At 26.5% G+C, this 288,358-nt stretch overlaps 11 protein-coding genes across 24 annotated transcripts in view; 8 read left to right on the plus strand and 3 right to left on the minus strand.

Moving 5' to 3' along the window:
* Window positions 1-3,371: 3,371 nt before the first annotated feature.
* LOC123266195 (formin-like protein) lies at window positions 3,372-37,853 on the minus strand. 2 transcript variants are annotated; one of them, XM_044730262.1, is made up of 15 exons: window positions 36,957-37,853; window positions 22,748-22,831; window positions 17,833-17,919; window positions 14,127-14,206; window positions 13,717-13,856; window positions 13,428-13,606; window positions 11,632-12,024; window positions 11,437-11,553; window positions 9,239-9,769; window positions 8,874-9,141; window positions 8,558-8,685; window positions 6,155-6,874; window positions 5,413-5,526; window positions 4,991-5,092; window positions 3,635-3,660 (listed from the first exon to the last, which is right to left on the minus strand). In XM_044730262.1, the coding sequence occupies exons 1-14, from the start codon at window positions 37,212-37,214 to the stop codon at window positions 5,018-5,020; spliced, it is 3,174 nt and encodes a 1,057-aa protein (XP_044586197.1). In that variant the 5' UTR covers window positions 37,215-37,853; the 3' UTR covers window positions 3,635-3,660; window positions 4,991-5,017. The 2 variants fall into 2 exon arrangements, with proteins under 2 accessions (XP_044586196.1, XP_044586197.1); XM_044730261.1 differs by lacking the exon at window positions 4,991-5,092 and having other exon boundaries at window positions 3,372-3,660.
* A 2,143-nt stretch (window positions 37,854-39,996) lies between these two features.
* On the plus strand, window positions 39,997-43,530 carry LOC123265540. The gene is made up of 2 exons (XM_044729340.1): window positions 39,997-40,582; window positions 43,003-43,530. The coding sequence occupies exons 1-2, from the start codon at window positions 40,127-40,129 to the stop codon at window positions 43,330-43,332; spliced, it is 786 nt and encodes a 261-aa protein (XP_044585275.1). The 5' UTR covers window positions 39,997-40,126; the 3' UTR covers window positions 43,333-43,530.
* Window positions 43,531-59,855: 16,325 nt separating this feature from the next.
* On the minus strand, window positions 59,856-185,982 carry LOC123266314. 9 transcript variants are annotated; one of them, XM_044730507.1, is made up of 12 exons: window positions 185,896-185,982; window positions 114,938-115,290; window positions 112,534-112,675; window positions 107,668-107,685; window positions 107,152-107,286; window positions 102,553-102,698; window positions 94,492-94,592; window positions 92,236-92,448; window positions 77,642-77,791; window positions 66,526-66,905; window positions 60,965-61,108; window positions 59,857-60,735 (listed from the first exon to the last, which is right to left on the minus strand). In XM_044730507.1, exons 2-12 carry the CDS (start codon window positions 115,224-115,226, stop codon window positions 60,471-60,473), a joined length of 1,983 nt encoding a protein of 660 aa, XP_044586442.1. In that variant the 5' UTR covers window positions 115,227-115,290; window positions 185,896-185,982; the 3' UTR covers window positions 59,857-60,470. The 9 variants fall into 9 exon arrangements, with proteins under 9 accessions (XP_044586447.1, XP_044586442.1, XP_044586444.1 ...); XM_044730509.1 differs by lacking the exon at window positions 185,896-185,982 and adding an exon at window positions 131,115-131,542 and having other exon boundaries at window positions 102,553-102,692; XM_044730506.1 differs by lacking the exon at window positions 185,896-185,982 and adding an exon at window positions 131,115-131,542.
* LOC123266312 lies at window positions 139,697-164,093 on the plus strand. 2 transcript variants are annotated; one of them, XM_044730503.1, is made up of 11 exons: window positions 139,697-139,894; window positions 143,521-143,852; window positions 144,218-144,357; window positions 144,727-144,842; window positions 147,826-147,918; window positions 152,271-152,437; window positions 154,002-154,193; window positions 154,379-154,534; window positions 157,019-157,186; window positions 161,140-161,407; window positions 163,099-164,093. In XM_044730503.1, the coding sequence occupies exons 3-11, from the start codon at window positions 144,342-144,344 to the stop codon at window positions 164,041-164,043; spliced, it is 2,121 nt and encodes a 706-aa protein (XP_044586438.1). In that variant the 5' UTR covers window positions 139,697-139,894; window positions 143,521-143,852; window positions 144,218-144,341; the 3' UTR covers window positions 164,044-164,093. The 2 variants fall into 2 exon arrangements, with proteins under 2 accessions (XP_044586438.1, XP_044586437.1); XM_044730502.1 differs by lacking the exon at window positions 139,697-139,894 and having other exon boundaries at window positions 143,382-143,852.
* LOC123266316 (trichohyalin-like) lies at window positions 141,119-142,415 on the plus strand. The gene has a single exon (XM_044730515.1). It carries the CDS (start codon window positions 141,148-141,150, stop codon window positions 142,327-142,329), a length of 1,182 nt encoding a protein of 393 aa, XP_044586450.1. The 5' UTR covers window positions 141,119-141,147; the 3' UTR covers window positions 142,330-142,415.
* Window positions 165,852-176,254, plus strand: LOC123266313 (actin-binding protein IPP-like). Of its 2 annotated transcripts, XM_044730505.1 has the most exons (6): window positions 165,852-166,147; window positions 169,397-169,531; window positions 169,604-169,997; window positions 170,067-170,232; window positions 172,115-173,029; window positions 175,955-176,254. In XM_044730505.1, exons 1-6 carry the CDS (start codon window positions 166,078-166,080, stop codon window positions 176,189-176,191), a joined length of 1,917 nt encoding a protein of 638 aa, XP_044586440.1. In that variant the 5' UTR covers window positions 165,852-166,077; the 3' UTR covers window positions 176,192-176,254. The 2 variants fall into 2 exon arrangements, with proteins under 2 accessions (XP_044586440.1, XP_044586439.1); XM_044730504.1 differs by having other exon boundaries at window positions 169,397-169,997.
* Window positions 185,983-198,229: 12,247 nt separating the features above from the next.
* On the plus strand, window positions 198,230-237,022 carry LOC123265186. The gene is made up of 3 exons (XM_044728828.1): window positions 198,230-198,652; window positions 231,561-231,770; window positions 236,339-237,022. The coding sequence occupies exons 1-3, from the start codon at window positions 198,565-198,567 to the stop codon at window positions 236,671-236,673; spliced, it is 633 nt and encodes a 210-aa protein (XP_044584763.1). The 5' UTR covers window positions 198,230-198,564; the 3' UTR covers window positions 236,674-237,022.
* Window positions 237,023-248,232: 11,210 nt separating this feature from the next.
* LOC123265358 (mitochondrial E3 ubiquitin protein ligase 1-like) lies at window positions 248,233-252,509 on the plus strand. The gene is made up of 5 exons (XM_044729084.1): window positions 248,233-248,546; window positions 249,129-249,334; window positions 251,260-251,444; window positions 251,731-251,929; window positions 252,048-252,509. The coding sequence occupies exons 1-5, from the start codon at window positions 248,442-248,444 to the stop codon at window positions 252,373-252,375; spliced, it is 1,023 nt and encodes a 340-aa protein (XP_044585019.1). The 5' UTR covers window positions 248,233-248,441; the 3' UTR covers window positions 252,376-252,509.
* Window positions 252,510-255,180: 2,671 nt separating this feature from the next.
* Window positions 255,181-261,899, plus strand: LOC123265359 (cytoplasmic tRNA 2-thiolation protein 1). Its single transcript, XM_044729085.1, has 4 exons — window positions 255,181-255,318; window positions 259,498-259,729; window positions 259,906-260,213; window positions 261,464-261,899. The coding sequence occupies exons 1-4, from the start codon at window positions 255,271-255,273 to the stop codon at window positions 261,872-261,874; spliced, it is 999 nt and encodes a 332-aa protein (XP_044585020.1). The 5' UTR covers window positions 255,181-255,270; the 3' UTR covers window positions 261,875-261,899.
* A 3,009-nt stretch (window positions 261,900-264,908) lies between these two features.
* LOC123265357 (gastrula zinc finger protein XlCGF8.2DB-like) lies at window positions 264,909-273,164 on the minus strand. 3 transcript variants are annotated; one of them, XM_044729082.1, is made up of 5 exons: window positions 272,907-273,164; window positions 272,689-272,827; window positions 272,201-272,462; window positions 268,708-268,837; window positions 264,909-265,894 (listed from the first exon to the last, which is right to left on the minus strand). In XM_044729082.1, exons 3-5 carry the CDS (start codon window positions 272,456-272,458, stop codon window positions 264,963-264,965), a joined length of 1,320 nt encoding a protein of 439 aa, XP_044585017.1. In that variant the 5' UTR covers window positions 272,459-272,462; window positions 272,689-272,827; window positions 272,907-273,164; the 3' UTR covers window positions 264,909-264,962. The 3 variants fall into 3 exon arrangements, with proteins under 3 accessions (XP_044585017.1, XP_044585016.1, XP_044585018.1); XM_044729081.1 differs by having other exon boundaries at window positions 272,689-273,164; XM_044729083.1 differs by lacking the exons at window positions 272,201-272,462; window positions 272,689-272,827; window positions 272,907-273,164 and adding an exon at window positions 269,040-269,577 and having other exon boundaries at window positions 264,911-265,894.
* Window positions 273,165-276,312: 3,148 nt separating this feature from the next.
* LOC123265360 (unconventional myosin ID) overlaps window positions 276,313-288,358 on the plus strand; it is a 17,533-nt gene continuing 5,487 nt past the window's right edge. Inside the window, exons 1-8 of the mRNA XM_044729086.1 lie at window positions 276,313-276,621; window positions 277,238-277,344; window positions 278,190-278,385; window positions 278,463-278,682; window positions 280,230-280,442; window positions 280,526-281,101; window positions 284,888-285,148; window positions 286,698-287,878. Of these exons, the coding sequence (XP_044585021.1) occupies window positions 276,533-276,621; window positions 277,238-277,344; window positions 278,190-278,385; window positions 278,463-278,682; window positions 280,230-280,442; window positions 280,526-281,101; window positions 284,888-285,148; window positions 286,698-287,878 (2,843 nt within the window). The 5' untranslated portion in view covers window positions 276,313-276,532. The remainder of the gene's footprint in view (window positions 276,622-277,237; window positions 277,345-278,189; window positions 278,386-278,462; window positions 278,683-280,229; window positions 280,443-280,525; window positions 281,102-284,887; window positions 285,149-286,697; window positions 287,879-288,358) is intronic.

A 288,358-nucleotide genomic window follows, 5' to 3' on the forward strand; every position in this document is an offset into this window, starting at 1 on the left:
TAAAAATTAATTACGTAGATGTTAAAAAAATTATTCGTCCAAATATTATCGTATTTTTGGAATATTTATTACATTCCTATGTAATTACAACGACGTAGATTTTTTATATGTATTTTTACTGCATAAAAATTGTTATAATTGTAAATTAAAAATTTTTGGAAGTTTTTCTGTGGAAAAAAAAATTGTTGGCAATGTATAAAATTTATTTTATACATTGCGCTTTTTTATACACAATTAGTAATTAGAAATTTAGTAATTTAATTTTTTTACATCTCAACGACTCAATAAATAGCTATAAGACGCTAGTGTTAAGAAAGTTAAGCTTTAATTATATAAAATATATAAATTAGATTTTTTAATTATAGATAATTATAATTAATAGAAGAATATGCATTGTGATTTGTATTTTAATCAGTTGATTTCTTCCTTACATGCAAAAATTTCTTTTTTATTAATTATTATTATTATATTTTTATTAAATATTTTTAACAATAATCCTTGTATATATGTATTTTTTATTAATTAAAGTTATTGTATATAAAGTATGTAGATATATTGTGCCTTTTATATAATGTATATAATTTATTATTATTGTATTAATTGTAGGATCTCAATAAAAGAAAAAAAAAAGAACATTTAGTTTTTAATCTATATTATTAATAAGAAAATCGGTTTTTATAGTAAAATTTAAACTCATCGAAAGGGTCTAGATATAATTAAGAAATGACCTTGTATCTTGAGAACTATTGATATTTTTGAAGATATAAGCTCATCCCGATGTTATACTCATCAAGACCTTTCATTTGTATACCCACATCAATTTTTCATATATTTTATATATTTATATATTTCACAAATAACATATATATAAAATATATGAAAAATACCATGAGGGTACTTAAATTAAAGGTCTTGATGAGGGTAACATCGAAATGAGTTCATTTTTTAAAAAATGTCAATAATTAAGAAATTACATTGTATCTTGTGAACTATTGACATTTTTAAAGATATAAGCTGATCCCGACATTACACTCATCGAGATCTTTCATTTGAGTACCCACATCAATTTTTCATATATTTTATATATATTTCTATATTTCACAAATACCATATATATAAAATATATGAAAAATGCCACATGGGTACTTAAATGAAAGGTCTCGATGAGTGTAACAAAGAAATGAGTTTATATCTTATAAAATGTCAATAATTAAGAAATCACATTGGATCTTGTGAACTATTGACATTTTTAAAGATATAAGCTGATCCCGACATTACACTCATCAAGATCTTTCATTTGAGTTCCAACATCAATTTTTTATATATTATATACATTTATATATTTCACAAATACTATATATATAAAATACATGAAAAATACCATGAGGGTACTTAAATGAAAGGTCTTGATGAAGTTAACATCGAAATGAGTTTATTTTTTTAAAAATGTCAATAGTTAAGAAATTACATTGTATCCTGTGAACTATTGATATTTTTAAAGATATAAGCTCATTTTGATGTTACATTCATTAAGACCTTTCATTTGAGTACCCACATCAATTTTTCATATATTATGTATATTTATATATTTCACAAATACCATATATATATATATATATATATATATAAAATATATGAAAAATACCATGTGGGTACTTAAATTAAAGGTCTCGATGAGTGTAACAAAGAAGTGAGTTTATATCTTATAAAATGTCAATAATTAAGAAATGACCTTGTATTTTGTCAACTATTGACTTTTTTAAATATATAAGCTCATCCCGACATTACACTCATCGAGATCTTTCATTTGAGTACCCACATCAATTTTTCATATATTATATATATTTATATATTTCACAAATACCATATATATAAAATATATGAAAAATGCCACGTGGGTACTTAAATGAAAGGTCTCGATGAGTGTAACAAAGAAATGAGTTTATATCTTATAAAATGTCAATAATTAAGAATTTACATTGTATTTTGTCAACTATTGACATTTTTAAAGATATAAGCTCATCCTGATGTTACACTCATCGAGACCTTTCATTTGTGTACCCACATCAATTTCTCATATATTTTATATATTTATATATATTATATATATGTACATATGAAAAATATATCAAAAATAGATGTGGGTACTTAAATGAAAGTTCTTGAAGAGTGTAACATCGGGATGAGCTTATATCTTCGAAAATGTCAATAGTTGAAAAATTACAATTTAACGACACTATATATAGTTTGGGTACTTTTTAAGGTCTCTCTTTCTTTGAATTTTTCTAAATTTAATAAAAAAATCTAATTTTTTCATATAAATACACTCAAGACATCATTTCCCTTATTCTTTTAATTATATAAATTATTTTTTCAGAGAATTGAAATAAAACACAATTAATATTTTATTATTTTTATTTATTAGATTACAAATTTAATAATAAAAAAGATTATTGATTTTCTTAATATATACTTTTAAATTAAAGTCAAATGAAATCTATCAACAAAAATATTTACATAGAAAAATTAATATAATTATTTGGAGTTTTTTCAATTACTTAACTATGCATCTAATATAAATTTACTACTTAATGAAATATTATATATTTATAATATAAAACCTGCCATTTTTAAAAGATAAATTTTAATAAACAATTTTTTCTAAAAAACTTTATAAAATCTGGAGTAATACAAATGGCACGTCAAATAAAAAATGGCAGTTTTTTAATAATCACATTTTTCGAATTAATAATTATGTGTATGGTAATTTTTTAACTTACAGTGCTTGAGCACAAGTGTAAATAATAATAATTAATTAATTAATATTTATATATAAATGTGTATACATATTTACACTTTTTTTTGTAATGGTTTTGTAGCAAATATTTGTATCAAAATGTACAAAATAATTTTAAATGCTGGATATGTTTTTCATATTAATTGACAGTAATTGTATTTTTGTCTATCTCTTTCTATTATTATTGTTATTTAATATTTACGTATAAAAATAATGGTAATAAATATCAGTATAAAAAAAAAGAGAGCCTGAGTTGCAAATACAAAAATACAATATAAAAAATTTTTTTTTAGCAGATATAAATTTTACAAAATATTTTTTTTTATTATTTAAGCTAATTTTGAAAAAATATATTGATTTATAATTGAAATCACGCATGTGCGCCAATGGTTCCGCGCATGCGCGGAACAGTTCACGCGCATGCGCGTCAATTGTTCTGCGCATGCGCGTGAACTGTTCCACGCATGCGCATAAATATTCAAAATAAAATTCATAATCTTATTTTAATTATAAATAAACTAGGTATTAAAATTTTATAAATTTGTCTTTTTAAAAATTTAATTTTTTAGAAAAAAAAAATATATATTTGAAAAAAAAATTTGTGCATCACACAATGGACGTTTACCTTTTTTAATAAGTAAAATAAAAAATTAAAATTCAAGTTCCTCAGCAGTACGCGATAATCTATGATTATCAATACGTCGACGTTGACTACGACGTACTGCATCAGCTCGACGATAAGGTTCTGATCTTAGACCAAGTAAAATATCTTCTAGCGCACCATTATACACTTCATCTTGTTGCAACAATTTTTTCTCATGTACTAAACGTGTTTTATTTTTCAATTCATTTATTACAGCATCCTTAAACAATAACAATCATATATATAATTACAATTAAAATCATAATTATAATAATAATAATAATAATATTAATCAATAAATTATTTACAACAAAGACATTAAATTCTCTGTAGCAACATCAATGCAAGCTACCGCATCGTGCCTTTTTATCTAGCAATTATTATTTTTATTTAATTATAACTAATCTATAAGGGTACGGATTAATTATTTATTACATTATGAATATGAATATGACAATGGTGATGAAAATTAATATTAATCTTTAAACAGTAATTGTATTTTTTTTTTAATCATTCAATTTTATTAATTGAGAATTTTACGCGCATGCGCGTAAATTGTTCCACGCTAGCGCATCAATTGGTCTGCGCATGCGCTAGAATTGTTCCATATATGCGAATCAATTGTTCCACACATGTTCTAGAATTGTACCACGCATGCGTATGGGTTGTTCCATGCGCGTGAACTGTTCCGCGCATGCGCTAGAATTGTTCCAAGTATACGCATTAGGGTGGCGCAAAAAAACCGACTATTTTTTTTTTTGAGTCTCGAGTGAAAAAATGTCAGTTTTTGATGTTTTAAGAGCTCTCTCCAAAGAACAGCTCAAAAAAAAATTTGTAAGAAGTCGCTCTAAATTTTTTTAAATTTCAAAAATCGTCAAGAATCGAAATTATTTTTTAAAATTTTTTTTCTCGTTACGTCATAATTTTATAGACCAAAAGAAAATAAGTTCCTTAAAGTTTCAATTCAAAATTTATATTATGAAAGGTCGCTCATAATTTTTTTTTAAATTTCAGAGTCAAAAAATGCTAATCCAATTAAATAGTCACTAATAAATTACAAAAAAAATTATGAGCGACCTTTCAAAATTCAAATTTTGAATTGAAACTTATTTTTTTTGGTCTATAAAATTGTGACGTAACGAGAAAAAAAATTAAAAAAAAAAAAATTCGATTTTTGACGATTTTTGAAATTTAAAAAAATTTGGTGCGACCTCTTAAAAATTTTTTTTAAGCTGTCCTTTGAAGAAAGCTCTCAAAACATTAAAAACTAACATTTTTTCACTCGGGACTCAAAAAAAAAAATAGTCGGTTTTTTCGCGCCACCCTAATACGCATGCGCGTGGAATGTTCCACGCATGCGCGTGACCTGTTCCACGCATGCGCGTGGATTGTTCCAAGTGATAAATTTAAGGCTTGGATTTTTTTTTATAATTCTAAGAAAATAATTCAACTTATTAACAAAATAACTTTTTTTTTTAAACATATAAAATTACTGTTTAAAAATTAAAAAAAAAGGAGGTGAAAGTCAAGTGAGAGAGAGAGGAACTTACATGATATTAATTGTTTTTTTCTACATATTACGTTCTGAGCTCCAGTTCATTGAGGTGACGATGTAACAATGTCTTGTTTGTGTTACAGCAAAATTTCGGTGCCTTATTAAACCCAAATAAATATGTAACAAATAAATAACAACACGTCGTTTAGCCGATCACGGATTTTATTTATTCTCAACACCACACAGCAAAATAATTTTAATCCGAAGTTTTATTAATTCGCGTAATAGAATATATAAATAAAATTATAGTCATGCATTTATTAACTAGTGATGGTCGTGCATTATTTATAAATAATAATTACGGATTGCATGCAATTAAAAGGCACTGATGATCACACAGAAAATTCAATATAAAAATAATAAACGTGCTTTTATTATTTAAATATTTATTAATTTAAGTTTTTTGAAAATTAATACCTGCTGTTTCTTTTGATTCAATTTGTTGCGCTTAGTTACTTCTTCAGAAGTACTGAGAGCTTCTGCGGCTGCTGCTTCTAGCCTGCGTCTCTGCTCATTTTCTTGATCTGCTGCCTGTATGTTGAATTAATTATTAAAAATTAAATTTTTTTAATTAAAAAAAATCAATAAAAATAAAAAATTTAATTTTTTAATTAAAAAAAAATCAGTAAAATTTAAAGTTAAATTTTTTAAATTAAAAAAAATCAATAAAAAATAAATATTACATTTTTAAATTAAAAAAAATCAATAAAAAATAAAAATTTAAGTTTTTAAATTAAAAAAATTCACAAAAAAAATTAAAAATTTAATTTCTTAATTTAAAAAAAAATAATCAAAAAAAATAAAAATTAAATTTTTTAAATTAAAAAAAATCAATAAAAAATAAAAATTACATTATTTAAATTAAAAAAAGTCAATAAAATTTAAAGTTTGATTTTTTAAATTAAATAAAATCTATAAAAATCAAAAATTTAATTTTTTTAATTAAAAAAATCAATAAAAATTAAAGTTTAATTTTTTTAATTAAAAAAATAATAAAAATAAAAATTAAATTTTTTAAATTAAAAAAAAAACAATAAAAATTAAAAATTAAATTTTTTAAATTAAAAAAAAAAAACAATAAAAATTAAAAATTAAATTTTTTAAATAAAAAAAAATTAAATTTTTTAAATTAAAAAAAAAACATTAAATAAAAAATTACCTTAAAGGCTCTTGCAAACCTAACAAGCAACGAAAAGAATGTGTTGGCATCAGCTTGTCTTGGACTTTCGCCGAAAAATTCAACACACTCACGGAATGCATCGCCTGCGATTCGTGCGTCTGATTTTAATCGTCTTAATTTTTCCTCTGAATTATTCAAAAAATCTCTTAAAACTGTATTATGCTTCTCCTTGCCCCTCAATTCAAATTCCTTGCGCACCTGATCCATTCCTTTCTCCAACTCATGCACGTCAGTCGTTATATTTTCCAGCGACACAGTAGCAGCCTTGTCAATATACATCAGCTCGGACTCGAAATTTATCAGCTCTGGAAATTTAAGTCTTATGGTAGCTACTATGTAGTGCAGCAAGCACATCCGCTTGTCAGTCGACTTGGTGTCCAAAAGCGTGTCTAAACTTTGAAGCTTGAATCCGTATGCAGGACCTCGCTTGCTGCTGTTCAGGTAGTTTCCAAATGCTAGAATTATTTCCAGGACAGCTCGCAATTTTTTTGAACATTTTACTGAACTTGAGGCAGATATCACAGCGTGTACTTGAGGCGTTATTAAATGTAAATTGTCGAAAAAATTTCCAATGTAATTCATTATTTGTAACTTTGTTGATATTCGCTCTACTTTTCCTAACTGCATCAAAAATTTGTCTTCTTCTGTTAATAAATTTACATTTTTCTTCTCGATTATATACTCTCGGTAAGCCTTTATCTAGAAATAATTATTTTTACATCAGTAATTATTTTAAAAATGCAATTAAAAAATAATAAGTACCAATTTTTTAAAGCATTTTTTAATTGTAATTGATTTGTTATTCAAATTAGGTTAATTAAAATCTTATAATTAAGAAATTAACTTGTATCTTGTGAACTATTGACATTTTTAAAGATATAAGCTCATCTTGATATTACACTCTTCGAGACCTTTCATTTGAGTACCCACATCTATTTTTCATATATTTTATATATTTATATATTTCACAAATACCATATATATAAAATATATAAAAAATGTCATGTGGGTACTCAAATGAAAGGTCTCGATGAGTGTAACATCGGGATGAGCTTATATCTTAAAGAATTTCAATAATTAAAAAATTACATAGTATCTTGTGAACTATTGACATTTTTAAAGATATAAGCTTACCCCGATGTTACATTTATCGAGACCTTTCATTTGAATACCCACATCAATTTTTCATATATTTCATATATTTATATATTTATATATATGTATATATGAAAAATATATGAAAATGCATGTGGGTACTCAAATGAAAGGTCTCAATGAGTGTAACATCGGGATGAGTTTATATTTTTAAAAATGTCAACAATTAATAAATTATATTGTATCTTGTGAACTATTGACATTTTTAAAGATATAAGGTCATTCCGATGTTACACTCATCAAGACCTTTCATTTGAGTACCCACATCAATTTTTCATATATTTTATATATTTCACAAATACCATATATATAAAATATATAAAAAATGCTATGTGGGTACTTAAATGAAAGGTCTCGATGAGTGTAACATCGAAATGAGCTTATATCTTAAAAAATGTCAATAATTAAAAAATTACATTGTATCTTGTGAACTATTGACATTTTTAAAGATATAAGCTTACCCTATGTTACATTTATCGAGGCCTTTCATTTGAATACCCACATCAATTTTTCATATATTTCCTATATTTATAAATGAAAAATATATGAAAATGCATGTGGGTACTCAAATGAAAGGTCTCAATGAGTGTAACATCGGGATGAGTTTATATTTTTAAAAATGTCAATAATTAAGAAATGACATTGTATCGTGTGAACTATTGACATTTTTAAAGATATAAGGTCATTCCGATGTTACACTTATTGAGACCTTTCATTTGAGTACCCACATCAATTTTTCATATATTTTATATATTATATATATATATATATATATATATATATATATATATATATATATATATATATATATATATATATATATATATATATATATATATATATATATATATATTATATATATATATATTTGAAAAATATATGAAAATGCATGTGGGTATTCAAATGAAAGGTCTCAATGAATGTAACATCGGGATGAGCTTATATCTTTAAAAATGTCAATAATGACTGCAAGATTACTAGTTATTATTTATTTAATAATTCATCGAAATTATTACACTTTAAAAATTTTTTCTAGTTTAAAAAAAGTCTCAAAGATGAGAATAAAAAAGTTTTTTTTTCTAATTTTCATATGTGGAATTTTTTTATTAAATTATTTTCATAATAATTTCATTGTTTTTTTTTCAATTTAAGCTTCTTTTTAAATTTTTAAGAATCTGATTTTCATTATTACGTACATTTTATTAATTGTAATTAAATAATACTTACTTCTTGTTCCGTAGGTACCATACGTTGTAATAATTCAACATTTTCCAGAGAAAGAATTTTTAAATCTAACGCATTCACTGCTGTTATTACTTTTTCAATTGGCATTTCCATTTTTCTTCTCGATATTGCTAAAAAAAATAAATTAAATAAATAAATTATCTAAAAATTATTTATTTATTTATTATTATAATTATTAGAATAAATTATATTAAACTTCTCGATTTTTCATTTTATAAAAAAAAATTGAATTTAATCAATAAATTTAGTCTAAATTTTATAATTAAAGTATCCTCGATTTAAAATACTATAAACTCACCAATATTTCGTAATCTAGTATGTTCAAGTAAAGACACATTTTCCGGTTTTTTAAATCGTTTACTAGGGAAACTTTGTAACCCATCAATTTCATTAGTACCATTGGCGACATGACCGCTCATACCAATTTTAAATCGTTCTTCAAAGTCCGTAAAATCAATATAATTGTGCAGCCGATCGTCGTCCAATTCATTGAAAATTGTACCGCGGACTTGATTAGGTTTCAAAGCAACCCAATTGAGCGTTGGTAATTTGTACTTCGTTTGTACCTAAGAAAAAAAATTATTTTAAACATTTATCTTAATAATTTTTTGATATTTAATTATTTTTTGACATTTAATTAAATAGATAAAATATAAAACAAACCTTTCGTTTGATAGTCATGGCACCGTCGGGAGCTTGCATCATGCCGGCGGGGGGAGGAGGAATAAAAGAGGAGCAAGAAATTTTATTATCACCCGGCGCCATGGGGACCATTGGCGGCGGCGGAGGTGGTGGAGGGCAGGGAGGCGGTGGCGGTGGCGGCGGAGCCGCCACTGGTGCCGGCCTGACAATATCTTCCGTCGGAGACATTGATACTGTCGACGAAACTACATTCTCGGAGGTCGGTGACGTGGCCGCTGATAACCCCGCGGTTCCATTAGATAGACTAGCAACTGTCGAGCCTTTGGTAAGTGTCCCCGTAAGGGTTTCAAGCTCTATTATCTTGCTCTCGAGAACGCTCTGTCGTCTCGCAGAATCTTGTTTTTGTCTTTTAAGAGCCGTCAGCTCTTCTTCTACTAATCGGCGAGCGTCGAGAGCGTCAACGTATTCTACTTTTATCGCACCCAGTTCAGTCTCTAGTTCTGCCAATTTTGATAGTGATTCTCTTTCCAATTCTGTCATCCTGTCGTGGGCCTTTAAGAGAAAAATTTTAATAGACATAATTACGATATGACCTTGTATCTTGTGAACTATTGACATTTTTTAAGATATAAGCTCATCCCGATGTTATACTCGTCGAGACCTTTTATTTGAGTGCCCACATCAATTTTTCATATATTTTATATATTTATATATTTCACAAATATCATATATATAAAATATATAAAAAATGCCATGTGGGTACTTAAATGAAAGGTTTCGATGATTGTAACGTCGAAATGAGTTTATATTTTAAAAACTGTCAATAATTAAGAAATTACATTGTATCTTGACAACTAATGATATTTTTAAAGATATAAGCTCATATTGATATTACACTCATCGAGACCTTTCATTTGAGTACCCACATCAATTTTTCATATATTTTAAATATTTATATATTTCACAAATACCATATATATGAAACATATGAAAAATATGAAAAATGCCTTGTGGGTATTTAAATGAAAGGGTCTTGATGAGTGTAACATCGAAATGAGTTTATATCTTAAAAAATGTCAATAATTAAAAAATGACATTGGATCTTGTCAACTATTGACATTTTTAAAAATATAAGTTGATCCCGACATTACACTCATTAAGACCTTTCATTTGAGTACCCACATCAATTTTTCATATATTTATATATATTATATATATGTATATATGAAAAATATATCAAAAATGCAAGTGGGTACTCAAATCAAAGGTCTCGATAAGTGTAACATCGAGATGTTTATATTTTTAAAAATGTCAATAATTAAGAAAGGACCTTGTATCTTGTGAACTAATGACATTTTTAAAGATATAAGCTTATCCTGATGTCACACTCATCAAGACCTTTCATTTGAGTACCCACATCAATTTTTCATATATTTCATCTATTTATATATGTATATATGAAAAATATATATAAAATACCATGTGGGTATTCAAATGAAAGGTCTCGATGAGTGTAATATCGAAATGAGTTTAAATCTTAAAAAATGTCAATAATTAAGAAATTATATTGTATTTTGTCAACTTAGAAAATTTTTAAAATATAAGCTCATCCAGATATTACACTCATCGAGACCTTTCATTTGAGTACCGACATCAATTTTTCATATATTTCATATATTTATATATATATATTATATATATGTATATATGAAAAATATATCAAAAAAGCATGTGGGAACTCAAATGAAAGCTCTTGATGAATATAACATCGGAATGAGCTTATATTTTTAGAATATATATTATATATATGTATATATGAAAAATATATCAAAAAAGCATGTGGGAACTCAAATGAAAGCTCTTGATGAATATAACATCGGAATGAGCTTATATCTTTAAAAATGTCAATAGTTAAAAAAGTACAGTGTAATTGAACAAGAGTCATTATCTAATTCTAGTTACTAATTTTTTTCAAATAAAAAATTTGACTAAATTATTTTTTTTTCTAAAAAATTTGTAAATTTTTTACATTTTTTTTAACTGTCTCAAAAATGTAATAATTATAAAACAAAAAAAAAATTTTCAATTTTTTTTAAATAAAAAAAAAATATTCATGTTAGTACATAAATATTTCTTGAAAAAAATAAACATATTTATATAGCACGACCAATTAAAGATTAGATAAATTAAAATGTATGAAAGAAAAAAAAAGAACTTACATGTCCAAGTTCGTCTTCTAGTTCAGCAACTTTTTCTAGCGCAGCCGTTTTAGTTTCGCTGTCTTCCATAAGAGCTGCTACGTCAAATACATTATCCAGATAAGCTGAGATTTGAACCTGAAAAAAGATAAAATAAATAAAGTAACATACCATAAAATAAATTAAATAAAAAAAGGAATCTTAGGGATTGCATACGTGCAAATCTTCACTTTCAGTGTGTCGTAATTTTTCCAGATACTCATCGAGGCCAAGATTGGTGAATTCGTACTGCAGGTGGACTCGAAAATTCATATCTTCGACCGAGTGGACGACAATATTTACAAACTGCATGCACGCTACCATAAACTCAATGTGGAAATTGTCGTACTGGGTGAAGTACGCCATCAGAGTTTCAAAGCGCTTTTTTTCCAAGCAAACTTCCTTGAAGTTATCAAACGCCGACAGAATAATCTCGTGGCCGCCTTTAACCAGACAAATAGCCGCTAGTAATTCTAGTACGAGGGCTTTTGTTCTCAAACTTTTGTGGATTAAGCTAAGTGCTATACAATTAATAGCTTCCCTGTGCTGGATGACCATGTTGAAGCCGTACTGCGGATTAAATTAGGGAGAATTTATTAATTAGGCGTTGAGGTAAGGGTCAGGGGATTATATTAATTAAATATAATTTATTATTATTATTGTTTTTATCATATTATTTTTTATCAGAGATTAATTTAATATTTAAAAAATTAAAAAAAATTATTAATATAATTTTTTTTAATATTTTTTTAATAATAATTCATTTATTAAGAGAATTATAAGTATTATAATAATTAAGAAATGACCTTGTATCTTGTGAAATATTGACATTTTTAAAGATATAAGCTCACCATGGTATTACACTAATCGAGACCTTTCATTTGAGTACCCACATCAATTTTTCATATATTTTATATATTTATATATTTCACAAATTCCACATATATATATATATATATATATATATATATATATATAAAATATATAAAAAATGCCATGAGGGTATTTAAATGAAAGGTCTCGATGAGTGTAACATCGAAATGAGTTTATATCTTAAAAAATGTCAATAATTAAGAAATTACATTGTATCTTGTCAACTATTGGCATTTTTCAAAATATAAGCTCATGCCAATATTACACTCATCGAGACCTTTCATTTGAGTACCCACGTCAATTTTTCATATATTTTATATATTTATATATTTCACAAATACCATACATATAAAATATATAAAAAGTGCCATGTTGGTACTCAAATGACAGGTCTCGATGAGTGTAATGTCGGGATGAGCTTATATCTTAAAAAATGTCAATAATTAAGAAATTACATTATATCTTGTGAACTATTGAGATTTGTCAAAATATAAGCTCATCCCGAGATTACACTCATCGAGACCTTTCATTTGAGTACCCACATCAATTTTTCATATATTTTATATATCTATATATATGTATATATGAAAAATATATCAAAAATGCATGTGGGTACTCAAATGAAAGCTCTTGATGAGTGTAACATCGGAATGAGCTTATATCTTAAAAATATATATTATATATATGTATATATGAAAAATATATCAAAACTGCATGTGGGTACTCAAATGAAAGCTCTTGATAATTGTAACATCGGGATAAGCTTATATCTTTAAAAACGTCAATATTTAAGAAAGTTCAGTGCAATTTAATAAAAGTCATTATTCAATAAAGCAAAATTATATTTTTTTATACTTCACAAGTCACGGCAGACACATAGTGGCTGCAAGGTTGCTAGTTATTATCATTACTACAACTATTGTTTTTGTTATATATTTTTTTTATTAAAGATTTATTTAACATTTCTTCTTTATTTAAAAAATTCAAATTTTTCTCAAAAAATAAATTATAAAAAAAATTATTAATTTCATTTTTTTTTATAATAATTTATTTGTGAGGTAAATTATTATTATTATTATTAAATAAAGTTTATAATATACCTTGTTATTCATAATAGCACGCATACAAAGTATACAAACATGAATGTCATCCTTAGCTTCACCCATGTTAAGTTTGGCTACATGTCTCGAACGTCGTTTAACACTTGGACTGTCTTTTAGCTCGTGTAGAGGTGGCCGTAGACAGCCATTATTAAGTGACACGTTCTCAATTACACCACCTACGGTCAAAGTAATTTAAAATTTAATATATCGGCTCATGTAGGTTTTTATTTATATTAAATTAGTTTGTTATTCAAATAAAATTAGGAGAAATTAAATTCTAACTTACTTGTTTGGATTTTCTCCTCCGACTCCGTTCGGATTTCCATCGCCCGCTGCTCGTGTCGCATCATCAGTAATCGGAAGCTCAAGTAATCTATCAGCGCATCTAGGCCTTGGTTTTCTTCGTCCAAAAATTCTCTGACCCATCTGAAAATAAAATTTTTATTAATTAATAAATAATTAGTGAAGAAATTAAAGATATAATTTTTTTTTAACTTCAATTTTTTGATTTATAACTTCTGTTAATTTTCAGTGATAAATTTAATTTACAATTTTAATCTTATCAATCTTTGAGTTGATAATTAATTGATTAAATTATTAAAAAATTTACAGTAATATTTTATGAGGAAGCTCAAGTAAATATTTAAAATAAGCGTATTGTTGAATTATTAATAAAAATAATAGAGATCAGCCTACTCGATATGATTTGTCCTTAGTGATATCTCCAGATCTCGAAGAACTTGAGTTGACGTTGATTCACCGACCATTTTTCTCTTCTGAAAAAAATATAATTAATAATTAACCAGAAAAAAAAATAACACAACTTAATTCATAAATTTAAATAAAAATAAATTATTTAATATTTTTTATTTTGAATCTAAATTTTAGAATTTTTTAATTTATTAAATTATAAATAAAAAATTATTTTTAAAAATTGTGTTAATAACTTTTTAAGTTTTTACAAATTAAAATTTTTTCTAATTTATTTATTACAAAATTATTTAAAAAAAATTGAATTTTTAATTTTTAATTTTTAATTGTCAATTTCTGTGCAATAATTTATTTGTTAAAAAAATTATTAAAAAAAATTGCATTTATAATTGTTTTAAATTTCTAATTGTCAATTTTTTTTTGCAATAATTTATTGGTTACAAAAATTATTAAAAAAATGACATTTTTACTTTTTTTTGTAATTTCTGATTGTCCATTTTTTCTCATAATTTATTTGTTACAAAAATTACTTTTGAAAATTTGATTTTTAATTTTTTTAAATTTCTAATTGTGAATTTTTTTTACAATAATTTATTTGTTAGAAAAATTATTTTTTAAAAATTTCTTTCTTAATTTTCAATTTTCAATTTTTTCTCATAATTTATTTGATACAAAAATTACTTTTGAAAATTTGATTTTTAATTTTTTTAAATTTCTAATTGTGAATTTTTTTTACAATAATTTATTTGTTAGAAAAATTATTTTTTAAAAATTTCTTTCTTAATTTTCAATTGTCAATTTTTTTCTCATAATTTATTTGTTACAAAAATTATTTTTAAAAAATTGAATTTTTAATTGTCAATTTCTGTGCAATAATTTATTTGTTAAAAAAATTATAAAAAAAAAATTGCATTTTTAATTGTTTTAAATTTCTAATTGTCAATTTTTTTTTGCAATAATTTATTTGTTACAGAAATTATTAAAAAAATTACATTTTTATTTTTTTTTTAATTCTAATTGTCCATTTTTGTGCAATAATTTCTGTTATAAAAATTATTTAAAAAAAATTACATTTTTAATTTTTTTAAATTTCTAATTGTCAATTTTTTTTTGCAATAATTAATTGGTTACAAAAATTATCAAAAAAATGACATTTTTACTTTTTTTTGTAATTTCTGATTGTCCATTTTTTCTCATAATTTATTTGATACAAAAATTATTTTTGAAAATTTGATTTTTTTAAATTTCTAATTGTCAATTTTTTGCCATAATTTATATATTTCTTACAAAAATTATTTAAAAAAAATTGTATTTTAAATTTTTTCAAATTACTAAATGTCAATATTTTTTATCTTTTTTTTTTTGCCATAATTTATTAGTCAAAAAAATTATTAAATTTCTTCCAAAATAATTATCATAAAATTAGCCAACGTTAAAAAATTTTTCTATTTTTTCTAACAATTAAATTGCAATTAAAAAAATCTCAAAAAAAAATTCAAAAATAATTTTTCAAATTTTCTACAAGTCAAATTTTTATAATAAAAACATTAAAAAAATTTTTTATATGTCACTTAACTTTATTATAACATTTTATTTTACTTAAAAAAATTTTGAACCCACGCAAGTATCAGTTTTAACTGGGAGGGTCGTTCGTTTTCTAGAATTAGAAATAGAAAAACTAATTTTGAAATAAAAATATTAATTAAATAATAAATCATGAATGCTTTAAAATAAATTAAATTCTCCTAAAAATCCATAAATTTCCTCAAACGCCTACTGCTTGTAAACATTTTATTGAACGCTTAAATATTTTATTACTCAGTTAAATAAATTCAGTTAGTAAGTACATAATAAAAAATTTGATCTCTTTAACTTGGATTTAGTAGTAAAAAATTTATACAGTGACTCGTTAGTTAACACATTTTTACTATCGGTCAATTTATGACTCAGAATCTCTGAATTTATTGTTCACAGGACTAAAAATTCTTTTTATCCTAAAAAACGGCCTTGAGAATGTGATTCATTGAAGATAAATCTAATTATTACTTTACGGATAAGTAAAATCACTGTTTTTTTAATGACTTCATAATTTGGTAATTTTTACCTAAAAGAAGAAAGAAATCAAGTGATTTATGGCGCTTAGCTGTATTATTGCTTCAGCTGCTAAGTTCTAAGCGCCCTCTATGTTCTATTATTAGAATTCAGGAGTATCACAGTTTTAATTTTATTAATAACTCGGAAAAATTTAAGCAATTATTAAAAAAAAAGGTTGAATTTATGATCTTGCTATTTTAAAGTTTGTAAAAAAATTTACTTTGTATATTTATTGAGTTTGAATTAAATAAAATTTGATTATTAAATCGCGAAGTGAGAGATGCGATTCAAAATGGCGGATTTTTGCCAAGAGGAAATTTTTGTAACTAATTTTTTAAATTATTAATTAAATATTAATAACATTTAATATCAATATTAAAAAAAATATTTTGCTAGATAAAAAATTTTTTTAAAATTACATTTTTATAAAAAAAATTTTAAATATATTTTTTATAATAAAAATTAATAGAAAATTTTTTTTTTAATTTTTACATACCAAATTTAAAAAAAAATTTTTTTGCTATTTTTTGATTAAATTATCATAAATTAATTTTAATTTTTTAAGTTTTGATAAAATTAGATTAAAAAAAAATTTTTTAATGAACTTTTTACAATAAAAAAAATATTTAAAAAAATTTTTAATGAATTTTTAATCTCAAAAATTAATAAATAAATTTTTTTTTTTCAATTTTTACTTGCCGAATTTAAAAAAAATTTTTTTGCTATCTTTTATCAAAAATGTGATAAATTAATTTTAATTTTTTAATTTTTGATAAAATTAAAATTAATAAAAAAATTTTTAATGAATTTTTTGTCTTAAAAATTAATAAATAAATTTTTTTTTTCAATTTTTGTATGCCGAATTTTCAAAATAATTTTTTTGCTGTCTTTTATTAAAAATATGATAAATTAATTTTAATTTTTTAATTTTTGATAAAATTAAAATTATAGAAAATTAATAAAAAAAATTTTTAACAAATTTTTGTAAAAAAAGAATAATTTAAAAAATTTTTAATGAATTTTTTATCTTAAAAATTAATAAATAAAATTTTTTTTTCCATTTTTGGATGCCGAATTAAAAAAAAAATTTTTTTGCTGTCTTTTATCAAAAATATTATAAATTAATTTTAATTTTTTAATTTTTGATAAAATTAAAATTAATAAAAAAATTTTTAATGAATTTTTTGTCTTAAAAATTAATAAATAAATTTTTTTTTTCAATTTTTGTATGCCGAATTTTCAAAATAATTTTTTTGCTGTCTTTTATTAAAAATATGATAAATTAATTTTAATTTTTGATAAAATTAAAATTATAGAAAATTAATAAAAAAAATTTTTAACAAATTTTTGTAAAAAAAGAATAATTTAAAAAATTTTTAATGAATTTTTTATCTTAAAAATTAATAAATAAAATTTTTTTTTCCATTTTTGGATGCCGAATTAAAAAAAAAATTTTTTTGCTGTCTTTTATCAAAAATATTATAAATTGATTTTAATTTTTTAATTTTTGATAAAATTAGAACTGTAAAAAATTAATAAAATTTTTTTAAAAATATTATAATTAAATAATAAAATTATTAAAAATTAATAAACATACTCGATGACTTCTAGATGCTTTAGGATCCAAATAAGTTCTCAATTTGGCAAGATAGTGTGAGGGTGGATCCTTAGCTTGAACTCTTTCCTGTAAATAAAAAAAAAAAAATTATTTAATTCCTTTATATATAATAAAAAAAATAAAATATATAAATACATAAATAATAAATAATAACAACACATAATTAAGCCCTTTAAGATAAAATTGTCAAAATAAATAAAAATAAATTAAAGCCATTTACGTTATTACAAAAATGCGTGTAAACAAATGTCTAATTAAATTTTCCATCCGTGTATTTAGTATCTCTTTCATGCCTACGCTGTGTCCACATTCACACGGACACAAATGAACTCAAATATACACCCAGACGATATATGTATGCACATAATTTGTGGGTTCTAAGAATAAACTTATTTTAAGCCACACAAGTATTAAAAAACTGTCTAAGCCGAGTTTCTCTTTTTTATTTTATATATATAAATTTTTTTTTTTTTTTTCATTTCTTCCGGTTGTAAATCCTAACTCGAAGGTCACATTATCTTTAAATAATTTAACGATTCATCAATTAAACATAAACACTTGAGTTATAAAATCAATTTCTTCTCATCTCGTATCAACGCAACAATAAAAATATTCACTGGTTTACATTTACTGCCGCAATAAATTTTTCTTTATTGACCGAGCAAATTTTAGATCAATAAATTATTATAAAAAATAAACGGTTTTAATTTAGAGCAGGATTTTTTTTAATGATTCAAAATCTTCAAGAAAAAATTATTTTAAAATTGAGCGCTTTCAGTTTTCAAAGGTTAAGGGCCCAACTTGAAGTTTTCTTATAATTTTACCATGCAAAGAGCTTCTTCTTTTAAAAATTTCCACATAGCTTAATTCTGAATTAATTAATGTGAATGTTTCCAAAGAAAAATATTTTTCTTGACTGATAAAAAAATTTTCTTGATTAAAGAGAAAAAATGTTGAGCCAATAAAATAATTTTGAAGAATTAGATTGTCTTGAATAAAATAAAAAAGTTGTTGAACTAAGAAACTTTAATTGGTTTGAGTGAATTTAGCTTAATTAAATAATTTTTGGTGGTGATTAAAGACGATGAAACTCTTTAAAATGATTCCCTTGGCTCAAAGAGTGTCTTTCTTGAATCAAGTTAATTTTTTTATCACTGTAGAAAAAAATGTTGGAACATTTTGCTCCTTCATTCACTAAAATAATTTCTCTTGAGAAATATTCTCCAGTAACATTTGGTAAACACATTTCTCTAACAGGATAACCTTTATAATTGATTCAGCTCTTTAAATTTCAAATCAAAGTTACTAAAATAATTATTTCTTCAATTATTTATAAAATTTTACTTTTTATTTCTGATATTTAAATTTATTTAAAATAATTCAATCATTTTAACGCTTTCATCAATTCATTTATACATTCTAATATTATTACTATAGAGAAAACAAGTAATTTAATACTTATAAAATCCAATTTCATTTTTAGTATCAATAACTTAAAACTTTTCATTTGAAAACTTCATTAAAATCACTTATAAAAATTAAATTCATCATTTTTTTGACAACCCACCTCAATAATAATTAATAAATTTAAATATTCGTAATTTCACCTTAAATTTTTCCAAGCTCTGATTATCGCTAGCAAAACTTTCATTGTCAATCTTTATCACCAATTAAAATCATTGTCTTAATTTAATAAAAAATTTTTTAATTAATTTCAATGAAGCATTAAAATTTCTCAATTAAATCTAAACCCAAACTAATTTCAATTCTTTAAATAATTTACAGTAAAAATTTTTCTTAACTTTACTTTCGAAATTGATCACAAAAAAGTCACTAAACTCATTTCTAAAAAACTTTTGTTTAATTTGTCGTTGAACGAAAGAACGAGTGAACAAGTAAATAACAAACCCGAATGAAAGAGAGAGTAAAGAAAAATATTCAGAGCGAGAAGAAAAAAAAGCAAGATTGAAATTTTTTTAATATTTCTTCCAAGACTGGACCCATAACCTTTAGAACTAAATTTTTTATTTTTAATCTAAGGTAAAAGCCCCAATTATTGACAGGGGTCTAAATATTGACACCCTAAATTATTTTTAAATATATTTAATCATTTGTAATAAGAATAACTATCATATAAATTTTTTTAAATTCTAATTAATTAAAAAATTGAAAAAAATTACTGTCAGTTCAAAATATTAAATATTAATTATTAAAAGAAAAATAAAATTACCATAAGTTCATCAAACCAGCTTACGAACGTTTATTTTCTTAACAACTTTCATTAGAAAAGCATTTTTTTAAATGCCGAGTTTAAATTCATTTCTTCATCTAATAAAATCATCTTTTTTTTTTTTTTAATTAACAATATATGAAAAATTTATAAAATTGAATAATCGAAATTAATTGCCAGCTTTATAATATTTAAATAATGGGTGTCAATAACTAGTTGATAATTTTTAAGTTGAAACTTATATTGACAGCCATTAGACAGCGCTATCACGCCTTTTTTTGAGTTTAATCTAAAAAATTAACTGTAAGAGTTTGAACTCTTCTGATTTAATGAATTATTTTAAAATAAATTTTTATATTTTTAAAAGTAATTAATCATTTATGGAAATTATTATTACTAAACTTTAATAAAATTGATTACTTAATAATAAGTTTGGATAAATAAGAATAAGCAGATGATTGTAGGCATGCGTAGTATAGGTGTCAATAATTGGGGTGAAGGTATGTCAATAATTAGATCAATCAGTTTTTAACCTGCCAATAATTGGTGTATCCGGATAATCTATTTAATTATGTAAAATTAATTAGTAAATATCAGTGATTATGATTTTAAAAAGAGAAATTGATTAGTAAAAACATTACTTGAGACATTACCACAAACAAAATTCAACGATATTGATATTTGATTGCTTAAAAAAAATCGAATTATAACTTTGTCTTTTATAGTGTCAATAATTGGGGCCCTTACCTTATAAATTGTTGAATAATAAAAAAAAAGTAACCTAGTTTGATTGAAATGAAAAATATTAGGTAAAAGCCCCGATTATTGACAGGGGTCTAAATATTGACACCCTAATTATTTTTAAATATATTTAATTATTTGTAATAAGAATAACTATCATATAAATTTTTTTAAATTCTAATTAATTAAAAAATTGAAAAAAATTACTGTCAGTTCAAAATATTAAATATTAATTATTAAAAGAAAAATAAAATTACCATAAGTTCATCAAACCAGCTTACGAACGTTTATTTTCTTAACAACTTTCATTAGAAAAGCATTTTTTTAAATGCCGAGTTTAAATTCATTTCTTCATCTAATAAAATCATCTTTTTTTTTTTTTTAATTAACAATATATGAAAAATTTATAAAATTGAATAATCGAAATTAATTGTATGCTTTATAATATTTAAATAATGGGTGTCAATAACTAGTTGATAATTTTTAAGTTGAAACTCATATTGACAGCCATTCGACAGCGCTATCACGCCTTTTTTTGACTTTAATCTAAAAAATTAACTGTAAGAGTTTGAACTCGTCTGATTCAATAGATTATTTTAAAATAAATTTTTATATTTTTAAAAGTAATTAATCATTTATGGAAATTATTATTACTAAACTTTAATAAAATTGATTACTTAATAATAAGTTTGGATAAATAAGAATAAGCAGATGATTGTAGGCATGCGTAGTATAGGTGTCAATAATTGGGGTGAAGGTATGTCAATAATTAGATCAATCAGTTTTTTAACCTGCCAATAATTGGTGTATCCGGATAATCTATTTAATTATTTAAAATTAATTAGTAAATATCAGTGATTATGATTTTAAAAAGAGAAATTGATTAGTAAAAACCTTACTTGAGACATTACCACAAACAAAATTCAACGATATTGATATTTGATTGCTTAAAAAAAATCAAATCATAACTTTATCTCTTATAATGTCAATAATTGGGGCTTTTACCTTATTTCTTCTTTTAGAATTTTGACTAAAGATATTTTTAACGCAATACTTAAAAGTATTTACCAAAAAAAAAATAAGAAAAGAAACTATCAGAAACATGTGTTAGTATTTTGCTGTTTTTTTCGGGTATAATAACACGGGTTGCATTACATCCGTCTCAAGTGAAGTATATATACTTAATATACTGTATCCTGAAGTAAAGACATGAGAGTAAAGGATCGGAGTGAATAACAATCCGGTCGTGTATAAATTTTGCCGATAAATAAATCCGTGCTATCAAATTTCGTGTTTCTTATTCGGTGTTGTGCCGATCGCGTGAAAACCAGAAGCTCGATCTCAAACGTAACAACATTTATCTTTTGCATAACATTTATCATGATTTACGGGCTCTACTTAACTCAATATCCGCCACTTAATAAATGTACACAAGTCGTCGTATAATAAAATCCCTCATTATTTATTATTTATTTAATATTGTAGATTTTAATCAATTGCAACGCTACCGAACGCAAGAATTATTTAAGAAAGAAAAATTTAATGCGTCTAAAGTCTGCGAAGAAATATAAATTTATAAATATATAAATATATAGATGGTAACAACATAAATTATTGTACGCGATAATTATTGCTAATGTTATATAATTTGTTACTTCGGCTTTCTATGCTACAATTACAATTGTAATTCATAACTATATAGATAAATATCGATTGGAATTAAAGTTGCAAACATTGTGCTAGCTTTTATTTTAGTTATAGAGATTGCGTGTCTTTCTTTATTATTATTATTATTATATTAAATATTTTTTTTCGACTCACAAATCAGCGTGTAAATGTATGTGAGTGTACGTGTGTAAGAGAATTGTTGTTGGGTGTATATTGACGGATAATAGGCTCGTACAATGAGTATGATGAACTTACTTGATCACATATGATATCCCACTTCTTTTCATTGTCGTATTGCTTCAAAAGCTTTGCTTTGTCGGGTGGTAAATCCATTGATGCCTGAAACATATGGACGGTTTTTTTTGTTAGTCACAATTATTGTACGGTTTTATTGATTCTTATTTATAATTTATAATTATCAATTATTGTTATGTATAGAAAATTTTTCAATTATATTTCGTGAACTATTGACATTTTTAAAGATATAAGCTCATCCCGATGTTATACACATCGAGACCTTTCATTTGAGTACCCACATCAATTTTTCATATATTTTATATACTTATATATTTCATAAATACTATATATATAAAATATATAAAAAATGCCATCTGGGTACTTAAATGAAAGGTCTTAATGAGTGTAACATCAATATGAGTTTATATCTTAAAAAATGTCAATAATTAAAAAATTATATTGTATCTTGTCAACTATTGACATTTTTAAAGATATAAGCTCATCCCGATGTTATACTCATCGAGACCTTTCATTTGAGTACCCACATCAATTTTTCATATATTTTATATACTTATATATTTCACAAATACCATATATATAAAATATATAAAAAATACCATGTAGGTACTTAAATGAAAGCTCTCGATGAGTGTAACATCGAAATGAGCTTATATCTTAAAAAATGTCAATAATTAAGAAATTACCTTGTATCTTGTGAAGTATTGACATTTTTAAAGATATAATCCCATCCTGATGCTACACTTATCGAGACCTTTCATTTGAGTACCCACATCAATTTTTCATATATTTTATATATTTATATATTTCACAAATACCATATATATAAAATATATAAAAAATACCATGTGGGTACTTAAATGAAAGCTCTCGATGAGTGTAACATCGAAATGAGCTTATATCTTAAAAAATGTCAATAACTAAGAAATGACATTGTATATTGTCAACTAATGACATTTTTAAAGATATAAGCTCATTTCGACGTTGCACTCATCGAGACCTTTCATTTGAGTACCCACATCAATTTTTCATATATTTTTATATATGATATATATGTATATATGAAAAATATATCAAAAATGCATGTGGGTACTCAAATGAAAGCTCTTGACGAGTGTAACATTAGGATGAGCTTACATCTTTAAAATATATGTTATATATATGTATATATGAAAAATATATCAAAAATGCATGTGGGTACTCAAATGAAAGCTTTTGATGAGTGTAACATCAGGATGAGCTTAGATCTTTAAAAACATTAATAGTTAAGAAACTACAGTGCAATTTAACAAAAGTCATTATTTAATAAACCAAAATTTTATTTATTTATATTTAATTATAATTATTATTATTAATTCGACTTTTCTGACTAGATAAAATAATAATAATAATAATAATATAGATAATATATATAAATAATTACAAATTCTCTGGTATAAAACCAGAATTAAAAAAATAAATTTCAATTTACAAAATCAAGAACTGTAACAATCAATCATAGTCATTGCAGATGTAAATGTACAATTAAGATTAATCTTCAAATTTATAAAACTGTGACTAACGTCCAAGCCATGCAATTAAAATTGATATAATTTTATAAAAAAAATTGACGGCTCTACAATATAAATTCAAAAATTTAATACAATATAATACTTATAAATATTAAAATGATTAAAATGACATTGCAAGTCATTCTTAAATTATTAAAAGATGAATACTTTCTATTCTACCCGACCAAAAAAAAGTGTTTTTTTATCTTCGGGAAGTATAATTCGTTAACATCCGCTCACTTGAATGTCACATTACGTATGTATGAGTCCATTCATCTATCAGCATATTTATTTTTATTTACATTTATTCACACCATAAAATAAAAAAAATATATTGTTTATCATAATTAAATAACCAATTAGATAAAATTTATCAAACAATAATTTTGAATCATTCAAAAGATAAAAAATATATTTATCTTACAGAATTTATTATTTATTTATTAATAAACAAATTAATAAATATTGACAAAGTTAATAATAATTTGTTTTAAATGTAGATGATATATATTAATATGATGAATATAGTGAATGAGTGAGCAAAGTCTAAAATTAAGTGACGCGTCATTCTCTTCGCGTTTAGTTCGTTCACCATCACATACTATTGTATTTTATATATTTTATATATGTACATATTAACCATGACATCATTGTGCGGAAACAATTGTAAATATTTAAATTATTATTTGTATAATTTAATATTAATCATTTTTTTAAATTTAGTATTTGTAAAAGAATAATTAAATTTTTTCTTATAATTTAAAATTAATTATTTGGATAAAAATGATTAAATAAAATTTTTTTATGATCAATAATTCTCTTTATTAGAAAAGAGTTAATAGTAATAATTATATGAGTAATAGACTGAAGCTAAATTTTAGTTCTGGGTATTTCGAGTTCGAACCCCGGTGTGGGTTATCTGAATTATTTTTTCGGTTACCTGTCAACTTTTATTGAAAAGGATCCCCTTTTTCTTTCGCCCTTTGTTCGACATTTACTTTTAGATTATTATGTCCCAATAAATTACAATTCTTAGAATATTATATTATTTGAATATATGTAAAATAAAGAAATTTAGTATAGTTTACAATATTTTTGACTTTTTATGACTATTACTAATTATGTTGGTTATTAATTTTTGGATATTATGCAAAAGACGGGAAATTTTTATTAAAATATTAATTTTTTCATTAAAAAATTAATTTTTATAAAGTTTATTAAATAACTAATTTTGTAAATTTTCATTAAAAAAAAATAATATAATTAATCCATCTCAAAAAATAATAAAAAAAAAAACATATTTTTAATTACAATTTTCAAATTTTTTGTTTTTTTTCGAGTGAAGCTCTAATTAAGGATAATTATCAATTATTTTAAAAATTTCTTCCCAATTTTTAATCAAATAAATTGATAAAAAATATCAATACTTTCAACTTTTCATGAATTTCAAAAATTTTTTCAAAATTAACTTAAATTTCACATTTAAATCAATAAATAATAATTAAAAAAATTTTTAATTATTATTTAACGTAAAAGCCCCAATTATTGACACTATAAGAGACAAAGTTATGATTTGATTTTTTTTAAGCAATCAAATATCAATACCATTGAACTTTGTTTGTGGTAATGTCTCAAGTAATCTTTTTACTAATCAATTTCTTTTTTTTAAAATCATAATCACTGATATTTACTAATTAATTTTAAATAATTAAATAGATTATTCGGATACACTAATTATTGTCAGGTTAAAAAACTGATTGATCTAATTATTGACATACCTTCACCCCAATTATTGACACCTATACTAAGCATGCCTACAATCATCAGCTTATTCTTATTTATCCAAACTTATTATTAAGTAATCAATTTTATTAAAGTTTAGTAATAATAATTTCCATAAATGATTAATTACTTTTAAAAATATAAAAATTTATTTTAAAATAATTTATTAAATCAGAAGAGTTCAAACTCTTACAGTTAATTTTTTAGATTAAAGTCAAAAAAAGGCGTGATAGCGCTGTCTAATGGCTGTCAATATGAGATTCAACTTAAAAATTATCAACTAGTTATTGACACCCATTATTTAAATATTATAAAGCATACAATTAATTTCGATTATTCAATTTTATAAATTTTTCATATATTGTTAATTAAAAAAAAAAAAAAGATGATATTATAAGAAGAAGAAATGAATTTAAACTCGGCATTTAAAAAAAATGCTTTTCTAATCAAAGTTGTTAAGAAAATAAACGTTCGTAAGCTGGTTTGATGAACTGGTGGTAACTTTATTTTTTTGTAATAATTAATATTTAATATTTAGAACTGACGGTAATTTTTTTAAATTTTTTAATTAATTAGAATTCAATAAAAATTTATATGATAGTTATTCTTATTACAGATGATTAAATATATTTAAAAATAATTTAGGGTGTCAATATTCAGACGCTTGTCAATAATTGGGGCTTTTACCTTATTAGGTAATCAATTTTATTAAAGTTTAGTAATAATAATTTCCATAAATGATTAATTACTTTTAAAAATATAAAAATTTATTTTAAAATAATTCATTAAATCAGAAGAGTTCAAACTCTTACAGTTAATTTTTTAGATTAAACTCAAAAAAAGGCGTGATAGCGCTGTCTAATGGCTGTCAATATAAGTTTCAACTTAAAAATTATCAACTAGTTATTGACACCCATTATTTAAATATTATAAAGCATACAATTAATTTCGATTATTCAATTTTATAAATTTTTCATATATTGTTAATTAAAAAAAAAAAAAAGATGATATTATAAGAAGAAGAAATGAATTTAAACTCGGCATTTAAAAAAAATGCTTTTCTAATCAAAGTTGTTAAGAAAATAAACGTTCGTAAGCTGGTTTGATGAACTGGTGGTAACTTTATTTTTTTTTTTAAATTAATATTTAATATTTAGAACTGACGGTAATTTTTTAAAATTTTTTAATTAATTAGAATTCAATAAAAATTTATATGATAGTTATTCTTATACAGATGATTAAATATATTTAAAAATAATTTAGGGTGTCAATATTCAGACCCCTGTCAATAATTGGGGCTTTTTTCTTATTAAGGAATCAATTATATTAAAGTTTGTTAATAATAATTTCCATAAATGATTAATTACTTTTAAAAATATAAAAATTTATTACACACCTAGGGAAGTAAAGTAAGAAATGTCTTAGATCACATGTAATTGTTGGCCGAGGCGAAGCCGAGGTCAACAGCATGTGATCTGAGGCTTTCTTATTTACTTCCCGTGGAGTGTATACTATTTTTGCTCGACGAAGGCAGGAAGCGGCACTTTCGTTTAGCGCAGCGAGCCGAAAGTTGACGCTTTCTGCCCGTCAGCAAAAAATTTATTTTAAAATAATTTATTAAATCAGAAGAGTTCAAACTCTTACAGTTAATTTTTTAGATTAAAGTCAAAAAAAGGCGTGATAGCGCTGTCTAATGGCTGTCAATATGAGATTCAACTTAAAAATTATCAACTAGTTATTGACATCCATTATTTAAATATTATAAATCATACAATTAATTTCGAATATTCAATTTTATAAATTTTTTATATATTGTTAATTAAAAAAAAAAAGATGATATTATAAGAAGAAGAAATGAATTTAAACTCGGCATTTAAAAAAAATGCTTTTCTAATCAAAGTTGTTAAGAAAATAAACGTTCGTAAGCTGGTTTGATGAACTGGTGGTAACTTTATTTTTTTTTTTAAATTAATATTTAATATTTAGAACTGACGGTAATTTTTTAAAATTTTTTAATTAATTAGAATTCAATAAAAATTTATATGATAGTTATTCTTATTACAGATGATTAAATATATTTAAAAATAATTTAGGGTCTCAATATTTATAGGGCTTTTACCTTATATAATGTCATACATATCAAAAAATCATCAAGCCAAATTTTTCTTATTCCTTTAATTAAATAAAAAAAGATAATGATAATATTAATCGTGTGCGTATTTATCCATAAACACATGAGTAAATAATAAACACGGAATAAAGTGTTTTCCAATTTGTCAAAGTAATTGTCAGAGTCATTAGCCCCAAGTAATGTTAAAGACAACGTGCAACGACCCATCACAAACAACACAACTCTCTATCTTCTCTTACACATACATACATCTCCTGTATCTTCTACTGTACTCCCTTTACTAAACTTGTCTATATTTTACACACGTTGTGTTGCTTTATAAACTATCTCTTTGGCTGGCAACTGTATTTATTCATCCATAACACGTGACTGTGCCTGGGTTTTACTCTACTATAACTGCTAAACTCCCTATACCTTTTACATCCATATATTATACACACAAACCGTGTATTTTCATATGTGGGAGGCTTACGAGTATTATACACCCGGACGCGTTTGACTACCGTTCACTATCGGTTCAAACCCAACAATATAACATATAACAATACAACAAATAAAAACCTAGTCGTCAATTCTTCCTGTTATGTATGACTCAACTTGCAATTTTAATTCTTTGTTTATATTATTTTATTTGCCATTTCCTGAGATTGTTAATTGTTTAATTTGGAAAACTTTGAATGATTATTATTTAAGGGGGGAAATACGTGTACAGGCTTAAAACGATTCAATTTTTTTTTTTTTATAAATCGCTTGTTAAACTATTCAAAAATATAGATTGAAAATTTAAAGTCAAAATTTCCATTCGTTCAAAAGTTATAAGCGATTTATTAATTACTTTAATACTATTTTACATTAACTTTTTCTGTCACTTTTTTTTCAAACGCGTTTTTCTCGAAACGAGTTTTTTCAAAACTGTGTGCAGTCTAGCTCAAAGAGTTTTAAACCAATCATCTTGCGATATGGCTTATAATTTTCTTTATACAATTACCTTGAATATGAACCTCAATCGAAAGCGATATTTTTATTTAAACTATTTTTTTTTAATAGACAATGTATGAAAAAGTGGTAAAAAATCACGACTTAATTTCACAGCCCTGTAAAAAATGGAAATTTTTACTTTTTTTTTGTGGAATTGAGGTTCATATGGAAGATACGCATATAAATGAAGTAATTTTTCTGTGCCATTGATTTCAAATAAAAATTGTGGCTTCCATACTGCACACAGATTGCTAAATCGGATGACAACCTACGATGTGTATCAGCTGATATCTCCGCTATTTGTTAACTTATATTATTGTTTAATACGAAAAAATACTCATAAATATATGTATAAAATAACCTGATAGTTTCAATAAATAATATTAATTTCTTATACCTTAAAAAAATTAATGAAAATCAGCATGAAAACGGCCTTCTACACGTATTTCCCCCCTTAAGTTATTCATTTCTTCTTTTTTTGTAGGGATTACGAAATTGACTCGTGGAATTAGTAAAATGAAAATTTACAGTTATATTTCTTTATTTAAATTGTTTGGTAACTTTGAGAATAAAAGGAGGTCATTGTGCTTCAGTAAAGGAAGCTTAGTACCCCAAATTTGATAAATTTATCTATTTATTTTGTGGTATACTGAGAAGTTTTTAACAGACTAGAGAAAAAAATATTTCTAGAAATTGAAAATATTTTTAATTAAAAATTTAATTTTTTTAAACTAGAAAAATTACTTAGATTATAATAAGTACTAGGTCGAAAAAAATAATTTTTGAAGGATTTTTTTAAGTGATTAACATAAAAATTAATTTATTAAAAATTTTAAGTCTTACTAGCAGGCAGTCACGTAGTGACTGCCGAAAATTACGGATTATAAGTAAGAAAATTTAGGTTTAATGATTTTTTTATATTTATGACACTATATATAGTCTGGGTACTTTTTAAATAAATTTTGAAAATAATAGTGCTCTTACAGGATCAATTAAAAATAATTTAATGGACAAATGTGACGGAATAAATTTATAGAACCAACAAACTATTAAAAACTCCTCCAAAAACTTTAAATAAAAAATTTTCTAAAAAATATATAAAACCTAGTCACTAATTCTTATCTCGATCTTTCTGATAATACCAAATTAAACTACAAAAATTCCTTTAAAAATAATAATAAGCTCGTCAAAAAATTTTCCTTACTCTCTCAATTATTTAAATCATAAATTACTATCGCTGAAAAAATATCAAACACAATTTACGATAAAGATATACCCGTTAAAAATTTTTCTTAGTCTCTTAATTATATAAATTAATTTTTGACTTATAGCCACATTGACTTGTACAAAACAAAATAAATAAATAAACAAATTTTGTTTATCAAGAAATTCTTATCTATTTCTATCTACTTCAAAAACTTATCATAATAAATTAACAATTTTAGAAAAGCATTTGAAACATTGAAAGGGCACTAATTCAGGTCTCGACCTTTCTAATTCTTAAGAAGGGTTTACATTTTTTCTCTCTCTCGCCCTCTATTGGACAAACGAAAGTATCTCTGTCATACTTGTACAACTTATGGAATCTTAAAACGCATTTTATGCATAAATAAATGAAAATTTTCTAAAAAAGCGCTTCGCTCTTCGATAGATAATTTAATTATCTATTAAAGAACGAAGCGTTTTTTTTTTAATTTTATTATATTTATGTGCAAAACTCGTTTGAAAATCAACTATCAACCGCTCTTAAATTTAATTTAAAAAACTAATTTTATCATATAAATATTCTGAAGACAAAATTTTCTTTATTTTATGAACTAAAAACCTGCAGTCAGTATAAGACTTCCGAGATTAATGAATTATAAATAAGAAAATTTTGGCTTGATGATTTTTTGATATTTATGACACTATACATAGCCTGGGTACTTTTTAAATAAATTTTGAAAATAATAGTGCTATCACAGGATCAATTAAAAATAATTTAATGGACAAATGTGACGGAATAAATTTATAGAACCAACAAACTATTAAAAACTCCTCCAAAAACTTTAAATAGAAAATATATAAAACCTAGTCATTAATTCTTATCTCGATCTTTCTGATAATACCAAATTAAACTACAAAAATTCCTTTAAAAATAATAATAAGCTCGTCGAAAAATTTTCCTTACTCTCTCAATTATTTAAATCATAAATTACTATCGCTGAAAAAATATCAAACACAATTTACGATAAAGATATACCCGTTAAAAATTTTTCTTAGTCTCTTAATTATATAAATTAATTTTTGACTTATAGCCACATTGACTTGTACAAAACAAAATAAATAAATAAACAAATATTCCTAGTATGTATTATTTAATTATGTAATTTGCCAAACTATATTTAGCTAATAATAGACACCAGGACTAACTTAACTATCTAGATTTCTTGATTGCCATGGAGATGTTCGAGTTAATGTTAGTTGAGAAATAAAATGAAAGCGAGTTAATTGTCTACTAGTCGATTTTAGATTTCTTCTGTACTTGTATGAATATATATATGAAGAAGTAAATAAAGTTTTCTATATACTATACATTGGCTTACTATACGATTTAGTAAGCGGATAAATGAACAGTTTCTGTGCTCAAGATGCCCTGTAAAAAAGCTAAGTTGGGAAATGTAGAAACCGCGATTACAACGTGACACATTGCGGTGTCATATCAAGCTTCGTGGATGCACTCCAGGAATTTCAATCTTGCTTTTTTTTCTTCTCGCTCTGAATATTTTTCTTTACTCTCTCTTTCATTCGGGTTTGTTATTTACTTGTTCACTACTTCTTCCGTTCAACGACAAATTAAACAAAAGTTTTTTTAGAAATGAGTTTAGTGACTTTTTTGTGATCAATTTCGAAAGTAAAGTTAAGAAAAATTTTTACTGTAAATTATTTAAAGAATTGAAATTAGTTTGGGTTTAGATTTAATTGAGAAATTTTAATGCTTCATTGAAATTAATTAAAAAAATTTTTATTAAATTAAGACAATGATTTTAATTGGTGATAAAGATTGACAATGAAAGTTTTGCTAGCGATAATCAGAGCTTGGAAAAATTTAAGGTGAAATTACGAATATTTAAATTTATTAATTATTATTGAGGTGGGTTGTCAAAGAAATGATGAATTTAATTTTTATAAATGATTTTAATGAAGTTTTCAAATGAAAAGTTTTAAGTTATTGATACTAAAAATGAAATTGGATTTTATAAGTATTAAATTACTTGTTTTCTCTATAGTAATAATATTAGAATGTATAAATGAATTGATGAAAGCGTTAAAATGATTGAATTATTTTAAATAAATTTAAATATCAGAAATAAAAAGTAAAATTTTATAAATAATTGAAGAAATAATTATTTTAGTAACTTTGATTTGAAATTTAAAGAGCTGAATCAATTATAAAGGTTATCCTGTTAGAGAAATGTGTTTACCAAATGTTACTGGAGAATATTTCTCAAGAGAAATTATTTTAGTGAATGAAGGAGCAAAATGTTCCAACATTTTTTTCTACAGTGATAAAAAAATTAACTTGATTCAAGAAAGACACTCTTTGAGCGAAGGGAATCATTTTAAAGAGTTTCATCGTCTTTAATCACCACCAAAAATTATTTAATTAAGCTAAATTTACTCAAACCAATTAAAGTTTCTTAGTTCAACAACTTTTTTATTTTATTCAAGACAATCTAATTCTTCAAAATTATTTTATTGGCTCAACATTTTTTCTCTTTAATCAAGAAAATTTTTTTATCAGTCAAGAAAAATATTTTTCTTTGGAAACATTCACATTAATTAATTCAGAATTAAGCTATGTGGAAATTTTTAAAAGAAGAAGCTCTTTGCATGGTAAAATTATAAGAAAACTTCAAGTTGGGCCCTTAACCTTTGAAAACTGAAAGCGCTCAATTTTAAAATAATTTTTTCTTGAAGATTTTGAATCATTAAAAAAAAATCTTGCTCTAATTTTTTTATTATAATAATTAAAACATTGAGTATGAATTTTTAAATTGAGGTCTTAGTTATAAAAACTTAACAATTAAATCCCACCAATTACTCAATAAAATCCTTGTATCACAAACCAGAGATAAAACAATAAAAAATTTATTAATTTATTATTATATTATTGTTGCTCTATCTAAAAAAAAGGAAACTAAAGCGCAATTTAAATAAAATCCGTAATCTCGACATTGAAATCATGTGAGTGATTCATATCTTAAGGAAAAAAATGTAAAACAATAAACCAAGGTTACTTGAATTATATAACCGTGGCAAATAATCTCAAAATGACATCACTGTAATAACTAATAGTGATTTAATAATTCCCAAGTTCTCAAAATAAAAAAAAAAAAAATCCAACGGGCATTAATCATAAATCACAACTCCCAACAATAAATAACTAACATAAGTTGACAGGATAGAATAACATCATTAACATGTCGAAGTACTCTCGACTTGTACCCAGGAACACTTTCTATACTCACTGCTCGTCCTAAGATAATAAATAATCTATATTATTGAGAGAATAAGAAAAATTTTGTCTCCGGGATAGTCATATGATAAAATCGGTTTTTTTAAGTATTTAGGCTGTATTCGAAAATGTTCTCTAGATAAATAATTAAGAAATTACCTTGTATCTTGTGAACTATTGACATTTTTAAAGATATCAGCTCATCCTGATATTACACTCATCGAGACCTTTCATTTGAGTACCCACATCAATTTTTCATATATTTTATATATTTATATATTTCACGAATACCATATATATGAAAAATATATCAAAAATGCATGTGGGTACTCAAATGAAAGGTCTCGATGAGTGTAACATCGAAATGAGTTTATATCTTAAAAAATGTCAATAATTAAGAAATGACCTTGTATTTTGTCAACTATTGACATTTTTAAAGATATCAGCTCATCCTGATATTACACTCATCGAGACCTTTCATTAGAGTACCCACATCAATTTTTCATATATTTTATATATTTATATATTTCACAAATACCATATATATAAAATATATAAAAAATACCATGTGGGTACTTAAATGAAAGGTCTCGATGAATGTAACATCGAAATGGATTTATATCTTAGAAAATGTCAATAATTAAGAAATTACATTGTATCTTGTCAACTAATGACATTATTAAAGATATATAAGCTCATCCCGATGTTACACTTATCGAGTCCTTTTATTTGAATACCTACATCAATTTTTCATATATTTTACATATTTATATATTTCACAAATACCATATATATGAGAAATATATCAAAAATGCATGTGGGTACTCAAATGAAAGGTCATGATGAGTGTAACATCGAAATGAGTTTATTTCTTAAAAAATGTCAATGCTCAAGAAATGACCCTGTATATTTTGAACTATTGACATTTTTAAAGATATAATCTCATCTTGATGTTACACTCATCAAAACCTTTCATTTGAGTACCCACATCAATTTTTCTTATATTTTACATATTTATATATATGTATATATGAAAAATATATCAAAAATGCATGTGGGTATTCAAATGAAAGGTCTCGATGAGTGTAACATTGAAATGAGTTTATATCTTAAAAAATGTCAATAATTAAGAAATGACCTTGTATCTCGTGAACTATTGACATTTTTAAAGATATAAGTTCATCCCAATGTTACACTCATCGAGACCTTTCATTTGAGTACCCACATCAATTTTTCATATATTTTATATATTTATATATATTATATATATGTACTAGCTTGATACCCGCTTCGCTGGGCATACAATAAAATTTTTATGTTGTAACCTAGATGAAAAATATAAACAAAATGATTAATTTCAAAAGATAATTAATATAAATTTTGAATTAGAGAAAAGTGATTGTTTATGATAACCGGTGTTAGCGAGTATTAAATATATGAGAAAAGTATTTTATTATTAATAATCAATCAATCAATGGGTCAGTTAGTCAGTAAATCTGTCATTAGACAGATTTCCGCATCACCCATGACGTACTGTGTAATGAGATGCGTTCCCATTATAATAATGTTATCCTAAACATTTAGTCTAGACCGGATAGGTCAAATGGTAGAGTAGCTGAAATGTCAACGGAAGGTTATGGGTTCGACTCCCTGTCCGAGATATCTGAATTTTTTCTCGCATATTATGTAAACTCTTATTAAGAAGGTCCTTCCTATTTCTTTTCTCAATCTCTTCCTCCTCCAATTATTCTGTTACGTGAATGTTGGAACGATTCACGTAATAATTATCCGTAACTCCTATTCTTTTCCGCTTCATAGTATTATTTAATTTTAAAAAATGTCAATAATTTTTTTAATTTTAAAAAAATGTTAATAATAAAATACTTTTCTCATATATTTCATACTAGCTAACACCGGTCATCACAAACAATCACTATTCTCTAATTCAAAATTTATATTCATTATCTTTTGAAATTAACCATTTTGTTTATATTTTTCATCTAGGTTACACCATAAAAATTTATTGTATTCCTATCGAAGCGGGCGGGTATCAGCTAGTTATTAATAAATTCATAACAAATTAAGTGGTATTAAAAATATATTTATTATTACTCATTTTATTAGAAATTATCTTAAATCGACCGTTTTTTATAATAATTTAACGATATCGTTGTAAAATTTTAGAGAAGACGCATCAGACACAATTTACCATTTTAATTTTAATCATTAAAATCAGTATAATCATTTAACAATATCAACTTGATAATATTTATGTTTAATTTATCTGTGTTATGATATAATCGAGTTCATCCTTCATGATTATTCCAATACATATAAGTTATTTCAGTTATTAATGATTTAGCTATTCTTTCTTAAAAAACGTATGATTATGAATTCCTACTGTCCCAACAGTCAATCGATAAAATTTAAAATCAATCATTTTGACAGTTATTATAGCAACGGTAACCATGATAACGGTAACCATGGTAACGGCAACCATGGTAACGGTAACCATGGCAACGGTAACCACGGCAACGGTAACCATAGCAACGGTAACCATGGCAACGATAACCATGACAATGGTAACCATGGCAACGGTTGATTAGCGTGGGTGGTTGTAGGGGGGCTGAGTTCGCTAATTTACGGGCGCCACTGATGGTTTCTTAGATTAGAGGGTCAAAATGATATTTCGCTCCCAAAAGAGAGAGATATAGGGAGGGGGAAAGATAATAGGGGACGGGAGGGGGGAGGAATAAAGGGAGGGAGGGGAGGGGAGGGCATATGTGATGGTAGACGAAAAATTCATTTTGGCTAGAATTGCGTAAAATCCGTTCTTAGTGAGCGTCTACATCACGAATGGAGTAACTATGCTAAATTTCAAGTCAATCGGGCGAATAGTTTCAGAGATCTCGTGATGAGTGAGTGGTATTTCGCTTATATATATATGTATATATGAAAAATATATAAAAAATGTATGTGGGTACTCAAATGAAAGCTCTTGATGAGCTTTCCATCAGAATGAGCTTATATCTTAAAAATATTTGTTATATATATGCATATATGAAAAATATATCAAAAATGCATGTGGGTACTCAAATGAAAGCTCTTGATGAGCTTAACATCAGGATGAGCTTATATTTTTGACAACGTCAATATTTAAGAAACTACAGTGCAAATCATATAATGAATTTATTTATTTACTGCTAGTAAATAAAACAAACCAACAAAAGAACAAAATAATAACACAGCAGACTATGATAATAAACTTACAAGGACTTTAGTGAAACGTCTCTCGAGTTCAATGGTATCGGGCATGGGTTGTCTCGGAGTGGACCTAACACTCCCGCTCCTGGTGTGCGGAGGTGGTCCACCGAGACTCCCAGTGCCCAAAGTCGGCGTCTGACAGTATCGATACTGGTGCTGGTGATGACCGCTGCTCTTGATCCCGATGCCCAATCCGTCCCGCATTCCATCGTCAGAAGCCTCTCCGTTATCAGGATTAGCATCGCGACTCTGACCCAAACCCATTGTTGTCTTTCTATTTAATTTTTTATTTTTAATTTTAAATTAACTAAAAATAAATATAAATATTATTTATAATCTCAAGCATTTCTTCTAGATTTTTATTTTCCTCCTTGCTTTAATCTCTATCAGTTTATATTTAGTAATCTCCATATCCATACAATACTCCTCCATACTCTCTCCGCACAAGCTAAGTGAAAATGTCAGTCACGCTCCGGGGTTCATTGATGCTCTTGCTCATGTATAATATTAATTTTAAATTATTCATATTTAAAAATAAATATCGCCATTAGGGTTTAATTTTGTTTAAAAAATGTCCACGTGATTAATGCCGGGCATTTTTGTTTTTTATTTATTTTTTCTTCACTTTAAAAACAAAAACACTTTTATTTTTATATTTGTACTGTTGCTTTATTGTTGTAATTATTTTTTACTGGGAGGCTCTACTCACAGGACACACGCGCACACCCGGATTGTTTGTTAATGCACCATGCAATTATCGGGACACTGTAAACTGTACTGAACACTGAACACTCGACACTGGGCTGTGATGCGACTGGTAATAATAATACAAACGAAAGTGCTAGTGCTAGTTATGAAAACGGGTGCGGATCCAGACTGGAGGATGTTTCACTAGTTTATTGTCATCGACGCCAGCGACAGCAAGCGACTAATTTACGCAAAATTAAAAATTACGCGCATGCGCAATGGTTATGTTGCGCAGTCGGTAAGTTTTATTTATTTTAAATATTTAAAATATTTTTAGTTTTTTGTTAAAATTATTTTATGCGTATTTATTCTTTAAATTGTTTTTAGTTTTAATTAAAATTATTTAATGCATTTCTTCTTTTTAAAATTAAATTTTTAGTTTATTAAATTAGTAAGGATATTTTTTTTTTAAATGAAAAAAATGTTTTTAATCAATATTAAGAGAGTAGATAAATTTTGTTTCCAGGATATTTATATGTTAAAAAATATTTAGTGTCATTGCAAAGATCTTGAATTTGTACCTTTTCAAGGTTTCATTTCATTCTCACTGTTAGTTAATTTATTATAATAAATATTAAGGCTACTTTTGGAAATATCTCTAGATACATAGTTAAGAAATGACCTTGTATCTTGGGAACTATTGACATTTTTAAAGATATAAGCTCATCCTGATATTACACTCATCGAGACCTTTCATTTGAGTACCCACATCAATTTTCATATATTTATATATATTACATATATGTATTTATGAAAAATACATGTGGATACTTAAATGAAAGGTCTCGATGAGTGCAACATCGAAATGAGTTTATATCTTAAAAAATGTCAATAATTAAGAAATGACATTGTAATTTGTGAAATATTGACATTTTTTAAGATATAAGCTCATCTTGATGTTACACTTATCGAGACATTTCATTTGAATACCCACATCAATTTTTCATATATTTTATATATTTATATATTTCACGCATACCATATATATGAAATATATAAAAAATGTCATGTGGGCACTTAAATGAAAGGTCTCGATGAGTTTAACATCACAATAAGTTTATATCTTAAAAAATGACAATAATTAAGAAATGACCTTGTATATTGTCAAATATTGACATTTTTGAAGATATAAGCTCATCCCGATGTTACACTTATCGAGACCTTTCATTTGAGTACCCACATCAATTTTTCATATATTTTATATATTTATATATTTCAGAAATACCATATATATAAAATATATAAAAAATGCCATGTGGGTACTTAAATAAAAGGTCTCGATGAGTTTAACATCGAAATGAGTTTATATCTTAAAAAATGTCAATAATTAAGAAATTCTATTGTATCTTGTCAAATATTGACATTTTTGAAGATATAAGCTCATTCTAACGTTACACTCATCGAGACCTTTCAATTGAGTACCCACATCAATTTTTCATATATTTATATATTATATATATATTATATATATATATATATATATATATATATATATATATATATATATATATATATATATATATATATATATATATATATATATATATAATATATATAATATATTATATATATGAAAAATATATCAAAAATGCATGTAAGTACTCAAATGAAAGCTCTTGATGAGTGTAACATCAGGATGAGCTTATATATTTAAAATATATATTATATATATATATTTGTATAAATAAAAAATATATCAAAAATGCATGTGGGTACTGAAATGAAAGCTCTTAGAGATTATAACAGCGGGATGAGCTTATATCTTTAGAAACGTCAATATTTACAAAAGTACAGTGCAATTTAACAAAAGTCATTATTTAATAAACTAAAATTTTAAATTTTTATAGTTCACTAGTTACGGCAGTCACGTAGTGACTGCAAGGTTTCTAGTTTTTTTTAAATGACTTATAGTTTTTTTTTTAATGACAAAAATTTTTTATAATTTTATAACAATTAAATTATTTTAAAAACTAAACATAATTTAACACACTATAGTGTTTTTTAATTTTCTAAAAATTTAAAAAAAAAAAAAAAAGAAATAAAAATAAAAAAATTAATTTACCTTTAACATTTTATGAAAATTCAATAATATATTAATTTATCAAATTAATAAATAAATTTACAAAATTAATAAATTAATTTATTAATTTATAAATAAATAAATATAAAATTTATCAAAAAGTTTTTTTTATTACCAGAAGATAAATAAGTTCTTCTATGTTACCTGCCATTTTGTTCTATCCGCAGCGCATGCGCGCATGCGCGCATGCGCAAAAACATGAGACATCTTTAGCCAGTCAATAAAATCAAGGGTCAAACTGTATAAAATTCTACAATGTCTCCATATTTATTTATCACTTTGTTGTTTCCAATCTTAGTTTTTTTAAGTGGTGAAAAGAATTAAAATAATTAATTATAAATAATTAAACATGAATAAATCACCATTCAGTACACCACGTGGTCGTGGACAAAATGGACATCAAAAACCATACTACCGTAAGCAACGCGGCTACTGGGATAATAAAAATTCAAACCAAGTGTCTCCGACGAATAACAGTAGTCAAGAGGAGAAAAATTTAAACACCAGTGGATCCAGTGACGATTATATTCCTTTTAATAATAGCTTACCTTCGCCGTTCAACAAGAGCTTGCCTTCACCCTCGCTGGCATCTCCACCAGCAGTATCAACATCTTCGCCGTTTTTCCATGTGCAGAAGCAGGGTGGTCAGTTTTATGGCCAGCATCAGCGGTACTCGCTTGGGAATGAGAGTCCTAGTCATAGTCCACGTGGTCGGAGGAGTTTTAATCAATCTTTTTCTCCGGGTTATAATAATAAATCTTTTTCACCTGGTTTTAATAATAGAACTCCTAGAGGAAGGCATTCCGTAAGTGTTTATTTTTTTTTTATATAATATTAAAATCAGCTGACTTAAAAATTTTTTTTTTTATTTTTATCATCAATTAATTATTTTAAAATATTATACTAAAGTTAGCTCACGTATGTTTATTTTATGACATTAAAGTTAGCATTTTTTTAAATAAATAAATTTGCTCCGAAAAATTATTTCTAAAAAATAGAATTTTTTAATTTTCTAAATGTTAATTTTTTTTCTAATTATTTTTTACATTATTTATTTGTTAAAAATATTCTTAAGGTTATAAAATATCTACTAAATTAATTTTTATATTTATTTTTAAAAAATTGCATTGACAGTTTTTAGTTTTTCATAAATTAAATATCAATAAAAAAATTCTATAATATTAAAATTAACTGTCCACTTGGACCATTTTTTTAATTTTATTTAACAAAAAAATTTTTTTTTTAATTGCATTTTAATTTATTGAATTTTCTAAATGTTAATTTTTTTTCTAATTGCTTTACATTATTTATTTTTTAAAAAATTCTTACGGTTATAAAAATATCTACTAAGTTAATTTTGATATTTATTTCTAAAAATTGCATTTACAGTTTTTAGTTTTTCATAATTCAAATTTTTTCAATAAAAATTTAAAATTCTAAAAAAATTCTGTATTAAAATTAGCTGTCACTTGACCATTTTTTAATTTTATTTAACAAAAAAAATTTTTTTTTTAATTGCATTTTTAATTTATTGAATTTTCTAAATGTTAATTTTTTTTCTAATTATTTTTTACATTATTTATTTGTTAAAAATATTCTTAAGGTTATAAAATATCTACTAAATTAATTTTTATATTTATTTTTAAAAAATTGCATTGACAGTTTTTAGTTTTTCATAAATTAAATTTTTTTTCAATAAAAAAAATTCTATAATATTAAAATTAGCTGTCACTTGACCATTTTTTAATTTTATTTAACAAAAAAAATTTTTTTTTTAATTGCATTTTTAATTTATTGAATTTTCTAAATGTTAATTTTTTTTCTAATTATTTTTTACATTATTTATTTTTTAAAAAAATTCTTACGGTTATAAAATATCTACTAAGTTAATTTTTATATTTATTTTTAAAATTGCATTTACAGTTTTTAGTTTTCATAAATTAAATTTTTTCAATAAAAAAAGGTCTAACAATTCTATAATATTAAAATTAGCTGTCACTTGACCATTTTTTAATTTTATTTAACAAAAAATTTTTTTTTTTAATTGCATTTTTAATTTATTAAATTTTCTAAATGTCAATTTTTTTTTCTAATTATTTTTTATATAATTTATTTGTTAAAAAAATTCTTACGGTTATAAAATATCTACTAAATTAATTTTTGTATTTATTTTTAAAAAATTGCATTTACAGTTTTTAGTTTTTCATAAATTAAATTTTTTTTCAATAAAAAAAATTCTAAAAATTCTATAATATTAAAATTAGCTGTCACTTGACCATTTTTTAATTTTATTTAACAAAAAATTTTTTTTTTTAATTGCATTTTTAATTTATTAAATTTTCTAAATGTCAATTTTTTTTTCTAATTATTTTTTATATAATTTATTTGTTAAAAAAATTCTTACGGTTATAAAATACCTGCTAAATTAATTTTAATATTTATTTTTAAAAAATTGCATTGTTTTTAAAGTTTTTAACAAATAAAAATTTTTCTTAATAATTTTTTCAATAAATAAAAATTCTAAAAAGTTTTAAATGTCAGCTAGCTTAATTTTCATTACTGTAGCTGACAGCTGTCAATGTTTTTGATTTTTTATAAAAAATTAATTACAATGAAAAAAAATGTTTTAAAAAATTTCCCCTAATAATTTTTTTTTTTATTTTCACATGTGAAATTTTTTTATTAATTTTTTTTTTTTCATAATAAGGTAAAGACCCAATTATTGACACTGGCCTAGTTGTTTGACACTTGCAATTATATTTTAATTAAAAAAATTAAGTGTTTTTTTAAAATCTTTTTTTAATTTATAATTCAAAAATTATATTTATTAATTTATTAGAGTTGGTTTATTTTTTTTTTAATTAAAATAAAATTTCTATAAAATTTTAAAAAAATTATTAACTTCATTGTCTTTTAAAAAAATGTTTTTAAAAAGTTGCATTTATAATTTTTTATAGTTCCTAAAGATAAAATTTTTAAAATAAATTTTTCTTGCTATGATTTATTTATCAAAAAAAATTATAAAAATTATTGAAAGTATTACTAAATAATTCTTAATGAGATAATTTAGAAAGCTACTACTGAAAAAAAATATTAAATTTAATTATTTTTGTAGTAACTGAAAAAAAATTTCTTCTCTAAAATTTTTCTGAAATTTTCTTAGTAATAAAAAATAATTATTAAAAAATTGACGAGAATATTAATAAATAAATAATTTATTTTCAGAATCAATATCAAGGAAACAATCAGTACCAAGGAAGAAATCAATACCAAGGAAAAAAAGAGACTAGCATCCATAATTATATAGATCAATCCTTTTTCGAAGATCCTTGGGCCGAGCTCGTGACCGAGTTTGACAGTCTTAATCAAAGCTCTAGTACTGACAAGTTCGATGACAGTTTCATGTCCCAGAGCCTCTTGGAAGACAGTATGCTAAAAGACGAGGAAGATGACAAGGAAAGCGGGTCCGATTGCAAAGACGCGGATTCGCAGGACGAAATTTTTCCGATGTCGCAAAAGGATTCTGATCCTGTTGAAGAAAATTTTGGGAAATGACAACTTTAATTTATAATCTCTTCAATAAGACTTTAATAAGGCTGTGATGAGATTACGGTGTATATATTGCCAATACGTGCAATTATATCCAAATATGTACATATAAGATAAAGACGTTTATCGAGAATTATATCAGAAATACAAATATTTTTTGTAGTGGAAAATTGACTCTGGTATTTTGGCAATTTACTTTTTTTTTTTTAAAAAAAAAAAAGTATTTCTATTTAATAATTTCACCTCAAAATTTTTGATTCAATTATTTGGATAAAGTTCCTTTTTTATCAATGTGTAATTAATTTACTCAGCAATAAATGTAAATATTAGTGTGTAAGTTTATAAATAAATAACTAAGGTAAAAGACCCAATACCGGAACGATTTGATAATTATTATTTTATATTTTATCTCGTACTCAATCAAATTAAACAAACTTTTCTTTATTAGAAACCTCAATCTTTTTTTTACATAATAAAATATGAATGAAACTTTAAATTATATTGGAAATATTGAAAAAAAATGTTAATGATGTCAATAGTCTTAGATTTCTGACTTATCAAGGTCTCTTAATGGTTTTGCTAAGAAATCACTCGATGATCTTAAGCTCATAGAAACCTAATGGAAATACTTTTCACTAAAATTTTTTTTTTATGTATTAATGCAAATACTAAGAATTCGATGCAATTAATTGATAATACAAAATAGACCCTATTGTTATTTAAAATTTACTGTTCGTCTATTGGTACACCCGAAATGAGCTAATACCCAGTATCGGAACAGTCAGCCGTATTGATATTATTTATTGACATTTACGATATATACTGTGTTGATTGTTTACATCAAGCACAACAACAAAAGTTTTTGTGAAATAACATTTAATACAGAAAGTAATTTTATTATAAAAATTGTTTCAAATATTCGTAAATTTTAACTTGAAGAACAAAAGCAAATTTCTGTTTTGAAATTTTCTTTTTTACATAAGTGTCGTCAAGTATAATTTCGAATCGTTTATTTATTTTTTTTTTATTTTTAGTAAAAATTTATTTGATTTTTTAATATTAAATAATTATTGTTAGTCTCACTATGCATACATGTCATTTGAGTTCTGAATTAACTGCTTGATTTTTTATAGGTAGTAGTAGGATGCCGAAAGTTAAGTCGAAGATAACATTTTATAAATTAGTTTTATAAATTCAGAAAAATTCACTTAAAGTATTATGATTTGTTAATTAATTATTTAATTAATCCAGCTTACGAAAAGCGGACTCTTTAGATTAAAAAAATTAGTTTTATTTATCGTTCCGGTATTGGGTCAACCATATTCCGGTATTGGGACTAGGCATTTAAGGTGTTCCGATACTGGATCTTTTAGACTTTTTCAAAAAACATGTTTTTTAGTAGATTTCATAGAAATCTAACTATTGCATTGGTCCTCATGACGGAACTTTTGAAAAATTTTGCTATATTTCGACTCAGCTCGTCAAGCGGATTCAGAAAATGCATATGGTTCAAAAGTTTATATATGTATGTATTTATATATATATATATATATATATATAAAATATATTATTTTATATATAAATATATATATATATATATATATATATATATATACTAAAGCCGTTACCCGCCTCGCTTTCGCGTAACATAAACGTGTATTTGTATATCTATATTCACAAATATAGGTATACAAATACATAGAGTGATCATATAATGGTACATGATCATCTATTATGGCTTTTACCTTATATAAAAATTTTTAATTTTTTCTATATTTAATGCCTTCTTATTATCCTTTAGGAATTGAATTTTATAATTTTTTAATTAACGCCCACGCAAGGATTTGTGAGGGTGGCATTTCATAAAATTCATTCTTTACAGCTCAAAAACTCCAAAAAAATCCATCTGGCCCAGTTTCAATCCTTTAGCTGCTATAGATTAAAAGGTACAATTTCTTTTAATTTTACGCCCACGCACGGACATGTGGGGGTAGAATTTAATGAAATTTATTCTTAACAGCTCAAAAACGCCAAAAAAGCATTCTGGCCATGTTTCAAAGTATTAATAGCTATAGATTGAAATTTACGAATTTTTTCTTAATTTGACGCCCACGCACGGGCACGCCAGGGGGGTGGAATGTCACAGAATTCGTTTTTAAAAAATTTCTAAATGTAATTTGAAACATTCTGACCAAGTTTTGAACTATTAAAAGCCATAATTGAAAAATATGAATTTTTTTTCGTGAACACCCCCGCAACCCCCCTTGTGGGTGGAATTTCGTGAAATCCGTTCTTAGCTGACCTCTACTTGGCAAAAGGAATATTCCTGCCAAATTTCAAGTCTCTAGGTCTTATAGTTCCAGAGATATCGTGATAAGTTACTATCTATATCTACACTGATAAAAAAATTGACTTGACTCAAGAGCCAAACTCTTGAACCAAGAATTTCATTTCGAAGAAAATGATTTTCTTGAGTCAAGAGAATAAATTCTTGACTCAAGAAAAGTTTCTTAGACCAAGAATAATTTCTTAGCTCAAGAATTTATTCTCTTGACTCAAGAAAATCATTTTCTTCAAAATGGTATTCTTGGTTCAAGACTTTGGCTCTTGAGTCAAGTCAATTTTTTTATCAGTGTATAGAAAGTCTCCTATATATATATAGAAGATATACGATATAATCGGCATTGTCTCTTCTCTAACTCTCGTAATTCTATACGGATCTCAATAAAACGTAACATACTTATTCTTAGGGCAATTTCCGAGGTTAAGTTCTAAGATGAGCCAAATCTGTCGATTAGTTTAGAAGTGAGAGCAATTCAAAAATTTTCAAAAATCGCAAAAAATTTTCACTTTTACCTTATTTCCGTGCAATAACAATGGAACGCGACATCCTATCGGATTTCTGTAAATTGCATTTGAAACCTTATTTAATAAGCTTCAATTTGCGTACTTATTTATTTCTCCAAATTAAATAGTTTAAAAATAATAGCAATTCAAAAATTTTCAAAAATCGCAAAAATTTTCACTTTTACCGTATTTTGGTGCAATTACAATTGAACGCGATATCTTATCAAAATTCTATAAATGGTATCTGAAAGCTTATTAAATAAGCTTTAATTTGTGTACCTCATTATCAGTCTAGGCCAAAAATCACCTACTTTCTCTGACAGATATAATGAAATTTTACTTTTGCATTCGTTTTGACGTCATTGTTGTTTAATCAGACAGAAATTTATTTATTTTTTTTTTTCGTATGCAACCCTAGTAGTATTTTTATTATTCATCATGAAATCTACCTTTTTTTTTAATATTAAGGTAGTACCCTCGCCAGAGTCGTTTTCTTAGGATTTTTTTTTAACTTCGGCAGATTAATATTCATATAATTCTGCGTCGATTGGCGCAATTTGAAAATTTTTGACCATTTAGTTTCATAGATATTTAATTTCAAAGTTTGAGTTTTGAACGCTCTTTTACATTGCGGTATACGGGATATCGAAAAGTTTACCTACAAACATTTTTATATCTCAGAAACTTTTCTTAGGATTCTTTTAAAAAACTAGAGTAACGTTAACTAACAACTAAACAATTTTTTAAAAATAATTTCATCGATAATTACCACACAGTTTCAGAGATATTTATTAATAAGTAATGAAAAATTTACCAGACTTTAGCCGAGGAGGGGATACGTTAATAAAACTGTGGCAACAACGCAAGTTTTGTGAGCCGCGAAAAAAATATGAGACGCGCATGCGCTGAAAAATTTGAAAAGTTTAATTTACTTTAAGTGTAACATTATAGTTATTAATTTTATTTATTTAAAAAAAAAAGTAACAATGATTATTTTATGAAAATAAGTATTTTTCTATATTTATAAAAATTCAAAAAGTTAATAAGTTGAATATAATAATATATATTAATCTTTCATAAGTTATAAAAATAATAGTCAGATGAAATAATAAAAAAACTACTAAAATTTAAAATCCGTAAATACATCAACATAAAAAATTCAATTACTGATTTTTCTGAAAAAACAAAACAATATTGTCAATTATTTTTTTTCTATTTGTTATTTGCATATTTGCTAGTGATTTCTGTCGTTTTTCAAGGATTTTTTTTTATGAATCGTCCTTTATAAGTCAATTTTTCAGACATTGTAATTATATTTCCGAATAAATGTATGTAAATAAATAAATAAACGCATGTGTCAAAACAGAGGTTAATCTACAGTTAGTCCAAAACACTACAGTATCCTAATATAAAATTGAGATGAAATGTATGTGGCATCAAACTATTCGTAACGTGATTGGTCGAATATATCATAAGCATGAAAATTTCCTAATATAAAATTGAGATGAAATGTATGTGGCATCAAACTATTCGTAACGTGATTGGTCGAATATATCATAAGCATGAAAATATATGCAAATGCTATAGTCAGGCGCGCGCAAATTTGAATTCTAGTCCCATAATAAAATTGAGATGAATGTATGTGAAACCAATTTATTCGTGATGTGATTGGTTGAAAATATTTATTCTCATTCTGATTGGTTAAAAGTGAATATAATATACATAAATGACACATAAATATATCATGACCATAAATATGAGGCGCGCGCAAATGTGAATTCTAGTAACCACTATAAAATATCTTAACGCTCACGCAGTGTTGCCAGACTTTTCAAACGATCAGTTTCTCGTTTGTGATTGGCTAAAATAAGTACATAAACAGCAAAAAGTTTTAGGCTTGTCAATAATGACTCTAAAGTATATGTACCATACACTCTAGCACAAACTTTTGACGACGGAAGTCGCGAGGGTACTACCTTAATTAAATTCGACAAAATTGATAAATTTAATTATTTTTGTGTAACTACATGTTTATTCTACATGATTGGATGAATTATTATTACTAATGAACCATTTGAATATTTTCTAAATAATAAAAACCAGCCATGTACCCTTCGTCGTTCTGGTATTGGGTCTTTTACCTTACTTAAATTTTAAATCTTTATTTCTTCTTATAGTTTTAATTTATTTTATAGAAGAAAAATAAAATATTTTTGAAGTTAAAAATTTTCTTATTTTGGCCATTTACTTTTTTTTTTTTACAAAAAAAAAGTTTCTTCTTTTTAATAATTTCATCTAAAAAATTTTATTTCTTCTCGAAGCTTTAATTTTTTAAAAGAAGAAATATAAATGTTGTACTGAAAAATTAACTTTTTCGTATTTTGGCAATTTATTTTTTTTTAACACAAAAAAAATATTTCTTCTTTTTTAAAATTTCACCTCAAAATTTTTGATAAATTTTTTTATCAATGTGTAATTTACTCAGCAATGAAAACTTATAATCACATAATTACTTTAATTTTTAATTTTTATTTCTTCTTTAAGCTTTAATTTTTTTAAAGAAGAAATACAAATATTTTTTAAGTTAAAAATTAACTTTCTCGAATTTTGGCACTTAACTTTTATTGTATTTCTTCTTTTTAAAATTTTCACCTCAAAATTTTTGATTCAATTATTTGGATAGACTTTTTTTTATCAATGTGTAATTAATTTATTCAGCAATAAATGTAATATATTAGTTTGTAAGTTTATAAATAAATAAATTTTAAATATTTATATCTTCTTAAAGCTATAATTTATTCTTAAGAAGAAATACAAAATATTTTTTAAGTGAATAATTGACTTTCCCTTATTTTAGCAATTTAATTTTTTTTTCAAGGAAAAAATATTTCTTCTTTTTAATAATTTTATTTCTTCTTAAAGTTTTAATTTCTTTAAAGAAGAAATACAAATATTTTTGCAGTAAAAATTGATTTTTTCGCAGTGGAAATTAAATTTAAAAAAAAAAAAAAAGTATTTCTTCTTTTTAATAATTTGGCCTCAAAATTTTTGATAAATTTTTTTTATCAATGTGTAATTTACTTAAACAATGAAAGTAAATATTATTTTCTACACAAATAAATAATTACTTAAATTTTGAATTTAATTTCTTCTTAAAGCTTCAATTTTTTTAAAGAAGAAATACAAATATTTTTTTCATTAAAAATTAACTTTCCCGTACTTTAGCAATTGATTTCTTTTTTTACAAAAAAAAAGAATTTCTTTTTTTTTAAAATTCCACAAAATTTTTGATTCAATAATTTAGATAATTTTTTTTTTATCAATGTAATTTACTCAACTACAAATGTAAATATTAGTTTTTAAATTAATAAACAAATAATTACTTAAATTTCAATTTTTATTTCTCCTTTAAGCTTTAATTTTCTAAAGAAGAAATATAAATATTTTTTAAGTGAAAAATTTCTCGTATTTTGGCAATTTATTTTTTTTTTAAGAAAAAAAAAGTATTTCTTCTTTTTAAAAATTTCTATTTCTTTTTAAATCTTAAAATTTTTTAAAGAAGAAATATAATTATTTTCAGCAAAAAATTTATTTTTTCAAATTTTCGCCATTTATTTTTTTTTAACAAAAAAAAAAAATATTTCTTTTTAAAAATTTCTCAAAATTTTTATTTCTTCTCAAAGCTTAAATTTTTTTAAAGAAGAAATAAAAATATTTACTTTAAAAATTAAAATTCTCAAATTTTGGAAATTTATTTTTTTTTAACATAAAAAAATTATTTCTTCTTTTTAAAAATTTCATCAAAATTTTTGATTCAATAATTTTTTTTCCGTGTGATTTACTCAGCAATAAATATAAATATTACTATATAAGTTTATAAATAAATTACTTACATTTAAAATTTTAATTTCTTCTCTAATCTTTAATTTATTTTAAAGAAGAAATGAAAAAAATAAAAATTGTAATAAAAAAACACCACAAAGATTTGTTTTTATATTCTTCATTATAATATACATAAGTATATACATAAACTACATATTTTAAATATTTTTAAAAGTAAATTTAGTACATATAAGTACAAAAAATAGTGCTCCATCTATACGATTCATATATTGACGAAGGACATGAATTAATTTATTTAATTATAGTTATATTAATAGCTTGAAAATAAATTTCCATGTAAAATAGATAATTAATTATAAATTACGTATTATTGATTTATAATAATACATTTTTATTTTTAAAATTTAATCCTAGCATTAAGTATTTTTAAATAGATATGGAAGGTTATTTGGTAATTGGTACTTGGCAATTTTATGCCAAATCAATAATTTATTGATTCTCAAGATATTCACTATTTTATATCAGACGATCAGTTATAAGCTCTATTTATATTTAACTATTATTATCATCATTATAATTATTATTTATTCATTCATTTTTTTATATTATACTCCCTACAATGTCATTGAAACTCAATTAAGTCAAACATAACATATAACTTATAGGAATTTTTTCTTCTTTTATTTTATACATTTTTACATAAATTTATTTTATTCATTTTCGATATGTACTTACTGTTTAATAATTTATAATGCAAATAATTTATTAAATTTATTAATAAGGAAGATTAATTATTTTTTTTTAAGTTGTTCGTGTTTTTCCTTGTCTATTTTTTTACTTTCAAAAATATCTTCTTCTAGGTTGTATATTTTTATCTTTGGTCCCAATTATTTACAAAATCAAATTTTTATACCTTTCTTGTTTCTTCTTTGTGATTTTTTATTATTTAATCTTCATATTTATTTATTTAAAAAAAATTATTTTTGTTCCAAAAAAGGTTATGTTGGAAAATTTCATTTAAATTAGGTTAGAATTTTTTTTAACAAAGAAGAAATAATTTTTTTTTTTTTTAAGGGAAATTATGTGAATTTTTTAAAAAAAGTCAAATAATTTTATTAATAACATTTTAATAAATAATTTGTAAATTTAAATATTTCCAAGAAGAAATATTAAAATTAAAATTTTTAAATTTGGATATTTCACTAAAATTTTATTAATAAAATTTTAATAAATATTTTGTAAATTTTAATATTTCTAAGAAGAAATATTAAAATTAAAATTTTTAAATTTGGATAAAAAAATTTTATTAAAACAAATAAGTCTTAAAAAAAATATCAATTAATTTCATTAATAAATAATTTGTAAATTTTAAATATTTCCAAGAAGAAATATTAAAATTTTTTAATTTGGATGAAAAAATTGGTCTTGAAAAAAAAAATTAATTAATTCTAAAAAGAAATATTAAAATTAAAATTGAATAAAATTTTATTAATAAAATTTTAATAAATAATTTGTGAATTTTAATATTTCTAAGAAGAAATATTAAGATTAAAATTTTTAAATTCGGATAAAAATAATTTTATTTAGAAAAAATATTAATAAAATTTTAATAAATAATTTGTAAATTTAAATATTTCCAAGAAGAAATGGTGAAATTTTCAAATTTGGATGAAAAAATTTCACTAAAATTTTAATTAATAAAAATTGGTCTTCAAAAAAAATATTAATTAATTTTTTTAATAAATAATTTGTAAATTTTAATATTTCTAAGAAGAAATAAATATTAAAATTTTTTAATTTAGATAAAATTTCGCTAAAATTTTATAAATAAAATTTTGATAAATAATTTGTGAATTTTAATATTTCCAAGAAGAAATATCAATATTAAAATTTGTTAATTTGGATGAAAAAATTTTGTTAAAACAAATTGGTCTTGAAAAAAAATTTATTAAATTTTATTAATAAAATTTTAATAAATAATTTGTAAATTTTAATATTTCTAAGAAGAAATATTAAAATTAAAAGTTTTTAAATTCGGCTAAAATTTTATTAATAAAAATTGGTCTTAAAAAATATTAATTAAATTTTATTAATAAAATTTTAATAAATAATTTGTAAGGTAAAAGCCCCAATTATTGACAGGGGTCTAAATATTGACAACCTAAATTATTTTTAAATATATTTAATCATCTGTATAAGAATAACTATCATATAAATTTTTATTGAATTCTAATTAATTAAAAAATTTTAAAAAATTACTGTCAGTTAATATTAAATATTAATTATTAAAAATAAAAGTTAGCACCAGTTAAAACCAGCTTACGAACGTTTATTTTCTTAAAAACTTCAATTAGAAAAGCATTTTTTTTAAATGCCGAGTTGAAATTCATTTCTTCATCTAATAATATCATCTTTTTTTTTTTTTTAATTAACAATATATAAAAAATTTATAAAATTGAATAATCGAAATTAATTGTATGCTTTATAATATTTAAATAATGGGTGTCAATAACTAGATGATAATTTTTAAGTTGAATCTCATATTGACAGCCATTCGACAGCGCTATCACGCCTTTTTTTTACTTTAATCTAAAAAATTAACTGTAAGAGTTTGAACTTTTCTGATTAAATAAATTATTTTTAAATAAATTTTTATATTTTTAAAAGTAATTAATCATTTATGGAAATTATTATTAATAAACTTTAATATAATTGATTCCTTAATAAGAAAAAAGCCCCAATTATTGACAGGGGTCTAAATATTGACACCCTAAATTATTTTTAAATATATTTAATCATCTGTAATAAGAATAACTATCATATAAATTTTTATTAAATTCTAATTAATTAAAAAATTTAAAAAAATTACTGTCAGTTCAAAATTTTAAATATTAATTATTAAAAAAAAAAAAATCACCACCAGTTGATCAAACCAGCTTACGAACGTTTCATTTTCTTAACAACTTTGATTAGAAAAGCATTTTTTTTAAATGCCGAGTTTAATTTAAATTTAATTTTAATTTAAATTCATTTCTTCATCTAATAATATCATTTATTTTTTTTAATTAACAATATATAAAAAATTTATAAAATTGAATAATCGAAATTAATTGTATGCTTTATAATATTTAAATAATGGGTGTCAATAACTAGATGATAATTTTTAAGTTGAATCTCATATTGACAGCCATTCGACAGCGCTATCACACCTTTTTTTTACTTTAATCTAAAAAATTAACTGTAAGAGTTTGAACTCTTCTGATTCAATAAATTATTTTTAAATAAATTTTTATATTTTTAAAAATAATTGATCATTTATGAAAATTATTATTAATAAACTTTAATATAATTGATTTCTTAATAAGAAAAAAGCCCCAATTATTGACAGGGGTCTGAATATTGACACGCTAATTTATTTTTGAATATATTTAATCATCTGTATAAGAATAACTATCATATAAATTTTTATTGAATTATAATTAATTAAAAAATTGAAAAAAATTACTGTCAGTTCAAAATATTAAATATTAATTATTACAAAAAAAATAAAGTGAGCAAACAACTTAACAACTTAATAACTTTGATTAGAAAAGCATTTTTTTAAATGCCGAGTTTAAATTAATTTCTTCATCTAATAATATCATCTTTTTTTTTTTTTTAATTAACAATATATAAAAAATTTATAAAATTGAATAATCGAAATTAATTGTATGCTTTATAATATTTAAATAATGGGTGTCAATAACTAGTTGATAATTTTTAAGTTGAATCTCATATTGACAGCCATTCGACAGCGCTGTCACTCCTTTTTTTGACTTTAATCTAAAAAATTAACTGTAAGAGTTTGAACTCTTCTGATTAAATAAATTATTTTAAAATAAATTTTCATATTTTTAAAAGTAATTAATCATTTATGGAAATTATTATTAATAAACTTCAATAAAATTGATTACTTAATAATAAGTTTGGATAAATAAGAATAAGCAGATGATTGTAGGCATGCTTAGTATAGGTGTCAATAATTGGGGTGAAGGTATGTCAATAATTAGATCAATCAGTTTTTTAACCTGCCAATAATTGGTGTATCCGGATAATCTATTTAATTATTTAAAATTAATTAGTAAATATCAATGATTATAATTTTAAAAAATTTGATTAGTAAAAACATTACTTGAGACATTACCACAAACAAAATTCAACGATATTGATATTTGATTGCTTAAAAAAAAATCAAATCATAACTTTATCTGTAATAATGTCAATAATTAAGGCTTTTGCCTTAATTAATTTTATTAATAAAATTTTAATCAATAAATTAAAATATGAAGATTAAATTTTTTAAATTTAAATAAAAAAAAATTCACTAGAATATTTTTAATAAAAATTGGTCTTAAAAAAAATATTAAGGAAAAAACGACGAATTGTAATTAATGCCTTACTCTTATCTCATTAATCATAATTACAATACATTACAGTGGTCCATATATTAATTGCGCTAAATGTATAAATTTATTTGTGTGAGTGACAAGAAAAATCCTCTATATTTTTTATTTTTATTTTTTATATATATATATATATTTATATATTTATAGTATAATATATAATTATTCTAAAATAAGGGTTCATTTAAATAATGTAGATATGTATAAGTATTTACATCTCGAACATAAATATCCGTCTCTTTCCCAGCTGTAATAATTTACAATTATTATCGGTCTTTAGGGTCTATTAAATTAAATTTATTACAATATATATTATCTGGAAATAGATTTTAATCTTGTAGATAAGAATAAATTTCAAATTTTATTTTATTTTATTTAAATTGGTCTCATCTGAGAAGATGATTTAAAGCTATATTTAATTTTTTTAATTATTATTTTAGGCATTATAAATTTATTAGAATTTTTATAAATATTATTAATTTTTCTTCGGTAATTAAATTTTTTTTTTTATAAATAGACTCAGTAATTTAATTTAAATTGACTGTCATTTTTTGACGAGCGGATTTTTCGTTGTATTTTTAGAAATGAATTATAACTTTTTTTAATGCAGTATTTACATTTTTATATTAAATAATAATAATAACTTTTTTTTAAAAAAGAAATATTAAGTGAGCCTCTGATTAGAAAAAAAATAATAATCTATATTATTAAAAGAATAAGAAAAATTTTGTCTTCAAGTTATATAGATACATAATTAAGAAATGACCTTGTATCTTGTGAACTATTGACATTTTTAAAGATATAAGCTCATTCTGATGTTACACTAATTGAGACCTTTCATTTGAGTACCCACATCAATTTTTCATATATTTTATATATTTATATATTCCACAAATACCATATATATAAAATATATGAAAAATGTCATGTGGGTACTTAAATGAAAGGTCTCGATGAGTATAATATCGAAATGAGTTTATGTCTTAAAAAATGTCAATAATTAAGGAATTACATTATATTTTGTCAACTATTGACATTTTTAAAGATATAAGCTCATCCTGATGTTACACTAATTGAGACCTTTCATTTGAGTACCCACATCAATTTTTCATATATTTTATATATTTATATATTTCATAAATACCATATATATAAAATATATATGAAAAATGCCATATGGGTACTCAAATGAAAGGTCTCGATGAGTATAATATCGAAATGAGTTTATATCTTAAAAAATGTCAATAATTAAGGAATTACATTATATTTTGTCAACTATTGACATTTTTAAAGATATAAGCTCATCTTGACATTACACTCATCAAGACCTTTCATTTGAGTACCCACATCAATTTTTCATATATTTTATATATTTATATATTCCACAAATACCATATATATAAAATATATGAAAAATGTCATGTGCGTACTTAAATGAAAGCTCTTGATGAGTGTAACATCGAAATGAGTTTATATCTAAAAAAAAATGTCAATAATTAAGAAATGACCTTGTATCTTGTGAACTATTGACATTTTTAAAGATATAAGTTCATCCCATTGTTACACTCATCGAGACCTTTTATTTGAGTACCCACATCATTTTTTCATATATTTTATATATTTATATATATTATATATATAAATATATAAAAAATATATAAAAATGATGTGGGTATTCAAATGAAAGCTCTTGATGAGTGTAATATCAAAATGAGCTTATATTTTTAAAATACATATTATATATATGTATATATGAAAAATATATCAAAAATGCATGTGGGTACTCAAATGAAAGCTCTTGATGACTGTAACATCAGGATGAGCTTATATCGTTAAAGACGTTAATATTTAAGAAAGTACAATGTAGTTTAACAATAGTCATTATTTAATAATGCAAAATTTTATTTATTCATAGTTCACAAGTCACGGAAGTTACATAGTTGCTAGTAATAATAATAATAATTTTTTCCAAATTTATTATTATTATTATACGTCAAAAATGTCAAATTAATAATAATAAATATATCATTTAAGCAAGATCTATTAAGTAATAAGGAAAAAATGTGACATAATTATCATGATAAAATTATTAAGGGCGAATATTTAAACAAAAAATATATTGACTCAATAAAATTTTTTCATATTAATAATAATAATAGACAAGGACATATTAAATGATTAACAGCTTTTTTGTTGACTATTTGTATAATTGTTACTCTAAACATTTGTTTCTTGATAAGAGAACCCAATGATAAAGAAAATATTGACAAAACGTAGCTTTAATAATGGAAGAAATGTTTATATTATTCATATGTACCTTTCTATTATTTATATTATTGGATTATTAATCTGAAAGGACAATCAACTGAAGTATGATCAATAATGTCGGTCTTTTTTGTTTAAGTAAATGATTTCTTCTTTTGTGATTTTTAACAAAGAAAATATTAATTTAAAAAATCAAAACTTTAAAGAAAAACTCTTCAACAAATTTTTTTTATAATTTACAAAAATAATTAATTTAAAATTTAATTTTCTTTAAAAAAATTTAACTCAAAATTTTTTTTTTAAAAAATTTAATTAAAAATTTTTTTTCAAAAAATTTAACTCAAAATTTTTTTTTCAAAAAATTTAACTTATAATTTTTTTCTAACAATTTTTTGCAATAAAATTTAAATTTCCCTCAAATAAAAAAATCAGAAGCTCATTTTTTCTTTTTAAATAAAAAAAAATGACTAGTCAAAATAAAAAAAGATGTATCAGCTTGGAGGGATAGATTTATAGCAAAATCATGAATGAAATATAACTTGACAATATACAGATATATAAGAGTTATACATTACGATAGGACTTAAGGTTGCGATATTGATTTGGTCAGGGTAGGTCTTTAAGTCCGCATTGTCGTCGTTGGATTCAATACACACATACGTACAAATACACAACAATATATATCGACGTAAAATATATTAAAGAGGTAAGAGGGCACGAGGGATTACAACAAAGTGGCTCAAGGTACACTTCAATTACAATTAAACTACTATATTACTTAGACTTTACAATCGACCATAAAAGTGTTCTACAAACATCTAGATAAATCCTTTTTGTCTGCACTTCACTTCTTTAATTCACGCTTAAAAAATACTTTGAAGAATATAATTTGTTCTTTTTAAATATTTCTTCTTTTCTTCTTTTAATTTCAATTTTCGATCATTTTTTTTCGATAATGAGATCATATTTTTATATTAAATATATTTGATACCTTAATGCTTAAATTTTTCTTTTATTATTATTATTATTATTATTATTATTATTATTATTTCTATTATTAATAATAATAATAAAAAGAGATAGTTATTATTTTTAGCCGAGGTACCTGATCCAATTTTTGGTGAATTAATTTTTCATTAATATTATTATTATTATTTTTATTATTAATAATAATAATAAAAAAAGATAGTTATTACTTTCAGCCGAGGTACCTGATCCAATTTCTGAAGAAATAATTTAGTATTATTATTATTATTATTATATTATTATTTATAATATTAATAATCATAATAATAATAATAATAATAATAAGAGATAGTTATTATTTTCAGCCGAAGTACTTGATTTAATTTTTGAAGAATTATTATTATTATTATTATTATTATTATTATTATTATTATTATTATTATTGTTATTATTATTATTATTACTATTTTTTTTTTTATTAATCATAATAATGAAAAAAAATAGTTATTATTTTCAGCCGAGGTACCTGATCAAATTTTTGAAGAATTAATTTTTCATCATCATCATCATCATCATCATCATCATCATCATCATCATCATTATTATTATTATTATTATTATTATTATTATTATTATTATTATTATTATTATTATTATTATTATTATTATTATTATTATTTATTATTATTATTATTATTATTTTTATTATTTCTATTATTAATAATAATAATAAAAAGAGATAGTTATTATTTTTAGCCGAGGTACCTGATCCAATTTTTGGAGAATTAATTTTTCATTAATATTATTATTATTATTATTTTTATTATTAATAATAATAATAAAAAAAAATAGTTATTACTTTCAGCCGAGGTACCTGATCCAATTTCTGAAGAAATAATTTAGTATTATTATTATTATTATATTATTATTAATAATATTAATAATAATAATAATAATAATAATAATAAGAGATAGTTATTATTTTCAGCCGAAGTACTTGATTTAATTTTTGAAGAATTAATTTTATTATTATTATTATTATTATTATTATTATTTTTTTTTTTTTTTTATTAATCATAATAATGAAAAAAGATAGTTATTATTTTCAGCCGAGGTACCTGATCAAATTTTTGAAGAATTAATTTTTCATCATCATCATCATCATCATTATTATTATTATTATTAATAATAATAAAAAACGATAGTTATTATTTTCAGCCGAGGTACCTGATCCAATTTTTGAAGAATTAATTTTTCATCATCATCATCATCATCATTATTATTATTATTATTAATATTATTATTATTATTATTAATAAAAAAAGATAGTTATTATTTTCAGCCGAGGTACCTGATCCAATTTTTGAAGAATTAATTTTTCATTAATATTATTATTATTATTATTAATAATAATAAAAAAAAATAGTTATTATTTTCAGCTGAGGTACCTGATCCAATTTTTGAAGAAATAATTTATAATAATTATTATTATTTTTTATTATTAATCATAATAATAAAAAAGATAGTTATTATTTTCAGCTGAGGTACCTGATCCAATTTTTGAAAAATTAATTTTTCATTATTATTATTATTATTATTATTATTATTCTAAAATTGACATCGTTAATTGTTTTCAAGAATTTCTTTACCCTATTTTGCATTACACTTAAAAAGTTTCAATAACTTGTTACATAATTTAGATTATTGTGTGTAAAGACGAAAATTATTACGCATTAGCAATAAAAAGTTTGTTTTTTATTGTAATTATATTTTGTAAGAGTTACGATGAAGTTTTATAAACACTATGAGTTAGTATTTATGCATTATTACACTAGTATCGATGCAATAAAAGTTTTTGATTATTTAAAAATCGGAATAAACAATAAATGGATTTTATTAACCGGCGCCGGGAGTCGAACCCTGTCCTCCTTACGCAGTAAAAAATTAAAAAAACTAAAAGCTATATCAACATTTGATTGATAAGCTCTGGTTAGTTTATATTTTTCCATAATTTTCTGGTTAAAGTAAAATTTTAAAAAAGCGAGCTTAATTAGACCTTACATTACAATGAAGCATAGAAAAAAAAGTATGAAGAGTTTGTATAAATATTTAAGAATCAAAATAAAATATCGAGAGTGAAAATTAAATTTATTAACGTAATATAAATTAATAAGTGTTAAAGTACACAATAAATAGTATTTTTAAAATAAGTATTTTAAAAAGTTTGTTTTTTTAATAGCCTGCCTTTTCTTCAGAGAAACTCTACATCCTGGTAGAAGTATACTACCGCGCCACCTTCTGGTGATTTCGAACAATAGTCGAGAGTAAAATAGTACAAGTGTAATAAGCTCGGCTGTATTTACTCCTCAAATAAATTTAAACTGTAAGGCTGATCGACGGGTAGAAAATTCGGTCTAATTAAAGTCCGAAATATATGAATTATAATTAATCGAAACAATATTGAGGCAAGATTTTCAATAGATCTCTCCGTAGTGATCATACGAAGAGATAGAAACAAAAATCCGGGTAAATAATGGTGTTTTTCAAAAGTTATCGTGTTTACACCCCCAGTAACTCTTTTAAAATTCATCTAGTGACTCATTTTAATTAGTTATTTCATATAAAAATTTTAATTAATCAATTTTTTTATTAAAATATTTTTTTACTGCGTAAGATTGTAATAATTAAATAAATAAGAGGAAAAATTGAACATTAAGGTATCAGCAGTATAAAAAATTACACGAGGAGCTCTTTAAGAGAGAGGTCCTCGTCAAGCAAATCCTACAAATAGTCATCCAGACGGTTGTTCTTTTCATCTGGAGGACTGGGCTCGCTTACACTGAGGATAGGTAGACCAAAGTGCTGGATTTCAACGCTCGAAACGGAGGTTTGTCTTGACTGATCACTATCTGAGGACCGGTGATAAACGACGGGGTTCCCGTTACTGGTTGACGGCTTGTAGGGTAAGTGGTGGTGGTGGTGGTGATGGTGGTGGTACAGTGGAGACGGCCGAGGAAAATCTGGCTCACATGATCTTCTGAAGTATCTGCAATTTTATTTACAATAATAATAATATAAATAATAATAATAATTTATAGATATTTTCCTGACGTAAGTCATTGAAATTTTCAGTTTATTGGTTATTAGAAAAAATAAAATATTAATAATAATAATAATAATAATCTTCTCGGAATTTAAATGTGTAATTTTAGGATCATATGTTGCGTGCCGGAGGTAAAAGCGGAATTTTTTAGTGAGAAATATAAAATTTAAACCTGTCGTCGATGGAAGAGGGCTGTCTGATAGGGCATCTAACGTACTCATGACTTCCGCTGATTCGCCAACCGCTAAAGCGTCTTACTATTAGAGATGGGGATGGTATACTTGTGGTGGTTATCGTGCTCGATGAAATGTATTCCCTGCAATAAAAGGGATTTTTATTGCTAGGATAAAAATGTAAAGCGTGTATTTGTATTTTTATCATAAATATGAAGAAGGAATATTTTTTTTATTATTATTGTGGGCGATATAAAATTCAAGGTCGTAGGTTGTTTCATTCTGTCTATTTAAATAGTGATAAGAATAATAATAATAATTATAATAAATCAGACAGTTTTTTAAAATTTATTATTATTATTATTATTATTATTATTATTATTATTATTATTATTATTGAGTTTATAATTACAATAATAATAAAATTTGAAAATTAAGATTAAGTCTAGGAAAAAATTTTTTTACCAAAAATCTGGATAAATTTTAAAGACGAACTTGAATAAATATTGTTCCGAATTTTGTTTTAAACTTCTGTCCAAGTTTGTCGACAGTTAGGACAAATGATTTTCGTCAACTATCATTCGGCCAAAAAATTTTGTACAAAATTAATTGTACTAAGAATTCTACAGGAAAAAGGAAAATTGGAAGCGTAAAAAGAGGTCCCTCGTCTTACTTATTGTGAAGAAAAAAAATTAGGAAAACGGTTGACCCTGAAGGCCATCCCTGCAACTTCCCGCTAATTCCATTCCTGGGCGCTTAAAATTGTACTTATGACATTTTTGAGATTTTTGAGTTCAAAATATAATTTATGTTATATTTTGAGCTCGCTGAGTTCAAAGAAATAATATTTCTATGCATTTGAGCTCTCCCAGCTCAAAAGTCTGATAGAAGTTTCATAGAACACTATTTTTGGAATTTTCAAACCGCACTAACTTTTGAATGGATCAACAATTTTCACGCGGTTGGCGGCATTCGACGCAGTTTTATCATCCTCATCAGTTATTTTCAGATTTTAATTGAAGAGCATTAGGCCCCTCTCCTAGTGTGCAGAGATCCCTCACGCTAGCCAACGCTGACTAAAGTGGTCACCCATTCAAGTTGTTGCTTAAATGTGTGATCGCCCAAGTCAGACGTGTGCCGCCCGACTATATCTGCCACTTCCAGAGGCTGGCAACGTAACGTAACGCACATATTTTTAATTATAATCACTGAAAAATATTGGTGCGTGCTGGGATCGAACCCAGGTCCCACTCTTTCGAAAAGCGAGCAGCGAGCCGACCAGGCCATTGCCAGCCTAATGATTATAATATATTATATATATATATATATATATATATATATATATATATATATATATATATATATATATATATATATATATATATATATATATATATATATATATATATTATATTGAAACGGCAATTTTCTGTTTGAAACTGTAATTTTTAAGATGAGAGAGTCGTTATTTACTACACGGGAAAAAATTTCTGGGAAAATTTACGATACAGCTATTGTAAAGCTGGACTATACTTTTATTACTATTAACTGTCAAATATTTTAGAAGAAAAAATACTATTTATTCATGAAAAAATACGATATTACTATTGTAAAAAGTAAGAGATGAAAATTTCCAGTGCTGCCTCTGTATCTTTCCAATAGAACTATAGCAAATTTTACAATAGTTGAATTAGAATGTTTCTCAATTAGTGTGAGTGATGGCCGTGCACAGCGCTAGACTCCGAGTTTATGTATATGTTAAAGGATGTGGGTCTTAGTTTACCTCGGATAGCGTAGAGGGAGAGTCTCTGGCTGCCAACACAGAGTTCTGGGTTCGATTCCCAGATAGCACGAAAATCTCGGTTTCTTTTTTCGATTACTGTACAGGTACCAATTAGTCCAACCTTCTATCTCTCTCCCTCCCTAATATTTCTTTTAAAAAAACCAACTGTGAATTTTTACAATAGTTGAATTGTAAAGTTCACAAACACATATTGTATAATTTGCTCTATAGTATTCGACTTTTTAAGAGCGGTTGATAGTTGATTTTCAAACGAGTTTTGCTCATGAATAAGATAAAATTTTGAAAAAAACGCTTCGCTCTTCGATAGATAATTAAATTATCCATCGAAGAGCGAAGCGCTTTTTTGGAAAATTTTCATTTATTTATGTATAAAATCCGTTATAAGATTCCATAAGTTGTACAAGTATGACAGAGATACTCTCGTTTGTCCAATAGAGAGCGAGAGAGAGAAAAAATATGAACCCTTCTTAAGACTCTTGCTAGTCTTATTTGTTGGATAAAATTTACAATAGTAGATCGTAAAAATTACTTAATGAGAAATATAGTCCACCATTACTATTTTATTTAGTAAAAATTACAATAGTAAAATAGTAAAAACTCCTTCAATTTTCTTTCCGTGTATAGTGACAGCTACTAATCACATTATCGATATTAATTTGTAAATTGTGGCTTTTACACTTTCTACATTAAGTTTTGTAATATTTACATTTGTGCCACCCCGATGTCCACTGTACTGTTTGAAACTATAAAAATCAACCGGAATGCGAGTGAATTTTACAGTTTACTTTTTTCCGTGTAAGCACATTTTTAAAAATTTACAATCGGAAATAAAAAAAGTAATTACACCAGTAATTACACTTCGCTCCTGAAAGATAGAATCTCTAAAATTTGCAAAAACAATTTTGAACTTTAACATTTCGCGAGAATTAAAATAAATTATTCCGGTAATAATTTACCCTTAAAAACGAGACGAAGCTTTGTTTTAAACTTCTCGATAAAAAAATCGATGACGCCCTCATGTTTTATGACTCGCTTTTACACAAAAAGCGTGCTTGAAATGTCATATATTTAAAATTCAGTTCATACTTGAACTTGTACTTAACTTTAATACTTCCATGCAGCAGTCACCCTGTTCCCAAAGGGCCGACAGTAAAAAGTACATTATAAACCGATAAAAGTTTCTCTTTCGATCCTTTCTAGCCGCGAATCCAATAGACGCTCTTTTTCTCAGCAATTTATCATAATCATAATAAAATGAAAGTAAAAATAAAAGATGATGATAAACATTGTTGAACTTTTATTTACCGACTCCCTTTTGATGAATTTAAAAAAGTTTAAAACTTTTTTCCGTCAAATACTTCGCGCAAATTAAGTAATTAAAATTTTTATTAAAACATAAATTTTTTTTCTCTGAAGAAGAGAATTATGGAATCAAAATTTAATAAAGTCTAGTGGTCTGGTTTCGAATAAATTGATCTTAAATCAGGATATAGAGTCAAGGTCGAGCAATTTCCCTGATTCCTATCACCGCTATTAAAGCTTTTTTGCGTTTTAAATTTTTAAAATTTGTAAATTCAATCTACGTAGCCTAATAATTAATAAAAAAATTAAAAAACAGGTTTCCGGGATGTTTAATAAAATTAGGTTTGAAAATTGTAATTTTTACATGTAAAATAGAGATTCTACCAGCTGTGTATTTGGTTAAGAATTTAATGCAATTAACGATTTAAAAAAAATTTTATTTTCATTGAATTTGATTGAAAAAATAATAAGCTAAAGATTAAAACAATAAAAAAGTAGCTTTCCGAACGTATTACGGAGATATTTTATATTTTTTATGAAAAATCACTCGGAACTTGCGTTCTTTAAAGTCTTGTATTTGACTTGGCAACACCGCTTGCGCAGTTACTCAAAGCATAAGTAACCGCGGTTTTTTAAATGCTAGAAGATCTTAGTCATTTTAGTTAGACAGTAAACATAAATAAATTTGAAGGTTAGGTAACTCTTGCGGTGTTGTCAAGTGTATACCGGTAATTTAGAGTGCTATATTTTTTATTAGTCAATTAAATGTTAATAATTATTTAATGAGTAAATTTTTCGGAAATTTCCTTAAAAATGTTATTAATTAATTTAAAAATTAGTTTTAAGATGCATAACAAAAGTATTTCTACATTTAATTTTTTTATAGGCATTCTTTACACTAGGAGGGTACTTGAATCTCCTTAATTAAAAAAAAAAATAATTTTTTGAGTGATTTAAAAGTTACCTCGTTTGCAAATAATAAGAAAATGATTATAGTAGCTTCAAATTTCGAAGAAATCAAAGGTTAGTATCTTTATAACATAATTTTAGACCTGCGCATGCGCCGGAACGGTTCCAGCGCATGCGCGCGAAGCCCGCGCAATTTTAAACAAAGAATCTTAGGAATTAACACCTTTCTTTAATTTTTATCGCTTTTATATTAATATAAAAGTTTTATTTTTATTTTTTTTTTAATATTGTAAGCTTTAGAAAATTTAAATTGTTTTCCAAAAAAATTATATATTTAAAAAATTAGTCAATTAAATGTTTAAATATTAAAAAATCAAATAAATGTTTTAATAATTAAATAATTATTTAATGAGTGAATTTTTCGGAGATTTCCTCAAAAATGTTATTAATTAATTTTAAGATGCATAACAAAAGTATTTCTGCGTATTATTTTTTTATAGACATTCTTTACACTAGAAGAGTACTTGGATCTCCTTAAAGTATACAATCAGGAAGAAATTTTACAAATAAATTTGATATTTATAAAAAATGACGCTTTTGATTCTGTTTATAAACAGAATGTAATATATTACAAAAGAAACTTATTGAAAAAAGCAATTCTCCAACGCGAATTAGTCGGTGTGAGCGGAAGGATGGCTGTAAACATGATAGCGGCTAAGAAACTTATGGTAGCAACCCCAATTTTTTGAATTAGCTTGATAAATTTGGTGAGTGTTACGCCTATTGAATATCATCAGCCAAATCCGTGGAGTTTGTTTATAAAAATTATATTGGCTTAGATAAAATATGACGCTTGTGTATAAAAACATAACAACAGTACTCGATTTGTTAGGTGAGAGTGGCGGCGCCACTAGCTCGTTCAACGGTTATGCCCAATATTGTAAGGCCGGTGATTGTAGTCCAGGTGTCGCTGTACGTTAATTCTTTCTCGCGGACTTTTTAAATTAATTTTCCCTCTTTGATAGTTACTTTTTTATTTGTTTTATTTTTATCATAACTTTAATATTATTAATGTGATATGGTTTTTTAAAATTGAGATTCATTTTTAAAATCCTTATTTTACGTTAATTCATTATTTAAGTTACAAGTTTATTTTTAGTTTCTTGTTGTATTATAATGGAGAACAAAATTCGTAAAATTTCAAATTTTTCATTTAACTTTATATTGAATCAATTTTATATTTTAAAGTTTATAAAATTAACAATAATAATAATAATTTTATTAAAAAGAAGAAATATACTTTTTAAAATCACCTCTTATTTGTTAAAATATTTTAACTTTAACAAGACTTACTAACAAAAGCTCGAACTTAAAAAAAAAAGCTTAAATTTTTTGGTCCCAGGAAGAAATTTCTCAAAGTACAAAAGTGAGTCAGTGAAAACGCGAAAGTGTTAAAATCGCGTAGAATACAAAATTTTCCATCTTTTTCACTTAAAATTGATGTTTTAAACTATATAAACTAATCAATAGTAATAAAAAAATTACCTAGAGGGATATTGCTGCTGGGATGATTGATTGATAGAAATATCCGGCGCATTATTGTCCTTCAATAAACCTTCTGAATAATTAACTACGTGTTTTGATTCAAAATCATCAGTCTTGTCGTCTGGCTCGTCTCGATTCGTTTCCGTGTTCGTCGTAATTGTCATTGTTAATGGCAAGAACTCCCGATCCGTCTCGTTCCCGTCCTCCTGGGAAGGTATTGAGTTTCTGTTGCAATGGTCTTCCTCCTCCTCGTTTTCATCCTCGTTATCGTTGTTGTCGTTGTCTTGATGATTTGAAGATTCGGTTACCAGGGGAAGGTTATCTGCACTGCGTACTTTGCGACATAGTCGCGAAGTTGAACCATGGCGACGTAGAAATTCCTTAAAGTAAACGTAGTTGACTTTTAATTTATTTTTTATCAAAATTTTTCATAAAATAATAATAATAATAAGTTCAAAAAATCTCAGCATTATTATTCATATTATTAAGATAATAAGCAAAATTTTGTGGCCAGTGTATTTATATAATAAAATGAGTTTTTATGGTTTTATATTATTCTCATCAATAGTCAATTTATGATGATTAGTATTTAGGCTGCATTTGAAAATGCTCTATCTCTAGATACAAAATTAAGAAATGACCTTGTATCTCGTGAACTATTGACGTTTTTAAAGAAATAAACTCATCCTGATGTTACACTCATCAAGACCTTGCATTTGAATACCCACATCAATTTTTCATATATTTTATATATTTCACAAATACCATATATATATAAAATATATAAAAAATGCCATGTGGGTACTAAAATGAAAGGTCTCGATGAGTGTAACATCGAAATGAGTTTATATCTTAAAAATGTTAATGATTAAGAAATGACGTAGTATCTTGTCAACTACGGACATTTTTAAAGATATAAACTCACTCCAACATTACACGCATCGATACCTTTCATTTGAGTACCCACATCAATTTTTCATATATTTTATAAATTTATATATTTCACAAATACCATATATATAAAATATGTAAAAAAATGCCATGTGGGTACTTAAATGAAAAGTCTCGATGAGTGTAACATCGAAATGAGTTTATATCTTAAAAAATGACAATAATTAAGAAATGACATTTTATCTTGTGAACTATTGACATTTTTAAAGATATAAGCCTATCTCGACATTACACTCATCGAGACCTTTCATTTGAGTACCCACATCAATTTTTCATATATTTATATATATTATATTATATATATGTATATATGAAAAATATATCAAAAATGCATGTGGGTACTCAAATGATAGGTCTCGATGAGTGTAATGTCGAGATGAGCTTATATCTTAAAAAATGTCATAAGTTGACAAGATACAATGTAATTTCATAATTATTAACATTTTTTACAATATAAACTCATTTCAATGTTCTACTCATCAAAAGCTTTCATTTGAGTACCCACATCAATTTTTCATATTTTTATATATTTATATATTTCACAAATACCATATATATAAAATATATAAAAATGCTATGTGGGTACCTAAATGAAAGGTTTTGATGAGTGTAACATCGAAATGAGTTTATATCTTAAAAATGTTAATAATTAAGATATGACATTGTATCTTGTCAACTATTGAAATTTTTAAAGATATAAGCTCATCTCGACATTACACTCATCGAGACCTTTCATTTGAGTACACACATCAATTTTTATATATTTTATATATTTATATATTTCACAAATACCATATATATGAAATATATGAAAAATGCTATGTGGGTACTAAAATGAAAGGTCTCGATGAGTGTAACTATCGAAATGACTTTTATATCTTAAAAAATGTTAATAATTAGGAAATGACATTGTATCTTGTCAACTATTGACATTTTTAAAGATATAAGCTCATCTCGACATTACACTCATCGATATCTTTCATTTGAGTACCCACATCAATTTTTCATATATTTTACATATTCATATATATTCCACAAATATCATATATATAAAATATATAAAAAATGCAATGTGGGTACTCAAATGAAAGGTCTCGATGAGTGTAACATCGAAATGAGTTTATATCTTAAAAAATGTCAATAATTAAGAAATGACCTTGTATCTTGTGAACTATTCACATTTTTAAAGATATAAGATCATCCTGGCATTACACTCGTCAAGACCTTTCATTTGAGTACTCACACACTGATAGAAGAATTTATTAACTATTAATAATTCAATTTATTTGAAGACAATTATTTAATTTATTAAATTTTAATAAATATTTTTCAACATTTAATAAATATTTATTTGGGAGGATAAGTATTTATTAATAGTTAACAAATATTTATTAACAGTTTCGCTTGCAATTTCATATGATATGAAGATTGCTTGTAAACAAAAATCATCTTTATAAATTATTTGCATTAATTATATTACATTATAATAATGTTTATTGTAAAATACCAAATTCTATCACAACTCATAATTATCTTTTATATTTTTAAATATTAAAAACGTTAATTTATTTAGGTGAATTTAATTATTATCATGTATTCCAGCTATAGGATCATAAAAAGTGTCAAAAGAAAATTGATAATTTTGTTTTTGATTTTAAATAAATATTTATTAACAGTTAATAAACTGTACTTAACCCTTCAAGCACTCTCGCTATGAGATTTTCTCTCACGCTCATCAATAACTCAAATTTTCTTTCAAATTTTAGCTGGAATGACTATGTGATTTCTTTTCTATCTGTCAAAAAATTAATATTATTTCAGATTGCAATATTATTATCTTAATTGTTCTATACTATAAAAAAATAAAATAAATTTTATTAACTCTGTGAGATATTTTCTCATCGCAATAGTAAAGTAGAGGGGTCAGAATTTAAAAAATCGGGTCTGATCGGTACAGTTCGGAGGTTCCCGTAAGAGTGCATTTGTGTTTGGATGTATTATTATTATTATTAAATATTATTTTTAAATAAGTCAATTTTTTTTTTGTTTTAAGAAATTTATTTTTTAAGATTTTTAAATTAAAGGGACTATAAGCATGCGTGCGCTTCCACATAAGGCGTGAGAGTTTTCTCATCGCGCGAGTAACGATAGTAAATCGTTTTACGAGAGTGCTGAAGGGTTAATAATGACTTATTAACTATTAATAAATATTTGTTAACTGTTAATAAATATTTATTAACATTTAATAAATCGTATTTAATAAATAATTTATTAACTGTTAATAAATATTTATTAAATCTTATAATGTTAAAAATCATTTATTAACAGTTAATAAAGCTTATTAAATATAAACAAATCCTTCTATCAGCGCATCAATTTTTCATATATTTATATATATTACATATATTTATATATGAAAATATATTAAAATGCATGTGGGTACTCAAATGAAAGCTCTTGATGAATGTAACATCGGGATGGGCTTATATATTTAAAAGGTCAATAGTTAAGAAAGTACAGTGCAATTTGACAAAAATAATTACACTGATAGAAGGATTTGTTTATAGTTAAAAGATTTGTTAATATTTAACAAATCATTTATTAGAAGCCATTTGTTAGGCTTTAACAAATATTTCTTAGTATTTAAAAGATTTATTAATATTTAATAAATGAATATCAGATTTATTAAATACAAACAAATCATTTTAAATACTAAGAAATATTTATTTAATATTAAAAAATGGTCTCTAATAAATGATTTGTTACATATTAAAAAATATTATTTAATACAAATAAATCCTTCTATCAGTGTAGGAAAACGGTTGACCCTAAAGGCCATCCCTGCAACTTCCCGCTAATTCCGTTAATACCTGGCCGCTTTTTTGAGCTCTTCGAGCTCAAAAGTACAATCTATGTATTGTTTTAAGCTCTCCGAGCTCAAAAAGATACCTTTTCTATGCTTTTTAGCTCTTTGAGCTCAAAAGTCTGATAGAAGTTTCATAGAACACTATTTTTGAATGTTCATACCGCAATAACTTTTGAATGAATGAACCGATTTTTACGCGGTTCGCCGCATTCTACGTCGTTTTTTAAGCCTTATGACTAATTTCTAAGTTTCAATTGGTAAAACTATAAATTTTGGAGTAACTCTGAAAAACACTTTTTCGGTTTTCTTTTCGTTCACGATATCTCTCGAACAAATCAACCGATTTTGACCGGATTGGTGGCGATCGACGTGGTTCGTCAAGGTTCAGAGCTGATTAGTTTTTGGAATCGATCGGTTGAGCCGTTTAAAAGTTATCCCAAAAAAACCACTTCAGAAAAAATTTTTTTTCCTACTTTTTTTTAGATTTCTCCAAATTTCTCAAAATCTATCGGTCCGAATCGGTTCAAATTAACAGGAAATCTAAGTTTGGCGAAGCCCTTTCGAATGGCACCAACCGCGATGAAATCGGTTCAACCGTTCAAAAGTTATAAGAGGTTTACATACTTACACACACACACACACACATACATACAGACATAGTGACACCCTCGCGGGAATAGTCAGGAAAGCTTCCTAGGACCTCAAAACGTCGAGATCTGATGAAAACTCGATTTTCGAAAAACGGGGTAAAACCAATAACTTCCCGATTTTTGAAAATTTTCAATTTTCTTAGCGGGAAGTTAATAATTATTTCATAAAGCAAAATTTTATTTATTTATAGTTTACAAGTCACGGCAGTCACATAGTGACTGCAAGGTTGCTAGTTATAATAATTTTCAAAAAATCGATAAATAATAATAATAATAATAATTTTTATAATTAACTTTGAAAAGTTATTTTTTAATAAATTTCAGAGTTTCTGCGTGAGCAAATATGTAGAGGAAATAACAGAGCTCTTGTATATTCTGAATATTGATCTTCGTTCGTATATAATATGTATTACGTTTTGCTATAATTAACATGAACCTTGTCATTAGTTTTATAGACTTTATCGTAATAAGTAATTTATATAATTGCTGTTGGATATGAATATACATAAATATATCATATATATCAAATATATATATTCAAATAAACTGTAATTTTTGTTTCGTATTACTCTATGCATGCATATATTTATATATATGCAATTTCAAAGTAATTAAATTTATATATATTACATATCGATTTTTTTTTAACATGCAATATTTAATTAACTTTCTTTTGCCTACATCAACTTTAGACTCTAAATATAAATATACGTATTAAGATTTGAATTTTAATGACAACTTTTGTCCTTTCTTCAAATTACGTATAAGAAAATGAAAATAAAAGGAAAATTTTCCGCTGTTTTAAAATTAAATTATAAACTTTTCTTCTTTAAATTTTCTGTAAAGAAATAGATCTAATTATCAAGATACGAAAATTTAATTTGTTGCAGAAGACAAAGTTTGAATAAGACAAACTACACTGTAAAAATAAGGAACTAAAATAAATTCTTAAAAGTATTAGAGTGACAAAATAAAATACTCTTAAAATAAAAAATTAAATTTTTTACAGTGCAAAATTTTTGTCACTAATAGTTAAATTAATAAAAATAAATATTAAATAAAAAATGGCGGTTTAAATATATTAGGGAGAATTTGTAACAAACATGTGTCAAAAATTCAGAGGCTTTAAGATTTTATTTATGCGCACTAGGAACGAGCTTTTTTACGGATTTTATCGTACTAGCATGTAAACAGTCCGTTTATTAGCTTGAGAATATTCTGCGAAGAATTTTAATAAAACATATATTCAGAATTTGTAAAGGCTCAAATAGAGAATTTACAAAAAGCTACTATTGTTTTCACACTATTAAAAATTTCTGTTCTGAAATTTTTAAATAATTAAAAAATTTTTAAGTAGTAAAAAAACTATAGATAAATTTTACTGTTTAATTTTTTTTATTTATTTTTTATCCACAGATTCGGTAGAATCTGGCGCCAAGTTCCGTTCAAATCTGCTGTAAACGGAGCGCCAGACTACCGACTGTGTTTACTGTAAGCAGAACGGTATTTTGAGGTTGCAAAATTTTAATTAATTCTACGGTACTTTTTTTTTCCTAAATTGTATATTATAACAGTAATTCATACTTTATTTGACTGTTATTAATTAATTATATTCACTTATAACAATTAATCTACTTGAAATTATTAAATTTAATCAGCACAAACTATAGCAACGCAAAAATTTCGATCCTGACTTTTTTTTCGACGGGCAAAGTGATCTGCCACAGACTAAATAATTCGAGAATGCATAGTAATCCTTCATTAGATGGGAAACTACAGTTAAAAATAGATATTTCACAGCTTGCATCTACACCCGCCAGGGTGCGCTGGAATTATTTTTACATAAACTGTAGTTTCAAGGGGATAGTTTGCTACACTGATAGAAGGATTTATTTGTATTAAAAAAATATTTGTTAATAGTTAACAAATCATTTATTAGAGACCATTTTTTAGTATCAAACAAATATTTCTTAGTATTTAAAATGATTTGTTTGTATTTAATAAATCAGATATTCATTTATTAAATATTAATAAATCTTTTTAAATACTAAGAAATATTTGTTAAGGACTAAAAGTGGTCTCTAATAAATGATTTGTTAAATATTAACAAATATTTTTAACTATAAACAAATCCTGCTATCAGTGTATAAAAATGCAACCAACGCGAGATTTAATTAAGTTGGTACCAATTGTAAATTTTTATTATAATTACAAAAATACTAAAATCCGAACAAAAACAGTTTCACTGTAAAAATCGCGCCAAGTCCACGTTCATAAGACTATTAAAAAAAAAATTTGTTTTTTCTTTACAAAAATATATAAAATAAAAATTAAAAATCCAAGTAACCGATATGATTGTTTATGATTTTCGGAAATTAAAAAATTTTGTTATGAATTTAAAAATTAAGAAAAAATTTTGGAACGTACTTGGTGTGCGTCATTGTGTATTTCAATTTTTTTAATTTTGTAACCGCGCACACTAAATACGTTCCAAACTTTTTTTAATTTTTAAATTTGTAACAAAATTTTTTTTAATTTCCGAAAATCATAAACAATCATATCGGTTACTTGGATTTTTTAATTTTTTAATTTTATATATTTTTGTAAAGAAAAAAACAAATTTTTTTTTCTTAATAGTCTTATGAACGTGGACTTGGCGCGATTTTTTTACAGTGAAACTGTTTTTGTTCGGATTTATTATTACCAGGATACAAAATTAGTATATACATACAAAATATGCACCTATAGAGGTGTTATAAAAAACACCTGTACATAGACCTGGAGAAACAAAAACTTATCAATAAAAAGACTTAATATTAATACATAAAGTATCATTTTAAAATGAAAAAGAAAACAAGAGAGCATATTATGATAACAAAGATGTAATCATGAAATTAGATATCAATTGATGCTATCCACTGAAATACTTTTTTTTTATTAAGCTTATTTTTTATATTTAACGACTTTAAAGTCTGAGGTAGTTTATTAAAATACTTAATTGCTATATATTTAGAATTTTTGCGCGAATTCTAACAAAATAATTTTTTTTTAATTTCTTCTTTTCAAATTAATCTTTATTTTAAGATTAAAGTTCTAGTAATAGCTTGAATAAGTTTTACAGTTCATTGGATCGCCTTACAAACTCCTGAAACTAAACCGGGCTAGCAAATCTCTGAGAAATGTACCGTACACTGAAGTATTCAATTTGTCCTAATATAAGTTTCTAAGTTGGGGTTGGTTAATACTCTGCAAGGACATTCTCCTAATTTAAATTACTTTTCTTCATTAAAACTATGTTATTTACTTAGAATCTTGAATTATTACATTTCTTCATTTTATCTTTTTTTAACTTCCCACTAAGAAAATAAAAAATTTTTCTGTTTTTTAAACCGTTTTTTGAAAATTGAGTTTTCGTCAAATTTCGACGTTTTGAGATCCTAGAAAGCTTCCCTGACTATTTCTGCGATGGTGTCACCGTGTCTGTGTGTGTGTGTGTGTGTGTGTGTGTGTGTGTGTGTGTGTGTGTGTGTGTGTGTGTGTGTGTGTGTGTGTAAATCTTCACGGAAAAAAGAAAACTCGAAAAATTACAGAATAAAATGTAAAATCGGTCCCGTTCGTAATAAAAACTAGAAAAATTACAGTTTGAAATAAAATTTTTCGAAATTCAATTTTTTAATTTAATATTCAGAGCTTTCAATGTAAATATTACATTCTACTATGTAATTCTTATAAAATCTGTAATAATTCAATTTGAAACTGTAATTTTTCCAGTTTTCATCACGAAGCGCCACGTTACATTATATGGGTGATTAATTCATTAGTATTTCTTTATCACATAATAAACACAGGTCTATAAAAATGCTTACCGTAAGATGGACGGTGTGGCTTAATGTATATAGAATAAGCGAAAGGAAATTTAGTATAGACCGGATAGCTCAAATGGTAGAGTAGCCGACATATCTTCGGAAGGTTCTGGGTTCGAATCCCAGTCCGAGCTATCTAATAATTTTTTCTCGCATATTCTATAAACTCACATTAAGATGATCCTCTCCACATTCCTTTCTCAATCCTTTCCTACCAATATCCCGTTACGTGAATGTGGAACGCTTCACGTAATAATTACCGTAACTCCTATTCTTTCCCGCTTCACAGCATTATTTATATTTGTAAAAATGCTTGCCGTAAGATGGACGGTGTGGCTTAATGTATATAGAATAATTAAGAGTGGAACCCAGGTGATTCTCTGTAAGGATGTTTTTTGCTGTCCCAGGTATTTGTTTATTAGAAAAATTGTTATTTTGTTACTAAAAAAAATTTATTACGAAAGTAAAAAAACATTTCTATTTGGAGCATTGAAAACTAAAATGGAATAAGTTTTGGTTTTTTTGCTATAAATTCGTAAACCACCGAAATGTCAGTCCCCTGAGCTGTCCCAGTCCCAAAATTAAAACTTTAAGATTAAATTTTAAGTTATTCGTCAATAATATATAATTTGATCCATAATGTTTATAAACTTGATTAGTTAACTAACAATCTTCTTCAATAAAAAGTACCGAAAGTTAATTTGTTTCATTAAATTGATTAAACCAAAAGTTTGTCTCAGGCATTTTAAAATCAGTCCCCTGCCAGAAGTTCAAAGCCAAAAAAAAAATCCAGCGTGTTATTTTACCTTTTGTAAGATTTATAAGGATCTAACTAGCCTTGAGTTAATAACCATAGGGCTGTTAGCGCTTTATCGTCATTTTATTTAGTGTCAAAGCACCGTTTGTACTGGAAATATGTTTCTGGGCCACTTTAAAACTCAGTCTCCTGGCAGCTATTTTTGTTTATAATTTATTTATAAAATTCGATCCATAAGTCTTAATATTATTCTAATTAATGTAAACATTCATTGAGAACTTAAAAAGTTGAATGCATTGAAATAGTTTGTTTGATTTTTCTCAATTTGGTAAAAAAATCAGTCCCCTGTCATGTTATATGGCAAAAGATACACAAATATCGAAAAAGCAAAAATTAATTCGGCTGTTTATTTATTATAATTGAGCTGATAGTTTTGTAGCCCTTGTTAATTTTTTTTCTAATAAAATCAAAAATAATTTGGTCGGACAATTTTGTACAGATTTAAGACGTCCTTACAGAGAATCACCCATATACTGTAATTTTTCGAATTTTCTTTTTTCCGTGTTTCATAACTTTCAAACGGATCATCTGGTTTGATCGAAATAAATGGCATTCCAAAGGGTTTCATTGCTCTTAGATTTCTGATACTACTTTAAAGAATTTGAGCCGATAAATTTTGAGAAATCTCAAAAATAATATTTCCAAAAATTCGTTTTTTTGGAATATCTTCTGAACGGTTCGACCGATCGATTTCAAAAACTAATGAGCTTTTAACCTCAAAAAGCTACGTTGATCGCCATCGATTCGGTTAAAATCGGTTGATTTGTTCGTGAGATATCGTTGTCGGAGAAAATTGAAAAAAAAGTTTTTTTTTTTAGAATTTTTATAAAATTTTTAGTCTGAGCAGTTCACGCTCTAAGATTGTTCAAAAATCTAAAAAATCTGCGTTGAATGCCGTAAACCTTAACAAAATCGGTTGATTCATTCAAAAGTTATTGCAGTTTGAAAATTCCAAAAATAATGTTTTATGAAACTTCTATCAAACTTTTGAGCTCAAGAGCACACAAAAGATTTTTTTTTTGAGCTCGTAGAGCTCAAAATAACACAAAAATTACATTTTTGAGCTCGAAGAGCTCAAAAACAAAATAAGTAAAATGTTGAGCGCTTAGGTATGAAGTTAGCGGAAAGTTGCAGGGATGCCTTTTAGGGTCAACCGTTTTCCTAATTTTTTTTTAAGCTTCTTGGTTAGAAAAAAAAATTCAAAACGATTGACACTGTTAATTTTCCATAAGAGAAGAAATTTAAAATATTTACAAGTACTGAAAAAAATTCTAATGCTTTTTAATTAGCTTTTTTATTATTATGCCAAGAAATTAAATGGCAAAAATAAAAAAAGATAAAATTTTATTTCTTTATCACTCGTTTCAATTTCAACGATCCACACTACATTTATTCCATTAAAATCAACCAGTGTCGAAATAATCAATCGGTATAAAGTTTTTTTTTTATCGCTCACAAAATATCGCCGGTAAAATTTATACCGGCGTCAAAAGTTGATGTGACTGGGTTCAGAATAATAAATCAACTTTATACCCCAATTACTCATAAACTCAGCATACAAATTCCGTTCGTCTAAGAATTAATGATTTATAAGCTTTTATTATCAGTAAAAAAAATGTAATAAAAATTCAAAGCTTAATTAAAATAAATAATTTAAAGTAAAGCAAAGTAATTAATTTTAAATTCATTTTTTTGATGTAAAGAAAAAACTTCTTGAACTAAAAAAATTTATTTGATTAAAAAATTCTTTGTCTTGATTCAAGTTAATTTTTTTTTAGTGTATTATATCTAAATAAAAAAAAATTTTTATTAAAATAGATCATTATTAAAATAAATCTATTTAAATCTCCCTGATCGGATTTCGCAAAAATAAATTAATCGTTTCTGAGGATTAAAAAAAATAATTGAAATTTTGAGTACCCGAAAAAAAAAAAAAAAAAAAAAAAAATGATTAGACAGTACGACTCACCTGGGATAAAAATCCAGCGACGTCGATTGCACTGTTAACTCGAGGTCTCGAGGATCTGGGCCAACCCTGGCTGGAACTTCCTCCTGCGGCGCCTCCACCCCCACCGGCACTGTCCAGGGAATCCACGTGATGGTTCGACCAATGCAGATGCTGCAAATCGTTCATCAGCTCATATCAAATCATACGTCACTCTAAATTTATCATATCTATTTTTTATACCAAAGTATAAATTTATGTCTTTTAATTAAAAACCTTGTTTTTCATTTTACCACGTCCTGGATCATCCGGACATGACAGTCCGCAATTCTGTCACGAGTTGCAGTTTAATCTGTCGAATTTATCGAGTTTTATGTTACCGGATAGAAATTTTATCAACAATAATCGTTCGATCAAATTAATATCTCTGCACAGAAAAAAATTTTCTTGAATTAATAAATTTATTATTTTTAAATTCAATAAATCTTTATTAAATTAGTGTCATTGCAAAGGTCTTAACTTGAATTTATGCCTCTTCAAGGTTTCATTTCATTCTCACCGATAGTCAATTTATTATGATAAGTATTTAAGCTGCATTCAAAAATTATCTATCTCTAAATAGATAATTTAAAAATGACCTTATATCTCGTGAACTATTGACATTTTTATAGAAATAAGCTCACCCCGATATTACAATCATCGAGACCTTTCATTTGAGTACCCACATCAATTTTTCATATATTTTATATATTTATATATTCCACAAATTTCATATATATAAAATATAAAGAAAATTCCATGTGGGTACTTAAATGAAATGTCTTGATGAGTGTAACATTGAGATGAGCTTATATCTTTAAAAATGTCAAAAGTTCGCAAGATACAAGGTCATCTCTCAATTATATTAAATTGCACTGTACTTTCTTAACTATTGACATTTTTAAAGATATAAGCTCATCCCGATGATACACTCATCAAGAGTTTTCATTTGAGTACCCACATGCATTTTTAATATATTTTTGATATCTTCATATATATAATATATATATAAATATATGAAATATATGAAAAATTGATGTGGGTACTCAAATGAAAGGTCTCGATGAGTGTAACATCGAAATAAGTTTATATCTTAAAAAATGTCAATAGTTAAGAAATGACATTGTATTTTGTGAACTATTGACATTTTTAAAGATATAAGCTCACTTCGATATTACACTCATCAAGACCTTTCATTTGAGTACCCACATCAATTTTTCATATATTTATATATTTCACAAGTACCATATATATATATATATATATATATATATATATATATATATATATATAAAAAATGCCATGTGGGTACTTAAATAAAAAGTCTCGATGAGTGTAACATCGAAATAAGTTTATATCTTAAAAAATGTCAATAGTTAAGAAATGACATTGTATTTTGTGAACTATTGACATTTTTAAAGATATAAGCTCACTTCGATATTACACTCATCAAGACCTTTCATTTGAGTACCCACATCAATTTTTCATATATTTATATATTTCACAAATACCATATATATTAAATATATAAAAAATGCCATGTGGGTACTTAAATAAAAAGTCTCGATGAGTGTAACATCGAAATAAGTTTATATCTTTAAAAATGTCAATAGTTAAGAAATGACATTGTATTTTGTGAACTATTGACATTTTTAAAGATATAAGCTCACTCCGATGTTACACTCATCAAGACCTTTCATTTGAGTACCCACATCAATTTTTCATATATTTATATATTTCACAAGTACCATATATATATATATATATATATATATATATATATAATATATAAAAAATGCCATGTGGGTACTTAAATAAAAAGTCTCGATGAGTGTAACATCGAAATAAGTTTATATCTTAAAAAATGTCAATAGTTAAGAAATGACATTGTATTTTGTGAACTATTGACATTTTTAAAGATATAAGCTCACTTCGATATTACACTCATCAAGACCTTTCATTTGAGTACCCACATCAATTTTTCATACATTTTATATATTTATATATTTCACAAATACCATATATATTAAATATATAAAAAATGCCATGTGGGTACTTAAATAAAAAGTCTCGATGAGTGTAACATCGAAATAAGTTTATATCTTTAAAAATGTCAATAGTTAAGAAATGACATTGTATTTTGTGAACTATTGACATTTTTAAAGATATAAGCTCACTCCGATGTTACACTCATCAAGACCTTTCATTTAAGTACCCACATCAATTTTTCATATATTTATATATATTATATATATATATGTATATATGAAAAATATATGAAAAATGCATGTGGGTACTCAAATGAAAGCTCTTGATGAGTGTAACATCAGGATGAGCTTATATCTTTAAAAACGTCAATATTTAAGAAAGTACAGTGCAATTTAACAAAAGTCATTATTCAATAAAACAAAATATTATTTATCTATAGTTTACACACTGAGAGAAAAATATGGTCAACTGAACTAGGAAAATTTAGTTAAATAGCATCACCACTATTTAATTGCAGTTCTTGTACCTAACATTATTTATTATATTGAACCCCAATAGATAGTTACTTAAACTATTTTCAGTTAAATATCAGCTTGATAGCCATCTTGATTAACTTTAATTCAAAAAACAGAAAAAATAATTCGGATAGCTCGGACCGGGAATCGAACCCGGATCTTTTGGTTACGAACTAAGGGCTCTTCCAGTTTAGCTATCTGAGACGTTGTCCGTAAAAACCTTTCAGTCACCTAATATCTTTTTGTTTAACACGATAACATAAACATATTTATTAAAATATAGTCGATATAACTATTTATCAATAGTTACTTAAACTAATGCATAGTTTGAGTAACTACAAAAAAAAAATTCAGAAAACTATATTTTCATAATTGTGATGTTATGATTCAGTTAACTATGCACTTTTCTCTCAGTGCAATGCTCTAAATCAAGACCAAAATATTCTTCAATTTTTTTATCGTCTTTCTATAAATGTTTTTAAGTAGAATATTGTACTTGAATCAAGATACTTTTTTTCTGTGCAGATAAATTTTTTATCGTCATAAATTATTGTTTGATCAAGTTATTATCACTGTATTTTACTTGGTATCACACTATGTACGATCTATAGAAACATATGGAGACGTATAATGGAAGCGTGGAAGTATAAAGATTGATGTGATAACTTAATCCCCTATGATTCTTACATTTTATGTCTAAATTTGGTGGTAAACACTTTTAGTCCGTCATAAATCCGATAAAAGATTATTTCTTCCACGAGAATGTAATTTGCGCGCGCAAGCGCGCGCCTGAATGTGGTGTTTTATATTACAAATAAATTGGTTTCACATACACTTCATCTATATTTTAATATTAAGCTAATTTTAAACTCGGAACTTTTTAAAGTAAAATATTCAGGGTAGTTTTCAAGAAAATTATTGTATAAGTTTGTAGAGATAACTTGAGTTATAATAAAGCTGAGCGGACGGAAAGTAATTTTAAAGAAAGTTTTGTGAATTTTACTTTTTTTTTCAAAGAGGATGATAAAATTTATCTCTTGATCAGTTTTGGGTTATAATAATTATTTCTTCTCAATTTTTCAGTGAATTTGCAAAATTTTTATATAGTTAAAAGAAATTTCTAAAAAAATGATTTTTCACATAATATTTATAACTTTATAATATAATTTTAACATTTAAAAGTTATCTAAAGTAATTTGATTAAAAAAAAAACAATAATGTATTTATTCCACGAAAAAAAGAAAAATTACAGTTTCAGATTGTAATTATTACAGATTTTATTAGAATTACATTATATAATGTGATATTTATTTTGAAAGCTCTGAAAATTAACATTCAAAGTTTGAATTTAGAAGAATTTTATTTCGAACTGCAATTTTTCTTGTTTTGAATACGACGGGACACTTATTACTATTTATAATGTAATTTTTCGAGTTTTTTTTTCCGTGTATATTATATAATTGCGAAGAATCAAAAATTTCAAGCCTGAAATTGAAATAAATTAACCTCTAACGGTTTATTGTTTACTACCATAGTCCGCCATTTTAAGACCACACTATACTCAGCGTGACGTCACTTAAGGCCTCCCCTCGCGGTTTATAAAATACCGTAAATTTTCGGTATTAATGCGATTACCATAAATTTACCGTTATAATTTTGAAATAATAAGGTAAAGTACCCAGTAGTTGAACAGATTTCAAAGTAAAACATATTTGACTCTACTTTTAATATATAAAGATGTAATTATTAGTTCAAATTAGTGATTTTCATGAAAATGTAAACAATTTTAAATTGATTGAAGCGCAAAATAACAAAGATAATTGGTTATTTATATTTTGACAAAGTTTTTAAAAAAGACTATGAAAGGAGTAGTAGTTGAACAATCAATTCTGACAAGCCGCAGTAGTTGAACACTCTGGGAGCAGTAGTTGAACTAATAAAATATATGGCAATAGGCGCACCAAAAATTTTCAACGTTTTATTGAAATATCAAAAGAAATATAAAATACTATTGAATAATATTAAAAATAATACTGTGAATATTTAATATGTTCATTTAAAAATGATAAATATTTTTATTTAATTTTTTAATTACATTTTTTATGAATGACAAAGCAAATTTTCAATCATAAATCAAAAAAACTCCATTCAAAACGTTCAATAATTTTTAATTACACTAATTTTTAGTCATAAAACTTATTTAAATTGCAGTAATTAATACAAATCACAATTCTGATCACTAGTCTATAAACCTATTAGAGCCCTAGTAGAAATAATCGAGTTTTCACTGGATATAAACCAGTAACTGGCCAGTGATATCGAGTAAAAACTTGAAATCGCGCCACCTACAACTAAGTCATAAACATTGGTTACACCGACAGTGTATCTTTAATAGTGTGTGTATGTTTGTTTATTTTTTTTGTTAACCTGTACGCATCATTATTGTAATTATTATTAAAAAACAGTATAAATCAATCAAAATTAGTGTTTATTAACGTGTAAATAATTTCCAGTATATATTTCAAAATGGATGCAGTGAAAAAAAATGCCACAATATATAAATTGCGACTGTGGGCATTAAAAACAAATCTCCAATTCAAAATAATTATTTTCTTATTCTATTGTTAGATTTATTATTAGTCTATCAGTCTAATGATGTTATCTATTTTATAATGTACACATAAATGAAACTTTTTTATATCATATCGTTTATTAAACATTATTTTGAATTTATTTGACAATTTTAATAACGCCTAATAACCTCAGAATTCGAAACTGACAGTTTCACTAAAGCCGCCATAATGTTTTGTTAGATCTCTAGTAAAACTGGCCAGTTACTAGACAGAAACTTGATATTACACTGGCCAGTTACTGGTTTAAGTCTAGTAAAACTGGCCAGTTACTGGCTAAAAACTTGATTTCATTTCTACTAGGGAGGTTATAGTACTGTTAAATTTATACGGCCTCAGCCTGTTCAGGTTATGGGTACCGCTTTGAAAATTTCGAGGTATAGTTGAACGCTAAAATTTAATATAAAAATTATAGTTTATGTCTTTGCAAAAAATATATGTTATTCAGAAAAGACTGTTTCATTAGATGGTACAATTTTTTTTACTTAAAATGATGATATACCGTTTTTTTGACTGATTGTTCGGTTTACGATTTAGTACCTTTTTCATGAAAAAAATAGCATCTATCGACGATTCTCGACATGTCAACTTTCAAGTTAATAAAAATATAATTGTTTTGATTTATAATTGAAAAAACTTACAGAAATCAATTACTGTATCATTTAATAATTATAATATGCGCATATTACTCATAATAAATTTACGGATTTTGTATTATAACAATTCGAAAAGTCTGTTCAACTACTGGTCCCATTTTTACAAGTGTTCAAGTACTGGGTACTTTACCTTACTGTATTTCTGGGGTTATTTTGGCCAGTTTTTTTACTATAGTTATACAGCATTTCTACCGTACTTTTGCTGCAAAATTCAGGAATAATACGATAAAATTACCGTAAAACTCTAGAAATTTTACCGTAAAAAATTTATGTATTAACTATAATATTACTATAATTTTACAATAATAAAATTGTATTTCTACGGTAAAAATACCGAAGATATACTGTAATTTTGCCGCGTTTATACTGATATAATTAAAAATATAATGTTTTCTACCGTAAGATGGACGGTGGTGTTTATTACTCGGTGGGTCTTATTAGGTGACTGAGTAAATAGTTAGTAAATAATTAGTAGACTGAGTAAATACTGTAAGACGCTCAGAGAGATTAGCAGCTAAGAAAAATAAGAAAAATTTCAAATTACCTAATTTTACAACGACGCAGTACGAATGTTCATTTGTCGTTACAGTTATTCGTCTGTGGGCGGAATTACCGGCAGATATCATTGACTCTGCGAGTCTAGAGAGTTTCAAAAATAAAATGTATGACTATCTGTTTAAGTTGGATGGTTAGTAGTATTCGATCGTGATAAATCGAGATAAGAATATGGTTAAATCGAATGATGTATTTGATCTCTTAAATTTAATTAATTTTTAATGTTTATTCTTGTCACTTAGATAGATTTTAAGTTATTAGTTACTATATCATTAGTGGTGATGTTAATAACAATGATAGCTCTTAGCGATAGTTTTTATAGTTTATACTCATTGTTTATAATATCTTTATATTGTATTATTAAATTTTGTACTTTTGTAAAACTTGCCATCTGGCCAGCAGGCTTTGGCATAAATAAAGTGAATCTGAAATCTGAAATCTGAATAGTTACGGATAATGTTTCTGATAGCTCAACTGGTAGAGCCTTTGGCACGTAATTGAATGATCCGGGTTCCAATCCCGGTCTGGACTAAAAAAAATGATAATAATAATAATAGAGAAATTAATTTATTAACCTCTTAAAATCGATTTATGATAATTTATAATGTTATAAAAAAATTTTAAACTATTGAAAAATCGTAGTAAAGCAGCATATTTTTGGTATTTTACCGGTAATAGAAATGAGGGATCTTCTTTTCCGGTTTTTTGCTGCAATAGTGCCGCAGATATACAGTAAATATGCGGTACATTTACGGTTTAAATGCTGTTAATATACCGTAATTTTTCTATTGTAATGCCGTAAATATTCTGAATTTATTTCGTAATAATTCGGTAAAAAAACTGGCTAAAATAACTGAAGTATTAAGGTAAACATACAGCATTTATATCGTATAAATACCGAATCTTTGTGGCATTTCCAAAACCGTGAGGGTCTTTTCATGTAAATAAACAAAACTATTCCTTCTTCATTCTTCAATCATTAATTAAATTATTTTTAACTTCCCGCTAAGAAAATTGAAAATTTTCAAAAATCGGGAAGTTATTGGTTTTACCCCGTTTTTCGAAAATCGAGTTTTCATCAGATCTCGACGTTTTGAGGTCCTAGGAAGCTTTCCTGACTATTCCCGCGAGGGTGTCACTATGTCTGTATGTATGTGTGTGTGTGTGTGTAAGTATGTAAACCTCTTATAACTTTTGAACGGTTGAACCGATTTCATCGCGGTTGGTGCCATTCGAAAGGGCTTCGCCAAACTTAGATTTCCTGTTAATTTGAACCGATTCGGACCGATAGATTTTGAGAAATTTGGAGAAATCTAAAAAAAAGTAGGAAAAAAAATTTTTTCTGAAGTGGTTTTTTTGGGATAACTTTTAAACGGCTCAACCGATCGATTCCAAAAACTAATCAGCTCTCAACCTTGAAAAACCACGTCGATCGCCGCCAATCCGGTCAAAATCGGTTGATTCGTTCGAGAGATATCGTGAACGAAAGAAAACCGAAAAGTGTTTCTTCAGAGTTACCCCGAAATTTCTAGTTTGACCAATTGAAACTTAGAAACTATTTATAAGGCTTAAAAAACTATGTAGAATGCCGCCAACCGCGTAAAAATCGGTTCATTCATTCAAAAGTTATTGCGGTATGAACATTCAAAAAATAGTGTTCTATGAAACTTCTATCAGACTTTTGAGCTCAAAGAGCTCAAAAGCATAGAAAAGGTATCTTTTTGAGCTCGGAGAGCTTAAAACAACACACAGATTGTACTTTTGAGCTCGAAGAGCTCAAAAAAGTGGCCAGGTATTAACGGAATTAGCGGGAAGTTGCAGGGATGGCCTTTAGGGTCAACCGTTTTCCTAATTTTTTTATTACTATTTAATCAATTTAAATTTAAAATTTGATTTTTTAACAAGTTACAAATTAAAAATAAAAATTAATAATTGCCGCAGTCATTTTAACTCAAGTTACTCGTTCAAAAACTCTTAACCAAACAAACGCGTCAATAATAATAATAATAAATTTATCTTTTTTAATATTGATTATTTTTAATGGAGATAAAAAAAAAAAACAAACATTGAGCAAAAAAAAAAGGAATTAACCTTAAAAAAGTGTAAATATTGAAGCGTGTCGATCAAAAATTCTATTTACCAATAATTGGTAAAAGTGTTATATACTTTTTACCTTAAAATATTCCCATATATATCTATGTATTCGTGAATGTGAATACATAATGCATGTGCCTTGTGCGAGAAAAATCCGTGAGTAAAGAAGTGATGCAGTCAATTACAGATACAGTAGTGCGAGTGCTCTATTTGCTTTACAAAAATAACGATCATTAATTTTTTTTACTTGTTTATTCTTTGTTTTTGTACGTTTTAATGATAAAAATGTTTAATCGAATGAAAAGCGAGAAGAAAATAAAATAAAAAAAAACTTTTTTATTGTATTAAATATAACTTTGCATTAAAATATAACTTTGTTTAATGATCAAAGTTTAAAACTGCTATTAAACTATTATCATCTAGAGAGTTTGCAACAATTTAATTATTTCTTCTTTTATTTATTTATTTATTTATTCGATTTGAATGCCAAGGCATCAGCCAAATGGCAAAAATACAAAAGTAAGTAGTATAAAGTACATGTAAGAGTATAAACAGGTCTATATAAACACTTTTATTTATTTTAGAGTATTTTAAAAAAATTAAATAATTGAGTTTGTTTGATTTGTTTTTAATTTATTAGAATAAATTATTTAGATTACGGCCTCATAATTTTATCTGTCTTGTTTTCGTGATTGGGTTGTCCCTTTCATGATGGTTTCGTCCCCAAAGGTTTTACATAAATCCATTAAATTAGACTAGCGTGGAAATAAGTGGAGTTTATTTTTAGAAGCAATTATAAATTTATTAATTAAATTGTTTTATAAGTGGTTTGATAGAAGATTAATAATAAAATCTGGAGTTATAAAAAAAAAAATAATTTTTTTTTTAATACGTAAAGCTTTCAAATATTAAAAGCCCCAATTATTGATAATCTAAATTATTTTTAAATATATTTAATCATCTGTAATAAGAATAGCTATCATAATTTTTATTAAATTATAATTAATAAAAAAATTACTGTCAGTTCAAAATATTAAATATTAATTATTAAAAAAAAATAAGGAGCACCAGTTCATCAAACCAGCTTACAAACGTTTATTTTCTTAACAACTTTGATTAGAAAAGCATTTTTTTTAAATGCCGAGTTTAAATTCATTTCTTCATCTAATAATATCATCTTTTTTTTTTTTCAATTAACAATAGATGAAAAATTTATAAAATTGAATAATCGAAATTAATTGTATGCTTTATAATATTTAAATAATGGGTGTCAATAACTAGTTGATAATTTTTAAGTTGAATCTCATATTGACAGCCATTCGACAGCGCTAAGACGCCTTTTTTTGACTTTAATCTAAAAAATTAACTGTAAGAGTTTGAACTCTTCTGATTAAATAAATTATTTTTAAATAAATTTTTATATTTTTAAAAGTAATTAATCATTTATGGAAATTATTATTGATAAACTTTAATAAAATTGATTACTTAATACGGTAAAAGCCCTAATTATTGACAGGGGTCTAAATATTGACACCCTAAATTATTTTTAAATATATTTAATCATCTGTAATAAGAATAACTATCATATAAATTTTTAGTAAATTCTAATTAATTAAAAAATTGAAAAAAATTACTGTCAGTTCAAAATATTAAATATTAATTATTAAAAAAAATAAGGAGCACCAGTTCATCAAACCAGCTTACGAACGTTTATTTTCTTAACAACTTTGATTAGAAAAGCATTTTTTTTAAATGCCAAGTTTAAATTCATTTCTTCATCTAATAATATCATCTTTTTTTTTTTTAATTAAGGTAAAAGCCCTAATAGATGATCACGTACCAGTATATGATCACTCCATGTATTTGTATACCTATATTTGTGAATATAGATATACAAATACATGGAGTGATCATATACTGGTACGTGATCATCTATCGGGGCTTTTAGCTTAACAATAATGAAAAATTTATAAAATTGAATAATCGAAATTAATTGTATGCTTTATAATATTTAAATAATGGGTGTCAATAACTAGTTGATAATTTTTGAGTTGAATCTCATATTGACAGCCATTCGACAGCGCTAAGACGCCTTTTTGACTTTTAATCTAAAAATTAACTGTAAGAGTTTGAACTTTTCTGATTTCATAAATTATTTTAAAAATAAATTTTTATATTTTTAAAAGTAATTAATCATTTATGGAAATTATTATTAATAAACTTTAATAAAATTGATTACTTAATAAGGTAAAATCCCTAATTATTGACAGGGGTCTAAATATTGACACCCTAAATAATTTTTGAATATATTTAATCATCTGTAATAAGAATAACTATCATATAAATTTTTAAACAATTATAATTAATTAAAAAATTAAAAAAAATTACTCAGTTCAAAATATTAAATATTAATTATTAAAAAAAAATAAAGTTACCAGCAGTTCATCAAATCAGCTTACGAACGTTTATTTTCTTAACAACTTTGATTAGAAAAGCATTTTTTAAATGCCAAGTTTAAATTCATTTCTTCATCTAATAATATCGTCTTTTTTTAATTAAGGTAAAAGCCCTTACAGATGATCATGTACCAGTATATGATCACTCCATGTATTTGTATACCTATATTTGTGAATATAGATATACAAATACATGGAGTGATCATATACTGGTACGTGATCATCTATCGGGGCTTTTAGCTTAACAATAATGAAAAATTTATAAAATTGAATAATCGAAATTAATTGTATGCTTTATAATATTTAAATAATGGGTGTCAATAACTAGTTGATAATTTTGAGTTGAATCTCATATTGACAGCCATTCGACAGCGCTAAGACGCCTTTTTTTTTGACTTTAATCTAAAAAGTTAAGTGTAAGGGTTTGTAGGTTTCTGAGTTTATAGATTATTTGAAAATAAATTTTGTTATTTTTAAAAGTAATTAATCATTTATGGAAATTATTATTAATAAACTTCAATAAAATTGATTACTTAATAAGGTAAAATCCCTAATTATTGACAGGGGTCTAAATATTGACACCCTAAATAATTTTTAAATATATTTAATCATCTGTAATAAGAATAACTATCATATAAGTTTTTATTAAATTCTAATTAATTAAAAAATTGAAAAAAATTACTGTCAGTTCAAAATATTAAATATTAATTATTAAAAAAAATAAAGTTACCACCAGTTGATCAAACCAGCTTACGAACGTTTATTTTCTTAACAACTTTGATTAGAAAAGCATATTTTTTTAATGCCGAGTTTAAATTCATTTCTTCATCTAATAATATCATCTTTTTTTTTTTTTTTAATTAACAATATATGAAAAATTTATAAAAATGAATAATCGAAATTAATTGTATGCTTTATAATATTTAAATAATGGGTGTCAATAACTAGTTGATAATTTTTAAGTTGAATCTCATATTGACAGCCATTAGACAGCGCTAAGACGCCTTTTTTTGACTTTAACCTAAAAAATTAACTGTAAGAGTTTGAACTCTTCTGATTAAATAAATTATTTTTAAATAAATTTTTATATTTTTAAAAGTAATTAATCATTTGTGGAAATTATTATTAATAAACTTTAATAAAATTGATAACTTAATAATAAGTTTGGATAAATAAGAATAAGCAGATGATTGTAGGCATGCTTAGTATAGGTGTCAATAATTGGGGCGAAGGTATATCAATAATTAGATCAATCAGTTTTTTAACCTGCCAATAATTGATGTATCTGGATAATCTATGCAATTATTTAAAATTAATTAGTAAATACCAGTGATTATCATTTTAAAAAATTTGATTAGTAAAAACATTACTTGAGACATTACCATAATCAAAATTCAACGATATTGATATTTGATTGCTTAAAAAAAATCAAATCATAACTTTGTCTCTTAGAGTGTCAATAATTAGGGCTTTTCTTTCTTTTGTTTCAGAAATTTTATTAAGAGTAATTTAAATTAAGAAGAAATATAAGTCTTCTTTATGATTACTAAAATACAATTAGATATAAAATATTTTCTTTTTTATTTTTCTTTTAGGTTATATAAGCTGATCTGAGATTGTCGAAAACATTTAAAGGGAAAAACAAAGGTTAGACTCACGAGCTTCGAAGTTTAGAAAGTCAATTTTCGAGCAACCGCTCTGTGTAATTAGATTGCGGTTAACCACGAACTTGTTTCGTTTATAAATAAAAAGTCGTAAAATGAGGTTATATATACGCTAATTCCACGGAGAAATTTTCTGGGTAAATAAATTTTTATTTTAAGTAATTAAACTAACCCAAAAACTATTTCTTCTCTCATAAATTGATTTCTTCTTTAAATAATTTTTATTAATAAAAAAAATCACAAATAAGCAAAAATTCAGTGAAGAAAGCAGTGACCCAGTACAAACCAGTGAAGAAATATAATTTAAATAAAATAATGTGGTAATGATTGATGACATACAAAAACAATAAACAGTAATTTATATGCGTATGTATGTCGAAAGTGAAAACAAACAAGTCAGTTTAACAATAAAACGACTTTATTAATTAATTAATTAATACCGATGGTCACGCGATGTCCGCCCTGTGTAGTAGAGCAAATTGGCAGCCGCACTCCCGTGGCTCACGAGTTCTTCTCTGATAATGAAAGCACTGCTCCAAAACTCCGCAGCCCCCTCCCCCACACTGCATCACCATATCCGATAATGTAGTCATAACCTTTTTCGTCCAATTCAACCATTGGCATATTTGTTTGTTTATATTTTATTAATTTCAGATTTGAATTTTATTTATTCAATTTTTTTCGCAGGTCGCAGATGACGTCGAGGTTAAGAAACAAAAATATTTTAAAGTCTGTTTAGTTTCAGTTTTTTATTTAACGCCATCTATTTAAGGCGTGTGAAGTTAAATTTTAATTAATTAAATAAATTTTCACTACAAGTCATAATTATTGTAAAATTTGAAAAAATGTTATTCTATATTTTATTTTAAATAAAAAAAGGTAAGAATAATTTTTCGTATCTTTGTTAGTTTTCGAGATAATTAGAGTTAAAATTGCATTCAAGTTCCAAGCGGCGTAACGGCGGAACCGCTCAGGCGCATGCGCGAGGATTGTTCCGCGCATGCGTAGTTGAATTTTCGCGGGAAATTTAAACTAAACATACGATATTTTGGATTTTTGATTTTTAATAGTTTTATGTTGAATTTTAATAAAAATTATTACGAAAAATGTTTAATTTAGAAGATTAGAAGAATTTTTATTTAAAATTTGTAAAAATTAAAAGCTTAAAAAATTGACTAAGATTTTTTGCTACTAAAAGTTTTACTTCGCTGACGCTTTAAATAGATGGCGTATGAACTAGAACTTAATTAAAAAAAAATTTATCCAAGTGTAAGCAATTGTTTCTAAGGCTTGCTATATAAAGTACTTAAAAGTTTATTTTACAGCTTGTTATATATAAAAACAGCTCAATAGATCTATCGATTCAAAGTGGTATTGTTGCTATTGTTATTATTGTGTACTATTGAGTGTCGAGTGAAGTACTTTGGTATATATAGTAAATAAAATAGACATATTTTTAGATTGTTAGTGAGTTTAAGAAACTACTACCCCTTTAATTAAGTACTTTCAAAATAAAATAAAATAAAATAAACGGATAGAAATTAAGTTAGCGTTTAAATTTTTTTTATTGAAAAAATTATTGCAAAAAAATTTTTAAAAATGCAATTTTAAAAAAATATATTTTTCGTTTTAATTTAATTAATAAAAAAATTAAAAACATCGGCTAACTTTAGTATTATATTAAATGGTTTGATTAAAACTAAAAAGCTCGCTAAATAAAAATACTCTGAATAATTATATTAAATGTTGTTATATCCTAAAGAAAAGTTAATATTTTACAGTGCAATTGGTAGTTTTAACGATCATAAAAAAAAAAAAAAAAAAAAAAAAAAACGCTTGAGGCTCAAATAAATTTGATGTGACTATAACTGCTGAATAAACAATGGATATGTATGAAAAAAAGATTATTTACTCGGCTAGATAAATATTCATGTTTATATTTGCGGATGCGAATTTTAAAATTGAATATTAATTTTTTTACTTTTCAGGCTTTATTGGAGTTATATTAGAGATTCCTTACCTGAGAGCAGGCGTGTTGTGAAGAGTGTTGGGTGCAAGGAGTTGTTGTGGGGTTGCAAATCGCCCCCGTGCCCGGAACTTTTAGCTGTTCCTTGTAATCGGGCTGATAAGGAAGCAGCATGCGTATTTTGCCCCATCGGTTGAAAAAAAGTGCTATTGCACCCGCCCAGACTAGTAGTACCATCATCACTATTCCTATTTCGACGGCACGTACCTGTTCACAGAGAAATCGATAGATAAGGTTAATATATTCACTCAGGGTTGTGCTATTGTTGACGCGATACAATTCGCGGAAAATGGAAATTAATTTATACACTTAAATTATAGTTCTAAAGGTTGTATTTTATTTAATTGCAGTAATTTATCGTTAATAAGAGGTCTAGAATTTCGCAAAATTAATGAAAATTCAGTTAGCCGACAGTTAAAATTTTTTTTTTATTGAAAATTTTTATAAAAAAGTAAAAAAAAATGTTTATTTGGAAAAATTGTGTCTAATTTTTAAAAAAAATTTTTTAGTTCTAATTTAATAAATGAAAAAATTGAAAAACGTCGGATTTAGATTGTTGAAAATTAAATAAACCGACATCTGAAAATTTTGCACACTGATAGAAGGATTTCTTAGTATTTAAGAAATATTTCTTATATACAAAGAAATATTTTTAAATACTAAAAATGATATTTAAGAAATGATTTTTAAATACAAAGAAATCTTCTTAAATGTTAAGAAATCCTTCTATCAGTGCACGTCTCTCAAGGTCAAGCAATTATTTCAGCTTAAATTATTTTTATCTGATCTTTTTTGCACTTTGAGTATTAAATGAGTTGACAAATATTAACAAGAACACTTTTTTATGACAGTAGATACTTTGAAAAACACTATTTTTTCTACACGGAAAGAAAATTGAAGGAGTTTTTACTATTTTACTATTGTAATTTTTACTAAATAAAATAGTAATGGTGGACTATATTTCTCATTAAGTAATTTTTACGATCTACTATTGTAAATTTTATCCAACAAATAAGACTAGCAAGAGTCTTAAGAAGGGTTCATATTTTTTCTCTCTCTCGCTCTCTATTGGACAAACGAGAGTATCTCTGTCATACTTGTACAACTTATGGAATCTTAAAACGGATTTTATGCATAAATAAATGAAAATTTTCCAAAAAAGCGCTTCGCTCTTCGATGGATAATTTAATTATCTATCGAAGAGCGAAGCGTTTTTTTCAAAATTTTATCTTATTTATGAGCAAAACTCGTTTGAAAATCAACTATCAACCGCTCTTAAAAAGTCGAATACTATAGAGCAAATTATACAATATGTGTTTGTGAACTTTACAATTCAACTATTGTAAAAATTCACAGTTGGTTTTAAAAGAAATATTAGGGAGGGAGAGAGATAGAAGGTTGGACTAATTGGTACCTGTACAGTAATCGAAAAAAGAAACCGAGATTTTCGTGCTATCTGGGAATCGAACCCAGAACTCTGTGTTGGCAGCCAGAGACTCTCCCTCTACGCTATCCGAGGTAAACTAAGACCCACATCCTTTAACATATACATAAACTCGGAGTCTAGCGCTGTGCACGGCCATCACTCACACTAATTGAGAAACATTCTAATTCAACTATTGTAAAATTTGCTATAGTTCTATTGGAAAGATACAGAGGCAGCACTGGAAATTTTCATCTCTTACTTTTTACAATAGTAATATCGTATTTTTTCATCAATAAATTGTATTTTTTCTTCTAAAATACTTGACAATTAATATTAATAAAAGTATAGTCCAGCTTTACAATAGTTGTATCGTAAATTTTCCCAGAAATTTTTTCCCGTGTATAAAATATAAAAAAAAAACCGTTTTGAAAAATTTTTTTCAATTAATTAGAAAATCGTTTTTTCTCTCCTTTAATTACTAAAAAAAAATCAAACATTTTTTAACGTTTGCTAATTTTAGTATCATAAAAATTAACTGTTTTTTTTGTAAAGTAAAGTTTTTTTTTTCGATAGAAAAGTATAAAATTGAGAAAAAGTAAAAAATTGTGAAAAAAAAAGAATTTTTTTAAGAAAAGTGAAAAATTTAATAAATCTTACTTATCAAAACATTTTGCGTCATTTCGTCAAAAAAATCTGTTTTAAATATAAAGAAAATAATTAAAAAAAATTTTAATTTAAAAATTTATTTTAAGTAATTTTTTCCCTCTAAGTAAAATTCTATTAGATTAAAATTGAATTACTAAAATTAAAAACTAAATAATTACTTGTATAGGCGCTGGATGCGGATTTGACGACGAAGGTGGCGGAGGAATTGGAGGTCCTCCAGTAACACTAGCATCCTGCTGAGGAGACGTACGTGGTGGCTCTGAAAAAACAACAATATCAAAACGGTTTGTTATCTTAATTACATTAAGCCCGATTATTATTCAAGGGTATGTTCATGGTAATTTTAACCCGGTAATTATGCAAATTCTCATCGATTATCGTTTAATTCGTCAATTTGCTCAAACATAATCTGAAAATTTAATTTATTCATGACACCTTTTAATTTCAAATCAATATTGGCCAATGTCTAAAATTTATTATTTCTTCCTTGTGTTAATTAGTCTTCATTATACTTAAGATTTTTTTAATAAAATAATACACCATTAAGCCTGATATTGAGTAACAACTTCAACTTTGATTAATTACTGTCTAATACTATCAAATGAATTATTTATAAACGAATCTGACATTTATACTCGAAATAATTACATAAGAACAAATGTGATAATTAATGCTCGTTATTACTTATTCATTATGTAGCCTGTAATTTTTAAACCGCAGAACAATTACTTTCGAATTATTTATCTAAGTAGAGAATCGTCAGAGCAATTAGAGCCTGCTAACTGTTTCGTCTATTGGTCTATTTACATTGCAAGCCTACGGAAGGATAAAAACAAAGAAGCAACAAAGAAGTTAGCAAAAACACTGACGCGCTATTTATTTAGGTTAGGAAATACCGTAAGGTTGTACGGATTACGCACAAATGTGTTTTAATTATATTTGAACATACTTTTATTCAATTGTTGCGAAAACACGCATTGTTTTTCTTTAAGTACACTGATAGAAGGATTTAGTTCTATTTAATAAGATTTAGTAACAGATAACCGAGAAAAAATGTTTTTATATAATCATATATAATTGTATATAATCATATATGACTATATATGATTATATATGGAATCACATATATAATCATATATAGTCATATATGATTATATATAATCATACATGACTATATATGGAATTGTATATAATATTATATATAATTATATATGGAGCAATATACAACCAAGCAAGATTATATAGTTCTATATATAATTATATATAACCATACATGATTATATATGGAATTGTATATGAGGTCATATATAATCATATATAATTATATATGACTATATCTGGAGCAATATACAGCCAAGCAAGATTATATATAGTTTCATATATAATTATATATAGTTATATATAATCATACATGATTATATATGGAATTGTATATGAGGTCATATATAATCATATATAATTATATATGACTATATATGGAGCAATATACAGCCAAGCAAGATTATATATAGTTCCATATATAATTATATATAGTTATATATAATCATACATGATTATATATGGAATTGTATATGAGGTCATATATAATTATATATGACTATATATGGAGCAATATACAGCCAAGCAAGATTATATATAGTTCCATATATAATTATATATAGTTATATATAATCATACATGATTATATATGGAATTGTATATGAGGTCATATATAATTATATATGAAGCAATATACAGCCAAGCAAGATTATATATAGTTCCATATATAATTATATATAGTTATATATAATCATACATGATTATATATGGAATTGTATATGAGGTCATATATAATCATATATAATTATATATGACTATATATGGAGCAATATACAGCCAAGCAAGATTATATATAGTTCCATATATAATTATATATAGTTATATATAATCATACATGATTATATATGGAATTATATATGAGGTCATATATAATCATATATAATTATATATGATCATATATGGAGCAATATACAGCCATCCAAGATTATATATAATCCCATATATAATTATATATAAATATATATAATTATATATGCTATATATTCGCTGGGTGCGTGACCCCACCGCCACCTAACGATACAACTTACGGTGGCTTTTTTAAGAAAATTTACATGTATTAGATGCCAAATAGTTATTTAAACAATTAAATAAACTTGAAAAATTTGTTTTCTATGTAAAATGTGACATATTACACAGAATGTAGATTAAATTAAAAATTTTTTCTTGGGTCAGTTGAAAATAGTAAGGAAAATAAACACAATAACTAAAACAAATCTCAAGTGAATTAGGTTAATCAGTGTTAAAATCTGTCAAGGTGTTTATTGTTAAATTAATATTAAATGAAAAATCCGTATTAATATTAAATATATAACAATCTGAAATTATATAATAACAATAGAATAGCTCTATTTAACATAACTTTATATTTACGAATATATCTTAAATTTTTATATTCTTTATTTAATTTTGCAATCTATTACCCATAATATTATTTTTCAACCACAAACTTTAATAAAGGGTAAAATTTAATCCTGGCTGAACATATGAGAGATGTTGAGCAGCAGCTATCCATTTTTTTCGCTGATTTAATTTCCAATTGGCAACCGGAAACTTATAAAATTTACAATCACTATTTCTACTAGTATTTTTACAATTAACTACACAACAATTTTGATGACCCATTTTATTTTATTTATTTAAATAAACTAACACACGTGTTATTTTCATAGCTTTTAGTAATAAAGAGCCACCCTTAGTTCTGTATTGTCCCGCAGCGGGCGCTGACATCAGTTTTGTGTCCCCCACTATGCCTTACGCACCCAGCGAATAATTAACATGTATAAAAATTTTTTCTTTGAAAAAATTTTTTGGTAATCACCAAAAGTATAAAATGATGTTTATAATTACGTTTAAATAATTCTGAAATACAAAATTTGTTACATTTCCTATGAGATGTTTTGGTGTGCTCTGCTACTACCTAATAGTAAAATCATTATTTATTTTATTATTTAAATAAGTGTTATATTATAATGAGATTCGGTCAAATAAATAAATTATGAATTATGACTATCCGAATATATTTTAAAATCAATTTTTATATTATATTCATGATAAACCCATATGATACATTATGTAGATCATAGAATCATTGTCATCTAAGACAGCAGCACAGAAGACAGAAACTTCAAGATCACTAAAGTTAAGCAGCATTGAGCAGGGTTAATAGTTGGATGGGTGACCGCTGGTGTTATAGCCGTAAAATTATAGCTAGATATTTTTTTTTGCATTTTAATTGGTTACAGAGAATTGCGTAGGACCATATTAAATACTCTATCCATAAAATTAACCCAATAATTAATTAGATGTAATAAATATAGAATTAAATATTGTTATATATTATCATATATAATTATGTATGGTTATATTTGGCCATTTTTCATATATAACCAATTTATATATCTATATATATATATATATATATATATATATATAGCATATATGCTGCTATATATATATATAAGAGATTCCCACCTATATATTGACTCATCACGATATCTCTGGAACCATAAGGCGTAGCGACTTGAAATTTGGTAGGAATATTCCTTTCGCCTAGTAGAGGTCAGCTAAGAACGGATTTTACAAAATTCCACCCACAAGGGGGTTACGGGGCGTTAACAATAGAAAATTCCCATTTTTAACCTATAGCTCGTAAATATATATAATTATATATAAATATTTTTCTCGGGTACTAAATGATTTAGTAACAATCCTTTCATTACCAAATACTTAGTAATAGGTACTAAATCATTTATTAAAGCCCATTTAGTCCCGACAAATAAATATTTAGTAGTATTTAACAAATTATTTATTGCTACTCAATAAATCGTTTATTGGTATCAAAGAAATTAATTTTTTAACTAATTTTAGTATAACCTAACTTTTAATTTAAAATAAATAAAAATAATTAGAATAAATAATTTTAAGTAAAAATATAAGGTATTATAAAAAAAAGAATCTCATTAAATAATATTTTTTGTTTGAGACAATTACAAAATTTAAAATTGAACAAGTTTTTAAATTGAACATATCCATAATAGACAAATTAAAAATGTTAACTAAACTCCACTGAGAAAAGATATAAATAGAAGACATTTATTGGGAGAATATGTGTTTTAAAGGTTTAATAAATCTCCCAAAATCGAGCTGAATATAATAATCTTAGTTAGTGAATAGGTAATGTATCACATAAACATTGGAATTGAAGCATAGCCATCTACCGAAAATACTTACCAAAGAAATATTTAGTACCTGTTACTAAATATTATTTGGTGGAACTAAATATTTAATTCCATGTAATAAGGCTTTGTTCATATAAAGAAATCATTTATTAAACTGTAACAAATATTATTGATGGGTACAAAATGTTTGTTTCTCCCAAATAAATGAATAAAAATTTTGTTACTAAATCAGTTTAGTACTCTGTACTAAATTCTTCTATCAGGGTATGTTTAATTGTGTTTTATACATTATTATCTGCAATATGTTTACAAAATTAGTAACTTTGGCGCTAGTTGTATTTTCTGCATAGCAAAAATTAGTATCATTATTAATTTTAACCTCTTTCGGTCACTTTATATTGGAAAATTAGTTTTTTTAACTTCCCGCTAAGAAAATCTTAGATTTTCAAAAGTCGGGAAGTTATTGGTTTTACCCCGTTTTACAAAAATCGAGTTTTTATCAGATATCGACGTTTGAGGGTCACAGGAAGCTTCCCTGACTATCCCCGTGAGGGTGTCACTATGTCTGTATGTATGTGTGTGTGTGTGTATATGTAAGTATGTAAACCTCTCATAACTACACGGGAAAAAATTTCTGGGAAAATTTACGATACAACTATTGTAAAGCTAGACTATACTTTTATTACTATTAATTGTCAAATAGTTTAGAAGAAAAAATACTATTTATTCATGAAAAAATACAATATTACTATTGTAAAAAGTAGGAGATGAAAATTTCCAGTGCTGCCTCTGTATCTTTCCAATAGAACTATAGCAAATTTTACAATAGTTGAATTGGAATGTTTTTCAATTAGTGTGAGTGATGGCCGTGCACAGCGCTAGACTCCGAGTTTATGTAAATGTTAAAGGATATGGGCCTTAGTTTACCTCGGATAGCGTAGAGGGAGAGTCTCTGGCTGCCAACACAGAGTTCTGGGTTCGATTCCCAGATAGGACGAAAATGCCGGTTTCTTTTTTCGATTACTGTACAGGTACCAATTAGTCCAACCTTCTATCTCTCTCCCTCCCTAATATTTCTTTTAAAAAATCCAACTGTGAATTTTTACAATAGTTGAATTGTAAAGTTCACAAACACATATTGTATAATTTGCTTTATAGTATTCGACTTTTTAAGACTCTTGCTAGTCTTATTTGTTGGATTAAATTTACAATAGTAGATCGTAAAAATTACTAAATGAGAAGTATAGTCCACCGTTACTATTTTATTGAGTAAAAATTACAATAGTAAAATAATAAAAACTCCTTCAATTTTCTTTCCGTGTATTGAATGGCTCCACCGATTCGATCGCGGTTGGCGCCATTCGAAAGGGCTTGTCCAAACTTAGATTTTGGATACAATTTGGATCGATTCGGACCGATAGATTTCGAAAAATCTAAAAACTGAAAAAATTTTTTCAAAAGTAGTTTTGGAATAACTTTCGAACGGCTTTATCGATCAACTCCAAAACTAATCAGCTTTTAACCTTGAAAAACCACGTCGATCGCCGCTAATCCGGTCAAAATCGGTTAATTCGTTCGAAAGATATCGTGCAGGAAAGAAAACCCAAAAGTGATTTTTCGGAATTACTCCGAAATTTCTAGTTTGATCAATATAAACTTAAAAATTTTTCATAACGCTTAAAAAACTACGTCGAATGCCGCCAACCGCGTGAAAATCGGTTCATTCATTCAAAAGTTATTGCGGTTTGAAAACTCAAAAATAGTGTTTTATCAACCTTCCATCAAACTTTTGAGCTTGAAAAGCTCAAAAGCATAGAAAAGTTATCTTTTTGAGCTCGAAGAGCTTAAAACAACACATAAATTGTATTTTTGAGCTCGAAGAGCTCAAAAACGTCATTAGTGCAGTTTTATGCACCTAGGTATGGAATTAGCGGGAAGTTGCACGGATGGCCTTCAGGGTCTGCCGTTTTTCTAATTTTTTTTATTAATTATTAGGTTACGTAGATTAAATTTACAAATTTTGAAGAGCTCAAAAACGTCGTAAATGCAATTTTAAGCGCCCAGGTATGGAATTAGCGGGAAGTTGCAGGGATGGCCTTCAGGGTCAACCGTTTTCCTAATTTTTTGTAAGTAATTTATAGAATTTAGTAAATTTTTGTGTTAATAATTACAGCCGTAAATTTTTTTTTTTTTTTTAATTTTTCAGGTCTTGAAAAGCGTGTCAGGATATTAGTGAGTAAACAGAATGGATAACGAGTAACAATGTTTACTTCCTGAATCTTATAACCTAGGTGAGAATAATAACTTCAATACTACTAAAGTTAGCCGACGTTTTTTTTTTTTTATTTATTCATTGGTTAAATTATAAGTTAGAAATATTTTTCTAATAGCAATTGTAGTTTTTACAAATAAAAATTCCTTTTTATTTTTTGTAATACATTTTTTAATAAAAAAGGTGATTAAAATTGTTAGATGTCGGCTAACTTAATTTTTATCAAAATTTAAGTGAAATAATTTAAGCTGTACACTTTTCTGCAATGGTGATTATTAATTTTTAAATTATAAATTGAGTTATTGCAGTTGGACTGATTTTAAAGGTTAGGTTAGTAAACTTGCTTAAAAAATTTAATTAAAAATATTTCAATTAATGCCAAGTGTATATTTACACATTAAAAAATTTTTTGACTTGTAAAGTGTGAAAATTTCATTGTCAACTCTAATTATTTTTAATTTTTTATAATAATTTTTAATTGAAAAAATTACTTATATTACTAATTAATATTTTTAATTTCAACCTAATAATCATAAAATTAAATTTTTTAATACCATTAAATATAATTTTCTACGAAAAATTATAAAACTTTAAGACTTTTTAAACTTGTAATTTACTTTCTTTAATTTATTTTTCTATTTTTTTTAATTTTAAACCGTCATTTTATTTGAAATTCATAATATAGTGTGTTTACAATAACTTACTATAGTAAAAATTATATAATTTTAGCAATATCAATTTTATTTCATAAAAAATCGATAGATGGCGTTAGTAGGACAAAACTAATGAAACTATACATGAAATTGGCGTTTCTTCGGTTAAAAGTGCGGAAATTCTCAAAAATCAACGTTAATTTATTTATTTATTCAATAACCTAACAGCTTATAAAGCCAATGACAAGGTTGCAAAAAGATACTATATAGTAAATCTAAGAATAATTGGCACATGTTGCTTTTTAACATTTAAAAATCAAAAAAGACCTACAATATAGTAAGAATTTTGCGTTTAAACATTCATGCTGTCGAGTATCGTTTTAAAAAGCTTGACATTAAAAATGCAAAATTATAAAATTTTTTAAAATTGTCATTCACTTTCCTTAATTTCTTTTATTTCTACATTTTTAAGCCGCTATTTTTTCTAAAATTCATAATATAGTGTGTTTAATACAACTTACTATAGTAAAAATTCTATATTTTCAATATTATTATTTATATCTCATAAAAAATCAATAGATGGCTTTAGTAGGATAAACTAATTAAACTATACATGAAAATGGTGTTTCTTCTGTTAAAAGAGCGGGAATTTCACAAATTATCATTTAAAAACTAAAAAAAGCCTATAATATATTAAAATATCGTCGAATATTGTTTTAAAAAGCTTTAAATTGAATAAAAAAATTGTTTTAATAATAAAATTCTTGCATTTAATTGTTAAAAAACAAAAATTGCAATTATAAATTGTTAAACAAAAATTTCTTTTAGGGTAAAAATTCTCTTCTTGTCAATTATGCAGTACTTTTCGCACTTAAGACTAAAACGAGCTGTAAATATAAGGCGCGAAGTGGAGGCATGACTTGTGCAATAAAGTATAAATTTAAAAAGGGAAAGAGCAAGAGAGTAATAATATATGAGACATATGAAAGTATGATGAGGTAATTATGAATGAATTACCCAGGGTGCGGAAGACAATAGGCCGACTTCTGTACTTTTTTCCGGCCCTCACCGCAGTAATCACCAACTGGTATTGCGTGTCAGCTTGAAGGTCGTTCAGAGTAACTGCATCGCTGTTTCCTGCGACCAACCGCACCATCCTGTAACTAACCGTCATGCCATTGTTATTTTATTCCTCAAAGTCTTCTTATAACAATATTGTACATATTTATTATTTTCTTCTTCTCTTTTATTCATTTCTTTACTTATTTTATTTCATTCCAACTTTCTCGACACACGAAAGCTAAATTGATCTTTGTTGCAATCAATACTCAACTTTTTTAAAAATATTTATTGTTGTATTAATAAATATTTAAATATATTTTTTATTTTTAAAAACTAGGTTTATTTCTACTACAAAACTAAGCTACAACTAGACAGCGTTTTCGGTTGCAGCCTCATCTAAATTTAATGGCTACTTTATTATAGACTAGACTAGACGGAATTTTTTTGCTTGGATAGTTTCGAATTAGGAACAGAATTATGTTGAAAAATTTATCATTTTTTATACATGGAGAAAATTATTTTTCTATTAATCTAATTGTTGCATCTAATTGAATATAAAGTATTGAGCGAGTATTCTTACAGTAAAAATACGTATTGGTACTGTAAAAATTGGTATAATCCCCAAAGCACTACCAACTTTAATCCTGGGACTGATATCCCATATTATAGCATACCAAAAGTAATGATGGCGTCATAAATTTCCTAATTTTGACCTTGTGTTGGTAATTGTTATGCAAAAAGCAGCTGTTTGTTTACAAATTGTTAAACGTTAAAAAAATATGTCTTTACACAGTTATCAAAGTGTTGGTTAATATTTATCAATAAATATCTGCAATTGTTTATAGTTTATTAATTAAAAAATAAAATAGGCCGTAATTGTTCGAAGATATATTCGAGTGAATTAAGTGAGGTTAAGTTTACTTTGTTTTAATTTTGGTATTTTGCTGACAGTGAAAGCAAGTTTTGCTGCAGTAAAAATAGGTATTGCTGTGGGGATTAAACTTTGCTATTTTTCCCACAAAAATACTAGTTTCTTTACGGAAGAAATAAATTTACTAGAAGGAAAAATACTTTTTTTTCAGTGTAGGGTTAGATATACAATTTTTAGACACTTGGTACTTTTAAATTTTGATTCGATAAATAAAGAAAAAGTTGTTTAAATATTACCAAAAATTTTTATTGATTTCTTCTCTTATTTTCATATTAAAAAAAAGCATTTAAATTATTTCAATACTGTAATGAGTAAATAAAAAAAATCAACAAAATAGTGTATTTCTTCTTTCATTTTATAAAATTTTACCCAAAACAACTTCAATTGTTTCAAGTGTCCAAAAATAGCATAATAAATCTCTTCATCTCTATTAATTTTACCAAACTAAACAAATATTCTAACATCAAAATTTCATCATAAAATATATTTTCTTCTTTAATTTATTTTGATACTAAAGGTCAGAAAAAACTTATGAATGACAAAAATTCATTTTTATTATGTAAGTGCGTTATTTTGTAGCCGCCGGGGTTCGAACCTGCGCAATAATAGAGTTCAAGTGGCCTGTGAGATTAAGTTCAATCAAGTGCAAATGGCCCCTCCAGGCGTTCAGTCACGACCAATTTTTTATTCATACTTTGCTTAGTCTATTTCTAAATTTATGTATCTTAGTGCGTTTATTTGTTTCACACTGCAAATACATAAATTCAATTATCGCTTTATGATTTTCTATTGTCGTTTTTATTTATATAAAAAATGAATTTTATTGACCCCCGATCAAAATATATCATGCGGAAATGATTGAAGAGCTAAATTTTTACAATTTAGTATTTTTTATTAGACGAATTTCAAATTTTACTTTTTTTTTCTTTTAATTTTTTATACTCTACATTTTTATTTCTTCCTTACAAGCCGTCATCTTACCTAAAATTTAAAGTATACTTCAACTTATTATACTTTAAAACTCATATTTCTACTAATAGTAATCATATGTCATAAAAAAATCCAATAGATGGCGACACTAATGTAAAACGACAGAAACTATACATGAAAATGACGTTCTTCTTGTTAAAAGAGTGGGAAATTTTTAAAAATCCTCTTCAATCATTTTATCTTTAAATTCTTTTAAATTATTTCCATAAAATACATCTTTTTTATTAAAATAAATTTTAATTTGTTCTAAAAAAAATTTATTTATTTAACAACAGAATATATTTAAAGTATATTTAACAAAAAACTCATTACAAAAACAATTTTCTCCATGCAACCAGCAATTTAAAAGAACTTTCATCAAATAATCGTGTAAAAACCTATTAACATCTTCATAATGTATCAAACAGGATAATACCCTCTTCTGGCTGAACAGTTTCAATGAAACTACATGAAATTGGTATACTATATGTGCTAAGTTTATCGTGTGAACAATTAATTAGTGCATTTTACAGTACATTTAGCTCACAATGTTTCATTGTCTTTTCTATCCACTGTATTATTCTACTCTAATTAACCTTTTTTACCAATCAACCAAAAATTATCAGCAGTTAATTAATTATTAATAAGCATCAAATGTCAAAAAGTGCTTGCGCTGATTGCTAATTAAATTTCCAAATTGAATTTTAATTAGAAAATAAATAATTTACGACTATATGGTCAAGGAAAGAAGACTATTTTTTTTTAATCTTAACTTATGTTTAAAAAAATGCCATTGAATTCGAAAATGCTCTATCTCTAGATACATAATTAAGAAACGACCTTGTATCTCGTGAACTATTGACATTTTTAAAGATATAAGCTTATCCCGATGTTACACTCATCAAGACCTTTTATTTGAGTACCCACATCAATTTTTCATATATTTTATATATTTATATATTTTACAAATACCATATATATAGAATATATAAAAATGCCATGTGGGTACTTAAATGAAAGGTCTCGATGAGTGTAACATTGAAATGAGTTTATATCTTAAAAAATGTCAATAATTAAGAAATGACCTTGTATCTTAAGAAATATTGACATTATTAAAGATATAAGCTCATTCCAATGTTACACTCATCAAGACCTTTCATTTGAGTACCCACATCAATTTTTTATATATTTATATATATTATACAAGGGTGATGTTCTGTAAGGACATCTTAAATCTGTATAAAATTGTCCGACCAAATTATTTTTGATTTTATTAGAAAAAAAATTAACAAGGGCTACAAAACTATCAGCTCAATTATAATAAATAAACAGCCGAATTAATTTTTGCTTTTTCGATATTTCTGTATCTTTTGCCATATAACATGACAGGGGACTGTTCTTTTTTTTATCAAATTGAGAAAAATCAAGCAAACTATTTCAATGCATTCAACTTTTCAAGTTCTCAATGAATGTTTTCATTAATTAGAATAATATTAAGACTTATGGATCCAATTTTATAAATAAATTATAAATAAAAATAGTTGCCAGGGGACTGAGTTTTGAAGTGGCCCAGATACATATTTCCAGCACAAATGGTGCTTTGACACTAAATAACATGCCGATAAAGCGCTAACAGCCCTATGGTTATTAACTCAAGGCTAGTTAGATCCTTATAAACCTTACAAAAGATAAAATAACACGCTGAATTTTTTTTTTTGGCTTTGAACTTCTGGCAGAGGACTGTTCTTAAAATGCCTGGGACAAACTTCGGTCTAATGAATTTAATGAAACAATTTAATTTTCGGTACTTTTATTGAAGAAGATTGTTAGTTAACTAATTAAGTTTATAAACATTATGGACCAAATTATATATGATGAACGAAGAACTTGAAATTTAATCTTAAAGTTTTAATTTTGGGACTGGGACAGCCCAGGGGACTGACATTTCGGTGGTTTACGAATTTATAGCAAAAAACCAAAATTTATTTCATTTTAGTTTTCAATGCTCCCAAATAGAAATGTTTTTTACTTTGTAACAAATTTTTTTTTAGTAACAAAATAACAATTTTTCCAATAAAAAAATGCCTTGGACAGCAAAAAACATCCTTACAGAGAATCACACATATGTATATATGAAAAATATATCGAAGATGTATGAGGGTACTCAAATGAAAGCTCTTGATTAGTGTAACATCGGGATGAGCTTATATCTTTAAAAACGTCAATAATTAAGAAAGTAAAGTGCAATTTAACAAAAGTCATTACTTAATGAAACAAAATTTTCATTTTTCATCATTGCCTTTAAGAAGATTCATCTACTCATCAACAAATTCAGCTTGAAAAAAAAATTTGAATTTCTGATTATTGTTTATATTTTTTGTCAAAAATTTTAGATAGAGTTTTATGAAACTTTGACTCATCAATTTATACATGTCATATATTTCAATACCATTTTTCAAAATATAAGTTCCGTTTTAAAAAACTAGTCTTCTTTTTTTAACCACATAGTAGCAAAAAAATTTATTTAAAAATGGCTGTTCTGATTCTGGTGTCAAGTCTTAAGTATATTTTGTCTTTGTCTGTTAATTCTTGCGGATGATAACATGTAGCTAGGCACATGACACACGATAGACTTTTTGACAACGAAAATATACCTTTTTTCATTTTCATCATCATCATCATCGTACGTCTCGTTGTACGGTTCGTTGTAACTTAAGATGAACGTTTCATTGTACGTTTCATTGCACGAATTGAGCCTATCGGGCTTGTAAGCATCGATGGTTTCATTCCTATGTCGGAACAAAAATTAACTAGTTACTAAAATATATTAGACATTTTTTTAAGCAACCATCTATTAATAGTAATCTATTAATCTAATGTTTCAATCAATCCGTTCTATGTCATAAACTGTAAAACTAGTTCTAGGTTAGAATTATGGTATGTTATGAGGTTATGCAGAGTGCCGCGAAGTAAGCAGAACCTACGCTAGATGTCCTCGCACTACAAATCCGCGCTTTTTTGTGAGATGACATGTTTAACTATTTTATAACCTAGATCTTTTTTTTTGTTCTAAGTACGGAAGATATATAATTTTATTTAATTGATATTGATGAATTTAATGATTGTAATTTGAAATATGAAATATTTTTTTATTTTATATAAATTAATACCTGTCATTTGTGAAATTCCTTTGCCGCAAAACAACCGAAATTTTAATTTAAAGTGCTCGCGGAAAAAATTTGTGCTGTTTCCGTCATAAATTTTGTTTTTTTGGTTATATTTATTTATTTTTTTTATTTATTAGGTACCTTGATTAGAAAGTATTCATTATAAAAGTCAAGGATTTTTAACAATCAAATTTATATAAAATTTTTAGCTTAAAATAAGAATTTTTTTATTTTTTATGCGTGAGGTAGAGAAGATGGCGAGTGTGACGTCAAAAGCCTACAAAATGATGCGCTGTTAAGTTTAAGCTGCGCTTAAACTTAAATATGTTACAATTATAATAAAATTTTGAATTTTAAACGTTAGAAAACATCAAATAATATTTTTTAATGGTTAAAAAGTTTAAAATTTATTTTTGGTAAAAATAAATAACAATTTATTTTTTCTTCATTTTGTGCACAATTCAGGGAAGAAATAAGGTAAAAGCCCCAACTATCGACACTATTAGAGACAAAGTTATGATTTGATTTTTTTTAAGCAATCAAATATCAATATCGTGAATTTTATTTGTGGTAATGTCTCAAGTAATGTTTTTACTAATCAATTTTATTTTAAAAGATAATCACTGATATTTACTAATTAATTTTGAAGAATTAAATAGATTGTCTGGATACACCAATTATTGGCAAGTTAAAAAACTGATTGATCTAACTATTGACATACCTTCACCCCAATTATTGACACCTATACTAAGCATGCCTACAATCATCAGCTTATTCTTATTTATCCAAACTTATTATTAAGTAATCAATTTTAATAAAGTTTATTAATTATAATTTCCATAAATGATTAGTTACTTTTAAAAATATTAAAATTTATTTAAAAATAATTTATTTAATCAGGAGAGTTCAAACTCTTACAGTTAATTTTTAGATTAAAGTCAAAAAGGCGTGATAGCGCTGGCGAATGGGTGTCAATATGAGATTCAACTTAAAAATTATCAACTAGTTATTGACATCCATTATTTAAATATTATAAAGCATACAATTAATTTCGATTATTGAGTTTTATAAATTTTTCATATATTGTTAATTAAAAAAAAAAAAATTAGGAAAACGGTTGACCCTGAAGGCCATCCCTGCAACTTCCCGCTAATTTCATACTTAGGCGCTTAAAATTGCACCAATGACGTTTTTGAGCTCTTCGAGCTCAAAATACAATTTATGGTTATTTTGAGCTCTCCGAGCTCAAAGAGATTGCTTTCCTATGCTTTAAAGCTCTTCGAGCTCAAAAGTCTGATAGAGATTTGATAAGACACTATTTTTTGAATTTTTAAACCGCAATAACTTTTGAATGAATAAACCGATTTTTACGCGGTTAGAAGCATTCGACGCAGTTTCTTAAGCCTCACAAAGAATCTTAAATTTTGAATTGATCGCGCTAGGAATTTTGGAGTTATTCCGAAAAAACACTTTTTTCAGTTTTCTTTCGTTCACGATATCTCTCGAACGAATCAACCGATTTTGACCGGACTGGTGGCGATCGACGTAGTTTTTTGAGTTTAAGAGCTGATTAGTTTTGGAATTGAACCTTTATGCCGTTTAAAAGTTATTCCAAAAACCACATTTGAAAAATTTTTTTTCAGTTTTTACGATTTCTCAAAATCTATTGATCTGAATCGGTCCAAATTGTTTTCAAAATCTAAGTTTGGTCAAGCCCTTTCGAATGGCTCCAACCGCGATGAAATCGGTCAAGCCGTTCAAAAGTTATAAGCGGTTCACATACTTTCACACACACACACACACACACATACAGACACCGTGACAACCTCGCGGGGATAGTCAGGGAAGCTTCCTGTGACCTTCAAACGTCGAGATCTGATGAAAACACGATTTTTGCAAAACGGGGTGAAAACAATAACTTCCTGATTTTTGAAAATCTTCGATTTTCTTAGCGGGAAGTTAAAAAAAGATGATATTATTAGATGAAGAAATGAATTTAAACTCGGCATTTGAAAAATGTTTTTCTAATCAAAGTTGTTAAGAAAATAAACGTTCATAAGCTGGTTTGATGAACTTGTGGTAACTTTATTTTTTTTTAATAATTACTATTTAATATTTTGAACTGACAGTATTTTTAACTTCCCGCTAAGAAAATTGAAAATTTTCAAAAATCGGGAAGTTATTGTTTTTACCTCGTTTTTCGAAAATCGAGTTTTCATCAGATCTCGACGTTTTGAGGTCCTAGGAAGCTTCCCTGACTATTCCCGCGAGGGTGTCACTATTGTGTGTGTGTGTGTGTTTTTTTTTCTTCTTTAGGGGGGGGGAATACTTTTTACGGATTCTAGGCATAGCTGTTTGGCCTGGATATGTGGCGACTCGACGCAGCGTCATACTAAAACTCGACGCTGACGCCCCTACCCACTAAACCCTAAACCCCTTTCTCTTCTATCCTCTGATTTCCCATGGTACCGCCGTAAGGCATTTCTTCGCGGGGGGAGGAATTAGCTGCCGCTCTTCCTTCTGGTGGCTAAGATGTTATTTCTTTCTTCTAGATTCTGTCTTTCGCTCTTTTCCTCTCAATGGATCGCAACTCTGTAAGCACTTTTGTAGCAAAAGTGCTTGTGGCGTTCCAGGCAGCTTCTGACGACAACATTGCTTCTACTATTGATTCTGGTAGGGTTCTCTTCTTCAGAATCTTCTCTAACTCATCGCGCTGTTGGTTGAAACGTGGACACACAAAGAAAACATGCTCCGCATCTTCATTGACCCCTGGACAGGACGGGCACTCTGGGGTATCATCGTGCTTAAAGCGGTGAAGATACTTCCGGTAACATCCGTGTCCTGATAACATCTGCGTTAAATAATAGTTGATCTCACCGTGACTCCGGTGTGTGTGTGTGTAAGTATGTAAACCTATTCTAACTTTTGAACGGTTCAACCGATTTCATTGCGGTTGGTGCCATTCGAAAGGGCTTCGCCAAACTTAGATTTCCTGAAAATTTGAACCGATTCGGACCGATAAATTTTGAAAAATTTGGAGAAATCTAAAAAAAATAGGAAAAAAAATTTTTTCAGAAGTGGTTTTTTTGGAATATCTTTTAAACGGCTATACCGATCGATTCCAAAAACTAATCAGCTCTCAACCTTGAAAAACCACGTCAATCGCCTCCAATCCGGTCAAAATCGGTTGATTCGTTCGAGAGATATCGTGAACGAAAGAAAACCGAAAAAAGTGTGTTTTCGGAGTTGCTCCGAAATTTTTAGTTTGACCAATTGAAACTTAAAAATTCTTTATGAAGCTTAAAAAACTGCGTAGAATGCCGCCAACCACGTAAAAATCAGTTCATTCATTCAAAAGTTATTGCGGTTTGAAAATTCAAAAAATAGTGTTCTATGAAACTTCTATCAGACTTTTGAGCTCAAAAGCTCAAAAGCACAGAAAAGGTATCATTTTGAGATCGGAGTTCTCAAAACAACACACAGATTGTATTTTTGAGCTCGAAGAGCTCGAAAAAAACGGCCATGTATTAACGGAATCAGCGGGAAATTCCAGGGATGGCCTTTAGGGGCAACCGTTTTTCTAATTTTTTTAATTAAAAATTACTTTAATTATTCTAAATAAAAATATAAATTTATTCATGGCAGCCCAGTGCCTCTAACTGATTCTCGCTACTGATTTTTTAGTTCCAAGTGCCTTAATTATTCCAAATAAAAATTAAAAACTTATTCATAGTCGTCCAGAGCCCTGACTGATCGTCGCTCCTTTTTCTTTATTATAAAATTATTTTAATTAAATTAAATAAAAATAAAAATTCATTCGTGACCGCTTATTGCCTCTAACTTACGATTACTACTGATTTTTTTAATTAAAAATTACTTTAATCGTTCTAAATGAAAATAAAAATTTATCCATGGTCACCAAGTTTTTCTGACTAACCCTCGCTACCGATTTTTTTTATTAAAAATTACTTTAATTATTCTAAATAAAAATAAAATTCATTCATGTCCGCCCAGTACCTCTAACTGATCCTTGCTACTGATTTGTTAGTTTAAAATTGCCGCAATTATTCCAAATAAATATTGAAAACTCATTCATAGCCGCCCAGAGCCCCTGACTGAGCGTCGATACTTATTTTTCATTTTAAAATTATTTTAATTCATTTAAATAAATATAAAAATTTACTCATGGCAGCTTATTGCCTCTAACTTACTATCACTACTGATTTTTTAATTAAAAATTACTTTAATCTTTCTTAATGAATATAAAAATTTATTCATGGCCTCCTATTTTTTCTAACTAACCCTCGCTACCGATTTTTAACTTTCCGCAAAGAAAATCGAAGATTTTCGAAAATCGCGAAGTTATTGTTTTCACCCCGTTTTGCAAAAATCGAGTTTTCATCAGATATCGACGTTTGAAGGTCACAGGAAGCTTCCCTGACTATCCCCGCGAGGTTGTCACTATTTTTTTCAATTTTTTAATTAATAAGAATTTAATAAAAATTTATCATAGTTAATCTTATTACAGATGATTAAATATATTTAAAAATAATTTAGGGTGTCAATATTTAGACCTCTGTCAATAATTGGGGCTTTTACTTTTATAAATGTATCTAAATTTAATTTCGAGAAGAAATAAAAAATGTATTGTAATAAAAGAAAACCACAACTCATTCATAAAAGTAAACTTGATTGATCGTGTGAAAGTCCTTGACTTAATATAAATATTATTATAATTCTTATATTACATATATACATTTATAAAGTAAAAAGTTATTAATTCATGCGGAAACTGTAAATATAGATAATAGGTTATGTGTTATAATATAAATAATGAAATGTGCTTAAATTAACCATTTAACCACGCACCTTGCATCTGTCGGTTTGTATGTCACGTCGTATTTTTCCACCTGATCTACTTGGCTTGTACTCCAGGATACACGGACGGATGTCGGACTGAGGAACATGACTGTTACGTTTTCCGGGACGCCTGGCACGCCTGTCATAGAACCTATAAAAAATATAAATAGTGAGAAGAAGAACAAGAACAGAAATGAGAGTCTACATATAAACAAGAGTGAATTTTTAAAATTAAAATGATATTTCAGTGATGGGTGAAAGATAATGTCAGTCATATAGCTATTTATATGTCTTATTGAAGTAAATAAATATAAGCTTCTGTTGATGTTTTCTGTTTTCGTGTTTTGAATATTTTTGTAACATCATTAACAATTCTAGGGCAAATTCTTTTTTTTCTTTTTTTTTTCTAAAGTTACTTTTATTGTTTTCTTCTTAAATTCTGCGGATTCTAGAGTTTGGAAATTTGATTGAGAATTCTTATAAGTAGATTAATTTTTTTTGGTGTAATAAATTTTATTTTGTAAAAAATGTACTTTGTCTCAAAAGTAATTGATACATAAGCAATATTCTTAACATCTAGAAATTTTAAGGAAAATTTTAATGATAAATTAAAAATTGGTAAAAATTTGTTTTTTACATTAATTAATTCAAGAAAAAAATTTTTTTTTACCTAAAATAATTTTTTAAAGTATTTAAAACTTATTAGAATACTTAAAAAAATTTTAAGATTATTGGTATTTTTAAACAAGTCGAAAATGTCTTTAATAAATGTTATTAAGTATCTTTATTGAAGAAAAAGGTATTTTTAAGTAAAATATAAGTTACCTTATTTGAAAATAAAAAAAAAAACCATTGAAATAACTTTAAATTTTGAGAAAATTAAAGGTTAATTGCTTTATAACATGATTTTGGATCTGCGCATGCGCTGGAACGGTTCTAGCGCATGCGCGCGAAGCCCGCGCAAATTTAAACGATGAATTTTTTAAATTGATAATTTTATTCCTTTTTTCTACTTTGTTATATTAATAAATAACTTTACTTTTTTGTAAAAAATATTGTAAGCTTAAAAAAATTTTAAAGAATTATTTTACGTCAATTCATTTTTAAAAAAAATTTTTCTTACACTTGAAATCATTAAGGTAAAAGACCCCATTAGTGGCACCTTTAACCCCTATTAGTGGCACTTTTTCTTTCAATGAAAAAATGTTCTACTTGAAAAAAAAATTAAAAATTTTAAACGACTAATTTAAAAAATTGAAAATTTTATTCTTTTTTAACTTTGTTATATTAATATGTACTTTTCTTCTTTGTAAAAAATATTATAAACTTTAAAAAATTTTGAAAAATTTTTTTACGTTAATTTATTTTTTTTTAAAATTTCTCTTACACTTAAAATCATTATTTAAAATATTTAAAATTCACTTTTGATTGTATAGAATATAAAAAAAATTTCAAGACTATCAATATAATTGAAACAAGTTAAAAATGTCTTTAATTAATATTATTAAGTATTTTAATCAAAGAAAAAAATACTTTTAAGTAAAATATAAGTTACCTTGTTTGAAAATAGCAAAAAAATGATTATAAAAACTTTAAATTTTGAAGAAATCAAAGGCTAGTATTTTACTAACATTACTTTAATTCTGCGCATGCGCTGGAACCGTTCCAGCGCATGCGTGAAGAGCCCGCGCAATTTTAAACGACAAATTTTACAAATTTACTATTTTATTCTTTTTTAACTTTGTTATATTATTAAATAACTTTACTTTTTTGTAAAAAATATTGTAAGCTTTGAAATATTTTAATTTTTTACCATTAAAAAATTTTTTTTCCATTAGAATTGTTAGTAAAATTAAGACAATTGTTCAATGAATTATTTTTTTTCTTCTGTATTATATGTTATTGATTCGCAAGCAAATAACTGGAATTAATTTAAATTGAATCTTCCGAAGTAACGATGAAGTTTGAAAAGATAATATTTTTATTGAATCAAGTACGAAACAAAAGAAAATTTTTTTGGGTGACTATGAATGAATCTTGTTTAAAAATAATATTACTTTTTTTCAAAAAAAAAAAAAAATGTTGTTTTGTTTATTCTGGCTTTAACTAAACAAGAAATTGCAGCCATGCAATTTATTTTTTTGGCCGTAAATTGCAATGAAAATAAATTGAAGCTTAACCCGTCAGCGTGTTTACAAATTTATTGTATTTAACTCGAGAAATTCTAGAGAAAATGTTTATTATAAACTACAAACTATATAAATAAATAAGAAACTAACTTTAGCGATCGATTATTCTATAAATACTCCGACGACCTAAAAGCCTATTTAATAATTAATCAGAGCGACATGCTATTAACAATATTATTTACTAAATAAATAAATAAAGTAAAAAGGTGTTTGTAAATATTTACCAACAAATCCTACGCCGTAGAGAACAAGCATAGTGGCCCAAAGGACCATACCGCCAGGGAGGTGTAGGTGGCGGACCAAACTTGGACCGCTTGAACCCGCGCACAGTAATTGACCACTTTTTTTTTTTATTAAAATAAATTTTACGCGCTTTCCACATTCAAATTTCGGGGTAACATTCGCATAAGCTTTATTACACTTCCCCGATTTCGATTTTAATTCACTTTTATTATTATTTACTAAGCCGACGACATCTATTAACTCTGTGAGATTATTTCTATTACCACTCATCTCGTAAAATCACCCTCAATAGTTTCTTCATTTTTACATCACTTTGGTCCATCCGAGGTTTTAACTGCAAAAGAAACAACATAATTTATCAATTATTATTATAAATAAATTTTGCTTTATTAAATAATGAATTTTGTTAAATTGCACTGTACTTTCTTAAATATTGACGTTTTTGAAGATATAAGCTCGTCCCGATGTTACACTTATCGAGAGCTTTCATTTGAGTACCCACATGCATATTTGATATATTTTTTATATATACATATATATGATATATATTTCAAAGATATAAGCTCATTCTGATGTTACACTCATCAAGAGCTTTCATTTGAGTACCCACATGCATTTTTTATATACTTTTCATATTTACATATATATAATATATATAAATATATAAAATATATGAAAAATTGATGTGGGTACTCAAATGAAAGCTCTCGATGAGTGTACTATCGAGATAAGCGTATATCTTTAAAAATGTCAATAGTTTACAAAATACAAGGTCATTTCTTAATTATTGACATTTTTTAAGATATAAACTCATTTTATGTTGCACTCATCGAGACCTTTCATTTAAGTACCCACATGGCATTTTTTATATATTTTATATATATGGTATTTGTGAAATATATAAATATATCAAATATATGAAAAATTGATGTGGGTACTCAAATGAAAGGGCTTGATGAGTATAACAACGGGATGAGCTTATATCTTTAAAAATGTCATTAGTTGACAAGATACAATGTCATTTCTTAATTATTGACATTTTTTAAGATATAAACTCATTTCGATATTAAACTCATCGAAACCTTTCATTTAAGTACCCACATGGCATTTTTCATATATTTTATATATATGGTATTTATGAAATATATAAATATATAAAATATATGAAAAATTGATGTGGATACTCAAATCAAAGGTCTCGATAAGTGTAACATCGGGATGAGCTTATATCTTTAAAAATGTCATTAGTTGACAAGATACAATGTCATTTCTTAATTATTGACATTTCTTAAGATATAAACTCATTTCGATATTAAACTCATCGAGACCTTTCATTTAAGTACCCACATGGCATTTTTCATATATTTTATATATATGGTATTTATGAAATATATAAATATATAAAATATATGAAAAATTGATGTGGATACTCAAATCAAAGCTCTCGATAAGTGTAACATCGGGATGAGCTTATATCTTTAAAAATGTCAATAGTTTACAAGATACAAGGTAATTTTTTAATTATTGACATTTTTTAAGATATAAACTCATCGAGACCTTTCATTTAAGTACCCATATGGCATTTTTCATATATTTTATATATATATGGTATTTATGAAATATATAAATATATAAAATATATGAAAAATTGATGTGGGTACTCAAATGAAAGGTCTCGATGAGTGTAACATCGAGATGAGCTTATATCTTTAAAAATGTCAATAGTTCACAAGATACAAGGTCATTTTTTAATTATGTATCTAGAGATAAAGAATTTTTGAATGCAGCCTAAATACATCATAATAAATTGACTATCGGTGATATAATAAATTTTCAAACAATCAATAATAATAATAATAATAATAATAATAATTGTTTTGTTCAAACAAAAGCATTATCCAATCGATAGCAAAAAAATAATAAAAGTCAATGATAATGATAAAAACTAAGTGCTTTTATACTTATAAAAAGAAAAGTAAAGTATAAAGTACTTCACAAAAATCCATCGACCTCATATTTCACACAATGAGCTTGATTATCCTTAGTACACAATATGAAACCAACCCGTTTGGAGGGCAACCTAATTTAAACATTATTAATTTAACCATGCGATTGTATAGTATGTAATGTATAATGTAACCAGCTCAACACACTTTTGATCTCTTCCTAGTCTACTACACAGACACTCATTATAATATACTGTGTAGCAGTCACTCGCTATTTCGGTTTAATGATGAAACTGGATCGTCACTCATTAATTGAAAACGTAACAATTTTATCTACTCAAATGGTTTAATTAAATTCCCTCAAACTCAATTCACGGACAAATGCTTTGTAGTTCGATTTTAACCCAAATTTACCTTATATCGACTAGCTTCGCTCTGGTTACAACAAACAATAACCCGAAACAATAATAACAAGTACGCTATCTTTTTAATTGTTTAATTATTATTATTGTCATTTTTTTTTTAATAAAAAAAAATTATACGGAACAATAGAAATTGTTCTAAAATTACATAGATGTCAACAACCTCAGACAATATTTTTTGGCTAAAATATTTTGGCAATTTTCCAAACTCGGTGAACCTCACAAACCCGAGAAATGTAATGAGTTTGATGGTAATGGTTTGTATATGTACATTAATATTGTAGACGTTGTTAGCTCGTGCGTGCAGGTTATATTAACTCAGATCTAAACTAAAACGTGAAATATTATATTTGTAACCAAGATAAAGATAATTACGTAATTATTTCCTAGTAGAACATATCCTGGCTGTTACATATATATACATCTAAAGAGAGTACGTAATAAAACACGTCAATCATAAGTCATAGCGGGAAAGCGAGTGTAATGTAGTTTGAAAAAGCTTTTGCTCTCTGAGCTTTGCTCCGTGTTTCGTCTTTTTCATTTCATTCTCACCGAGAGTCATTTATGATGATAAGTAATTAGGCTGCATTCGCAAATGCGCTATCTCTAGATACATAATTAAGAAATGACTTTGTATCTTGAGAACTGTTGACATTTTTAAAGATATTAGCTCATCCTGATGTTACACTCATCGAGACCTTTCATTTGAGTACCCACATCAATTTTTCATATATTTTATATATTTATATATTTCACAAATACCATATATATAAAATATATAAAAAATGCCATATGGGTACTCAAATGAAAGGTCTCGATGAGTGTAACTTCGAAATGAGTTTATATCTTAAAAAATGTCAATAATTAAGAAATGACCTTGTATCTTGTGAAATATTGAAATTTTTAAAGATATAAGCTCATCCTGATCTTACACTCATCAAGAACTTTCATTTGAGTACCCACATTAATTTTTCATATATTTTATATATTTATATATTTCACAAATACTATATAAATATATATATATATATATATATATATATATATATATATATATATATATATATATATATAAAATATATAAAAAATGTCATGTGGGTACTTAAATGAAAGGTCTCGATGAGTGTAACTTCGAAATGAGTTTATATCTTAAAAAATGTCAATAATTAAGAAATGACCTTGTATCTTGTGAAATATTGAAATTTTTAAAGATATTAGCTCATCCCGATAATACACTCATCGAGAACTTTCATTTGAGTACCCACATCAATTTTTCATATATTTTATATATTTATATATTTCACAAATACCATATATATAAAATATATAAAAAATGCCATGTATGTACTTAAATAAAAGGTCTCGATGAGTGTAACTTCGAAATGAGTTTATATCTTAAAAAATGTCAATAATTAAGAAATGATCTTGTATCTTGTGAAATATTGAAATTTTTAAAGATATAAGCTCATCCTGATCTTACACTCATCAAGAACTTTCATTTGAGTACCCACATTAATTTTTCATATATTTTATATATTTATATATTTCACAAATACTATATATATATATATAATATATAAAAAATGTCATGTGGGTACTTAAATGAAAGGTCTCGATGAGTGTAATATCGAAATGAGTTTATATCTTGAAAAATGTCAATAATTAAGAAATGACCTTGTATTTTATGAACTATTGACATTTTTAAAGATATAAGCTCATTCCGATGTTACATTCATCAAGACCTTTCGTGTGAGTACCCACATCAATTTTTCATATATTTCATATATTTATATATATGTATAGATGAAAAATATATAAAAATGCATGTGGGTACTCAAATGAAAGCTCTTGATGAGTGTAACACCGGGATGAGCTTATATTTTAAAAAATGTCAATATTTAAAAAAGTACAGTGCAATTTAATAAAAATAATTATTTAATAAAGCAAAACTAATTATTTATATTTCACAAGTCACGGCAGTCACATAGTGACTGCAAAGTTGCTAGTTGCACGGTAAAATGTTACCCGCATGAACTTTTAATTGCATTACATCAATCATTACCCGGGAAAATTTATTCATTAATTTTTCTCGGCATTTATGTCAAAAGCTGAGCTTTTAATTTCGAGACAAGCTTAGATGCGGATAAATTGACAGCTTCATTGTGCTTGCAGGGATTCAAAGGTTACGTCAATCGATTTTTTATTTAAATGCACTTGACTTATAACATATGATGTGATTTATCATCGGTTTATGAGAAGTTTAACACTGAAAAGTGTTTTACTATTTGCAAATCACTTTTTCAGAGGATTTATTTGTTTATTCAAGTGTTAGAGTATCAATAAGCTTTGAATTATTGATCATGTTCAAAGAAAAATTTATGACAAGTGATTCTTACGAAGAAACACTTCAAAGATACTTGAAGAAATAAAACTTTAAGGACGCTACCAAGTAAATCACTTTTCTTGCTATCTTTATGAAATTTTAAATACACATTTATTATTTATAAGCATCCTGTGTAAGCATTCTAAAAGGTTCACTCAAAAAAGTTTTTATTCCTAGACTAAAAAAAAAAACTTTTTGTCTTAATTAATTTTTTTTTTTCAAGTGTCAAAACAATTAAATTAAAAAAAAAGTTATTACTCGGAAATCAATTCATTTTTAAAATAAAAAATAGAAATTATAAATGCGATGCTCAAGACTGGACTCGAACCCTGATCCGACCACGCGTGAAAAGAAGAGATCTACGTAAAGTAGTCAAATTTTTAAAACTTCCTGGAAATTTGTAAATTCCGTCTACGAAGCCTAATAATTAATAAAAAAATTAATAAACAGTAGATTTCCGGGATATTTAATCAAATAATTAAGTTTGAAAATTGCAATTTTTACATGTAAAATGGAGATTTCACCAGCTGTGTATTTGGTTAAGAATTTAATGCAATTAACGATTTAAAAAAAATTTTATTTTCATTGAATTTCATTGAAAAAATAATAAGCTTTCGATTAAAACAATAAAAAAAGTAGCTTTCCGAACGTATTACGGAGATATTTTATATTTTTTATGAAAATCACTCGGAACTTGCGTTCTTTAGTCTTGAATTTGACTTGGCAACACCGCTTGCGCAGTTACTCAGTGCATAAGTATCCGCGGTTTTTAAAATGCTAGAAGATCTTAGTAATTTTAGTTAGACAGTAAACATAAATAAATTTGAAGGTTAGGGACACTCTTGCGGTGTTGTCAAGTATATACCGGTAATTCAGAGCGCTATATTTTTTATTAATCAATTAAATGTTAATAATTATTTAATAAGTAAATTTTTCGGAAATTTCCTCAAAAATGTTATTAATTAATTTTAAGATACATAACAAAAGTATTTCTATGCATTATTTTTTTAAAGAAATTCATTACACTAGGAGGGTACTTGGATCTCCTTAAAATATAATTTTTTTATTCCTTAATAAGGATAAAAAAATTTTTCTTGAGTATCTATAAAATAACTTTAAGTAGAAAAACAAAGAGATCACATTGTTTCCTTTGTCAAACAAGCAGAGAGTTTTAATTGAATTTTCGAGTCTATATACTTTCGTGTGTCTACGCTAAAATTAAACGATAAGATCGATCGTCGCTACTCACCAAGGCACATATTTATAAATAACTTTTTTCAAGAGACTTACACGTGATTTTAATGTCATCTCTTTTGCAATTAGCTTGTTTTAAAAATAGTAATTGTCTCTTCTTACCTATAAATGCACTTTTGTAACACAAAAAATTATCTTTGTATGTTTAAACTTCATTTTTTAAATCACTATTTCTCATTTAAAACTCATTGAAGATTATTTTCTATTTTTTAGTTTGGTTTTTTATTAAAGCGCGTTTTAAATTATTTAAAACAATTATTTATTTTGTACTTTTTAGTTCGATTTACCGTCAAAGCGTGGATTTTACTTTTTCAAACTATAATTTTTAAAAATTGTAAAACGTACGAAAGATCCCTAGTTGATGCTAACCTTAGTCATAAGCTCGTCTCAAAGATTAACCTATGAATGTCTTAGTACTTGCATTAGTACTTGGCGCTCGGCACTGCCGTGTCTTCGGATATAAAAACCCGGAAATCCTGTCGATCCTGGTCAGGATAATCGGACAAACTTATTAAACAATTGTATTGTCATCGGTCCTTGATAATTGTGCAAAGTTTTAATTTAATCCTAGGTTCTGAAGTGCCCGAAAATCCAGTTCAAAGATTCGTTACATAGACAGATACATAGATACAGGCGAAGCTAATAAAAGCGTGTTAAAAAAAGATCTTTTGTAGAAAAAAATGGTCTTATTTAGTGATAAGCGCTTAAAATTTTGATTGCTTAAGTTGGAAAGAAGAGTAATTTGTCTTTTGTTACTTAAACTTGGGTATCTCATATTGAAGACCTCGAAATCCTACCCGCAATAGACCCATTGACTTTAACACATTCAAATCTTGCACCCAGTAGAGGAATAAAAGAATTATTCAGATCTACGTCCCGCATCTTAAAAGGATTTACGGAGATTTGAATTCTTTAGATTTATTTCTACTAAGATATCTGAAAAAAAAGAAAATTAACAAACCATGAGGGTTTACATTCCAATTTAGTATCAAATTTAGAATAAATTTTGTGTGTCCAAAAAGTAACCGAGAATCTGAGATTTGATATAAAAAGAAATAAGAAATGTTGGATTCTTGCAAGTGCTAACAAATTACTCGGCTAAATGCTTAACGCGGGTAGTTTTAACTCAAATTAATTGGAGTGATAATTAATGCTAAAGAATTACACGCCCTTGAAGTTAAAAAGGCAAAAATTTGCAGGTTTAATGTGAATTCATTTTAGTAATAAAGAAGAAATTTAAATGTATTTATTAAGCTCGTTGAATTTTTAAAAATGAGATTAAATATATTCTAGTAGTGAATTTTTTATTTTTAGTTGAGAATAATGAAGACTTTTTTTGTGTAAAGAGAAGAGTACTTACAAAGATTGACAAAGCTTGTAAAAATTGTAAATTGAAAGGGAGTTTTTAAATAAAAAGTTAATTTTATATCTGAAGAGAAAGAAGAAAAAAGCATTAATTCACTTTTTAAGTTGGAACTTGTTTGACTTTGTGTCGCATAAAAGAGGGCAATTTATCAAATGCGAAAGCTAAATCGTGACACTTGCGATGATATTCGTAAATATATAATATCAGTATTTGTTTTAGTATTATTTAACAAATCTTCACTTGTTGAGCCAACATCTGTTTTAGAATTGAATAAATTATAATTACTGTAGATAAATTTGTCGCTCAACCCGAGACGTCCGTCATTAATTATTGTATAAATAGGTTGTTTTCATAGTCAAAGGATAAAAACAATATTCAAAGTATTAAAAGAACATAAAGAAGAAATTTCAGAAACAGATTTGATATTTATAAAAATGACGCTTTTGATTCCGTTTATTACAAAAGAAACTGATTGAAAAAAGCAATTCTACAACGCGAATTAGTCTGTGTGAGCGGAAGGATGGCTGTAAACATGATAGCGGCCAAGAAACTTATGGTAGCAACCCCAATTTTTTGAATTAGCTTGATAAATTTGGTGAGTGTTACGCTTATTGAATATCATCAGCCAAATCCGTGGAGTTTGTTTATAAAAATGATATTTGCTTAGATAAAATATGACGCTTGTGTATAAAAACATAACAACAGTACTCGATTTGTCAGGTGAGAGTGGCGGCGCCACTAGCTCGTTAAACGGTTATGCCCAAAATTGTAAGGCCGGTGATTGTAGTCCAGGTGTCGCTGTACGTTAATTCTTTCTCGCGGACTTTTTAAATTAATTTTCCCTGTTTGATAGTTACTTTTTTATTTGTTTTATTTTTATCATTACTTAAATATTATTAGTGTGTTATGGTTTTTTAAAATTGACATTCAATTTTAAAATCCTTATTTTACGTTAATTCATTATTTAAGTTACAAATTTAGTTTTAGTTTCTTGCTGTACTATAATGGAGAACAAAATCCGTAAAATTTCAAATTTTTTATTTAACTTTATATTGAATCAATTTTTATGTTTTAAAGTATATAAAATTAACAATAATAATAATTTTATTAAAAAAAAGAAATCTACTTTTTAAAATCACCTCTTATTTGTTAAAATATTTTAACTTTAACAAGACTTATAAACAAAAGCTCGAACTTAAAAAAAAAAGCTTAAATTTTTCGGTCCCAGGAAGAAATTTCTCAAAGTACAAAAGTGAGTCAGTGAAAATGTGCGAGTGATAAAATCCCGTAGAATACAAAATTTCTCATCTTTTTCACTTTAAATAGGCAAACAAAGTAACAAAAGATTAAGCGAAATAATTTAACAATCGCGTTTGAATAATAAGTAACCACATTACCAGAATCAACCCCAATAAATCGTGATTGCAAATGAAATATCGATTAACTAAAATGAATAAACACTAATGATAAATGACAATAAACAACAATACTGAATAAATATAAACCGAGCTCTAATATTAAAAAAAAATACTTTACATTAAAGCGAGTGACAATCACAGCCGACGTCATTAGCGGTATTATTTATTAGTGAGCTTTATATAAATAGTATCTTTATCACTTATACTTAGTAAAAGAAACAGTCTGGCCCGGGGAAGTAAAAAGAGGGTTAAGGGGTCGAGTATAGCTCAGCTCATTATTTTTTTTCCGCCACTATTCCAGTAAAGAATCCAATAGACTATCTTATGAACTATGAAACACTAGACCACTTGAGTATTCGGCATTCGGCGTTCGGCATGCCATGACGAATCCTCATTATAATCTTTAGGGGTGAGTTTTTAGTTGCCTAGACGATCGCACGTGCCAACACTCGTTTAAATTCCACTTTTATTTATGTACATTTGTTCTTCAATAATTTATCTGTGTACTAGTCATTTTTTCTCAAAAAAATTTTTCTTCCGTATTTAATCGAAGGTAAAAGCCCCAATTATTGAAACTATTAGAGACAAAGTTATGAATTGATTTGTTTTAAGCAATCAAATATCAATATCGTTGAATTTTGTTTGTGGTAATGTCTCAAGTAATGTTTTTACTAATCAAATTTTTTAAAATTATAATCACTGATATTTACTAATTAATTTTAAATAATTAAATAGATTATCCGGATACACCAATTATTGGCAGGTTAAAAAACTGATTGATCTAATTATTGACATACCTTCACCCCAATTATTGACACCTATACTAAGCATGCCTACAATCATCTGCTTATTCTTATTTATCCAAACTTATTATTAAGTAATAAATTTTATTAAAGTTTATTAATGATAGTTTCCATAAATTAATTACTTTTAAAAATATAAAAATTTATTTAAAAATAATTTATTTAATCAGAAGAGTTCAAACTCTTACAGTTAATTTTTTAGGTTAAAGTCAAAAAAAGGCGTGATAGCGCTGTAAAATGGCGGTCAATATGAGATTCAACTTAAAAATTATCAACTAGTTATTGACACCTATTATTTAAATATTATAAAGCATACAATTAATTTCGATTATTCAATTTTATAAATTTTTCATATATTGTTAATTAAAAAAAAAAAAAAAAAAGATAGATAGATATTTATTATTATGCCAAGGCTTAATGGCTGAATGGCAAATACAAAATTACATATTTGATAATATACAGTACAAATAACGATAAACATTATTTATTTAACTACTTATTTTAATATTGATTGATTAATTTTCAATCTATTTCTATTTTATGTATAATATTTAGATTTTGATTTAACTGAGAAAATAACTAAAAATCACGTTTTTGCTCACATACAAAATTCAATTAGCAATTTGTTGTTATGTCCTACTTTGTTGTTAACAATTTATATTTTTGGTTTATTTCATACAATTTTCAAACAATATTAGATCTTAAATGACGAACAATTTTCATATATCTTACAATGACTTTCTTGATATTAGGATACAATAATTTAAATATCTAAATTAAACAAGTAATCAAATAATCTATTCTTAAATGCTTCAAGACTAGTTGCGTTTATTATTTCATTTGGTAATTCTTCCCAGAGACGAATTGCAGTAACAACAAAAAGAAGTTTCATAATAAATTGTACAGAAATTTGGCATTTTAAAGTTAATGTTGTTTTTCTTTACTGCTAGTCTTTCTGATCGTCTTACATCTGTATCTTCAATGAACAATTCACGCAGATAACTGGGTTTACCAACAAGTAATAATTTATAGAAATAACAGCCTAAAAAGTAGATACTAAAAAGATGATATTATTAGATGAAGAAATGAATTTAAACTCGGCACTTAAAAAAAATGCTTTTCTAATAAAAGTTGTTAAGAAAATAAACGTTCATAAGCTGGTTTGATGAACTGGTGGTAACTTTATTTTTTTTTTTAATATTTAATATTTAATATTTAGAACTGACAGTAATTTTTTTCAATTTTTTAATTAATTAGAATTTAATAAAAATGTATATTATAGTTATTCTTATTACAGATGATTAAATATATTCAAAAATAATTTAGGGTGTCAATATTTAGACCCCTGTCAATAATTGGGGCTTTTACCTTAGCGCTTCCTTAAAATTTTATTTAAAGCTTTTTAATTGAAAATTTAATTTTTTCAAACATTAGAAAAATTATTTAAAGATTGTAAGTACTTGGTCGAAAAAAATAATTTTTGAATTATTTTTTTTAAGGATTTTTTTAAGTGATTAATATAAAAATTAATTTATTAAAAATTTGAAGTCTTACTAGCAGGCAGTCACTACGTGACTGCCGAAAATTACGGATTATAAGTAGGAAAATTTAGGCTTAATGATTTTTTGATATTTATGACTCTATACATAGTCTGGGTACTTTTTAAATAAATTTTGAAAATAATAGTGCTATCACAGTATCAATTAAAAATAATTTAATGGACAAATGTGACGGAATAAATTTATAGAACCAACAAACTATTAAAAATTCCTTCAAAAACTTTAAATAAAAAATTGACTACTAAAAAATATATAAAACCAAAAGTTACTTGTTCTTATCTCGACCATTCTGATGATACCAAATTAAACTAAAAAAATTCCTTCAAAAATAATAATAAGCTCGTCGGAAAATTTTCCTTACTCTCTCAGTTATTTAAATCATAAATAACTATCGCTGAAAAAATATCAAACCCAATTTACGATAAAGATATACCCGTTAAAAATTTTTCTTAGTCTCTTAATTATATAAATTAATTTTTGACTTATAACCACATTGACTTGTACAAAACAAAATAAATATATAAAAAAATTTTGTTTATCAAGAAATTCTAATCTATATGTAACTACTTCAAAAACTTATCATAATAAATTAATAATTTTAGAAAAGCATTTGGAACATTGAAAAGGCACTAATTCAGGTTTCGACCTTTCCAATTCTTAAATTTAATTTAAAAAATTCATTTTATCATATTAATACACCAAAGTTAAATTTTTCCTTATTCTCTTTTATTTAGAGATTTTTAACTTCCCGCTAAGAAAATCTCAGATTTTCAAAAATCGGGAAGTTATTGGTTTTACCCCGTTTTACAAAAAGTCGAGTTTTCATCAGATCTCGACGTTTGAGGGTCACAGGAAGCTTCCCTGACTATCCCCGTGAGGGTGTCACTATGCCTGTATGTGTGTGTGTGTGTGTATGTAAGTATGTAAGTATGTAAACCTCTCATAACTATTGAATGGCTCCACCGATTCGATCGCGGTTGGCGCCATTCAAAAAGTCTTGTCCAAACTTAGATTTTGGATACAATTTGGATCGATTCGGACCGATAGATTTCGAAAAATCTAAAAAAAACTGAAAAAAAAAAATTTTTTTCAAAAGTGGTTTTTTTGGAATAGCTTTCGAACAGCTTCATCGATCAACTCCAAAAATTAATCAGCTTTTAACCTTGAAAAACCACGTCAATCGCCGCTAATCCGGTCAAAATCGGTTAATTCGTTCGAGAGATATCGTGCAGAAAAGAAAACCCAAAAAAGTGATTTTTCGGAATTACTCCAAAATTTCTAGTTTGATCAATATAAACTTAAAAATTTTTCATAATGCTTAAAAAACTACGTCGAATGCCGCCAACCGCGTGAAAATCGGTTCATTCATTCAAATTTATTGCGGTTTGAAAACTCAAAAAATAGTGTTTTATTAACCTTCTATCAAACTTTTGAGCTTGAAAAGCTCAAAAGCATAGAAAAGTTATCTTTTTGAGCTCGAAGAGCTTAAAACAACATATAAATTGTATTTTTGAGCTCGAAGAGCTCAAAAACGTCGTAAATGCAATTTCAGCGCCCAGGTATGGAATTAGCGGGAATTTGCAAGGATGGCCTTCAGGGTCAACCGTTTTCCTAATTTTTACTCTCTATTTTAAAAATGATTTAATTTTTTTTATCTTGCTAAATTATGTAAATCCTTTCTCTTACAAATCTTCAATATAAATAATAATTATTTTATTTTTTAAGAGCCTGTAACGTTAATCTTAACATTAATTTTGTCGCTGCAAAATTTGAGTTATAATAAAACTTAGAATCTTTTTTCTACAAGCGAGCGCGGAGCGCTACCATGCGCACCCTAGCGGCAGATTCTGAACTAATATTCGGACTTAAATTATATTCTGCTGCGTTACGATTTTTTTAATCTATTATTTATTTTTTTAATTAATTAATTAATTTTATTAGTAATAATTTATTATAGTTTAATTTATTACAGCTCAATTTTTTTTTTCAAAAGAAAACTAATGAAAAAAACTTGTGCCCGTAATTGTAAAAATGTCATCGAGGGTGTAACGCTTGATTTACGTTTTCCATTCTCTATAATTTCACCTGTTTTATTACTTTCCCAGACTCTACGGTATAAAGTCGTTTGGACGATAGTAAAAATGTCATCAGATAGCACTTACCGCTATTAACGGATCGGTCCGATATTCTATCCCCTCATTTTTGGATACTATCTTGATCGATTATCGCCCGTCTGCCGGTTTGAAATAATCATTTTTAATTTCAGAGATAACTAATCACCACTTTTTAGCTTTTGTTTCACAATAGTGTTCTAAAAATACTTTTATTGTAATGTCAATTGAGAGGTATTTTTTCTTTTATAATTATAACATCAGAAAAAATACATATTTTTTCACCAAAAAATTTTACAGTAAATTTTTCTCTCTTAAAATTCAAAATTTTAGTCTTAAAAAAATTAAATATCAATTTTAATTTTTTTTTTTGATTTATAAAAAATTTATATATAATTTTTAATAATTATATAACTATTGAGGGTTAATATTTCAAAAAATATTTATGGTTTATTGTCACGGAAGAAAAATAAATAAATATTGATTTTTTTTCCGTCTCAAAAAATTAATCAATTAATTTTTACAACAAATAAATTTTTATTTAAAAATTTTTTTGACAATAAAAATTATTAAAAATTATCTAAATTAATTAAAAAGGTATCAATAAAATTCCTTTTAAAAAATGAGGGAAAAAAATATTATTTCTATAAATATCTTTAAAAAAAATCAATGAATTTTTATTTATAAAAATTATTGAGTTAAAAATAAAAAATTAAATTTTTATCGATAAAAATTTGAAAAATTTCTTTAAGTCAATATAAACATTGAGAATTTTTGAATGAAAGAATCCCGAATTTCCGCGCCTGTTTTATAACACATCCTGAATATTTAATCAATGTCAATAAAATCTTCCCCTATTAGCCCTTATCTATAAACGAACAACAAGTCATCCCGAAAATATTAATAAAATAATAAAAAGCAAAAACCCACAATACGGATGAGTAAATTAATTAAAATTAGTACAAAGCAGGTATATTTTTTCTAATTAAGTCACGATGTGACACGAATCACGTGGCATTGCATTACCGAGCTGTTGCGGTCGATTTCATTGATCGTATGTGCTTGTCAAGTATAAAAGTTATATTATATACTGTTCAGTATATCTAAATTCGACCTCGCATTCATCTCGACTTCAAAAGCTATTACTGACTCCATAATACATCATATATTATATTATATTCCTTATAAAAAGTTTTTTAAAGGCTTTTGGTTGTTACCACCTTATATCTTTTGTTCTTCTTTCTAAAATTTTTTTTTTTTATTTATTTTAAAATAAAATTTACTTTATTTTTAGTCTCAAAAAATTGAATAATAAATTCTACATTTTTCTTCAATATTATTATTATTATTATTATTATTATTGTTATTATTATTATTGCATGAGAATGTAAAATAGCAATAAAATGAATAATAATAATAATTTTTATGAAAAATTTCAGCATTATATTATTATTATTATTATTATTATTATTGTTGTTGTTATTGTTATTATAATTGTTATTATTATTGCATAAGAATGTAAATTAATAATGAAATAAATAATAATAATAATTTTTATGAAAAATTTCAGCATTATGTTATTATCATTATTATTATAATAATGATCACTGATTCTCTTCTAGTTATTATAAACTTATCTATATTATTAGGAGACTAAGTAAAATTTTATGGCCAGTGTATTTATATAATAAAATAAGTTTTTATCAAGTATTTAGGCTGCATTAAAAAATGCTCTATAGCTAGATACATAATTAAGAAATGACCTTGTATCTGGTGAACTATTGACATTTTTAAAGACATAAGCACATCCCGATGTTACACTCATCAAGACCTTTCATTTGAGTACCCACATCAATTTTTCATATATTTTATATATTTATATATTTCACATATATCATATATATAAAATATATGAAAATTGCCATGTGGGTACTTAAATGAAAGGTCTATATGAGTGTAACATCGAAATGAGTTTATATCTTAAAAAATGTCAATAATTAAGAAATGACCTTGTATCTTGTAAACTAATGAAATTTTTAAAGATCTCAGCTCATTCCGATGTTACACTCATCGAGACCTTTCATTTGAGTACCCACATCAATTTTTCATATATTTTATATATTTATATATTTCACATATATCATATATATAAAATATATCAAAAATGCCATGTAGGTACTTAAATAAAAGGTCTCGATGAGTGTAACATCGAAATGAGTTTATATCTTAAAAAATGTCAATAATTAAGAAATGACCTTGTATATTGTCCACCAATGACATTTATAAAAATATAAGCTCATCCCGATATTACACTCACTGATACCTTTCATTTGAGTACCCATATCAATTTTTCATATATTTTATATATTTATATATATTATATATATATATATATATATATATATATATATATATATATATATATATATATATATATATATATATATATATATATATATATATATATGTATATATGAAAAATATATAAAAATGCATGTGGGTACTCAAATGAAAGCTCTTGAAGAGTGTAACATCAAAATGAGCTTATATCTTCAAAATATACATTATATATATGTATATATGAAAAATATATCAAAAATGTATGTGGGTACTCAAATGAAAGCTCTTGATGAGTGTAACATCAAGATGAGCTTATATCTTTAAAAATGTCAATAGTTAAAAAATTACAGTGCAATTTAACAACATTCATTATTTAATAATCCAAAATTTTATTTATTTATAATAAATTACGGCAGTCACATAGTGACTGCAAATTTGCTAGTTAATAATAATATCAACAATTTTTCAAAAAAATAGTTTTTGAAAAATTTTGCCTCTATTATTATTATTAAAATTTTTTTTTTAATTTTTTAAATAATTCCAAAAATTTTTTTACCTTATTAATTAATCCATCAATAAATATTCTTCCGACATATTCGCGCGGAAAATTTTATCTCAGATAAAATTTTTTCCACACCACAAATTTACAAATTTATTTATTACGTCTTTCTTATAAAAAAAAAAATTATAAAAAGTAAAAATTAATCATTAACCAAATCACTATTGTCAATACTTTGCTGAAATCACTTACATTTTAAATTTCTTTTCAATAAAAAAAAAGAAAAGACAATCTTAATTTATTAAAAAAAAAATTTTAAGCACAAATTAATTCAAAATTTCACAAAAAAAAAAAATAAACAGTAACTAACGAGCGCAAAAAGCCAAACTAATGTTGTCGGTATTAATGCGGCCGAACAGAACAACGGGAATGAAGCGCTGACACTGAAAGCTCGCCGGGGCGTTCACGAAAGCCAACTACGAACCGGGGTGGCTTGGGAACGAAGCTGGAGGAGAACAAGAGGAACGAAGCGGAGGGAGGAGATAGAGAGTGGGAGAAAGGGTGAGTGATAGTACAGACTGTATAGTGTATAATGTATTATATAGAGTACAGTATGTATATATAGTACAGAGAAGAGCTTGAAAGCTCAGAGCCTCAGAGAGTGCCCGGGCTGCTCGTGATGCGGAGCCACTCGTGCACTGTTATATATTTATATATAAATATATAAATATATAAACTGGATATAGATATCACTGAGAAAAATGCATCAAAAAGCTCGCAATATCGCTGAGGCTTCTAGAATTAAGATTTTTGTTGCAATGTAAACGGAAAAAAGTAAACAATGTAATAAATAATAGTCGATTTATAATAAGTAATGATCAACTAGAAAAAATTACCATTTCAAACAGTAAAATCGTGATTTTAACAATCACTTTATAATATTTATCATTTAAATGCTACAATTTATTATTTAAATAGAAGAAAATACTATTTCAAACAGTAAATTCGCTATGTGAAAGTCGGCAATTTTAAAGTATAATAATTAAGAATTTTGACTTTGATATTTATCATTTCGTACCTAAAAATGATTTTATGATATGTAAAAAATATAAACTACAGTTACTAAATTTTTATACAAGCAACGTCAATATTTATAAAGTGAAATGGTAAATTTTAAACGCAACGCTAAAAATCAAACTATAATTATTGATTGGCTTGGACTGGTAAAATATATATTTTAAGAGTAGAATTTTTACTGTTTCAAATTTTAAATTCTGCGAGTATGAGACCTTTCCCTTCTCTTCATAGTATAAACTATATATTGAAAGAGCAATTTTTACTGTTTGAAACTGTAATGTTTTAAGAGTAAAGAGTCGTTATTTACTATAGTGACAGCTACTAATCAAATTTTTGATATTAAATTATGAATTGTGCACGGAAAGAAGTAAACTGTAATAAATAATAGTCGATTTATAATTAGTAATGATCAACTGGAAAAAATTACCATTTCAAACAGTAAAATCGTGATTTTAACAATCACTTTATAATATTTATCATTTGAATGCAAAGATTTATTATTTACATGGAAGAAAATACTATTTCAAACAGGAAATTCGCTATGTCAAAGTCGGAAATTTTAAAGTATAATAATTAAGAATTTTGACTTTGATATTTATCATTTCGTAACTAAAAAATGATTTTATGATATGTAAAAAATATAAACTACAGTTACTAAATTCCTATACAAGCAACGTCAATATTTATAAAGTGAAATGGTAAATTTTAAACGCAACGCTAAAAATCAAACTATAATTATTGATTTGCTTGGACTGGTAAAATATATATTTTAAGAGTAGAATTTTTACTGTTTCAAATGTTAAATTCTCCGAGTATGAGACCTTTCCCTTCTCTTTATAGTATAGACTATATATTGAAACGGCAATTTTTACTGTTTGAAACTGTAATGTTTTAAGATGAAAGAGTCGTTATTTACTATAGTGACAGACCAATCACATTTTCGATATTAAATTATAAATTGGAGGTTTTTTCCGTGCATCAAAAAGCTCGCAATATCGCTTGAGGTTTCTAGAATTAAAATTTTTTGTCGCAATGTCTCATTGATTTTTAAGTAATTTTGGTAATGGATTTTTTGATTGTAATTACAGTGCAAGGGTGCAAGACTCCAGATGACGAGTGCACAAATAGGTCAGAAAGAAACTGCAGCTTTTTATAGCAAATTAGTGTACCGAGAAATAACGGGGCTTGAGAGCTTTTTTTACGGTTTCTTGTTCTGTTCATTTGCGGTATTTCATCAGAAACTAAAGAGGAAATGTCCGCTGTCATGTTTATGGCTGTAGTACGAGAATTATTTATAGATTTTGACGTTTTATTTAGTAGTTGAGGAATTTATGAATGAAAAAATTAATTTTTAAAGAATTTACACGAAAAAAATTAAACTTTACACGGAAAGAAAAATTTCTTGACTGGAGAACAAAATTCTTGGCTTAAGAAAATTTTCGGATGACTGAAGGAAGACCGAAGGATGACTGAAGGAAGACCGAAGGAAGAAGTTGTGTTGGCCGAAGTAAAAATTTTTCTTGAAATTCTATTTTTGGTGGAAGTTATTTTTTCTTAATTCAAATTATCATAAATACTTGATACAATAAATTTTTGTATTTGATCAAGATTTTTAGATACTTTAGGGAAACAGTACCACCTACTTCAGCTGAAAAAATAATTTTTTCGCCTTGAAAAAATTTTTCTCTTGAATATTTGATACCTATTTTATATTATTTTAGCGTGCAATTATACATATTGAATGAAAAAAAATGATGAAATATTATTTGATCTTCCCATGTGACATGTTAATCAATAGAAATATTAATGAAAATTTACTTCTATCTTTATATTTAAATTTTTGGAGCAAGAGAGAAATTTTCTCAAGACAAGAAAATTAACTTCTATCAAGAACTAAATTTTTTGAAGCTTCGAGGCTGAATTTTCTCAAAACAACAAGATTTTCTTGACTTAAATAAATTTTCTTGGATCAAGATACGTATTTCTTAACGCAAGAGAATTAATTTTGTTGGAATACGTGTAATTTCTTGTGTCAAAAAAAAATTTTTTTTTTCGCTCAAGAAAATAATTAAGAAGAAAAATATTTTCTTGGCTCAAGTGAACCTTTTTTTCTGTGTAAAATTCACTCGGATTCCAGTTAATTTTTATAGTTTCAAACAGTACAGTGGACATCAGGGTGGCACAAATGTAAATATTACAAAACTTAATGTAGAAAGTGTAAAAGCCACTATTTATAATTTAATATCGAAAATGTAATTAGTAGCTGTCACTATAGTAAATAACGACTCTCTCATCTTAAAAAATTACAGTTTCAAATAGTAAAAATTGCCATTTCAATACATAGTCTATACTATGAGGAGAAGAGGAAGGTCTCACACTCGGAGAATTTAACATTTGAAACAGTAAAAATTCTACTCTTAAAATATATATTTTACCAGTCCAAGCAAATCAATAATTATAGTTTGATTTTTAGCGTTGCGTTTGAAATTTACCATTTTACTTTGTAAATATTGACGTTGCTTGTATAGAAATTTAGTACACGGAAAAAAAAATATTGTTAAAATGACTATCCAACGTATCCTCAAATGACGTTTCCTTAAAATAACGATCCGGATTGCTGATTTGAGGATTCATTTGTTTGACTTAAGCATACAGAGTATAGCTCTTGTCAATATATGTAGTTTCGTCAAAACAGGCAACTGTTTTGTTAACGTGAGGATCTGTATAGTTGAATTAACTAAATGTAACGCTAAAATAATGATATGGATCGTCATTTTGATGATCCGCTGTATAGCTGAATTGGCTATACAGCGTAAATCTCTAAAAAAATGACTATACGGCGTATAGTCAGAATAACGATACGAATCCTTATTCTAACGATATTTTTTTCTCCGTGTAGCTGTAGTTTATATTTTTAACTATCATAAGATCATTTTTTAGGCACGAAATGATAAATATCAAAGTCAAAAGTCTTAATTATTATACTTTAACATTTTCGACTTTCACATAGCGAATATTACTGTTTGAAATAGTATTTTCTTCCATGTAAATAATAAATTCCAGCATTTAAATGATAAATATTATAAAGTAATTGTTAAAATCACGATTTTACTGTTTGAAATGGAAATTTTTTCCAGATAATCATTACTTATTATAAATCGACTATTATTTATTACAATTTACTTTTTTCCGTGTACAACTTAAAAAGTGAATTAATTCTTCTTTCTTCAGTTGAAAATAAACTTTTTATTTAAAAATTCCCTATTACTTTACAAACTTTACAAGCTTTGTCAATCTTTGTAAGTACTCTTCTCTTTACACAAAAAAAAATTTTTTTATTATTTTCAACTAAAAATAAAAAATTCACTAAGGTAAAAGCCCCAATTATTGACGCTATAAGAGACAAAGTTATGATTTCATTTTTTTTAAGCAATCAAATATAAATATCGATGAATTTTGTTTGTGGTAATGTCTTCAGTAATGTTTTAACTAATCAATTTCTTTTTTTAAAATGATAATCAGTGATATTTACTAATTAATTTTAAATAATTAAATATATGATCTGGATACACCAATTATTGACGGGTTAAAAAACTGATTGATCTAATTATTGACGTACCGTAACCCCAATTATTGACGCCCCTACTGCACATGCGTCGAATCATTTGGTTATATTGTTATTTATCAAAAACTTGATATAAAGTAATCAATATTATTAAAGTTAATTAATAATAATTTCTATGAATGAATAATTATTATGAAAAATATAACAATTTATTTAAAAACTTATTTAACACTAAAACACGCCGAGTTATTTGACAGTTAAAAGCCTTGAATATAATCGCGTATATAACGTATTTTATACTTAAAAAAAAAGGCGTCATAGCGCTGTCGACTGGCTGTCAATATGGGATTCACCATAAAAATTATGAACTAGTTATTGACTCCCATTATTTAAATATCATAAAGCATACAATTAATTTCGATTATTTAATTTTATAAATATTTCATATATTGTTAATTAAAAAAAAAATAGATCATATAATTACATGAAAAAATTAATTTAAACTCGGCAGTTAAAAAAAATGCTTTTCTAACCAAAGTTGTTAAGAAAATAGACGCTCGTAAGCTGATTTGATGAACTGGTGCTAACTTTATTTTTTTTTAATGATTAATATTTAATATTTTGAACTGAATGTAATTTTTCTCAATTTTTTAATTAATTAGAATTTAATAAAAATTTATTTGATCGTTATTCTTATTACAGATAATTTAATATATTTAAAAATAATTTAGGGTGTCAATATTTAGACCCCCGTCAATAATTGGGGCTTTTACCTTAAGGTAATTACTAGAATATTTAAAATCATTTTTTTAAATTTAACAAGCTTAATTTATACATTTAAATTTTTTCTATTACTAACATGAATTCACATTAGACCTGAAAATTTTTGCCTTTTTAACTTCAAGGGTGTGTAATTCTTTAGCATTAATTATCACTCCAATTAATTTGAGTTAAAACTACCCGCGTTAAGCATTTAGCCGAGTAATTTGTTAGCACTTGCAAGAATCCAACATTTCTTATTTCTTCTTATATCAAATCTCAGATTCTCGGTTACTTTTTGTACACACAAAATTTATTCTGAATTTGATCCCAAATTGGAATGTAAACCCTCATGGTTTGTTAATTTTCTTTTTCTTCAGATATCTTAGTAGAAATAAATCTAAAGAATTCAAATCTCCGTCAATCCTCCTAAGATGCGGGACGGAGATCTGAATAATTCTTTTATTCCTCTACTGGGTGCAAGATTTGAATGTGTTAAAGTCAATGGGTCTATTGCGGGTAGGATTTCGAGGTCTTCAATATGAGATACCCAAGTTTAAGAAACAAAAGACAAATTACTCTTCTTTCCAACTTAAGCAATCAAAATTTTGAGCGCTTGTCACTAAATAAGACCATTTTTTTCTACAAAAGATCTTTTTTTAACACGCTTTTATTAGCTTTGCCTGTATCTATGTATCTGTCTATGTAACGAATCTTTGAACTGGATTTTCGGGCACTTCAGAACCTAGGATTAAATTAAAACTTTGCACAATTATCAAGGACCGATGACAATGCAATTATTTAATAAGTTTGTCCGATTATCCTGACCAGGATCGACAGGATTTCCGGTTTTTTATATCCGAAGACACGGCAGTGCCGAGCGTCAAGTACTAACGCAAGTACTAAGACATTGATAGGTTAACCTTTGAGACGAGCTTATGACTAAGGTTAGGATCAACGAGGGACCTTTCGTACGTTTTACAATTTTTAAAAATTATAGTTTGAACAAGTAAAATCCACGCTATGACGGTAAATCGAACTAAAAAGTACAAAATAAATAATTGTTTTAAAAAGTTTAAAACGCGCTTTAATAAAAAATCAAACTAAAAAATAGAAAATAATTTTTAATGAGTTTTAAATAAGAATAAAATATTAATTTTCGATATATTATATTTTTTAATTAAAATTTATAAACCACAATTTATTTCGTAGAACAATTTTTTTTTCTTTTAATAATAATAAAATCCTTCAAAATAATTATTCATTCTGGCATAAAGCAAATAAACATACTACGCGTTCGAATAAATGATACAAACACTCGATTAAACAGCGATACATTCCGTTAAATAAAAACTCTTGAGTCTCCTTTTTAATCAACTCCATCCAAATCGATCCAATAGCTCGGAGCTTCACCATTAAACTCATTGAATTAATTTAATTTGTATCTCAAAGGATACGTTCCTCGTCAAAGGTTTCGCTTTTTCTGAATAATGCGCCGCATTTTCCATTAATCACATTATTTATTATAAACTTGATACTTATAAAATAAAATTCTAATATAAATAAAATATTCTTGTCAAAAATTATAAAATTCCAATTTGAATTTTCAACGAAAAATAATTTCAGGCATTTTCATTTTAAGATTCTAGAAAATTTAATGCGTCATACTTTCACGATAAATCTTTTTGTCGCCGGCAACTTGCGACAATTTATTGCAAATGCAAAAAAATCTGTTTCTTCTCTGACCTTTGAATTTTTTCCGCTGAAAATTTATTAGTGCATTAATTTTTTGTTGCCTCAAAACTTAAGACGCAAAAATGATTCAATCATTCTAATTATTCCTGTCAAACTTTAGGCAAATAAAATTAATTATACAAAATTTTTCTTCTCAAGTTTTCCTTTCTTTAAATTATAAGTTATAAAATATATAAATGTAGAGATGTTTTTTGATAGGAATAACAAATCATGTGTTATGATAACAAAGTCTAGATCATAAGTTATAAAAAAACAGTTTTGGTACAGCAGAATCTCTTAGTTCAACAAAATATTTTAGTTTAATGAATAAATCGATTTATTTAAATAACATTTTGTTCAACATAAACCAGTCAGTTGGTATAACAAATGTCGTTGTTGAAATAGCTAAATTATTTTCGACAGTTAACTAATAATTTTGTTAGCTAAATTTTCTCAAAAATATTTTTCCAAGACAGTAACTAGATTTTCGCGCTCGAAGTTGAATTTTTAGCTTCAAGAGCTACTAACTTTGCTAAAGAAAAGTTTTTGAGCGTTTTGAACTTTATTATAACAGAAAGTTCCAGGGCTAGCCTTTAGAGTCAACCACATCCAGGATTTTTAAATTTTTACAATAATAAACAAAATTGTAAATTATAACTTTAATGACAGTTTTGGAGAAAAGCTTCTCAGAATTTTACAACTATTTTTGGCAACAAAATCACTTTGTTTTGCCAACAAAATCACTTTGTTACAGCAACAAAATCACTTTGTTACAGCAACAAAATTATTTTGTTACTCCAACAGAATGACCAGAGTAACGCTAGCTAAATTATTTTGTAGTCCTAAAAAAATCAAACTTGATTAATGATTGTTAAGGGAACTAATGAATTTGTTGCTATAAGTATACTCAATTATTACTCCAACATATTTTTCAAATATCCTGTTTTTTGTTATTTTAGCAAAATTATTACGCGTCCAAGACAATTATTTTCTTCAAAATGTTATTCTAGGTTCAAGATTTTTTTCTTTAATCAAGTTAACTTTTTATTAAGTGTTTAAATCATTTAGTTCATTTTTTGTTGCATAAAAATTTTAATTAATCGACTTTGCCGTTTCAATCTAATTTCTAATACTAAATTTATGACTTACTTTTGTCGGCTCCGTGTTGCTCTTTAACTTAGTATCTGAAGTTTAGGACGAAAATATTTTAGTGAAATAAAAAAATATTTACTATAATAAAAATATCCCGTTTCTCATAATAATAATGACAATAATAATGATGATACATAATAATATAAATGTCGAAAGTGGTGGTAAAGTAATGGTAGGTCGGCTGTCGGGACTGGTGGGACTATATATATTGTATACTGTAGAATATACATTAATGTAAAAGTAAGTGGGCAAGAGAATACTGAGGGCAAATTGAAGGAGGGGATAGGTCCCAATAAATTAAACTCTGTAGTAACCACCGGCGGGCACTTTACTGCTGGGTAGCGGTGTCCCAGCAAAACCGGCATTAGTTAGGACTCTGAAGGCCTTTAGACTGTTTCGTTCTTGCTATCCAGATTTTCATTTTACTCAAACTCGTGTCGATATTTTTATTTGTGTTGCTAAATACTAATAATACAATTTACATCATATTAAGTTTTTTTTTTAGTGTACTGTTAATTGATTTTAATTTTTTTTAATATTTTTAATTAAGGTAGGCTTGAAATTATTTTATGTAATACAAATATTTATTGTTGTATTATTATAAAAAATATTTATAGATTAAATTGTTAATCTATATTATTAAAAGAATGAGCAAAATTTTGTGGAAAGTGTATTAATATAATAAAATGGGTTTTTATGGTTAAATTTGGTATCGTTGGAAAAGTCTTGACCTGGAGTTGTGCTTTTTCATGGTTTCATATTATTTTCACCAATTGTCAATTTATAGTGATTATTTAGGCTGCATTATAAAATTATCTCTAGATACATAATTAAGAAATTACCTTGTATCTAGTAAACTATTGACATTTTTATAGATATAAGCTCATTTTGATATTACACTCTTCAAGACCTTTCATTTGAGTACCCACATCAATTTTTCATATATTTTATATATTTATATATCTCACAAATACCATATATATAAAATGCCATGTGGGTATTCAAATAAAAGGTCTCGATGAGTGTAACATCGAAATGAGTTTATATCTTAAAAAATGTCAATAATTAAGAAATTACCTTGTATCTAGTAAACTATTGACATTTTTAAAGATATAAGCTCATTTTGATATTACACTCTTCAAGACCTTTCATTTGAGTACCCACATCAATTTTTCATATATTTTATATATTTATATATTTCATAAATACCATGTATATAAAATATATAAAAAATGCCATGTGGGTACTTAAATGGAAGGTCTCGATGAGTGTAACATCAAAATGAGTTTATATTTTGAAAAATGTCAATAATTAAGAAATGACCTTGTATTTCGTGAACTATTGACAATTTTAAAGATATAAGCTCATCCCAGTGTTACACTTATTAAGACCTTTCATTTGAGTACCCACATGCATTTTTGATATATTTTTCATATATACATATATATAATATATATTAATATATAAAATATATGAAAAATTGATGTGGGTACTCAAATGAAAGCTCTTGATGAGTGTAACATCAGGATGAGCTTATATCTTTAAAATATAGATTATATATATGTATATATGAAAAATATACCAAAAATACATGTGGGTACTCAAATGAAAGCTCTTGATGAGTGTAACATCGGGATGAGCTTATATATTTGAAAAAGTCAATAATTAAAAAAGTACAGTGCAATTTAACAAAAAGTGAAAAAAAAATTTTATTAAAAATTTAAAAAGTGTAAAAATTATAATTAAAAATAAAAGTGAATAAAAATTTAAAATTTTTAAAAAGTGAACTTAAAAAACATAAAAATGTCAAATTTAAATAAAAACTATCTCCAAAAAAAATTCAACGACAACATATACAAAGAATCAATAACCACACTGACAAATTCAAGTGACGAAATAATAAAACTCGAGAGACAATTCCGCAATGCGTACATGTTAAAATCATTAGAGGCGCAAATGGCTGAGAAAGAGGCAAATAAAATTGCCCAATCAGTGCAAGATAAATTACAAATAGATTTAATTGCTTACGAGAATAGAAAAGCGATTGAGAATGATCTTAAGAAAGCGAGCCAGATTAAAAAAGATCGTCAAGAGTGCGTTGAATATTTGCGCAAACAAATTCTCCTTAGAGAAGAAATGGCCTTGGCTGAAGAAGAACGCTTGAAGGAGGAGCGAAGAAAATTGGAAGACGCTGATGAGGAAGTCGAGAGGATGGAGGAGGTTCAGAAGAGGGAAAAGCGGGAGTTTTTGGCGCGAAAATTTAAATATGAGAAGCAAATTAGGGAAGAAATTCGGGAAATTTTGGAGGTTAAGCAGCAGGAAGAGGAAGCGGAGGCGCGGGAAAGAGATCGAATTTATCAGGAGAATCTTAATTTGAGGGTCAAAGAGTGGAAGGAGGTTTTGGAAGATAAAAAGAATGCACGCGAAGAAATGATCCGTAAAGTTTGCGAGCTTCTAGAGGGAAGAATTATTGATAAAAGCCAGGAATTGAAGAGGGAAGAAATTATTTGCGAATTAATGGCTGAAGATATTAAGCGGGAGTTGATTGTTAAGGAGTATGAAGATTTATTGCTAAAGAGGGAGAAGAAAGCTAAGCTTAGCAAGGATCTCAAGGCTCAGGTTCTTCTAAATGTCCAGCTAGAAGACCAAGCGATTAAAAGAGAGACTCTGCTCGCGGAGCAGGTTATCAAGAGAGTTATGGAAGAGGATTATCTGGCGAGACTCACTGATCAAGCACGAAAGCGTAAACAGCGACAGTATAAAGAAGATTTAGAGAAGTTTATTGAGGACGCAAGGAGAATACGAAGAGAAATTGTGATAAGGGCTCAAGAAGAATTTGAATCAGCGGTGAGGGTTCAGAGGGAATTGAGTCAGAAGAAAATTGAGGATCATCATAGGAGATTGATTGACCGGCATGCTCTTAATGTTGCCGCTTATCTCAGAAATGGAATTTTGGGCAGGGAGATTAGGGAATATATGAATTAAATTGATATTTATTGTGAAATAATACCGGATAGTTTGTTTTTATTTGGAAAAGTTTGTTGTTCTTATAAGTGAATTAATTTTAATTTTGGTTTAGATGGACATTTGTTTTTTTAATAATTATAAGTGATTAATTTTGAGATTAGAAATTTTTTTTTAAATAAAATAGATTTTATGGTAAAATTTTGATGTTAGAATATTTTTTTAGTTTGTTAAAATTAATAGAGATGAAGAGATTTATTATACCGTTTTTGGACACTTGAAACAATTGTTGTTTTGGATCAAATTTAATAAAATGAAAGAAGAAATACACAATTTTGTTAATTTTTTTTTTATTTACTCATTAGAGTATTGAAATAATTTAAATGCTTTTTCTTAATATGAAAATAAGAGAAGAAATCAATAAAAATTTTTGGTAATAATTAAGCAACTTTTTTTTATTTATCGAATCAAAATCTAAAAGTATCAAGTGTCTAAAAATTGTATATCTAACTCTACACTTAAAAAAAAGTATTTTTCCTTCTAGTAAATTTATTTCTTCCGTAAAGAAACTAGTATTCTTGTGGGAAAAATAGCAAAGTTTAATCCCCACAGCAATACCTATTTTTACTGCAGCAAAACTTGCTTTCACTGTCAGCAAAATACCAAAATTAAAACAAAGTAAACTTAACCTCACTTAATTCACTCGAATATATCTTCGAACAATTACGGCCTATTTTATTTTTTAATTAATAAACTATAAACAATTGCAGATATTTATTGATAAATATTAACCAACACTTTGATAACTGTGTAAAGACATATTTTTTTAACGTTTAACAATTTGTAAACATACAGCTGCTTTTTGCATAACAATTACCAACACAAGGTCAAAATTAGGAAATTTATGGCGCCATCATTACTTTTGGTATGCTATAATATGGGATATCAGTCCCAGGATTAAAGTTGGTAGTGCTTTGGGGATTATACCAATTTTTACAGTACCAATACGTATTTTCACTGTAAAAATACTCGCTCAATACTTTGTTTTCTAGGAAGAAAAAGAATTTCTTTTTTAGTGACTTTTAACCCTTTAAAAAAATTAGAATGTTATCATAAAAATACGCAGATGTTTGCTTAAAAATTCAGTGTCATTAATAACAAAATAAAGTCGTCAATAGAAGTACAAAAGTGTGAAACTAAAATAATTTTCAGATAATTAAAAACCGAAAGTGGAAATTAAACGGTGAATTAGACACGATGGGATGGATACGGTTATGAGGGGCTTACTCAACTTGTACGGTAAATGTTGAGGACCTGATTTATGGATAAATTTACTGACATGACGTATCAGTGGGGTGTATTATCGTGATCAAAACGACCGGCACAGCCGACTGACAGCAGATGTGAGCATTGTCGCTTCAGTGACTCGATCCCTTATGGCCAGTGTTGATAAATAAGCCTATACTACATCTACATACATACATATAAGTGTTATATCATTATATTATACCAGCAGACTGACATACGGATCTCGATTACTTCAGGTAAAAATTTTGTGCATATGCTATCGTTTATTATTATTTTCTCCTTTCTTCTTTCTTTTCTCCATCCGGTAATTTAGCGATAGTTTGTTTGTTCAGCTTATATCCTTTATATACAAGCCAACTTTTTGTTTGATTTTTAAATTAACTTCAATTTTTATTATAATTTAGAGCTTGAATTTTTTCTAAAATTTTTTGATAAATTTAATTAAAATTATCAAATAAGATATTTTACTAAAAGATTTTTGTTTGAATTTGATTGTTAATTTTTAGAAAAAAAAAAAACATTAATTACATATTAATTTATCAAAACAATTTTGTTTATAATAGAAAAATCGATAATGATTATTTTTATTATTCTCATACAGTAAAAAGAAAAAAATAAAAGAATTTATCAGCATGCAGTAATTATGATGAAGGGATTATTATTGTTTGAAATATTGATGTTACAACCGGTCAATAGTTATCACTATCATCAAAGATCAATCCGGAATGGGTAGACGATCAGGTGATAAATTATTTGCATGTTATATTTTTATATATTTATTTATAAGTTTCTGCAATTTTTATTTATTGTAGCAATTTATTTTTATTTTATTATTATTATTATTATTATTATTATTATTATTATTTATCAATTTATAATTACAAGTAAGAAGAAATTAGTTATAATGATAATAATAATGATGACAAAAAATTTTTTGGAAAAATTAATAATAACAAAATAATTATAATGATAAATTTTCAAAAATTAATGATAATAATAATAATAATAATTAAGCATTATTGTTGTTATTATTTTTTTAATGTAATTTATACTATAAACTGTTTATTTATATCGATTGATTTATAGTATTAATTTAAAAATAAAATGCAGGCGCGTGGTCCAGAGGATCTAATAAAAAAAGTGTCTTATTTTACACGACTGACTGCGGAGGTGAAGACGAGAATGACGATATCGCGCTAAGTCTACAGCAGCGTTCAGCTTCACTGGTAATTTATTTGTCTTATTATAAATAAATCTACCGATAAAAATTTAACGCCCAAGTGATAAAAATTTAAATACTAAAAACATTTAAACATATACTCCTACTATTATGCTTATTTAGAGAAAGATATTTCGCATCTCATGCACATAGGAGTTTCCTTGGCTTTCAATTTATGATTAATGATTCTCAAGATCATATACTACGAGAAAATAATAAATGACTTTTAGAAGTAACGCTTAGAAGTTTTAAAATGAAAAATTTTACTCACATATGTTTCTATGATCTTTAAAAATTAAAAATAAAACTTTTTTTAAATAATGTAAAAGCCTCAATTATTGACACTACTAGAGACAAAGTTATGATTTGATTTTTTTTAAGCAATCAAATATCAATATCGTTGAATTTTGTTTGTGGTAATGTCTCAAGTAATGATTTTAATAATCAATTTCTTTTTTTATAATCATAATCACTGATATTTACTAATTAATTTTAAATAATTAAATAGATTATCCGGATACACCAATTATTGACAGGTTAAAAAACTGATTGATCTAATTATTGACATACCTTCACCCCAATTATTGACACCTATACTAAGCATGCCTACAATCATCTGCTTATTCTTATTTATCCAAACTTATTATTAAGTAATCAATTTTATTAAAGTTTATTAATAATAGTTTCCATAAATTAATTACTTTTAAAAATATAAAAATTTATTTAAAAATAATTTATTTAATCAGAAGAGTTCAAACTCTTACAGTTAATTTTTTAGATTAAAGTCAAACAAAGGCGTGATAGCGCTGTCGAATGGCTGTCAATATGAGATTCAACTTAAAAATTATCAACTAGTTATTGACACCCATTATTTAAATATTATAAAGCATACAATTAATTTCGATTATTAAATTTTATAAATTTTTCATATATTGTTAATTAAAAAAAAAAAAAAAAAAAAGATGATATTATTAGATGAAGAAATGAATTTAAACTTGATGAATTTAAACTTTCATGAATTTAAGGCATTTAAAAAAAATGCTTTTCTAATCAAGGTTGTTAAGAAAATAAACGTTCGTAAGCTGGTTTAGTGAACTGGTGGTAACTTTATTTTTTTTTTTTTAATAATTAATATTTAATATTTTGAACTGACAGAAATTTTTTTCAATTTTTTAATTAATTAGAATTTAATAAAAATTTATATAATAGTTATTCTTATTGCAGATGATTAAATGTATTTAAAAATAATTTAGGGTGTCAATATTCAGTCCCCTGTCAATAATTGGGGCTTTTACCTTATTAAGGAATCAATTTTATTAATAATAATTTCCATAAATGATTAATTACTTTTAAAAATATAAAAATTTATTTAAAAATAATTTATTAAATCAGAAGAGTTCAAACTCTTACAGTTAATTTTTTAGATTAAAGTCAAACAAAGGCGTGATAGCGCTGTCGAATGGCTGTCAATATGAGATTCAACTTAAAAATTATCAACTAGTTATTGTCACCCATTATTGCACGACTCATGATGCGAAGCATCAGAGAGTGCTTTACGATCGAAAAATTTTTTTCGCCTCATTTTAGCAACTATTTTTAGTATTATAGCCTTGTTAGTTCACGGAATCAAGATATTTTGCATACTATTGTCGAGATAATTTAATGGAGATTAATTCCGTACTTTCTAAAAATTGATTTACTGCAATAGAAACGGAAAAAAACATCAAAATAGGTCAAAAAATTTTCCTGTCCGTCATGTATGAAACCCCGGAAACACTGTAACTTGTGAAAAAATCAATTATTTGAGTTAAATTTTTTTTTTAAATTCTAATCGACGATTGTAGGTCACTGAATGCGAATGGTTAATTAATTCAGTGTCGTTTAATTACAATTAATAAAAAACGAAAACTACAAGACTGTATATCTATATATATCCATGTAAAATTAACATGGATGGTGATATATCTCTATCTATAGATATTATGTACATTTTATTCCACCAGGGGCGCTTGTGCAGTATCTTCCTACTACAGCTGTTTTTTCGGCAATTAATTTTGAACGACTTAAGTTTTTTTTTTTTTTTTTTTATTTTTCATAATTAAATGAGCATTATGAGTCGTGCACTTTTGGATTTTCCAAACTTTTTAAATATTATAAAGCATACAATTAATTTAGATTATTCAATTTTATAAATTTTTCATATATTGTTAATTAAAAAAAAAAAAAAGATGATATTATTAGATGAAGAAATGAATTTAAACTCGGCATTTAAAAAAAAGGCTTTTCTAATCAAAGTTGTTAAGAAAATAAACGTTCGTAAGCTGGTTTGATGATCTGGTGGTAACTTTATTTTTTTTTTAATAATTAATATTTAATATTTTGAACTGACAGTAATTTTTTTCAATTTTTTAATTAATTAGAATTTAGTAAAAATTTATATGATAGTTATTCATCTTACAGATGATTAAATGTATTTAAAAATAATTTAGGGTGTCAATATTTAGTCCCCTGTCAATAATCGGGGCTTTTACCTTATATTTTTTTTAATTTTTTATTTAAAATACTAAATTTAACCAAATAATTATTAAATAATAAACCGTTATTACTTACCATTTATTTATTTAATAATTTTCTTTCTTCACCCATACATCACCTTATATATACATAATAGGGCTTTGTTTCCGCTGATACAATCCCACGTGTATCGTACCCAGGAAACACGGGCGAGTTACCGCGTTAATCTCCACGCGCCGTTGAGTACTAAAAATATTCCATCTATCTATGTTTCTTCTTTAATTTCTTCATATTAAATTACCTCCACTTACAAAGTCGTCCTAAGAATCTTCCCTCGATTACGCGGACTCTAAAAATCCCATTAAAATAATCGAGGATATAAATTGCAACATGTTGCAGAGAAAATATTTTTTGTCTACATCTCCAAATTACAGCCATAACTAATAATAATACTTACTTACTATTTTTAACTGCAGACGGCGCTGCATAGCGTGGAGCCAGCTGTTTCGTCGCAGCAATTTCTGCTACAGGAGCCTAGAATGGCGCAATTGGAGACTTTGGAGGCTAAGGTAACACGCAACTTAAGTTAGTTAAGAATTACCCGCATTATGTATGAAATATAAACACTTGTATATATATTATCTAACGAGTAATTTTGTGGGAAAAAAAATTATAATGCAAGATTGTGTGTAATTTATGACGCGAAGAGCTGGAGTGAGATCAGCGCATATATTATAGGTTAGATGCTAAAGCAATGGCGGCAGAAATAGCAAGAGGGGGTGTGATATTTTTTGTTTTGTTCAGCTTCTTTAAATTGGCAATGAGAGGTGAGAATAAAGGTGATTTATGTGGTTATTCATGGAGATATAATGTATTATATCGAAACCGCGAAAGTATTATATTATGCAGCTTGTCTGCTATGATCTCTATAAGAAGGCCGGTTTTGGTTAAGAAATTAGTGATCCAATGGCGTATTCATAGAATTTATTTCTTTTTTTTTTTTTAATTTCAATTTATTGAAAACTTTTATAGAGTTTATGTTTGATATTTAGATTTTATTACTTAAAAAAATTTTATAAATAAAGTTTTTAGGGTTGTAAATATTAAATAATAAAATTTGGAGGTTTAAAATGACTAAAATTAGAGAAATTCATGGTTTATGTCTTTGGAACGTGATTTTACATCTGCGCATGCGCTAGAACGGTTCCAGCGCATGCGCGCAGACTCTCGTGAATTTAAAACCGCGAAATATTTAAATATAGACTATTTTATTTATTTTTGACTCTTGATTTGTCAAAATCGTTAATAAAAAAAATTTTCAATTGAAAGAAAATGTATAAAGATTGTAATACGATCAAATTTGAAGGTAAAAAATTACAATTTTTTTAATAGGTAGTAAATTAAAAGATTTTTCACTGTAAGTATTTATATATTGTATATAATATCGAAAATAACAAATTTTTTGGGCTATATTTTGAAAAAATAGAAAGTTGGTATTTTTAGAATCTGAATTCAGATCTGCGCATACGCTGAACGGTTAATACGCTGGAACGGTTCCAGCGCATGCGCGCAGAGTCTCAGCAATTTTATACCGCGAAATATTCAAAAATAGACTATTTTATTTATTTTTGACTATTGATTTGTAAAAATTTTTTCTCACCTTCGGGCGGAAAGCGTCAATTTTCCTCCCGCTGCGCTAAACGAAAATGCTGCTTTCCGCCTCCGTCGAGGAGAAAAATAGTATACACACCACGAGAAGTAAATAATAAAGCCTCAGATCACATGTTTATTGACCTCGGCTTCGCCTCGGGCAACAATTACATGTGATCTGAGACATTTCTTATTTTACTGCCCTAGATGTGTAATATACTATTAATTATTACTACAAAAAATTGTTAATTGGAAGAAAATATATAAAGATTGTAAGAGTATGATAAAAAATTACAATTTTTTTGTAGATAGTAAACTAAAAGAGTTTTTTCCGTTGGTATTTATATATTGTAATTAATACTAAAAGTAACAAATTTTTTTGGATCTGCGCATGCGCTAGAACGGTTCCAGCGCATGCATGCCAATTTTATACAATTTCAAACCGCGTAATATTTAAAATTATACTATTTTATCTGCTTTTGACTGTTGATTTGTAAAAAAATTAAATTATTACCACAGAAAATTGTTAATTGAAAGAAAATATATATTAAAATTGTAATACGATAAAATTTGGCGGTAAAAAATTACAATTTTTTAACTAGACAGTAAATTAAAAGAATTTTAACTGTTGCTGTTTAAAAATTGTAAATACAAAATTTTTTCTGACAAATTTAAAAAAATCGAAGGTTTACGTCTTTAGAACCTGATTTTAGATTCGCGCATGCGCGAGAACGGTTCCAGCGCATGCGCGCCAATCTTACGCAATATAAAACTATAAACCTTATAAATATTAACAGTTTTACCGATTTTTAATTGTTTTGGCGTAAAAAAATCTCAATTTCTCATGACTAAAATTAATATTTAAAATTTAAAAAAAAACTAAAGAATTATCGATTGAAATTTCTAAACTTTCTCTGTAAATTCAATCTGCTCCAGCAAAATTTCCAAGAAACGCGTCCAACAAAGCCAACGTTATTAAAGATTAACATATTAGTTTTCAATTTCCTTTATGCGAAAACAATTGCCGAGCTGATGTAATATAACGCGAGTATAATGCACTGCCTATATTGCATATTATACACATATATTGTATATTGTATCCAAGATAAATTGAATAGCTTCTCAGGCCATAAACCCAGACTACATACGCCCTTGCAAGTTCTATATCCACTATTATTCAGAAACCGCCTGTATGCGATACGAAGATCCGAGATCTCCCAAACAAGATTACACCTTGGATTCCGTACAACAAAGTCACTGACCTTTTTACCTGCGCTCATTTCCGAAACCGTTGAATGTGAAACCATATTAATGTTTTTACATTCGAAATTTCTCACCTTTTATCTCGTCTTCTTTCTTCCGTTTTTTTGTTAATTTAAGCCCGACATTCGAAACATTAAAAATCCCTTTGAAGTCTATAAGTATTCAAAAAGTATCTTTCTGATCTCGCTGTAAAATAATCCCCTGATTTAAATACTGTTTACAGACATCCAGTGTACTCTTTAGTTTCAGTTTGTATTTATATAGTTTATACTGCTCATATCCTTTCCTTTGTCTCAAAGTCTAAAATTACACTCGGTACTTTGTGGAGGTAACACCTAGTATTAAAGCCATGTGATATATGTTATGTTCCGCAGCCTGTGGACAGTTTGTAAACTTTTCTCACATCTTTGTCTATTTTAATATTCAGATTTTGTTAAAATAATTTATATTATTATGTATCGTCATTGTTATTGTCATTATTATTATGTGAAACGGGATATTTTTACTGTAGTAAATATTTTTTTATTTCACTAAAATATTTTCGTCCTAAACTTCAGATACTAAGTTAAAGAACAACATGGAGCCGACAAAAGTAAGTCATGAATTTAGTATTAGAAATTAGATTGAAACGGCAAAGTCGATTAATTAAAATTTTTATGCAAAAAAAAATGAACCAAATGATTTACACACGTAATAAAAAGTTAACTTGATTAAAGAAAAAAATCTTGAACCTAGAATAACATTTTGAAGAAAATAATTGTCTTGGACGCGTAATAATTTTGTTAAAATAACGAAAAACCGGATATTTGAAAAATCCGTTGGAGTAATAATTGAGTATACTTATAGCAACAAATTCATTAGTTCACTTAACAATCATTTGTCAAGTTTGATTTTTTTAGGATAACAAAATAATTTAGCTTGCGTTACTCTGGTCATTCTGTTGGAGTAACAAAATAATTTTGTTGCTGTAACAAAGAGATTTTGTTGGCATAACAAAGTGATTTTGTTGCCAAAAAAAGTTGTAAAATTCTGAGAAGCTTTTCTCCAAAACTGTCATTAAAGTTATAATTTACAATTTTGTTTATTATTGTAACAATTTAAAAATCCTGGATGTGGTTGACTCTAAAGGCTAGCCCTGGAACTTTCTATTGTATTAAAGTTCAAAATGCTCAAAAACTTTTCTTTAGCAAAGTTAGTAGCTCTTGAAGCTAAAAATTCAACTTCGAGCGCGAAAATCTAGTTACTGTCTTGGAAAAATATTTTTGAGAAAATTTAGCTAACAAAATTATTAGCTAACTGTCGAAAATAATTTAGCTATTTCAACAACGACATTTGTTACACCAACTGACTGGTTTATGTTGAACAAAATGTTATTTAAATAAATCGATTTATTCATTAAACTAAAATATTTTGTTGAACTAAGAGATTCTGCTGTACCAAAACTGTTTTTTTATAACTTATGATCTAGACTTTGTTATCATAACACATGATTTGTTATTCCTATCAAAAAACATCTCTACATTTATATATTTTATAACTTATAATTTAAAGAAAGGAAAACTTGAGAAGAAAAATTTTGTATAATTAATTTTATTTGCCTAAAGTTTGACAGGAATAATTAGAATGATTTAATCATTTTTGTGTCTTAAGTTTTTAGGTAACAAAAAATTAATGCACTAATAAATTTTCAGCGGAAAAAATTCAAAGGTCAGAGAAGAAACAGATTTTTTTGCATCTGCAATAAATTGTCGCAAATTGCCGGCGACAAAAAGATTTATCGTGAGAGTATGACGCATTAAATTTTCTAGAATCTTAAAATGAAAATGCCTGAAATTATTTTTCGTTGAAAATTCAAATTGGAATTTTATAATTTTTACGGGAATATTTTATTTATATTGAAATTTTATTTTATAAGTATCATCAAGTTTATAATAATAACGTGACTAATAGAAAATGCAAAATTTTTTGCCGATCAAAGAACAAAAATTTATAAAAAATAAACTTTCAGATGGCGAGCATCGAAGTTTCCCTGTCCACCACAACACCCAGGAGGAAAAAGGGTGGAAGTCTTACCGGTGCAATAACCTTGTCTGCCGGTCACAAGAACAGAGATTACTATAAAGAGGTCGACGCTCTTAGGGTTGCCCTTCGGGACAAGGAAAACGTTATTCAAACGTATGTACTTATGCTGCAATTGAATACAATTGTTGTAATGACCCTTTCTTGCAAGAAATAAACTCTACGGGGAATTCAAAAAAGATTCTGCACGCCCCCACAAAAAAAAACATAAAATGCAATAAGGTAAAAGCTCCAACTATTGACAGGGGTCTAAATATTGACACTCTAAATTATTTCTAAATATATTTAATCTTCGTAATAAGAATAACTATCATATAAATTTTTATTAAATTCTAATTAATTAAAAAATTGAAAAAAATTACTGTCAGTTCAAAATATTAAATATTAATTATTAAAAAAAAAATAAAGTTACCACCAGTTCATCAAACCAGCTTACCAACGTTTATTTTCTTAACAATTTTGATCAGAAAAGCATTTTTTTAAATGCCGAGTTTAAATTCATTTCTTCATCTAATAATATCATCTTTTTTTTTTTTTAATTAACAATATATGAAAAATTTATAAAATTGAATAATCGAAATTAATTGTATGCTTTATAATATTTAAATAATGGGTGTCAATAACTAGTTGATAATTTTTAAGTTGAATCTCATATTGACAGCCATTCGACAGCGCTATCACGCCTTTGTTTGACTTTAATCTAAAAAATTAACTGTAAGAGTTTGAACTCTTCTGATTAAATAAATTATTTTTAAATAAATTTTTATATTTTTAAAAGTAATTAATCATTTATGGAAATTATTATTAATAAACTTTAATAAAATTGATTACTTAATAATAAGTTTGAATAAATAAGAATAAGCAGATGAATGTAGGCATGCTTAGTATAGGTGTCAATAATTGGGGTGAAGGTATGTCAATAATTAGATCAATCAGTTTTTTAACCTGTCAATAGTTGGTGTATCCGGATAATCTATTTAATTATTTAAAATTAATTAGTAAAAATCAGTGATTATGATTTTATAAAAATAAATTGATTAGTAAAAAGATTACTTGAGACATTACCACAAACAAAATTCAACGATATTGATATTTGATTGCTAGAAAAAAGTCAAATTCTTAACTTTGTCTCTAATAGTGTTAATAATTGAGGCTTTTACCTTATTTAATAATTAATTTAAACAATTTTTTCTTTTATTTAATTGCGCATAATCTTTGAAAAAAATCCTTTTCTTAAGAAGAAATTTTAAGACTAATTTTTTTGTTTAAAAAATTTTTCTAAATAAATTTATAAAACAAAAATTTCTTACTAAAAATGAATTTTATTAGTTGAAATTTATAAAATATAAAAATAAACTTTTATTTTTTCTTTTATCTTTAAAATAAAAAAAAAAAATCCTTCTTAAATCTTAATTTTATTCTCTAATTATTGGGCTTTTACCTTATATACTTCATAAATTTTTAAAAATGTATCTGAATTTTTTTGATAGAGTTGTTACTTGAAAAGATTAAGAGTTACTTCACAAAATCAACTCGGATTATTTTTTTAGCCGTTTTATAAACTATCCACTTAGTAAATTAAATTAATTACATGGTAGTTAATATTCTTATGGTTATTTTTATTATTATAGTGGCTAATAAAAGTAAAATAAAATTTCAGTCTCAAGAGCCAACTGTGTAATAATCTAAGTAATCGGCTAGCTTTAAGAAATGGAGTAATTCAAAGTCCGCTTAATGAAACCGATAGAAAAGCCACTGAAGAGCGAGTTCATAAGCTGGAACGAGAGGCCGATAATAAACGGCTGGCCATTAAAAATCTTAAGCTTGCTTTAGAGAGGCTAGACATTACCGAGTAAGTTTACTTTTCGTTTATTACTTTATTATGTTAAAACTTTTTTATGGTTGTTTTTTAAAGAATTCAAGGCTAACAAATCTTCTATTCTTTGTAATAAACTTGAAACTTTGCCATTAAACCGTGCACAGAATTTTGTGGAATGAAAAATAATTTAAGAAGAAATAATAAATTGTTCTTTTTAGCAACATTGACACAAGGATTCAACAAGCGGAATTAGAATATCGATTAGGCCGGGAAGAATTGGAGCTACTCTCGGTGATGGAAGAAATGAGAGCACTGCAAGCGGCATTGGAGTTTGCAGAAACTCAAGAGAAACAAAAAAATGACTCTATTTTTAGGTAATTATGCCATTGATCATCGATTATCTATTAAATGGTACATTATCCTCGGTACTAATTATTAACTATCACAATCGTATCATAAGAGAATTATACTTACGAAGATATTATTCACTGATTACATAAGATATAATAGGCTTTCTGTGATAATTATATTTATCGGTGTAAATATAGTTTTCTATATTCGACCGAGATTAACTTAAAGAGATTAATATAATTATAGACTTATTTTTGTTATTGTAAAGTTGGAATAATTCTGCTTTTATTTGCTTATTCTTATTACTTATTAACAATGCTGTTAAAAGTTATAAGTGAGTATGAGAAGGAGGTTATATATATACAGAACAATAAGAATTTTATTTATTTCTTTTGTAAAATAAAGAAGAAATGTTGAAAAATTGGAAAGATTATGAATTGCACGACACGCGCTTATACAAGTAATTTTTCTTCCTAGAAAACAAAGTATTGAGCGAGTATTTTTACAGTAAATATACGTATTGGTACTGTAAAAATTGGTATAATCCCCAAAGCACTACCAACTTTAATCCTGGGACTGATATCCCATATTATAGCATACCAAAAGTAATGATGGCGCCATAAATTTCCTAATTTTGACCTTGTGTTGGTAATTGTTATGCAAAAAGCAGCTGTTTGTTTACAAATTGTTAAACGTTAAAAAAATATTTCTTTACACAGTTATCAAAGTGTTGGTTAATATTTATCAATAAATATCTGCAATTGTTTATAGTTTATTAATTAAAAAATAAAATAGGCCGTAATTGTTCGAAGATATATTCGAGTGAATTAAGTGAGGTTAAGTTTACTTTGTTTTAATTTTGGTATTTTGCTAACAGTGAAAGCAAGTTTTGCTGCAGTAAAAATAGGTATTGCTGTGGGGATTAAACTTTGCTATTTTTCCCACAAGAATACTAGTTTCTTTACGGAAGAAATAAATTTACTAGAAGGAAAAATACTTTTTTTCAGTGTAGGGTTAGATATACAATTTTTAAACACTTGGTACTTTTAGATTTTGATTCGATAAATAAAGAAAAAGTTGCTTAAATATTACCAAAAATTTTTATTGATTTCTTCTCTTATTTTCATATTAAGAAAAAGCATTTAAATTATTTCAATACTCTATTGAGTAAATAAAAAAAAAATTAACAAAATTGTGTATTTCTTCTTTCATTTTATTAAATTTGATCCAAAACAACAATTGTTTCAAGTATCCAAAAACGGTATAATAAATCTCTTGATCTCTATTAATTTTACCAAACTAAAAAAATATTCTAACATCAAAATTCATCATAAAATCTATTTTATTAAAAAAAAAATTTCTAATCTCAAAATTAATCACTTAAAATTATTAAAAATACAATTGTCCATCTAAACCAAAATTAAAATTAATTCACTTATAAGAACAATATTAATTCCGTTTACAAATCCAGAACATCATTTCTAATATTCTTCCCTCCACTCCTTAATCTCTCGAGCCAATAACAAAATTAGTAAGACATATATTCACTACACTGATAGAAGGATTTTTTTATAGTTAAAAATATTTGTTAATATTTAACAAATGATTTATTAGAGACCACTTTTTAGTCCTTAACAAATATTTCTTAGTATTTAAAAAGATTTATTAATATTTAATAAATGAATATCAGATTTATTAAATACAAACAAATCATTTTAAATACTAAGAAATATTTGTTAGAAATATAATATTAAAAAGTGGTCTCTAATAAATGATTTGTTATATATCAACCAATATTGCACGACTCATGATGCGAAGCATCAGAGAGTACTTTACGATCGAAAAATTTTTTTCGCCTCATTTTGGCGGCTATTTTTATTATTATAGCCTTGTTAGTTCACGGAATCAAGATATTTTGCATACTATTGTCGAGATAATTTAATGGAGATTAATTCCGTACTTTCTAAAAATTGATTTACTGCAATAGAAACGGAAAAAAACACCAAAATAGGTCAAAAAATTTTCCTGTCCGTCCTGTGTGAAACCCGGAAACACTGTAACTTGCGAAAAAATCCATTATTTGAGTTAAATTTTTTTTTTTTTTAATTCTAATCGACGATTGTAGGTCACTGAATGCGAATGATTAATTAATTCAGTGTCGTTTAATTGCAATTAATAAAAAACAAAAACTACAAGACTGTATATCTATATATATCCATGTAAAATTAACATGGATGGTGATATATCTATATCTATAGATATTATGTACATTTTATTCCACCAGGGGCGCTTGTGCAGTACCTTCCTACTACAGCTGTTTTTTCGGCAATTAATTTTGAACGACTTAAGTTTTTTTTTTTTTTTTTTTTATATTTCATAATTAAATGAGCATTATGAGTCGTGCACTTTTGGATTTTCCAAAATTTTTTTAACTATAAACAAATTCTACTATCAGTGTAGGAAGAAAAATAAATCTTTCACTTACTTCCAACTTTTTCTAATTTCAGCTGCATAAACGAAGCCCGGGGAACAAAGTCAATGAATTTGTCAGTGTTTGCCATTGAAGTGAGCGCTGATCCCAAAAGCCCAAGATTTGGAGCAGGTCCACGAGACAATGCTCCTGGATTGTATGTCGATTGGGCTGTCGAGGACTCTGGTCTCCAGAAAGAAGATAGGTAAACTGCCAATTAACCACGTTTTACTTTTATCGATCTTCTTCATACAGTTTCAACTTTATATAACGAGCTTCTAAGCATACAAAAATATATTTTTGAAGAATTTCATCATCTTAATTTAAATAGAAAAAATTTTGAACTGAGAAATTTCTTCATTCAAATAAATTTTACTTAATTAAAAAATTTCTTCTCTTGATTCAAGACAAATTCTTCAAAATAATTTTTTTGGCTCTAAACTTTTTCTTTTTATTCATACAAATTTTTTTTACTACAAAAAATACTGAAATTTAAATAATAAAAAATAGAAGTAATTATATTTGAAGTTAACTTTCCATTTAAAACAATAAGACGTTTGTTTTCAGTGCTTAACAATAATAATAAAAATATTCATTAGCATCAATTATAAGAATTAACACTACATTAACGGTACAATTAGCGTTTACGTTTAAAAACAAAGAGAACAATCATTCCCACTGATGTTTTTAATATCTCCGTAAAAATATTAACAAAGCCGGAAGTTTACTGTAAGCTCATAAATTATGCTAAAGTCACTTGTCAGTTTTGAATTTATGACAGAATAATGGATAATAATGAGAAGAAATCTTTTTTACGATTTACCGTTATAGTCGGTTAATTATTATTAATGATTTGGTTATGACTGTCATGAATAATGAATTATTTTCGTTAGCGGGTTAATAATTAAAAAATTTGCATACATTTTTAACGGACGCGTTGTTAGGTATTAAAGCATTTATATTGTTTTATTTTATCGGAAAATAGTATAAATGTATCTGTGTATGTATAGATGACACACGAATAATTTGAAACGCGTGGGAAGCTACCTTTGCATGTTCGAATGCTCAAAATGACGCATGCAGGTATCTATTTTTATTGTATAATTCGTCGAGGGAAATTTTGTTGTTTTCAGTATTTTTAGACACGTTATAATCAATGCAAATTAAATTGTTTTATTTTTGGGAAGGATTTTTGCAGTTATTAAAGAGAATAATGTTTATTTTAAAATAATACCGGATAGTTTGTTTTTATTTGGAAAGTTTGTTCTAGATTTGTAAACGGAATTAATATTGTTTTTGTAAGTGAATTAATTTAAGTTTTGGTTTAGATGGACCTTTGTTTTTTTAATAATTTTTAGTGATTAATTTTGAGATTAGAAATTTTTTTTAAATAAAATAGATTTTATGGTGAAATTTTGATGTTAGAATATTTTTTTAGTTTGGTAAAATTAATAGAGATGAAGAGATTTATTTTACTGTTTTTGGACACTTGAAACAATTGAAGTTGTTTTGGATCAAATATAATAAAATGAAAGAAGTAATACACAATTTTGTTAATTTTTTTGTCTATTTACTTATTAGAGTATTAAAATAATTTAAATGCTTTTTCTTAATATGAAAACAAGAGAAGAAATCAATAAAAATTTTTGGTAATTTTTAAGCAACTTTTTTTTATTTATCGAATCAAAATTTTAAAGTACCAAGTGTCTAAAAATTGTTTATCTAACCCTAGAACTGATGTTGTGGATTTGAAAAGGGAATTAATATTGTTCTTATAAGTGAATTAATTTTAATTTTGGTGTAGATGGACATTTGTTTTTTTAATAATTTTTAGTGATTAATTTTGAGATTAGAAATTTTTTTTAAATAAAATAGATTTTATGGTAAAATTTTGATGTTAGAATATTTTTTTAGTTTGGTAAAATTAATAGAGATGAAGAGATTTATTTTACTGTTTTTGGACACTTGAAACAATTGTTGTTTTTGATCAAATTTAATAAAATGAAAGAAGAAATACACTATTTTGTTAGTTTTTTTTTCTACTTACTCATTAGAGTATTGAAATAATTTAAATGCTTTTTCTTAATATGAAAATAAGAGAAGAAATCAGTAAAAATTTTTGGTAATATTCAAGCAACTTTTTCTTTATTTATCGAATCAAAATCTAAAAGTACCAAGTGTCTAAAAAACTGTTTATCTAACCCTAGAAATGAAGTTCTGATTTTGGAAATGGAATTAATATTGTTCTTATAAGTAAATCAATTTAAGTTTTGGTTTTAGATGGACATTTGTTTTTTTAATAATTATAAGTGATTAATTTTGAGATTAGAAATTTTTTTTTAAATAAAATATATTTTATGATGAAATTTTGATGTTAGAATATTTGTTTAGTTTGGTAAAATTAATAGAGATGAAGAGATTTATTTTACTGTTTTTGGACACTTGAAAAAATTGTTGTTTTGGATCAAATTTAATAAAATGAAAGAAGAAATACACAATTTTGTTAATTTTTTTTTATTTACTCATTAGAGTATTGAAATAATTTAAATGCTTTTTCTTAATATGAAAATAAGAGAAGAAATCAGTAAAAATTTTTGGTAATATTCAAGCAACTTTTTCTTTATTTATCGAATCAAAATCTAAAAGTACCAAGTGTCTAAAAATTGTTTATCTAACCCTAGCAATGAAGTTCTGATTTTGGAAACGGAATTAATATTGATCTTATAAGTAAATCAATTTAAGTTTTGGTTTAGATGGACATTTGTTTTTTTAATAATTTTTAGTGATTAGTTTTGAGATTAGAAATTTTTTTTTAAATAAAATAGATTTTATGATGAAATTTTGATGTTAGAATATTTTTTTAGTTTGGTAAAATTAATAGAGATGAAGAGATTTATTTTACTGTTTTTGGACACTTGAAACAATTGTTGTTTTTGATCAAATTTAATAAAATGAAAGAAGAAATACACTATTTTGTTAGTTTTTTTTTCTACTTACTCATTAGAGTATTGAAATAATTTAAATGCTTTTTCTTAATATGAAAATAAGAGAAGAAATCAATAAAAATTTTTGGTAATATTCAAGCAACTTTTTCTTTATTTATCGAATCAAAATCTAAAAGTACCAAGTGTCTAAAAATTGTATATCTAACCCTACACTGAAAAAAAGTATTTTTCCTTCTAGTAAATTTATTTCTTCCGTAAAGAAACTAGTATTCTTGTGGGAAAAATAGCAAAGTTTAATCCCCACAGCAATACTTATTTTTACTGCAGCAAAACTTGCTTTCACTGTCAGTAAAATACCAAAATTAAAACAAAGTAAACTTAACCTCACTTAATTCACTCGAATATATCTTCGAACAATTACGGCCTATTTTATTTTTTAATTAATAAACTATAAAAAATTGCAGATATTTATTGATAAATATTAACCAACACTTTGATAACTGTGTAAAGACATATTTTTTTAATGTTTAACAATTTGTAAACAAACAGCTGCTTTTTGCATAACAATCACCAACACAAGGTCAAAATTAGGAAATTTATGGCGTCATCATTACTTTTGGTATGCTATAATAGGGGTATCAGTCCCAGGATTAAAGTTGGTAGTGCTTTGGGGATTATAACAATTTTTACAGTACCAATACGTATTTTTACTGTAAAACTCCTCTCTCAATACTTTGTTTTCTGGGAAGAAATAATTTTTTGTATTTGCGCGGAACGCGCAAATAATAATCTTTCCAATTTTTCTACCTTTCTTCTTTCTATTACATAAGAAATGAATAAAATTCTTATTATTCTATTTATATAACCTCCATTTCATACTTACTTATAACTTTTAACAGCATTGTTAATAAGTAATAAGAATAAGTAAATAAAAGCAGAATTATTCCAACTTCACAGACAGCTTACAATATTTACTACCTTTCAATATTTAATCCCTAAAGTTTACAACTTAAATTTAATACACTTTCCGGAACTTTATGAACCTTTGTAACCTCAAAGTTTACAAACTTCGCTTTTAACTTAACAGAACAAGAAACTAAAATAAATAGTTTCTCTCGTATAATATGTAGTATATATTTTCATCACGAGTATTAAACTTAATTGAATTAAATAAAATTTATGACTGTATTAATATTTATATTTAATGTAACAGATTATTGGAAGTTAACGGAAAGCTGGTGGTGACTGCATCAGCTGCAGATTTGTCAAGATTACTGGCAGTCACTCCCGAAGCGGCACATATAGTCGTTCTGAGAAAAACTAATGACTCATTAGCGGCATTACGAGCCCTCAGATCGGAAAATCTCCGTCTTAATCATCGCATTAGTTATCTGGAAGAGCAAGTACGTGATTTGCTATCATCCCCTGTAAGGAAAGTCTCCCCTGTTGTCGATTCAACGGCTCATCGACCAGACGTTCAAGTAAGTTGATTTTGATTGGTCGGAAGTTATAAGTCAAAGGTCTAATGGCTATTTTAGATGAAGAAATTGTCGCCGGAAGAATAATGCAGGAAGAAATCAAAATTTAGTCCAAAAATTCAAGAATCAGTTAAAAAATTTCAAGTTGTTTTTTTTAATGATAAAAATAGCTTTAAAATTTTGATATTTGATTTAAAAAAAAATTTTGATCACTACGTGAAAATTTACTAAGGTAAAAGCCCCAATTATTGACAGGGGTTTAAATATTGAACCCCTAAACTATTTTTAAATATATTTAATCATCTGTAATAAGATTAACTATGATAAATTTTTATTAAATTCTTATTAATTAAAAAATTGAAAAAAATTACTGTCAGTTCAAAATATTAAATATTAATTATTAAAAGAAAAATAAAATTACCATAAGTTCATCAAACCAGCTTACCAACGTTTATTTTCTGAACAACTTTGATTAGAAAAGCATTTTTTTAAATGCCGAGTTTAATTTATTTCTTTATCTAATAATATCATATTTTTTCTTTTTTTAATTAACAATATATGAAAAATTTATAAAATTGAATAATCGAAATTGATTATATGCTTTATAATATTTAAATAATGGGTGTCATTAACTAGTTGATAATTTTCAAGTTGAATCTCATATTGACAGCCATTCGCAGCGCTATTACGCCTTTTTTTCACTTTAATCTAAAAAATTAACTGTAAGAGTTTGAACTCTTCTGATTAAATAAATTATTTTCAAATAAATTTTTATATTTTTAAAAATAATTAATCATTTATGGAAATTATTATTAATAAACTTTAATAAAATTGATTACTTAATAAGGTAAAAGCCCCAATTATTGACGGGGGTTTAAATATTGAACCCCTAAATTATTTTTAAATATATTTAATCATCTGTAATAAGAATAACTATCATATAAATTTTTATTAAATTCTAATTAATTAAAAAATTGAAAAAAATTACTGTCAGTTCAAAATATTAAATATTAATTATTAAAAGAAAAATAAAATTACCATAAGTTCATCAAACCAGCTTACCAACGTTTATTTTCTGAACAACTTTGATTAGAAAAGCATTTTTTTAAATGCCGAGTTTTTAACCTGCCAATAATCGGTGTATCCGGATAATCTATTTAATTATTTAAAATTAATTAGTAAATATCATTATCATTTTAAAAAAAGAAATTGATTAGTAAAAACATTATTTGAGACATTACCACAAACAAAAATCAACGAGATTGATATTTGATTAAAAAAAAAATCAAATTATAACTTTGTCTCTGTGTCAATAATTGGGGCTTTTACCTTATTTAATAATTAATTCAAAAAAAATTATTTTCTTAAGAAATTTTTTTTAATTTTACGACTATTTTTTTTTGTTTAAAAAATTCTTTTTAATTAATTTCTTATTAAAAATGAATTTTATTTTTTTCGAGATTCAATTTTATAAACTTTTGTTCTTTTATCTTTAAAATAAAAAAAATATCCTTTTTAAATCTTAATTTCATTCTCTTTTATCTAAAGAAATTTTGAACTTTCCAAAAGTATATTTTAAAATTACCTTAGAAAAAAATTCCAAATTTCCCTAAAAAATAAAAATAAAATTTTGCAATTTTTTCTCCTTATAAATAAATAACTAAAAACTTTTTTTTTGCATTAAATATGTTCAGGTCTTCCAAAAAGGCCCACAGATGTCACTGATAACAGGGAAGAAAACAATGCAGAGTTTATCACCGTCCTTAAAATTAAATAGTCCAGAAACTCGTGAGCAAAGTTTGCCGTCTTACCCCACAAAATCGACCCGAAGCGATGGAAATTTGCGCACGCGAAGACATTCAACAGATTTGCTATCATCTTCATCGCCGAACTTCAACAAATTGCAGTCGGATTTAAACTACAAGCTGATGTCGAGTAAAAACCAGCGTAAGAGCTCAGACCGAGAAGCAAAATTGAGCTCGCGAGTATCTTCAGCAGCGGAAGCTCTGGATTATTACCCGGATAATGATCAGTATCATCAGAGGCGGAAAAGCAGCACAAGTTTAGCTTGCTATCAATTAGGATTAACCTCCTCGGCAATTGAATTTGATTCAGAGCCAATCTACTACCGGGAGTGCGGAAACAACCGCGGTAATGAAGACACGCAATCAACTTGCTCGAGTTATTTAATTACGGAAAACCCCGGCGGTATGGAGGAGCATAATAAGAGACCTCCATTGACAGTGATGCCAATTGGAGTCCCTAAGAAACCTCTCAGACTCTCATTACACCGCGCTACAAGTCTTCAATCTGTCGAGAGTGCACCGCCCACGCTTTCGACAGCTGCAGCTTCTGCTGCTAGGAAGTCCCTTAAAAGGAACTATCACGATGACGCGGGAAATGGCCTGCTGGAAAATCATCACAAGAACAGACTCGAGATTTTTAATGCTGATAGGAAGAATTATTATGATACTGATTGTTACTCGCAAACTTCTTCCGCTTCTACTTCTCAGCTTCATGTTCTGAAAACTGCTAATTCAAGGACTGAATTAACGGGGAAGAACAATCAGTGGACTCCTCCTAAGTCCAGGAGGTCCAGGTCGCATTTTTCTTCCCTTACTATGAATAAGTGGTGTTGATTTTTTATACCAAATTAGTTTTTTTAGGTTTATTTATAAGATTTTTTTTATTGTACATTTTTTTATTTCTTTTTTATAATAATAAAAGTTTGAAATTTAAATTGGAATTATTTTTAATAATTAATTATTGCAAGAAAAATTTTTTAAATTATAAATACTTTTTTTTATTATTTTTTAGACTTGGTTTGTTTTTAAAAAAAATTTTTTTTAATTTTCCTGAAAATTAAGCTTATTAATTAAAGAAAATTTATAATTCCTTTATTAATAAGAAAAATAATAATAAAATAATTTATAATTTATAATAATAAAAAATAATTTATCATTTTGAAAATAAAAAATTTCTAATTAAATTTTTTTAAATTAAAAATACAATTAAAAGTTTTAAGAATTTTCTTGATATCTAGTTTAATTTAAATTAAATTATTTATAAAAATATAAATTAAAATTATAATTTTAAATTATTTTTTAGATTTAGTTTAATTAAAAAAAAAATTTTTTAACTGTTTTCTTATTGAGGGGGTGTAACGACAATAAATTATTAATAATATTAATTAAAATTTAAAAAAATTAATTAATTAATTGATAAATAAACAAATTATTCAATTTATTAATTAATTTATTAATCAATAAATTAATAAAAATTGTAACGCAATAGAATATTATAGTTCAGTGTCTACCGCTAGGGTACGCACGGTAGCGCTTCGCGCTCGCATGTAGAGCAAGGATTCTTGGTTTTATAACCTGAATTTTGAAGCAATCAATTTATTTTTGCACGCCTCATAGCGCGAAGCGCGTGAAGTTGTGCTTTATACTCGACTCGTCAAGGTCAAGTAATTTTGTGATCTTTAAATGCCTCTATCACAACCATATTACACTTATACATTAATATAAAGATGTACACCGAAAAAACACTTAAATTAAACCATCTTTTACTTTCTAAAATCATTTCATGTTGCTATTTTGAAAAAAAAAAAAAACGTTTTGAAAAAAATTTCACGTGGACGTCCGGATGTCACCCCATTTTGGATGTACCAACGATTACTCCCGAACAAATTGATATTTCAAGACCGGATCTTTTTTATTAGTTTAAGAATTCGATAAACTGGGTCCGTATTTCATATCAGTGGCCTAGCTGACGTATTTTTTTTTTTAATTGAATTTTTATTAAAATTCACTACGATACAACCGTACAAAGCCAAACGAACTTTTCTTGTTTGTCACGTGAGAACTATGGCGCCACTTGATCAAGCTAGATTTTTATAGACTGCATGCGCATATGACAAGAAAAAAAAGCGCCGATATTTAAAAAAAAATAAAAAATACTCTGTAAGAAATTGCTTAGTTATAATTTTTTTTTTTTTTTTTTTTTAATCAATTACACAATTAATTTTTTTCTTAAAAAATGAATGAGCGTTATGAGGCATGCATTTTTGGATTTTCCAAACTTTTCTGAGAGTACATTTAATTATGATTATTTAAACGAGGTAATATTTTTAAAAGTCTTGATTATTTAAAATATGTAAAAATTTCGTTTTAATTTTAGATAAATTGTAATGAAATGGAAATCAAATTTTTTTTCCTTAATAATTTAATTTCTATAAAATTATAGAATTTTATAAGTCCCTAAAAAATTGTAATAGAGAGAAAAATTAAATTAATAAATTTTCAAGTGAAAAGTTTTTTAAAATTTCTAATTAAATTTCCAAATAAAAATTTTTATTTTAGTAAAGTAAAAAAAATAATTCAAACAGTCGCTTGGAATTTTTACCGACAGCTGCTGCCATCTAGCACTCACTACAGCTAATAACTAGATAATAATGACTGCTAAATTCATGTAATCAATGGCTTGACATATGTCAAAACTTAACTCCAAAAAAAAAACCAACAAATGAACAATAAATAATCGGGAATTTCGTCCAAAGTGTTCATAAATTTAAAAATAATATTCTAATAGAAAAAAAAAGACAAGAAAAACAAGTGTCAGCTGGCGATTAAGTGACTAGAAAGCAATGTCAATAAAATGAAGTGTCAGTGATGCGTTTAAAGGGGAAAAATGACACCAAGTCATTTCACAGCGTCTATAAGATGCTTTCTCGTATATGCAGTGAGTTTTCTTCATCAATTACTAATTATTTTTACAGTAAAAAAAAACAAAGAAAACTAAATCATTGATTTTTATGAATCATGTCTCATGTTTGTATTTTTCAGCTACGTCATAGGTTATTTTTCTTTGTTGAATGCTTAATGACAGTGAAAGTAGCAGGCACTCCAATATTTACCATTTTTTATTTAATTTTATTTTAGAAATATCAAGAAAATTATATCAAGCTAGATGTCAGTTTTCAATGATTAATTAAATTATGAAAATTAGGCAAGAGATAAACTTTTTAACAAGTACTTGCAAAATATTAAAAGAAATTTATAATTATCAAACTGATAATATTTATCTTTACAATAATTTATTTTAAAAAATATTCAGCATTTTTAAAAAAATTTGTTATTTATATAATTGATTCCAAAAAATATCAAAATTAATTTTTATTTATCATTTTTAATAAATTGATATGAATTTAATCGATAAAGAAATTTAATTTCTTCTGTAAATTTATATAAAAATTTTTTTCAATAAAATATTAATAGTTATTTTTCATTTTTAATAAATTAATATCAAATAGCAACCTTGCAGTCACTAAGTGACTGCTGTGACTTTTGAACTATAAATAAACGAAATTTTGCTTTATTAAATAATGACTTTTGTTAAATTACACTGTATTTTCTTGAATATTAACGTTTTTAAAGATATAAGCTCATCCCGATGATACACTCATCAAAAGCTTTCATTTGAGTACCCATATGCATTTTTGATATATTTTTCATATATACATATTTATAATATATATAAATATATGAAAAATTGATGTGGGTACTCAAATAAAAGGTCTTAATGACTGTAACATCGAAGTGAGTTTATATCTTAAAAAATGTCAATAATTAAGAAATGACATTGTATCTTGTGAATTATTGACATTTTTTAAGATATAAACTCATTTCGATGTTACACTCATCAAGACCTTTCATTTAAGTACTCACATGGTATTTTTTATATATTTCATATATATGGTATTAGTGAAATATATAAATATATAAAATATATGAAAAATTCATGTGGGTATTCAAATGAAAGATCTCGATGAGTGTAACATCGGGATGAGCTTATATCTTAAAAAAAGTCAATATTTCACGAGATACAAGGTCATTTCTTAATTATTGACATTTTTTAAGATGTAAACTCAATTTGATGTTACACTTATCAAGACCTTTCATTTGAGTACCCACATAGCATTTTTTATATATCTTATATATATGGTATTTGTGAAATATATAAATATATAAAATATATGAAAAATTGATGTAGGTACTCAAATGAAAGGTTTTGATAAGTATATCATCGAGATGAGTTTATATCTTTAAAAATGTCAATAGTTCATGAAATATAAGGTCATTTCTTAATTATTGACATTTTTTAAGATATAAACTCATTTCGATATTACACTCATCAAGACCTTTCATTTAAGTACTCACATGGTATTTTTTATATATTTCATATATATGGTATTAGTGAAATATATAAATATATAAAATATATGAAAAATTCATGTGGGTATTCAAATGAAAGATCTCGATGAGTGTAACATCGGGATGAGCTTATATATTAAAAAAAGTCAATATTTCACGAGATACAAGGTCATTTCTTAATTATTGACATTTTTTAAGATGTAAACTCAATTTGATGTTACACTTATCAAGACCTTTCATTTGAGTACCCACATAGCATTTTTTATATATCTTATATATATGGTATTTGTGAAATATATAAATATATAAAATATATAAAAAATTGATGTATGTACTCAAATGAAAGGTCTCGATGAGTGCAATGTCGGGGTGAGTTTATATCTTTTAAAATGTCAATAGTTCATAAAATACAAGGTCATTTCTTAATTATTGATAATTTTTAAGATATAAACTCATTTCGGTGTTACACTCATCGAGAGTTTTCATTTAAGTACCCACATGACATTCTTCATATATTTCATATATATGGTATTTGTGAATTATATAAATATATAAAATATATGAAAAATTGATGTAGGTACTCAAATGAAAGATTTTGATAAGTATATCATCGAGATGAGTTTATATCTTTAAAAATGTCAATAGTTCACAAGATACAAGGTAATTTCTTAATTATGTATCTAGAGATAGAGTATTTTTGAATGCAGCCTAAATATACTGGCCACAAAATTTTGCTTATTCTCTTAATAATGGGCGATTTCGTACTCGCGGGTTCAACATTTAGACTCATTCAAGGCTTCTTACTAAGAAAATAAAAACTCTTTTCAAAGAAATGACTGGTCGCAGGATTACATTGTAATCTGTTTTACAAAAATTAATATAAAAAACATTTAATAAAATGTCTAAATAGACACAAGAGAGGTTCAAAGTGCTATCGCGGGTGCAACGAAATCGGCCCACCATTAAAGGTCATGAAGCTATAATGAAAAACGTCTGTTAATTATGGAATATTTATTTAATTATTTTTACATTCTTTAAAAGAATACAAAACAAACTAATTATTAATTTAAATAAAATTATTAAAAGAAGTAAATGTTATAAATTATTCACTTTTTATCCAGTCGCGGGTGCAACACGTCTCACTGTAGTAAATATAAACATTTCCATGTAACTTTAAATTAAAGATATGAAATCATAGATGCTGTATCACTAATTAGCACTTTCCTATGCAACTAAAATAAATTATTTGTTTGGAATAGTCGGCGATTTATCAGACTTAAGGTTCATCTTCAGAATCGCTGTAAACATCAGAAACGCGTAACTTTTGCGTAACTTTTTTTGCAACTTTTCTACGTTTTTTTTTAGTAGCAGTTATCAAAACTAATTTGCTTTTCAAATTAGACTTCGACGTTCGTGCAACACAAATGCTTTAACCCTCCTCAAATTGAAAAAAATTGGTATAAAAAAAAGTAACAAATACTGTGATTTAAAAATTTATGTCAAAAATCGTCTCCCGTGGAATCGCCCTAATATAGATTTAATTTCTTCTCTATAAATTTTCTATATATTTATTTTTTCATGAAATATTTTTTTCAAAATTTTTAAAGCAAACAACTTCAAAAAATATTAATATTTAATTAAAAAATTAATTTGACAAAAAAATAATTACTTTAAATTAAAATAATAATTAATAAAAAGTCAGCTACTTTCCTGCCGTCTAATGTAACAAAAACAGAACAAGTTAAAGCTAATTCCTAATTACATAATAAAATTACAGGAGCCGTGGACAAGGGTCAGTTGGACGGCTTAATGTCAGATGGACGCGTGCAACCCTTAAAAGCTCATAACTCTCAGACAATGGGGTTCTCATCGCAAACAATGCGCCAGCAGCAGCAGACAGACGCTAATTCGGGTAAAGTATATCCAGTAGATAGTTACGAGTCATGTGTAGAGCTTCAACAAGCTAATGAAGTGCCTGGTAAAGTATTCACGGCGGGTCAGTACGCGGCGAAGGTGCTCAGAAATCTGAACGACCAGCGGCTGAAGAACCAGTTCAGCGACGTGGGCCTGGTCGCCGGAGACAGCATCATCAGGGCGCACAGATCAGTGTTGGCTGCTGGCAGCGCCTACTTCAACGCGATGTTCACCGGGGGCCTGGTGGAGGAGCAGCAGGAGCTGGTGGAGATCCACGCGATCTCTCCGAGCATTCTTGCGCTTCTCGTCGACTTTATCTACACGGGTAACGTCGATATCACCCAAGACAATGTCCAGGAGCTCTTCGCAGCTGCTGATATGTTCGAGCTGGATGAGGTCGTCGCGGGATGCATCTCTTATCTCCAGCAACAGCTACATTATTCTAATGCCCTTGGAATTTATCGGTAAGTTGACAAAGCCAACGGAGATTGCTGATCTTTGTCTCTTATCTACATTTTATCGCTTTCTTTTAGATTTGCTGAAGCTCACAATCGAATAGATCTCATGGAGACTGCCTTACGGTTCATCGAAGTCAATTTTCCTCAGGTCTCTCAGGAAGAGGAGTTTCTAGATTTACCCAAAGAATATCTTGTTCATTTTCTTAGTAGTGAATATATTCATGTTGATACTGAATTTCAGGTTTGTCCTTTACGTCATCAATTTATTTTTGTTTGAGTCAAATTGAATTTTATTGGATTCAATTAGTTTAATTGAGAGAGTTAGTTAGAAATTTTTGAAATTATAAGAAGGTTATCTATATTATTAAAAGAATAAAAAAAATCCAGAATAGTCCAGAATAGTCGGAAAAAATCGGTTTTTTTAGTGAAATTTAGTCTTTTCAATGAAAGATCTCGATGAGTGTAACATCGAAATGAGTTTATATCTTAAAAAATGTCAATAATTGAGAAATTACATTGTATCTTGTAAACTCTTGATATTTTTGAAGATATAAGCTCATCCCGATATTATATGCATCGAGACCTTTCATTTGAGTACCCACATCAATTTTTCATATATTTTATATATTTATATATTTCACAAATACCATATATATAAAATATATGAAAAATGCCATGGGTACTTAAATGAAAGGTCTCGATAAGTGTAACATCAAAATGAGTTTAGATCTTAAAAAATGTCAATACTTAATAAATGTCCTTGTATCTTGAGAACTATTGATATTTTTAAAGATATAAGCTCTTTCCAGTATTATACTCATCAAGACCTTTCATTTGAGTACCCACATCAATTTTTCATATATATTATATATATATATATATATTATATATATATATATATATATATATATATATATATATATATATATATATATATATATATATATATATATATATATATATATATATATATATATATATATATATATATATATATATATATATGAAAAATATATCAAAAATGCATGTGGGTACTCAAATACAAGCTCTTGATGAGTGTAACATCAGGATGAGCTTATATCTTTAAAATATATATTATATATATGTATATATGAAAAATATATCAAAAATGCATGTGGGTACTCAAATGAAAGCTCTTTATGAGTATAACATCGGGATGAGCTTATATCTTTAAAAACGTCAATATTTAAGAAAGTACAGTGCAATTTAATAAAAATCATTATTTAATAAAGCAAAATTTTACTTAATTATTATTCACAAGTCACGGAAGTCACATAATGACTGCAAGATTACTAGTAATAATTTAATTTTTCAACCTATGGATTTTGATATATTTTTCATTTATATACCTATATATAATATATATTTCAATGATATAAGTTCATCTTGATATTATTATTTTGAGTTTTACTTTTATACCGTTATCTGGTTTTTACAAGGCTGATATCCCCACTTATCTCCATTCTATATATCTCCACTCTATATCTCCCTTTTTGTTGCGGCTGTGAACCGACTTGTGCCTTCTGTATCGCATTTACCCTGATCCTCACCACTCGGCTATTGGAACAGTAACATGGGAAAACCACAGAGAAAACCCATGTTAGTACAGTCGGAGCAATAGCTCACAAAATACAATATCATTTCTTAATTATTGACATTTTTTAAGATACAAACTAATTTCGATGTTACCTTCATCGAGACCTTTCATTTAAGTACCCACATGGCATTTTTCATATATTTTATATATATATAGTATTTAAGAAATATATAAATATATAAAATATATGAAAAATTGATGTGGGTACTTAAATGAAAGGTCTCGATTCGCGTATCATCGAGATGAGCTTATATCTTTAAAAATATCAATAGTTCTCAAGATACTAAAATTTTTCTTATTCTCTTAATAATACATACTATCAATTTCTAATAAAAACTAGAAAAAAATTTATAATCTTCTAACCCAAAAAACTGAATACGAAATCCCCTCTAAATAAATCAACCCACAAAATGTCAGACTTATTACCGTTATAAATTTTATAAACACCCATCCGAAAATTGCATGAAATTCTAATCTCTGACTAAATAATAAAATAAAATTTCAGGTCTTCCAAGCAGCGTACAACTGGATAACCCATGACATAACGTCTCGTCGTTGCTACGTATTCGAAATCCTGGGGCACATAAGACTGCGACTGTGCTCATTAACGCGGTTGGAGTCGGTAATAATAGATTGCAAGGACGCGAGCTTGATAGTGGCTCTGCGGTCGATCCAGAAGGACCTGGTGTCTAACAAAGGATGCCTGGTGCCTCTGCGAGCGCAGCCTCGGCTGTGCGCGAAGAAGAACATCCTGGTGATAGGAGGCTCGAAAAGAGAGCACACATCGGACAGCTGGGCTCGCGACGCGGAGAGCACTTACGAGACGATAGAAAAATATGACACCTTCACGGGGCAGTGGAGCGAAGTCGCGCCTTGTGGAATCGGGAGGATCCTTCCTGGAGTGGCACTCTTGGACGGAAAGGTCTACGTGGTAGGAGGCGAGCTGGAGTCTTGCATAATTGCCAATGGCGAGTGCTACGACCCCAGGGACAATGTTTGGAGCTCGATTGCTTGCATGATTGAGGCCAGGTGCGAGTTTGGGCTCTGCGAGCTCGACAACAGCCTCTACGCCGTCGGTGGGTGGGTCGGCGAAGACATCGGTGGCACTATTGAGACTTATGATCCCATTAGCAATACTTGGTCTCTACACGGCGAACTTCCTGAGCCACGTTTTAGTATGGGAGTTGTCGCTTATGAAGGCTTGATTTATATTGTCGGGGGCTGCACGCACGAAAGCCGCCACCGTCAAGATGTTATGAGTTATAATCCCGTTACCAGAGAATGGAATTATCTTGCACCCATGCTAACACCTCGCTCGCAAATGGGAATTACTATTTTAGATGGGTATATATATGTCGTCGGTGGCATGAATAAGAATCAAGAGGTACTCACGTCTGTAGAACGTTACTCATTTGAAAAGGTAATTGTTTTTTTTATTAATTTAAAGCTTCCAAAAATTGAACAAATACGTTTTTTTCTGCAAAAGAAATAGCCTTGTATCTGGTGAACTATTGACATTTCTAAAGATATAAGCTCATTCTGAAGTTACACTCATCGAGAGCTTTCATTTGAGTACCCACATCAATTTTTCATATATTTTATATATTTATATATTTTACAAATATCAAACATATGAATTATATGAAAAATGTCATGTCGGTACTTAAATGAAAGGTCTTGATAAGTGTAATATCGAAACGAGTTATCGAGTTAAAAAATGCCAATAATTAAGAAATTACACTGTATCTTGAAAAATATTGATATTTTTAAAGATATAAGCTCATCATGATGTTACACTCATCGAGAGCTTTCATTTGAGTACCCACATCAATTTTTCATATATTTTATATATTTATATATTCCACAAATACTATATATATAAAATATATAAAAAATACCATGTGGGTACTTAAATGAAAGGTCTTGATAGGTGTACCATCGAAATAAGTTTATGTATCTTAAAAAATGTCAATAATTAAGAAATTACATTGTATCTTGAGAATTATTGACATTTTTAAAGATATAAGCTCATCCGGATGTTACATAAATCGAGACCTTTCATTTGAGTACCCACATCAATTTTTTATATATTTTATATATTTATATATTTCACAAATACCATATATATATTATATATGAAAAATGCCATGTGGGTACTTAAATGAAAGATCTCGATGAGTGTAACACCGAAATGAATTTATATCTTAAAAAATTTCAATAATTAAAAAATGGTCCCGTATTTTGTGAACTATTCACATTTTTAAAGATATAAGCTCATCCCGAGATTATACTCGTCGAGACCTTTCATTTAAGTACCCACATAGCATTTTTCATATATTTATATATATGTATATATGAAAAATACATCAAAAATGCATGTGGGTACTCAAATGAAAACTCTTAATGAGTGTAACATCGAGATGAGCTTATATCTTTAAAATATACATTATATAATTATAATGTTACATTAATTGTTACATTAATGTTATTAATTATAATAATACATTATAGAATTACGAGAGTTAGAGAAGAGACAATGCCGATTATATCATATATATATTAGGGTGGCGCAAAAAAACCGACTATTTTTTTTTTAAGTCGAGTGAAAAAATGTTAGTTTTTGATGTTTCAAGAGCTCTCTCCAAAGGACAGATTAAAAAAAAATTTTTAAGATGTCGCTCCAAATTTTTTTAAATTTCAAAAATCGTCAAAAATCGAATTTTTTTTTTTTTATTTTTTTTTCTCGTTACGGTATAATTTTATAGACTAAAAAAAAAATAAGTTTCTGAAAATTTCAGTTCAAAATTTGAATTTTGAAAGGTCGCTCATAATTTTTTTCAATTTATTAGTGCATTAGTTTAGATTTTTTCGAGCGACCTTTTACTATTCAAATTAAAATTCCATGCATTTTTTTTTTTTTATTTAGTACAATAATCGATAAAAATACATCACGAGATGAACTAAAAATCAAGCACAACGTAGAAAATATAATTTTTTTTTAATTTAATAATTTTATTTAATCAACTGCCAGGCGTGGGTTCGAATCCCAAGCTGGTCTTAGAAACCAGCTTGGTTGAGGTTTGACCTTGCCACGTAGGTTAAGATTTTTTCAAACCAAAAAGACCCCAACGTACCACTCCCAACACTTAAAGTTGGCGATATGACTAATTAAAGAAAAAAAAAAAAAAAATCTATGAGCGACCTTTGAAAATTTAAATTTTGAACTGAAACTTTCAGAAACTTATTTTTTTTTGTCTATAAAATTATACCGTAACGAGAAAAAAAAATTAAAAACAAAAAAATTCGATTTTTGACGATTTTTGAAATTTTAAAAAATTTGGAGTGACCTCTTAAAAATTTTTTTTTAAGCTGTCCTTTGGTGAGGGCTCTTAAAACATCAAAAACTAACATTTTTTCACTCGAGACTTAAAAAAAAAAAATAGTCAGTTTTTTTGCGCCACCCTAATATGTATATATGAAAAATATATCAAAAATGCATGTGGGTACTCAAATGAAAGCTTTTGATGAGCGTAACATCGTAATGAGCTTATATCTTTAAAAACTTCAATAGTTAAGAAAGTACAGTGCAATTCAACAAAATTCATTATTTAATAAAGCAAAATTTTATTTATTTATAATGCACAAGTTACGGCAGTCACATAGAGACTGTAAAGTTACTAGTTTTGTATAATCATAGATAATGTTTTTTGTGTTTTTGTTTGGGACGGAAAAATTTTAACTACATCTAAACTTTTTCCTTTTTTTGTTTTAGAAATTTTATTGAGAATAATTTAAATTAACTCGAAGTAATATAAGTCTTTGTACTGCTTTATGACTCCTAAAATTCGATTAGTTTATCCAAAACAGAAGATATAATTACAAAGCTAGCTGAAACAGTTAACGGGCTAATGTCTACCATTATTCTGTGTAACTTTGGTCCGTACAAATATCCTGGGTTGCTTTACTTGCTAAAACGTACACTGATACGAAACATTTCAGAGTTAACTTTGTAATAAAAATTACAAACTTTTAAAATTTATTATTCTTAATTAAAAAACAAATTTTTTATTAACTTCCACCTTATCTTAATTACTAAGGATACTAATAAAAAAATTGTCTTCTACTTAAATTAATAAAAAAACATCAATTTTTTCAACAAATAAATTGACGTGTAAAAATAAAAAAAAAATTAAAAAATGCAATTTTTTAAAATAAATTTTTCAAAAAAAATTACTAACTTCGTCATAAAAAATTTTTTTTACACAACAATTTATATCAAAAATATCAATTTAATAAAAGTAATTATAATAAACAATATTGACACTTTACTAAAAAAAAATTTCAGAATAAATGGACAGCAGTAGCGCCAATGAACATGGGTCGTTCTTATCCAGCAGTAGCAGCAGCAGACGGACGGCTCTATGTAATAGGAGGTGATCAGTCACGCGAAATTAATTTCTACCGTACTCAAATAACAATCTCGACTGTCGAGAGTTACGATCCCACATCAAATAAATGGAGTGAGTGTGCATCCTTGCCAACGAGTCGCGGGGAGGCTGCTGCAATAATCGCACCTTTCTGATCCTGTCTCATACTCTGATACTCTGATAATACTCATCAGTCAATTTACCTTATTTTATTAATCCAAAAAAAAAAAATAACTCCCGATTATTTAATCAATTGATTTAAATGTTTGATCCTTTAATTGCTATTAATTATTAACTACTGTAATAATTTATATAAATTTCATTGAGAGTCATTTAATTATTTGTTAGCTATCATTAATTTTTATTTTATTAAATTTACTCTGCTTAAATGTTATTTATGGTAATTAATTATTCAATTTATTTATTGATATTACATAAAAAAATTGACTAATTAATTATGTAAACTCGTCCAAAGAAAATGTGGATGGTGATTAATGATAATTAATTAATAAATGTACAGCTGACAACGTAATCAATGGAATTGCACTTGTGTGCTCATCGATATTCAAAGCAACTCAAGATTTATTATTTATCATAATAATAACAAGTAAATAAATATAATAGTTGTTACTTTTAAAATATCTAAATATATCATACCATTTTTATACAAAGAAAAATATCACCGATGCATCGATTCGATAATATAATGTCCACTAAAGCTAAAATTGTTTACTAAATAATTTAAAATAAACGAATCATTGTAAAATGTAATTATAAATATATATTTCAAATATTTAGATTAATGTTATAATAATAATAATAATAATAATAATAATAATAATAATAATAATAATAATAATAATAATAATAATATTAATATTAATCCACGATAATATACAGGACAATGGACGTTTTACACATGTATCACCATTAATTGTTTCTTTTTTGTTTTAATAAATCTATCAATATAAGTTATGGTGTTTTATTATCTAATTTATTTTATACTATGCAGGCACCGGGAATCGAACCCTAGACTTTGCGGAGTGCAATTGTGGTCGCATGAAATTATTATTAATCTGTTTTTGCTAACAAATGAGTAAGGTAAAAGTCCCAATTATTAACACAGAGACAAAGTTATGATTTGATTTTTTTTAAGCAATCCAATATCAATATCGTTGAATTTTGTTTGTGGTAATGTCTCAAGTAATGTTTTTACTAATCAAATTTTTTAAAATGATAATCATTGATATTTAATAATTAATTTTAAATAATTAAATAGATTATCCGGATACACCAACTATTGGCAGGTTAAAAAACTGATTGATCTAATTATTGACATACCTTCACCCCAATTATTGACACCTATACTAAGCATGCCTACAATCATCTGATTATTCTTATTTATCCAAACTTGTTATTAAGTAATCAATTTTATTAAAGTTTATTAATTATCATTTCCATAAATGATTAATTACTTTTAAAAATATAAAAATTTATTTAGAAATAATTTATTTAATCAGAAAAGTTCAAACTCTTACAGTAAATTTTTTAGGTCAAAGTCAAAAAAAGGCGTGATAGCGCTGTCGAATGGCTGTCAATATGAGATTCAACTTAAAAATTATCAACTAGTTATTGACACCCATTATTTAAATATTATAAAGCATACAATTAATTTCGATTATTCAATTTTATAAATTTTTCATATATTGTTAATTAAAAAAAAAAAAAAGATGATATTATTAGATGAAGAAATGAATTTAAACTCGGCATTTAAAAAAAATGATTTTCTAATCAAAGTTGTTAAGAAAATAAATGTTCGTATGCTGGTTTAGTGAACTGGTGGTAACTTTATTTTTTTTTAATAATTAATATTTAATATTTTGAACTGACAGTAATTTTTTTCAATTTTTTAGTTAATTACAATTTAATAAAAATTTATATGATAGTTATTCTTATGACAGATGATCAAATATATTTAAAAATAATTTAGGGTGTCAATATTTAGACCCCTGTCAATAATTGGGGCTTTTACCTTATTTTCAAACTTTTTTGAAGGATTTTTATTTTTTTAAGCATTAGAAATTAATTTAATAAAAATTGAAATGAAAGTTTGGTTAAAAATGGCGGTTTGAATTTTTAAATATTAACAGAAATTTTTAATCAATTTATAGCAATTAAATTACTATAAAAATTTGATAAAAAAATTCTATAGGTGAAAATTAAAAAAAAATTTTTTTTTTATTGAAATTAATTTTTTAGAAAAATTACAAAAATTGTCAGCTGTCAGTATCTTTTTTGTGAATTTTGATAAAGTTATTAGAAAATTTTTTTTATTCACAAATTTTAATTATTTTAAAGCTTGCTGTATTTCTACGTGACCTATAATTATGGCGTTCGTTCAAAAATTAGTGAATATTAGTCTTGAGAATTGTTGTGTTTGTAAAACAACTCGTATACTTAATTACCATCAGATAATTAATGTCAACTCAAATTTCGCTGAAGCTATAAATATTGGCACCGCCGAATGGAATATTGTGGCAAAAAGTTTTTTTAATATGCTCCTGCAATGATACTAAACTGGAAAATATTTCCCCAGACAGAAGTACGGCAGTTAAACGACGAGTTATAAAAAAACATTGTCTGCGAAGTGGAGAATTGCCATTGTCGTGACATGTTAGAAACATGGATTTATTTAAAAATGATAGACCTGTGAGTGAATTTTTAAATATTGACTCTGAAAGTTTACAAGATTAAGACATGGGAACTTTTTGAGAGTATTATACAAATTAAATCATTGTAAAGAAAAAATCCAATTCACTAATTTTCTTTATAAAAATTAATTACAATTTTTAATAAAATATTTTTTCTGAGGAAGTAAAAAATGTTTAAAATTGTCATCTAATTTCAATTGTGTATTAAAATATCAAATTCGAAAATATAATTTTATGGATGCAAAATTTGTTTAATAAAACCTAGTATCCCCTCTCTACTTACGAGCGTGGAGCGCAACCATGCGCGCCCTAGCGGCAGACGCCAAACTAATATTAGAACTCTGATTATATTCTGCTGCGTTACAATATTTATTATTTATTTATTATTTTATTAATTAATTAATTAATTTTCAATTTATTTTATTCTTAGTAATAATTTATATCCCTTACAAATAAAATAAATCAACGAATTAAAATATATAAAAATTGCAGATAAATAAATAATTAAAAAAAATAATTTCCGTGTGTGTCATCGACTGTCGATTTATTAATTCAAGACCATCGAGTATTTTTATGAATTAAAATCACCCAGAGGTTAACAATTGTTGCATCACCCTCTCCAATCATTATATTAATCTAATCAACTGAATCATCAAAGCTATTTTAGATTATTAAAATTTATGTAACAATTTGCAATTAATCGTTCGAGTACTCATCACCGGCGCTCATCAATGTGATGTTAGTTTTTTCTTATTTATTCTTTAATCGCGCAATATTTACATTAACTGATGTAATTTAATCGTATAATTTTATCACGGAAATTTGCACGTACGCAGTTTGCTTTCTGATAAAAAAAAGAACTGTAAATTAATTTAATTTTTATGTTTTAGGAATTAAATGTTTAGCGTAGATTTTTGTAGACGCATGCCTTGAAATCGAGGATTTTTGTAATAGTTATTTATTTGCAATCAATTTACGCGTGTTTGCTTTTAATTATCAACGATCAATGGTTTTCCTGTTTACTTTGTACTTAGATTGTTTTTCTTTTAAGCCGGAAGAGAATGAAATTTTACATTGCCGAGAAAAGAAGACATCAAGTTGGCAGTTTTCAGGTCTATCGAATTTTTTTTAAGTAAAAAAATTTTTTTTTTACTTTTGCGCAATAAAAAACAATTATTTTAATGTGCTCTTAATGTCAGAAAAAATTACATATTATAAAACCTCATTTTTAATGTAGATTTCGGAGATTATTTTTTGTTGAGAGCGAACGACTGCGTAAATTTGTTGTGTTAAAAAATTAATAGTTCCGTCACTTTTTTAGTAGGCTAGTGAACTCCGGTTTATTCATTTATTTTTCTAAGGATTACTTCTGCCCATCATTTTTTGATTGCGCAGTAAAATGGAAATTTAAGTTCAAACTTCAAGTTTGAGAATAAAATTAAGATTTAAAAAGGATTTTTTTTTTATTCTAAAGATAAAAGAACAAATAAAAGTTTATTTTTATATTTTATAAAATTCAACCTTGAAAAAAATAAAATTCATTCTTAGTATGAAATTTATGCTTTATAACTTTATTAAAAAAATTTTTTAAACGAAAAAAATTAGTCCTAAAATAAAAAAAAATTTTTTCTCAAGAAAATAATTGTTTTTAAAGATTATGCGCACATAAATAAAAGAAAAAATTTTTTTAATTAATTATTAAGTAAGGTAAAAGTCCTAATTATTGACACTATTAAAGACGAAGTTTTGATTTAATTTTTTTTAAGCAATCAAATATCAATATCGTTGAATTTTGTTTTTCCGGTAATGTCTCAAGTAATGTTTTTACTAATCAATTTCTTTTTTTAAAATAATAATCACTGATATTTGCTAATTAATTTTAAATAATTAAATCGATTATCTGGATACACCAATTATTGGCAGGTTAAAAAACTGATTGATCTAATTATTGACATACCTTCACCCCAATTATTGACACCTATACTAAGCATGTCTACAATCATCTGCTTATTCTTATTTATCCAAACTTATTATTAAGTAATCAATTTTATAAAAGTTGATTAATAATAATATCCATAAATGATTAATTACTTTTAAAAATACAAAAATTTATTTAAAAATAATTTATTGAATCAGAAAAGTTCAAACTCTTACAGTAAATTTTTTAGGTCAAAGTCAAAAAAAGGCGTGATAGCGCTGTCGAATGGCTGTCAATATGAGATTCAACTTAAAAATTATCAACTAGTTATTGACACCCATTATTTAAATATTATAAAGCTGGCAATTAATTTCGATTATTCAATTTTATAAATTTTTCATATATTGTTAATTAAAAAAAAAAAAAAGATGATATTATTAGATGAAGAAATGAATTTAAACTCGGCATTTAAAAAAAATGCTTTTCTAATTAAAGTTGTTAAGAAAATAAACGTTCGTAGGCTGGTTTGATGAATTGGTGGTAACTTTATTTTTTTTAATAATTATTTAATATTTTGAACTGACAGTAATTTTTTTCAATTTTTTAATTAATTAGAATTTAATAAAAATTTATATGATAGTTATTCTTATTACAGATGATTAAATATATTTAAAAATAATTTAGGGGTTCAATATTTAAACCCCCGTCAATAATTGGGGCTTTTACCTTATTAAGTAATCAATTTTATTAAAGTTTATGAATAATAATATCCATAAATGATTAATTACTTTTAAAAATACAAAAATTTATTTAAAAATAATTTATTGAATCAGAAAAGTTCAAACTCTTACAGTTAATTCTTTAGGTCAAAGTCAAAAAAAGGCGTGATAGCGCTGTCGAATGGCTGTCAATATGAGATTCAACTCAAAAATTATCAACTAGTTATTGACACCCATTATTTAAATATTATAAAGCATACAATTAATTTCGATTATTCAATTTTATAAATTTTTCATATATTGTTAATTAAAAAAAAAAAAAAAAAAAAAGATGATATTATTAGATGAAGAAATGAATTTAAACTCGGCATTTAAAAAAAATGATTTTCTAATCAAAGTTGTTAAGAAAATAAATGTTCGTATGCTGGTTTAGTGAACTGGTGGTAACTTTATTTTTTTTTAATAATTAATATTTAATATTTTGAACTGACAGTAATTTTTTTCAATTTTTTAATTAATTACAATTTAATAAAAATTTATATGATAGTTATTCTTATGACAGATGATCAAATATATTTAAAAATAATTTAGGGTGTCAATATTTAGACCCCTGTCAATAATTGGGGTCTAAAAATATTTATAACACAATTAAAAAACAAAACAAATAGTTAAGAAATAATGCGTAGAACAATGCTAATATACTTCGGGAATGTAAGGCGTGTTATGTTTGTGAGATGAGCTGACTGCTCATAAGTACAAACAGTACATACTAGTGATATCAGAGAGTAAATGAAGAATGAAGTAAACTAAATGGCTAACAGATTACATACCCAGCGACAAAGCGAGCAATATAGTATAATGCGGCATTATGCCAGGCGTGATGTTATATTCTGTATTTTATTATTATTATTATTATTATTATTATTATTATTATTATTATTATTATTATTATTATTATTATTATTATTATTATATGTGAAGTATATAGACAGAGTATAGAATGCCAACACAAGTACCAGTACTTATAACATTTAGTACAGCAAAAATAAAGAGCTGGCTTAAAAAAAGTCATATAACTCGGAGCTCCTCCAGTAAAGCACGACATTACAATGTACTTATACGGATTATTTTTTATTTTATCATCTACAATGTACAGTATATTGTATAAATATATTTTTATATATTTATTAGGTTTATCTTCGCTTATACAGTGATGTATGCCCATAAAGTAAGATCTAGAGTAAACGAATTTACGAGCCCTGGGAAAAAGGGGATCCGACGTGTCTGTGGCACTCGAGACTCTAGAGTACACCAGTTTTGCGACTAATGTATAGTAAAAATCTAAAAAAACGAGGACCAATAATTCTGAATTTACCAAGTACGCCTCTGGTGAAAATGAGCGTGCTAAAGTTTTTTAACGATAAATTATGGGAGTTCTGATGCGAGAGTGATAAAACAAATTTGTCGCTTTTCTCGAGGAAAAAGTAAAGATTGTTGGTTGCTTTTTATTTTACCCTTTGACTGCATGGATGGAAATCTCCTGGAAACTCATCTCAACTCGATGAAAAATTCAAACGTAAATCGGTTACAGCAAGTGCTTTTTTGCGATAATGTTTGCTATTAAATTTGCAAAACCAATTACGACAGAAAAAATTAATAAAATTGCTTAATAACATCTTTTTATCCTAAAGATTTTTCTGTGCAATGTTAAGACATTTTTAAAAATATTAATTTACGTAAGAAAAATTTTTGGTATTTTTTAAACAAGTTAGTAATACCTTTCATTAATGTTAAGTATCTTAATTGAAGAAAAAAGATTTTTTTGGATGATATATAAGTTACTTTGTTTAAAAATAGTTAACAAATGATTATAATAACTTTAAATTTTGAGAAAATCAAAGGTTAATACCTTTATAACATGATTTGAGATCTGCGCATGCGCTGGAACTGTTCTAGCGCATGCGTTCATAGCCCGCGCAGTTTTAAATAGATTATTTGATATATTTTTGACTTTTTTGGACGAAAAATTTTTAAATTGTAACTGAAAATATTGTTAATTAAAAGAAAATGTAAGAATACGATAAAATGTGACGGAAAAAAATTACAATTTTTTTTAGTATATAATAAAATAAAAGATTTTTTACTGTTTGTGTTTAGATATTGTAAATAATACTAAAAATAATAAATTTTGTAGGTTGACGTCTTTAAAACATGACTTTAGATCTGCGCATGCGCTGGAACGGTTCCAGCGCATGCGCGCGAAGTCTACGCAATTTCAAACGAAGAATTTAAAAAATTGATGAATTTAATCATTATTTTCTTTTCTGTATTGATCTAAAACTTTAATTTTTTGTAAAAAATATTGTAAGCTCTAAAAAACTTAAAATTTTTTATTAAAATAATTATAAATTAAAAATAATTTTGTTGAAAATATCAACGAGAAGTTACGATTGATTTTGTTATTATATTAGAACTTTATAATAAAATATGACGGTAATAAATCAAAATATTTTTAGTAGGTAATAAATTAAAAGATTTAAAAAAAAATGAAATTTTGAATAGAATATTTTAAAATAATTTTTAATGAAGAAATAAAAAAACTATTTTGATACTAATAATAACAATACCATAAAAAATAGTAATACTCCAGGATAAGGATGAACAGAAGAAAGAGAGGAAGAAAAAGCGAGCGAGGATGAGGATGAAGATAGTCGAAAAGATGAAGCGATAAAGTAAAACTAAAGTAAAGGGCAACTTATAAATGAGGTGAGGGTTAATGTTCCTCGCCTCTGCCTTGAGCTCCACTTGCTCACCTGGATCCTGGAACCTGGTCCAGAATGACGTGACTGACCCCCGGGACTAGTGCGAACTATAACCCAGAAATCTGTGGAGATTGCTTCTGAGATAACCTGCTTACGGTGTATATAAATTACCTCTGCTATGATATTAAATACAACCTAAAAGTTTATCGGAGCTTCTAGCTCATCTCAGCCACTATCTGCCTTCATATCCCGTCTTAGTCTTTTAAATCTAAATCCATTAAGCTAAAGCTAAAGCTCGTATCGCCGTCAGTAATTCTGCTACAGCTAGACAGGCTCCTTTTAGGATTATACGCAGTACATTAATGTACATCGTCGTCACTTGGCGAAACGAATCTTAATAGCTCTTCCTTGGCTCCTAAGATCGATTTGTCTATCTTCTATCTTATTCTAACCGATCTGCTATCTGCTAATAAGATTAATCACTTGATCACTTCCACAAATCAACTTTGATGCCCTAGTGATTATTCAAAATCCGCTTTACCTCTATTAATCCGTGTGATTACGACTTACGACCCGATCTAAATTGTCATTGGTCATTAATCATCTGGCGATGATATTGCAATTTAAAATACAATTTTTGGGTAAATTCTATTTGCAGTTTTTCTTCAGTAAATGTTAGTTTTCTTAAAGGGTAACATAAAAAATTATGTGCGATAAAAGAAGATTTTATATTCAACCTTAAATTCTAATGATAATAATATTTTTTATTAATCTAAGCTTTAGATTATATTATGTTTTATATTACAAATCTTTTTTATTAGTATAAAATTTACAAAAAACATTTTTTGAAATTAAATAAGAAACGAAACATGCATTTTTTATATATTTTTCATATTTACATATATATAATATATATTTTAAAAATATAAGCTCATCCCGATGTTACACTCATCAAGAGCTTTCATTTGAGTACCCACATGCATTTTTGATATATTTTTCATATATACATTTATATAATATTTATATAAATATATGAAACATTGATGTAGGTACTCACATGAAAGGTCTCGATGAGTGCAACATCGGGATGAGCTTATATCTTTAAAAATATCAATATTTCACATGATACAAGCTCATTTCTTAATTATTGAAATTTTTTAAGATATAAACTCACTTCAATGTTACACTCATCAAGACCTTTCATTTAAGTACCCACATGGCATTTTTTATATATTTTACATATTTGATATTTGTAAAATATATAAATATATAAAATATATGAAAAATTGATGTGGGTACTCAAATGAAAGGTTTCGATGAGTGTAATGTCGGGATGAGCTTATATCTTTAAAAATGTCAATATTTCACGTGATACAAGGTCATTTCTTAATTATTGACATTTTTTAAGATATAAACTCACTTCGATGTTACACTCATCGAGACCTTTCATTTAAGTACCCACATGGCATTTTTTATATATTTTATATATTTGATATTTGTAAAATATATAAATATATAAAATATATGAAAAATTGATGTGGGTACTCAAATGAAAAGTCTCGATGAGTGTAACATCAGGATGAGCTTATATCTTTAAAAATGTCAATAGTTTTCAACATACAAGGTCATTTCTTAAGTTTGTATCTGAAGATAGAGCATTATCGAATGAAAGCCTAAATACTTATCATCTAAAAAATCCAAAAACTTTTACTCAATGTTAAAATTTTAATAATTTTTTTAATTACTCACCAACTGTTGGCTGATGGAGACGATGATACTTGATATAATTGGAAGAAAGTATTTGTGAAATTAATAGTAGACAGTCGACAATTTTTTCTTTAAATTATTCAAAAAAAAAATCATATGTGCAATTTTGTGATTTATTTTTCCTCTAGTTATTTAATTATTCAAATAGATAATCAATTAATTAATAACTTTTCAATTTCCTATCATAGATATTAATTTTTTTTTCTTTTAAATAAAATAAATTTTAAAAAATGCATACAAATAATTTAAAGATTTTATCCATGGAATTTATTGATTGTTTTCTGATTAATCATTCAACTATGAAAAGCAATTTTAAAAATTATCAGTATCAGCTCGGTTTATTATTGCAGATACTCGACAATTTTGGAGTAAAATAATTTTTTTAAAATAAAAAGAGTTAAAATAATAATAATATTATCAAATTTCTGTGATTTTTAAACTAGCAAAAATTATTAAATAACCTAAAGCTAAAATAATTTTTCAAATTGCACTAAATTTTTTTTTGGTATTTTTATAACTTCTAATATTTAATAAAACAAACCAAAACTTGTCGTCTGACTTGGTAATATACTATTTTTGTATCACAAAATACCTGGATCTCCAAAATAATCAATTTTGCAGAATACCTGTAAAAAAAAAAAAAAAAAATTTGAACTAATTTTTATTACCAAACAAATTTTGAGGTAACTAAAAAGTACTCACCAGTTGCATATTATTTATGATAATTACAATTATTTTTTCATGTAATCCAACAATAGCGTTAATTTCTTCTGAGCACTTCACTGACACTAGAAATAATTACTTACTATAATTACGCACTTAAATTACAATTAAAACAATAACACTGAACTACAAAATCACACTTTGAAAATATTTACTTAGTTTCACTTGACTTTTTTATTTTTAATCAACAATTAATATCACTATTATTTTATGTTTATCGATATAAAACTTACGGTAGTATAAATAACGATAATAATAATAATCACAATTAAACTGAAATTAGTAAACATTTACAATTTTTTTGGCTTAAAAAAAATTACTGAATAGAAAATATTATCAAAAAATTACATTAATAATTATAATATTAAATTAAGCAGTCACTTGACAATTTTTTATTTTTTTTTAACAAATAAATATGTTCCAACAAATTATTTAAAAAAAATTGCATTCTTAGTTTTTTAAAATTTCTAAGTCAATTTTTTTTTTTAAATTTCGTTGTCACAATTTATTTGTTACAAAAATTCTTAAAATTATCAAAAATTAATTTTAATTTAATAATTTATTTTTTTTTTAATTATTTTTATAGTAATTTATCAAATGAAAATTAATTTAGCAGATATTTGATAATTAAAAAAAAATTTTTTTTACAAATAAATTATGGCAAAAATAATGAGAAAAAAAAAATTGACATTAAAATTAAAAAAAATTAAAAATTTTTAACAAATTTGTTTGTAAAAAAAAAAATTAAAAAATTATAAAATGGCGGCTAACTTTAATGTCATATTTATTTATAAAAAAATTTATTTAAAATCACCTGTTAGTTAATTTCAGTATCCTAATAATCATAACAATAAAATCTGTCTAGAGCTAGGAACAAAATTCCAAGCCTTTATTTCCGAGAAATTTATCGATCAATTTTTCGACGAATTTACGCGACACTTTACCGTCGTTTCTAAAAAAATAACTTCATTTTATTTTACTTCCTTATTTATTTAGTAAATTATTTTTTGCTTTACTTTTAATGACATACAAGTTAGCTGTCACGTGACATTTTTTTAATTTTATTTAACAAAAATATTTTTTCCAAAAAATTATTTTTAAAAAATTGCATTTTTTATTTCTTTCAATTTCTAAAAATCACTTTTTTTTCTTATTTTTTTTATCCATAGTTTATATGTTAATAAATTTTTAAAATGATTAAATTTGTGCTACATTAATTTTTATTTACTATAATAATAAAGTTAGCCGACATTTTTAATTTTTTGATCTTACTTTATATATTAAATTAGAACTAAAAAATATTTTTTTAAAAATTGCACTTACAGTTTTTCAAATTTTCTACATGTCAAATTTTTTTTTTAATTGTTTGTAATAATTTTTTTCAATAAAAAAAAATTCTAAAAAATTTTACATGTCGGCTAGCTTAATTTTCATTCATTTACTTTTATTCTCATTTTTTGTTCACTCTTGTCAAAATGACAACAAAATTATATGATTTAACGTCTCGCAGTTTTATTTAGGATGCTAATAAAAATTTTTACATATGATTGATAATTAAAACCTACTTTTCATTTTTATATAATTACTCTTAATTTTAATCGAGTATTTAATTATTAAATCAATTAAAACCGTCCGGATGATGATCCGAGAACAATGACGCGACATTTTAACAATTGTTGACTCTGGTGAGCAATCTGGGAACTATTGCTTCTAGTCAACGGTTAAAATTTAAAATCGACCAATCAGAGCGTCGCTCAACCGACCAATAAATTTGAATTCTCTCGCGCATGCCCTCTATCGGCAGAAATAACAACTACGAGTGCTTCTGTCGCCAACTTCAGGCAGATTGCTCGGGAACTGCCGCGTCATTATTGTTTTTCTTTGACATTTCGGTCAAATAAATAAATATTGTTGTTAAATAATAAGTAAATAATAATAATATGCAAAAATAATTGATGTTTATTGAAGGATTAAACAAATTAATTACTTTTAATGAAGAAATATAGTTTGTATAGAATAATTTATCCCGGAGCTTGCAAATCAGCGGACGAGAGATGCAATACAGAAGGTTATAAATTTTCTATGGAATAATAAATAAATAAATAAAGTAGAAATATTAATGACATTAAAGTTAGCAGTCATTAGAGAATTTTTTAATTTTTTTTAACAAAAAAATTTGATTATAAATTTAGCAGATATTTAATAATTTTTAGATTTTTTTTAACAGATAAATTATGGCAAAAAAATATCAAAAAAATTAACATATAGAAATTTTAAAAAATTAAAAATGCAATTTTTTGGAACAAATTTTTTTGTTAAAAAAAATAAAAAAAACTCTCTAATGACTGCTAACTTTAATGTCATTAAAATTTGTTCGAAAAAATTATTTTTGAAAAATTGCATTTTTAATTTTGAAAAATTTCTACATGTCACTTTTTTTTGCCATAATTTATCTGTTGAAAAAAATTCTAAAAATTATTAAATATCTACTAAATTTATCATCATTTTTCAATTTTTTTTAACAAATGGATATTTTTCAAAAAATTATGTAGAAAAATTGCATTTTTTATTTTTTAAAATTTCTACATGTTAATTTTTTTTTCTACTTTTTTGTGCCATAATTTATTTGATAAAAAAAATAAATAATCAAATACCTAAACGACATTAAATGAAGTTAAATATTTATTTTTAGTGTAGTGAAATAATAATATTAGTGAGTAATTAATAATATAAGTAATCAAGTGTTTATTTAAAATATTTAATAAGTGTCTTGAGAATTGAAAAGTGATTAAGTGTTTTAGTTCTTCTTTTTGGAGCACTTCAACAAATCAACGCGCATCAACTTCCATCATGTGGTAAGTAAAAAATCTAAAGTTGTATAAAAAAATTTTTTTTTTAATAATTATTGAGAGCCAGTTCAGTTTTTATGTTAACAAATAAATTTTTTCTATACACACTTAGAAAATCCAAATTACACGCCTCGTAATACAAATTCAATTTTTAATAAAAAATTGTAGTGGTGACTTGTAAAGTAAAACGGAAAAAGAAAAATTATCCTCGATAATTGATAAGAAAAACGGAAAAAACTATTAAAAAAAGAAAAAATGTTTGCGTCCTAAGCACTTGTGTTATGAGAATAATTAAACAAATAGTGAAGTTATTTTAATTTCAAATGTTTCGCGGCATTCCCTGCTCAGATGATAAAAATGAGGCGCATGCGCTAAAGCTATAACTTAGCTGATTAATAACGCCCCCAGCGGCCTAAGACTAAACTTCATTAGTACGAAGATACAGACACACAAAAGACCCTAAGATTTTAGTTTATTATTAATTATAATTAAACGAAACCGAATTGTACCGCCATTTTTAATATGCTTCCACTCGGGGTCATTCTGAAGCTAATAAAAAAAAGCGGTGTCAATACGTGAAATATTCTAGCGGCTAGAGTGTTTACAAGCCGAAAACACACTTACAGGATACATTAAATAAATTTTTGTCATAATTAATCTTCCTAGCAGTAAATTACTGAGTTTATTATTTATTTTGACATAGCTTTATACACTTTATATCGAGGAGATAACAAGCCGCAAGTGAAACTAACGAGCATGTCTCCTCTTTCGGTTTTTTACTCGAAAAAAGTACACAGTAAAAAAATTTTCGTAAAATTTAACATAAAATTTTGTGTAGATGATTTTTTTACATAAAATTTATGTTAATTCTACACAAACTGTTTGTATTGATCAATCCATCCACTTCTTAACACACTCAAGTGTTAATTCAAAGTAAAACTACACTTTTTTAATGTTACTGGCCAACCAACACAAAATTTATGTTAAAGAACACTCCCATTCGGTTAGTAGTATAAATAACACTTTTTAAATGTCAATTCAATATAAAAGCTGTGTAGATGTTTTCCATAGTAACACAAATAATATGTTGAATTTACACAAAGATATGTTAAATTATGACACCGCTCCGCTTTATTTTGCGCGGGATCTCGGGAGTACGGGCATAGTCATGTATGCCACACAAGATATTTAGACATGTGAATGTGATAGCCTCAACGTCATTTTAATTTGGTGGATTTTGATTTGTGTCATTACGTGAAATACTTAAATGCAGCGTGAAAAAAACATTATTTTCTATTAATATATAATTAACGAGTTTATTAATAATTAATAATTAGAAATTAATACATCATTAATCCTATAATCATCTATTGCCACTGACTTGTAGTAAAGTAGCAACTATTGATTAAAATTAATTAATCACTATTTAAAAATTTTGAATTCTTTATTGAGTTCTTTAACTTTGTATTTATGGGATACAATTTATTTTTTATTCAGAAATTAAAATCGATTTAAATATATATTTGAATTATTAATAAAACTCACAAATTTGACAGCTGATCTGAGTAACACAAAGAAAATGTTAAAATCAACACTTTATTTGTGTTATGGATAACATTTAAGTGTGTTGAAATCCGAGAATCAGCCGATGAAAGTCTTAACATATTTTTGTGTTACTTTTAACACAGAATTATGTTGATTTTATCAATACAAACAGTATGTGTAGAATTAACATAAATTTTGTGTAAAAAAATCATCTACACATAATTTTATGTTAAATTTTACGAAAATTTTTTTACTGCGTACCGCAATACAGTAAACTATCAGCCAGTCAACCAAAACCACCATCACATCTTACGTTTTTTATTAATTATAATTAAACGACACCGAATTAGACCGCCATTTTTAATATGCTTCCACTTGGGATCATTCTGAAGCTAGTAAAAAAAAGCGGTGTCAATACGTGAAATATTCTAGCAGCTGGAGTGTTTACAAACAGAAACTCACAGACTAATCGCCAGCATTTATATTTCTTCTCAATTAATTTTTTTAATAACAAACAAAATGAAATATTGTTTCGAAACATCAGAATGTCAAGGACCCAAAAAGTTCAATGCTGTTATTAAAAACTAAGTACTAGCTATAAAAAATGAAGCGGCAGAGTTGATATTATTATTTAACAGGTCATTTGGCTCCTCCCCTATTCAATTAGCTCAGTTAATCAGTCGGCAATTTATTGATTAAATAATGAGTAAATCAGGTCTATTTAAATGCAAGAAGCTTGTAGAGATATTTATATACAAAAAGGCGAGCTGAATGGAAAGTAGGGAAGTTTAAACGCGTAGTAATGCAAATGTTAGTGTTATGCCTCTACTCGAGAACAATACATCAGGTTGGAGATGTAATGTGGCTGTTTTAAAACTTAAGACGCCAGTCCCAAGTCTGAGAAAGAGATAAATGTATACAATAACACAATGTTTGTGATGTATTCTGCGGAATTGAGTATACAAAACACGCCTGTAGCTCTCTTATACTGCGCCATTCACGATGGGCGCAGCAGTTTATGTATTATGCTTATGGGTTATCTTCTTTTCTTCCTCTCTAAAACTGTTTTCTTCTCCGGATATCGCATCCGCTTTGCTAGGCATCCATTATTTTCGTATTATATTCAATATAAATACCAAAGGTTAGACATCAAATCTTTGAATTTATTGCCTACTAAAAATCTGATTTTTTACCTTCATATTTTATTATTATCTTTAAATATATTCAAAAAATCAGTGGCATGATGGCCGAGCGGGCTAAGTCATTATCCCGTTAGTTCGCTCGCATATCATGCCGTGAGGCGAGGGTTCGGGCCCCGACGGTTGTTCGAATAATTCCAACACCAACCGTCGGGGGTCGCTCCGGTAGCTGAACTATACTGGCATGGGTTTTCTCTGTGGTTTCCCCATCGCCACTATTCCAACAACCGATAGAAAGGGGTGAGGAATAGGGTAAATATAGTACAGAAAACACAAGTCGGTCCGCAGCCGCAGTGATAATAAAAAGTTGAGAATAAATGTGCGAAAAAAATAAGGTTGATTATGGCAGTGAAATACAGGAGTGAAAAGGGATGTGCTGGGGTCCAAACGTAGTATAAAAACAGGACAGTATAAAGACAGGATGGTGGCGCACTCGCTGAATGCGACAGTTACCATCTACTCAGCCTTGTAAAAACCAAAGAAACGGTATACAAGTAAAAATCGAGTATAGTATATTCAAAAAATCCCTTTCAAAAAATCATTTTATATGATTTCTAACAATTCTATAAATTTTTTTAAAATCCATTTCAAAAAATCATTTTATATGATTTCTAACAATTCTATAAATTTTTTTAGTCCAAAAAAATTAAAAAAAAGCCATTTATTCAAATTACTCCGTTTGAAATTTCGCGGGCTCTGCGCGCATGCGCTGGAACGGTTCTTGCGCATGCGCAAAGACAATAATACGTTCTCAAGCTACAATTCTGCGATTTTTCCAAAATTTAACGCTATTAAAATTATTTTTTGACTAATTTATCTTTTGAAAATGATTTAGTGAAAAATTCTTCTTCCATTTCACCAAAAAAATGTATATTATACGTTTGAATTAGATAAAAAAAATTATTAAATAAATATTTTGTCTTCTATGCCTAATTTTGACATATGGTCAGAAATCAAATCTTTTAATTTATTGGCTACTAAAAATCTGATTTTTTACCGTCATATTTTATTATAATCTTTAAATATATCTGGAAAATCCCATTTTTATGATTTCTAACACTTTTATGAATTTTTTTAGTACAAAAAAATTAAAAAAGTCCATTTATTTGAATTTCTCTGTTTAAAATTTCGCAGGTTCTACGCGCATGCGCTGGAACGGTTTTTGCGCATGCACAAATTCAATATCATGTTCCCAAGCCATAATTCTTTAATTGTTCCAAAATTTGATGGTATTAAAATTATTTTTTGACTAATTGATTCTTTAAAAATGATTAAGCGAATAATTCTTCTTCTATTTCACCGAAAAAATTTATATTATAGTTTCAAATTAGATAAAAAAAAAATTATTAAATAAATATTTTGTCTTCTATGCCTAATTTTGAGAAATATGGTCATATTTCTTCGCAGTATGTTGAGGTATAGTGTCTTTATCATTCTTATCTTAACCTAGATATATTAACGTATTACTAAACGTAAATATACAACATAAAACGTATATATATACAACACATGTGTCCTAATGGTCTTACTGCTCATTGTTTTGATACTAAAGATAAGAAAAAATGTATTTGCAAGCATAAGTTTTATCTCACGCGAAAGTTATCAATGATTTAATAGATTTATTGGCGGTATGATATAGAAGGTATCAGGTTTTATATCATGCTGGCATTAAATTCGATAGTCGGGACACGGAATACAGACACATTGTGATTGTGTACGTATATATACGTGAGATACGGAAGATGTGATGGTGGTTTTGGTTGACTGGCTGATAGTTTGCTGTATTGCGGTACTTTTTTCGAGTAAAGAACCGAAAGAGGAGACATGCTCGTTAGCTTCACTTGCGGCATGTTATCTGATCGATGTACAGTGTATAAAGCTATGTCAAAATAAATAATAAACTCAGTAATTTACTGCTAGGAAGATTAATTATGACAAAAATTTATTTAAAATATCCTGTAAGTGTGTTTTCGGCTTGTAAACACTCTAGCCGCTAGAATATTTCACGTATTGACACCGCTTTTTTTTTTATTAGCTTCAGAATGACCCCGAGTGGAAGCATATTAAAAATGCCGGTACAATTCGGTTTCGTTTAATTATATTTCATAAAAAACTAAAGTCTTGTGGTCTTTTGTGTGTCTGTATCTTCGTACTAATGAAGTTTAGTCTCAGGCCGCTGGGGGCGTTATTAATCAGCTAAGTTATAGCTTTAGTGCATGCGCCTAATTTTTATCATCTGAGCAGGGAATGCCGCGAAACATTTGAAATTAAAATAACTTCACTATTTGTTTAATTATTCTCATAACACAAGTGCTTAGGACGCAAACATTTTTTCTTCTTTTGCTATTTTTTTCCTTTTTTCTCATCAATTATCGAGGATAATTTTTGTTTTTCCATTTTACTTTACAAGTCACCACTAAAATTTTTTGTTAAAAATTGAATTTGTGTTACGAGGCGTGTAATTTGGATTTTCTAAGCTTTTTTACAAGTATACAGTAGTATCAACTGTATAAGTTTTAAAAAACATTATTTTACCGTCTGTATAACCGCGAAATAGGTCTTTTTAGGATCGCACCATAACTTTAGCCTCATTAAGTCACTTAAATCATCAGAATTGCGTTGTTTGCTCTTATCAATTGAAAAAAACTCCAATTTCAGTGAAAAAAAGTTAAGATATATAATTTTTTATTGTAAATTGAATGAAAGTTAATTACACCAAATGTTGGACACATATAGAACAAGTCTCCGAAAATATTATTCTAATGAATGAAGTTAATTTTTCATGAAAATTTACGGTTTCAGCTTCTAGCTGGTATTTATTTTAGAGAAAAGTATATAACAGAAGTTAAGTAGTAAATAGGGTAGAGTAGAACAGAAAAGGAAATGAATACGAGTGCAATTTGCGTATATGGTACACAGGGGAGCAGCAAATCACGAGTTTAGCTTCTGACTTGGGTAACGATTACGATGTTTGTCCGTGGAGCAGAAGAGTAGAAGGAAACTTTCGGGCGTAAAGGACGTGTCGGGTGGGTGGGTGGTGTTGGCTCGTGGTTATAGTGGTACAAGCGGTGGCGGCTTCGGGTAACAAGGGGTTGGGCTTCCAGTTCGAGTTAGAGATCTAGAACGTTAGTCCGACGGCGTCTGATTGAGCAACCGCAGCATCCACTTCTTGGTCAATCCAAGGAGTCGCAACGTCTTAACTGGATCTTTAGCCTGCGGCCAAACACGATACTTGCTGATATTACTTTTGTGTTTTGCATAGATCAATATCCTTTTTTTCTAAAAAAAATAAGAAATGTCTTTTGGATAGTCTCTTTCTTTTTTTAACGTGGAAATAAATTTTCACCAAAAATTACCGGTATTTCATTCAAATTATAAGGATGTCCTGAATTTTATTGAGTTATTAGTTATTACAGAAAAAAATTCATAAACAGATATGATATTTATAAAAAATAACGCTTTTAATTCCGTTTATTACAAAAGAAACTGATTAAAAAAGCAATTCTACAACGCCAATTAGTCTGTGTGAGCGTAAGGATGGCTGTAAACATGATAGTGACCAAGAAACTTATGGTAGCAACCCAATTTTTTGAATTAGCTTGATAAATTTGGTGAGTGTTACGCCTATTGAATATCATCAGCCAAATCCGTGGAGTTTGTTTATAAAAATGATATTTGCTTAGATAAAATATGACGCTTGTGTATAAAAACATAACAACAGTACTCGATTTGTCAGGTGAGACCGGCGGCGCCACTAGCTCATGAAACGGTTATGCCCAAAATTGTAATGCCGGTGATTGTAGTCCAGGTATCGCTGTACCTTAATTCTTCCTCACGGACTTTTTCAATTAATTTTCCCTGTTTGATAGTTACTTTTTTACTTTAGCAGACTAAACACGATACTTGCCAATATTTCTTTTGTGTATTGCATACATCAATATCCTTTTTTTTCTAAAACAATAAGAAATGTCTTTTGGATAGTCTTTTTCTTTTTTTAACACGGAAATAAATTTTCACCAGAAACTACCGGTATTTTATTCAAATTGTATTGAATTATTAGTTATTACAGAAAAAATTTCATAAACAGATATGATATTTATAAAAAATAACACTTTTGATTCCGTTTATTACAAAAGAAACTGATTGAAAAAAGCAATTCTACAACGCGAATTAGTCTGTGTGAGCGGAAGGATGGCTATAAACATGATAGCGGCCAAGAAACTTATGGAAGAAACCCCATTTTTTGAATTAACTTGATAAATTTGGTGAGTGTTACGCCTATTGAATATCATCAGCCAAATCCGTGGAGTTTGTTCATAAAAATGATATTTGCTTAGATAAAATATGACGCTTGTGTATAAAAACATAACAACAGTACTCGATTTGTCAGGTGAAAGTGGCAGCGCCACTAGCTCGTGAAACGGTTATGCCCAAAATTGTAATGCCGGTGATTGTAGTCCAGGTGTCGCTGTACCTTAATTCTTCCTCACGGACTTTTTAAATTAATTTTCCCTGTTTGATAGTTACTTTTTTACTTTAGCAGACTAAACACGATACTTGCCAATATTTCTTTTGTGTATTGCATACATCAATATCCTTTTTTTTCTAAAACAATAAGAAATGTCTTTTGGATAGTCTTTTTCTTTTTTTAACACGGAAATAAATTTTCACCAGAAACTACCGGTATTTTATTCAAATTGTATTGAATTATTAGTTATTACAGAAAAAATTTCATAAACAGATGTGATATTTATAAAAAATAACACTTTTGATTCCGTTTATTACAAAAGAAACTGATTGAAAAAAGCAATTCTACAACGCAAATTAGTCTGTGTGAGCGGAAGGATGGCTATAAACATGATAGCGGCCAAGAAACTTATGGAAGAAACCCCATTTTTTGAATTAACTTGATAAATTTGGTGAGTGTTACGCCTATTGAATATCATCAGCCAAATCCGTGGAGTTTGTTCATAAAAATGATATTTGCTTAGATAAAATATGACGCTTGTGTATAAAAACATAACAACAGTACTCGATTTGTCAGGTGAAAGTGGCAGCGCCACTAGCTCGTGAAACGGTTATGCCCAAAATTGTAAGGCCGGTGATTGTAGTCCAGGTGTCGCTGTACGTTAATTCTTTCTCGCAGACTTTTTAAATTAATTTTCCCTGTTTGATAGTTACTTTTTTATTTGTTTTATTTTTACCATTACTTAAATATTATTAATGTGTTATGGTTTTTTAAAATTGAGATTCATTTTTAAAATCCTTATTTTACGTTAATTCATTATTTAAGTTACAAGTTTATTTTTAGTTTCTTGCTGTATTATAATGGAGAACAAAATCCGTAAAATTTCAAATTTTTTATTTACCTTTATATTGAATCAATTTTTATGTTTTAAAGTATATAAAATTAACAATAATAATAATTTTATTAAAAAGAAGAAATCTACTTTTTAAAATCACCTCTTATTTGGTAAAATATTTTAACTTTAACAAGACTTACAAACAAAAGCTCGAACTTAAAAAAAAAGCTTAAATTTTTCGGTCCCAGGAAGAAATTTCTCAAAGTACAAAAGTGAGTCAGTGAAAACGTGAGTGTTGGAATCCCGTAGAATACAAAATTTCTCATCTTTTTCACTTAAAACTTGTCTAGTCTCGTAAGTATATACTTCTCAGTAGTTCCACCGGCGGTTTGGCCGAGTGACGAAGATATAAAGAAGAACAAGTAGATAGAGTAGGTAGGAGGGTATAATAAAATAAAGACTATAACACACTACGTATATGGATACGATCCGTATAGTGGATTTTACAAGTAATATAAAGTAAGAGACAAGAGCAGAGAGCAGAGAGGGAATCCCTCACCCAAGTAGAGGGAGTGACTGTCTCTTTCTTCTTTCTGTACTCTATCTTGTCTTACCCTCTCCCTCTTGCTCTTCCTATAGTACTCCGGTGCACTGGCGGCTTATCTCGCGACTTATGTATATTACGATGCCCAAGGCAGAGACACCAACAGTTCACCGTTGGCTAACTAGCCGAGAAGTCGCGAAGGAGCCCACGAGGCTCAATAAGCTTCTGCACTAGTACGAGTATTTTTTTTTGTTGTTAATGTTATCGCTGTTAATATTTTAACATATTAATTGATGATAATAACAATAATAATTATTATTTATTGAAAGAGTTAAAGTGCTGAAATATTAAAAATGAGTTCAAGTACTTTGTTGGGTTCTATAAATTCATTATTAAAATGTTGATAGTGAAGTGGGGATTATTTGAAGTGTGAATAATATTGTTAATAATTATTTTCTTTTTTTAAAAAACGACTATATATTTTTAAAATGATTTTTGTCGCTTCTTCGTGTATTATTGTTTTTTTCACGATTATTATTACGACAATACCGGCTATTTTTACATCACCTGCTCCAGGTAATTATTTTAGATTTTTGCAACACTAAAATTTTTTTTAGAATTTTAAGGAATATTTTATTAAAGAAACTTAAAATTTTTTAGTTAATTTATTTTTTTTAAAAAAATTATTTGAAGCTAATTTTTAGAAATTATTTTTTTGAAAGAAAAAGACCAAAATTTTTCAAATTAATTGACGTGTTACAATGTTTAATAATTTTTTATAAGAAAAAATTATAAACTCGAATTTCTTAATTTTTGTTTTTGTAAAAAAATTTATATGAAAATTATCATTTTTTAGTTAATTTATTTTTTTTTTTTAAATTATTTGAAGCTAATTTTTAGAAATTATTTTTTTGAAAATAAAAACAAAACCAAAAATTTTTAAATTAATTGACGTATTACAACGCAGTACATAAAATCTAACACGTGTTTCTGATTTAAAAATACTTTAAACTAATCTCCATTGTATTTCTTTTCTGATAAAGAATATTGTTTTAACCGATAACATTAAATTGTAATTTTTATGATTTTTGATAGTTTACACTAAAATAAAAAAAAATTCTACATTTTTTTCTTGTAAACATTCCATTATTAAAAAGAATTAAAATATAAACATGCAAAAATTTTTTCTAAGAGAAATATTTATAATTTTTTAAAGCTTCTAAGAATATAATTTTTTTCAATAAATTTTCTTTCTAAAATTTTAAAAATTAGGAACAAAATTTTCCAACCAAAAAATTAGATCGAAAAATAATTTGATAAGAATTCTTAATCAATTTTCGGTAATTAATTGAAAATAAATTGTTATAAAAAAATTATGAAATCTGTTTACCACAAAAAAGCGCTTATCAAAATTTATCAATCCTCATTTTAAATTTATCATTTTTCCGTTACTATTTATAGCTAATCTCAACATCTAAGCACACTTGATCCATGAATATTTATCATATCGACTTGTTTATCAACACAAGAATTGATCGTATCATCGATCGGCGTTTTATTGTAGAAACGATTGACTTTAAACATTTAAACGTTATCTAAATGAAAAACTCCAAGACCTTAGACCTAGTAATTTACAACGTAGAGCAGTTTCATTACAACCTCGCGTGATACGAATATCATTTCATTATAAAAAATAAATCTATACGCGTTCTCATTTATTAAATTAATAATTTAATAAATTAATGAGTTTTCCGACCACCAGCCACCCTTAACCTCTTTTCTTCGAGAGCTCTCAATGATCGATTTAAAATTTATTTTAAATATTCTGATGCTGCAAGAATCTTCGTTTTTTGTCGATCAACTAATATGATTAAAAGCTGGCAACCTTGCAGTCACTATGTGACTGCCATGACTTAAAAACTATAAATAAATAAAATTTTGCTTTATTAAATGATTTTTGTTAAATTGCGCTGTACTTTCTTAAATATTGACATTTTTAAAGATATAAGCTCATCCCGATGTTACAATCATCAAGAGCTTTCATTTGAGTACCTACACGCATTTTTGATATATTTTTCATATATACATATATATAATATATATTTTAAAGATATAAGCTCATCCTGATGTTACATTCATCAAGAGCTTTCATTTGAGTACCCACATGCAATTTTGATATATTTTTCATGTACAGAGTGTCCCAGAAGTAGCGGACGCCATTGTAGCATCTGATAAAAAAAATAATTCTGAGACGAAAAGTCCTTAGCCATTTTTTAATCAGACGCATAGATAATTAATTATTAATTAAAATAATGTCCTTTTATGCGTTAGAGAGAGAGCACCAGTGTCCAGTCAAGTGCGTTCCAAACGAAGACGCTTGCACGTGTGAATGTGTAAGTAAATGTGTGTGACTACGTTAGCTATAGTAGCTAGTTAGTCATACAGTTAGTTGTGTCTTTGTTTGCCACATACTTTACTGGACACTGACGCTCTCTCTCTAACACATAAAGCGACGTTACTTTAATTAATAATTAATTATCTATGCGTCTAATTAAAAAATGGCTAAGGACTTTTCGTCTCAGAATTATTTTCATCAGATGCTACAATGGCGTCCGTTACTTGGGACACCCTGTATACATATATATATATATATATATATACTAGACGACCCGGTGAACTTCGTATCACCTACATATATTTATTGAAAAGTATAGTCAAAATTTAATACAAAATTCTTATTTACATTAAATGCAACATAGTTATACACTTAATCAATTTAAAGCTTTTTGATGGACTACATTTTTATCTTTTTGCGATGCGTAAATATATAAAGATCATGGTTTTCCGATTCACGAACACAGGACGTATAATTTCCCATGCACGAAACAGGGAAACTCCGATTTGATTCCGCAAATTTTCAACGACTGGCCTGGCGATTTATTTATGATCGTCAGTGCGGTTTTGAACATGAGATAGCTCGTCCCACATCTCATTAACTGGCATGACCTTAGTCAGGTCGTCTTCTCCTTGGTATTTTGAAACAATAACAATAAAAAAGTTCTTACGCGCTGACAAACTGATAATAGATTTTATTAATCGGCTTGAAATTAATAATCAAGTGTTTGAAAAATGCATTCATTTTCAACCGTTACATTTCCGCAATCATAAAATCAATTAATTAGTTATGTGATTAGCAAAAATAACATGTATAAAGTTCTTAGTCCGTTGACTGAATAACTACATGTCATGTTAAGTTTTGAAAACCTTACAAAATGACTTTTTCCTCGATGCCAAAGTGATAATTGTTGTAAGGAAGTTTTTATTAAATGTTATTGAAGTTTAATAGATATGTCCTTAATTTCATGTCTCAAAAAGTCCTAGTTTATGAACAAAAATATTTTTTACATTCTACTCACCACTCTGACACAACCTACATATCAATTGAATTATCACGAAATTCGTTTTTGGTTGAAATCTAATCATTGACTAAGAAAAATATTTAAATCGGTTGACCTTGAAGGCTATCCCTATAATTTCCTGTATCTCTTGAGATTCTTTAAATTTTATATCTGTAGGAACTGTATTTGAAGAATATGAATTTTTTGACAATTATCACTTCCGCACTCCTATGCGGGGAAAGAATTTCGTAAGATCCTATTCGAGATGATGTCTACATTGTAAATAAAAGATTCCAACAAAACTTTGAGTCCATAAAAACTATCGATTGGAAATGAGAAATTTTCATGACTAACGCCCCCGCAATCCCTTTTGAGGTTGGAATTTGATAAAATCCACTCTTAGCTGAACTTAACATCATACACGAAGATTCCTATTAAATTTGGAGTCTGTAGAAGTTACAGTTTGAAAATGAAAACTTAACATTCTAACACCCACCCCGTAATCCTTATTGGGGGTGGGTTGTAAAATCCGCTCTTAGATCATTTCCGCATCACATATGGAAGACTCCACCTAAATTTTCCGTCTGTAGGATCTACAATTTGAAAGTTAAATCCACCCCCGCAACCCCCTGTGGAGCGAGCTATCGTAAAATTCGTTCATAGATTATTTCTATATCTCTTACAAAAGATTCCTACCAAATTTGGGAACTATAGGAGCTATAGTTCAAAAACGGGAATAATTCATTGTTAACGCCCCCGCAATCCCCTTTGAGGGTAGATTTTTTAAAAATTTTTTTACATACAAACCTTCTCCTTACAATTCTGAAGATAACGAAAAAAAATTTAGCTCAATCGGTCCAGCCGTTCTCAAGTGATGCGTGAACATACATGCGGCATTTTATTTTTATTTATATATATATATAGCATATATATATATATATATATATATATATATATACATATATATATATATATATATATATATATATATATAGATATATATATATATAAAATATATGAAAAATTGATGTGGGTACTTAAATGACAGGTCTTGATGAGTGTATCATCGGGATGAGCTTATATCTTTAAAAATGTCATTAATTGATAAGTTACAAGGTCATTTCTTAATTATTGACAATTTTTAAAATATAAACTCATCCCGATGTTACACTCATCGAGACCTTTCATTTAAGTACCCACATGGTATTTTTATATATTTTATATATATATATATATATATATATATATATATATATATATATATATATATATATATATATATTATTTGTGAAATATATAAATATATAAAATATATAAAAAATTGATGTATGTACTCAAATGAAAGGTCTCGATGAGTGTAATGTCGGGGTGAGCTTATATCTTTAAAAATGTCAATAGTTTACAAGATACAATGTCATTTCTTAATTATTGACATTTTTTAAGATATAAACTAATTTTAATGTTACACTCATCGAGACCTTTCATTTAAGTACCCACATGGCATTTTTTATATATTTTATATATATGGTATTTGTGAAATATATAAATATATAAAATATATAAAAAATTGATGTGGGTACTCAAATGAAAGGTCTCGATGAATATAACATCGGGATGAGCTCATATCTTTAAAATTGTCAATATTTAACAAGATACAAGGTCATTTCTTAATTATGTATTTAGAGATAGAGCATTTTCGAATGCAGCCTAAATACTTAAAATAATAAATTGACTATGGGTGAGAATAATATGAAACTTTGAAAAGGCACAAATTAAAGTCAAGACCTTTGCAATGACACTAAATTTCACTAATAATACCGATTTTATCATATGACTATCCTGGACACAAAATTTTTCTTATTCTCTTTATAATATAGATGATTACCTGTGACATAAAAAAAAATTATGTTGTGAAGGATTTATTTTGCCTTTGATTTAATTAATTAATCGTAATTTGTCTTTACACGCGATAATACAATGTATAATCTCGTTTAATGTCTTCGCGGGAGATTTCCGATGCCTCGTGCTCGTGTTATTTATCATGTACGCGCTTCTATCAATTTGTTATCTATTTATTTTCATTACATTTTATTTAGACCATTCTGATAATTTTTTTGAACTTTTTAAATTTATTGTTTTTCTACAAAAAAATAATTCAAAAATTAAATTTGATAATTTTGTTTAAAAAAGCTTGATAACTTGTATCTTTTTTTCCGGGTTCTTTTTATATTATTAAGCCATTCAAATTTAATGTAAATCCATTAACTTCAATGTAAGTTCGTTTCGCCTTAGGGGAATTTAATTATTATAAGAATCTCTTGAAAAAGATTAAATTCCGAAGGAATAAAAGCTTTTAAAAATATTTTTTTTTTCAATAATAAAAAAAATAATACAATGTAAAGAGGAGACATTATTAACAAGGTAAATAAAAATTTATTAGCTTAATATCCGAAAATAATTACTTAAGTTTGGATAACTGATTATGAGGAATAGCACTTTGGGTTTATTAATACGTCGAAAGCTTTGGAATACTTATTAAGAATAATTATTTGAATTTGGTTGAATTGTTTACTTAATAAACTCTTAAAATTAAAAGTTGTTATTGCAAATGATAATAAAAATTTTTTTTAGTCGTATGAAGATTTTAAAGTTGTAATTTTTTTGATTTTAAATAATTAGACTTTTTTTTAGAGTACAAAAATATTTAAAAAGTTTTTAATATCGACTCTTAAAAGAGTAAATAAATTTAATATTGCAATAAAAAAATTTTTATAATAATAATTTGACAATTTTTCATATTTTAAAATAAATTTTCGAAGAAAATTAAAATTTCATACTCATGAAATTTTTTAATGGATAGTTTTATTTATATTTTTAATTATTAGACTAATAGTTTTTTATTAAATTTTATAATTTAATTCTTAGGTATGAACTTTATAAGTTGAAAAATTTTATAATTATTATTATTAATTGTTACAATTAAAATTACTGTAATTTTCGGTGAAATTATCAATTTGAAGAGTGTGCAAAATTTTTTTAAGTCCCGAGCGAGTTTAGTGAGGGAAAGAAAATAATTTGAAAGAATTTAATATAAAATATAAACACTTAGAATCTGTCCGACCGAATGGATAGAAAATGAAGGAATACCGATTGGGACTTAAAATCATTACGAACGACAGAAAATAAATCTTAGAAAATTTCCGTCGATTGTTGAGCTTGCGCGCTTCTCGACAGAGGGCGACGATGGGGAAAACTTCTCATTTGTGAAGTAGGTTCAAAAATTTCATAAGTTCCGTCCGGAAGACGTTTTAATTATTTTATTCTTGAAATGATTTTTACTAGGTAATCTTTAAAAGTTTTAATTTTCTTTACGGAAAGTTAGTAAAAAAAAATTATATTACTTTGCTTAAGAAATTTATGATTCTATTAAAATTTCTTATTTTCCTTAATTTGTTCCGAAGTATTTTTACTAATGGTGGACCTCACTCAAATAAATTTATTTATATTAATCAGAATTGAAATATTCTTCAAAAACTTTCTGGTAGCATCATTATTTTTTATTGTTTCAATTCTTAAATTAAAAACATTTCCCCCATCTTTTATCAGTGTCGTTGTTTTTCCAGAACCGGAGTGTCCATACAAAATTATTACTTTGTACGGAAAATTTTCTCCATTACTGCGATCGCCCTGAATAAAATCAAGGGTTTTGGTAGGACTTTCAGTGTATTGGTGGATTTTGATACACTGGGCCTTAATGTTTCTAGGCTTTTTTGATCCTACCTAATCGTTTGTATTAGAACATCTTCACTTTCACTTTCTTCTAGATCATTTTTTGCTCCCTCAAACGATTGGAAAATGAACTTGGTTCCTTTTACTGCAAATACACATTTAAAGATCCAATATTGATATAATTATATTGGTTGAAATCATTTCGTCAAAGAAATAATCGAAAAGTTTTTCGGACCAAACTTGACATGCTTTTTAATCTTACTTACACATGAGAAGTTTTCCCCATCGTCGCCCTCTATCGAGGTGCGCGCAAGCTCAACAATTGACGGAAATTTTCTAATAAAAATTTTAATAATAACAATCATGATAAATTCAAAAAACAAGTTATTATTATTATCATTACAATTTTTAAAATCAATGAAATAAATTCTTTGTAAACAAGACATAAACAAGATGTGATAATTGAGCTTTATCATTGTATTCTTTTCTTTTAATAGCCAATTTGAATAACTCATAAATTTGTTATTACCTGCACGAAAAAATGCAAGTATTTAATTGAAATAATATTCTTGTTTTGTCCCGAGCAAGTTTGGAGATAAGAAAATAATTTGAAAGAATTACCGATTTCTTTCTAGTTCTAATTATAAACTTATAATAATAATTTTTTCAAAAAATCCAGCTTGATTATTATTATTAAACTGTGAAAATTTGCGGAATAAATTTTTATTAATTGATTAATTTCCTGCGGAATAAAATTAACTGTAAAAAGGATTTAATTTATATTATAAAAAAAAAATCCGAATGACTTCTTATTTTTTTTTGTTGATAAAAAATAGAGATTATTTAAAAATTACAAAATGCACAATTAAAGATTTAAAAATCAATATAAAAATTACAAAATTGCCTATAATTATAAATTATTAATCTTCATAAGGGCATTCCATAGTGACTGGTGGGACATTTGACTCTTGAATTCCATCAATTATAAGCTATAATTATGTGACTGAAACTTATATCATAGTAAAATTTATCTTTTAATATAGAAGAATTACTAATTAACAACATCCCTTTGTCAAAAACCTCGATTACTTTTTAAGTTTCTCGTAATTATCATTCGACAGAGTGTGACTGGTGGGACTAAGAAAAATCCTTCTCTCTTACCAAAGGTATACTTAAAGTCCAATTTCAGTTCGACCACTAAACTTTTAAAAAATACTTCCCTCTCAATACTAAATTTATCCTACAAACATTCAATATTATGAAGAATTAGACTGATTACCTACGTAGAAACAATTAAAAATAGTATATTACACACCTAGGGAGTAAAGTAAGAAATGTCTCAGATCACATGTGTTGGCCGAGGCGAAGCCGAGGTCAACAAACATGTGATCTGAGGCTTCCCCGAGGAGTGTATACTTTTTTTTTGTCCGACGAAGGCGGAAAGCGGCAACTTAGTTTAGCGCAGCGAGACGAAAGTTGCCACTTTCTCGCCCGGAGGGCAAAATTTGTTTTTGCTCGACGGGCAGAAAGCGTCAACTTTCGGCCCGCTGCGCTAAACGAAAGTGTCACTTTCTGCCTTCGTCGAGCAAAAAAATAGTATACACTCCACGGAAAGTAAATAAGAAAGCCTCAAATCACATGTTTGTCAACCTCGGCTTCGCCTCGGCCGACAATTACATGTGATCTGAGACATTTCTTACTTTACTTCCCTAGGTGTGTAATATACTATTTTATTGTGACTGGTGGGACAAGTACAAAATGTCTCCATCAAGTTGTTTATTAAAAAGACTTTTATATTATTTCAACCTTAGAAACATTATTGTTTATATATTTAACTATAAATTATTTAGGATAATTAAAAAAAACTAATTAAAAAACACAAATAAAGGATTTAGCATGCTGACAACACGATCTTGGTAAACTTAGGTGTTAATTAATAAAAACATAAACAAAATTTGTTCTTAAAACTATAATAATAAATATGTTAGTTAATAACAAACATAAAATGAATTTGTTGTTAAAACTATTAAAACAACATTTGTCCCGGATACAAGTTAGCACGGCTGAAAAGTTACTAGGAGAGAAAAATTGATTTTCTTATTGACTAAAAAAAATTTTTTTTACAAATTAATAAAATATAAATTTTTAATAATAAATTAGAACTAAATTAGAATGAATTACAGAAAATTTTAAATTTTAGTCATTTTCTCATTTCGCATGGAATGCCCCTTAAATAAAAAATATTTGAATCGAAAATATTAATTAGTAATATTTCCGTTGTTTTAATTTGTCAATCGTCTGAAACCGGGATTCTGGCAAGGAAATATCATGTTGGCAAACAACGAGTAATAACTTGGCTACGTGAATCCTAAAAAACGAAAAAAAAAAAAAAATTGTGAATAGAAATAAAAACAAAGACACAAAAGAAAAAGTGTCTGGAATTTTAAAGATTTAACATCCGAATTTTTCCTCGATTTCTTTTCAATTTATTATTAACTATTGACTAAAAAGCATTATCAATAAAATAAAAACCTCTAAAATCTCTGAACTAAATAATTTTCCAATAAAAACAAAATAGAGCAAAAGTTTACCGTTCAACAATCAGTTTCACATTTTATTATAAAAATTCTTGAGCAAACGTCGAACGTGACGAATCTCGATGCATAAATACAATCGCCCTTCTGTTCGCTCTTAAAATAAATCCTTAGCTTGCGATTTTCAAAAGCACCCTTTCAAAAAACTTCAGAATAGAATCCACACATTATGTTTTTTCTTATTTCCTTTAAAAGTAAACTCTTTCTTCTTCTTTTTCTTATTTTTTCGGCTTCTTCATGAGCACCTATAAGCTTTTCCAGCTCGGAAGCTCCCAAGATCACGATCAGGATCCTTATCCTTTTTTTTTCCGTTTCTTAGATCTTCTCCTCTTCTCTTTAAACGTGTGATCGATTCGTTTCGCTTAATTGTTCACCGGTATCCGTTAACGATGCCGTTTGGTACGTAACTTTGGCGACTAGCCAGCCTTTTCTTTAATGTAGGTCGTTGGTTATTGTGTAGAGTTTCCATCGGTGGAAAAATAACAAACATTGAGTCTCTGAGTAGAAAAAAATCTTTAAAAATTTAACTCAGGAATCAGGAAGCGGTGGAAAAAACACAACCCAGTCAATAAGTGGATACTTTAAGAGACCAAGAAATTAAATTGCCGTTAATAAATTTACTTGTGCAGTCACTGGGTTTCTTGGTCTATTTAATTTCACTGTAAGATTTTATTGGATTAACTTTGCCCAGAAATTTTACTTTACAGTAGAATGCTCCAGTCTCTGGACTTGTATTAAAAAGTTTGTAAAATACAAAATTACAAACTCAATAACAAATAAATTACTGACATAAGATTACCGATAAGAAAAAAAATAATAAATTTAGAGATGTAATGAGGCTAAAGTTATGGTGCGTTTCTAAAAAGACCGATTTTGCGGTTATAAAGACGGTAAAATGGTGTTTTTTTAAACTTATACAGTTGATACGATTGTAAACTTGTAAAAAAGCTTAGAAAATTCAAATTACACGCCTCGTAAAACAAATTCAATTTTTAATAAAAAATTGTGGTGGTGATTTGTAAAGTAAAACGGAAAAACAAAAATTATCCTCGATAATTGATAAGAAAAAAGGAAAAAAATAGTAAAAAAAGAAAAAATTTTTGCGTCCTAAGCACTTGTGTTATGAGAATAATTAAACAAATAGTGAGGTTATTTTAATTTCAAATGTTTCGCGGCATTCCCTGCTCAGATGATAAAAATTAGGCGCATGCGCTAAAGCTATAACTCAGTTGATTAATAACGCCCCCAGCAGCCTGAGACTAAACTTCATCAGTACGAAGATACAGACACACAAAAGACCACAAGATTTTAGTTTTTTATTAATTATAATTAAACGACACCGAATTAGACCGCCATTTTTAATATGCTTCCACTCGGGGTCATTCTGAAGCTAATAAAAAAAAAGCGGTGTCAATAAGTGAAATATTCTAGCGGCTAGAGTGTTTACAAGCCGAAAACACACTTACAGGATATTTTAAATAAATTTTTGTCATAATTAATCTTCCTAGCAGTAAATTACTAAGTTTATTATTTATTTTGACATAGCTTTATACACTGTACATCGAGCAGATAACAAGCCGCAAGTGAAGCTAACGAGCATGTCTCCTCTTTCGGTTCTTTACTCGAAAAAAGCACCGCAATACAGCAAACTATCAGCCAGTCAACCAAAACCACCATCACATCTTCCGTTTTTTATTAATTATAATTAAACGACACCGAATTAGACCGCCATTTTTAATATGCTTCCACTCGGGGTTATTCTGAAGCTAGTAAAAAAAAAGCGGTGTCAATACGTGAAATATTCTAGTGGCTAGAGTGTTTACAAACAGGATATTTTCTATAGTATCCTTTTATTTTACAACAAACTTTCTTGCAATCCTTTTCATATCCAATTTATCGATAATTTCAAATCTTATTTTCCTATTATAATTATTCAAATGACATAAATAACAAACACAATAGCTCAATCAATACAATCAATAACTTGCGGAAGAAATGACAATAAAAATGATAAACGATGGAAAGAATACAATCTACAATCTTGGAGAGTCATTTTCCGATAATTGACAATTAAAGCCATTAAACCACTCAACAAAAAATAAAAATAGTCTTACTTCCTTATTTACTGTTTACCTCACTCGATTAATCGTTGTCGCAATAAAGTCGGTTATAAATTATAGCGCCAGCGTGCTATTTTTCAGAAAATAAGGCCACCAAGAACGTCAATCGATTCTATTAAAAATGATAAACAAAGCTTAATCTGGCCACCTGTTCCGTTCAATGATCAATGATTAATAATTACTGTTTCCATTATTATCAACCATTAATACTGATCAAACATCGTAGAGATAATTGACAATCAAAGTACATAAACAAACAAATTCTAGAGAAGAAATGCAATTATATTTAACCAGACATTTTAAAATAAATGAACAAGTGTCCAAGGCGATGACGATGACAACCGACTAGACACTAGAGAAATGTAAGAGACATTGAATAAAGAGAAAAGAGTGCTCCTTGATATTCTGACTATAGAAGTGTCTCTACTCAGCTTTGTGGTAACATACTCCGCTCAGATGAAACAACGGCGTACATTGTGTATGACAGCCTCGAAGAATGATGCCCCAGTACTGGTACTGAGCACTGGAAACTAAAACTGAAAACTCTGTACAGAAGACAGAGTACCCAGTACTCTGAGAGGTTACATGCGCGTACATGAAAGGAAAGAAGAATAAAATTTTTATAATAAAACAATCAACGATCATTTTTCACGTAAACTTTGCATACTTTGTATCAAGAATTTCCGGGCTCAGGCTTTTTAGAAACAAAGTCAAGAATGATTAAGGAGATCCACGCAAAGTAGTCAAATTTTTAAAACTTCCTGAAAATTTGTAAATTTAATCTACTTAGCTTAATAATTAATTAAAAAATTAAAAAACAGTAGGTTTCTGGGATATTTAATCAAATAATTAGGTTTGAAAATTGTAATTTTTACATATGAATGGAGATTCCATCAGCTGTGTATTTGATTAAGAATTTAATGCAATTAACGAGTTTAAAAAATTTTATTCTCATTGAATTTGATTGAAAAAATAATAAGCTTTCGATTAAAACAATAAAAAAAGTAGCTTTCCGAACGTATTGCGAAGATATTTTATATTTTTTATGAAAAATCACTCGAAATTTCCGTTATTTAAAGTCTTGTATTTGACTTGGCAACACCGCTTGCGCAGTTACTCAAAGCATAAGTAACCGCGGTTTTTTAAATGCTAGAAGATCTTAATTATTTTAGTTAGACAGTAAACATAAATAAATTTGAAGGTTAGGGAACTTTTGCGGTGTTGTCAAGTGTATTCGCTATGAGTGTGACTGCAGCGCCAGTCAAAATATGAACTACGGGAGGCTGTCAGAGTATGTTTTATACGTATGTCAATAGCAAGAAACATAAAAATAAATAAATTTTATAAATAATTGTAAAAACCGGTAATTCAGAGTACTATATTTTTTATTAGTCAGTTAAGGTAGTACTACCGGTTTTAGAATTGATGTTCAGAATTTAATGAAATTTGGCGTATTGGTACTTTATAATATCATAATTAAGCAGTAAAATTTTTGGAAGGCTGGCAAGTCCTGAAAAAAAGATATTAATATCTACATATTTTTGCTTTTACTATTGATCCTTATGGAAAATCACAGACTTTATTTTATTTCACAAAACTGGACGTTCAGATTCTTATAAAAATCAAGGCAACGAGAGAAAATAACATCTAGAACATATTTAATAACAATCAGTATGGGTTCCAAAAATATGAGAAAATTTATTAATAAAAAACATTCAAAATTTATTTCTGTCTCTCTTTCTCCAACGTGATTTAGTATAGGGAAATCTACTACGTTAATTAAATAAGGTTAGGTTTTGGGATTTGACTCTTGTGGTAACGGTAGTACTACCTTAAATGTTAATAATTATTTAATAAGTAAATTTTTCGGAAATTTCCTCAAAAATGTTATTAATTAATTTAAAAATTAATTTTAAGATGCATTACAAAAATATTTCTACGTACTTTTTTAACTTCCCGCTAAGAAAATCGAAGATTTTCAAAAATCGGGAAGTTATTGTTTTCACCCCGTTTTGCAAAAATCGAGTTTTCATCAGATCTCGACGTTTGAAGGTCACAGGAAGCTTCCCTGACTATCCCCGCGAGGTTGTCACGGCGTCTGTATGTATGTGTGTGTGTGTGTGTGTGTGTGTGTGTGAAAGTATGTGAACCGCTTATAACTTTTGAACGGCTTGACCGATTTTATCGCGGTTGGTGCCATTCGAAAGGGCTTGACCAAACTTAAATTTTGAGAACTATTTGGACCGATTCGGATCAACAGATTTTGAGAAATCTTGAAAAAACTGAAAAAAAAAAATTTTCAAATGTGGTTTTTTTGGAATAACTTTTAAACGGCTTAAAGGTTCAATTCCAAAAACTAATCAGCTCTTAACCTCAAAAAACCACGTCGATCGCCACCAGTCCGGTCAAAATCGGTTGATTCGTTCGAGAAATATCGTAGACGAAAGAAAACCGAAAAAAGTGTTTTTTCGGAATAACTCTAAAATTCCTAGCGCGATTAATTCAAAATTTGAGATTCTTTGTGAGGCTTGAAAAACTGCGTCGAATGCTTCCAACCGCGTAAAAATCGGTTTATTCATTCAAAAGTTATTGCGGTTTAAAAATTCAAAAAATAGTGTCTTATCAAATCTCTATCAGACTTTTGAGCTCGAAGAGCTTTAAAGCATAGGAAAGCAATCTCTTTGAGCTCGGAGAGCTCAAAATAACCCATAAATTGTATTTTTGAGCTCGAAGAGCTCAAAAACATCATTGGTGCAATTTTAAGCGCCTAAGTATGGAATTAGCGGGAAGTTGCAGGGATGGCCTTCAGGGTCAACCGTTTTCCTAATTTTTTTTATAAACATTCTTTACACTACGAGGGTACTTGGATCTCCTTAACTTGCAATCATGGCAGTTCTGAGTTGATGGAAGGTAAATTTTTCGGGTGAAATTGTTGCAAAATTGCAAGACCAAAATTATCTAAATTTTACATAAATTTCAAACAAACTCTTTAATTATTTCCGCGGACTGCCTTTGCATGCATAAATTTAATATGTATTCATGTTTACATACAAACAGATGTATATTAGAGATTTGAAGTTCGTATGTGACACATGGATGATAGATATTGTATTGCCCCGAAATATAGACTCTGAATTCAACGTCTATTTCTGGAGACAAATGCGATCAACCAGAATGTGTATACATATATACAAAAGTGGAAATCTACTTTTGTCAAAGACTATATGTGGATTGCAACTTCCGTCGAGAGATATATGAGAAAATTTTGTCGGCAAACTCATGCACAAATTTTAAAGACAAAAACATTTTTATATTTAAAAAATTTGAAAAATAATTTTTTTTTATTTACACGAAAAATTACAATATTTAATGTAACATAGCGCTCCGTGATGAAAACTGGAAAAATTACAGTTTCAGATGGTTATTATTACAGATTATATAAGAATTACATTGTAGACTGTAATATTTACGTTCAAAGCTCTGAAAATTAACATTCAAAGTTTGAATTTAGAAAAATGTTATTTCGAACTGTAATTTTTCTAGTTTTTAATACGACGGGATAATTACTATTTATAATGTAATTTTTCGAGTTTTCTTTATTTTATTTATCTGAATTTTTGATATTTTTTAGAGATGTATGAAAAGACGCTTAAGTTACTCAATTTATTGCAAAAATTTAATTTATATTTTCTGTAATCATAAAGTAAGTATTTTAAATGATTGACACTATTGATTGTAATTTTTTATAAAATTTATCCTAAATATATTTATAATTTAAAAAATAATTTTGAAGAATTTTAATGTCTTGATTTAAGTAAAAAATTTTTTAAACTAAGAAAATGTTTAAGTTTGATTAAAATAAATAAATTAAAACTAAAATAATTAAATAAAATTTTACTTGATTCAAAAATTCTTTGTTTTGATTCAAATTAATTTTTTTTTAGTGTCGCTCTTAAAGAAAAACTCAAAATTTGAGTTTAAACTTGTCAAAAAAATAAAAATTCATTCTTTTCATAATTTCTTTCGACATTTTAATTTCAAGGTTTAAAAAATGACCTTAAGACTTAAGTATTATAATTTCATCACGAGCTATGAATTTTTTAATCTTAATATCTTGTTAATATTTTCGGAAATCGATATCTTAAGACTTTTTAAAATTAAAGGCTAAAAATTTTACGGATAAGCGTCGTTTGATTCATAAAAAAAATTCAGCTTGTATAATAGCCCGCATATATATTTAATAACTGACCCGGATCTTTTGAGATGGATATGATTGCAAGTTAATTAAATAAAATAAATACAAGATATAATATTATCAAGTTAAATGATTACATATTCTCACGGAGATCAACAACAACACACTTTACTCATTGATCATTAATCATTAACAACTTTATTATAATTATTGTCGTTATTATATCATTATAGTAATATTTTTTCTTCTTTTTTTTTTTGTTGTTTGTTATAAGTTACAATATTTGTTTAGCGTTACATAAAATAGTGCCTGAGAAAGGCGAGAGATTAGGCCTCCAACCTTGACTCAATGATTGCATAATTATTTACGTTTTGAATTGAATATTTAATTGTTTTGTTTGTATATTATATACTATTTGTTGATAAGAACTATGCGGGCTTCGTAAGAATTATATTTGTTTGTTATTTTAAGGATACTGTAAATATTTACTTTTTCTCGGTTTAAAATTATGCAAACAAGTGCGCTTTGTGTGTTTTATTTTGTTGCATGATATAAGGTAAAAGCCGCAATTATTGTCACGATTAGAGACGAAGTTTCGATTTGATTTTTTTTAAGTAATCAAATATCAATATCGTTGAATTTTGTTTGTGGTAATGTCTCAAGTAATCTTTTTACTAATCAAATTTTTTAAAATTATAGTCACTGATATTTACTAATTAATTTTAAATAATTAAATAGATTATCCGGATACACCAATTATTGACAGGTTAAAAAACTGATTGATCTAATTATTGACATACGTTCACCCCAATTATTGACACCTATACTAAGCAAGCTTACAATCATCTGCTTATTCTTATTTATCCACACTTATTATTAAGTAATCAATTTTATTAAAGTTTATTAATAATAAATTCCATAAATGATTAATTACTTTTAAAAATACAAAAATTTATTTAAAAATAACTTATTGAATCAGAAGAGTTCAAACTCTTACAGTTAATTTTTTAGATTAAAGTCAAAAAAAGGCGTCTTAGCGCTGTCGAATGGATGTCAATATGAGATTCAACTTAAAAATTATCAACTAGTTATTGACACCCATTATTTAAAGATTATAAAGTATACAATTAATTTGGATTATTCAATTTTATAAATTTTTCATATATTGTTAATTAAAAAAAAAAAAAAGATGATATTATTAGATGAAGAAATGAATTTAAACTCGGCATTTAAAAAAAATGCTTTTCTAATCAAAGTTGTTAAGAAAATAAACGTTTGTAAGCTGGTTTGATGAACTAGTGGTAACTTTATTTTTTTTTTAATAATTAATATTTAATATTTTGAACTGACAGTAATTTTTTTTCAATTTTTTAATTAATTGGAAATTAATAAAAATTTTTTGATAGTTATTCTTATTACAAATGATTAAATATATTTAAAAATAATTTAGGGTTTCAATATTTAGACTCCTGTCAATAATTGGGTCTTTTACCTTATTAAGTGATCAATACTATTAAAGTTTATTAATAATAATTTCCATAAATGATTAATTACTTTTAAAAATATAAAAATTTATTTAAAAATAACTTATTGAATCAGAAGAGTTCAAACTCTTACAGTTAATTTTTTAGATTAAAGTCAAAAAAAGGCGTCTTAGCGCTGTCGAATGGCTGTCAATATGAGATTCAACTTAAAAATTATCAACTAGTTATTGACACCCATTATTTAAATATTATAAAGCATACAGTTAATTTCGTTTATTCATTTTTATAAATTTTTCATATATTGTTAATTAAAAAAAAAAAAAGATGATATTATTAGATGAAGAAATAAATTTAAATTCGGCATTTATAAAAAATGCTTTTCTAATCAAAGTTGTTAAGAAAATAAACGTTCGTAAGCTGGTTTAGTGAACTGGTGGTAACTTTATTTTTTTTAATAATTAATATTTAATATTTTGAACTGACAGTAATTTTTTTAATTTTTTAATTAATTAGAATTTAATAAAAATTTATATGATAGTTGTTCTTATTACAGATGATTAAATATATTTAAAAATAATTTGGGGTGTCAATATTTAAACCCCTGTCACTAATTGGGGCTTTTACCTTAATTTTCAAAAGAAAAAAATTGACTTTGAATAAGGAAGTTATTTTAAACAAACTTCAATTGTTTTAATTAAAGTAGAAAAATTCTTGAATTAAAAAAAAAATTTTTTGGAAAAAGTAAGCGTGAGGTAATCGAATTATTAATTTATTTAGAGGATTTATTCATGGTGAAGTAGATTATAAATTATTTTTAAAATCGAAAGTAAGAGTCAAATCAATTCTCTATTCAGGGTCGTTAATTATTTGTAGAAGAAATAGTATTATGGTTTTTCTTTATTTTATGAAGGTTAAATATGGGGCAATTTATGCAAAAAAAATCTGAAAGTATAATTAGTAATGACTAAATCGTTGCGAAAGATTTTATTTACGTAAAAAAAATAATTTTTTAAAGAGTAAAAATTACTAGTTTTTAAAAATGCAGATTATGAAAAAAAATTTTTTTAGTAGTATGAAGATTTTAAAGTTGTAATTTTTTTAATTTTAAATAATTAGACTTTTTCTTACAGTACAAAAATATTTAAAATGTTTTTAATATTGACTCTTAAAACAGTAAATAAATTTAACATTGCAATAAAAAAATTTTTATAGTAATAATTTGATAATTTTTCATATTTTAAAATAAATTTTCCAGGAAAATTAAAATTTCATTCGTTTTAATTATATTTTTAATAATTAGACTAATGGTTTTTTATTAAATTTTATAATTTAATTCTTAGCTCTGAACTTTATAAGTTGAAAAATTTTATAATTATTATTATTAATTGTCACAATTAAAATTACTGTAACTTTCGATGAAATTATCAATTTAAAGAGTATGCAAAATTATTTTAAGTCCCGAGTGAGTTTAGTGAGGGAAAGAAAATAATTTTGAAAGAATTTAATATAAAATATAAACACTTAGAATCTGTCCGACCGAACGGATAGAAAATGAAGGAATACCGATTGGGACTTAAAATCATTACGAGCGACGGAAAATAAATCTTAGAAAATTTCCGTCGATTATCATCCAACAAAAATTAAAAAAAAAAAACATTTACTGACCAAACTTTTTGCGCAAAAATAAAGAAAAATTCAATTCAATCAAATTTTTTCAATTTGAATTTATCTATTATAAAATAAATGTCATCATTCTCCTTCTTATATATTTACGTTTATAGAAACAGCCATCAATGATTGGTAGCAAAAATAATCAGCATAAATAATAATTAGTAATCTGCGCTCGCACTTTGATCGCGTCATATTTTTTATTTAAATCGCCGCGTGACTTTAATATCAGTGACTTCAATAGTACTTAAAATATCCATAATATCCATACATTAATAATAACATCCGATAGATACCCAAGTTATTAACTATAAAACTCAAAAAATATATCTCTCTATCACACGCAGAAAAAAATTTTGCTAAGATAACCTAAGATATGTTATGGTAACAAATGAATTTGTTAACATAGGGATAACAAATTATATGTTAAAATAACAAAATTTAGGTTATAACAAGTTATTGATATGTTATAACAACAAAAAAGTTTTGTTACTACAGCAAAATCTTTAAGGACCTTCCCAAGTAGCAGTTGTGCTCAACTTTAAAAACGGTCTCCCCATATAAACCATACTATAAATGCAACAACAAAAAGTTGCGATCCACTGTACATTTTCAGTGGCGCGAACGTGCGCAGAAGTCCAAAAATATACCCATTGCGTCGTTTTTCCGATCTGGCAACATTGTAATCTCTTTCTGTATATTTTTATTTATATTTGAGTCGAGTGTAATAGAGTTTGAATATTTTAAGGTTACTTTTATTTTGAAGAGAAATTAATAAAAAACAATTTATTAATAATGACTTAATAATGATAAAGAAATTAAAATCACCAAAAAAAAAAATTAAAAAAAAACTTATCTAAAAAATAATATATTTCTAAAATGTTTCATTTTATGTTAGTAAATGAAACAAGAGTTTTTATACAAATTATATTGTTAATTATATTTTTGAATCTATAATTATTAATAATGTTAACATATGGAGTATTAATGTTGAAAAATAATTCATAATAAATATTCCAGAGATTTACGAAATCACATTTTTTTTACAACATCCTACAGTTAACCTATTTGTGAGCAACTCGCATTTATTTACAACTGCTGCGCCTTTAGGGTATTTCAAACTTCCCGCCCAACGCAACGTTGCCAAGCCACCATCTCTCTTTGATCGAGTAATGAAAAAAAAGTGAAAAGTAACTCACTTTCAACATTTTTTATAACTAAATGAATACCACTCCTTTTTGTTATTTTTTGAGAAATATGTTTATTATATGTTCAATTAACAATTTTCAGTTTTTTATAAAAATTCTAAGAAAATTACTGTAGTTATTTAAAAAAAAAGTGCGCTACAATGAGGGTTAGGATAGGGATCACATGTTAAATATGTGATTTTAAACTTTCGATTATTCAAAATTTAGCACCGCAAGAAGGGTTTTAAAAAATTTCTACGTATAAAGGACACTTATAAGTATCTGGATTCAAAATTTGAACGATATTCCAAGAAAAGTGTTTTCCTTGGGAACGTCCTTAAGTTGATTCGAGAAAATACTTTAGTTGGTATAACAATTTTTTTTGTTGAAATAGCAAACTTATTCTATTAAAATAACAAAGAGAATTTGTTGGAGTAACAAAGACAATTTGTTGAAGTAATAAAGAGAATTTGTAATAATAACAATGAGAATGTGTTGCAATAACAAATAAATTTGTTACAGTAAATTTTATAAGAATACATTCAAAAATACACTATAATTAGCTATATAGCTGATTTGGAAAATATTTTGGCAATAAATTAGTTTTGTTATTGCAATAAAATCACTTTGTAACAGCAACAAAATTATTTTGTTGCAACAACAAAGTCACTTTGTAACAGCAACAAAATGATTTTGTTAGGAGCAACAAATTGATTTTGTGATTTAACAAACTGGTTTGTTAGTACAACTTGAAACATTTTGTTAATCCACCTAATGGATTTTTTGCTCCAACTACACTCATTTGTTACCACAACATATTTTTCAGTTATCCCGTCTTTTGTTATTTCAACAAAATTGTTTTATGCGTGCATATATATCATTATTCGCGACATGACGACTCGGCGGACAACCTCAATGGAGTCATACGCTTCCTCATTTCTTAAAACCTGATCTGTGAATAAGAAATTCGTGACTTCATCTCCTTGGCTGATAGGATGCTACCGTAATATATGTGCTGCTACATCTATAATATAACTCAATATACATCGTATACTTAATAGTATTGGGTGTGATGAAGGAATCACCGATGAATATCACATGAATTATCAATTTTATATTGAAAAGATATAAAAGGATTTATAAGCTCCGCTCGGATTTAATAACCTTTTCCGCTTCTTTATGTTTTTTTATCTTCAAGGCTGTTTAATTACTCGAGATTTATTTTTAAATTTAATGACCGGTTTTTTTTATTTCTTTTTGTTTACTATTGCTCATTGCAAATATAATTTGCTAAATAATTCCGGTTATTTTTGTCTTCTACGTAAACTTTTATCTTAATTATCTCACTGAGAGATTTAATACTTTTAGATGCTTACAAAGTCATTAAAAATTACAATTTTCATGTTGAAAAATAGTTTTAGTAGACTTAAGTCCAAATTTGAAAATTTTCTGTGGAAAAAAAAATTACTATTAAATTCATGAAAAAAAAGAAAGTCAGGAAAATTTATCAGTCTTAAGTAAAATAAAAAAAAAAATTTAATGCAGCTTTATTATCAATAAAATATTATTATTAATTTTATAGATATTATATTTTGGAAAAAATAGATTTTTATTTAATAAGATTGAATTTTTGATTAATTTTTTTTATTTAATTTATTTTTTTTTTTTTTTGTCAAAAATAATTATTCATTTTTCACTTTTTATTTTTTATCAATAAATTATATAAAAATTTGCAAATAAATAAAATACAAAAACTTTTAAGTAGTTATTTTTTAAAATGACAAACTGTAAATTTAAAATTACAATCAATTATTATCAAAACTAATAACAAGTTTATATGGATCTTAAAAAGTTGTATCCAATTAAAAAAATAAAAAGTTATCGCAAAAGTTATCGTGCTTACTAAGTTTAAACAGCAGAATTGATTATTGACAGACTGCGGGTTTCTCGGGCAGTATTTTTTTTTTGAATTAGTTTATCAATGAATCGATTTAGAACTAGGTCAGCTTCAGAATTGATGGTTTATAAATTGTCGCACATGATTCATCTTACTTTTGTAGATTAATGGGATATTCATTTATAATATAGTCATCAGCGATTTGAAGTGACTCAATTATAAATTTTGGCGCGGTTTGAAGCGTGCAATTCAAGTTTTTTATTAAAAATTCTTTCTTGATAATTTATATTAAATTTTTTCTTTAAAATGTCTACTAATAAGGTAAAAGCCCCAATTATTTACATTATTAGAGACAAAGTTATGATTTGATTTTTTTTAAGCAATCAAATATCAATTTCGTTGAATTTTGTTTGTGGTAATGTCTCAAGTAATGTTTTTACTAATCAATTTCTTTTTTTAAATTATAATCACTGATATTTACTAATTAATTTTAAATAATTAAATAGAGTATTCAGATACACCAATTATTGGCAGGTTAAAAAACTGATTGATCTAGTTATTGACATACCTTCACCCCAATTATCGACACCTATACTAAGTATGCCTACAATCATCTGCTTATTCTTATTTATCCAAACTTATTATTAAGCAATCAATTTTATTAAAGATTATTATTAATAATTTCCATAAATGATTAATTACTTTTAAAAATATAAAAATTTATTTAAAAATAATTTATTTAATCAGAAGAGTTCAAACTCTTACAGTTAATTTTTTAGGTTAAAGTCAAAAAAAAGGCGTGATAGCGCTGTTGAATGGCTGTCAATATGAGATTCAATTTAAAAATTATCAACTAGTTATTGACACCCATTATTTAAATATTATAAAGCATACAATTAATTTAGATTATTCAATTTTATAAATTTTTCATATATTGTTAATTAAAAAAAAAAACGATGATATTATTAGATGAAGAAATGAATTTAAACTCAGCATTTAAAAAAAATGCTTTTCTAATCAAAGTTGTTAAGACAATAAACGTTCGTAAGCTGGTTTGATCAAATGGTGGTAACTTTATTTTTTTTTTTAATAATTAATATTTAATTAAATTAAAGTTTTTCATGCCTACTGGTCAAGTGACTAGTGAACCTTATTCAAGCCAAGCGATGGACATTCCATCTGCACTATTAATATTTAATATTTTGAACTAACAGTAATTTTTTTCGATTTTTTAATTAATTAGAATTTAATAAAATTTATATGATAGTTATTCTTATTACAGATGGTTTAATATATTTTAAAAATAATTTAGGGTGTCAATATTTAGACCCCTGTCAATAATTGAGGTTTTACCCTATTAAGTAATCAATTTTATTAAAGATTATTAATAATAATTTCCATAAATGATTAATTACTTTTAAAAAATATAAAAATTTATTTAAAAATAATTTATTGAATCAGAAGAGTTCAAACTCTTACAATTAATTTTTTAGGTTAAAGTAAAAAAAAAGGCGTGATAGCGCTGTCGAATGGCTGTCAATATAAGATTCAACTTAAAAATTATCAACTAGTTATTGACACCCATTATTTAAATATTATAAAGCATACAATTAATTTCGATTATTTAATTTTATAAATTTTTCATATATTGTTAATTAAAAAAAAAAAGATGATATTATTAGATGAAGAAATGAATTTAAACTCGGCATTTATAAAAAATGCTTTTCTAATCAAAGTTATTAAAAAAATAAACTTTGTAAGCTGGTTTGATGAACTGGTAGTAACTTTATTCTTTTTTAATAATTAATATTTAATATTTAGAACTGACAGTAATTTTTTTCAATTTTTTAATTAATTGGAATTTAATAAAAATTTATATGACAGTTATTCTTCTTACAGATGATTAAATATAATTAAAAATAATTTAGGGTGTCAATATCTAGACCCCTGTTAATAATTCGGGTTTTTATCTTATTAAGGAATCAATTTTATTAAAGTTTATTAATAATAATTTCCATAAATGATTAATTACTTTTAAAAATATAAAAATTTATTTAAAAATAATTTATTGAATCAGAAGAGTTCAAACTCTTACAATTAATTTTTTAGGTTAAAGTAAAAAAAAAGGCGTGATAGCGCTGTCGAATGGCTGTCAATATGAGATTCAACTTAAAAATTATCAACTAGTTATTGACACCCATTATTTAAATATTATAAAGCATACAATTAATTTAGATTATTCAATTTTATAAATTTTTCATATATTGTTAATTACAAAAAAAAAAGATGATATTATTAGATGAAGAAATGAATATAAACTCGGCATTTGAAAAAAATGCTTTTCTAATCAAAGTTGTTAAGAAAATAAACGTTCGTAAGCTGGTTTGATCAAATGGTGCTCTTTATTTTTTTTTTTTTTAATAATTAATATTTAATATTTTGAACTGACAGTAATTTTTTTCAATTTTTTAATTAATTAGAATTGAATAAAAATTTATGTGATAGTTATTCTTCTTACAGATGATTAAATATATTTAAAAATAATTTAGGGTGTCAATACTCAGACCCCTGTTAATAATCGGGGCTTTTACCTTATTAAAAATTTAAATGTTTCAATATTCAATTTTTTTTCAAAAAATTTTCTAATAATTAGACATGCTTGGCTTTAATTTTATGAAGTTTTAAATCTTTGATAAAAAAAATTTCTAAAAATTTAAACGTTTTAATATAAAAATTTTTTAACTCATATCAAGATAAAGTTCTTCAAAATAAATTTCTTAATGCAACAAAATTTTTTTCTGCGTATCGCGTAAAATTGACCTTAATAAGTAAAAAGCATGCCAATGCCAGTGAATCATAAAAAAATATCAGCCGGCCTAACTTAGAAAATAAAGATAAAGAATTCGGTAGCTTGATCTCATCTCTAGGTAATTGCTAGCTCCGATTGCGCTGACTGACTGTACCAAGTACGTGACTAGTTACACGTGCCATTACAAGTACACTCGGTAAACCGATCGCTGCAGATAGTTGCGCAATCGCAATAACAAAGTACACAAAGTTTTTTAAATATCAGTTACTTAGCTAATAATAAACCTGCGATATGTACTCAGCTATTATACACTTTTTCAAATCGCATTAACCATTAAATTAAACATTTGAATATTAAATATTTTCTTTCCCTAAAAAGGGGTCAAGATCGATTATTAATATATTCTTCTTTCGTCATTTGTATTTTTATCTACTCGATAATAAATTTATCATTATTTTTATTCAATAAAGTTTGTCATTATATGCAAAAACAGAAAATTACTAGTTTCGCTTAAATTTATAGTCAATTAAGTGACGAAATATTTTTTAAAATTCCTTCGCTGATAACCACTTTGCTAGCGTTGTTTTATTTTATTGTATTACTTTTAATATTTATTTATAACTTCAATTTTACTGAAGTTAAATATTTGTTCGCGGTGGGTCATGTAACAAATGACGATTGCAATAAATGAAACAAACGACCGATAAATACAAGTTTAGTTTGATATTTCAAGTAAATACCGCTGGAATTTCTACAAGCTAACAAAGATAAAAATAATAAAGGAAATACAGGTGACTAATGAGTAAAATACAACAGAAATAATTTTTTATTATTAAAACTTTAATTATTTTAGTATTTTTTTTTCCAAGAAATTATTTTATATCAGTAAGAAGTAAGCAATTTATTTTTTTTTTACAAAAAGTATGAATAGTGCAATGAGTAATAGCGCAATAAATAATTATTTATCAAAAAAAAAAAGTATTGTAAAATTTTACTTCAATTTTATGAGCAAGATTTAAAATTTCACAAAATTTTGTGATATTTATTTTAATTTTAATTATTTGTAAACTTATTAAGGACACGGAAAAAAGTAAACTGTAATAAATAATAGTCGATTTATAATAAGTAATGATCAACTGGAAAAAATTACTATTTCAAACAGTAAAATCGTGATTTTAACAATCACTTTATAATATTTATCATTTAAATGCTACAATTTATTATTTACACGGAAGAAAATACTATTTCAAACAGTAATATTCACTATGTGAAGGTCGAAAATGTTAAAGTATAATAATTAAGAATTTTGACTTTGATATTTATCATTTCGTACCTAAAAAATGATCGCGTAGTATGTACACTGAAAAAATAGTATATTACACACCTGTGGCAAGAAAATGAGAAATGTCTCAGAACACATATATGTTGCCCGAGGCGAAGCCGAGGTCGACATATATGTGATCTGAGATATTTATTATTTTCCTGCCATAGGTTTGTATACTACTTTTCTGTCCGACAGAGGCGGAAAGCGGCAATTTCGTTTAGCGCAGCGGGCCGAAAGTTGCCACTTTCCGCCTGGAGGGCAGAATAGTATATTACACACCTAGGGAAGTAAAGTAAGAAATGTCTCAGATCACATGTAATTGTTGGCCGAGGCGAAGCCGAGGTCAACAAACATGTGATCTGAGGCTTTCTTATTTACTTCCCGTGGAGTTATACTATTTTTTTGTCCGACGAAGGCGGAAAGCGGCAACTTCGTTTCGCGCAGCGGGGCTAAAGTTGACGTTTTACGCTCGGAGGGGAAAAAAATGTTATTTAGTTCTGATAACTCAATGTTGTTGAGCTCTCAGAGCTCTACGGGATTGTTCTCACGTTGCGCAGTAGTGGAGTGCGCTGACATATTTCATAACCTTCTAAAATGACAAACAGAATTATTTTGTTACTAATCCATATTATTAAAAATATATGAAGACAATTAAGTTCCTAATTTATTTATTTAAGGAAATAGGTTTTTTTTTTTTTTGTCAAATTGAATTTCGTTAGAACAGTTTTGTATTTATAGTTTTTCAAGGTTCATTTACAGTGACTGTTAATTTAATTTATTAGTTGAATATATTGTGATAAGTGATAAGTTATCGGAATACATTAAAAAGACCCCATTTAACACAAAATAAAATTTGTTTTCGTTTATTTATCTTTTCTTGTGCATATACGGTAGTGATTTTATGTCTAATATTTATTGATATAATTAAGAAAATAAGATAATTTTGTGACGACCTTATTTTTATTTTACAAATAATTTTTATTTGTAATATAAATTCTATTATTATTTTATTTCTATTATAATACTATTTTTATTTGTCATATACAATTATTGTTGGCAATATAAATTCATTCTGCCGCATGTATTTATTAAATTATCAATGTTAAATCGTAAAAAAAAATTATCAAGCAGACTTCCAAAAATTTGTTATAGTCTCAGAACGATCCTGTAGAGTTGTGAGAGGTAAATAACGTTTAGCTCTCAGAGCTCAACGATGTAGAGTTGCAGGAGCCAAACGGTATTGTTACTATAACCCTAGTAGAAATGAAATCAAGTTTTTAGCCAGTAACTGGCCAGTTTTACTAGACTTAAACCAGTAACTGGCCAGTGTAATATCAAGTTTCTGTCTAGTAACTGGCCAGTTTTACTAGAGATCTAACAAAACATTATGGCGGCTTTAGTGAAACTGTCAGTTTCGAATTCTGAGGTTATTAGGCGTTATTAAAATTGTCAAATAAATTCAAAATAATGTTTAATAAACGATATGATATAAAAAAGTTTCATTTATGTGGACATTATAAAATAGATAACATCATTAGACTGATAGACTAATAATAAATCTAACAATAGAATAAGAAAATAATTATTTTGAATTGGAGATTTGTTTTTAATGCCCACAGTCGCAATTTATATATTGTGTCATTTTTTTTCACTGCATCCATTTTGAAATATATACTGGAAATTATTTACACGTTAATAAACACTAATTTTGATTGATTTATACTGTTTTTCAATAATCATAATTACAATAATGATGCGTACAGGTTAACAAAAAAAATAAACAAACAAACACACACTAGTAAAGATACACTGTCGGTGTAACTAATGTTTATGACTTAGTTGTAGGTGGCGCGATTTCAAGTTTTTACTCGATATCACTGGCCAGTTACTGGTTTATATCCAGTGAAAACTCGATTATTTCTACTAGGGAAGAATACGTTAACCTACTGGAACTTTTTACAACTAACTAACTACTATAGAGTTCCTATAGCAAAATTTTTTTCTCCGTGTAGCATAGACTATATATTGAAACGGCAATTTTTACTGTTTGAAATTGTAATTTTTTAATATGAGAGAGTCGTTATTTACTGTAATGACAGCTACTAATCACATTTTCGATATTAAATGATAAACTTTGCACGGAAAATAGTAAAATATAATAATTAATAGTGGATTTATAATAAGTCATGACCAACTGGAAAAAGTTACCATTTCAAACAGTAAAATCATGATTCTAACAATCACTTTATAATATTTATCATTTAAATGCTACAATTAATTATTTACATGGAAGAAAATACTATTTCAAACTGTAATATTCGCTATGTAAAAGTCGGAAATGTTAAAGTATAATAATTAAGAATTTTGACTTTGATATTTATCATTTCGTACCTAAAAAATGATCTTATGATATGTAAAAAATATAAACTACAGTTACTAAATTTCTACACAAGCAACGTCAATATTTGCAAAGTAAAATGGTAAATTTTAATCGCAACGCTAAAAATCAAATTATAATGATTGATTTGCTTGGACTGGTAAAATATATATTTTAAGAGTACAATTTTTACTGTTTCAAATGTTAAATTTTCCAAGTGTGAGACCTTCCCCTTCTCCTCATAGTATAGACTATATATTGAAACGGCAATTTTTACTGTTTGAAACTGTAATTTTTTAAGATGAGAGAGTCGTTATTTACTATAATGACAGCTACTAATCACATTTTCGATATTAAATTATAAATAGTGGCTTTTACACTTTCTACATTAAGTTTTTTACTATTTACATTTGTGCCACCCTGATTTTCACTGTACTGTTTGAAACTTTAAAAATAAATCGGAATCCGAGTGAATTTTACAGTTTACTTCTTTCCGTGGACCGATGAAAATATAATAATTTTATATTTATGTATCTGTGTAAATAACGAAATGTAAATAATTTTTTTATTCCTCTACTGAGTGCAAGATTTGAATGTGTTAAAGTTAATGGGTCTATTGTGGGTACACGGAAAAAAAATCTTATGTAAAATTACTATAGTAACATCGTAATCCAGGACTAGACTTTCAGTATCTCCATTTTTACGATGCTGCCGTCTACAGAATACAATTTAAATTATTGAAAATTACGATGTTATTTAGTAAATTTTTTTTCCGTAAGAGCAAGTGAATAAGGACGCATACTATATGTTTTAATAAAAGAGAGACAGAGTCTAGTAGTTTGCGACGCCACCACCGAAAGATGACCAACTACTGTATCGAGGGTCTTATTATGTGACTGAACAGAAACTTTAAATATTCCCTCCGATAGCGTGAGGGGATAAACCTTGGACTTGAGGCGGAGAGGACACTGGGTTCGATTCCTGAATGATACAGAATTATTTTTTCGGTGACCTAAACTTCTTTTTAATTTGAGTGATAGAAATTTACGATGTTGCATCGTATAAATTACGATGTTTGAGTTCTGGCCCGGCACTGCAATGTCCTATACTAAAAATTACGATGTTTGCATTGTAATTTTTCGTACAATTTTCTTTCCGTGTAGGATTTCGAGGTCTTCAATATGAGATATCCAAGTTTAAGTAACAAAAGACAAATTACTCTTTTTTCCAACTTGAGCAATCAAAATCTTAAGCGCTTGTCACTAAATAAGACCATTTTTTTCTACAAAAGATCTTTTTTTACCACGCTTTTATTAGCTTCGCCTGTATCTATGTATCTGTCTATGTAACGAATCTTTGAACTGGATTTTCGGGCACTTCAAAACCTAGGATTATATTAAAACTTTGCACAGTTATCAAGGACCGATGACAATACAATTATTTAATAAGTTTGTCTGATTATCCTGACCAGGATCGACAGGATTTCCGGTTTTTTATATCCGAAGACACGGCAGTGCCGAGCGCCAAGTACTAACGCAAGTACTAAGACATTGATAGGTTAATCTTTGAGACGAGCTTATGACTAAGGTTAGGATCAACTAGGGACCTTTCGTACGTTTTACAATTTTTAAAAATTATAGTTTGAAAAAGTAAAATCCACGCTTTAACGGTAAATCGAACTAAAAAGTATAAAATAAATAATTGTTAAAAAAAGTTTAAAACGCGCTTTAATAAAAAACCAAACTAAAAAATAGAAAATAATTTTCAATGAGTTTTAAATAAGAATAGTGATAAAAAAAATGAATTTTAGGATAATAAAAGCGTAGTTTGGTTTTTATTATTTATCACTTAGAAATAAAGAGGAGGTAAATTTTATTAGAATTTATTTAGATGGTTTAAACAGAATAACAGTAGCTAGATAGAAGGCGACTATTTTAAAATTTTCTTTTATATTTTATTACCCTTCCGCTCTGTAGATGTCTACTCTAGTCTCCTCGTTCTTTACCTTTCTCATCTTGTCTTATAGTCACCTGGTTTTTTACACCAGACAAGACTATTGCAACTTGATCTAGTTTCTCTAAGCTGAAAATACTCGTATTTTGTGATCCCACTTGGGACAAGCGTACGGTAGATAAAAGACGGCATCAATCATTTTATTTTTATTTATCGCTAGTAAAATTCCTTTTTAGATTAAATTCATTTGAATAACGTTAAGATGAATTATTTTATTTTATCATCGCCACTTTTTTTATTGTTTTGCTTCTAGATACTTTTTTTGTTGCTGCAAATTTAAAAAAAAAAATACTTGAGAATTAAAGCATTTTAAATTTGCAAAAGATCAACAAACAATGCAAACGCTTATGATGTAAATTTTTATAATTAAGTTGCTTACTGAAAGTAATTTTATCCGAGTTGATTGCGCACCAAAAGAGAATAATATTGAATTAGCTATAAAAGTGTAATTTTATGCAGTTACACTCATTTCAAATAGCGTACGATGTTATTTTTAATTAAAATTATCTACTACCATTTCATTTTAATAATCATATCCTATATCCTATCATTACTATATCTCCGTGATCTGTTTATAAACATTTTATTTTAATTTAATAGAAAGAAGAAATAAGTAATAAGCATATCTAACTTTTTTTTTATCAATAATGTTAATGAGAAATTTATTTTAATTTATAAGTTTGTTTTGATTATAGTTTTCAATGTATACTTTACATTTATACATACGATTGAATTTTTTATATTAAATATTGACTTTTGTTAAATTGTACTGTACTTTTTTAACTATTGACATTTTTAAAGATATAAGCTCATCCCGATGTTACACTTATCAAGACCTTTCATTTGAGTACCCACATTAATTTTTCATATATTTATATATATTATATATATGTATATATGAAAAATATATCAAAATGCATGTGGGTACTCAAATGAAAGCTCTTGATGAGTGTAACATCGGGATGAGCTTATATCTTTAAAAATGTCAATAGTTCACGAGATACAAGGTCATTTCTTAATTATTGACATTTTTTAAGATATAAGCTCATTTCGATGTTACACTCATCGAAACCTTTCATTTAAGTACCCACATGGCATTTTTTATATATTTTATATATATATATATATATATATATATATATATATATATATATATATATATATATGTGGTATTTGTGAAATATATAAATATATGAAAATTTGATGTGGGTACTCAAATGAAAAGTCTTAATGAGTGTAACATCAAGATGAGTTTATATCTTTAAAAATGTCAATAGTTGACAAGATACAATGTTATTTCTTAATTATTGATCATTTTTCAAGATATAAACTCATTTCGATGTTACACTCATCGAGACCTTTCATTTGAGTACCCACATGGCATTTTTTATTTATTTTATATATATGGTATTTGTGAAATTTACAAATATATAAAATATATGAAAAATTGATGTGGGTACTCAGATGAAAGGTCTCGATGAGTGTAACATCGGGATAAGCTTATTATATCTTTAAAAATGTCGATAGTTGACAAGATACAAGATCATTCATTAATTATTGACATTTTTTAAGATATAAACTCGTTTCAATGTTACACTCATCGAGACCTTTCATTTAAGTACCCATATGACATTTTTTATATATTTTATATATATGGTATTTGTGAAATATATAAATATATAAAATATATGAAAATTTGATGTGGGTACTCAAATGAAAAATCTTAATGAGTGTAACATCAAGATGAGCTTATATCTTTAAAAATGTCAATAGTTCACAAAATACAATGTCATTTCTTAATTATTGACATTTTTCAAGACATAAACTCATTTCGATGTTACACTCATCGAGACCTTTCATTCAAGTACCCACATGGAATTTTTTATTTATTTTATATATATGGTATTTGTGAAATATACAAATATATAAAATATATGAAAAATTGATGTGGGTACTCAAATGAAAGGTCTCGATGAGCATAACATCTGAATGAGCTTATATCTTGAAAATTAAATTGACCTTATGAGTGATGGAAAATTTCTTATTTATTTATCATAATTTATTTTAAATTAAAATAATAACAATCATAGTAATTTTTTTAGAAAAAAATTAAGCATTATTATTATTTTTTTTATATGATAGAATTGGTTTTTATACATAATTAAGAAATGAGCTTGTATCTCGTAAACTATTGACATTTTTAAAGATATAAACTCATCCCGATGTTACACTCATCAAGACCTTTCATTTGAGTACCTATTTCAATTTTTCATATATTTTATATATTTATATATTTCACAAATATCATATATATAAAATATATAAAAAATGTCATATGGGTACTTAAGTGAAAGGTCTCGATGAGTGTAACATCGGGATGAGTTTATATCTTTAAAAATGTCAATAGTTTACGAGATACAAGCTCATTTCTTAATTATTTATAAAAACCAATTCTATCATATAAAAAAAATAATAATAATGCTTAATTTTTTTCTAAAAAAATTACTATGATTGTTATAAATAAGAAATTTTCCATTACTCATAAGGTCAATTTAAAATTCTAGAAAGTTCTTACAATTTTATCTAACATTATAAGACTAAATAATAATCTAATAAAATACTCTTTTAAATGTTATAATTATAATTAATATCTTTAAAAATAATCTTGGATATATATACCAATTTTCAGATTATCTGCACAGTTTAGCCAACTACGATTTCCCAGATTTCGATAAAAAATCCCCGAAGAGCAACGAAAGCAATCAAGTATCTCAAAAATATGAATCAAGAAGCGATGAATCACCTCAAGAGGAGCAAACAATCTCCGTCATTGACTTCGAGTCCGAGCTGAGGGAAAGGGGAATGGACAATGGAAATAAAGACGGCGATCATGATTTAGGTAATTAATTAATTAAATAATAATAAATTGTTGATTCAGCGTTGAAATATCTAACTTTTCTCCGTCGAAGCTAAGTATACAAAGTGGTTTAGCTCTCAGAGCCTTTGACTGGAACTCGGAACGCAATAGAAATTATTAAGAAGGTTCTGGTCTCGAGGAGTGTAAAAACTGGTTCGTTGTATATATAATTGTCTGTACAACTAAAGCGACAACCAACAACCAGCAACTAAACTGACTCCAGACGTTTCGACTATTTTTAAATTTGCTCAGCTGGTTAAGTCCCAAAAGAAAAAAATATTATTATATTTAAATTTTCTACACACGTACTGCAGCTCAAACATTATCATATTTTTTTTACTTGCTGAAAAAATATTGAAAAACCTGTTTCTCTGTTATTGAAGTCATTTTTTTATTGAGGATAACCGAGGTCAGGGTTCTGGGGAAAAAATGAAATAAAAGTGTAAGCTTGTATTTGTATTCACTTTCGAATCAGTGAAGTTTTATTTTTTAGTAAGTAGGAAATTATTTGGGAGAAATTTGTGATCTTTTTTATTAAAGAAAAAAAAATTTTTTTTGGTAAACTGAAAAAAGAAAATATAAAAAATATATTACGCTGGAAATTTCACTCAGAAAAATTCAGTAAGATACACTGATAGAAGGATTTATTAACTTTTAATAATTAAATATATTTGAAGACAATTATTTAATTTATTGAATTTTAATAAATATTTTTTAACATTAAATAAATATTTATTTGGGAGGAAATTACGTTTATTAATAGTTAATAAGTATTTATTAATAGTTAAAAAATATTTATTAACAGTTAATAAATTGTACTTAATAAATTACTTATTAACTGTTAATAAATATTTGTTAACTTTTAACAAATATTTATTAACATTTAATAAATAATTTATGAACTGTTAATAAATATTCATTAAATTCTATGATGTTAAAAAATCATTTATTAACATCTAAAGCTTATTAAATATAAACAAATCCTTCTATCAGTGTACTAATGAAAAAAATTTATTGATAAGAGTAAAAAGAAAAAATTTCTCAATAAAAAAATATCAATAGTTACTTTTCGGTTAATTTAAAGTTTACAACTTTTAACATTTTTTACTGAAATTTTTTAATTTTTTTGGAAAAAAATTGAAATTTTTTTAAGCTTACAATATTAAAAAAGAAATAAAACTTTTGTTTTAATATAAAAGTGATAAAAATTAAAAAAAAGTTGTTAATTTTTAAGATTCTTTGTTTTAAATTGCGCGGGCTTTGCGCGCATGCGCTGGAACGGTTCCAGCGCATGCGCAGATCTAAAATCATGTTATAAAGATACTAACCTTTGATTTCTTTGAAATTTGAAGCTATTATAATCGTTTTTTTACTATTTTCAAACAAGGTAACTTTTAAATCACTCAAAAAATTGTTTTTTATTTTAACTAGAATTTAAATTTGCGCACGCAAGCGCGCACCTGACTATAGAGTTTGCATATATTTTCATGCTTATGATATATTCGATCAATCACGTTACGAATAGTTTGCTTACATGATATATTTTCATATTTTTCATCTAAATTATAAAAGTGGATTAAGGAGATCCAAGTACCCTCCTAGTGTAAAGAATGTCTATAAAAAAATAATACGTAGAAATACTTTTGTTATGCATCTTAAAATTAATTTTCAAACTAATTAATAACATTTTTGAGGAAATTTCCAAAAAATTTACTCATTAAATAATTATTAACATTTAATTGACTAATAAAAAATATAGCACTCTGAATTACCGGTATACACTTGACAACACCGCAAGAGTGTCCCTAACCTTCAAATTTATTTATTTTTACTGTCTAACTAAAATGACTAAGATCTTCTAGCATTTAAAAAACCGCGGTTACTTATGCTTTGAGTAACTGCGCAAGCGGTGTTGCCAAGTCAAATACAAGACTTTAAAGAACGAAAGTTCCGAGTGATTTTTCATAAAAAATATAAAATATCTCCGTAATACGTTCGGAAAGCTACTTTTTTATTGTTTTAATCTTTAGCTTATTATTTTTTCAATCAAATTCAATGAAAATAAAATTGTTTTAAAATCGTTAATTGCATTAAATTCTTAACCAAATACACAGTTAGTGGAATCTCTATTTTACATGTAAAAATTACAATTTTCAAACCTAATTATTTGATTAAACATCCCGGAAACCTGTTTTTTAATTTTTCTATTAATTATTAGGCTACGTAGATTGAATTTACAAATTTTCAGGAAGTTTTAAAAATTTGACTACTTCGCTTGGATCTTCTTAATTTACTCAATAATATTTTAAGAAATCTAAGGTAAAAGCCCCAATTATTGACGCTATAAGAGACAAAGTTATGATTTCATTTTTTTTAAGCAATCAAATATAAATATTGATGAATTTTGTTTGTGATAATGTCTTCAGTGATGTTTTAACTAATGAATTTCTTTTTTTAAAATGATAATCAGTGATATTTACTAATTAATTTTAAATAATTAAATATATGATCTGGATACACCAATTATTGACGGGTTAAAAAACTGATTGATCTAATTATTGACGTACCGTAACCCCAATTATTGACGCCCCTACTGCACATGCGTCGAATCATTTTGTTATATTGTTATTTATCAAAAACTTGATATAAAGTAATCAATATTATTAAAGTTAATTAATAATAATTTCTATGAATGAATAATTATTATGAAAAATATAACAATTTATTTAAAAACTTATTTAACACTAAAACACGCCGAGTTATTTGACAGTTAAAAGCCTTGAATATAATCGCGTATATAACGTATTCCCTCGCGGTTTTGATAATGCCGTAAAAATACCGTAATTTTTCGGCATTTATGCTCATGCTGTATATTTACCGTTATAATTCGGTAATAATGCGGTTAAACTATAGTTGTTTTGGCCAGTTTTTATACTGTAGTTATCCAGTATATATACTGCACTTATACTGTACAGTTACCAAAAATATACTATACAATTACCGCATTAATGCCCAAATTTTACCCAAAAAATTCCAAATAATTACCGTAATAATACAGTAATTTTGCCGAATATTTTCTAACATAATGGACAATTATTAAAGATTTAGTTTTATTTTTAGTTTACTTCTATGTTAGAAATGAATAAAATGAAAAATTTCAAATTTTGCTTTTTATTCTCCATCGCTACTTTGCAAAAACAAATACTATTTTTTAATAAAAAATATGTAGAATATTATTTTTTAATTAGGTATTTAGCGATAATTAATATAAAATAATACATATGTTAAGTAAATATATTCTAATTTTAATTTCAATTTTTAATTTCTCACTTAGAAAATTGCAAATTTTCTAAAATCGAAAAGTTATATTGTTTCACATATATAATTATATTATTTAATTTTAAATATGCTTATCGTAAGATGGACGGTGTAGCTTAATATATATAGAATAAGCAAAAAAACAATATGGTATAGACCGGGTAGCTCAAATGGTAGAGCAGCCGACATGTCCCCAGGAGGTTCTGGGTTCGAATCCCAGTCCGAGCATTATTTAATTTGACACCATTTTTCAAATATGGTTTTAATATAGTCATTTTACCGCCTTATTACCGTAAATATGCCGCATTTTCAGCGTAAATGTATCGCATTTTTACGGTAAATGTTCCGTAATTTTTCGATAAAAAAACTGACCAAAACAACCGAAAAAATGCTGAAAAAATACCGCATTAATACTGTATAATTGCGACATTTTTTCGGCATTTACAAAACCGCTAGGGTTTTATACTTAAAAAAAAAAGGCGTCATAGCGCTGTCGACTGGCTGTCAATATGGGATTCACCATAAAAATTATGAACTAGTTATTGACTCCCATTATTTAAATATCGTAAAGCATGCAATTAATTTCGATTATTTAATTTTATAAATATTTCATATATTGTTAATTAAAAAAAAAAATAGATCATATAATTACATGAAAAAATTAATTTAAACTCGGCAGTTAAAAAAAATGCTTTTCTTACCAAAGTTGTTAAGAAAATAGACGCTCGTAAGCTGATTTGATGAATTGGTGCTAACTTTATTTTTTTTTAATAATTAATATTTAATATTTTTTTGCCCTCCGGGCGGAAAGTGGCAACTTTCGTCCCGCTGCGCTAAACTAAGTTGCCGCTTTCCGCCTTCGTCGGACAAAAAAATAGTATACACTCCTCGGGAAGTAAATAAGAAAGCCTCAGATCACATGTTTGTTGACCTCGGCTTCGCCTCGGCCAACAATTATATGTGATCTGAGACATTTCTTACTTTACTTCCCTAGGTGTGTAATATACTATTGAACCGAATGTGATTTTTTTCAATTTTTTAATTAATTAGAATTTAATAAAAATTTATTTGGTCGTTATTCTTATTACAGATAATTTAATATATTTAAAAATAATTTAGGGTGTCAATATTTAGACCCCCGTCAATAATTGGGGCTTTTACCTTAATTAATAATAAAAAAAATGATAATAATAATTTTTTTAGAAATATCAATAACAATAAATTGATTCCAGACGTAGACAAGCACAGTCCATTGGACCCTTGGTCAATAGTCTGGTACATAGGATCATTTGGTGGATTAGTGGCATTTTTTCTGATCGTAAGCTGCTCTGAATGGTGCTGCAGACGTGGAGCACGTACACTAGGTACACCTTACGGCGTGCCACGTTCTGGAGAAGCTGTTAATTCTAGTCGTGGAGTTACCGAGACACCACCTCCGCCTTATCATCTATTTGCACCGCCTCCGTACGATTCAGTAAACTACGCTGACCTAGTGGACAAAGCGTCGGGCGAGAAGCTGAATATTTATGTCATCTCAGTCCCAGTTCAATCCAATATTCCTGTATAGCCTCCGACGGCGTAAGATTTATCTATCTTATAAGTCTAATTATAATCACAATATAAATACTAATTATAATGGTAAGAATAAGTCTTTATAAGGAATTCGGCAATGATCCACTTGGACTTTTATTTCTATTTTTATTTAATTTAATGTTTTAGTCCATTGGATCCAATACTTTCTAGAAAACTGTCAGAAATTATTGACAATTTTGGTGATTTTATGTATATTTATGTATATTTTAGAGGTTGTATCAAACTATATCTTTTTTGACGTTACAAGTGCAAACTTGTGCCGCTAGATGGCTTAATAAGACCATACTATACATTTTATTCTCACAAGTATAGTTATTTAATTTCAAAATCATAAACTAGTCGAACTAACTTTACTCTAGAAAGTATCCAGTTTATTATTTCTTCTCTCTTTTTTTTTGTACTAAATAGAGAAATAACAGGCGATAAATAATTATAATTTTATTATTTTTTTTTTAATAATTATAACTTGGTAATTTTTATTTAATAATTTTGAAAATATATTATGTTTAAGGAAGTTCGAGCTAATGAGTCAAAATAATGTTAAAATTTTTTTTTAATTTTAGTCTTCCCAATATTCGTCAAAATTCTTTATTTTAATTTAAAATAATTTAAACAATTTAATGATTGATGATTTTTACTTATTTAATAAAGTAAAGTAATAAAATGACTTTGGTATTTATTACTTGCCGGAATAAATAAACAGATTTGGCAATAGCGCGTTTGATTATACCCATTACAGAGACGTGGATGAGTGTGTGAGTTAAACATTTCTCTCTCTGTAACTATATTTCTATCCCTTTCTTTTTTCTCAGCTGTTGACGCGATGTTGTCAAATCTTTATTCGAATAAATGGCTGACGATAAACCAGTTACAAACATAAAATTTGACTTTAAATATTTCAAAAATTATATCGGTAATGTATTATTATTAAATTGTTTTTATATTTTGCAATAATCCAAGTTTTGCGTGTATAGTTTTTTATCCATTAAAGTTGGGAGGTTAATATTGAAATAAATAATTAAAGTCTCGACAAAACGTTTGTCCGCCATAAGAGCCCGTGTATAAGGAGATAAAATATGTGATTTTAAAAATTTAATATCTAAGTAACTAAACGGTGAATCTTTTTTTAATTTTGGGATTAGATAAATGACGTATTTATTTATACGTATACTTAATTTCAAAGCTCAAAGTTGGAAATTATTTTTTAAATTAGATTCGCTCGAACCTCCTTAAATTAAAAAATAATTAATTTTTTAAAATTATTTTTTCTCAGAATTTAATTTAAATTTTTTATCTCAAAGTTAACTGAGTAATAATTATCATTCAGTTAATTTCAATAATTATAATTATTGAAGTTTTAAACAAGAATGTAGAAGTCAAAAAATTACAGTTTCATTTAGAAAAAATTTTTTTTTATTAATTTTTATTTAAATTAATAAATATTTCAACCATTTTATTATAATTTAATGACAAAGACTCAAATCAAATTCTTGAAGATATATTTTTAGAGGTTAAAAGTTTTGGTTAGATTTTGTGACGTCATTTGTTTTAATTGCGATTGACGCGCAGCTCTGGTGGCGAAATTTGTAAATAAAAATTTTAATGAATACGGAGTTTGTTAAAATTAATATAAAAATTGTTGAAAGAAATATATAATAATTAAATTATTATCTAAAAATTATGAAATTTTTCTTCTTTTTAAATGTTTTAAATTCGAAAAATTCATAAAGAAAAAATTGTTAAAAAAATTTTAAATAAAGAAGAAATAGTTTTAAAAAACAAAAAAAAAGAAGAAATAATTTTAAAAAATTAAAATAAAAAAGAAATAGTTTAAAAACAATTAAAATAAAGAAGAAATAGTTTTAACAAATGAAAATAAAGAAGAAATAGTTTAAAAAAATGAAAATAAAGAAGAAATAATTTTAAAAAAAAATGAAAATAAAGAAGAAAAATTTTAAAATCTAAAAAATAATAAAAAATGTAAAAAGAAGATGATAAATAAGAAATATTGAACAACTTGTGACATACCTTGACATTAAATTAAAGCCTGATATTTCTCTATTTTATTTTGTAAAAAAAGAATTGTAAATGTGTGTTTGTATTATTTTAAACCCTCCTTAGTAGAATGAATTAATTATTTAAAAGGAGATAGAGATAAGATAAGGAAGATGATGTGGATTAAATGCTGTCAAAAAAACGAGGCGCTTAGATTATAAGAAAGCGTTTTTGTGTGTGAGAGTGTGAGTGTGATTGAGAGCAGAAATGTATATGTATCATAAAATAATGAAGAAAAAATTAATAAGACGACGACCCCCCTATTTGGCCTCAATCTCGGGATCTATCAAGGCCCCAATTGCGCCCAATTGTACAGATATATATCAGACGACTGCCATGGAAATTGCTGAAAAAATATATATTACGTACAAGTCAAATAGACGTATTTTTATTAGCAATAAACGCGAGGGTAAGTGTGTAAGTAGGTGGAATACGATGAATGTGTGCTTTAGGTAAGTGGGTGTAGATAGACGAGCGTGTGGCGTGTTATGTGTCGTGTGTGGGATAATGTTATATGAGATTGTTGATAATTGACCGTATTAAATGTGTAAATGTCAATTATTATTGTTCATACCATTCGATTGTTATTTATTTTTTATACTTTTTATAAATAAAATTAATAAAAATTAATGTCTTGTTGTTATTTTTGTTTTTATTTCTTCCTTAGGTATTTCATTTTTTTTTTTTTTTTTAATTCCATGCTGGGAAAATCAAAGAGGATTATTTTGTTTAGTTTATTAAAATTTACGTTGCTTTGGAAAATTATAAAGAGCTGAATAATTGAAGAAGTAGGAAGAAATTTTGTTAATAAATATTTTTGTTTTATGAAAAGAATAATAAGGTAAAAGCTCCAATTGACAGAGGTCTAAATATTGACACCCTAAATTATTTTTAAATATATTTAATCATCTGTAACAAGAATAACTATCATATAAATTTTTATTAAATTCTAATTAATTAAAAAATTGAAAAAAATTAATGTCAGTTCAAAATATTAAATGTTAATTATTAAAAAAAAAATAAAGTTACCACCAGTTCATCAAACCAGCTTACAAACGTTTAATTTCTTAACAACTTTGATTAGAAAAGCATTTTTTTAAATGCCGAGTTTAAATTCATTTCTTCATCTAATAATATCATCTTTTTTTTTTTTTAATTAACAATATATGAAAAATTTATAAAATTGAATAATCTAAATTAATTGTATGCTTTATAATATTTAAATAATGGGTGTCAATAACTAGTTGATAATTTTTAAGTTGAATTTCATATTGACAGCCATTCGACAGCGCTATCACTCCTTTTTTTGACTTTAATCTAAAAAATTTACTGTAAGAGTTTGAACTCTTCTGATTCAATAAATTATTTTAAATAAATTTTTATATTTTTAAAAGTAATTAATCATTTATGGAAATTATTAATAATAAACTTTAATGAAATTGATTCCTTAATAAAGTAAAAGCCCCAATTAATAACAGGGGTCTAAATATTGACACACTAAATTATTTTTAAATATATTTAATCATCTGTAAGAAGAATAACTATCACATAAATTTTTATTCAATTCTAATTAATTAAAAAATTGAAAAAAATTAATGTCAGTTCAAAATATTAAATGTTAATTATTAAAAAAAAAATAAAGTTACCACCAGTTCATCAAACCAGCTTACAAACGTTTAATTTCTTAACAACTTTGATTAGAAAAGCATTTTTTAAAATGCCGAGTTTAAATTCATTTCTTGATCTAATAATATCATCTTTTTTTTTTTTTAATTAACAATATATGAAAAATTTATAAAATTGAATAATCGAAATCAATTGTATGCTTTATAATATTTAAATAATGGGTGTCAATAACTAGTTGATAATTTTTAAGTTGAATTTCATATTGACAGCCATTCGACAGCGCTAAGACGCCTGTTTTTTTTTGACTTTAATCTAAAAAATTTACTGTAAGAGTTTGAACTCTTCTGATTCAATAAATTATTTTAAATAAATTTTTATATTTTTAAAAGTAATTAATCATTTATGGAAATTATTAATAATAAACTTTAATGAAATTGATTCCTTAATAAAGTAAAAGCCCCAATTAATAACAGGGGTCTAAATATTGACACACTAAATTATTTTTAAATATATTTAATCATCTGTAAGAAGAATAACTATCATATAAATTTTTATTAAATTCTAATTAATTAAAAAAATGAAAAAAATTAATATCAGTAAAAAATATTAAATATTAATTATAAAAAAAAAATAAAGTTACCACCAGTTCATCAAACCAGCTTACGAACGTTTATTTTTTTACAAACTTTGATTAGAAAAGCATTTTTTTTAAATGCCGAGTTTAAATTCATTTCTTCATCTAATAATATCATCTTTTTTTTTTTTTAATTAACAATATATGAAAAATTTATAAAATTGAATAATCTAAATTAATTGTATGCTTTATAATATTTAAATAATGGGTGTCAATAACTAGTTGATAATTTTTAAGTTGAATTTCATATTGACAGCCATTCGACAGCGCTATCACGCCTTTTTTTTGACTTTAATCTAAAAAATTTACTGTAAGAGTTTGAACTCTTCTGATTCAATAAATTATTTTAAATAAATTTTTATATTTTTAAAAGTAATTAATCATTTATGGAAATTATTAATAATAAACTTTAATAAAATTGATTACTTAATAATAAGTTTGGATAAATAAGAATAAGCAGATGATTGTAGGCATGCTTAGTATAGGTGTCAATAATTGGGGAGAAGGTATGTCAATAATTAGATCAATGAGTTTTTTAACCTGCCAATAATTGGTGTATCCGGATAATCTATTTAATTATTTAAAATTATTTAGTAAATATCAGTGATTATAATTTTAAAAAATTTGATTAGTAAAAATATTACTTGAGACATTGCCATAAACAAAATTCAACGATATTGATATTTGATTGCTTAAAAAAAATCAAAGCATAACTTTGTCTCTAATAGTGTCAATAATTGGGGCTTTTACCTCATTGGTATCGTTATAGAAATAATTAAAAAGTTTTCCGGGCGGAACTTAACAAATTTTTGAACCTACTTACCCATGAGAAGTTTTCCCCGGTCGACCGACAATTGATCCCAGGACAACTGATCCCGCGATGTTGTGTCAGCGTCATGTGTCCGCGACAAATTTGGGAATTGGGTGAATAAAGGATAAAGGGGGAAAGGGGGGACCTTTTTTTACTCAGTAGGAATTTTTTTGGTAACTGAAAAAATTATAATTCAGACAGCCCGGATCGGGACTCGAACCCGGATCGTTTGGTTACGTGCCAAAGGCTCTACTTTTTTTTTTTTTTTTAAAAGAAGTTTATTTGCATATGAAAAAAATACATTTTTGTGTTATAATAAGCTGCAAACTAAAAACTTAAAAACTAGCTTTACGACATAAGGTATACTGTATTATATACGTGACTGAATAAAGTAGTCAGTACTTGTCTCGGATAGCTTAACTGGTAGAGCCCTTGGCGCGTAACCGAGAGATCTGGGTTCGATTCCCAGTCTGGGCTGTCTGATTATTTTTTCTATTACGGAAAAATTCCCACTGAGTAGGTCCCCCCCTTTCCCCTATCCGTTCTTTCCCAACTCCCTTAAAATTTGCTTTAATATGGCTTACACTTGGTATACACTTCGGTTTTAACTTACACTGATAGAAGGATTTATTTGTATTAAATAATATTTGTTAATGGTTAACAAATCATTTATTAGAGACCACTTTTTAATATTAAATAAATATTTCTTAGTATTTAAAATGATTTGTTTGTATTTAATAAATCTGATATTCATTTATTAAATATTAATAAATCTTTTTAAATACTAAGAAATATTTATTAAGGACTAAAAATTGGCCTCTAATAAATGATTTTTTAAATATTAACATATATTTTTTAACTATAAACAAATCCTTCTATCAGTGTAGTTACTAGTCTCCTTGATTGGAGCAGCTAAAACTAATTCTTATTTCCAGAAAAAAAAAAAAAAATTCTATTTGTTTTTATTTTATTGTTTTTAGAATTTAATAGTTCTAACTTATTGGCAATTAATAAGCCTCCTGGATGCTAATTTTTATTATAATAATTAATGGAAAACTTCTCTTATAAAAACCATTTTCTCTTACTAGTATCATTGCTGTTTTAAATTATATACACTATTTACAAATCCCACCCCCCTTAATTAAGTGAGACGTAGTCGCCTACGAAGCTCCTTACGATGCATGGACTCACTGGTGAGCCACCAGTACTTCTCGCTCAGCCTGTGTGCGTCGATACTGTCTCTCTCCGGAAGGGCCATGGAGTATCCGAAGTCAAACCATCTGGTTTTGATGTCTTCTGGTTTGAATGTAATTTTTTTGTTTGCCTTATGTCTTTTCCAATGGTAGATGATCGGAATGTTGTATTCATCTTGTATTAGGCCTCTGCACAGTAAAAAAATTTTCGTAAAATTTAACATAAAATTTTGTGTAGATGATTTTTTTACATAAAATTTATGTTAATTCTACACAAACTGTTTGTATCGATCAATCCATCCACTTCTTAACACACTCAAGTGTTAATTCAAAGTAAAACTACACTTTTTTAATGTTACTGGCCAACCAACACAAAATTTATGTTAAAGAACACTCCCATTCGGTTAGTAGTATAAATAACACTTTTTAAATGTCAATTCAATATAAAAGCTGTGTTGATGTTTTCCATAGTAACACAAATAATATGTTGAATTTACACAAAGATATGTTAAATTATGACGCCGCTCCGCTTTATTTTGCGCGGGATCTCGGAAGTACGGGCATAGTCATGTATGCCACACAAGATATTTAGACATGTGAATGTGATAGCCTCAACGTCATTTTAATTTGGTGGATTTTGATTGGTGTCATTACGTGAAATACTTAAATGCAGCGTGAAAAAAACATTATTTTCCATTAATATATAATTAACGAGTTTATTAATAATTAATAATTAGAAATTAATACATCATTAATCCTATAATCATCTATTGCCACTGACTTGTAGTAAAGTAGCAACTATTGATTAAAATTAATTTATCACTATTTAAAAATTTTGAATTCTTTATTGAGTTCTTTAACTTTGTATTTATGGGATACAATTTATTTTTTATTCAGAAATTAAAATCGATTTAAATATATATTTGAATTATTAATAAAACTCACAAATTTGACAGCTGATCTTAGTAACACAAAGAAAATGTTAAAATCAACACTTTATTTGTGTTATGGATAACATTTAAGTGTGTTGAAATCCGAGAATCTGCAGATGAAAGTCTTAACATATTTTTGTGTTACTTTTAACAGAGAATTATGTTGATTTTATCAATACAAACAGTATGTGTAGAATTAACATAAATTTTGTGTAAAAAAATCATCTACACAAAATTTTATGTTAAATTTTACGAAAATTTTTTTACTGTGTGTTGTCCATTGTAAGAAATGCTTGAGGGGGAAGGAGGCCCGTCTCATTACGTGTATTGAAATCCTCATTGGTGAATTTAGCAAGTCCCTGGATTGCCTCGTTGTCATTTTGCGGAAGTTTACTGAAATAATCACGAATCAGTCTAATGATGTGATTATCAATTCTAGGGATATTTGCTATGGAGTAGATGACTGAGTTACTAATAAATTTCTTGAAATTGGATTCCACTGATCTGTAGGCTCCAATGCACGATCTCAAGCATTTCCTTTCGAAAAATTTGCTTTAATATGGCTCTTTACCGTAAGATGGACGGTGGCGTTGTTTGCTCGGTGGGTCTTATATACGTGACTGAATAAAGTAGTCAGTACTTGTCTCGGATAGCTTAACTGGTAGAGCCCTTGGCGCGTAACCGAGAGATCTGGGTTCGATTCCCAGTCTGGGCTGTCTGATTATTTTTTCAATTACGAAAAAATCCCCACTGAGTAGGTCCCCCCCCTTTCCCCTATCCGTTCTTTCCCAACTCCCTTAAAATTTGCTTTAATATGGCTCTTTACCGTAAGATGGACGGTGGCGTTGTTTGCTCGGTGGGTCTTATATACGTGACTGAATAAAGTAGTCAGTACTTGTCTCGGATAGCTTAACTGGTAGAGCCCTTGGCGCGTAACCGAGAGATCTGGGTTCGATTCCCAGTCTGGGCTGTCTGATTATTTTTTCAATTACGAAAAAATCCCCACTGAGTAGGTCCCCTTCCCCTATCCGTTCTTTCCCAACTCCCTTAAAATTTGCTTTAATATGGCTCTTTACCGTAAGATGGACGGTGGCGTTGTTTGCTCGGTGGGTCTTATATACGTGACTGAATAAAGTAGTCAGTACTTGTCTCGGATAGCTTAACTGGTAGAGCCCTTGGCGCGTAACCGAGAGATCTGGGTTCGATTCCCAGTCTGGGCTGTCTGATTATTTTTTCAATTACGAAAAAATCCCCACTGAGTAGGTCCCCCCCCTTTCCCCTATCCGTTCTTTCCCAACTCCCTTAAAAATTTGCTTTAATATGGCTCTATTTTGACTCTAGTGACTCTAGTAGTATAGACTCTAGTCTATATGACTCTAGTTTTCAATGACGGCTGCACTAGTGTTCCATCAAATTGGTGCAGCGTAAGTCAGGATTGGCCTGACGAGTAGAAGGTAGCAGATTATTTTAGTTTTTCTACTTAGATTTTTATTATAGAAGATTCGGTTGTTGGCTTTGAAAGCGGTTTTAGCTTTGGCCAGTTGAATATCCGGATGGTGTCTCAGTCTAAGCAGCTGTTCAATGTGTACACCCAGGTATTTGACGATTGTTTTGTGGGGGATGTTAATCAGTTCATTTGTATTCGGTGGCCAAAGGCTCTACCAGTTAATACAGGCGAGACCATCTTTTTCTCGCACTGATAGAAGGATTTATTTATATTAAAAAAATATTTGTTAATAGTTAACAAATCATTTATTAGAGACCATTTTTTAGTATCAAACAAATATTTCTTAGTATTTAAAATGAGTTTTTTGTATTTAATAAATCCGATATTCATTTATTAAATATTAATAAATCTTTTTAAATACTAAGAAATATTTGTTAAGGACTAAAAAGTGGTCTCTAATAAATCATTTGTTAAATATTAACAAATATTTTTAACTATAAACAAATCCTTCTATCAGTGCGCTTTGCTCTCACGGAGTTGGACGGAACTATCTCTGTCGTACTCCTAACAGCAGAGCAATTGCAGTTTCGATTGGTTTGACGAAGCGAATGAAATTTTTGAAAAAACCGTTTTGTGGTGAAATAGTTTATTAAATTATCTATTATCTCTAAAAACGTTTTTTCAAAATTTCCATTCGTTTCGCTAAGCCGATTGAAACTGCAATCACTGGTCTTGGCTGTTAAGCTATCCGAGGCACTGTCCGTAACTACCATTCAGTCACCTATTAAGACCTGACTTGAGTAAACACCACCGTCCATCTTACGGTAAATAACAAATATTAATTTGTACCCTGATAGCCAAGTTGGCCGCAACTTTCTGTCAATCTACTGCCGCAACTTGTCACCAACTTGGCGGCAACTCTTGGAAAGTAACTCGGTTGGTGTCAACTTGTTCACCAAGTTGTCACCAAGTTGTCGGCAAAAGTTGCTCTGAAACTTTTTCACACCAAGTTGACGATAAGTTTCTCAAGAAATTTGGCGACATATTGCGGCAGTAGATTGGTCTCTTTTTTCTCAGAAACTTGTAGCCAACTTGGCGCCAACAGTTACAAATTCGGAAGTTGACCGCAAGTTGTCGCTAAGTTGGTGGCAACTATCTGACACCAACTTGGTTGGTCTGAAACTGTGGCTATCGGGCTATTTAAATTTGTCGTATAAACAAGTCAGTGACACAATCGGGGGTGAAATGTCGTGGTACCAATTGTCGGTCGACCGTTTTCCCCATTGTCGCCCTCTATTGAGGTGCGCGCAAGCTCAACAATCTACGGAAATTTTCTAAGTTTTTAGAAAATCCACAGATTCGGTAGAATCTGGCGCCAAGTTCCGTTCAAATCCGTTGTAAACGGAGCGCCAGACTACCGACTGTGTTTACTGTAAGCAGAACGGTTTTTTGAGGCTGCGAAATTTTATTTAATTCTACGGTACTTTTTTTATCCAATTTGTTTATCATAACAGTAATTCATAATTTACTTCACCGTATTAATTAATTATATTCACTTATAACAATTTATTTACTTGAAATTATTAAATTTTATCAGCACATACTATAGCTCGCTCACAAATTTCGATCCTGACTTTTTTTTTATGGAGAAAGGTCAGCGCCACAGACAAGATAAAATAAAAATGTGTAGTAATCCTCCTATAGATAAGCAACTACAGTTAAGAAAAGTAATTCACAGCTTACATTTACGGCCGCCAGAGTGCACTGGAATTACATCTACATAAACTGTAGCTTCAAGGGGATAGTTTGCAGTAAAAAATGCAGTCAACACGAGATTTAAGTTGGTGCCGATTGTAAATTTTCATTATAATTACAAAAAATACTAAAATCCGAACAAAAACAGTTTCACTGTAAAAAGTCGCGCCAAGTCCACGTTCATAAGACTATTAGGAAAAAAAAAAATTTTTTTTTTTCTTTAAAAAAAGATACAAAATTAAAAAATTAAAAAATCCAAGTAACCGATATGATTGTTTTTGATTTTCGGAAATTAAAAAAAATCTTATTGTAAATTTAAAAATTAAAAAAAAATTTTAGAACGTACTTGGTGTGCGTCATTGTCTATTTCAATTTTTTTTAAGTCCTAGTAAATAGATTTTACGAATTTCATTAAAAGTAAAATATTTTGCAACCACGCACGCTAAATACGTTCTAAAATTTTTTTTAAAATTTTTAAATTTACAATAAAATTTTTTTTAATTTCCGAAAATCAAAAACAATCATATCGGTTACTTGGATTTTTTAATTTTTTTATTTTGTATCTTTTTTTAAAGAAAAAAAAAAATTTTTTTTTCCTAATAGTCTTATGAACGTGGACTTGGCGCGACTTTTTTACAGTGAAACTGTTTTTGTTCGGATTAATAAGTAAGTATTTACGTACTTATTTTTACTGCCTTGGGTTTTATCATTGAAAAAATATATAATTTATAATTAAAAAAATTTTTTAATAATAATTTAATTTAAAAAATCAAAACTTTTGAGTTACAATAAAAAATTTTTCTTAAAAAATAATTAAATTTTCGAAAATAAAAACACACATAAACAATGAAAACATACCTAAAAAGTTTAACAAAATAAATAAATAAATAATTACTCTCTCTAGAGTAATAAAACCCGCAAGCATACTACAGCAATTACCTTTTCTTCTACTGGGTAAATAAATCCTGCAATATCCAGTTTATTACACCTCTAAAAATCCCCTAAAACTTTCAAAAAACCGGCGGGAAAGTTTGCGTCAGAAAAGCAAACTAATAAAAATAAAAACAAACGAGTGTCGTCATCCTCAGTGTCATAAATAATTCTCTCTTTAATATTTTCTAAGTCTAAATTTAAAAGTTGTGTTAAAAAAAATGATTTGACACTTGAAAAAAAATCAAATGAAATGATTAACTTACTAAAACTCAAATCTCAAACTTTTAGGATCAAGATTATTAAGCGCAAAAGCTATAAAATAAGAAATAACTCTGACTACATTAAAATAACCTCTAATGGAATACTTGGGTGAGATAATAGCTCTGGGTATCGACAGCGTTATCCTGGTGGTGTGTCTTCGCCAGTATTTTCACTGTCGGCTGGCAGTAAATTCTGTCAAGGTAATTACCTAAAATCTAATTACTGTTCATCTTAATGTGACATTAAAAATTAACAAACATTTTACGATTTTTAATTTTTTTAATCAATAAAAATTATAAATTAAAAACAAATTTTTTTTAAATGGCAATTAAAATTTTCTAAATTTTTTTTTATCAATTTTTTTCTACTAAAAACATTAAAAATTTGTAAATGTCAGCTAATTTACAAAGATAAATTAAGCAAATATGAAATAATTATTTCAATAAATAAATTATGGCAAAAAAATTGACGTAAAAATTTTAAAAAATAAAAAATTCAATTTTTTAAAACAAATTTAATTGTTAAAAAAAATTAAAAAATTGTCAAGTGATTGCTAATTTTAATATCATCAAATTTTCTACATGTCAAATTTTTTTTTAATAAAATTTCTTAAATGTCAGCTAATATAATTTGCATAGTTTTAAGATAGTAAAATTATCAAACACTTGGCAATTTTTAATCAATAAAAATTATAAGTGAAAAAACTGCACTAACAATTTTTAAAAATTATAATTATGAATATTTATTATCAATAGTTACCAAAATATTTTAGTCTATTTCAGAATGTCCAGATCTGCGATGTCGGCGTTAACTTACATGACATTGTCAAGTCTTCAGAGACGGACAAATTTAACTACGTCGCGTTCCGTGGGATCGTAAAACCTCTCAGCAAGCCTCTTAATGGCATCAACAACCCAGCTATCACTGGAGTCATCCAGCGGCTCATTGTCAAGGAACATGTAGTTGCTAGAACTACTGCTGGATTCTGGTAAATTTATTACAATAATTTATTTGTTAGAAAAATTAATTCTTACTAGCAACCTTGCAACCACTATATAACTGCCGTGACTTGTGAACTATAAATAAATAAAATTTTACTTTATTAAATAATTACTTATGTTAAATTGCACTGTAATTTCTTAAATATTGACGTTTTTAAAGATATAAGCTCATCCCGATGTTACACTCATCAAGAGCTTTCATTTGAATACCCACATGCATTTTGATATATTTTTCATATATACATATATCTAATATATATAAATATATAAAATATATGAAAAATTGATGTGGGTACTCAAATGAAAGGCATTGATGAGTGTAACATCGGTATGAACTTATATCTTTAAAAATGTCAGTAGTTGACAAAATACAAGGTCATTTCTTAAGTATTGAAATTTTTTAAGATATAAGCTCATCCCGATGTTACACTCATCAAGAGCTTTCATTTGAATACCCACATGCATTTTGATATATTTTTCATATATACATATATCTAATATATATAAATATATAAAATATATGAAAAATTGATGTGGGTACTCAAATGAAAGGTCTCGATGAGTGTAACATCGGTATGAACTTATATCTTTAAAAATGTCAGTAGTTGACAAAATACAAGGTCATTTCTTAAGTATTGAAATTTTTTAAGATATAAGCTCATCCCGATGTTACACTCATCAAGAGCTTTCATTTGAATACCCACATGCATTTTGATATATTTTTCATATATACATATATCTAATATATATAAATATATAAAATATATGAAAAATTGATGTGGGTACTCAAATGAAAGGTCTCGATGAGTGTAACATCATAATGAGCTTATCTCTTTAAAAATGTCAATGTTTCACAAGATACAATGTCATTTCTTAATTATTGACATTTTTTAAGATATAAACTCATTTCGATGTTACACTCATCGAGACCTTTCATTTAAGTACCCACATGGTTTTTTTTTATATATTTTATATATATAGTATTTGTGAAATATATAAATATATAAAATATATGAAAAATTGATGTGGGTACTCAAATGAAAGGTCTCGATAAGTAGAACATCGGGATGAGCTTATATCTTTAAAAATGTCAGTAGTTGACAAAATACAAGGTCATTTCTTAAGTATTGACATTTTTTAAGATATAAACTCATTTCGATGTTACACTCATCGAGACCTTTCATTTAAGCACCCACATGGTTTTTTTTATATATTTTATATATATAGTATTTGAGAAATATATAAATATATAAAATATATGAAAAATTGATGTGAGTACTCAAATGAAAGGTCTTGATGGGTGTAACATCGGGATGAGCTTATCTCTTTAAAAATGTCAATGTTTCACAAGATACAAGGTAATTTCTTAATTATTGATATTTTTGAAAATATAAACTCATTTCGATGTTACACTCATCGAGACCTTTCATTTAAGTACCCACATGGTTTTTTTTTATATATTTTATATATATAGTATTTGTGAAATATATAAATATATAAAATATATGAAAAATTGATGTGGGTACTCAAATGAAAGGTCTCGATAAGTAGAACATCGGGATGAGCTTATATCTTTAAAAATGTCAGTAGTTGACAAGATACACTGTAATTTTTTAATTATTGACATTTTTTAAGATATAAACTCATTTCGATGTTGTGATTTTATCATATGACTGTCCTGGACACAATATTTTTCTTATTTTCTTAATAATATAGATGATTTTTTCTGTTAACAAAAAAAATTCCTTCACATAAATTGGAAAAAATTAAAAGTGCAATTTAAAAAAAAATTGTTTTAGTTATAATTCATTTATAAAAAAAATCTTATAAATTATCAGATGTCAGATAATTTAAGCACCATTGAAATAAGATACTAAATTAATTTTATTAATTATTTTTTTCTATTAAATAGGTCAAATGAAGAACGTATAGTGCAAGACGTCTACAATACAGTACCTTTTGCTCTTCAGAATGGATCCGCTAAAGTGGAAGTAACCGATGCATTGTCTGCGGAAATTCTTGACATGGATGTATTATGTGATGAATTTAAACCAAATGCCCCGACTGTTGCTGATCTCATCTGGGAGTTTTTTACCGGTATTTATTTTTAGATTTATTATTTAATTTTTTTCAGAGAAAATTTCCCAGGAATATTCATTAACTATTATCTAATTTAATTTAATTTTTTATAACACTATATCAATCAAAAATGGATAATTTTCAATAAAAAAAAAATTTTTTATTAATTTTTATTAAATTATAAAATTTTCAACATTAAAAATTCAATTTTTAATAAAAAAAAAAATTCTTATCAGCTATTTTTTTAAGTAGAATAATAAATACTAATGTTTTTTTTTTTTTCTTTCACTTTGTATTTTATTAGGATTCCGTCAACGAGGAATGCAATCAACCGAAGAAATGCTGCGAGAAGGAGTTACGATGACAGGAGTAGGAGAACTAACACTAGACAAAGCCGGAAATTTAACATTACAGCCTCCAATAGACGGTACTCCTTTTTATTTAACAACAATGAATGTCGGATCCTTGTTACGAAAATTGGATGAACGGCGAAGAGTTTACAAGTTTGTTTTTGAATAATTTAAATTTATATAATAATAAATTTAAATAATAATAATTTAAAAAAAAAAATTTTTTTTTTTTCAATTTTTGTTTATTAAAAATAAATTAAAAAAATTACAGATGCTTGTGTATAATTTTCGGGACCGTAGGCCTAGTAGTCGGAGGAATGGTGGTTTGTAAGTACCGAAGGGCTCGCAAGGAAAAAAGAATATCCGAGGAGAAGCGACAGAATTTGGAAGAGTCAAGGAAGAAACGTCGCCAGAGAGTGAGAGATAGCGAATTACGCGAAGATCAAATTTGTGTAGTGTGCAAGGAGAACCCAAGAGAAGTAATTTTGTTACCCTGTGGACATGTTTGCTTGTGTGAAGATTGCTCAGCAAGTATCAACGATTACTGTCCTGGTTGTCGGGCGGTGATTGAGCAGAAGAACGCTGCTTATATAATTTGACGGCTTTTTTTTTTAGATATTTAAAATTTAATTGTAATTTGTAAAATAAATTATTAATTAAAAATTTAGATTACATTGTATGAGTTGGATTGTGTACAAAAATTTGTATGATATGAAATATATATTTAAATTAATTGTTTAAAAATTTTTTGTAGTTAATTTTTGTTCTATTATAGATTTTAGTTGAATTATGGAATTAACTTTAACTCAAATTCTTCTTCAAAAAATTAGAAGTAAAATTTTTTTTATAAGGTAAAGTACCCAGTAGTTAAACAGGTTTCAAAGTAAAACTTATTTGACTGTACTTTCAATATATAAAGATGTAATTATTAGTTCAAATTAGTGATTTTCATGGAAATATAAACAATTTTCAATTGATTAGCAAAATAACAAAGAGAATTGATTATTTATATTTTGACAACGTTTTTAAAATAGACGATGAAAGAAGTAGTAGTTGAACACTCTGGGAGCAGTAGTTGAACTAATAAAATATATGGCAATAGGCACACTAAAAATTTTCAACGTTTTATTGAAATATAACATATTATTGAATAATATTAAAAATAATACTGTGAATATTTAATATGTTCATTTGAAAATGACAAATATTTGTATTTAATTTTTTAAATACATTTTTTATGAATGACAAAGCAAATTTTCGATTATAAATCAAAAAAACTCAATTCAAAACGTTCAATAATTTTTAACTACACTAATTTTTAGTCATAAAACTTATTTAAATTGCAGTAATTAATACAAATGACAATGCTGATCACTAGTCTATAAACCTATTAGAGGTTACAGTGCTGTTAAAATTATACGGCCCCAGCCTGTTCAGGTTATGGGTACCGCTTTGAAAATTTCGAGGTATAGTTGAACGCTAAAATTTAATATAAAAATTATAGTTTATGTTTTTGCAAAAAATATATGTTATTTAGAAAAGACTATTTCATTAGATGGTACAATTTTTTTGACTTAAAATGGTATACCGTTTTTTTAATTGTTCAGTTTACAATTTAGTACCTTTTTAATGAAAAAAATAGCATTTATCAGCGATTCTCGACATGTCAATTTTTAAGTTAATACAAATATAACTGTTTTGATTTATAATTGAAAAAATTTAGAGAAATCAATTACTGTATCATTTAATAATTATAATATGCGCATATTACTCATAATAAATTTACGGATTTTGTATTATAACAATTCGAAAAGTCTGTTCAAGTACTGGTCCCATTTTTATAAGTGTTCAACTATTGGGTACTTTGCTTTATGAAAGGAGTAGTAGTTGAACTAATAAAATATATGGCAATAGGCACACCAAAAATTTTCAACGTTTTATTGAAATATCAAAAGAAATATAACATATTATTGAATAATATTAAAAATAATACTGTGAATATTTAATATGTTCATTTGAAAACGACAAATATTTGTATTTAATTTTTTAAATACATTTTTTATGAATGCCAAAAAGCAAATTTTCAATTATAAATCAAAAAAACTCTATTCAAAACGTTCAATAATTTTTAGTCATAAAACTTATTTAAATTGCAGTAATTAATGCAAATGACAATTCTTATCACTAGTCTATAAACCTATTAGAGGTTACAGTGCTGTTAAAATTATATGGCCCCAGCCTGTTTAGGTTATGGGTACCGCTGTGAAAATTTCGAGGTATAAGTTGAATGCTAAAATTTAATATAAAAATTCTAGTTTATGTCTTTGCAAAAAATATATGTTATTTCGAAAAGACTATTATATTAGATGTACAATTTTTTTTACTTAAAATGATATACCGTTTTTTAGATTTTTCGGTTTACGATTTAGTACCTTTTTAATGAAAAAAATAGCATCTATCGGCGATTCTCTTTGTGTCAACTTTTAAGTTAACTTATTAACTTTATTAATTAATAAAAATAGAATTGTTTTGATTTATAATTGAAAAAACTTACAGAAATCAAATACTGTAACATTTAATAATTATAATATGCGCATGTTACTCATAATAAATTTATGGATTTTGTATTATAACAATTGGAAAAGTCTGTTCAAGTACTGGTCCCATTTTTATAAGTGTTCAAGTACTGGGTACTTTACCTTATCGATGTGCGTCATTGTGTATTTCAATTTTTTTAAAGTCCTAGTAAATAGATTCTACGAATTTCATTAAAAGTAAAATATTTTGCAACCACGCACACTAAATACGTTCTAAAATTTTTTTTTTAATTTTTAAATTTACAATAAGATTTTTTTTAATTTCCGAAAATCATAAGCAATCATATCGGTTACTTGGATTTTTTAATTTTTTTATTTTGTAACTTTTTGTAAAGAAAAAAAAAAATTTTTTTTCCTAATAGTCTTATGAACGTGGACTTGGCGCGATTTTTTTTACAGTGAAACTGTTTTTGTTCGGATTTTAACTTCCCGCTAAGAAAATCGAAGATTTATTAACCTGTGCAAATTTAGCACCTCATCCAAGGATTCGCGAAGTAAAAATGACCTTAATCGATAGGTCTACGTTAGGTCCGGATAGGTCCACCAAAATTTTCGTTAGGTCCCTCATAGTTTTTTTACAAAAAATTTTTTTAATTTTTACTAAAAAAAAAAAAAAATAGCACCTCATTCTATGAAAAGCTGGCTAATTTTATCAAAATCGCATTCTTTATCGTAAGGTCTGTATTATTTATTAATTTAAATTATTTAAGACGAGTGCTGACTGCTCTGCAGTCGGTAACATCAATTTCACTTTTTTCTATTAAAATGTAGCACGTGTAAATATTTTTGTTATTACAATCTGATGTAACCAGAAATCAGAATCCAAAACTAACCTGTTTTATTTACTCACATTGTTACTCATTGTTAATTATTACCCTTCAATTATTTGATTTAACAATGCCACCAAAATGTTCAGCAAATTGTCCCAATAAAGCAATACTAAAGGTGAGTTTTAAAATATTTATAAGGAAAAAATATATTATAGTAAAATTAGACATTTAAAATTTTTTGTGATGCTGAAAATTTCTTTATTTTTATTACAAAAAAATTATAACAAATAAATAATTAAAAAAATTTGTACTTTTAAATTTTACAATTATTAATTTAGTTGTCATAGAAATTAAAAAAATTGACAGTTGTCTGTTAATTTGACAATCATTTTATTTATTTTTATTTTATTTTATTTTTCCATTACATAAACCCAACAGCCCAAAGGGCCAATAACAGGGTTACTTAATTTTTACAATGTTGACGATTTTGACATTGTAGCAATCTTAAGATAGTGTAAGGCTCTATATAAACTAAAACTTAATAATTGAATGTTTAATGTATTTATTTACATATAGTTTAGTAACTAATGTAGTAAAAAGAAAGAGAAAAAAGAAGAAAAAATAGAAATGATACAAGTTTACATATGCAGAGTTCCCTGATTAAGAAATCTCATTTGGAATGATTCGAAAAGACGCGGGTTTAATCATTTCAAATCATCCCAAATTGTCAGGATGATTTTGACTTTCAAGCATAAATTTTACAACGAATCATTTTATATCATATCAAATAATAAAAAATGTAATATTATTTTATGATTTAAAATGATTTGAAATGATTTCAACTTCCAAATCATTTTTGAATAATATTGAATGATAAAATAATATTGAAAATTCTGGTTCTTCAGATGATTTAAATATTTGAAATGATTTCAACTTCCAAAATCATTTTTGAATAATATTGAATGATAAAATAATATAGAAATTTCTGATTTTTCAGATGATATAAAATTATTTAGCATAATTTAAACGTTCGAATCATTTTAAATAATATTGAATGATAAAATAACATCGAAAATTCTGGTTCATCAAATGATTTATTATTCGAAATGATTTCAACTTCCAAATCATTTTGAATAATATTGAATGATAAAAATAATATAGAAATTTCTGGTTCTTCAGATGATATAAAATTATTTAGCATAATTTAAACGTTCGAATCATTTTGAATAATATTGAATGATAAAAATAATATTATAATTTCTGGTTTTCCATGATTTAATATTATTTTAAATGATTCCAACTTCAAATCATCTTAAATAATACTGAATAACATTGAAAGCTCGTTTGGGTAATTTTAAATTTTATAAATTTCTTTTAATATTTTCGATCCCAGAGTGATCATAATCATTTAATTGTTATTAGTTTGATAAATAGAATGGTAATGAAGGTGTCGTTATAGGGATACAAAGATTGAATTGTCATTGTTACATAGGTATAATTTTATTTTTTATTGAACCTCAAAACTATTGGGTTGTAGACATACATAGTCAGTCATAGAAATCAAAGATAAATTTTCTACTCTAATAAATACCATTTTGATACTATTTTTTTATATCTATAATTGTAAATTTATTTTCCCACTCTTTTATAACAAATATATGTTCAAAAATATCAAATTTTTCTACTGCAGCTACTGTTACCTTTACGTAAACTTGATCATGTCGATTATAAAAGCAATGAATCTTAGCAATTTTATTGTTATCTAAGTAGACTGTTGTGTTGTTTGTTTTATTGCCTTTTAGTATAAAGTGTACCATAAAACACTACACTATTATAAATACATCGGGTATAAATTTTTTCCTCTTCTGGTATTACGTTTTTAACATCATTTTGTATTAATAAAACCCCATCGTTGGTTCTGATACAATTTGTTATTTCTTTTTTTTATCTAATATCGCTTTTGCAAAAATTGCCAAGTAATTTCCTTTTAAGCCCTCGAAAGTTGACCTCTGAACATATTGTCCAGTAAACACCGGTTCGCCATTTGATTCATGATCCCTTTAGGACTTGTGACTTTTTTTTTCAAATTATATATTATTTTCAAATATATATGCAGAGTTATTGGATGATGGTCCATAAAAAGACTAAGAACTTTGAATCATTCTGAATAATTTTGAATAGTAAAATTATGATTTAAATTATTCAGAACTAAGAACTTTGAATCATTTTGAATAATAAAATTATGATTTAAAATTATTCAGAACTAAAATTGAATCATTTTGAATAATTGTGAATCATAATTTTGTGATATCATACAATATGAAATTATTAAAATTTTTCGAATCATTCCAAATCATATTTCTTAATCAGGGTTACATTTTCAGCTCCTATTGTTGTTAGCCAGGACCAAGTGTACCTATATTAGTTATATTATGAGGAGTTAAGGTAGTACCCTCGCCAGAGTCGTTTTCTTAGGATTTTTTTTAACTTCGGCAGATTAATATTCATATAATTCTGCGTCGATTGGCGCAATTTGAAAATTTTTGACCATTTAGTTTCAGAGATATTTAATTTCAAAGTTTGAGTTTTGAACGCTCTTTTACATTGCGGTATACGGGATATCGAAAAGTTTACCTACAAACATTTTATATCTCAGAAACTTTTCTTAGGATTCTTTTAAAAAACTAGAGTAACGTTAACTAACAACTAAACAATTTTTTAAAATAATTTCATTGATAATTACCACACAGTTTCAGAGATATTTATTAATAAGCAATGAAAAATTTACCAGACTCTAGCCGAGGAGGGGATACGTTAATAAAACTGTGGCAACAACGCAAGTTTTGTGAGCCGCGAAAAAATATGAGACGCGCATGCGCTGAAAAATTTGAAACTTTTAATTTACTTTAAGTGTAACTTTATAGTTATTAGTTTTGTGTATTTAAAAAGTAACAATGATTATTTTATGAAAATAAGTATTTTCTATATTTATAAAAATTCAAAAAGTTAATAAGTTGAATATAATAATATATATTAATCTTTCATAAGTTATAAAAATAATAGTCAGATGAAATAATAAAAAAAATACTAAAATTTAAAATCCGTAAATACATCAACATAAAAATTCAATTACTGATTTTTCTGAAAACAAAACAATATTGTCAATTATTTTTTCTATTTGTTATTTGCATATTTGCTAGTGATTTCTGTCGTTTTCAAGGACTTTTTTATGAATCGTCCTTTATAAGTCAATTTTTCAGACATTGTAATTATATTTCCGAATAAATGTATGTAAATAAATAAATAAACGCATGTGTCAAAACAGAGGTTAATCTACAGTTAGTCCAAAACACTACAGTATAACCACTATAAAATATCTTAACGCTCACGCAGTGTTGCCAGACTTTTCAAACGATCAGTTTCTCGTTTGTGATTGGCTAAAATAAGTACATAAACAGCAAAAAGTTTTAGGCTTGTCAATAATGACTCTAAAGTATATGTACCATACACTCTAGCACAAACTTTTGACGACGGAAGTCGCGAGGGTACTACCTTAAGTATCGGTATCACGCAATTTCAGAATTATTGACGCAAGAGTACTAGGAGTGAGCGGTTGATTGTATCCGAAAAGATCAAGTTCAAGATCCTCATCATTATTATTGGCAACGACGAAATTACAAATTGCTGAGAGTCTATACAATGGAGATGCCTGTGCCAAAGTCGATCTCACTAGAGGAAGATGGAAGAGATTCGAGGATCTGAGGTTACGCGATGGTAGTTTAATAGGGAGCAAGGGGAGGAAATTTGGGCTGTGAACAAAACTCCTACAAACACCCATAACAAATAATACCGCCGCACATTTTCTTCTCTCTTCGAGAGTCAGCATATTAGTGCTCCTACATAAGTCGAGATAATTGGTTCCACGAACCGGATAGTCACCAGTTTTCTTGTAGACAAGATATTTAATGAATTTACGTTGTATTATTTCGAGGCTCTGTATATGCTTTTTATAGGTCGGTGACCAGATAACCGACGCATACTCTAACTTAGGTCGAACGAGGGCTGAATATAGGGCCTTAATTGCTACTAGATTTTTAAAATTTTTTGTCATTCTAATTACAAATCCCAGGGTCTTGAGAGCTGATGCAGCTATAGCAGCGTAATGATTGGTAAACGATAGATGATTATCAAAGATAACTCCATTGTTATCAAAGATAACAGATCATTAATCTGTTAGATTTTTGTAACAATTAAATTATAACTAAAAATAAAAGAAAACAAATAATTAATGGAAATTTTTCAAAGCTTTTTTTTTATTGTGATTGATTTTTAATTAAATATTTAAATTTTTCAGCGACCTAAAACTGGAGATGCACTGTGCAAAGAATGTTTTTTCCTGGCCTTTGAGACAGAAATTCATCACACAATAGTTAATGGTAAATTATTCAAACCTGGGTACAAAGTTGCAATAGGAGCATCAGGTGGCAAAGACTCAACTGTCTTGGCTTATGTTCTTAAAGTTTTAAACGACAGATACAATTATGGGCTTGATTTATTTTTGTTGTCAATTGACGAGGGAATAACAGGCAAGTTTTTTTTTTTTCGCTATTTATTAAATAAAAATTTTAAACTGATAAATTATTCTAAAAAAAATTTATTCGCAAAGCTTAATTTATTTTGTTAAAAAATTATTTGTAAATTTCAATATTGTGTTTTTTTTTATTGACTTAATAATTACTAATTATTAATGATAAAATTGCAGGTTACCGAGACGATAGTTTGAAGACAGTCGAGCAGAACAGAGATGACTATCAAATGCCTCTAAAAATCCTATCTTACAAGGACCTCTACGGCTGGACAATGGACAAAATAGTCGAACAAATAGGCCGTAAAAATAATTGTACCTTTTGCGGGGTATTTAGACGCCAAGCTTTAGACCGTGGTGCTGCTCTTCTGGAGGTTGATTGCATCGCTACTGGACACAATGCTGATGATATTGCAGAGACTGTTTTGATGAATATTTTACGGGGAGATATTGCTAGGCTTGAGAGATGTACGTCAATAATTACGGTAATTACATTTCTTTATTTATAATTTTTTATAAAAATTTCATTAATCTTTAATTTAGTTAAAAATTTAAAAATCAATTTTAAATTTTAATTTTATCGATTTTTTTTTTAATTTTAATGTTTTTTAAAGAAATTAAAAGTAAATTTTTAATAAAAATTTTATTAATTTTTTACAAAAATTTTACTAATTTTTAATCTACTTAAAAAGTGAAAATTTAATTTTAAATTTAAATTTTGATTTTTTTTTTAATTTAAATTTTTTTAAGAAAAATTAATTTTTAATAAAAATTTTACTAATTTTTAATTTACTTAAAACTGAAAAATTAATTTAAAGTTTTAATATTATCGATTTATTTTTAAATTTTAATTTTTTTTAAATAAATTAAAAATTAATTTTTAGTAAAAATTTTATTAATTTTTGATAATAATTCTATTAATTTTTAATAAAAATTTTATTAATTTTTGACAAAAATTTGACTAATTTTTAATTTAATTAAAAACTGAAAAATCAATTTTAAATTTTAATTTTATCGATTTTTTTTTAATTTTAATGTTTTTTAAAGAAATTAAAAGTAAATTTTTAATAAAAATTTTATTAATTTTTTACAAAAATTTTATTAATTTTTTACAAAAATTTTACTAATTTTAAATCTACTTAAAAAGTGAAAATTTAATTTTAAATTTAATTAAAAACTGAAAAATCAATTTTAAATTTTAATTTTATCGATTTTTTTTTGAAATTTTAATTTTTTTTAAAGAAATTAAAAATTAATTTTTAATAAAAATTTTATTAATTTTTAATTTACTTAAAAACGCAAAAATTGATTTAAAATTAAAATTTTGATTTTTTTTTCAATGTTAATTTTTTTTAAAGAAATTAAAAATTAATTTTTAATAAAAATTTTATTAATTTTTAATTTACTTAAAAACGCAAAAATTGATTTAAAATTAAAATTTTGATTTTTTTTTCAATGTTAATTTTTTTTAAAGAAATTAAAAATTAATTTTTAATAATAATTTTACTAATTTTTAAAAAAAATTTTATTAATATTTAATTTGCTTAAAACTGAAAAAATTATTTTGAATTTTAATTTTATCGATTTTTTATTTTAAATTTTTTTAAAGAAATTAAAAATTAATTTTTAATGAAAATTTCATTAATTTTTAATTTACATGAAAACTAAAAAATTAATTTTCAATTAAAATTTTATTGATATTTTTTTTAATAATAATTTATTTTTACTCTAACAGTCTGGTGAAGATACAATAATGCGTTGCAAGCCACTGAAGTACACTTACGAAAAGGAAATAGTAATGTACGCCTACTACAAACAGCTCGTTTACTTCTCAACAGAGTGCATATTCGCGCCGAATGCGTACCGCGGACACACGAGGACTTTTCTGAAAAATTTGGAAAAAGTAAGGCCATCCTCAATCATTGATATCATCCATTCAGGCGAAAGGTTGCAGGTCAAAGGGACTGTGAAGATGCCTGAGCGAAGACACTGCAGTCGCTGCGGATTCGTGTCCAGTCAGGAAATTTGCAAGGCTTGCATCTTGCTGGAAGGATTGAATCGCGGATTACCTAAGCTAGGTATCGGAAAATCTCAACGTGCTATGCAGCTTCTGACTAAGAATAAAGAAAAATCTGTTGAATTTTAGATAGTTAAATTTGTAAATAAAGATTTTGTATTTTTTACAAAAAAGTTTATTTTTACGAGTCTAAAATTAACAGAAGACATTTTTTAAATTATAAATATTTTTTTAAACGTAAAGTTCAATTTTTTTTTTTTTTTTTTTTTTTTCAATTTTAAGCTTGATAAAAAAATTTTTTATAATTTAAATAAATGTTAGCTGTCTGCAAACTTAAAACTCAATTTTTTTTGACTCGAATTCCAGATTAAAGAATAAAAAAAATTGTACCTGCTATTTGTATAAATTATTTGTAATTTATAAATATTTCATGACTAATATACAGTCAATAATTTTCAAAATAATTAAATGAATTAATTAATGAAAAAGAAGTTAGCCGACATTTCAAAATTTTTCGAAATTTTTTATTGAAGAAAATTTCAATTAAACAATTAAAAAAAAAATTGTCACATATCAAAAATTTAAAAAACTACAAGTGTAATTTTTTAGAAATATTTTTTTAGTTGTAATTTAATTAATAAAAAAAATCAAAAATTTTTAGGCATCTGCTAACTTCAGTTTTATATTAAGTAAGATAAAATTTTATTAAAATTACTTAGGGCCAGTTTTTCAATCCGGGATAAAATTTTATCCGAGATAAAAGTACTGCGATATGATAAACGTTCAATAATTTTTAACTACGCTAATTTTTAGTTATAAAACTTATTTAAATTGCAGTAATTAATACAAATGACAATGCTGATCACTGGTCTATAAACCTATTAGAGGTTACAGTGCTGTTAAAATTATACGGCCCCAGCCTGTTCAGGTTATGGGTACCGCTTTGAAAATTTCGAGGTATAGTTGAACGCTAAAATTTAATATAAAAATTATAGTTTATGTCTTTGTAAAAAATATATGTTATTTAGAAAAGACTATTTCATTAGATGGTACAATTTGTTTTAACTTAAAATGATATACCGTTTTTTTTATTGTTCAGTTTACAATTTAGTACCTTTTTAATGAAAAAATAGCATTTATCAGCGATTCTCGACATGTCAATTTTTAAGTTAATACAAATATAATTGTTTTGATCTATAATTGAAAAAACTTAGAGAAATCAATTACTGTATTATTTAATAATTACACGCTTTATTACACGCTTTATATTAGCTTCACTTGTATGTCAGTTTGTCAGTATGTCAGTAACTCTCCGTGGGTAATCTGCGCGCCTGCGGCCTTCCTTGGTTCTGGTAGCCGTTTCTCAGGCTCGCTCTCCGAAATCGAACTCTGATTCCCCGTATTTATAATATTTATAAATAATTATTTTTTTTATTAGCTTCACTTGTATGTCAGTATGTCAGTATGTCAGTATGTAACTCTCCGTGGGTAATTTGTGCGCCTGAATATTTTTGATAATCAACAAATAATAGTTTAAAAAAACTAAAAACACGCTTTTTATAGAAAACCAAACTAAAAAATAGAAAATAAATTTAAATTAAGAATAGTGTTAAAAATTTCAATAAATATAAATTAATAATAGTGTAAATAAAAAAAATGTATTTTATTTTAAAAAAAGCGTGGGGTGCTTTTTAAGATATTATCAAAATGATAATCACTCTAATCATATCTGTCAATAAAATATTTATAACTATTGACACCATGCACCTCACGCTTTTTTTAAAATAAAATACATTTTTTTTATTTACACTATTATTAATTTATATTTATTGAAATTTTTAACACTATTCTTAATTTAAATTTATTTTCTATTTTTTAGTTTGGTTTTCTATAAAAAGCGTGTTTTTAGTTTTTTTAAACTATTATTTATTATAATATGCGCATATTACTCATAATAAATTTACGGATTTTGTATTATAACAATTCGAAAAGTCTGTTCAAGTACTGGTCCTATTTTTATAAGTGTTCAAGTACTGGGTACTTTGCCTTATGAAAGGAGTAGTAGTTGAACACTCTGGGAGCAGTAGTTGAACTAATAAAATATATGGCAATAGGCACACTAAAAATTTTCAACATTTTATTGAAATATCAAAAGAAATATAACATATTATTGAATAATATTAAAAGTAATACTGTCAATATTTAATATGTTCATTTGAAAATGACAAATATTTGTATTTAATTTTTTAAATACATTTTTTATGAATGACAAAGCAAATTTTCGATTATAAATAAAAAAAACTCAATTCAAAACGTTCAATAATTTTTAACTACACTAATTTTTAGTCATAAAACTTATTTAAATTGCAGTAATTAATACAAATGACAATGCCGATCACTAGTCTATAAACCTATTAGAGGTTATAGTGCTGTTAAAATTATACGGCTCCAGCCTGTTCAGGTTATGGGTACCGCTTTGAAAATTTCGAGGTATAGTTGAACGCTAAAATTTAATATAAAAATTATAGTTTATGTCTTTGCAAAAAATATATGTTATTTAGAAAAGACTATTTAATTAGATCGTACAATTTTTTTTAATTAAAATGATAATATACCGTTTGTTTGACTGATTGTTCGGTTTACGATTTAGTAACTTTTTCATGGAAAAAATAGCATCTATCGGCGATTCTCTTTATGTCAACTTTTAAGTTAATAAAAATATAATTGTTTTGATTTATAATTGAAAAAACTTAAAAAAATCAATTACTGTATCATTTAATAATTATAATATGCGAATATTACTCTCAATAAATTTATGGATTTTGTATTATAACAATTTGAAAAGTTTGTTCAAGTACCGGTCCCATTTTTATGTGTTCAAGTACTGGATACTTTACGTTAGTTTATAAATTTGGTTTTTTTAAATAATTTTTTCAATAAAAAAAATTCTAAAAATTTCTAAATGTCGGCCAACTTAATTTGCATGAAAATTGAAAATTCAAATATTTTTCTTATTAAATAATTTATTACAAAAAAATACAATTATATTCAAACATTTTTTAAATTCTAATTTAATAAAAAAAAAAATAAAATCTCTTTGAGATAAAAATACTCTTCTAATTTAATAGATTTATATTTTTACAAAATTAATGACTTTTGTCATAATAAATTTCCTTTTATCTAAAGAAAATATTTTTCACAAATATCACATAGCTTTTTAATTAAAATGAACTTTCATATGTTGATCCAAAGCTCTTTTCTGCCGGAAATCCGAGGAACAAACGTTACATAAAAACGGGCGTTCCTTAGTATGAACCCGGGTGTGTTTTTCCAAAAGACTTTTCTTCAAGAACCTCGCGGAACAAATTACACATTTATGAGGTTTGTTTCCGACGTGAATCCTCATGTGTTCCCTCAGGTTCTTCTTGTTCCGGAACTTAGCGGAGCAAATTGCACACACACAAGGTTCCTCTTGCTCGTGGCTCTTGAGGTGCATGTTCAAAGTACTTCTATGGCGGAACTGGGAGGAACAAACGCTGCAAGCAAAAGGTTTTTCCGTCGAGTGGATTCTAACATGACTGTTCAAGTAATCTCTGTGCCGGAATTTCAACGAACAAATATTACACTGGTAAGGTTTTTCTTCTTTATGAATTAACATGTGTTTTTTTAGACTACCCCTCCGCCGGAACTGAGACCTGCAGATGTCGCAAGCGTAAGGTTGTTCTCCCGAGTGACAAATCATGTGTCTGTTCAAGTGAGTTCTTGTTCGGAATGCTGAAGAACAATTGACACAAGAGAAACGCTTTTTTTCCGTGTGGATTATTCGCTTGTGCTGTTTTAAATATCTTTCGAAACGGAACTTTGAAGGACAGACGTCACAAGAATATGGCTTGTCCTCCGACTCAATTTCTGGAGCTTTGTTCTGAGACAAGTCTGCTTGATGAGTCTTAATATGCGTCTGCATAGTTGACTTTTTATCAAAAGTCGCTTGACAATCATCGCAAGTGTAAATTTTTATATTTCTTCCTGAATTTTTATCCAAAATTTTGATTTCATTTTTTTTCTCCATTGCAATTAATGAACTTTTGTTATTATCAGGGAATAATTCTTCTTTTAAACAGGTACTGTCCAAATTATTGCTTATAAAATCTAAAATTGTAGATTAATATTAATTAAAAAAAAAAAGTTTGGAAAATCCAAAAGTGCACGACTCATAATGCTCATTTAATTATGAAATATAAAAAAAGAAAAAAAAAAAACTTAAGTCGTTCAAAATTAATTGCCGAAAAAATAGCTGTAGTAGGAAGGTACTGCACAAGCGCCCCTGGTTGAATAAAATGTACATAATATCTATAGATATAGATATATCACCATCCATGTTAATTTTACATGGATATATATAGATATACAGTCTTGTAGTTTTCGTCTTTTATTAGGTGACGGAATGGTAGTCACGGACAATGTCTCGGATAGCTTAACTGGTAGAGCCTTTGGCGCGTAACCAAATGATCCGGGTTCGAGTCCCGGTCTGGGCTGTCTGAATTATTTTTCGGTTACCGAAAAATTCCTACTGAGTACGGTCCCTCCTCCCCTTTATCCTTTATTTCCCCAGTTCCCCAAATTTGTCTTTAATGACAAATTTAACTATAAATTATGGCTAATTATGGTTAATTGTAATTAAACGACAATGAATTAATTAACCATTCGCATTCAGTGACCTACAATCGTCGATTAGAATTAAAAAAAAAAAATTTAACTCAAATAATTGATTTTTTCACAAGTTACAGTGTTTCCGGGGTTACATACATGACGGACAGGAAAATTTTTTGACCTATTTTGATGTTTTTTTCCGTTTCTATTGCAGTAAATCAATTTTTAGAAAGTATGGAATTAATCTCCATTAAATTATCTCGACAATAGTATGCAAAATATCTTGATTCCGTGAACTAACAAGGCTATAATACTAAAAATAGTTGCTAAAATGAGGCGAAAAAAATTTTTCGATCGTAAAGCACTCTCTGATGCTTCGCATCATGAGTCGTGCAAAACTTTGAATATTAATATTAAATTACATGACATTAAAGTTAACAGTCACTTAAGAGTTTTTCATTTTTATTTAACAAGTTAAAAAAAATTCTACAAGTTATTAAATATCTGCTAAATTAATTTTCATTTAAATGACACTTAAATAACTTAGCAGACAATTTTTTTTTAAATAAGCTAGTTCTAGAAAATTATTTTTAAAAAATTGCATTTTTTAATTTTTAGAGCATTTAAGGAAGTTCGAGCGTAACTAATGAGTCAAAATAGTGTTAAATTTTAGTTTTCCCAATATTCGTCAAAATTCTTTATTTTAATTTAAAATAATTTAAACAATTTAATAATTGATGATTTTTACTTATTTAATAAAGTAAAGTAATAAAATTACTGGTATTTATTACTCGCCGGAATAAATAAACAGATTTGGCAATAGCGCGTTTGATTATACCCATTACAGAGACGTGGATGAGTGTGTGAGTTAAACATTTCTCTCTCTGTAACTATATTTCTATCCTTTTCTTTTTTCTCAGCTGTTGACGCGATGTTGTCAAATCTTTATTCGAATAAATGGCTGACGATAAACGAGTTACAAACATAAAATTTGACTTTAAATATTTCAAAAATTATATCGGTAATGTATTATTATTAAATTGTTTTTATATTTTGCAGTAATCCAAGTTTCTTGTGTATAGTTTTTATCCGTTAAAGTTGGGAGGTTAATATTGAAATAAATAATTAAAGTCTCGACAAAACGTTTGTCCGCCATAAGAGCCCGTGTATAAGGAGATAAAATATGTGATTTTTAAAATTTAATATCTAAGTAACTAAACGGTGAATCTTTTTTAAATTTTGGGATTAGATAAATGACGTATTTATTTATACGTATATTTAATTTCAAAGTTCAAAGTTGGAAATTATTTTTTACATTAGATTCGCTCAAACCTCCTTAAAATATGTAATTTTTTTTAAATTATTTAATTTTTAATTTATTTACTTAAAAGTTTTTTAATTATTGTTTTAAAATAGCATTTCCTTAAGGAAGTTTGAGCTAATGAGTCAAAATAATGTTAAAATTTTTTTTTAATTTTAGTCTTCCCAATATTCGTCAAAATTCTTTATTTTAATTTAAAATAATTTAAACAATTTAATAATTGATGATTTTTACTTATTTAATAAAGTAAAGTAATAAAATGACTTAGGTATTTATTACTTGCCGGAATAAATAAACAGATTTGGCAATAGCGCGTTTGATTATACCCATTACAGAGACGTGGATGAGTGTGTGAGTTAAACATTTCTCTCTCGGTAACTATATTTCTATCCCTTTCTTTTTTCTCAGCTGTTGACGCGATGTTGCCAAATCTTTATTCGAATAAATGGCTGACGATAAACGAGTTACAAACATAAAATTTGACTTTAAATATTTCAAAAATTATATCGGTAATGTATTATTATTAAATTGTTTTTATATTTTGCAATAATCCAAGTTTCTTGTGTATAGTTTTTTATCCGTTAAAGTTGGGAGGTTAATATTGAAATAAATAATTAAAGTCTCGACAAAACGTTTGTCCGCCATAAGAGCCCGTGTATAAGGAGATAAAATATGTGATTTTTAAAATTTAATATCTAAGTAACTAAACGGTGAATCTTTTTTAAATTTTGGGATTAGATAAATTACGTATTTATTTATACGTATACTTAATTTCAAAGCTCAAAGTTGGAAATTATTTTTTACATTAAATTCGCTCGAACCTCCTTAAAGATTTTTTTTTGTGATAATTTATTTGGTAAAAAAAATTTATTATTAGTAATACATGCCAAGGCACAGGCCAAATGGCAAGGTGTTTTAATACAATATTATTTGTATGAAAATTCTATAAATTATTAGTATCATTAAACATTAAAGTATTTTAATGATTTACCGGGTGCATCAATATCTTCTGATGAATTTTCAAGTTTCTCTAGCTTCACGTCCTCAATATCTATAGGGTAATCAATATCAGGATCCTTGAATCCTTGACTGATGTCTGAATTGTCTCCAACTTTCCAATCCTGAAAATATATTATTTTTAGTTAGATCATAATTAATTTATTTATAAATATTTAAGAAAAATCAGCTGATATTTAAAAATTTTTTTGTTTTTATTCAAAAAAATCAAGTAAAAATTTTTATCTGTCACTTTTTATAAAAATTTGTTTGTTTAATTCTTTAAACTGTCATATCAACTGATTCCATAAAAACTAACCCTCTCACCTTGTCACTGTTTTCAACTTTAAGAACTACAGTTTCAAACGATAAATAATTTCCATTCATTTTTATTAATTTATCTTTAATAATTGTTAATATTTATAAATTAAAATAATATTTTAATTTTTCTTTTTTTCTAACTCTCTGACAAAATATTTTTGGCTGCCACGTAGAGCCTGTGAATATAAACAAGACTTTCCATTTTTAAATAATCGAAAATTTTTTATTCATCAATACAAATTTTTAAAAAATTCACAAATCAGCTGCTTAAAATTTTTTTCTTAATTATCCTCAAATTGATATAATTTAATAAGAAATAAAAATTTTTGACACTGAAATTCTATAACATTTACTAGCAGACCCGGCCACGCGTTGCTGTGGCTAAAGTTATTGTTATATTACATTGTAGTATACAATTTAAGAGGAACGGTAGGAGAACATCAGTCACAGCTGTCCCTAGGGACCACCATGCTTTTTACATAGATGGTATTTGTAAAAACATATGGTGACCTCCATGACAGATTTTCTACGACTATAACCCTTTAGTACAATGAAATTATTTACGAACCAAGACGGAAATGTTGAAGTTGGTACACAAATTCACGGGATTGGGATTTGAAGGGGAAGGACGTTGAACACGATTGATTAAAATTTTCTTACAGTTTATATTAAGCAGAAATCAATACAAAAGAATTAATTTTTAAATTTATTATTTCCATTTAATTTTGTAACGAATGAGCATATTACAAAGTTATTAGTGAATAACATATGACATTTAAACTTATGAATGAGGTAGGTAAGGCAGATAGTCTTAAATCTTTAACAGTAATATTTATTATTTTAAATTATAAATACTTTCAATTTCAATTTAATTTAGCACTAATTGGTGCACAATATTTTTGGTTAACCTGTCTTTAGCTAACACAAATAGATTCGACGGTTTCCCAACACGTGAACATGCAACATATAGCTGCCCATGAGAAAAACACGGATTTTCCAAATCTAAACCACAAATGGACATTGTTTGGCCTTGAGACTTATTTATTGACATGGCAAAAGCTAAACGAATTGGAAACTGTAGCCGTTTGAAAGGTATGGTAGAATCTGACGGTATCATTGGAATACGTGACAACAGGACCACTTTTCCTTTAAACTTCCCGGTTAAAATGGTTGCTTCAAGAATGTTTCCGGTGATCTTTTTGATGATCAAACGTGTACCGTTGCATAATTGAGGTGGATTTCAATTACGTAGGAGAATAATCGGGGAACCAATCTTTAATTGAAGATTGTGGGGTGGCATTCCAGGTATATCTAGTGAATTCAAAAATTCAGTTGGAAAATTTACACTTTCATTTTCATCAACAACAGTATCGATTGATTTAAAAGACATCAGATCGCCTGGTAACAACTGTTGTATCTGGAAGTTAATTTCGTCAACATCAACATTTTTGGCTGCCAAAATCGCCCGATGACTGAGCCAGTTATGATTCAAGTAATTATTCTGTATATCCGGAAAAATACTCTGAATCAATTCATTTTTATCTTGAAGAACAGTACAAAAATTGTCTGGCAGTTTGATGCATTACGTATTTGGTTGCAGTTCTATTTTACCGTTCCCAATATCTAGTAATTGCTCGGAAAATATTTGTGCTGATGGATCATTTTGCAACTGTACCCCCATGTTTATGGTCAATCGAAGTGTTTCAACACTTCGCCATAAGAATGGTTGTTTCAAACATGCATTAATCTCATCCGCGAAAGTTGAGCGAGGTATAACCGGTAAGGTCTGACGGAAATCACCAGACAAAAGTAAGATAGTACCACCGAAAAGTTTATTATTGCTGTTTAAATCCTGCATAGTTCTATGCAATGCTTCAAGTGAATATTTGTGCGCCATTGTGCACTCATCCCAAATTATTATAGAACTCTTCTGCAACACTGCAGCTATTCCACTATTCTTTTTGATGTTACACATTGCATCTGGTTTATGATGAATATCCAATGGCAGCTTGAATGTTGAATGTGCCGTTCGCCCACCATCCAGTAAAGTAGCCGCAATGCCTGACGATGCAACTGCCAATGCGATTTTCTGTTGCGACCGTATTTTGGCAAGAATCAACGATATTAAAAATGTCTTATCGGTTGCACCTGGTGCGTCCAAGAAAAAAATACCGCCTTGTTCAGCAGCAACAGCCAGCATAATCCGATCATAAATAATTTTTTGTTCTGCTGTTAGTAATGGCTCACTGTTCGTGATAATCGTGGCTAAATTTCCATGGTCATATTGTTGTTCTCGTTGTAAATCGGTATTGACTAGGTCAGTAGCTGGGCGATTAGGTGATGGCATACCATAATGATTAAGTGGTAAATTTGAAATTAGAACACATAAATCCTCGATCAACACCAATGCTTCATTATACATCTCTGGCGTATAATCTATGTTTTGGCATTGATCTGTTTGTCTAATTCGGTGCAATATGTCTTCTGTCATGCAATTTTTATATTTTTCCCACAAAGTTTGTGCTTGCAATGGATAACACGTCGTCAAAATAATTGCAAACAGCTGACGAATGTTATTGGGCATTGATGTCAACGCAGCATCAGCAAGCGCTAAGTCCCAATGGTTATCGTCTTCTAGCAATTGCAGTTCACGACATGCATCTTGGTATGTATTGAATACTCTACCATTAACTGTTCGCAGAAATTCATAAGACGTTGGTCCAGGCACATTCACCAATAACAATCGTAAATAGAAGCACTCACGTTGCTTTGGATGTACTGTGTAAAGTCGCCCCAATTTCTTAGCTTTGAATATGCCTGGAATGGAAGGATGTCGTTTTCCTTGTTTTCGTGGTTCCCATTTTTTACTGGATTTGTTCCATGTGAAATAACGCGGAACATCACCATATAGCAATGTCTTTGTGAATCGGCCAAAAATATCAAATCTTTGACACAATGTAAAAAATTCAGTTAGTGTCTAAACTAAAAAACATGCTATTATAGCACATTGAAATTGAAATAATAAGTGCAAAATAATTTTTAATAGAGGTTAAATAAAAACAATAAAAGAAAAATCTTTATACAATTATTGAAAAAGTGTGGCGAGCTTTGTACCATTTTTTAATTGATATATTAATTAACTTGTATAACTATGTGATAATACTTACATGTATATATTGAAATTTTCCTTCCTGTACTCGTACTGTAGCTATGTTTTGTTCTTGTGCCGCTCTTGTTCCCGTAATATTCTGTTGCAGACGTGTATCAGGCTGTTCTTGTGCACGACCTTCTGCTGATTCTGTCTTGATTCTTTGAGCTGTATTTCCTGTTTCGATTTGTTCTGCCAACTGATGAGCTCTTTTAACACGTTTGCGTCGTGCCTCTCTGGTGCTTGCGTTGTTGAGGTTAGATTTTTTCGGTGGCATTTGACTGAAAATATTAATTTAATCGTTTGAATATTAGAAGAAAAAAAAAACTGAAAAACATGTTATTATAGCACATTGAAATAATAAGTGCAAAATAATTTTTAATAGAGGTTAAATAAAAACAATGAAAAAAAAAAATATTTGTAAAATTATTGAAAAAGTGTGGGAGCATTGTACCATTTTCTCATTAATATATTAATTAATTATTATAATTATGTGATAATACTTACATGTATATATTTTATAATTATAGAATTTTGAATAATGAAGCACAAATAAGTAAAAAGCAGGAATAATTTCACTGTATTATCGTCACTATAATTTGAATTTGATTTACACTTCGGTCTAAGTAACACGTGGTTGGCTATGCTAACACCAAAAATTAAAAAAGTAGAAATAATTGAATTTCACGGTATTTCGTTTACTACAAAATAAATTTAATTTATACTTTATTAGCCTCAATAACACGTGGTAATCATGATATTGAATTCCCTGATAGCCACGCTTTGATTTAAAGTAGTTGGATTTCATCAGTTACAGTTAACTTGACATCAAGTTTGCCGTAAATTTTTACAGTACAACAGTTGTAAATAAATTGAGTAAAATCTACCCTGATAACCAAGTTGGCCGCAACTTTCTGTCAATCTACTGCCGCAACTTGTCACCAATTTGGCGGCAACTCTTGGAAAGTAACTCGGTTGGTGTCAACTTGTTCACCAAGTTGTCACCAAGTTGTCGGCAAAAGTTGCTCTGAAACTTTTTCACACCAAGTTGACGATAAGTTTCTCAAGAAATTTGGCGACATATTGCGGCAGTAGATTGGTCTCTTTTTTCTCAGAAACTTGTAGCCAACTTGGCGCCAACAGTTACAAATTCGGAAGTTGACCGCAAGTTGTCGCTAAGTTGGTGGCAACTATCTGACACCAACTTGGTTGGTCTGAAACTGTGGCTATCAGGGTACAGCCCCAATTTGAATACAAGTTAACACCGAACTTTTAGTTAAATTGTACTACAATTTTACTACAACTTGAATAAAATATTTGTACTGCAAGTCTTGACGTCAAATTGCAGTGTAACTTGTAGACAACTTATGTAAAAACGTTTGGTTTGCAATTTTTTCATCAAGTTGGGTACAAATTTCGGCAGTAGATTGAATAAAAGTTTGAGTTAAGATGGCTATCAGGGAATGTCTGTCAACTTGAGTGTCATAAAACTTTCTGTCTTACCGACTTCTTTCTCCCAAGATAAAAGCCACAAAGACTTATAATCGAGGTATGTACACTTAACTATACAAATGCACATAACATAAAACACTCCCTGATAGCCATGCAGAATACAAGTTGGCTTTAGACTGGACTCCAAGTTGTGAAAAATCTACGACTCGAATCTAACGACAGTTTCATTAAACATCTTGTAGTGCAGGAGTTTGAGTGAACCTGCACTGAACTTTGAGACAATGTCTGTTAATGCGGCAGAGTACAAAAATTTTACCATTTGCATTCTACGATCGGTAAATTACCGAAAATTGATGATAGTTTGTCGGTATAAGCCTTATTATAGCCATCAGAGAAATTCAATCTTATGGCCAATTGTTAATAAATTACAACTACAATTATAGTTGTTATTACGATCACTATTATCATTGTTATTTTTACTATTTTTATAATTATTAATAAATTATAAGAAATATATATTAATTCTGAGACCAATGTAATCAATTTTATATATTTGTACAAAATCAAATAAAAAAAATTAACAGTAAATTTATTTTTCATATTTATTTTGCGTATAAATATAACTTTGGTGCTATATTTGCCGTAGGTGAAAAACTTCTTCGAATAAATGTTTTTTAACGATAGGAAAAAACATCAGGTTAAAAAATTATCTTTTTCAAATTTATCCTTTTCAATTAAAATATAAAAATTTTTATTTAATTTCATTGAGTTACTTATTTATGAGTTATAAGTAATTAATACTTCATCAAATGACTAAGAAAATCGTAGGTTCTTAATTTTATGCATTATCTTTCTTAAAAAATCATATCGAAATAATTGCCTCAAAATTTGTTGTGTTATAGATTGAACTTTCTGAGTTAAAAACTTGATTGCTAAATATGTCTTCATATTTGTTAGTATTTTAAATGAAAATTGAAGTTTAAAATTTATACAACTTCAGCTAAAAAATTTGTTAAAAAATGTTACAGTCTAACTTGACATTATTTTTTACGCAAATCTCATTACAACTTTTAGCTAACCTTCTGCAAATAAAAACTTGTCAACAGCTTTAGTTCAGATGTCGGCGTAGGTTTATTTGAATTTCCTAACCAACTTCACTACAGATTCAATACAGGATTCTGCAGTGAGTGACTTTAAGTGAACTTTGAAACGACTTGGCTAAAATCCCGCCAGTGCAGGTTATTTTACTCAAAGCGTGGCTATCAGGGTTATCGTCAACTTGGTGTGAAAAAGTTTCAGAGCAACTTTTGCCGACAACTTGGTGACAACTTGGTGAACAAGTTGACACCAACCGAGTTACTTTCCAAGAGTTGCCGCCAAGTTGGTGACAAGTTGCGGCAGTAGATTGACAGAAAGTTGCGGCCAACTTGGCTATCCGAACAAAAACAGTTTCACTGTAAAAAAGTCGCACCAAGTCCACGTTCATAAGACTATTAGGAAAAAAAATTTTTTTTTTCTTTACAAAAAGATACAAAATAAAAAAATTAAAAAATCCGAGTAACCGATATGATTGTTTATGATTTTCGGAAATTAAAAAATTTTTTGTAAATTTAAAAATTAAAAAAATTTTAGAACGTATTTAGTGTGCGCGGTTGCAAAATATTTTACTTTTAATGAAATTCGTAAAATCTATTTACTAGGACTTTAAAAAAATTGAAATACACAATGACGCACACCAAGTACGTTCTAAAATTTTTTTAATTTTTAAATTTACAAAAAATTTTTTTAATTTCCGAAAATCATAAACAATCATATCGGTTACTCGGATTTTTAATTTTTTATTTTGTATCTTTTGTAAAGAAAAAAAATTTTTTTCCTAATAGTCTTATGAACGTGGACTTGGTGCGACTTTTTTACAGTGAAACTGTTTTTGTTCGGATTTTAGTATTTTTTGTAATTATAATGAAAATTTACAATTGATAACAACTTAAATCTCGTGTTGACTGCATTTTTTACTGCAAACTATCCCCTTAAAGCTACAGTTTATGTAGATGTAATTTCAGTGCACCCTGGCGGCCATAGATGCAAGCTATGAATCACTTTTTTTTACTGTAGTTGCGTGTCTATAGGAAGGATTACTACACATTTTTATTTTATCTAGTCTGTGGCGCTGATATTCCCCATCGAAAAAAAGTCAGGATCGAAATTTCTGGGCTTACTATAGTTTGTGCTGATAAAATTTAATAATTTTAAGTGAATTAAGTGTTATAATTGATTATAATTAATTAATATCAGTAAAATAAAGTATAAATTACTTTTATAATATATTATTTTGGAAAAAGGAGAACCATATAATTAAATAAAATTTTGCAACCTCGAAATACCGTTCTGCTTACAGTAAACACAGTCGGTAGTCTGGCGCTCCGTTTACAACGGATTTGAACGGAACTTGGCGCCAGATTCTACCGAATCTGTGGATCAGGGTAATGTCTGTCAACTTGAGTGTCATAAAGCTTTCTGTCTTACCGACTTCTTTCTCCCAAGATAAAAGCCACAAAGACTTATATTATAATCGAGGTATGTACACTTAACTATACAAATGCACATAACATAAAACACTTGCTATTAAATTTCTCTGTATTAGTGACGTCACTTATATATATAAAACAATCAGGTGGGGGTAGTATAGTGGCCAGTTGATGGTTTCAATATCAATTCGAATACAACGTACAACCACCCGTTTGTGTTGAGTTGTCGGTTACGCTTGCTCTCCAATGAGTGCCGACAAAAATGTTTATCCGCTAATTAACTTCTCGGCTATCAGTTACAAATTAATAATTAATTCGTGGAGTTAATAAAAATAAAAAGTTAAACCTAAATAGTAATAATTTTTAGGACAATGGCCCAAGAAGAGTCAGTGGGAATTGGGGACTTTGTTCTCCTGGATGAAATAACAGTCTCCAAAGTCGTTGATAACCTTCGCATCAGGTTTGACATATTTATTATTATTATTATTACTATTCTATTGCTTTCGTCTAATAAAATTACCAGGTAATTAAATTATCTACTTACTTACTTAAAATAATATTTTACTCCCGGGTGTGTCAAATTTTATTTAATCCAGCCGCGAAAAAAAAACCTTGAAGTCGGCATTTATTTATTTCTGACCTACTGACAACACTTTTAATGACTCATGACTCGTCATCTTAGATATACCCATCTCCAAAGCTTGTAAATTAAATATATTAGTCACACGACGTCTCGATCTTGATCTGCATATTAACAATTAGCAATTGTAATAATTCATATTGTTGAGTGTTGATTTAATGCTCGTCCTCAAAGCACAACCCATAACGCACCATACCGCTATGATTCTTCAGGCCACAGCCTATCTATGACTCATTTTATTATTTTTATAAATAAGTATTACTTATATATTTTGCTCATATATGTGCCGCTAATGATATTACATTGTTATTATGGATTTAGAGATACGTTATCGGAGGTTAAAAATCTAGACCAGCTGATAATTTATTTTTTATTACTTGTCTCGCTGGTTTTTATTGTCCTAATATTTTTGTTTTTTTTTTTTAATCTTCTTTAGATTCAATGGTGGTAAATATTATACTTATATTGGAGAGGTCTGTGTCAGCGTTAATCCCTACAGGAGTACTAATATTTATGGACCCGAACAGATAAATAAATACAAAAGTAATTTATTTGTTTTTATTAATTTTTTTCTGTTATTAAAATTTTGAAAAAATTATTAGAATTAAAAATTTTTTTTTTATTAAATTTATTTAATAAAAATTTTATTTTTTTTTTTTTTTAATAAAAATTTAAGTAAATTTTGTTTAATAAGAATATTATTATAATTTTTTATTAAAAGAATTTTTTTTTAATAAATATTAAAAATAAAAATTTTATTTTTTTTTTAATAATAATTTTCATAATTTTCTTTTAGTAAAAATTTTATTTAATTTTGTTAATAAGAATTTTATTAAAATTTTTTTTTAATAAGAGTTTTATTAAAATTTTTTTTTAATAAGTTTTATTAAAATTTTTTTTTAATAAAAATTTTATTAAAATTTTATTTTAATGAATTTGAAAAATAAAAATTATATTTTATTTAAACATATATAAATACAAGAGTAATTTATTTGTTTTTATTAATTTTTATTTGTTTGTTATTTGCGTTTTTGAAATTTCAAAAAAATTATTAGAATTTAAAAATTTTTTTTTGATTTAAATTTTATTAGTTATTTAATAAAAATTTTATTTATTTTTTTTTTTTTAAATAAAAATTTAATTTAATTTTTTTAATAAGAATATTATTATAATTTTTTTTTAAAAGAATTTTTTTTTAATAAATTTTAAAAATAAAAATTTTATTTTATTTAAATAAACATTTAAAAATTGATAAATATTTCAATAATATTTTATTTATTTATTTATTTTTATATCTTTAACATATACGTAGAAAGGTTAAAAAAGTATAAAAAAAAATTTAATGCATAAAATGAAGTAAAAAATATTTAAACATATATTTCATACAGACAGAGAATTATTCGAGAATGCGCCTCATATATTTGCAATCGCGGATGCAGTGCATCGTGAAATGAAACAGCAGGGCCGGGACACCTGCATTGTCATAAGCGGTGAGTCTGGTTCAGGGAAAACGGAAGCTAGTAAAATAATAATGAAGTACATCGCTGCAATAACTAATTTGTCCGGTCAACATGAAATTGAGAGGTAATTTTAATATTTAATTTTATTATAATAATAATAATAATAATGTATAATTTTATAAAAAAAAAAAATTTTTTTAGAGTTAAAAATATTTTAATCCAGTCAAATTCAATCCTGGAAGCCTTCGGAAATGCAACGACCAACAGAAATGACAATTCCTCGCGTTTCGGAAAGTATATGGACATTAATTTTGACTTTAAAGGCGATCCATTGGGCGGACACGTAACAAATTACTTGCTTGAAAAGTCACGGGTCGTTTATCAACAAAAAGGCGAGCGCAATTTTCATTGTTTCTATCAAGTAAGTATTATCAGCTTATCATTTATTATCTATTTATTGATAAAATTTGAATTCTTTTATTCAATAACTGCCGTGACTTGTGAACAATAAAGAAATAAAATTTTGCTTTATTAAATAATGAATTTTGTTAAATTGCACTGTACTTTTTTAACTATTGACTTTTTTGAAGATACAAGGTCATTCCGATGTTACATTCATCAAGAGCTTTCATTTGAATACCCACATGTATTTTCGATATATTTTTCATATATACATATATATATAATATATATTTTTAAGATATAAGCTCATCCTGATGTTATATTCATCAAGAGCTTTCATTTGAGTACCCACATACATTTTTGATATATTTTTTATATATACATATATATAAAATATATAAATATATGAAAAATTGATGTGGGTACTCAAAAGAAAAGTCTCGATGAGTGTAACATCAGGATGAGCTTATACCTTTAAAAAGGTCAATAGTTCACAAGATACAAGGTCATTTTTTAATTATTGATATTTTTAAAGATATAAACTCATTCCGATGTTACATTCATTAAGAGCTTTCATTTGAGAACCATTTGGATTTATATATATATATATATATATAGCATATATATATATATATATATATATATATATATATATATATATGAAAAATATATGAAAAATTGATGTAGGTACTCAAATGAAAGGTCTCAATGAATGTAACATTGGGATGAGCTTATATCTTTAAGAATGTCAATATTTAGCAAGATAAAAGGTCATTTCTTAATTATTGATATTTTTAAAAAGATAAACCCATTCCGATGTTACACTCATTGAGACCTTTCATTTGAGTACCCACATGCATTTTTTATATATTTTTCATATATACATATATATATAATATATATAAATATATGAAAAATTGATGTGGGTATTCAAATGAAAGGTCTCGATGAGTGTAACATCGGGATGAGCTTATATCTTTAAAAATGTCAATATTTAACAAGAAAAAAGATCATTTCTTAATTATTGATATTTTTAAAGATATAAGCTCATTCCGATGTTACACTCATCAAGAGCTTTCATTTGAGTACCCACATCAATTTTTCATATATTTATATATATTATATATTTCACAAATACCATATATATAAAATATATAAAAAATACCATGTAGGTACTTAAATGAAAGGTCTCGATGAGTGTAACATCAAGATAATCTTACATCTTTAAAATTGTTAATAATTCACAAGATACAAGGTCATTACTTAGTTATGTATCTAGAGACATTTTTGAATATTATTTTTTTTGAATTTTATCTAATAATCCTTAATTTTGGAATTCCAGCGAAAATATTGATTTTAATATAATTAAATTTTTTTTTAATTTTTATTAAAAAAATTTTATTATAGGACCAAAATTTTCACAGTAATATTAAAAATGCAAATGATTTATTTTTAAAATTTTTAATTTATGTTAGAAGAAGTTAAAAATTTTATTTTTAATTTTTTTTAAAAACCTCTTGCTTCGTAATAAAAATTTCAATTCAAAAAGAATATATATATTTTTAGTTATTGAATGGATGCAGCGAAAATGAATTAAATAAACTGGGTCTGATAGCCGACGCCGGTAGATATTATTACACTAGCCACGGCAAAGATAGTAAAACAAGCGTAAGCGATAGAACAGAGTACAAAGCAGTTGTTTCAGCGATGAGTATTCTCGGTTTCAATTTAAGTGAGATAGAAACAGTCTGGAGTATTATCGCTGGTATTTTGCATTTAGTGAGTATTTTTATCTCTCATAAATAATTATCTATTGCATAATAATAATAATAACAATAACTAATTGAATAAACATTATCAAGGGTAACATAACATTCACATTAGAAGAAGATAAATTAGTAATCGGGAATAAAGGAGCGTTAAATGAGTCCGCGAAGCGTCTGTCAATAAGCCCGAGCGCGTTGAGCACAGCGTTGTCCCAGCGAGTGATAGCAGCTGGAGGCGAGGTTATGCAGAAGAACCACACTCTGGTCGAAGCCGAGTACGGGCGAGACGCTCTCGCAAAAGCGATTTACGAGCGGCTGTTTTCCTGGATAGTGTCCAGAATTAACGGCTCGATAAATGTTGACGAGAGAAATTCATACAAGAGCTACAAGGGAACTCTTATAGGTGTCTTGGATATCTACGGGTTCGAGATTTTCAACACCAACAGCTTCGAGCAGTTCTGTATCAATTACTGCAATGAGAAACTCCAGCAATTGTTCATTGAGCTGGTCCTCAAACGCGAGCAAGAAGAGTACCAGCGTGAAGGGATCACCTGGCAAGCGGTCAACTACTTTAATAATCAGGTTATTTGCGAACTTGTTGAACAGTCTCACAAAGGCATCATTGCTATCATGGACGAAGCTTGCTTGAATGTTGGAAAAGTAACTGATGAGGTAACGTTTGTTTATTCAGGTTTGATGAATTTTTATTTAAGGTTAAGTACCCAGTAGTTGAACAAGTTTCAAAGTAAAACATATTTGACCCTACTTCTAATATATAAAGATGTAATTATTAGTTCAAATTAGTGATTTTCATGAAGATATAAGCAATTTTGAATTGATTGAAGCGCAAAATAACAAAGATAATTGATTATTTATATTTTGACAATGTTTTTAAAATAGACTATCAAAGGAGTAGTAGTTGAACAATCAATTCTGACAAGCCGCAGTAGTTGAACACTACGGGAGTAGGTTGAACTAATAAAATATATCGCGTGCCTAATGCCAAAAGGGCGTATAATTTTTTTTTTTTTTTGGTGCCAATCGTTTTGTAAACATGTTCTAAGCCTAAAAATTAGGAAAACGGTTGACCCTGAAGGCCATCCCTGCAACTTCCCGCTAATTCCATACTTAGGCGCTTAAAATTGCACCAATGACGTTTTTGAGCTCTTCGAGCTCAAAAATACAATTTATGGGTTATTTTGAGCTCTCCGAGCTCAAAGAGATTGCTTTCCTATGCTTTAAAGCTCTTCGAGCTCAAAAGTCTGATAGAGATTTGATAAGACACTATTTTTTGAATTTTTAAACCGCAATAACTTTTGAATGAATAAACCGATTTTTACGCGGTTAGAAGCATTCGACGCAGTTTTTCAAGCCTCACGAAGAATCTCAAATTTTGAATTGATCGCGCTAGGAATTTTGGAGTTATTCCGAAAAAACACTTTTTTCGGTTTTCTTTCGTTCACGATATCTCTCGAACGAATCAACCGATTTTGACCGGACTGGTGGCGATCGACGTGGTTTTTTGAGGTTAAGAGCTGATTAGTTTTTGGAATTGAACCATCAAGCTGTTTAAAAGTTATTCCAAAAAAACCACATTTGAAAAAAATTTTTTTCTTCAGTTTTTTGAAGATTTCTCAAAATCTATTTATCTGAATCGGTCCAAATTGTTTTCAAAATCTAAGTTTGGTCAAGCCCTTTCGAATGGCACCAACCGCGATGAAATCGGTCAAGCCGTTCAAAAGTTATAAGCGGTTCACATACTTTCACACACACACACACACACACACACACACACACACACACACACACACACACACACACACACACACACACACACACACACACACATACAGACACCGTGACAACCTCGCGGGGATAGTCAGGGAAGCTTCCTGTGACCTTTAAACGTCGAGATCTGATGAAAACTCAATTTTTGAAAAACGGGGTGAAAACAATAACTTCCCGATTTTTGAAAATCTTCGATTTTCTTAGCGGGAAGTTAAAAATGAAAATAAAATTTCCAAAGCCAAAAGGGCGTATGTCTCAAGTTATACGACCTTTTGGCTTTAGAACACTGAAAATTTAGTGATCTAAAACCAAAAGGGCGTATAATTTTTAACTTCCCGTTAAAGTGTTTTTCATTCTATACATACATATTATGGATTTTAACTCCAATTTTACGCAACGAAATCGGTGGTTTGAATTTTTAGGCGAGTAGAGCATACCTACGCTCGCGCTAAAAGTATACAATTAAACAAAAATATATCATTTATTGCAGCTATAGCGGGCAAGAAATTATTATAATAAACCGAAGTTAAAAAATACTAGAAAAAACTAATATCAAAATACGGAAAGATTATTGGGGTACAAATCCTGCACCTTCTCAATTGCATCTTTTACATTTTCGTCTGAAAAAAAAAGAAATTTATAAAAAATATGAACATTCTAGTACCCGAAAAAATTTTTAATTCATATGCTTTTTTAATCATTGGTCTGTCCAAGATGATGAAAATTTGAAGTTACTACCATCGAAAATGTTGACTTTTTAAAAATTTTTTTCATACAAACCTTCTCCGGACAATTTTGAAGACTTCGTTTTTCGAAATTTTGAAAAAATCCTGATTGTTTTTTATACGCCCTTTTCCTAAACCGATAATTTCCTAAAGCCAAAAGGGCGTATATTTTAAGATACGCCCTTTTGGCGTTAGTACGTCAAAAATTTTTTTTCTGCAGATCTTTACGTTTCGAGCGATCCTAGAAAGAATGGCAAAAAAAAAATTTTTTATACGCCCTTTTGGCATAAAACCCTATCTAACTGCTGTAATACGCCCTTTTGGCATTAGGCACGCGATATGGTGCTAGGCACACCAAAAATTTTAAACGTTTTATTGAAATATCTAAAGAAATATAACATATTATTGAATAATATTAAAAATAATACTGTCAATATTTAATATGTTCATTTAAAAATGATAAATATTTGTATTTAATTTTTTAATTACAATTTTTATGAATGACAAAGCAAATTTTCAATTATAAATCAAAAAAACTCAATGCAAAACGTTCAATAATTTTTAACTACACTAATTTTTAGTCATAAAATTTATTTGAATTGCAGTAATTAATACAAATGACAATGCTAATCACTAGTCTATAAACCTATTAGAGGTTATAGTGCTGTTAAAATTATACGGCCTCAGCCTGTTCAGGTTATGGGTACCGCTTTGAAAATTTCGAGGTATAGTTGAACGCTAAAATTTAATATAAAAACTCTAATTTATGCCTTTGCAAAAAATATATGTTATTTAAAAAAGACTATTTCATCAGATGGTACAATTTTTTTTACTTGAAATGATGATAAGGTAAAGTACCCAGTACTTGAACAGATTTCAAAGTAAAACTTATTTGACCCTAGGTTTAATATATAAAGATGTAATTATTAGTTCAAATTAGTGATTTTCATGAAAATATTAACAATTTTGAATTGATTAGCAAAATAACAAAGATAATTGATTATTTATATTTTGACAACGTTTTTAAGATAGACTATGAAAGGAGTAGTAGTTGAACAATCAATTCTGATAAGCCGCAGTAGTTGAACACTCTGAGAGCAGTAGTTGAACTAATAAAATTTATGGCAATAGGCACACCAAAAATTTTCAACGTTTTATTGAAATATCTAAAGAAATATAACATATTATTGAATAATATTAAAAATAATACTGTCAATATTTAATATGTTCATTTAAAAATGATAAATATTTGTATTTAATTTTTTAATTACATTTTTTATGAATGACAAAGCAAATTTTCAAATATAAATCAAAAAAACTCTTATCAAAACGTTGAATAATTTTTAACTGCACTAATTTTTAGTCATAAAACTTATTTAAATTGCAGTAATTAATACAAATGACAATGCTAATCACTAGTCTATAAACCTATTAGAGGTTATAGTGCTGTTAAAATTATACGCCCCCAGCCTGTTCAGGTTATGGGTACCGCTTCGAAAATGTCGAGGTATAGTTGAACGCTAAAATTTAATATAAAAATTCTAGTTAATGTCTTTGGAAAAAATATATTTTATTTAGAAAAGACTATTTCATTAGATGGTACAATTTTTTTTACTTAAAATAATTATATACCGTTTTTTTTTTTTACTGATTGTTCGGTTTACGATTTCGTACCTTTTTCATGAAAAAAATAGCATCTACCGGGGATTCTCGACATATCAACTTTTAAGTTAATAAAAATATAATTGTTTTGATTTATAATTGAAAAAACTTACAGGAATCAATTACTGTATTATTTAATAATAATAATATGCGTAAATTACTCATAATAAATTTACGGATTATGTACTATAACAATTCGAAAAGTCTGTTCAAGTATTGGTCCGATTTATATAAGTGATCAAGTACAGGGTACTTTACCTTAATTATTTTTTGCTTGTTTTAGATGTTGCTTGAAGCGATGGATCAGCGATTGGCTAATCACAAACACTTCACCTCTCGGCAATTAAATCCAATGGATAAAGAACTTCAGCATAAAACTCAGTTTAGGATTAAACATTATGCCGGTGATGTTGTTTATAATGTTCATGGGTTTTTGGACAAGAACAAAGATACTTTGTTTCAGGACTTTAAGAGACTTCTTTATAATAGCGATAATAAGATTGTCAGTTCTATGTGGCCTGAAGGAGCTGAAAATATTGCTAAGGTATATTGTTTTGGTTTTTGATTAGAATGTAGAAAATTTTTTTAGCTAAACAATTTTAATTTAATTCAAGTTTTTTATTATTATTTGAGATTAAAATTTAAAAAATTGGAAATAATAACTGGAATTAAGAAATAACCCTGTATCTCGTGAACTATTGACATTTTTGAAGATATAAGCTAATCTCGATGTTACACTCATCAAGACCTTTCATTTGAGTACCCACATCAATTTTTCATATATTTATATATAATATATATGTATGTATGAAAAATATATAAAAATGCATGTGGGTACTCAAATGAAAGCTCTTGATGAGTGTAACATCAGGATGAACTTACATCTTTAAAATTATTAATAATTAAGAAATTACATTGTATTTTGTCAACTACTGACATTTTTAAAGATATAAGCTCATTCCGATGTTATACTCATCAAGACCTTTCATTTGAATACCTACATCAATTTTTCATATATTTATATATATTATATCTATGTATATATGAAAAATATATCAAACATGCATGTGGGTACTCAAATGAAAGCTCTCAATGAGTGTAACATCGAAATGAGCTTACATCTTTAAAATTATCAATAATTAAGAAATAACCTTGTATCTTGTCAACTATTGACATTTTTAAAGATATAAGCTCATCCTGATGTTGCACTCATCAGAACCTTTCATTTGAGTACCCACATCAATTTTTCATATATTTCATATATTTATATATATTATATATATATGTATATATGAAAAATATATAAAAAATGCATGTGGGTACTCAAATGAAAGCTCTTGATGAGTGTAACATCAGGATGAACTTACATCTTTAAAATTATTAATAATTAAGAAATTACATTGTATTTTGTCAACTACTGACATTTTTAAAGATATAAGCTCATTCCGATGTTATACTCATCAAGACCTTTCATTTGAATACCTACATCAATTTTTCATATATTTATATATATTATATATATGTATATATGAAAAATATATCAAACATGCATGTGGGTACTCAAATGAAAGCTCTCGATGAGTGTAACATCGAAATGAGCTTACATCTTTAAAATTATTAATAATTAAGAAATAACCTTGTATCTTGTCAACTATTGACATTTTTAAAGATATAAGCTCATCCTGATGTTACACTCATCAGGACCTTTCATTTGAGTACCCAGATCAATTTTTCATATATTTCATATATTTATATATATTATATATATGTATATATGAAAAATATATAAAAAATGCATGTGGGTACTCAAATGAAAGCTCTTGATGAGTGTAACATCAGGATGAGCTTATATCTTTAAAAACGTCAATATTTAACAAAAGTCATTATTTAATAAAGCAAAATTTTATCTGTTTATAATTCACAAGTCAACGCAGTCGCATAGTGACTGCAAGGTTGCTAGTTATTATTTCCAATTTTTTAAATTTTAATCTCAAATAATAATTTAAAGGACCCAGGATTATTATTATTATTATTTCTGATTTTTTAATTTGAATTTTAAATAATAATAATAATAAATAACTTATTTATTACAGACAACAAAGAGGCCTTTGACAGCAGGAACATTATTCAAAAATTCAATAGTAGCTTTAATAAAAAACCTAACCAGCAAAGAGCCATTCTACATAAGATGCATAAAACCAAACGAAGTTAAATCTCCCGTAGTATTTGACGAAGAAAGAGTAGAGCATCAGGTCCGGTATCTAGGATTAGTAGAAAACATTTTAGTCCGCCGCGCGGGATTTGTCTATCGTCAACGCTACGACAGATTTTTAAAGCGCTACAAAATGATATCTCAGTACACGTGGCCGAATTTCCGCGGTGGAAATGACAAAGAAGCGGTGCGTACACTGATGGAAGAAAAAGGATTCGCTCATGACGTTAAATACGGACACACTAAAATATTTATCCGCTCGCCACGAACTTTATTCGCGCTTGAGAAAGCAAGGAGTGATTTGATACCGGGTATCGTAGTCCTATTGCAGAAGCAATGGCGCGGTTACCTGTGTCGGATGAAATACAAGAAAATGAAAGCCGTGTTGGTTATGGTGAAGCACTACCGACGCTACAAGCAACGCTCGTACATCTGCGAGCTCCAAAAGACCTTTAAAACCGCCAAGACGATGCGCAATTACGGCAAATTGTTGCCTTGGCCGCATGAGAATTACGCAATAAGACCGGTGATTCCCGCTTTGAAGATGATGTACGCGCGTTGGCGGGCCTGGATGATCCTACGCGTGATTCCACGCGAAGATTGGCCGCAGTTGAGGTTAAAAATGGCCGCTGGTGCTGCCCTCAGGCCTAAGAGACAGTACTGGGGCCAGGAGAGACGCTGGGAAGGGAATTATCTTGCTAAGCCTGATGAAAATCCTCAGTACAATGTCTTTAATTCTTCTATTAATAATTTGAAGAATACTGATCATTTTAAGACTGTCCTATTCAGTGCCTTTATTAAAAAAACTAACAAGTTTGACAAGCAAGCTGATCGTGTTCTGGTTGTCACTGAACACGCCATCTATAAATTAGAGAGTTCAAAATTTAAAAATATGAAAAAGGGGATTCCCATTGCGGAAATTACGGGACTAAGTGTCTCACCTGGGAAAGATCAGCTGATTACTATTCACTCTAATAAAGGCAATGATTTTATTTTTGCCATCACTGCCAAGGAGAATCGCGTTGGAGAACTTGTTGGTGTTCTTTGTACCAGATATTACCAGTAAGTATTTTTAAAAAAATTATTTTTCTGTTTTAAGGTTGTACGGACACTAATGCACTTTTGAAGATCAGAAGCTAATTTTTTTATATGTTATAAATAGCTATCTTATACGTCTAAATTAATTTTTTGGAAAAGATTAGTCGAAGGGTTATTGTTTAATAAATTATTAAAAAATAGAAATTTAACATGTAGGTTATAGAGACTGTTGACGAGATGCACATTTATCGATTTATGTGGCTAATCCATAGGAAGATTAAAAAACAAAAAACTTATTTTAAATCAATCAACTTTCATAGATTACATTAAAATTAAAATTAATATTTTCTGCCGAAGACTTTTAAAGCTATTTTAATTCAAAAGATCAGAAATTCACAAAAATATCAGTCCGACATACTTAAAAATAATTAAACCACGTGATTCAGCGCAGTGTGGCAACGTTGCACAGAATAGAACGCGCCAACTTTGAATTTTAACTTTTTC

The sequence above is a fragment of the Cotesia glomerata genome, linkage group LG5, assembly GCF_020080835.1.
Source record: "Cotesia glomerata isolate CgM1 linkage group LG5, MPM_Cglom_v2.3, whole genome shotgun sequence".
NCBI lineage: Eukaryota > Metazoa > Arthropoda > Insecta > Hymenoptera > Braconidae > Cotesia > Cotesia glomerata.

What these genes read in the sequence shown, in the direction of transcription:
- LOC123266312 (XM_044730503.1), top strand. An exon ending in AGCAGCGTTCAGCTTCACTG is followed by an intron (nt 144,843 to 147,825) that starts GTAATTTATTTG and finishes TTTTAACTGCAG; the next exon opens with ACGGCGCTGCATAGCGTGGA. An exon ending in GGTCTCCAGAAAGAAGATAG is followed by an intron (nt 157,187 to 161,139) that starts GTAAACTGCCAA and finishes TTAATGTAACAG; the next exon opens with ATTATTGGAAGTTAACGGAA.
- LOC123265540 (XM_044729340.1), top strand. Translation starts at nt 40,127, where the DNA reads ATGAATAAATCACCATTCAGTACACCACGTGGTCGTGGACAAAATGGA. An exon ending in CTCCTAGAGGAAGGCATTCC is followed by an intron (nt 40,583 to 43,002) that starts GTAAGTGTTTAT and finishes ATTTATTTTCAG; the next exon opens with AATCAATATCAAGGAAACAA.
- LOC123265358 (XM_044729084.1), top strand. Translation starts at nt 248,442, where the DNA reads ATGGAATACTTGGGTGAGATAATAGCTCTGGGTATCGACAGCGTTATC. An exon ending in AGAACTACTGCTGGATTCTG is followed by an intron (nt 249,335 to 251,259) that starts GTAAATTTATTA and finishes TCTATTAAATAG; the next exon opens with GTCAAATGAAGAACGTATAG. An exon ending in CATCTGGGAGTTTTTTACCG is followed by an intron (nt 251,445 to 251,730) that starts GTATTTATTTTT and finishes GTATTTTATTAG; the next exon opens with GATTCCGTCAACGAGGAATG.
- LOC123266316 (XM_044730515.1), top strand. Translation starts at nt 141,148, where the DNA reads ATGTCAAATTTAAATAAAAACTATCTCCAAAAAAAATTCAACGACAAC.
- LOC123266314 (XM_044730507.1), bottom strand. Translation starts at nt 115,226, where the DNA reads ATGAGTGGTAATAGAAATAATCTCACAGAGTTAATAGATGTCGTCGGC. An exon ending in CACAACACGCCTGCTCTCAG is followed by an intron (nt 77,792 to 92,235) that starts GTAAGGAATCTC and finishes AACGATTTGCAG; the next exon opens with CATCTGCATTGGTCGAACCA. An exon ending in TCGCTGGATTTTTATCCCAG is followed by an intron (nt 66,906 to 77,641) that starts GTGAGTCGTACT and finishes GTTTACTTTAAG; the next exon opens with GAATTTCTACGTCGCCATGG.
- LOC123265357 (XM_044729082.1), bottom strand. Translation starts at nt 272,458, where the DNA reads ATGCCACCGAAAAAATCTAACCTCAACAACGCAAGCACCAGAGAGGCA. An exon ending in GAAAATTTCAATATATACAT is followed by an intron (nt 268,838 to 272,200) that starts GTAAGTATTATC and finishes ATATATTTTCAG; the next exon opens with GATTGGAAAGTTGGAGACAA. An exon ending in AGAAGATATTGATGCACCCG is followed by an intron (nt 265,895 to 268,707) that starts GTAAATCATTAA and finishes CTACAATTTTAG; the next exon opens with ATTTTATAAGCAATAATTTG.
- LOC123265186 (XM_044728828.1), top strand. Translation starts at nt 198,565, where the DNA reads ATGATTTTTGTCGCTTCTTCGTGTATTATTGTTTTTTTCACGATTATT. An exon ending in TTTTACATCACCTGCTCCAG is followed by an intron (nt 198,653 to 231,560) that starts GTAATTATTTTA and finishes ACCAATTTTCAG; the next exon opens with ATTATCTGCACAGTTTAGCC. An exon ending in AGACGGCGATCATGATTTAG is followed by an intron (nt 231,771 to 236,338) that starts GTAATTAATTAA and finishes AATTGATTCCAG; the next exon opens with ACGTAGACAAGCACAGTCCA.
- LOC123266313 (XM_044730504.1), top strand. Translation starts at nt 166,078, where the DNA reads ATGCGTTTAAAGGGGAAAAATGACACCAAGTCATTTCACAGCGTCTAT. An exon ending in GATGCTTTCTCGTATATGCA is followed by an intron (nt 166,148 to 169,396) that starts GTGAGTTTTCTT and finishes ATAAAATTACAG; the next exon opens with GAGCCGTGGACAAGGGTCAG. An exon ending in AATGCCCTTGGAATTTATCG is followed by an intron (nt 169,998 to 170,066) that starts GTAAGTTGACAA and finishes GCTTTCTTTTAG; the next exon opens with ATTTGCTGAAGCTCACAATC.
- LOC123266195 (XM_044730261.1), bottom strand. Translation starts at nt 37,214, where the DNA reads ATGGGTTTGGGTCAGAGTCGCGATGCTAATCCTGATAACGGAGAGGCT. An exon ending in TACTAGATTACGAAATATTG is followed by an intron (nt 8,686 to 8,873) that starts GTGAGTTTATAG and finishes TATTTTTTTTAG; the next exon opens with CAATATCGAGAAGAAAAATG. An exon ending in TGAATCAAAAGAAACAGCAG is followed by an intron (nt 3,661 to 5,412) that starts GTATTAATTTTC and finishes TTATTGTTTAAG; the next exon opens with GATGCTGTAATAAATGAATT.
- LOC123265359 (XM_044729085.1), top strand. Translation starts at nt 255,271, where the DNA reads ATGCCACCAAAATGTTCAGCAAATTGTCCCAATAAAGCAATACTAAAG. An exon ending in CCAATAAAGCAATACTAAAG is followed by an intron (nt 255,319 to 259,497) that starts GTGAGTTTTAAA and finishes TAAATTTTTCAG; the next exon opens with CGACCTAAAACTGGAGATGC. An exon ending in AATTGACGAGGGAATAACAG is followed by an intron (nt 259,730 to 259,905) that starts GCAAGTTTTTTT and finishes ATAAAATTGCAG; the next exon opens with GTTACCGAGACGATAGTTTG.